The sequence below is a fragment of the Macaca mulatta genome, chromosome 20 (genome assembly GCF_049350105.2).
Source record: "Macaca mulatta isolate MMU2019108-1 chromosome 20, T2T-MMU8v2.0, whole genome shotgun sequence".
In the NCBI taxonomy this organism is placed as follows: domain Eukaryota; kingdom Metazoa; phylum Chordata; class Mammalia; order Primates; family Cercopithecidae; genus Macaca; species Macaca mulatta.
This window is the reverse complement of record NC_133425.1, coordinates 69739252-70025084: the sequence shown is the minus strand read 5'-3', so window position 1 is coordinate 70025084 and position 285833 is coordinate 69739252. Positions and strand designations below refer to the sequence as shown.

The 285833-nt window shown below is 43.7% G+C and overlaps 3 protein-coding genes, 11 long non-coding RNA genes and 2 pseudogenes across 44 annotated transcripts; 10 read left to right on the top strand and 6 right to left on the bottom strand.

Annotated features, from left to right (window-relative positions):
• Positions 1–7594: 7594 nt before the first annotated feature.
• On the top strand, positions 7595–37339 carry MLKL (mixed lineage kinase domain like pseudokinase). 23 transcript variants are annotated; one of them, XM_077984688.1, is made up of 12 exons: positions 7595–7856; positions 8852–8960; positions 14074–14535; positions 16824–16898; positions 17773–17956; positions 23617–23714; positions 26413–26548; positions 30171–30252; positions 33274–33425; positions 33634–33683; positions 33938–34078; positions 36663–37339. In XM_077984688.1, the coding sequence occupies exons 1-12, from the start codon at positions 7800–7802 to the stop codon at positions 36695–36697; spliced, it is 1581 nt and encodes a 526-aa protein (XP_077840814.1). In that variant the 5' UTR covers positions 7595–7799; the 3' UTR covers positions 36698–37339. The 23 variants fall into 23 exon arrangements, 17 of the variants coding, with proteins under 17 accessions (XP_077840814.1, XP_077840813.1, XP_077840812.1 ...); XM_077984687.1 differs by having other exon boundaries at positions 33634–33692; XM_077984686.1 differs by having other exon boundaries at positions 7704–7856; positions 8869–8960.
• Positions 22020–28685, bottom strand: LOC144337738 (uncharacterized). Its single transcript, XR_013411222.1, has 2 exons — positions 28620–28685; positions 22020–23177 (listed from the first exon to the last, which is right to left on the bottom strand). It is a non-coding gene; the product is annotated as an uncharacterized LOC144337738 (long non-coding RNA).
• Positions 37340–40095: 2756 nt separating the features above from the next.
• Positions 40096–41535, bottom strand: LOC100430206 (lamina-associated polypeptide 2, isoforms beta/gamma-like; annotated as a pseudogene).
• Positions 41536–42030: 495 nt separating this feature from the next.
• Positions 42031–90878, top strand: RFWD3 (ring finger and WD repeat domain 3). 5 transcript variants are annotated; one of them, XM_077984681.1, is made up of 14 exons: positions 42031–42112; positions 44355–44443; positions 46201–46720; positions 56953–57155; positions 61013–61083; positions 66417–66611; positions 66699–66790; positions 73194–73308; positions 74552–74783; positions 79267–79417; positions 80916–81092; positions 83637–83851; positions 85762–85973; positions 88229–90878. In XM_077984681.1, the coding sequence occupies exons 3-14, from the start codon at positions 46203–46205 to the stop codon at positions 88370–88372; spliced, it is 2325 nt and encodes a 774-aa protein (XP_077840807.1). In that variant the 5' UTR covers positions 42031–42112; positions 44355–44443; positions 46201–46202; the 3' UTR covers positions 88373–90878. The 5 variants fall into 5 exon arrangements, with proteins under 5 accessions (XP_077840807.1, XP_077840808.1, XP_014982103.1 ...); XM_077984682.1 differs by lacking the exon at positions 44355–44443 and having other exon boundaries at positions 42031–42056; XM_015126617.3 differs by lacking the exon at positions 44355–44443.
• Positions 57241–60627, top strand: LOC144337733 (uncharacterized). The gene is made up of 3 exons (XR_013411217.1): positions 57241–57771; positions 58874–58911; positions 60490–60627. It is a non-coding gene; the product is annotated as an uncharacterized LOC144337733 (long non-coding RNA).
• A 5221-nt stretch (positions 90879–96099) lies between the features above and the next one.
• Positions 96100–96684, top strand: LOC710135 (10 kDa heat shock protein, mitochondrial pseudogene; annotated as a pseudogene).
• A 14874-nt stretch (positions 96685–111558) lies between these two features.
• On the top strand, positions 111559–270406 carry GLG1 (golgi glycoprotein 1). Of its 5 annotated transcripts, XM_015126616.3 has the most exons (27): positions 111559–112049; positions 191471–191503; positions 212768–212854; positions 218536–218751; positions 225238–225441; positions 227041–227112; positions 229041–229224; positions 230973–231187; positions 236262–236383; positions 239048–239149; positions 241825–241978; positions 244413–244550; positions 247577–247663; positions 249054–249116; positions 250184–250297; positions 251278–251366; positions 252601–252718; positions 253803–253895; positions 255843–255980; positions 258179–258302; positions 259023–259165; positions 259418–259519; positions 261839–261946; positions 264227–264347; positions 265452–265558; positions 269021–269184; positions 270231–270406. In XM_015126616.3, the coding sequence occupies exons 1-27, from the start codon at positions 111579–111581 to the stop codon at positions 270304–270306; spliced, it is 3645 nt and encodes a 1214-aa protein (XP_014982102.2). In that variant the 5' UTR covers positions 111559–111578; the 3' UTR covers positions 270307–270406. The 5 variants fall into 5 exon arrangements, 4 of the variants coding, with proteins under 4 accessions (XP_014982102.2, XP_077840798.1, XP_077840800.1 ...); XR_013411201.1 differs by lacking the exon at positions 270231–270406 and having other exon boundaries at positions 259023–259192; positions 259389–259519; positions 269021–269410; XM_077984672.1 differs by lacking the exon at positions 191471–191503.
• Positions 121534–138751, top strand: LOC144337742 (uncharacterized). The gene is made up of 2 exons (XR_013411226.1): positions 121534–121688; positions 138007–138751. It is a non-coding gene; the product is annotated as an uncharacterized LOC144337742 (long non-coding RNA).
• LOC144337737 (uncharacterized) lies at positions 121913–128245 on the bottom strand. Its single transcript, XR_013411221.1, has 2 exons — positions 127166–128245; positions 121913–122452 (listed from the first exon to the last, which is right to left on the bottom strand). It is a non-coding gene; the product is annotated as an uncharacterized LOC144337737 (long non-coding RNA).
• On the bottom strand, positions 135833–142455 carry LOC144337740 (uncharacterized). Its single transcript, XR_013411224.1, has 3 exons — positions 142332–142455; positions 137133–137222; positions 135833–136217 (listed from the first exon to the last, which is right to left on the bottom strand). It is a non-coding gene; the product is annotated as an uncharacterized LOC144337740 (long non-coding RNA).
• Positions 151942–191305, top strand: LOC144337743 (uncharacterized). The gene is made up of 2 exons (XR_013411227.1): positions 151942–152074; positions 191000–191305. It is a non-coding gene; the product is annotated as an uncharacterized LOC144337743 (long non-coding RNA).
• On the bottom strand, positions 159204–162933 carry LOC144337736 (uncharacterized). The gene is made up of 2 exons (XR_013411220.1): positions 161772–162933; positions 159204–160879 (listed from the first exon to the last, which is right to left on the bottom strand). It is a non-coding gene; the product is annotated as an uncharacterized LOC144337736 (long non-coding RNA).
• Positions 252043–261578, bottom strand: LOC144337732 (uncharacterized). Its single transcript, XR_013411216.1, has 3 exons — positions 261452–261578; positions 253284–253381; positions 252043–252461 (listed from the first exon to the last, which is right to left on the bottom strand). It is a non-coding gene; the product is annotated as an uncharacterized LOC144337732 (long non-coding RNA).
• Positions 270407–270862: 456 nt separating the features above from the next.
• LOC144337730 (uncharacterized) lies at positions 270863–273158 on the top strand. Its single transcript, XR_013411212.1, has 2 exons — positions 270863–272011; positions 272099–273158. It is a non-coding gene; the product is annotated as an uncharacterized LOC144337730 (long non-coding RNA).
• A 98-nt stretch (positions 273159–273256) lies between these two features.
• Positions 273257–281406, top strand: LOC144337729 (uncharacterized). The gene is made up of 2 exons (XR_013411211.1): positions 273257–277227; positions 281198–281406. It is a non-coding gene; the product is annotated as an uncharacterized LOC144337729 (long non-coding RNA).
• Positions 281407–282221: 815 nt separating this feature from the next.
• Positions 282222–284294, top strand: LOC144337731 (uncharacterized). The gene is made up of 3 exons (XR_013411215.1): positions 282222–282417; positions 282729–283376; positions 284250–284294. It is a non-coding gene; the product is annotated as an uncharacterized LOC144337731 (long non-coding RNA).
• The last annotated feature ends 1539 nt before the right edge of the window (positions 284295–285833 follow it).

Sequence of the window (285833 nt, the reverse complement as noted above, 5' to 3'; positions counted from 1 at the left end):
AGGTATCTGTGATTTCAAAATTCTAGTCTTTTCCACTTTACCCATTCTGTTGACTTACATTCTTGACTCATCTGCCATTTTTGAGAGGAAGTTGGAACTATGTATATGAATAGTCTAACTTTCTAAAAAGCCATAATGGTTGCAAAATTTCAGCTGGAGTTTTCTTTGCAGTTAGGTGTTTTGCCCAAAGACCACACCAGGTTCCAATGAATAAATGTTATCTGTAAAGAATGCTACAAGATGAATGTGAAGTTAGGAAAATTCCAGGATTCTCATCTCATAAGTGTCTGTCCCATCCCAGATACCTATAGTGGGGAGGAAGAAATTTAAAAGAAGAAAAAATATTTTGTTCTGGCAAAAGCAGTGGGGTTATATCTTCTTTTAGGTTCCCTAAAAATGGGATTACAGGCACGATGGCTTGTGCCAGCACTTTGTGACGCCAAGGCGGGCAGATCACCTGAGGTCGGGAGTTCGAGACCAGCCTGACCAACATGGAGAAACCCCGTCTCTACTAAAGATACAAAATTAGCCAGGTGTGGTGGCTCATGCCTGTAATCCCAGCTACTTGGGAGGCTGAGGCAGGAGAATCTCTTGAACCCGGGAGGTGGAGGTTGCGGTGAGCTGAGATCGCGCCACTGCACTCCAGCCTGGGCAACAAGAGCGAAACTCCATCTCAAAAAATAAACAACAACAACAACAAAATCAAAACCGAAAACAAGCACATGGATGCAGGCAGTCTATTTGGGAGGTGATTGCAGAAATAAAGAGCGAGAACCAGGGAGGTCTAGAAAGGGAGAAGTTGGAAGAGCAGTGTAAAGTTGAGTATGTGGGGTTCTCCTACAGATTCTGTAAGGGCATCTTGAGAAGCAGAGAGAAAACATGTCAGAATTGTCCAACAGGACAGGAGGCTGGAGCATTTATCATGGGTGAGGACTGTGTTCAGGGACATTGATTCACCCTCACTTAGGGACTTCTCTGCCGTGCAAGCCAAGCAGATGCTGGCTTTGGCAAAAGTCCTTGGAGAAAAGCAGGAAGAAAAAGTATGCATTTGCAGTGGGATTCTATCAGCACGAGTTGAATATGAGCTTGCTAGGCAGGAACTAGCCACTGGAACTCTGGCTGAAATCAGAGCTGAGACAGAGTTCACACAGAACCTTCCACCGCAATTGAGGCTAAGACCAGAGGTAGACAGAGGGGACAGGATGAGGAGGAACAGATGTGTTCGCTACAGACTCCAAAGGGTTATATCCTCAATGTAAGAGTGAACCAGGAGGAAACCCACCTCCCCAGGACACTGCAAGTGAAATCTCCTGCATGGAGTGGGTAAAGGCTGAGGATGCAGAGCCACAAGGAGAGTCCTCACTGAGGTCTGAAGCCTGAATTCGTGCAAACTGTGTGATCCGAAACACCTCAAGCCAAAATTGTAATGTAAAATAGCCCGGTTGGTGGAGCCACAAGGCTCTCAGAGGAAGCAATTGAAATTGTTTTATGGAAAAATGTATCTTCAATTCAGGCCTCAAAAAATTCTCACAGGTAAAATTCCAAGGACTGGCCAGGCACGGTGGCTCACACCTGTAATCCCAGCACTTTGGGAGGCCTAGGTGGGTGGGTCACAAGGTCAGGCCAACCTGGCCAATATGGTGAAACCCCATAATATGGTGAAACTATATATTGCAGAAATATAATATGGTGAAACTCTACTAAAAATATAAAAAGTAGCCAGGCATGGTGGTGCATGCCTGTAGTCCCAGCTACTCGGGAGGCTGAGGTGGGAGAATTGCTTGAACCTCGAAGGCGGAGGCTACAGTGAGCTGAGATTGCGCCAATGTGCTCTAACCTGGGTGACAGAGTAAGGTCTTGAAAAAATAAATCAAATAGGCCGGGCACGGTGGCTCATGCCTGTAATCCCAGCACTTTGGGAAGCCGAGGCCGGCGGATCATGAGGTCAGGAGATCGAGACCATCCTGGCTAACACGGTGAAACCCCGTCTCTACTAAAAAAATACAAAAAATTAGCCGGGCGAGGTGGCGGGCACCTGTAGTCCCAGCTACTCGGGAGGCTGAGGCAGGAGAATGGCGTGAACCCGGGAAGCAGAGCTTGCAGTGAGCCGAGATTGAGCCACTGCACTCCAGTCTGGGCGACAGAGCGAGACTCCATCTCAAAAATAAATAAATAAATAAATAAATAAATAAAATAACTTAGGTAAATGTAATAGGATAAATGTCTATAAATGAACTTTTCATGTAATTTGAAATTTTTAAGTTACGTTACATTAAATAAAATAATAGATATTCATTAAATGTCTGGGTCAATTTGTTTCATTAAAAACTAATATTTTTAATGAAATACAAGAACACACTTGTATTTATATTCAGTAATTTGGTTCATTTAAAAATATTATTTTTAAAATAATATTCAATTTAGTTGAATATTACTCAATTTAATTGAATATTAAATATTAATTAATATTAAATAATAAGTAAAATATTATTTTAATGAACCAAATTACTGAATATAAATACAAGTGTGTTCTTTGATGCTTACATTTTGTAAAATATTATATTTATTGGGTCTATTAATACGTGCAAAAATTTTATTATGGAAAAACATATTTTTAAAAATTATGAAATAGGAGCCAGGAGGACTACTTGAAACCAGTTCAAGACCAGCCTGGACAACATAGCAAGACCCTTTCTCTATGAAAAAGATTTAGAAATTAGCCAGGTGTAGTGGTACACCACCTGTAGTCTTAGCTACTTCAGAGGCTGAGGCAAGAGGGTCACTTGAGCCCAGGAGTTTGAGGGTGCAGTGAGCTACGATCACACCACTGCACTCCAGCCTGGGCAACAGAGCAAGACCTTGCCTGGGATAGTAACTCTTTCCTTCAACCTTTTCATCAACTCTTGTAAGTTTTTTTTTCTCCAATTCTGACTCTGCCCTTATGACCTGACACTGAAATGTTTATCTTAAAGGTCTAGAAGAATAATGCTTTCTATTACTATAACTTGATTCTGTACTCTTGGCTACTCTTGATGTGTCTGAATTGTTGCCAGAAAACTTCTCATTCTGTTACTAAGAATCACCTATTCCCCTTCTCAAGGCACAAGTTTTCTTGTTTGTTTACTTTCTTCCTTTTTTTTTTTTTTTTTAGGTGGAGTCTTGCTCTGTTGCCAGGCTGGAGTGCAGTGGTGTGATCTCGGCTCACCGCAACCTCTGCCTCCCGGTTTCAAGCGATTCCTCTGTCTCAGCCTCCCAAGTAGCTGGGACCACCACGCCCGGCTAACTTTTTTGTATTTTAGTAGAGACGGGGTTTTACCATGTTGGCCAGGTTGGTCTCAATCTCCTGACCTCATTATCCTCCCGCCTCGGCCTTCCAAAGTGCTGGGATTACAGGTGTGAGCCACTGCGCCCGGCCCCTTAGATTCTTAAGTTATATTGGTTTGTAGTTTCTTTTCTTGTGTCTTTATCTGGCTTTAGTATCAGAGTAATGCTGGTTTCTTAAAATGAGTTGGGAAGTGTTTCCTCCTCTCCTATTTTTGGAAGAGTTTGAGAATGATTGGTGCTAATTTATTTTTAAATGTTTGGTAAAAATCACCGCGTGTTCTCGCTCATAAGTGGGAGTTGAACAATGAGAACACATCGACACAGGGAAGGGAACATCACACACCAGGGCCTGTTGGATGGGTGGGGGACTAGGGGAGGGATAGCATTAGGAGAAATACCTAAGGTAGGTAACAGGCTGATGGGTGCAGCAAACCACCGTGGCACGTGTATACCTATGTAACAAACCTGCACATTCTGCACATGTACCCCAGGACTTAAAGTATAATAAAAAATATATATAATAAATAAAATACGAGTCTCCAAGAAAGAAAAAAAAAGTTTGGTAGAATTCACCGTGAAACTATTAGGCCTGGACTTTTCTTGTTTGGACGAGTTTTGATTATTAATTCAATTTCTTTCCTTGTAGGTATGTTCAGATTTTCTCTTTCTCATTAAGTGAATTAGGTCAATTTTGTGTGTCTGGGAATTTGTCCATCTCCTCTAGGTTATCTAATTGGTTGGCAAACAATTGTTCATAGTTTTCTCTCATAGTCCTTTTTATTTCTATAAGGTAGATAGTAAGGTCCCCACTTTCATTTCTGATTTACCTTATTTTCATCTTCTCTCTTCTTGTTTTAGTTTAGCTAAAGATTGGTCAATTTTATTAATCTTTTCGAAGAACTAACTCTTAGTTTCATTGATTTTCTCTTTTCTGATCTTGATTATTTCCTCCCTTCTGCTAGTTTTGGGTTTGGTTTGCTCTTCTTTTTCTAGTTCCTTAAAATGTAGAGTTGGGATAATGATTTGAGATCTTCTCTCTCTCTTTTTGTTTTTGAGATGGAGTCTCGCTCTGTCGCCCAGGCTGGAGTGCAGTGGCACGATCTTGGCTCACTGAAACCTCTGCCTCCTGGATTCAAGTGATTCTCCTGCCTCAGCCTCCTGGGTAGCTGAGATTACAGGCACCCGCCACCACGCCAGGCTGATTTTTTTTTTTTTTTTTTTTTTTTTTTTTGTATTTTAGTAGAGATGGGGTTTCACCATGTTGGCCAGGCTGGTCTTGAACTCCTAACCTTGAGATCTGCCCGCCTCAGCCTCCCAAAGTGCTGGGATTACAGACATGAGCCACTGTGCCAGGCCTCTCTCTTTTTTTCCTTTTGTAGCCATGTATAGCTATAAATTATCCTTCGAGGACTGCTTTTGCTGCATCCTGTAAGTTTTGGTATGTTGTATCTTTTATTTTATTTGTCTCTAAGTGTTTTCTAATTTTCCTTGTGATTTCTTCTTTGACCCACTAGTTGTTTAAGTGTATGTTTTTAAATTTCTACATATTTGTGAATATTCCAGTTCTCTTTCCTGTTATTTATTTCTAGTTTTATTCTATTGTAGTCAAAGAAGATACTTTGTATGATTTTGATCTCTTTAAATTTATTGAGCAAAATATATCTTCATTTCCCTTGAGAAAATTTCCTCTTTGACTCATGAGTTATTTAGAAGCGTATTGTTTGATATGTGATTTGCAAATATTTTCTCCCAATCTGTAATTTGTCTTTTCATCCTCTTAAAAGGGTCCTTGCAGAGCAAGTTTCAAATTTTGATCAAGTCTGATTATTTATTTATTTATTTATTTATTTATTTTGAGACGGCGTCTCTGTCGCCCAGGCTGGAGTGCAGTGGCCGGATCTCAGCTCCCTGCAAGTTCCGCCTGCTGGGTTCATGCCATTCTCCTGCCTCAGCCTCCCGAGTAGCTGGGACTACAGGCGCCTGCCACCACGCCCGGCTAATTTTTTGTATTTTTTTAGTAGAGACGGGGTTTCACCGTGTTAGCCAGGATGGTCTCAATCTCCTGACCTCGTGATCTGCCCACCTCGGCCTCCCAAAGTGCTGGGATTACAGGCGTGAGCCACTGCGCCCGGCCATCATTTTTTAATTTTAAGAATAATGGCTTTGGGGCTGGGCACAGTGGTTCACGCCTGTAATCCCAGCACTTTGGGAGGCCAAGGCAGATGGATCACTTGAGGTCAGGAGTTCGAGACCAGTCTGGCCAACATGCTGAAACCCTGTCTCTACTAAAAAACAAAAAAAAAATTAGCTGAGCGTGGTGGCACATGCCTGTAGCCCCAGCTTGTTGGGAGGCTGAGACAGGAGAATTGCTTGAGCCCTGGAGGTGGGGGTTTCAGTAAGCTCAGGTCACACCACTGTACTCCAGCCTGACAACAGAGGGAGACTCCGTCTCAAAAAAAAGAAGAAGAAGAAAGAAGAAGAAGAAGGAGAAGGAGAATGAGAAGGAGAAGGAGAAGGAGAAGAAGAAGAAGAAGAAAAAAATAACAGCTTTGGTGTCATGCGTAAGAATTATTCTCCTAGCCTTAGGTCCTGAAGATTTTCTTCTACATGTCCTACTTCATGTTTTGTTTGTTTGTTTGTTTGTTTTTAATTTTTGTGAGTTTTTTTTTTAAATGGCAACTCTAAGATAAAGCCAAATTATTTTCAATATTGTACAATTTTTAGTATGAATAGCCATTCTAATTAAATAGACTCATTTGGCCAGGCATGGTGGCTCATGCTTATAATCCCAACACTTTGGGAGGCCAAGCATAAGGATTGCTTGAGTTCAGAAGTTCAAGATCAGCCTGGGCAACACAGGGAGACCCCTGTCTCTACTAAAAGTAAAAAAATTTTTAAAGGCTCATTTAAACTTTTTTCAAACACTGACACTTTCTCAACAGGAAATGTCTTTTAATTCTGCACAGTTCTCTCTGCTTTCTTCTAAAAGGTTCCTTGTTTTACATTTTACATTTAAATCTATGATCCATTCAGGCGATTTTTGCATAGAATATGAGATTTAGGTGAAGTTCATTTTTTTGTTCAGTTACTCCACCACCATTTGAACACCACATATCTGGCAAAAGACTAATATCTAGAATATTTAAACTCTCAAAACTCAAGTTTTTAAAAAACAATTCAACTAAAACTGGGCAAAAGACATGGACAGACATTTCACCAATGAGGCTAAACAGATGGCAAACAAGCACATGAAGACATGTACATCATCACCAGGCACTAAAGAAATGCCAATTAAAACCATGATGAGGCCAGGTACGGTGGCTCACGCCTGTAATCCTAGCATTTTGGGAGGCCAAGGTGGGTGGATTACCTGAGGTCAGGAGTTCAAGACCAGTCTGGCCAATATGGTGAAACCCTGTCTTACTAAAAATACAAAAAATAGACAGGTGTGCTGGTGCACTTCTGTAGTCCCAGCTACTTGGGAGGCTGAGGCTGGAGAATTACTTGAACCCAGGAGGTGGAGGTTGCAGTGAGCTGAGATGGTGCCACTGCACTCCAGCCTGGGCAACAGAGTGAGACTCCATCACAAAACAAAACAAAAAACCATGATGATATATCACTATTCAGCTGTTAGAATAGCTAAAAATCCAGACAGGGACAAAACAAAATGCTGCTGCAGATGCAGAGAAACTGAATGTCTTGTACACTGATGGTGGTACAGTTAAAAAAAAAAGAAAAGAAAAGAAAAAAATTCCAAAAGGTTATACATTGTATGATTTTGTTTATAGCAGATCAGTATACCCATCCTGCAGCTGCTCTGAATGTTGACAGCCAAAGACTCACACAGCTTCCCCCTCATCTGGAAGGATTGCCCTTGGCAGAAAGGAGGCTGCCTCTTGTTCCAGAGCTTCATGTTCCAGACCTCCCCATGGAACCTCCACTGACTACATCCTTGTTTCACTTTTTCTTCCCCTGCGCTATCCTACCCACTGCTCTCCTGAGAGCCTTCCTTCAATAAATCACATGCCCCTGTGTTACCTGTTGAAGGTATCCAGGTTCTTGGAGTCTTGAACAAAGAATTGGGCAATAGGCACAAACAAAGAAAGGAAAAAATGAAGCAACAAAAGCAGAGATTTATTGAAAACAAAGGTACACTCCACAGGGTGGGAGCCAGCCTGAGCATAGGGGCTCAAGAGCTCCATTACAGAATTTTCTGGGGTTTAAATACCCTCTAGAGGTTTCCATTGGTTACTTGGTGTACACCCTATGTAAATGAAGAGATGAAGTTAAGTTGCTAAGTCACTTACTCAGTGAACACCATATGTAAATGAAGAAAATATTTCCTGTCATAGCTGCAGTGTTTCCATTTTATTTAGTTCTAGGAAGTCAGCGTGAATCAGCTTTATGTTCCCTGCCTGCAGACCCTATTCTCCTGCCTCACCTGAATCTCTTCACCTAAGACAGGAAGAAAACGGATGGTTCAGGAGAGGAAGAACAACAGCAGGGCGAACAATCACCAAAGCCGGGTTCAGGTGATTCTCCCCTCTCAGGCTCCCGAGTAGCTGGGACTACAGGCATGCACCACCATGTCCGGCTAATTTTTGTATTTTTAGTAGAGACAGGGTTTCCCCATGTTGGCCAGGATAGTCTCCAACTCCTGACCTCAGGTCATCCGGCCACCTCAGCCTCCCAAAGGGTTGGGATTACAAGCATGAGCCCCTGCGCCCAGCCCCCAGTTCTGTTCTTTCAGAGGCAAATAGTCTGTTGAGTAAATGCGTGACACTACTTAGACTTTCTAGCTGAAGATGTAGTTAATCTTAAGAAAACCTGACTCACACTATAACAGGATGTTCTGCAGTGACCTTAAAGGAGGAAGTGATTTTTTTTTCCCACTTTTGTGTCTCTTCCCTAGTACCCTCCCCACCCCGCCAATATTATCCAGCACAGAGAAGTAAACACCAGAAGCGCCTCTCCAACTTGCAGGTTTTCTCTCAACTTCCAGTCCTTCCCACACCGTGTCCTGGTTATAGTAGTTGCTGGGACCTTATTCGATTCTGAATCCCCAGCCCCGAAAGAAGGCCTGGCACTGACGTGTACAGCGTAGTTCCAGAGTGACTTTAAGGAAGGCAGGGAGAGTGTGGAAAGGACAGGAGGAGCATAGCAGGAGGAAGGGAGGGCTCGTGGTTCTGAGCTTCCTAGAAAGCGGCTCTAGGGAGCCGGGGCACCGTGAGCCTGGCGGTTGGCAGCTGAGCCAGGTCGGAGGGGGAAGTGTCGCAGCATTCCCTGCAGGCGTCCCAGACCTGAGGCGGTGGCCTCCGGAGGGCACAGGACAGAAACAGCCGTCCAAGTAGCTAAGTGGAGGGACCCTACTCAAGTGCAGCTGCAGTGGCCGGGGTTTCCCTCAGGTAGGATCGGGGCTCCTTGTCGCCGCCAGCCACGTGTGGTGTCCGGTACGGCCAGCGGAGTGCAGGGCGCGGACACCAGGGAAGGGGGTGCAGGGAAATTCCCGCGGGCCTCGTATTTGCAGACTTCTCGCCTGGGCAGGAGGCGGTCGTGGGAAAGAAGGCGGAAGAGCGAGCTTTTTGGAACTCTGCACGGGACAGATTGGACGCACATCCCTCGGGGGAGGCACGAAGGTGAGCATGGGGTCTCCCCAGGAGGCGGCGGGGCCGAGGGGCTGCAGCCAGATTCCTGGGCAGTGACGGGAAGAACCGGGCGTGAGGTGGCCCGGTCCGAATTCCTGGAACTCAGGACCGAGTTGGTTTCATTTCCTCGGCTCTGATGGTGGAGCTGCCTGCTCGGATCTCGCACTACCTTCTGCCAAAGCGAGAGGCCCAGTAGCGGTGGGGGTCGTGGAGGACAGGGACACGAGAACAAGTAACCTGATGTCTTCTCAGAAAAACGAAGCCTTCAGGTTTGCAGGCTGAAGGCGAGAGAGAGAGACAGAGAGAGAGGGGGAAGAGGTAAATGTCTGATAATCTTTATTTATTTTAATTTTTTGGAGGGAAGAGGTGAATTTGAATTATTGCCATTTAAAGATTTTTCACTTTTAAAATTAGTAACGTGTTTTCTCATCGTAACATATGAACATAATCCCCTTTTTCTTTTTATGTATTTATTATTAGAGATGGGGTCTTCCTCTGTTGCCCAGGCTTGAGTGCAGTGGTACAATCATAGCTCACTGCAGCCTCCGAAACTCCTGGGCTCAAGTGATCCTCCCGCCAGATCCTCCCAAGTAGCTAGGACTACAAGGTGCACACCACCAGACCCAATAAATTTTTTTTGTATTTTTTCGTAGAGCCAGGGTCTCACTTTTTCACCCAGGCTGGTCTCAAACTCCTGGGCTCAGGTGATCCTCCTACCTCGCCCTCCTAAAGTGCTGGGATTACAGGTGTGAGCCACTGCAGCTGGCCTGAACATATTCTTAGTTGTTTGTTTTACATATTATAAATAGCACTGCAGTGAACATCTTAGTAGCCATCTATCTACACACACAAGCTTTCTGCATCATAAGTTCCTAGAAATTCAAATTGCCCAGTCTATGTGTGTATATATTTATATTCCCTTTCTTCCCTTAGAGCACATATACTTAATAAGCCCTTAAACAATTGAAGTTATTGTAGGGCGCTTTTTTCTCGATGTTTTGCAGTTTTTAATATATTTTAATGTCATACAGGCAAGTCCTCTTTTCTTTATTTTTTAAAATCCTAGTTATCCCTACTAATTTCCTGTTTCAAATGAACTTTTCATTTTGTTTCAATGCCAAAATATGTCATTAGATGTCTTATTGGAACTGCATTAAATTGGATTTAAATTTGGGAAGGATTGCTGGGTTGGTCTATTTTAGTCTTCCCAGCCAGAAACATGACACTTCTTCTCTTTCCTCCTTTCTTCAAGCTTTGTTTTACGCAATTTTCTTTATTTTTTTTCTTTTGAGATGGATGATCTTGGCTCAGTGTAACCTCCACCTCCCGGGTTCAAGCAATTCTCCTCCCTCGGCCTCCCTAGTAGCTGGGATTACAGGCACCTGCTACCATGCTCAGCTAATTTTAGTATCTTTAGTAGAGATGGAATTTCACCATGTTGGCTGGGCTGATCTCAAACTCCTGACTTCAGGTGATCCACCTGCTTCAGCCTCCCAAAGTGCTGAGATTACAGGCGTGAGCCACTGCGCCCGCTACAATTTTCTTCATACCATGCCACCACTGTATAATTAATTATTTTAAATTGTTTGTCACTTCTATGGGTGCAATATTTTCCCCACTTTCCTTTCTGATTAGTTAGTGCTGAGATATGGCTTTCTGATGAGGCTGGTAGTAAGATAACTGGAGCTTGGAGCTAGGAAGCTAAAATTTGCAAGATTCCTTGAACAACGTTGTCACATGTGCTTCTGTTTCTGGTGCAACAGAGAAAGTGTAAAACCTTTGCCCTCACAATTCCCAAGACATAGCCTTGAAGATACGTGCTTAGCATGTGGGAATATCTGGGTAGTCTGAGATCCGCTAGTCTTTTTAGGAGTGCCCTAATAACTCTTACCTCCCTTGCCCAATCACTGTAACTCTCAGGCAGCAAAAATGCAAATATATCAATTGCTCATTTATTTAGTTTCACTTCTGCCAGTGCCTCACTCATGTTTTAAAGACATATTTGGGCTCCAGGCCAAGCTGTTATTTAATCCATAAACTGGTGGTAATACTTAACCTACCTTTTTCACTGAGCTGTTAAAAAAAAAAAAAAAAAGGCCAGGTGCGGTGGCTCACACCTGTAATCCCAGCACTTTGGGAGGCTGAGGCGGGTGGATCACGAGGTCAGGAGTTCAAGATCAGCCTGGCCAACATGGTGAAACCCCGCCTCTACTAAAAACTACAAAAATTAGCCAAGCGAAGTGGCAGGCACTTGTAGTTCCGGCTACTCGGGAGGCTGAGGCAGAAGAATCACTTGAACCCGGGGGGTGGAGGTTGCAGTGAGCCGCGATTGTGTCACTGCACTTCAGCCTGGGTGACAGGGCGAGACTCTATCTCAAAAAAAAAAAAACAAAACTAACTTTGTTTTTTGTTGTCGTTGTTATTGGTGGTAGTGGTGGTATTTTTGAGACACAGTCTTACTTTGTTGCCCAGGTTGGATGGAGTCAGTGGCACACTCATGGCTCACTGCAGCCTTGACCTCCCAGCCTCAATCAATTCTCCCTCCTCAGGTTCTGGAGTAGCTGGGACTACAGGCAAGCACCACCACACCCAGCACATTTTTGTATTTTTTTTTTAGAGACAGGGTTTCACCATGTTGCCCAGGCTGGTCTCGAACTCAGGCTCATGAGATCCCCTGGCCTCAGCCTCACAAAGCGCTGGGATTACAGGTTTGAGCCATCACACCCTACCCTAACTTTATTTTAAATACTTTGGAAACTGGTTTCATGGCCTTGTGATTATTTGAATGCAACCTCCCTGAACCACAGCGTCTTGACTTTTCACCTGTTTGTTTTTTCTAGACAGGGTCTCTCTTTGTGTCCCAGGCTGGAGTGCAGTGGTGTCATCATAGCTCACTGCAGCCTTGACCTCCTAGGCTCAAGCAATTCTCCCACCTCAGCCTCTTGAGGAGCTGGGACTACAGGTCCCAGCTAATTTTTGTATTTTTAGTAGAGATGGGTCTCGCTGTGTTGCCCAGAATGGTCTGGAACTCCTGGCCTCAAGCAATCCTCCCACCTCTACCTCCCAAAATATTGGGATAACAGGCAAGAACTACCATGCCCAGCCAGTATCTTCATCTGTTAAATGAAAATAACCATGGAGAGCTGGGGGTTCCAGAGCACTTAGGATGTAGTGGGTGAATTGAGAGATCTAGCATCATCATTATTATCATCATTCACTGCTGAACACAGTTGGCTTTAGTTGCAAATAAAGCAAACATGATTCAAACTGCCTTAAACAATCAGGGAGGTCATTGGTCCATGAAACCTGTAGTTAGGGGGTGGGGTACACTTCAGTGTCAGTTCAAACCAGTGGCTCAATGTTGTCATCAAGGACTCAGATTCTTTCTCCCTTTCCATTCTACCATGCTCAGGTTAGCCTCATTCCAAGCTTTAGGATCAGGGCTCTGTGCTTCCTCACTCATGTTCAGAGAAGAGAGAGAGGTTGAGAGTAGGAAGCTGGCACTGCAGCCTCAACCTCCTAGGCTCAAGAAATCCTCCTATCTCAACTTCTCAGGCAGCTGAGACTACAGGTGTGTGCCATCACACCAGGTTAATTTATTATATATATTATATATATGGAATATTATGTATGTATTACAATATATATGTAATATATATATATTTTTTTGAGATAGTACAACCTCTGCCCCCTGGGTTCAAGCAATTCTTCTGACTCAGTCTTCCGAGTAGCTGGAATTACAGGCGTGCACCACCACACCCAGCTAATTTTTGTATTTTTAGTAGAGACGGGGTTTCACCATGTTTGCCAGGCTGGTTTCCAACTCCTGACCTCAAGTGATCTGGCCCTCCTCAGCCTTCCAAAGTGCTGGGATTACAGGCATGAGCCACTGCGCCCAGCCAATTTTATATTTTATTTTATTTTATTTTTTATTTTTCTAGAGAAAGGGTCTCACTTTGCTGTCCAGACTGATCTGGAACTCCTGGCCTCAAGCAATCCTCCTGCCTCTTCCTCTCAAAGTGCTGGGATTATCGGTGGGAGCCACCTCGCTCAGCTGCATTTTTCTTAAGGCACTGTAGGGCCGGGCGCGGTGGCTCAAGCCTGTAATCCCAGCACTTTGGGAGGCCGAGGCGGGTGGATCACGAGGTCAGGAGATCGAGACCATCCTGGCTAACATGATGAAACCTCGTCTCTACTAAAAATACAAAAAACTAGCTGGGCGTTGTGGCGGGCCCCTGTAGTCCCAGCTACTCGGAGGCTGAGGCGGGAGAATGGCGTGAACCCGGGAGGCGGAGCTTGCAGTGAGCCGAGATCGCGCCACTGCACTCCAGCCTGGGTGACACAGTGAGACTCCGTCTCAAAAAAAAAAAAAAAAAAAAGCACTGTAGGAAGAAACGGAACAAATTTTTGTAGGAAAAATGAAAGATAGACAGTCCACATATTTTAAGAAAAAGAGAAAGAAACATACTTATCTGTGGCAGTAAAGACTAGCCCAGCTCACTTCACTCATTTGAATTACCTGCCTGGCCCCTGAAACCTCTACGCTTTAGCAGGATATATTTGTAACAGGCGAAACTGATGTAAACATATCGACCTGAAAATTTACATGCAATACAATTTATTCATTGATCACTTAACAGTCCATGACAGACGTTCCAGGTCTGTGGGTAGCTCTTCTCCAAGTGATGATCCAGGGACTCAGGACCCTTCTTGGGGCTCCACCACCCCTAGGGCTGCTTCTTCAGGCGCAGCCAGCCAGCAAAGGGAGAGTGTGTGGAGGCAGCAAAGTTGCCCCAGTCCGAAGTAGAGCGGATCACATGCACTTACACCCCATTGGTGAGAACTAGTCACATGGCCACATCACGCTGCAAGGAAGGCTGGGAGATGTAGTTCCGGCTGGACCAGCTCTTCCCAGCTAAAACTCTACTATTGTGGGAGGGCAGAACAGGTTTTGGTGGGCAGCAAACCATCTCCATCTTGCATGAAAATGCTAGGGAGACCTCCTCAGGCATTTAAATCACAGACCCCTTTGATTCTTTCTTAGCCAAGTAGTGAATATGCAGGAGATTTGGGGATTTCACCAAATTACATTCATTTCTTCCAGGCATGGAAAATTTGAAGCATATTATCACCCTTGGCCAGGTCATCCACAAACAGTGTGAAGAGATGAAATACTGCAAGAAACAGTGCCGGCGCCTGGGCCACCGCGTCCTCGGCCTGGTCGAGTCTCTGGAGATGCTCCAGGACCAAGGAAAGAGGAGCGTGCCCTCTGAGAAGTTAACCACAGTCATGAACCGCTTCAAGGCTGCCCTGGAGAAGGCTAATGAGGAGATAGAAAAGTTCAGCAATAGATCCAATATCTGCAGGTTTCTAACAGCAAGCCAGGACAAAATACTCTTCGAGGATGTGAACAAGAACCTGAATGATGTCTGGAAGGAGCTCTCGCTGTTACTACAGATTGAGCAACGCATGCCTGTTTCACGCATAAGCCAAGGAGCGTCCTGGGCACAGGAAGATCAGCAGGATGCAGACGAAGACAGGCGAGCCTTCCAGATGCTAAGAAGGGGCAAGTTCGGTTTTTGGTGGGGAGTGGGAGTGCAGTTGAACACATTTTAGCCTCACTTTAATTCACCAAAGGAGCAGCAAGGATGAAGTTTGAGCAGCTGTAACATACTTGTAGCTCAAAACTCCTAACATCCTTTGGCCCAGATATACGGTGAGGGCTGGTGAAATTTGGGCAAGTCAGTGTAGAGGAGGAGTTTTTTGTTTTGTTTCATTTTTTGAGACAGGGTCTCTTTTGCATGGGCTGGAGGACAGTGGCACAATCATAGCTCACTGTAGCCTCAGGCTCAAGTGATCCTCCCACGTCAGCCTCTGGAGTGGCTGGGACTATAGGTGTGCATGCCACCATGCCCAGCTAATTTTTATTTTATTTTTTGCGGATAGAGAGTCTCACTATGTTGCCCAGGCTGGTGTAGAACTCCTGGCCTCAAGTGATCCTCTTGCCTCAGCCTCCCAAAGTGCTGGGATTACAGTCACCTAGGAGGTCGAGGCTGCAGTGAGCCATGATTATTCCACTGCTCTGCAGTCTGGGTGACAGAGCGAGATTCTGTCTCCAAAACCAAAGGGTGGAGGGGGGCCAGCATGAGAAGTAAATCTCCCTCCTTGACCTCGAGGGCCCCGTTTCCCGTTCTGAGGACATGAGACCTTCAGTACTGAAACTGGGGAAGTCTAATGGAAACCATATAGACACACTGATAATCTAATCCATTGTTGGTAGAAGGATATTTGTGCAACCGTTATCAAAATGTGAGATACAATTACACAATCTACCAGTTTCTTGAATACCCTTCTGGAGATTTAAGTATTTATATTTTATTGTTGTCACACAGTCAGCATCATACCAAACACATTGTTCTGTTTCTTCTTTTCTCATTAAATAATTTTAAATATCTCCCATGTAAATATCCACGGAATTATATAGCTTGTTTTCCTACTTGGCATCTATCCTACTGTTTTGTTTTGTTGTATGATCATACCAGCAGCATACAAATTCGAAAACAACCCAATACATACACCCATCATTTTTTCCCATTTTTTTTTTTGTGATAAAATATACATAACATAAAATTTACCATTTCAACCATTTTTAGATGCCAATTCAGTGGCATCAAGTATATTCACATGGTTCTGAAACCATCACCACCATCTATCACCAGAACTTTTTTTTCTTTTCTTTCTTTCTTTCTTTTCTTTTCTTTTCTTCTTTCTTTTTTTTTTTTTTTTTTTTTTTTTGAGACAGAGTCTTGCTCTATCACCCAGGCTGGAGAGCAGTGGCACAATCTTGGCTCACTGCAACCTCTGCCTCCTGGGTTCAAGCAATTCTTGTGCCTCAGCCACCCGAGTAGTTGGGATTACAGGCATGTGCCATGACACCCAGCTTACTTTTATATTTTTAGTAGAGATGGGGTTTTACCATCTCTACTGACCAGTTTGACCAGGCTGGTCTCAAACTCCTGACCTCAAGTGATCTGCCTGACTCGGCCTCCCAAAGTGCTAGGATTACAGGCATGAGCCACCACGCCTGGCCTATTTCAAGATATCTTTATGAGAAATTCCCAGAAGTGGAATTATTAGGTAAAATCACTAGGTCAAAGACTATAGGCATTTTAAATTTTGATAGAAGTTGCACAGATATTACTCCTACCAACGATGCATGAGGTTATCTGCTTCTCTATATTTTCCCATAAGAGACTTTCCCACTTTTGGTAGTAAGGGTTTCATGTCCCCAGAACTCCTCAGTCCTGGGCAGACAGGGATGGCTGACCATTGTAAATAGTGTGTTGTAAATTTTCAAACATGTTTCTGAGTATATAAATCAGGATAGATTTGATTATGCTGTAGTTTAAAAACAACAACAACAACAACAACTCAGTGTTCTAAAAAAACAAGTTTATTTCTCATTCAGGCAAAGTCCAGGGGACTCTCCAAGGTGAATGTCCTCCTTCTAGGATACTTTCAATAGCATAGCACTCCTCTGTTGACACAAACTTTCTTCACTTCCAAAGCAGCCAGGTTGGAACCTTATGCAGAGTCAGTTAAATGCTCCCTCTGGGAAGTGACAGACATCTCTTTCCTTCATTTCTTAGCCAAAGTGAGTTACCCAGCTATGCTTTAATGTATTTCCTATGTGCTTAGAAGTAGAAATCTGAATATTGGTGATCAGTAGTAATCCCATCATAATGAATATGATAGGTAAAAAATGATATCTCAACAGTTTTAATTAGCATTTTAGTTTTGATTGGCATGTGATTTTAATTTGTTTTGAGCATTCACTGCCCTTTTTTCCTGCAGATAATGAAGAAATAGAAGCTTCACTGAGACGATTAGAAATCAACATGAAAGAAATCAAGGAAACTTTGAGGCAGCGTAAGTTTTCATGTGCCCTGCTGTTTCTGATGGCCCCCAAACTAGAAGTCATCCGTTTACTGGGACCCCAGCCTCCCCTACCCCTGCGTTTGTCCATTTTCTGTGCTGGATGACTGGAAGCAGCCCACAGGTTTGGGGATCCATTCCTGGCTAGCCCAGGCTTCTGTCCATGGAATAACATCCAGAGGGGGCTTCTTGACCAGTAAGATATCTTCTAACAGCTGTCAAAGTGCTTAAAAATCTCTATGAATAGCATCAAAGCTTCAATTCGGTTGCTGAATTTCCAAGAAAAAATTCGAATCAAACTTAAAATGCCCACTCATTCATTCATTCAACAAAACTGTGAGTATCTGTTTTATGCCAGAGGCCATGCAAAGAGGGGACTAAGATGCAGAGAAGGACACTGCCTTCCAGGAGCGCATGGGGTAGAGGAGAAAAGAGGAAAGACAGACAGTGAACACACAACAGCAAGGTTACTGAGCTTGAACTATGTCCCTAACTACTAGATCTAAAATGACTAGACCAGATGCCAGATGCTCAAATGCCAAGCTCTAGGTAACAAGAATAGAGATCCTTCCAGGATGAGATAGACAAGTCTGGATGAGGGTTAAGGCTGGAGGGACAGGTGGGATTTGAAGAGGGAAAGGAAGTGGATGACACATTCTGTTAACTATCCAACTGTGTCTCTACTGGTCACTCAGAGGCATTGGAGCCGCTCCCTTGGGCTGAGTCGATCAGAAGCCCCAGCCACGACCAGCTCTGTTTCATGTTGTAGAGCTTCCCACTCACACATCACAAGGATGCCACCTCCCTTAGGACCCCTTCCTCTGCTCATTGACTCTTTTGTCTTCTTTCCTCTTGGGGATGAGGTCAGATTTACTACCAAAATGCATGCAGATCCCGCAAGAGCAAATCAAAGAGATCAAGAAGGAGCAGCTTTCGGGATCCCCGTGGATTCTGCTAAGGGAAAATAAAGTCAGCACACTTTATAAAGGAGAATACCACAGAGCTCCAGTGACCATAAAAGTATTCAACAACCCCCAGGCTGGCAGCATTGCGTAAGTTGTTTTGTGTGGTTCTCTCGTGTGTACCAATACTTAGTCTCTGTAACTCTCCAGGGAGAGAGGGGTATTGTCTCCATTTTTAGATGAGGAAGCCTGGGCCTCAAAGGGTTAAATGACTGCTCTCCACTATTAAGGAGCAGAGTCTTGACTTAAATACATCTTTCCACCTCAGTTCTAGGTCTTCTCTCCTTTATTCACATATATATTTAAAAAAAAAAAAAACTTTCTCTTCCAACTGTTTCCCAGTTGCTCATCCCCTCCCCAGACAATAATTCTAGTGTGTTTTGTTTGTATCTGTTCTTGTAAAATGTATGCATACATTTTTCCTGTTCACAACTGGTAGAGTTACCTGTCTGTTGCCTCCTTTCCTCATTTTTCCCACTCAACATCATGAAACATGTTCCATACTTGGACTCCTTAATTTCTGTCTGCCATCCATGGTGAAGATCCCCATTTTGCCAATTTTTTATTTTTATTTATTTATTTTTTTTGAGACAAGGTCTCACTCTGTTGTCCAGGCTGGAGTGCAGTGGTGAGATCATAGCTCATTGCAGCCTTAACCTCCTGGGCTCCAGTAATCCTCACACCTCAGCCTCCCAAGTAGCTGGGACAGCAGGTATGCACCACCACGTTTGACTAATTATTAAATTTTTTATAGAGACAGGGTCCCCCTGTGCTGCCCAGGCTGGTCTGGAACTCCTGGACTCAAGCGCCTCCTGCCTCCGCCTTCCAAAGTGCTGGAATAACAGGTGTCAGCCATATATTTTGTCTATTTTTTTTTTTTTCCAGTGATGGAATCCAGTCAACTTCCAACTTCTCCCCAACAAAAAGATGCCATACTAAGTATCCCTTTAAGGACCTGTATGAGAATTCTTTGGGATATAGCACCAGAAGAGAAAATGAAGGGCCATAGGCTATGTGTATATTAAGTGACAAAGTATTACCAGGCAACTCTTCAGAACAGAGTGTCTAGGCCGGGCGCGGTGGCTCAAGCCTGTAATCCCAGCACTTTGGGAGGCCGAGGCGGGTGGATCACGAGGTCAGGAGATCGAGACTATCCTGGCTAACATGGTGAAACCCCGTCTCTACTAAAAATACAAAAAACTAGCCGGGCGTGGTGGCGGGCGCCTGTAGTCTCAGCTACTTGGGAGGCTGAGGCGGGAGAATGGCGTGAACCCGGGAGGCGGAGCTTGCAGTGAGCCGAGATCACGCCACTGCACTCCAGCCTGGGAGACACAGCGAGACTCCGTCTCAAAAAAAAAAAACAAAAAAAAACAAAACAGAACAGAGTGTCTATGCCTACACTCCCACAAGCAACCTCATCAACCCTTACTGTTATCCAGCTTTCTAATTACTTTCATCCTTCTAGTTATAAAGTAGTTATAACTACTTCTTCTTGTAGTTGTTTGAACTTGCATTTCTGTTTTTACTAATGAATTCAAGCCCTTATTTACATGTTTTAGCTATTTGGGTTTTCTCTTCCATAGATTGCCTGTTCATATCCTCTGCCCTTTTTTCCATCACGGTTGCTGCTTTTGTCTTGTCTGTTTGTAGATCTTTGTATATTGTGGAAATCAAGCACTTGTCAGCTTTAGATATTGCAGATTTTTAGTTGTGCTCTGGAGGTACCCTTCCCCACCTCTAGATCTTAAAGACATTCTATATTTTCTTCTCTTAACTTTACAGTTTTATTTTTTTATATTTAGGTTTTAATCCATGTTAATCCACCTACTAGAATCCACCTTTGTATGTGACATTATGTAGGGTCAACTTTTATTTTTAGCCACATAGTCAGTTTTCTCTATACCATCTAGTAAGTGGTCTGTCTTTTGCTTGTTGATTTGTGGTACCATATTTATTGTATATTAAGTTTTTATATAGATATGGATCTGACTCTCATCTCTCTAATCTTTCCCACTGATCAATTTGTCTGTTTCTGTACCAATGACACACTGTTACTGTGTTTTTCATATGACTTTGCAGTAAGTTTTGGTATCTGATAAAGAACTTCCTCCTGATTCTTCTTTTTGAGGTTGACTTAGCTAAATAAATATCAAAGAAAGTTTTATCACACTCCTCAAAATGTGATCAAGATTTTGATTGAGACCATATTTTTAACAGTTTTATTGAGATATATTTTACATACCATAAGATTTACCTATTTAAAATGTACAATTTAATGACTTTAAGTATATTTACAGGCCGGGTGCAGTAGCTCACACCTGTAATCCCAGCACTTTGGGAGGCCAAGGCGGGCAGATCACCTGAGGTCAGGAGTTCAAGACCAGCCTGGCCAACATGGTGAAACCCCGTCTCTACAAAAAATACAAAAATTAGGTGGGCATGGTGGTGTGACCCTATAATCCCAGCTACTTGGGAGGCTGAGGCAGGAGAATCACTTGAACCTTGGAGGCCAAGATTGCAGTGAGCTGAGATCGTGCCACTGCACTCCAGCCTGGGTGACAGAGCAAGACTCCAACGAAAAAAAAAGAAGAAAAAGAAGAAAGGAAGGAAGGAAGGGAGGGAGGGAGAGAGGGAAGGAGGGAAACCCTATATCACTAGCAGTCATTCCTCATTCACCCCCATCACCACCATCCTGAGCCCCAGGCAACACTCCTACCTTCTGTCTCTATAGATTTGCCTTTTCCAAATCTTTAATGTAAATGGAATAATACAATACGTGATCTGTTGAGTCTGGCTTCTTTCACTTAGCATGATATTTTCAAGGTTCATCTATATTGTAGCAAGTATCATTTCTTCATTTCTTTTTTATGGCTGAATGATAGTCCATTGTATGGACATCTTATTTATCCATTGATCAGTTGATGAACCCTGTATTTTTCCCACTTTTTGATTATTATGAATAATGTTTCTGTGTACATTCATGTACAGGTTTGGGGTTTTTTTTTATTTTGTTCTGTTTGACATAGAGTCTTGCTCTTTCACTCATGCTGGAGTGTAGTGGTGTGACATCAGCTCAACCGCAACCTCCACCTCCTGGGTTCAAGCAATTCTCATGCCTCAGCCTCCCAAGTAGCTGGAACTACAGGCGTGCGCCAACATGCCCAGCTAATTTTTGTATTTTCAGTGGTGACGGGTTTTGCCATGTTGGCCAGGCTGGTCTGAAACTCCTAACCTCAAGTGATCCACCCACCTTAGCCTCCCCAAATGCTGGGGTTAGAGGCTTGAGCCACTGCACCTGGCCCTCCTGTGTTTTCTTCTAAGAGTTTATAGTTTTGGCTCTTATATTTAGGTTTCCAATGTTGAGTTAATTTTGGTGTATTGTATAAGGTAGTCATTCAACTTCATTTTTCTGCATGTTGATATCCAGATGTCCCAGAACCATTTGTTTAAAAGACTGTGCTGGCCTGGCACTGCAGCTCACATTTGTAATCCTAGCACTTTGGGAGGCCGAGGCAGGTGGATCACTTGAGGTCAGGAGTTCGAGACCAGCCTACCCAACATGGTGAAACCCCATCTCTACTAAAAATACAAAAATTAGCTGGGCGTTGGCTGGGCACAGTGGCTCATGCCTGTAATGCTAGCACTTTGGGAGGCTAAGACGGGCAGATCACCAGGTCAGGAGATCAAGACCATCCTGGCTAACATAGTGAAACCTCATCTCTACTAAAAATACAAAAAATTAGCCAGGCGTGGTAGCAGGTGCCTGTAGTCCCAGCTACTTGGGAGGCTGAGGCAGTAGAATCGTTTGAACCCAGGAGGCAGGTGTTGCAGTGAGCAGAAATTGTACCACTGCACTCTAGCCTGGGTGACAGAGTGTGTTCCAAAAAAAAAAAAAAAAAAAAAACTGTGAAAAATCAACTGGCTTTATCTGTATGACTTTACTTCTGGACTCCCAATTCTATTCCACTGATCTATTTGTCTAGTCTTAAGATAGCACTATACTGTCTTCATTACTGTAGCCTTGTGATATGTTTGAAATTGAGAAGTATGAGTCTTCCAGTTTTGTTCTTTTTTTGCAAGACTGTCTTGGCTATCCTGAATTCCTTTCATTTCCATACAAATTTTAGGAATATCTTGTCAATTTCTGTTTTCGTTTTTGCTTTCTTTTTTTTTTTTTTTTTTTTTGCCAACTACAAATTGGGTAAGGATTGCATTGAACCTGTAGGTCAATTTGGAAAATGTTATCATCTTAATGATACAAAGTCTTCCTATTCAAGAACATGGGACGTCTTTCCATTTCTTTAGATCTTTTAAAATTTCTTGCCAGGTGCAGTGACTCATGCCTATAATCCCAGCACTTTGGGAGGCTGAGGCAGGAGGATCACCTGAGGTCAGGAGTTCGAGACTAGTCTGGCCAACATGGTGAAATCCCGTCTCTAGTAAAAATACAAAAATTAGCTGGGCCTGGTGGCAGGTGCCTGTAATCCCAGCTATTCGGAAGGTTGAGGCAGGAGAATCGCTTGAACCCGGGAGGCAGAGGTTGCAGTGAGCCGAGATCCCGCCATTGCACTCCAGCCTGGGCAACAAGAGTGAGACTCCGTCTCAAAAAACAAACAAAAACAAACAAACAAACAAACAAACCAAAACAAAATTCTTTCAACAATTTAGGTACAAAATTTTAGGTACAAAATTTTCAGGGTAAGACTTGCACTTCTTTTATAAATTTATTGCTAAGTATTTTATTCTCTTTATGCTATTGGAAATGACAATTTTTAATTTAATCTTTTGATTGTTAATTGCTAGCAGATAGAAATACAATTGATTTTTGTAGGCTCTGAACCTGCTCTGTTTCTCCGACAGACCTGGGACAAGCCTCCTTTACCCTTTGAGTCTAAGACTCAGAATGAATTAACAGATTGGATTGAGTTGGTGGTTCCAGTGATCCTCTTTAATAATTTACCTGCCCATATTTTTTAAGGCCCACGTTTTGGAAGGAATTTTGGTTATAAGATTTCACTTAATAAATATCCTTATTTTTATTAATCAAAGACACACATCACAGGCTGGGCATGGTGACTCACACCTGTAATCCCAGCACTTTGGGAGGCAGAGGTGGGCAGATCACTTGAGGCCAGGAGTTTCACACCAGCCTGGCCAACACGGTGAAACCACGTCTCTACAAAAAAAAAAAAATACAAAAATTAGCCAAGCATGGTGGCACGCACCTGCAGTTCCAACTACTCAGGTGGCTGAGGCATGAGAATAGCTTCAACCTGGGAGGTGGAGGCTGCAGTGAGCCAAGATCGCACCACTGCACTCCAGCCTGGGCGACAGAGCAAGACCCTGTCTCCAGTTTAAAAAAAAAAAAGACAGACACCACGATCTGTCAGAGTATATGCTAAACAACAGGTTACGGCCTAAAAACAATAACGAATACTTGACTTTTTAGTTTGCTTAGGAAAGCCCTGTAGGTCATAAAAATACAATTCTATCAGACTATTTTAACTACTGAAAAGATATTAGCAAGCCCCATTAATATCTCACAGACCCCGAGGAACTAATTGTGCTGCCACAGGCACCCGAGGGGTTCTACATGTTGTCATCAGTAGCTGAGCTCATCCTGGCACCCGTTCTTACCCCCAGGAGATGCTGATACCCCCACCCCCACATACACAGAGGGTCACCACATTGAATGTTCTCTAAGGAACTTTCCAGTTCTGAAATCCCGATTTCTCCCTTTATCCTCATAGAATAGTGAGGCAGACTTTCAACGATGAGATCAAAATCATGAAGAAATTTGAATCTCCCAACATCCTGCGTATATTCGGGATTTGCATTGATGAAACAGGTAAGGAATGCTTCTGGGATTGGTCAAGCTTTGGATGGCCTGGAATATACTTCCTGTGTTTCAACGTGTTGCACTTTTTTTAAAGAACACCACAAAGGGTGGAATCTACAAAGTGTGATTATTATCAATGTTAATTTTTTTTTTCATCCCAAGATGCATGTTCTCATCTTCTTTTAGGAGAGCAGCGCTGAAGGCTGAGGGTTGGTTTGCACTAACATGGCCACATCTTCTCCTTTCAGCCCACTGGGAAATAAGGGGGTACATGTTTAGATGCCAGCCTGGAAGAGGGGTGCATCTTGTTGCTCTAAAACATTATAAAGCTGCCAGGTGCAGTGGCTCACACCTATTATCCCGGCACTTTGGTAAGCCGAGATGGGCAGGTCATATGAAGTCAGGAGTTCACCAACATGGTGAAACCCCATATCTACTAAAACTACAAAAATTAGCTGGGTCTGGTGGCAGCCACCAGTAGTCCCAGCTACTCAGGAGGCTGAGGTGGGAGAATTGCTTGAACCTGGGAAGCGGAGATTGCAGTGAGCTGAGGGTGCACCATTGCACTCCAGCCTGGGCAACAGAGCAAGACTCCATCTCAAAAATAAAAACAAGGCCAAGACGGGTGGATCACGAGGTCAGGAGATCGAGACCATCCTGGCTAACATGGTGAAATCCTGTCTCTACTAAAATATACAAAAAACTAGCCGGGCGAGGTGGCGGGCGCCTGTAGTCCCAGCTACTCGGGAGGCTGAGGCAGGAGAATGGCGTGAACCTGGGAGGCGGAGCTTGCAGTGAGCTGAGATCCGGCCACTGCACTCCAGCCTGGGCGACAGAGGGAGACTCCGTCTCAAAAAATAAAATAAAATAAAAAATAAAAAATAAAAAAAATAAAAACAAAAACAAAAATAAATTATAAAGCTGTCTGACCCAAACAAGGAAAACACCCTTGGTCATCATTACTGTAGAGCAAATCTAAAAGCAAAATTAACTTACCTGGCCGGTTGCAGTGGCTCATACCTGTAATCCCAGCACTTTGGGAGGCCGAGGCAGGTGGATCACAAGGTCAGGAGCTCAAGACCATCTCTCTCATGGAATGACCCCTCCTGCTGGTCATGTTTTGCTGCTCTTGACTAGAGAGCGGACAGAGCAACTCCTGTCTTATCCCCTTTGGAAGTTGCTCCACAGCCTCAGGCCAACTTGATTTCAGAGTGTGGAATCCCAGTCTAAAGGCAAACGTAGGTCAGGCGCGGTGGCTCACATCTGTAATCCCAGCACTTTGGGAGGCTGAGGCAGGTGGATCATCTGAGGTCAGGAGTTCGAGAGCAGCCTGGCCAACATGCGGAAACCCTGTCTCTACTAAAAATACAAAAATTAGCTGGGTGTGGTGGTGGGTGCCTGTAATCCCAGCTACTCGGGAGGCTGAGGCAGGAGAATTGCATGAACCTGGGAGGTGGAGGTTGCAGTGAGCCGGTATCACGCCACTGCACTCCAGACTGGGTGACAGAGCGAGACTCTGTCTTAAAAAAATTAAAAAATAAAACATAAAGGCAAACGTTCAGCAACGTTTATTCTCCTTGGGGACCGCTGAGGTGCCTGGCCCAGTCATATGTCAGTTTTGCAACTCAGGCCCATGAACGGGGATGTCGACTTCTTGTCTGAGTCCTCACCTGCCCCTGCCATGTGCACCCCACTCATTCCTCCCACACAGATGTACGAAGCTCCTTGTAAGCACCGTGTGAACAAGACAAACACATTTCCTGCCTTCTTGGGCTTCCAGCTGAGTGAGGAAGACATTCCCCAAATAACTGCTCAAGAAAATTTAGAATTAAACTAAGAAAAGGAGATGGAAGTAAAAAAAGAAAAAGAGAAATAATTTTTTTTTTTTTTTTTTTTTGAGACAGAGTTTCGCTCTGTCTCTCAGGCTGGAGCGCAGTGGTACGATCTGCTCACTGCAACCTCCACCTCCTAGGTTCAAGCAATTCTCCTGCCTCAGCCTCCCTAGTAGCTGCAACTACAGGCATGTGCCACCACACCTGGCTAATTTTTACATTTTTCGTAGAGACGAGGTTTCATCACGTTGGCCAGTCTGGTCTCAAACTCCTGGCCTTAAGTGATCCACCCGCCTCAGCCTCCCAAAGAGCCGGGATTACAGGCGTGAGTCACCATGCCTGGCAGAACATTTTTTTTTTTTTTTGAGGCAGAGTCTTGCTCTGTTGCCCAGGCTGGAGTGCAGTGGTACGATCTCTGTTCACTGCAACCTCTGCCTCGCAGCTTCAAGCGATTCTCCTGCCTCAGCCTCCCGAGTAGCTGGGACTACAGCACGTGCCACCACACCCAGCTAATTTTTTGTATTTTTAGTAGAGACGGGGTTTCACCATGTTGGCCAGACTGATCTCAAACTCCTGACCTCGGTCTCCCAAAGTGCTGGGATTACAGGCGTGAGCCACCACACCCAGCCAATTTTTTTTTTTTTTAAGGTAGAATTACGACAAGCCAAGTATTATGGAGAAGAGGATGGGAATTCTGGGCATATTTGGTCTGTTCAAGGAGGTGGGGAGCAAAACTGTGGGCTGAGAATTGGGGGAGAAATGGGACTCACAGCAGAGCCAGTCTATATCTGTACTGAGGCTGGGAGAGGCAGGCTAAGGACAGGGGAAGCTTCGAGTAGGGCAGATTCTCATAGTGCCTGGCTTCTTTCCACCAGTGACTCCACCTCAATTCTCCATCGTCATGGAGTACTGTGAACTTGGGACCCTGAGGGAGCTGTTGGATAGGGAAGAAGACCTCACACTCAGCAAGCGCATCGTCCTAGTCCTGGGGGCAGCCCGAGGCCTGTACTGGTACGACGGGGTGAAAAGGCACCACTAAGGGTTGGACGGGTCTGTCCACACTTCTGATACTCTCAGAGATGGTGAGGGAGCAGGCCGGAAGCCCCAGTTTCCCTCCCATACACTGTTTTACTATTTACTTTGATTACAGATAGGAGGGAGGAAGGAGGCTTAACCCAGGGAACACCAGCTCCCAGAACTGATGGTTGAATTTGATGTACACACTGCACTTATAGAGTTGGATAAGCCCTAATTTTGGAGTGGACAGATTTAGCATAAAAGTAAACATATCCAGTTACATTTGAATGTTAGGAAAGTAATGAATCATTTTTTAGTATAAGTGCATCCTGAATATTGCATGGTATATACTTATACTAAATATCAAAGATATCAAATTTTATTTTATTTTATTTTATGTTTTGAGTCAGGGTCTCACTCTCTTGCCCAGACTGGAGTGCAGCGATGTGATCATAGCTCACTCAGCCTCCCGAGCTCGGGGATTCTCCCACCTTAGCCTCCTGAGTAGCTGGGACTATAGGCGCACACCACTACACTCAGCCAATTTTTTTAAAAAATATTTTTTGTAGAGACAAGGTTTTGCCATGTTGCCTAGGCTGGTCTTGAACTACTGGGCTCAAGCAATCCTCTTGCCTCAGCTTTCCAAAGTGCTGGGATTACAGGCATGAGTCACTGCACCCAGTCCCAAATTTTGGATACACATTTCTTTTTCTTTCTTTTTTTTTTTTTTTTTTTTGAGACGGAGTCTCGCTTTGTTGCCCAGGCTGGAGTGCAGTGGCGCAATCTTGGCTTACTGCAAGCTCCGCCTCCCGGGTTCATTCTGTTCTCCTGCCTCAGCCTCCTCAGCAGCTGGGACTATAGGCTACAAAATAGCCACCGCGCCTGGCAAATTTTTTTGTATTTTTAGTAGAGATGGGTTTTCACCGTGTTAGCCAGGATGGTCTCGATCTCATGACCTTGTGATCTGCCTGCCTCGGCCTCCCAAAGTGCTGGAGCCGCACACCTGGTCACATTTCTTTTTAGTACAAGTATGTCATATACAATTTGTGGGCATATATATATATTAGTACATGAATATGTATGTTAATTGTTTATCAGAAACTCAAATTTAATGGAGTGTCTTGTGTTTTATTTGGCAACTCTACCTATTCTCACCTGCGGAATCTATGGATTCTTAATCCCAAGGGTCCCCAAAGGTTAGTCCCTCGCAAACCACCTGCAGGGTTTTAACTATACTACTACCAGTGTTATTTACTTAACATTTTTCATTACATTGACTCACTTTTTAAAAATCTGAATAAAGGCCAGGCGCGGTGGCTCATGCCTGTAATCCCAGCACTTTGAGAGGCCGAGGCGGGTGGATCACTTGAGGTCAGGAGTTCGAGACCAGCCTGGCCAACATGGTGAAACCCCCGTTTCTACTAAAAATACAGAAAATAGCCCAGCATGGTGCCACAGGCCTGTAATCCCAGCTACTCAGGAGGCTTGAAGCACAAGAATCACTTGAACCCAGGAGGAGGAGGTTTCAGTGAACTAATATACCACTGCACTCCAGCCTGGGCGACAAAGCAAGACTCCATCTCAAAAAAAAAAAAAAAAAAATTGAAATAAAGTTTTTTAATAGGACACTTTCTATTACTGCCATAAATTGAAAACCATATCACTTGCCAAAAATAGGTAACCACAAATGAAACCAAAACAATGTAATTAAATTCTGGCTGGATGAGGCTGCCTGCCAGAAGTTCTGTGGTCCAACCCACATTCTCTTTGTACAGTGGAGATACTGGCAGAGTCAGACAAGTGTTAAGGATACCCAACACCAAGGCCGGGCGCAGTAGCTCACGCCTGTAATCCTAGCACTTTGGCAGGCTGAGGCGGGTAGATCACAAGGTCAGGAGATCAAGACCATCCTGCCCAACATGGTGAAACCTTGTCTCTCCTAAAAATAAAAAAATTAGCTGGGCATGGTAGCAGGTGCCTGTAGTCCCAACTACTCAGGAGACTGAGGCAGGAGAATCACTTGAACCTGGGAGACAGAGGTTGCAGTGAGCCGAGATCACGCCACTGCACTCCAGTCCAGCAACAGAGTAAGAATCTGTCTCAAAAAAAAAAAAAAACAAAAAACACCAAACCCCAACTTTCTCCTTGATGTAATCAAAAGACTGGAGCAAATTGAAAGGAGAGTAATTTTCCCTTTATATAATCTTGCATACCACCTTATCCCATACTTTTGGAAACACTGTCTTAGCTATTAATTTGAAATTATCAAGTTTGTTTCTTTTCAACTCCTTAAACTAGTGAGTTTAAGGAGAAATATTTTTGGATGTTGTAGGGGACACTCTTAATATCCCCTCCAAATGACCTCTGATCCTTTTTACTAGCTCTATATACCCATCCCCCTCTCGGCACGCTTTGCTACTAAAAGTTAACAGCTGTAATCTTCAGAGGATTGCCTGTGGGCACTGGAGCCCTTTCACCCTTATAGACAGCTGAAAGTGCTGACGAGTTTTATATCCATCTGTCCCTGGCCTCCCCAACACAGTCCATAACCACTGACTGGTGTGAATGCAAAAGTCCAGTTCCTTTGCCTCCTGTGGGACATGCTCTGAGTTGTAATTGTGCCCACAGGTCCCCATGAGACCACCTGAGCCTGGGATTTCACCTGAAATCAACCTCTTGCTTGATTTATTCTCTTTCCCCATCCTGCTTCCTCTACTCCCTCACCATTTCTCCTGGGAGCACCTTCTTTTTGTTTGTTTGGGGGACTTTGGGAGTTTCTTTTTGGGATAGAGTCTCACTTTGTCACCCAGGTTGGAGTGCAGTGGCATGATCTTGGCTCACTGCAACCTCCAGCTCCTGGGTGCAAGCAATTCTCCTGCCTCAGCCTCCCAAGTAGCTGGGATTACAGGCGCATGCCACCATGCCCAGCTAATGTTTTGTAGTTTTATTAATAGTAGAGACGGGGTTTCACCATGTTGGCCAGGCTGGTCTGAAACTCCTGACCTCAAGTGATCCATCCACCTTGGTCTCCCAAAGTGTGAGATTACAGGCATGAGCCACCGTGCCTGGCAAAGGGAGCACCTTCTTGATACAATCCCTCGTACGCAAACCATGGCTCATGATCTGCTTCTGGGAGAATCTGAGCTCAGGCAGACACCATGACCACAACCCAACCTGGGACACAGGGGCTTTGTGAAACCAAAACCCTTGTCTGGAAGTCAGCGGGACCCCAGCTCCACATTCTGTTTTGACCTGAAGGATCCCAGCAAGGTCCAGCCACCCAGCCATGCCTCTGAGCACTCGGATCTGTCCAGCACTTCCCAGGCAAAGCAACACAGAGGCACCTTTGTCCTTCTCTACCTAAAGGCACCCCTGATGCCAGACTGCATGCACTTCACAAGGGCTGTCATGCCCCCTTGTACTATGAATCTCATCTCTGCTCTATACTCGCGGCTTGCGATTCTCAAACCTTGCCTCTGCATCCCAGTTTTTCGCGTCTCTCCGTGGACAGGCACCCATGGTACTGTCCAGCCTCATTAGCCCAGTCATCATTGTCAGTCCCCCCAAGAAAGTTTGGGCAAAGGTCACTAATGCTCCCTGCCTTTGGCTGTGTCAGGCTACACCATTCAGAAGAACCTGAACTCCACGGAAAAATCAGAAGCTCAAACTTCCTGGTAACTCAAGGCTATCAAGTGAAGGTGAGTGTGCCCTCCATAGGATGCTTTGGGTCAAACCTGCATGACTGGTGCTAGGAGAGGGGCACGAATGTCTCAGAAAGGCTTGATTTTTGCCTTAGTTTATTTATGAATTTATTTATTTAGAGACAAGTCTCTTTCTGTCACCCAGGCTAGAGTGCAGTGAGCGAGATTGCCCCACTGCAACCTCTGCTTCCCAGGTCCAAGCGATTCTCCTGCCTCAGCCTCCCAGGTAGCCGGGATTACAGTCAAGCACCACCACTCCCGACTAATTTTTGCATTTTTAGTAGAGATAGGGTTTCACCGTGTTGGCCAGGTTGGTTTTGAACTCCTGGCCTGAAGTGATCCGCCCACCTCAGCCTCCCAAAGTGCTGAGATTACAGGCATGAGCCACCATGCCCGGGCTTGCCTTATTTTTAGAACTGAGTTCAATTTTAGTTTCAGAACTAAGTTCAACTTTCTGTGTGCCCACCACACAACAGAATCCATCTATGCCTCCTGTTCTGATGACTGCCTTCCCTCACTGCCCATTTAGCAGGGATGGGCTAAAAGTCATTTCCCCTTAGATGCCTGGACACCACTTCTGTGTCCCTACAACACACAACGGGGGATCTTCTTAGGTCTAAGGACTCAGACTCACAGGACAGGTCTAGGCCACACTTGTCATTCAGTTACTTAGAAGGATGTCCTGCAGAAAACACAGTGTCAGCAGTGCCAAACCTTTCCCTCCAGGGTGAGTCCTCGCAGTCATCCAGGAGATACTTGCTTTGTCAGAGCCACAGGTGCTGGAGAAAGCAGCTCCCATTAGGTGCGTGTGGGTCATCCAGGCTTAGAAGCCCATGACTTGCAGGAGTCAGCATCTCTGATAACAACTCTGCAGGCAGGCCTTGCAGTGTTTCTGCAAGGGACATGTCAGTTGCTGTTTTAAGAGCTGCCACATCTGGGCATGGTGGCTCACGCCTGTAATCCCAACACTTTGGTAGGCTAAGGCAGGTGGATGGCCTGAGGTCAGGAGTTCAAGACCAGCCTGGCCAACGTAGTGAAACCCCATCTCTACTAAAAATACAAAAAATTAGCGGCCGTGGTGGCAGATGCCTGTAATCCCAGCTCCTAAGGAGGCTGAGGCAGGAGAATTGCTTGAACCCGGGAAGCGGAGGTTTGCAGTGAGCCTAGATTGCGCCGTTGCACTCCAGTCCGGGCAACACGAACAAAACTCCGTCTCCAAAAAAAAAAAAAGAAGAAAAGAGCTGCTACATGGCCGGGCATGGTAGCTTATGCCTGTAATCCCCACACTTTGGAAGGGAAGGCAGAAGGATCACTTGAGCCCAGGGGTTCAAGACCAGCCTGGGCTACACAGTGAAACCTCCCCCTCTTCAAAAAATTTAAAAATCAGCCAGTCATGGTTGTGCACACCTGTAATTCCAGCTACTCAGGAGAGTGAGGCAGGAGGAGGATGGCTGGAGCCCAGGAGATCAAGGCTGCAGTGAGCTATGTTTACGCCACTGCACCCTAGACTGGGCAACAGAATGAGACCCTGTCTCAAAAAGCAAAAAAGAAAAAATTGCTACAAAGCATTCCTATCAGCTGTTTACTGTGTAGTCCACTTACCCCCTTGGTCCTGCCCAGAAGCTATCTAACAATCAGCAGTCATTTTTATTTTTATCATCAGCAACATTACTAAGGGCCATAGGTGACGGTCTACCTTTGTCATCCATGGCTGGTTTTCTTTCTTCCAGTCTTTTTTTTTTTTTTTTTTTTTTTGAGACAGAGTTTCGCTCTTTTTGCCCAGGCTGGAGTGAATGGCGCGATCTCGGCTCACCGCAACCTTCGCCTCCCGGGTTCTAGCGATTCTCCTGCCTCAGCCCCCCGAGTAGCTGGGATTACAGGCATGTGCCACCACCCCAGCTAATTTTGTATTTTTAGTAGAGACAGGGTTTCTCCATGTTGGTCAGGCTGGTCTTGAACTCCCGACCTCAGGTGATCCACCTGCCTCGCCCTCCCAAAGTGCTGGAATTACAAGCGTGAGCCACCGCGCCCGGCTCTTCCAGTCTTATGAGTGTCAGAGACAGCCCTCAATTAACAGCAGACAGGCCTTTTTTGCCTTTCAAATGTCTTTCCCCCTCTGCAATGGTCACATAAGTACTCCCAAAACACTGTGTCCACCACTCTCACGCTCTTCATCCAGCCTGACTGTAAGATGCGCTATTCCGCCTTTCACCCCTGGTATCCCATATGGCGCTAGATGTCAGAGAATGTCGGTGCTCAGGAAATGTGTGAGCAAGTGAGTGAATGAATGAATGAATGAATGAAAGGTGGATGAGCCATCTAAGTGCCTTATCCCTTTTCTCACATTGCCTACATGGTACCTGGCTGAGTTTGGGGCTGGCAGCCTTCTGCACACCAATGGTGTCAATGGCAGGTGTGCATAGGACAAGAACATACGCTCTCACTGATTGTGCTATGGTTTCTTTAAGAACACTACGTGACCACGCAGGGCTGGGGGGATGACTCACACTCGTCACACCAAAGCCGAAGGATCAGGCTGACCCCCCATAGGGCCAGATAGTACAGAGGGAATGCCCCCATGCCATTTTTCCATCTGCTTCTCTGGGAAAAGGTGAGCCAGGCAGTGGCTCTACGACCCCTCTCCACTCTCACTGAGTGGAGTTCAGTCCTCAACTGAGAAAACTCTATATTTTAACATAGTCATACTAGCAACAACTACAACTTAGCAGGTCTTACCGGTGCTTTATAACCATTATCTCAAGTAATCCCCCCTGTCATCACCCCATTTTATAGAGAAGAAATCTCTTTGTGTTTCTCTTGGTCACTGCACTATGTTAAGTTGAACCCATAATGTTAACCAATAGAGTAGCCACACAGACAGAAGTCACTACAGGAAATAAATCCCTAAGGTAAAAGACAATTCCCTGGCAACTGTGTGTAGCAATAATGCCTGCCCTTTTCTCCTCTACCCAAGATCTTGCTTGTTTCTTTATGTCTCTAAGTTGCCTCTCTGTCTAGCTTGCAGGATTTGAGTTGAGGAAAACACAGACTTCCATCAGTTTGAAAACTAAGAGAGAAAAGACAGACAGAGTCAAATCTACAGCATATATCTCACCTCAGAAACTGGAAAATATATATCATCGATATGACGTAAAGTCTGAAATATACAGGTACATTCATGTTCTGGTACAGATTCTAACTCAGATGTGCATGATAGGAAAACCCAAATCAAACTCCTCCAAGGACCACCTAAACTCAACTCTGTTGAATGAAATTGGGTAGTAATCAAAAAATTCACTGAGTTTTCTGGCAGTGGCTAGAGGGACAGTGGAAAGGGGAGACTAGTTATGGTTGTTCAGTTTCTTGGTTTTCTTTTAGCTTTGGAATCGTCCTCTGGGAAATTGTCACTGGAAGGATCCCGTTTGAAGGTGAAGAAGGTGAAGGCTGGCTCAGCCAGTGCTGGGGTTGGGTCCCCTGCCAATAGACCAGAAACTCCCCATCAGTGCTGCCCCTGGCAATTTGTTGTTTAATGTTGGAACTGCCTGGGCTGGTCAGTGGAATCGTTGGAAGCTCTTGTTGTTTCCATACTCAGAGTCCTTAGTTCTGATGCCAGCCATCAGCATCCATAGAGATGTACGAGTACCGGAGTAGTTTTTTAAGGCTCTCATGCTATCATTTCCAGGCTGTAATTCTGAGAAGATCTACGAGCTGGTGGCTGTGAAGCGGCAGCAGGAGCCGCTGGGTGAAGACTGCCCTTCAGAGCTGCGGGAGATCATTGATGAGTGCCGGGCCCATGATCCCTCTGTGCGGCCCTCTGTGGATGGTAGGGTTCTTTCTGGTGTAAAGAGCGTGAGCCCCATGCTTATTTCACATTTGTGAAAGATTTCCTTTTCACCAGCTCCAAGGCAGTAGTTTACCATGAGGGGTGATTTTATCCAGGGAACATTTAGCAATGTCTGAAAGCATTTTTGTTTGTTATAAGGCCAGAGTGTTAGGATGGGGTGTGCTACTGTCATCTAATGAATAAAGGCCAAGGATGATGGGTGAGCGCAGTTGATCGCAGGGATTATGCCTGTAATCCCAGCTACTCAGGAGGGATTTGAGCGCAGGGATTATGCCTGTAATCCCAGCACTTTGGGAGGTTGAGGTGGGCGGATCATCTGAGGTCAGGAGTTTGAGACCAGCCTGGCCAACATGGTGAAACCTCATCTCTACTAAAATTAGCCGGCCATGGTGGTACATGCCTGTAATCCCAGCTACTCAGGAGGCTGAGGCACAAGAATCTCTTGAACCTGGGAGGTGGAGGTTGCAGTGAGCCGAGATCGTGCCACTGTACCACTGCACTCCAGTCTGGGCTACAGAGCAAGACTCCGTCTCAAAAAAAAATGTTGGCTGGGCATGGTGGCTCATGCCTGTAATCCCAACACTTTAGGAGGCCAAGGTGGGTGGATCACCTGAGGTCAGGAGTTTGAGACCACCCTGGCCAGCATGATGAAACCTTGTCTCTACTAAAAATACAAAAATTAGCCAGGTGTGTTGGCGCATGCCTGTAGTCCTAGCGACTCAGGAGACTGAGGCGGGAGAATCACTTGAACCCGGGAGGCAGAGGTTTCAGTGAGCTGAGATCGCGCCATGGCACTCCAGCCTGGGCAACAGGGCGAGACTCCGTCTCAAAAAAAGAATGCTATTCAATATCCTACAATGCATAGGACAGCCCACCACAGCAAAGAACTATCTGGCCCAAATGTCAGTAGTGTAAGGGCTTCCAAAGGGCACTGTTTTATCCAAAGTGGTTTGGAAGGGCAGATTACTTTCCTCCTGCCTATTTCCTTCCTTTCTTTTTGTCTGTATCTGTCTATTTATCTTTTTTTCTTTTTCTTTTTTTTTTTTAGACAGGAGGTCTCATTACGTTGCCCAGGCCAGAGTATGGTGGCTATTCACAGGCAGGATCATGGCACTCTACAGCCTCGAACTCCTGGGCTCAAGTGATCCTCCTTCCTCAGTCTCTAGAGTAGCTGGGACAACAGGCACCACCACAGCAGGCATCATCTTGTTGTCTTTTTGTCTTTCTATCTCTCTTCTTTTTCTTCTCTCTTGCTTTATTTTTGCCTATCTTTCTCCTCTTTTCATTCCTCCTTGTCTGCCTTCCTTCCTTTTTTCAGCATCCTTGGGATTATTTCCTTGACGCAGACTTTTATCTCACCACATCATCAGCTGCTTCTCCATAGCTTCCTTACACTGTCTCCCTCCCTGGAAGCATCTCTCTCTCCTATCCTAGACCTAAATCTCGCAGACTTTCCACAAAGCCCAGACAAAAAAGAGAAGGGGCCGGGCGCTGTCTCATGCCTGTAATCTCAGTGCTTTGGGAGACCAAGGCGGGCAGATCACTTGAAGTCAGGAGTTCAACACCAGCCTGGCCAACATAGTGAAACCCCATCTCTACTAAAAATACAAAAATTAACTGGGCGTAATAGCACACACCTGTAATCCCAGTTACTCAGGAAACTGAGGTAGGAGAATTGCTTGAACCCCAGAGGCAGAGGTTGCAGTGAGCTGAGATCGCGCCACTGCACTCCAGCCTGGGCAACAGAGGAAGACTTGGAGGAAGGAAGGAAGGAAGGGAGGAAGGGAGGAAGGGAGGAAGGGAGGAAGGGAGGAAGGGAGGGAGGGAGGGAGGGAGGGAGGAAGGGAGGAAGGGAGGGAGGGAGGGAGGGAGGAAGAGAGGGAGGAAGGAAGGAAGGAACGAGCCATGAGTCCAGACTTTTGAGGCAGCTTCCAAGAATGTTCTCTCTACTTACAGAAGTCTCTAGCATGAGGACTATTCTTCAAGGCCTTCTCACAGATGGTCTGTCAGGAAAACCTCTCACACTACCCAAGAGGGTCTCATCTGTCATCTCTCCTCTCCCTTCATCCACATCCCTACCTTTCAGAATGAAAAATCAAAGTCACATCATAGTTTCTGTCTGAAACTTTCTCTTCATCACCACAGAGCAGAAGTGCAGACTTAATGATGCTTCCTGAAAAATTGGTCTTTAGGGTGGATGAGAAGCCAACAGTGATTTATACAATGCCGTCCTCCACTTCACTCTCTCCTCTGTCTTCTTTCTTCTTCTACCAAGCTCCCTTACAACCTAGAGTCCTCCTAGTATTAAGGAATCTAACACTAGCGACTAATTCACACTAAGATGTGAGTTTATCCCTTCCTATGAGGTGTTTGTGTTTTAAAAGTTGATCAAGTAAGATAACTTTATATCACAAAGGCATGAGTGCTGATGGTGGTTTAGGCGCCAGCCAGACCAGGGGGAATGCAGTTTCTAAGCAACTGTGCAATGTAGAAATGTCTTTGTGTTTCTAACTTGGCTCTCAGCTCCCTGGTCTGGTCTAATTTTCTGTTCATTCATCCACAGAAATCTTAAAGAAACTCTCCACCTTTACTAAGTAGTGTATCGAAATCTAAACCAAGGATTCCCTGGACAAGAAGCTGGCAGAGGCACAAATTGGACATCTCTCTCTCTCATATCCTTTGTTATTGAGTTATTTATGGGTGCAAGGAGTGGCAGCATTTATCTGTTACAAATAGAAAATAATTCCAGTCATGCAGGACACATCCCACTTCAAATGATATTTCCAAAAACATATCTCTGACAGTAACTTTGATAGATGGTTTGTCAAATGTATCTTTCTGGGTGTCCACACCTCTTGGCAATGTAATTTGCAGCTCCTCCCATCCACAAATGAAGTCTCTTTCCCCACCATTTCAATCTGGGCTGGCATTGGGACTTGATTTGATCAATAGAATGTGGAAGAAGTGACTGTGTGCCAGTTCCAAGCCTAGGTTTCAAGAGGCCTTTTAAATGTCTGTTGCAACCTTACCCAGCCATGAACATGTTGAGTGAGCATGCTGGGAATGAGAGACCACATGAAGCAGAAACATGCTTTCCTAGCTGAAGTCATACTAAACCAACCAACATGGCAGCTAACACATGAATGAGGACAATCAAGACCAGAAGAACCACTCAAGCAGAGCCCAGTCCAAATTGCCCATTCACACAATCAGGAGCTAAATAAATTACTGTTGTCTTAACACTAAGTTTTGGGGTGGTTTGTTACACAACAGAAGTAACTGGGCAAACAGTGTTCAATTCTTCCTCTTGCCCAAGGAATCAAGTACAAACTTCCTATTCAGATATCCATAGCCTTATGGATATATCCCATACCATACTTTCCAACTCGACTTTCCAATCAGATCCCAGAGTTCTCCTACCAGAGACTGCAAAGTCTAATACTTTTAGGGCCTAGGAAGGAACCTAAATGAATGCTTTGTGCCTGGAGGGGGCTTTAGTGAACAGATGAGCAAGAACAGCATCTGCTCAACTCCAATCTAAACTTTGTCACATAGAATGGGATTCCAACATTTCCAGAGCTTTCCATTTTGTCAAAAGAGCTAGAAAGTTGGATTTTTCTGTGATGTCCTTATTTTTAAAGGTTAGTATCTCATTAAACATTATTTTAGGCTGGGCACGATGGCTCACGCCTGAAATCCCAGCACTTTGGGAGGCCAAAGCAGGAGGATCACCTGAGGTCAGGAGTTCAAGACCAGCCTTGCCAACATGGTGAAGCCCTGTTTCTACTAAAAATACAAAAATTAGCTGGGTGTGGTGGCCACATGCCTGTAATCCCAGTTACTCAGGAGGCTAAGGCATGAGAATCATTTAAACCTGTGAGGTGGAGGTTGCAGTGAGGCATGATTGCACCACTGCACTCCAGCCTGAGTGACAGAGTGAGATCCCGTCTCAAAAAAAAAAAAAAAAAAAAAAAATTATTTTAATGCTGATAGGACAAACAAAATATGTGCATATAGGAGCTGTCAGATTTTAATCCCTGCCAGACTGAAACCTATGTTTGTGGTACTTTCATTCTAGATTTTTTTTTTTTTTTTGAGACAGAGTTTCACTCTTGTTGCCCAGACTGGAATGCAATGGTGCGATCTTGGCTCACTGCAACCTCTTCTTCCCAGGTTTAAGTGATTCTCCTGCCTCAGCCTCCCAAGTGTCTGGGATTACAGGTGTGCATCACCACACCCGGCTAATTTTTGTATTTTTAGTAGAGACGGGGTTTCACCATGTTGGTCAGGCTGGTCTCAAGCTCCTGACCTCAAGTTATCTGCCTGCCTCAGCCTCCCAAAGTGCTAGGATTACAGACATGAGCCACCATGCCTGGTCTCATTCTAGATTTCTTATACTTTTGTTCATGGTGTGTGCTTTGCCTAGGATACACTAACCCCTGCCTCTAAAGTTACATTTTTTTCAGAACTCATTCTAAATCATTCAACAGCAAATGTGCTAGCCATTGTTTCAGTCACTGAGAAGACAGCAATAAAAATACATTTGGATCTTGTATTCTAGTAATCATCTCTGATGAATAAAATCATGGCTGATTTTTATTATTATTATTATGAGACAGGGTTTCACTGTGTTGACTAGGCTAGTCTTGAACTTCTGGGCTCAAGTGATCCTCCCATCTTGGCCTCCCAAAGTGCTGGGATTACAGGCATGACCCACCACACTTGGCCTTATTTTTTTTTTTATCTTTTACTTATCCTTGATTTTTTTTTAAACCTAGAACATGTCTTTTTTCTGTAAATAAAAAATGCAGAAGAATATAAACAATATGATTCTTTTGTAGAACTTATTGGTAGGTATTACTATTTTCTTTCCTTTCTTTTTTCTCTTTTTTTTTTTTTTTTGAGGCAGAGTCTGCTGTGTTGCCCAGGCTGGTCTGGAACTCCTGACCTCAAGGGATCCTCCCATTTAGTCCTCCCAAAGTGCTGGGATTACAGGCGTGAGCCACCATGCCCAGCCATGTTTTCATCTTTAAAATCATTTGTTCTATTTACTGTAGAAGTTACAGTGAAAATTCTCCTTGGTAGATGAATTATTCATACTCTGGCAGATCCACAATTATTATAGGTGAATTTACTGTAAAACTGAGAAAACTGAATTTTCAGGGCCTTTTATTTGCACAGGATGCCTTCCAAGGCCCTGTACCTGATTTTTCCCAACACTTATGTATGAAAATTTCCAGATACACAGAAAAGTTAGTACAATTGTACTCTGAATAACCATATACCTACCACCTAAACTCTACAATAATTTATTATATTTGTTTTATCACATACCTGTTTATCTACTTGTGCCTCTTTCTATCCATTAATCCATCCTAATTTTGTATGCACTTCATTCCTAAACACTTCAGCATTTATGCCATTAGCTGAAGTTTACCTCTGTATGGGCTTTTTTTTGGCGGGGGGGTGTGGAAAGGTAAGTTTTTGCTGTGAAAAATTTGTGTGAAAGGCACAAATCTTAAAGATAGCATTTAGATGAGTTTTGCCAAATGCATACATATGAGTAATCCAAGCCCTATCAAGATAATGAACATTATGGCTGGGTGGGGTGGCTCATGCCTGTAATCCCAGCACTTAGTGGGGCTGAGGCAGGTGGATCACCTAAGGTCAGGAGTTCAACCAGCCTGGCCAACATAGTGAAACCCCATCTCTACTAAAAATACAAAAATTACCTGGCCATGGTGGCACATGCCTGTAGTCCCAGCTACTCAGCAGGCTGAGGCAGGAGAATCACTTGATCCTGGGAGGCGGAGGTTGCAGTGAGCTGAGATCATGCCATTGCACTCCAGCCTGGGTGACAAGAGTGACACCCTATCTAAAAAAAAAAGTTCCAGAGCTAAAAGATTATTCATATGGCACAAAGTGATCTCCTACTAGTCCAAAGTTCAAAAACATTTTAATGAAGTCCATTTATATATATTTTGTTTGCTTTCCAATGGAATACTATGTTTATTGAGGCAAAATCACATTATTTTTAGTTCTTGGAGTCAACAAGCATACACAAATGTTCTTCAACACAGTTATTAAAAATACAAGATCAAGTTGAATGTGCCAAAGAGATACCACTCAGTTGGGTTTTCTAGAGCCATCAGGAAGAAAATTAGAGAAGGGATTTATGTGGTTGGTTTCCATAGCTTGATAGACCAAACACAAAAAAAACTGCCACAACAACAAACAGCAGAATTTTTATCCATACAGGAATAGAGTGTCCCTTTTTTCGTATTTTCTCACTTGACATCTGTCGAGGGAACATACTTACAAACATATTTAGATGAAAATGACTCCTCCATCCTCAAATCACTGAGTTCTAAAGGCCGGCCTGGAGCTCCTTTGATTGGTCTGCGGCAACTAGCACTAATTCTTGTTGGTGTAGCTGCTTCACAGGGGAACGTTTCCTTAGGAATATCCCTTTCTACCCTTCTTTCCTGTGTTTTTTCTCCCACTTCAGCTCTTGTCAATGGTGTATTTGGTGTTCTTCTGGGTATGTCTGAGAATTCAGTGACTGACAGAATAGGAGATGCATGCTTGAAATTTCCATTCACCCTATTGACAATTAAGGATTCATTGTTTGAAGCCATTATAGTTTCAGCTATGGGAGTACTCGCTGAAATTACTGCACCATCTATACGAAAATATTCTGAAGTGTGCACTCTTTTCCTTGGAGTTCTTCTTGACTCTCTTGTAGATTCCCTAGTTTATAATGCCTGCAGAGGTCTGCCTTTTGGAGATCCACTTGTTCATTCAGTCCCAGTTATTCCAGCTTGAGAATAGCTCTTTTGTGCTCAACTCTTCTTTGTTTGAGGGTTACTGGAGTCTTTGCTCTGCCCTTCAGCGGTTCTCTCTTCTCAAGCTTGAGCTCTATTTTAGGGTCTTCTTCATTGTCACTATATCTGTCAGAATCATTACTTCCATTCTGCCTTGTATTTTCTGCTGAAGAAGAAATTGTTGGCAGAGGAGAAGATCTTGATTCTGTTCTTTGCTCCCTCGCTTTCAAAAGGTTTTTCTCACATAGCTTCCTGGTTGTTCCCACAATAGGACCAGGATTCACTCCGTATTTCACAAGCTGATCCAAAAGATCTTCATTAATGAGTTCTGTTACATCTAGATTGTCTTTATCATTTGTCTGGGTTTATCAGTTTTCTTTGTGGCTTTCCTGTCGGCGGCGGGCCCGGAGTCGAGACGCCTGTGGGCTCGCGCTCTCGTAGCTGGAGAATTCCTGGGGCCCGTTGCTGTTGGCGCTGGCGGCGAGCGGCGGCCCTGCCAAGTGACTTGAGACTGTTTAGTAGCTCAGATCCATTACAGCTGTTTGAGATTGAAGAGACTGTGTAGGCAAAGTCTTTTAAGTGAGCTCTTCAACCCCATGAGAGGATACACATGAACTGGACTGTCCTACCCTTTTTACAGGCTCCGAAATTCAAAATATTGAAATATTTAGAAATTATTCGATTAACTACTATCCTTTGGATACAGATAACTCCTTCACTAAAGCGTTAGGGACAAGCAGCAGGAGTCACAGTTTTAATATTTTCATCTCCATTCCAAAATGGATTGATAAATCATACAACTTTCTCCCGCCCGAAAGTTCAAATAAAACGCGCTGGAAAAAAAAAAAAAAAACCTTTTACTTTTCCGGGGCGGGCACAAGGTGACGGACGTAGATTGCTGCCAATTGTAGGAGGCTTCCTCGAGAGCGGTCCCGCCTCGTCAGTTTATGAACAACTAGCCAATGAGAGCGCCGCTGCTTCAGCTAGCGGGGACCCATTGAAGAAGAAGACTGAGTATTGGCCACAGCCTAGGGCTTCTGTCCAATAGGAGCTTACCTGCTGGCGGCTCTGGCGGGAGCTTGAGCGGCTCCGGAAGTGGCCGTTGGCGTAGGTGCATTCGGAGTTCTGCTGAGGTAACTAGAGAGTCTTCGGCGGGCTCGCGAGCCAGCCCGCGGCCTACTGGTTTCAGGTGAGGAGGGGTCTTGCTTCTCCCCAGGCCTTGGGCCTCTAACTCCGGGATAAACTTCCCCACGCCTGATTCCTGGATTGGGGTCCAGGAGACACCCCACGAGGTGGGCTGCACGCGGGCTTGGAACCTGGCAGCCTGACAGGATTCGGGCCCTCGGGGCGGCGCCAATGGTCTGGGCTGAGGAGCCCGAACCCTAGCACTTATCTGGGTTGCTGGGCGTTGGGGGCTGGGCAGGCGGGAGCTCGGGGCGATGACGGAAGGAGCCGAGTTCGCTGCTGCGGGGCCTGCCCTGGCCAGGGTGGGAGGTCGCCCGGCCCTTCCCCCGAGAGCCTAGCCTCGGGCTCCTCAGCGGCGATGCCTGCGCCCGCTCTGAGCTCCGTTACTTCATCACTTTAAAGTTGACGGAAGAACTTCATTTTTAATTTCATCATGGAAAGTGTGGCGTAAAGACTTGTATTATCCCTATTTTACAGGCGAACAAGTTGAGCCGAGGTTTCCCCATGTAGTAAAAGAACAGGGATTTAATATTTCTTTCTCTCTCCCTCCCCCTCCCCCTCCCTCCCCCTCCCCTCCCCCTCCCCCTCCCCTCCCCCTCCCCTTCCCCTCCCCCTCCCCTCCCCTTCCCTTCCCCTTCCCTTCCCCTTCCCCTCCCCTTCCCCTTCCCTTCCCCTTCCCCTCCCCTTCCCTTCCCCTTCTCCGTCTCCCCCTCTCCCCCTCTCTCCCTCCCTCCCTCCCTCCCTCATGGTAAAGAGACGAAAGCGCAGTGGCTCTAGTCTGTAATCCCAGCACTTTGGCCGAGGCAGGCAGATCACCTGAGTCAGGAGTTCGAGACCAGCCTGACCAACATGGAGAAACCCCGTCTCTACTAATAATACAAAATGAGCCAGGCGTGGTGGCACACGCCTGTAATCCCAGCTACTCGGGAAGCTGAGGCAGGTGAATCGCTTGAACCCGGAGGCAGAGTTTGCGGTGAGCCGAGATCACGGCATTGCACTCCAGCCTGGGCAACAAAAGTGAAACTCCGTCTAAAAAAAAAAAAAACCTAAGAAGCGAAATGAAGTCTCCCTGTTGCACCCAGGCTGGAAGAGCTCACTGCAGTCTTGAACTCCCGGGCCCCAGGGATCCTCCCGCCTCTGCTTCCCACAATAGCTGGGACCACAGCTGCTCACCACCACGCCCGGCTCATTGTTTTCTTTTTTTCTTTTTCTTTTCTTTTTTTTTTTTTTTTGAGACGGAGTCTCATTCTGTCGCCCATGCTGGAGTGCAATGGCCCGGTCTCAGCTCACTGTAACCTCTGCCTCCCGGGTTCAAGCCATTCTCCTGCCTCAACCTCCCAAGTAGCTGGGGTTACAGGAATGCGCCACCACATCTGGGTGATTTTTGCATTTTTAGTGGAGACGAGGTTTCACCATATTGGCCAGGCCGGTCTGGGACTCCGACCTCAAGTGGTCCGCCCTCGGCCTCCCAAAGTGCTGGGATTACAGGTGTGAGCCACGGCACCTGACCTGTTCTATTTTTCTTTTTCGGTAGAAATGGGAATTTCACTGTGTTGCCCAAGCTGGTCTCGAACACCGGAGCGTAAGCAATCCATCCGCCTGGGCATCCCAATATCCAGGGATCACAGGCGTGACCCTCCGCGCTGGCCAGAGCAAAGATTTGAACCGAGGTTGGCCCGACTTCCCCAGCCCACCTCCTTTCAACCTTTAATTGAGGGGCTTTCATCCTGCATGTTGTGGGCATTGATTGAAACCTGAATAATAAAGATGACAAGTCTGAGGTTAACGTTTTAAACCCCGACACTCACAGCACACATAAAAAGCAGCATTTGTGTGACATGCTCAAGGTTTGGGGTGCACAGCCCATGGTCTCGCTCTAGGCACCTCCGACTGGCCTACAGTGGTTAAGAAGCTTCGGCTCCAGAACTGCACCGTTCCATAGAACTTCGTGCGACAAGGAAAACGTTCTGTATTTCTGCTGTCCAGAATGGGAGCCACCCGCCCTATGTGGGTTTCTAGCACTTGAAATGTGTCCTGCATGACAAAGGAACTTCTTTCTTTCTTTCTTTCTTTCTTTCTTTTGAAACAGAGTTTTACTCTGTCTCCCGGGCTGGAGTGCAGTGGTGTAATCTCGGCTCACTGTAACCTCCACCCTCCAGGTTCAAGGGATTCTCCTGCCTCAGCATCCCGAGTAGCTGGGACCACAGGTGCACACCATCACGCCCGACTAATTGTATTTTTTGTAGAGACGCGATTTTGCCGTGTTGCCCAGGCTGGTCTCCAACTCCTGGTCTCAAGCTACCTGCCTCAGCCTCCGGAAGTGCTGGGATTATAGGTATGAGCCCCAGCTCCTGGCCGAACTTGATTTTTATTTAATTTAAATAACCATATGGGAGTAGACAGTGCGGCGGCCATTTAGATTCTGCTCTTTTTAGTCTGTTTCTACCCTTTGTCTTCCTGAAGGCTGAGTTGCTTAATGTCTCTTAAGTACATCTACGCAAGTAACTGGGGTCTTATGTTGTGACACACACAATTCTTGGGAGACTGTCGTTGTACCCTAGAAACATATTAAAAGCTTTTAGTTAGCCAGCTGCAGTGGCTCACTCCTGTAATCCCAGTACTTTGGGAGGCTGAGGCAGGAGGGTTGCTTGAGCTGAGGAGTTCAAGACCAGGCTGGGCAACGTGGGAAACCCCATCTATACAAAAAATGTTTAAAACTTAAAGTATCTCACATCGTTTAGTTTGCAGACTTTCTTTCCCATTTATTTTCACTACTGCGCCACTCTCCATCCTGTGGAGGCCGCGCCAGGCCTGCTCTGGTGATTTTAAGAAACTTGACTGTTGGCCGGGCGCAGTGGCTTACACCTATAATCCCAGCACTTTGGGACGCCGAGGCAGGCAGATCATTAGGTAAGGGGATCGAGACCATCCTGCTTATACGGTGAAACCCTGTCTCTAACACAGAAGAAACTCCTTACCAAGGCCCATGGGCCCTTTAATGATGGTGTCCTGTTCATCAGTCAAACCCATGCTCATCAGGGACCTATGCACTGATTTCCTTCTGAAACTTCCTTGGCTCTTTGCAGAGACAGTTTCTTTTAATCCTTCATGCCTCAGCCCAGTTTTCACTCTTTAAAAGACTACTTCCCTCAGAGTTGTGTCTTAGTTGGTCCTCCTTGTCTCCTCAACCCCGAACATCATAATCTATAATTTCTCATGTATTCGTTTATTGACATGTTACTTGCTAGAATGTTAACTCTGATACATGGTGTCTTACCTGTTTTTGCCTCTAGGGTGTCTGTCTGCATAACAGGTGCTTAATAAATACTAATTGAACCCACATTTCCTCATAAGTCAGATGAAAAAAGCACGTGCCTTACTTCACAAAGAAATTGAGGGGATAAGTTATACTGATATACTTTAAAAACTAGGTGGTAGAGAGGCACAGTGGCTCAGTCCTGTTGTCCTGGTGCATGAGGAGGTGAGGCCAGGCGTTCAAGACCAGTTTGGGCAACATAGAAAGCCTTCATCTATATAACAAAAAAAAAAATTTTTTTTTTAATTTAAAAGCTAGGTGGTAGTTTTCAAAATGATGTAATGGAATTAAAGATAGGAAACATGAAAAGAACGTAGGTGCTTAATATTTGTTGAATAGGCGAACATGATGGAATTAGAGATGGAAAACAAAAATAATGAAAGGGATAGGAAAAAGTTTGCTTAGCCTTTTTGGAAAAATCAGGTAAATTTCCATTTTGAGTTAGTAACTTAGTTAATTTTGCAAGTGTAAAAAATGTCCTTTCTCTGTTTATTCTTTATAGATCTTTCTATTTTGGAAGATACTACTGTGATCACAGGACATTTTCTAAGGGCAAACTGGAAAACTGGTTATAAATGCTTGTTATAGAGAAGAAAGTCCATTACCAAACACTTCTGACTTAAAATTTAAATAGTTAAAATCTTCTCTTGAAGCTTCTCAGTCTTGCTAAGAATGATATTAAGCATAAAAACAGAAAGATTTAATATGATTCTGTCACCTACATAGCATGTTTTATCTATTTTATTAATACTTTTTGCAAATAATTGTTTCCCTAGTGATGGCTCATGAAGCAATGGAATATGATCTTCAGGTACAGTTAAATCATGCTGAAGAACAGCCAGCTTCTGCTGATGTGGCCAGCAGCCAAGGGGGACCAGCCCTCCTCCAGCCTGTTCCTGCTGATGTGGTCAGCAGCCAGGGGGGACCACTGATCTTCCAGCCAGCTCCTGCTGAAGTGATTGGCAGCCAAGTGACACCACCCCTACTCCAGCCTACTCCACAACTGTCTATTGACCTGACAGAAGTGGAGGTCTTGGGAGAAGACAATGTGGAGAACATCAATCCAAGAACTTCAGAACAACATAGACAGGCATCTGATGCTAATCACACCATGCGAGCATCTTCATTGCATTCAATGACCAACTTCATCAGTGGACTGCAGAGACTTCATGGCATGCTGGAATTCCTGAGACCTTCATCTTCAAACCACAGTGTAGGGCCAATGAGAACAAGAAGGAGGGTATCTGCTTCACGGAGGGCAAGAGCCGGAGGGTCTCAGAGGACAGACAGTGCCAGGTAAATCAATATATGGATAAGTCTGTGATCATTGCTGTACTAGGAATTATGAAACTGAGGCTCTGCCATTCAAGGACTGACAGTGTGACTTTTGGCAAGTCAGATAACTTCTGACCCCCAGTTCCTCATAAGTCAGATGGAAATAAAATTGCTTGCCTTACTTCACAAAGTAATGAGGGGATAAGTTAAATGATTGTGCCTTGAAAACTAGGTGGTAGTTTGTTGGCAATCTACATTTGTAGAGATTGGCTGTTCTTCAGATTGTGTCTTGTACACCGAAAATTCTTTCTTCACTTGCAGATCTCCTCTACTCACCCAAATTCATTATTCGCTGGCATTCCACCGAGAGGCACAATTAATTAATTTTCTTTCATAGTCTTGGTTTGAACTTGCCTCTTGAAGGGCTTAGCCGTCAAGTCTTAGTAGGGTTGTTATGAAGAATAACAATTGCCTGTACCCTGTCTGTTGTTGTTTTTTGTTTGTTTGTTTGTTTGTTTTGAGACGGAGTCTCACTCTGTCGCCCAGGCTGGAGTACAGTGGCGTGATCTTGGTTCACTGCAACCTCCATCTCCCAGAGTCAAGGGATTCTCCTGCCTCAGCCTCCCGAGTAGCTGGCATTACAGGCACATGGCACCACCCTCAACTAATTAAACCTGTCTGTTTTTTTAACTTCTTACTTTACTTAAAGTATTTTATTTCACATTTGGTCTTCTAAGTGTTTTCAATATGTTTAGAAATATAATTCAACTTCTAATTTGTATGTGAAGGAAACTTGTACCCTGAGAGAGGACTTTGTTCAGGGTCTCATAGCTATAGCATAGAGGAGTTAGCATGGGTATTGGAACCTGGATCTGCCCTGTTTTCTACACAGGCAGATGGAGGAAGCTTCGATCAAATCCCTTTGTTTTCTCTTTCTTCTTCTTTTAATTATTATTATTTTTGAGACAGGGTCTCACTGTGCTGCCCAGGCTGGAGTATAGTGGTGCAATCACAGCTCACTGCAGCCTCGACCTCCCCAGGCTCAGGCGATCTTCCTACCTCAGCCTCTTGATTAGCTGGGACTACAGGCATAGGCAACCATGCCGATGTTTTCTAACATTGTGAAAATACTGAGATGGTACTAAAAAGTGGTAGCTAGGTCATCCATTACTCATGTTTTACAAATGAGGAAGCCGATGGGATAATTTGTGATTTGGTTGTGATAAGGCTGGATTGGAATTGTGCCTTCTGAATCTGGATTCAGCATTCTTTTTCATGGATGCTGCTGATTTTAATGTTGGGCTTGCCATGACTGTGGCTCCAGTGTCTGTAGTGCCCATCAAGGATGACAGATGCCTAGTTCTGTGTTGACAAGAGTTGCAAATGCATATTACTGTGGTTTTTTGTTTTGTTTTGTTTTTAAGACAAGAGTCTTGCTCTGTCACTCAGACTGGAGTGCAATGGCTCTACCTCAGCTCACGACGACCTCTGGCTCCTGGGTTCAAGCGATTCTTGTGCCTCAGCCTCCTGAGTAGCTGGGATTATAGGCATGTGCCTGCAGGCCTGGCTATAGTCTGTTTATTTATTTATTCATTTATTTATTTATTTTGAGGCGGAGTCTCACTCTGTTGCCCAGGCTGGAGTGCAATGGCGCGATCTCCGCTCACTGCAAGCTCCGCCTCCCGGGTTCACGCCATTCTCCTGCCTCAGCCTCCCGAATAGCTGGGACTACAGGCGCCCATCACCGCACCCGGCTAATTTTTTTGTATTTTTAGTAGAGACGGGGTTTCACCATGTTGGCCAGGATGGTCTCCATCTCCTGACCTCGTGATCCGCCCGCCTTGGCCTCCCAAAGTGCAGGGATTACAGGCGTTAGCCACTGCGCCCGGCCTATAGTCTGTTATTTTAAGATGTGATTACTCATGTTATAAAGGCAGGGTAAGATTTCATACATTGGTGTTATAGGTGAAGGCACCTTATGGTGTAATTTGGGGACCGTGCCAAAGTAAATATGAGCCAACTTTCCATGGCTGAGAGTTGTGAGTGGTGTCTTCAGGAACTGACTGACTGTCAGGAGGCCTCTTGCAGTAGTCCTCAGTCTTGTTTATCCATGCACTCATTCTTGTTGGGGGAGGCACAGTGGATTCTGCTTGGTCAGGCACACTGACTTGTATTAACCAACATAAAGGTGGCACTTATAAACCAGATGCCAACTTACTTACAAAGAAAAATAGAATCACTAGAGAGCCACACAGAAGCCAAACTCTAGTGAGAAAATTGTTCGATGTGGCTGGGCATGGTGGCTCACGCCTGTAATTCCAGAACTTTGGGAGGCCAAGGCAGGCAGATCCCTTTAGGCCAAGAGTTCAAGGCCAACATGGCGAAACCCCATCTCTACTAAAAATACAAAAAATTAGCCGGATGTGGTGGCATACACCTGTGATCCCAGCTACTTGGGCGGTTGAGGCATGAGAATTGCTTGAACCTAGGAGGCGGAGGTTGCAGTGAGCCAAAATCTTGTAATCTAGCCTGGGTGACAAGAATGACTCTGTCTTAAAAAAAATTTTTTTTCTTATAGAATCTGCTCAGGGAAAGAGTTATACAGAATTTAGATGTTGAAAGATGTCAGTCAAGCTATTTGGCAGCCATAATCTGTCTCCACAAAGGGAATAACCTAAAAAGTCAGAAAGTGTGCAGTTCAATGGAAATAACATCAGTTCTGGAGCCAGATAAATGTGATTAAAACTTTTTTCCCTAAAGTATGAGCTTTCCCAGGACTAATCTTCTGAAGTTCTTGAGATGAATTTCTCAGTGCGGTGTTTGACATTTACTCATCTGACAGACTGTCCCTGGGCCAGGTGTTGAAAGCCTGGGCCAAGGTGAACAGCTTTTGACTCACAGTCAGCCAAGAAGCCAAAGCTACAGAAAGCTAAGTAGTGAGCTTATTCTTCCCAACAGGCTTAGCTGAGGTCACAAACTCCCTTCTTATTTGTTTGAGGCGGCTTCATTCTGGCTGCAGGGGTCATCACTCATTCATCAAATATTGATAACACTCCTCTGTGTGAGAGACTAAACTTTGCCCTAGATATATTGGTGAATATATTGTATTCACCAATATATCACTTAGATATATTGGTGATATATTGTATTCACCAATATATCACTTAGATATATTGGTGATATATTGTATTCACCAATATATCACTTAGATATATTGGTGATATATTGTATTCACCAATATATCACTTAGATATATTGGTGATATATTGTAATCTGTGGTGAACACAGATTACAATATTGTTTTCATGGAGCATATGGAGTTTAGGACTACAGAGAGTAAGGAAGGAGCAAAATATATTTAATTCAAAGACGGTAAGTGCAGGAAAGGAGGAGGATTTCTTGGGTTTTAAATCTGTGCTCCCAAGGAGAAACCCTAGCACTGCTTCCTGTTGGTTTTCATAGTTCTCCTTTCCTGTGTTCTTGCCTGACTTTGGAAATTCTTTACTACATAAAAGCAGTATTAAAGAGTGATTTTTTTTTTAAGTGTCTTACCACTTTTTTACTGGGTTCTATGTAGAATTCTTTTGTTATACATGTCAACAGCCTAACTCTAGTTTGTATTTGATTAAATCCTCTTATAAAATGCTTTCCTTATGTGTTTAGTCTTATGGTAGCTATAGCTGCTGTTCACTCAGAATCTCAAGAAATGGAGTTGGTAAAGTTGCTTAGCACCATTTAAAAAGAAAACCTGGCTAGGCACAGTGGCTCACACCTGTAATCGCAGCACTTCGGGAGGCTGAGGTGGGCGAATCACCTGAGGTCATGAGTTCGAGACCAGCCTGGCCAACATGGTGAAACCCTGTCTCTACTAAAAATACAAAAATTAGCCGGGTGTGGTGGCGGGTGCCTGTAATCCCAGCTACTCAGGAGACCAAGGGAGGAGGTGGAGGTTGCATTGAGCCGAGATTGCGCCACGACACTCCAGCCTGGGTCACAGAGCGAGACTCCATCTCAAAAAAAAAAGAAGAAGAAAACCTGGGTGATGTCAGCGAAAATGGCAGAGTAAGGACCACAGAAAATTATCTCCATAAAAGTAGTGAAACAACTGGCAGAATTTGTCAGGATCAACTTTTTCATAATTTGGGAAACTGACTGAATGCTTACAGCAATCCAGGGAGGGCTGTTTAAAGAAAAACAGTCAAATCTCAATGAGCTCTATGGCATTCCTTATTCTTGTCCCCTTCTCCAGCTCCTTGGTAGTTGTGAAAATCATCTGCCTGTAATCATAGTAAAAATCAACAGCCTGGCAGGCACCAGAGGGATTGGAGCACCTTCAAAGCCTCATTCCCAGAGAATTATCTTTATGTGACCTGGTTGGTGGTTCTCTGGAAAACCCCATTTGCAAGACTACTCTTGACTCAGAGCAATGCAGAGTGTGAAAAGCCTAAATCATTTTCCCTGGGGCCTGCCTAAGGTAATGGATATTCAGTGGGATAAAGAATAAACTAACCTATAAGAGGGAAAGGAAAATCTAGGAATGAGATCAATTCAGTCGCATCTTCTAAGTCTAGTTCTCTTGCTGTTTCTATCTACAGTTACTTCCTTAACTAAAATATTGAGCCCCTCAAAGTCACCCGTAAGACTTGACATCAACTTCTTCTAAATTTCTGTTAATGTTGATATTTTGGTCTCTTCCCATGAATCATGAATGTTCTTAGGGACATCAAGGATGGTGGATCCCCCAGGCGCAGTAGCTCATGCCTGTAATCCCAGCACTTTGGGAGGCTGAAGTGGGCAGATTGCTTGAGCTCAGGAGCTCAAGACCCACCTGGCCAACATGTTGAAACCTTGTCTCTACAAAAAATACAAAAATGGCCGGGCGCGGTGGCTCAAGCCTGTAATCCCAGCACTTTGGGAGGCCGAGGCGGGTGGATCACGAGGTCAGGAGATCGAGACTATCCTGGCTAACATGGTGAAACCCCGTCTCTACTAAAAATACAAAAAACTAGCTGGGCGTGGTGGCGGGCGCCTGTAGTCCCAGGTACTTCGGAGGCTGAGGCAGGAGAATGGCGTGAACCCGGGAGGCGGAGCTTGCAGTGAGCCCAGATCACGCCACTGCACTCCAGCCTGGGAGACACAGCGAGACTCCATCTCAAAAAAAAAAAAAAAAAAAAAAAAAAAAAACAAAAATTAGCTGGGCTTGGTGGTGTATGCCTGTAGTCCTAGCTACTTAGGAGGTTGAGGTGAAAGGTTCCAGTGAGTCAATATCGTGCCACTGCACTCCAGCCTGAGTGACAGAGCCAGACCCTGTCTCCAAAAAAAAAAATGGTGGATCCTTTCAAGGTTTTCGATTTACTTTGTCCAGATCCATTAGAGGAATCACTGGCAGCTATCATCTTAAGAAATTAAAATAAAAAATAAAAAAAGCTTTTTCCCACAGCTAAGAGTCACAACAAAATATTTCTTTTTTTTTTCTTTCTTTTTTTTTTTTTTTTTTTTGTGAGACAGGGTCTCACTCTGTTGCCCAGGCTGGAGTACAGTGGTGTAATCATGGCTCACTGCAGCCTCAACCTCCCCAGGCTCAGGTAATCCTCTGCCTCAGCCTACAGAGTAGCTGATACTAAAGGCACAAACCACCACACCCAGCTAATTTTTTCTGTTTTTTTGTAGAGATGTTGTTTCATTAAAGTACTGAGATTACAGGTGTGAGCCACTGTGCCTGGCCTTATTTCTTAAATAAAAAGTCTTGAAAGTTGGGCTGCAGAATATGTTATGTTAACAGACATGAAAATAACATTAATCACCTTCAGAGCTCTTGGTTTACTGGGTGCATTGTCACTGAGCAGTAATATGTTTAAGGAATCCTTTTTTCTGAATAGTAGGTTTCAACAGTGGGCTTAAAATACTCAGTGAATACTCAGTAAGATATCATCTAAACAGATAAGCTGTTATCCAGGCTTTGTAGTTCCTTTTAGAGAGCACAGACATAGGCCAAGTGTGGCGGCTCACGCCTGTAATGCCAGCACTTCGGGAGGCCGAGGTGGGCGGATCACAAGGTCAGGAGATGGAGACCATCCTGGCTAACATGGTGAAACCTCGTCTCTACTAAAAATACAAAAAATTAGCCAGGTGTGGTGGCAGGCGCCTGTAGTCCCAGCTACTCAGGAGGCTGAGGCAGGAGAATGGTGTGAACCCGGGAGGCAGAGCTTGCAGTGATCCAAGATCACACCACTGCACTCCAGCCTGGGCGACAGAGAGGATCCGTCTCAAAAAAAAAAAAAGCTTCAGCTGAAGTCACCAGCAGCATTATCCCCTAACAAGAGAGTCGGCCGGGCGCGGTGGCTCAAGCCTGTAATCCCAGCACTTTGGAAGGCCGAGACGGGCGGATCACGAGGTCAGGAGATCGAGACCATCCTGGCTAACACGGTGAAACCCCGTCTCTACTAAAATACAAAAAAAATTAGCCGGGCGAGGTGGCGGGCACCTGTACTCCCAGCTACTCGGGAGGCTGAGCCAGGAGAATGGCGTGAACCCGGGAGGTGGGGCTTGCAGTGAGCTGAGATCCGGCCACTGCACTCCAGCCTGGGCGACAGAGCCAGACTCCGTCTCAAAAAAAAAAAAAACAAGAGAGTCAGCCTGTCCTTTGAACCTTGAGGCCAGGCGTTGACTTCTCTCTAGCTGCAGAAGTCCTACATGGTATCTTCTTCCCATAGAAGGCTGTTTCTTCTACACTGAGAATCTGTTTAGTGTACACACTTTTCATCAATTATCTTAGCTAGATCTTCTGGATAACTTGGTACAGTTTCTATGTCAGCACTTGCTGCTGCTTCTTGCACTTTTATTTTATGAAGACAGTATCTTTCCTTAAACCTCATGAACCAGCCTCTGCTTTCTTCCAGCTTTTCACCTGCAGCTTCCTCACTTCTCTCAGCTTTCATAGAATTAAAGAGAGTTGGGGCCTTGCTCTGGATTAGGGATTGGCTTAAGGGAATGTTGTGGCTGGTTTGATCTTCTATCCAGACCTCTAAAACTGTCTCCATATCAGCAATAAGGCTGTCTTATCAGCCTTGCTTGTAGCACTTAATTTTCTTCAGGAACTTTTCCTTTGCATTCACCACTTGGCTATTGGTGCAAAAGGCCTGGCTTCTGGCCTATCCCAGCTTTTGACATGCCTTCCTCACTAAGCTTAATCACTTTAGCTTAGTGATTTAAAGTAAGAGATGTGTGACTCTTCCCTTAATTGAACACTGAGGCCATTGTAGGGTTACTAATTGGCCTAATTTCAGTATTGTTTTGTCTCAGGGAATAGGGAAGCCCAAGGAGAGGGAGGGAGGGGAATGGCTGGTCGTTGGAGCAGTCAACATACACAACATTTACTGATTAAGTTCACCATCTTACATGGGTGTGATTCTTGCACACCAAACATGTGGAAATTAAATAACACACTCCTAAATAATCAAAAGAACAAACACAACCCAACAGAGGCAGGCAGAATAAAATAATAAAGATTAGCATATAAATAAATAAAATAGAGAATAGAAAAATGAGAGAAAATGAACTAATCAAAAAGTTGGTTCTTCTAAAAGATCAACAAAATTGACAGACTTTTAGCTAGACCAACCAAGAAATAGAGAAGACTCAAAGTACTAAAATCAAGAAGGACATGACTACCAAATAGGAGGGGAAATGACTGCTTGTGGGTACAGGGTCCCTTTTAGGTGTAACAAAAATGTTTTGGCACAAGATAATGGTTATGATTATGATTACATAACCTTGTGGTTATGCTTAAAAAAAAAAAACCGCACTGAATTGTACACTTTTAAATGGTAGATTTTGGAGTATATTAATTATATCTCAGTTTCCAAGAAAGAAAGCAACTTGATTGCTATTTCTCCTTTCGATTTATTGACATTTCTTTTTTTAAAAGGGCGAAAAATCTTCTGTCTATTGAGTTGGACACTAAGTAGTGTTTATTTTGTTCTAGTTAGCATTCAGTCATCTTTTTTTTTTTTTTTTTTTTAAGTAGAAAGCCCTAATTCATCAATAAATTGCACCCAAACTATTAGAAATCAAAATTTTTCTGTGTAAGCAGGCCCCAACAATTTTTCTGGGTAATAATCAATATTTTATTTAATGTCAATTATTAGAAGTTACAGTAGGTCGCCTGTCAGTAATACTTAGTAATTATTAGTGAGGTGGTATATTTTAAAGTTTAGAATGCCCTTTTGTTTTAAAATTTTTTTTTTTTTTTTTTTTTTTTTTTTGAGACAGAGTCTTGCTCTGTCACCCAGGCTGGAGTGCAGTGGCCAGATCTCAGCTCACTGCAAGCTCCGCCTCCCGGGTTTACGCCATTCTCCTGCCTCAGCCTCCCGAGTAGCTGGGACTACAGGCGCCCGCCACCTCGCCCGGCTATTTTTTTTGTATTTTTTAGTAGAGACGGGGTTTCACCGTGTTAGCCGGGATCGTCTCTCGATCTCCTGACCTCGTGATCTGCCCGTCTCGGCCTCCCAAAGTGCTGGGATTACAGGCTTGAGCCACTGCGCCCAGCCCTTAAAATTTTTTTTTAATAGATATGGTGTCTCACTTTGTTGGCTAGTCTGGTCTCAAACTTCTGGCCTCAAGCAATCCTCCTGCTTTGGCCTTCCAGGAGTGCGGGGTTACAGTCGTGAGCCACCACGGTCAGCTGTTTTTTTAATTTTTATTTTTTCTTCTTCTTTTTTTTTGAAGATGGAGTCTCACTCTTGTACCCAGGCAGGAGTGCAGTAGCACAATCATAACTCACACACTGTGGCCTCAAACTCTCAGGCTCAAGTGATCCTCCTGCCTCAGCCTCCCAAGTTTTTTAGATGTCATTTTTCTGGGGTTTTTTTTTGTTTTGTTTTAAGACAAGTCTTGCTCTGACAACCAGGCTGGAGTATGGGCGCTGTCGTGGCTCACTGCAGCCTCAATCTCCCAGGCTCAAGCCATCCTCCCACCTTGGCCTCCCAAGTAGCTGGAACTGTAGGAGCATACCACTATGCCTGGCTATAGTATAAAAAGTTTCATTAATTTGTCTGGGTGTGGTGGCTTACGCCTGTAATCCCAGCACTTTGGAAGGCCGAGGTGGGTGGATCATTTGAGGTCAGGAGTTCGAGACCAGCTTGGCCAACATGGTAAGACCCCATCTCTACTAAATATAAAGTTTCATTAATTCTGTGACATAAGTGGCCTCAAACTCCTCAGCTCAAGCTGGAGTATGCTTTGTTATTCCAGGAATCAGGGAAACTGAGGTACAGTAGTGGTTATTTTAAACTCAGCCAGCCAAGATAGATTTGGAGTATTAGATTTGGCCCCAGATCTTCTCATCATTCTAAGTTATTTTTTTTATTTATTATTTTTTTATTTATTATTTTTTTTTTTTTTTTGAGACGGAGTCTCGCTCTGCCACCCAGGCTGGAGTGCAGTGGCCGGATCTCAGCTCACTGCAAGCTCCGCCTCCCGGGTTCACGCCATTCTCCTGCCTCAGCCTCCCGAGTAGCTGGGACTACAGGCGCCTGCCACCTTGCCCGGCTAGTTTTTTGTAGTTTTTAGTAGAGACGGGGTTTCACAGTGTCAGCCAGGATGGTCTCGATCTCCTGACCTCGTGATCCGCCCGTCTCGGCCTCCCAAAGTGCTGGGATTACAGGCTTGAGCCACCGCGCCCGGCCAGTTATTTATTTATTTATTTTTTTAAATACCATATTACCATTTATGTTTTTTATCTTAAAACTAACATTATTTAAATTTTAAAAGAAAAATACTGTCCTAAAATGAGAGGTGAAGAAATTATAGAAGCCAGACTCTGTACTGTACTCCAAAATACCTTGCTCTAGGTGGCTGCAATAGCAAAATCCCATGAGGCCATATTTGGGCAACAAAGCCCTTTTTCTTCTTGCTCACCTCCCTTTTCAGCTACCTAATACCAGCATACAGATTGCTGAGTTTCTCCTTTAAAGATACTGACAGTATGGCCAAGATAGCCAGTAAAATAGAATTGGCTTTTAACAGAAGGATCAAGCTCCTGTGTGGGCTAATGTAGCAGTGGTTGAGTGGTGAAAGATAATATCCAAGAGGCTAGTCTCCCCTTATCTGCTATTCCTGCTTCAGCTTTCAAAGGCAGCAGTTAATGGCTTGGAGATGGGTTGAAGTGATAGGATTTACTTCAAATCACTATAGATTGTTTTTGTGATGATAGTTCATTGTACTGTAATTCTGTTGTCTTTCTGTGTACACAGGTTGAGAGCACCATTGGATGCTTACTTTCAGGTGAGCAGGACCCAGCCTGACTTGCCAGCTGCCACTTATGATTCAGAGACTAGGAATCCTGTGTCTGAAGACTTGCAGGTGTCTAGTAGTACTGATTCTGACAGTGACAGCTCTGCAGAGTATGGAGGGGTTGTTGACCAGGCAGAGGAATCTGGAGCTGTCATTTTAGAAGGTCAGTATTTTACCAGGTTTGGACTCACAAGGCTAACATCCCCAAAGCTTAAACTTCAGAAGGCTAGAAACTAGATTTGTGCTTTGACACTTTCCCTTTTCTCCCCTAAGTGTTGTGGATTCCTGTTTTGTAGAGCCTTCACTGGCCATAATTATATAGAGAGGATTTGATGTGACTTACAGCTTAATGTAATTTGTGACCCAGTGAGTCAGTCACTTTTTAATAGCATTTTATATTCTCTTTCACTTTTTTAGACATCTGAGAAAGTAAATTCTTTTTTTTTTTTTTTTTTTTAATTTTTTGAGGCAAGGTCTGGCTCTGTCCCCCCAATGACAACTAGAGTGCAGCAACAACAATCTCACCTTACTGCAACCTCTACTTCTTGGGATCAAGCCATCCTCCCACCTCAGCCTCCCCACTAACTAGGACTACAGGCACACACCACCACACCTGGCTAATTTTTTAAATTTTTTTGTAGAGACAGGGTTTTTCCATGTTCCCCCAGCTGGTCGTAAACTCCTGAGCTCAAGAGATCCACCTGCCTCAGCCTCCCAAAGTGCTGGGATTACAGACATGAGCCACTGCACCCGGCCTAGATTCTTTATTTAAAAGTTTTGTAAGCCGGGCACGGTGGCTCAAGCCTGTAATCCCAGCACTTTGGGAGGCTGAGACGGGCGGATCACAAGGTCAGGAGATCGAGACCATCCTGGCTAACACGGTGAAACCCCGTCTCTACTAAAAAATACAAAAAACTAGCCGGGCGAGGTGGCGGGCGCCTATGGTCCCAGCTACTCCGGAGGCTGAGGCAGGAGAATGGCGTAAACCCGGGAGGCGGAGCTTGCAGTGAGCTGAGATCCGGCCACTGCACTCCAGCCTGGGCGACAGAGCCAGACTCAGTCTCAAAAAAAAAAAAAAAAAAAAAAAAAGTTTTGTAAATTCAGCACCCTGTCTAGGCTAACACTTTGGAGTCCTAGTATAATGTTATGTGTTATGCAAGTGGAACTTTATTTAACAGTCGTAGGCAGAGACCCCTAAAGTAGATGTCCTGCTTATGTTAAAAAAGTTCTGATCCCCAGAGGGTGCTCATTCAGTATATTTTCCTACTGAAAGAATATTCTTGGATTATGAATTGAAATATAATAAATCAATGAAAATCTTTAAGTTCATATTTATATAATTTTCCAAAACCTCATTTATCACTATGGTAAGTTAGAACCCCAACTAATTACTCCAAAAACTAGTAAATAAAGGGTCAGGAATATATTAATATTTTGCCTTCCTGTATAAACTGTATTTCGGACAACCAGATAGTTGATGAAGGGGGTTTTTTTGTTGTTTTTTATTCACAGCTCACTGTAGCCTTGACCTCCCAGGCTAAAGTGATCCTCAGCCACCTGAGTAGCTAGGACTACATGTGTGTGCCACCACACCTGGCTAATTTTTTTTTTTTTTTTTTTTGAGACGGAGTCTCGCTCTGCCGCCCAGGCTGGAGTGCAGTGGCCGGATCTCAGCTCACTGCAAGCTCCGCCTCCCGGGTTCACGCCATTCTTCTGCCTCAGCCTCCTGAGTAGTTGGGACTATAGGCGCCCGCCACCGCGCCCGGCTAGTTTTTTGTATTTTTTAGTAGAGACGGGGTTTCACCGTGTTAGCCAGGATGGTCTCGATCTCCTGACCTCGTGATCCGCCCGTCTCGGCCTCCCAAAGTGCTGGGATTACAGGCTTGAGCCACCGCGCCTGGCCTGGCTAATTTTTTTTTGTAGCTATGAGGTCTCCCTATGTTGTCCAGGCTTGAAGGTTTTGTTTTGTTTTTGTTTTTGTTTTTGTTTTTTTTTTGAGACGGAGTCTCGCTCTGTCTCGCAGGCTGGAGTGCAGTGGTGCGATCTCCGCTCACTGCAAACTCTGTTGCCTCCCGGGTTCACGCCGTTCTCCTGCCTCAGCCTCCTGAGAAACTGGGACTACAGGCGCCCGCCACCATGCCCGGCTAATTTTTTTGTATTTTTAGTAGAGATGGGGTTTCACCGTGTTCGCCAGGATGGTCTTGATCTCCTGACCTCGTGATCCGCCCACCTTGGACTTCCAAAGTGCTGGGATTACAGGTGTGAGCCACCGCGCCCGGCTGAAGGTTTTTTTAATAGAAAAATTTCAGCTAATTGCAGCAGGAACGATAGAAAAGTCATCATTTTGTGACTCCTGATGAAATTATATGTCTAGGCAAAGATCATCAGTGGATCCTAAAACCATTAGGTTGCAGGGTTGATGGGATTCTTTTTAATACAAGGACCAGGATGATACCACCTGAACCCGTTGGTCAACCTTAGCATCTCAAAAAAATAGGATAGCAAGACCATATGTGCCTCTTAATGTGCTGCAATCAGAAATACTCATGCCACTTAGGAATACTGTACACACACACACACACACACACACACACACACCAGTCCCCCACCCCCCATGCCAAAAAAAAAAAAAAAACCCTGAACACACACACACACACACACACACACACCAGTCCCCCACCCCCCATGCCAAAAAAAAAAAAACCCTGAATCTGCTCAAGACTCTTTTCTAACAACCAGTTTGCATAGTTTGTAGAAAAAGGGGTGGAGGAACAAGATAATACCTCAGAGATGTAATCATTTAAATTAAAAATGTAGAACAGTCTACAAATGGAACATCTTTCTAGACCTGAATGTATATGGAAATTTAACATATTGTGAAGAGAATATCTCAAATCCGTGTGGACAATTTTTAATGTTTTATATAACAGCAAACCAACATAGTTTATGATTCCACTTACGTAAAATGTCCAGAAAAGGCAGATCTACAGAGACAATATTAGTGGTTGCCTGGGGCTGCAGGCGCAAATGTGAAGTGACTCTAAATGGGCATAAAGGATCTTTGTGGGCTGATAGAAATATTTTAAATTGGGTTATGGTGATGGTTGCACAATGCTCAATTTATTGTATATAAAAGTTAAACAATTTCATGAAGAAGCAATCAGCCAAATCCAGGTTGTGCAGGACTTTTCATAAGACAAATGACCTGACGAATGACAGAGGGGAAAAAATGGATGAGGGGGAATTGTAATAAAATGAAAAAGACATAAGAGACATCACAAGCTCATCATGGAGACCTTTTTTGGGTTCTGATTGCAATAAATCTGTAGAGAGCAGCTTTAAAACTATCGGGAAATTTTTTGGGAGGCTGGGGCGGGCGGATCACAAGGTCAGGAGATCGAGACCATCCTGGCTAACATGGTGAAACCCCGTCTCTACTAAAAATACAAAAAATTAGCTGGGCCTGGCAGCGTGCATCTGTAGTCCCAGCTACTCAGGAGGCTGAGGCAGGAGAAAACTGTTAGGAAATTTTGAATATGAACTGGATGCCTGGGTATTCAGTGGTATTGGAGGATTATTGTTAATATTGTTAGGTATAATAATTACACAGTGTTCATGTCAAAAAAGAAAAAAAATTCTTGTCAGTGTTGCAGAAGTTTTTGCAAGTATAATGACATTTTAAGGTTTGTTAAGGATTCCAACCAAAAGAAAATAATGGAATGGGGGCTTAGGTGGAACAAGATTGGCAAAATATTGATTATTTTTTAAATTGAGTGATGGGTACTTGTGGCTTAACTGTACTTTTCTGTCTACTTTTATGTATGTTTGAGAATATTCAAACTAAATTTTTAAAAGTAAATTCACTGATGGACCTGGGGAAATTGTTATCCCTTTTGCAGGAACACTGTCAATTAGAAATGGGAAACTAGTGAGTCAGGCTCTCTCCTGCTAGCTTCTAATACCTGACATATCTTACTTTGTATTTTACCTATCCTATCATTTCTGGAAATGACTTGGCAGAGCAACTAGCAGGTGTCTCAGCAGAGCAAGAAGTTACATGTATCGATGGAGGCAAGACCCTCCCCAAACAGGTAATATGAACATCATTTTATTTTTATTTTATTTTATTTTTTTAGAGACTAGGTCTCACTCTCACCTAGTCTAGAGTGCAGTGATGCAATCATAACTCCCTGTAGCTTCAAACTCCTGGACTCAAGGGATCCTCCCACTTCAGCCTCCTGAATAGCTGGAACTACAGGTAATGCCACCACACTCGGCTAAATTTTTTGTTTTTTGTAGACAGAGTCTCACTATATTATCTAGCTGGTTTCGAACTCCTGGGCGCAAGGGATCGTCCTGCCTCAGCCTCCCAAACCATTGAGATTGTAGGCATGAGCCACCATGCCCAACCTGAATATCCTTTTTTTTTTTTTTTTTTTTTTGAGACGGACTCTCGCTCTGTTGCCCAGGGTGGAGTGCAGTGGTGCGATCTTGGCTCACCACAATCTCCACCTCCCGGGTTGAAGCAATTCTCCTACCTCAGCTTCCCGAGCAGCTGGGACTACAGGCACGCGCCACCACGCCCAGCTAATTTTTGTATTTTAAGTGGAAATGGGGTTTCACCATAGTGGCCAGACTGGTCTTGAACTCCTGACCTCATGATCCACCCACCTCAGCCTCCCAAAGTGCTGGGATTACAGGTGTGAGCCACCATGCCTGGCCTCTGAATATCCTTTTAAATAAAAGGTTTGGGGTTTTGGCCGGGCACAGTGGCTTACACTTGTAATCCCAGCACTTTGGGAGGCCGAGGCAGGCGGATCACCTGAAGTCGGGAGTTTGAGACCAGCCTGGCCAACATGGTGAAACTTGGTCTCTACCAAAAAGGTCGGGGGGGCTGCAGGTTAACATGGAAGCTTGCAGGCTTTGTAGGCAAGAGGTCCAGGTGTGGATCCTATCCCAGTTACTCATTTTTTGTGTAACTGCTGTCTCTTAGATTTAAAAATGGGTAGGGAGGAGTATTGAGAATAATCTGTCCTGTCTAGCCAACAAGGTTAAGTACCAGTTGAAACAACAGACATAAATGTGCTTTATAAATTATTAAGCCCATTCGCCAGGTGTGGCATGCACCTGTAGTCCTAGCTACTTAGGGAGGCTGAGGCAGGATTGCTTGATCCTGGAAGGTCAAGGCTTCAGTGAGCCATGATGACAACACTGCACTCCAGGGCAACAGAGTAGGACCCTGTCTCAATAAAAAAATTAAAATTAAAAAAAACTATCAGGCAGAATATGTTTAGTAAGTGATAATTTTTTATTTTTAAAAATAATGGGCTGGGCGCGGTGGCTCATGCCTATAATCCCAGCACTGTGGGAGGCCGAGGCGGGCAAATCACCTGAGGTCGGGAGTTCAAGACCAGCCTGGCCAACATGGCGAAACCCCATCTCTACTAAAAATATAAAACTTAGCTGGGTGTGATGGCACGCACCTATAATTGCAGCTACTCAAGGAGGCTGAGATAGGAGAATCGCTTGAACCTGGGAAGCAGAGGTTGCAGTGAGCCCAGATCGCGCCACTGAGCTCCACCTTGGGAGACCGAGCAATACTTTGGCTCAAAAAATAATAATAATAATAATAATCTTGGCTGGGCGCAGTGGCTCACACCTGTAATCCCAGCACTGTGGGAAGCCAAAGTGGGTACATCACCTGAGGACAGGAGTTTGAGACCAGCCTGGCCAACATGGTGAAACCCCATCTCTACTAAATACAAAAAGTAGCCGGATATGGTGGCGTGTGCCTGTAGTCCCAGCTAGTCGGGAAGGTGAGACAGGAGAATCGCTTGAATCCGGGAGGCAGAGGTTGCGTTGAGCGGAGTTCATGCCACTGCATTCCAGCCTGGGTAACAGAGCGAGACTCCATCTCAAAAAAAAAATAAAATAACACCTATACATCATTGTCCTCAATATGATTTATTTACATCTGCTCTGAATTTTGCCAATCTCAAAACATCATTTATCTACATTTTGCATATTTTTATATGCTCTTTGCGTTTTTATTTGAGTCTGGCTCATTTTTCCCAGCTTCTTACATCTTGGAGAGCTTTCTGTTATCAGTACATAAAATTGAATCTTTTTTTTTTTTTTTTTTTTTGAGACGGAGTCTCGCTCTGTTGCCCAGGCTGGACTGCAGCGACGTGATCTCGGCTCACTGCAAGCTCTGCCTCCTGGGTTCATGCCATTCTCCTGCCTCAGCCTCCTGTAGCTGGGACTACAGGTGCCTGCTACCACGCCCGGCTAATTTTTTGTTTTTTATTTTTTTAAGTAGAGATGGGGTTTCACAGTGTTAGCCAGGATGGTCTTGATTTCCTGACTTCGTGATCTGCCCGCCTCGGCCTCCCAAAGTGCTGGGATTACAGGCATGAGCCACCATGCCTAGCCTAATCTTGTTCTTATTAATAGATACATGGCATTCCGTCATACAAATACATTTTGAATTAATTTTTTCTTTTTTTTTTTTGAAACGGAGTCTCGCTCTGTTGCCAGGCTGGAGTACAGTGGTGCAATCTCGGCTCACTGCAACCTCCGCCTCCCAAGTTCAGGTGATTCCCCTGCCTCAGCCTCCTGAGCAGCTGGCACTACAGGCACACACCGTCACACCCGGCTAATTTTTTTGTATTTTAGTAGAAACGGGGTTTCACCATGTCGGCCTGGATGGTCTCAATCTCCTGACCTCGTGATCTGCCTGCCTGGGCCTCCCAAAGTTCTGGGATTACAGGCATGAGCCACTGCGCCCAATGAATTAATTCTTTTCTTATCATATAAAGCATGGTTTGGTGTATGGTGGCACACGCCTGTGTTGTCTCAACTACTTTGGAGGGTAATAATACTTTTTTTCTTGATAGAAATCATGCTCCACTGAACTTTTTTGAGACAGGGTCTCATTCTGTCCCTTATGCCGGAGTGCAGTGGCACAATCATAACTCACTGCAGCCTCAGTATCCGTGGCTCAGGTGATGCTTCTACCTCAGCCTCCTGACTACTTGGGACTACAGTCATGTGCCACCACACATGGCTACTTTTTTAAATTTTTAACAGAGACAAGGTTTTGCTATGTTGTCCAGTCTGGTTTCAAACTCCTGAGCTGAAGCAATCCTCCTGCTTTGGCCTCCCAATGAGCTGGGACTATAGGCGTGAATTACCACACCTGGCCTGCTTGGAACAATCTTATATAATTATCTTAGAAAATAATTGAGCCGGGCGTGGTGGCTCAAGCCTGTAATCCCAGCACTTTGGGAGGCCGAGACGGGCGGATCACGGGGTCAGGAGATCGAGACCATCCTGGCTAATACGGTGAAACCCCATCTCTACTAAAAAATACAAAAAAAAAAAAAAACTACCCGGGCGAGGTGGCGCACGCCTGTAGTCCCAACTACTCGGGAGGCTGAGGCAGGAGAATGGTATAAACCTGGGAGGCGGAGCTTGCAGTGAGCTGAGATCCGGCCACTGCACTCCAGCCTGGGCGACAGAGCAAGACTCCGTCTCACAAAAAAGAAAAAAAACGAAAATAATTGTGACTGACCATGTGTGGTTGCTCATGCCTGTAATCCCTGCACTTTGAGGGATGGATCATGATTGAGGTGGGTGGATCATGAGGTAGGAGATCGAGACTATCCTGGCTAACACTGTGAAACCCCGTCTCTACTAAAAATACAAAAAATCAGGTGTAGTGGCGGGCACCTGTAGTCCCAGCTACTCGGGAGGCTGAGGCAGGAGAATGGCGTGAACCCCGGAGGTGGAGCTTGCATTGAGCTGAGTTTGCGCCACTGCACTCCAGCCTGGGCGACAGAGTGAGACTGTGTCTCAAAAAAAAAAAAAGAAAATATTTGTGACTATGATCATGGGCTGCATAATAGTTCAGTCAACAACAGACCACATGTATGATGGTTGTCCCATTAGGTTATAATACCAGGTTGGGTGCAGTGGCTCACACTTGTAATCCCAGCCTTTGGGAGACCAAGGTGGTCGGATCACTTGAGGTCAGGAGTTCAAGACCAGCCTGGCCAATGTGGTGAAACCCTGTCCCTACTAAAAATACAAAAATTAACCAGGCGTGGTGGTTCGTGCCTATAATCCCAGCTATTTGGGAGGCTGAGGCAAGAGAATCACTTGAACCCAGGAGGCAGAGGTTACAGTGAGCCACGATCTTGCACCACTGCACTCCAGCCTGGGCGACAAAACGAGACTCTGTCTTTAAAAAAAAAAAATACCATATTTTTATTGTGCCTTTTCTATGTTTAGATACACAGATACCACTGTGCTACAGTTGCCTGCAGTATTTGGTACAGTAACATGCTGTACAGGTTTGTTGCCTAAGTATATAATAGTTGACACAGTCTAGGTTTGTTTAAGTACTTCTGGGATCATTCAATGACGAAATCGCCTAAAGATGCATTTCTCAGAATGTATTCCTGTTGTCAAGCAATGCATGACTGTATATCCATGAGATACCTCTAGCAGAGAGATTGCTATGCCAAAGGAAAGATATATGTGTTTTAATTTCCATGGATAATGCCAAATACTGCTCCAGAAATCTGTGCCGCTTTATATGTAAGGAAGCAGTATATAAGCATGTCCATTTCTCGTTTACCCTCAGCAGTTATTGGTGTCATCAGACGTTAATTTATACCAGTCTAATAGATGAAAAATGGTCTCTTTAATTTGCATTTCTTTAATTATAAGCAAACACTTATTGACCATTGTGTTTTCTTGTAAGCATTTGTATCCTTTCTTTGTTTTCTTTTTTTTCCTCTGATACACATAAGCTAAATATTTTATAGCTGCTATTCTTTATATGATAGCTGCTTTTCTTCCTTTGAGTGAAGGAAAAAGTATCCAAGAATTTTATAAGATTAAAGAGTAGCATAGTTTTCATAGCTTATATTTTGCCACATTGCATCCTAGAAAGAATGACAAGTGATTCATAGGTGTTACAAGTTTTCTGTAGCCCTTTTAATTGTTTGTATCTCTTTTTTCTACTTTTGTTAACTTGTTAGTTGCACATCTTCTTCAAGATTGATTTTACAGGCCGGGCGCGGTGGCTCAAGCCTGTAATCCCAGCACTTTGGGAGGCCGAGACGGGCGGATCACGAGGTCAGGAGATCGAGACCATCCTGGCTAACACGGTGAAACCCCGTCTCCACTAAAAAATACAAAAAAACTAGCCGGGCGAAGTGGCGGGCGCCTGTAGTCCCAGCTACTCGGGAGGCTGAGGCAGGAGAATGGCGTGGACCCGGGAGGCGGAGCTTGCAGTGAGCTGAGATCGGGCCACTGCACTCCAGCCTGGGAGACAGAGCAAGACTCCGTCTCAAAAAAAAGAAGAAGATTGATTTTACATTTTCTCTAATTTGAATATATTCTGGTTTCCATCTAGCCATCTCCCCAGAAGTCCGAGCCTCTGCTACCTTCTGCCTCTGTGGATGAGGAAGAAGGGGACACTTGTACAATATGTCTGGAACAGTGGACCAGTGCTGGAGACCACCGGCTCTCAGCATTACGCTGTGGTCATCTCTTTGGGTATAGTTGCATTTCCACGTGGCTCAAAGGACAAGTACGAAAATGTCCCCAGGTAAGGTCCATAGGTAAGGACACATTAACATGTTAAGTCAGGCAGATTCCTAGAACCACTCTAATTATGTCATATTGGGTTCTTTAGTGCAACAAGAAAGCCAGGCACAGTGACATTGTCGTCCTTTATGCCCGAACCCTGAGAGCTTTGGACACTAGTGAACAGGAGCGCATGAAAAGGTAGGTGGTGAGAGTATGCCTGACTGGAATGTTCCGTTTTGGTTCATTGTAGGCACATTTGAAAAACGAGGTATGAGTCACTCGTAGTGAGGTTTTACTTGACCTGTGACTTGGGATCTCTGGGGATCATTGACAGTATGTTTTAACGCTGTTATTTATAATTCATGTCTGATCATCTTCTTAAGGAAGTCTGCATCGTTGGCCTTACATAGAGCATTAAACACAAGGATCTGGCACATTACTTAACTGTTGCCATTTTTGCTTCTCATATCCCTGAGCCCCCCATAGCAGTTCTCCATACAGAAGACTCATAAGTGAAGCTTTGCACATGCTGTGCAATGTAAAAAATTACCAGGATTTTGGAAACACATAAACAGTTGCTAGTAACACCAGTCAGTATATGCTTCAAAAATATTGAAGAACATACACACCATTGAGAAAGGTGCAGGGACATGGGTTCTCTCACACTTTACTGGTTAGGCAAAGTCATTTTGAGACATCCTTGGAAATGTGTCTCTAAAGCCTTTGATCTCGTAATAATTGTTCAGGCATTTGTTCTAAAGAAGCATTGAAGAGTGTGTACAAAGATTTACTTAATGAAACTTCATTTAGCATTGTTAAAAATCTAAGGCAAGGGGATTGCTTAGTTGAGTGAATGGTGGTGTGTGCATGAACAGAATACTATACAATGTTGAAATGTGCGTATGTTGTCCTGTGGAAACATGTTATTAGTGTCATTGCATTTTTGTGAACTAGAAAAAGAAAATACAGCTGGTGCAGTGGCTCACTCTTGTAATCCCAGCACTTTGGGAGGCCAAGGCGAAAGGATTGCTTAAGGCGGGGAGTTCAAGACCAACCTGGCCAACATAGTGAGATCCTGTCTCTATTTAAAAATTTTTTTTAAAGAAAGAAAAAAAATACTATAGGTAGTCACTGTACAGATTATTTTAATTTTCTTCCTTGTTTTTACTCATTTGATCCAACCAGTACTCACTTGTAGCATTTTTAAATAATGGAAGGTGTGTACAGAGTGAAATTTTGTTGAAAAGGCAAAATCTATAGATGTGGCTGTTAAGGGTGATTGTATTTAAAAACAATTCACTGATTACAATAAGCTGTTAGTATACTCTCCAGCCTCATTAGAAAAAGTAAGGAATTTCAAAATGCCAATACAGACTAATAAAACGAACAGCCTTGTACCCAGTTTTATCAAATCTTAATATTTTACCATATTGCTTTGAGCCTTTTTGAAAAGAAATAGGCTGGGTGTAGTGGCTCATGCCTGTAATCCCAGCACTTTGGAAGGCCGAGGCAGGAGGATTGCTTGAGACCAGGAGTTTGGGACCAGCATGGGCAACATTGTGAGACCTTGTCTCTAGTAAAAATGAAAAAAATTAGCCGTATGTAGTGGTACACACCTGTAGTCTCAGCTACTTAGGAGAGAGGATTTCTTGAGCCCAGGAGGTTGTGGCTGAGCTGTGGTTATGCCATTGCACTGTAGCCTGGGTGACAGAGCAAGACCCTGTATCATAAAAGTAAAAATAAAGATAAATCTGTTGACTAGGTCAGACCTAAGAAGGAAAAAAAGGAAAGAAAATTTTAAAGAAGTAGTAAATTATAGATTCAGTAGAAGGGCCAGGCACGGTGGCTCATGCTTGTAATCCTAGCACTCTGGGAGGCTGAGGTGGGCAGATTGCCTGAGCTCAGGAGTTTGAGACCAGCCTGAGCAACATGGCAAAACCCTGTCTTTACTAAAAATACAAAAAGTTATCTGGATGTGGTGGTGCATGCCTGTAATCCCAGCAAATCAGGAGGCTGAGGCACGAGAAACGCTTGAACCTGGGAGGCGGAGGTTACTGTGAGCCGAGATTGTGCCACTGCACTCCAGCCTGGGCGACAGAGCAAGACTCGCTCAAAAAGAAAAAGAAAAAGGTACACTAGAATTCCATAGAGAACTACTTTCATGAATTAGGTGTTCATCATTCCCAAGAGTGATTCTGTGTTTGATTAGCTATATTTGTATTTGTAAATTATACATAGTATGATATAGAAAGTTTTGTTTGGGTTTTTGGTTTGTTTGTTTGTTTTGAGATGGAGTTTTGCTCTTGTTGCCCAGGCTAGAGTGCAATGGTGTGATCTTGGCTCACTGCAACTTCTCGCCTCCCAGGTTCAAGCGATTCTCCTGCCTCAGTCTCCCAAGTAGCTGGGATTATAGGCGCCCACCACCATGCCCAGCTAATTTTTTTTGTATTTTTAGTAGAGATGGGGTGTCACCATGTTGGTCAGGCTGGTCTGGAACTCCTGACCTTGTGATCAACCCACCTCGGACTCCCAAAGTGCTGAGATTATAGGCGTGAGGCACCACACCCGTCCAGAAAGTTTTTATACTTTATGCAAATGTTAGTTTATAATTTTTTTCTTCTGTAGCTTGCTTTTTTGCTTAATATTATGCTTTGGGAGTGTGTCCTAGTTGATCCATGGGGCTCTCTTTTTTTTTCTTTTCATTTCAATTTCTTGATAATATTCTAGTTCCCTAGTCAAAATTAATCTGTTTAGGCCAGGCGTAGTGGCTCACACCTGTAATCCCAGCACTTTGGGGGGCTGAGGTGGGCAGATCATCTGAGTTCAGGAGTTCGAGACCAGCCTGGCCAACATGGAGAAACCCCATTTCTACTAAAAATAGAAAAAATTAGCTGGGCATGGTGGCATGCACCTGTAGTCCTAGCTACTCGGGAGACTGAGGCAGGAGGATAGCTTGAACCCAGGAGACCGAGGTTTCAGTGAACCGAGATCGCACCATTGCGCTCCTGCTTGGGCAACAATAGCGAAACTCTTGTCTCAAAAAAAAAAATTATCTGATTGTATTTTACATTGGTAGACATTTAGGTTGTCTCCACTTGTTAACATTAGCCATGCTGCAGAGAGACAGGTCTAGCAATGGAATTGCTTTATTATAAGGCACATTTAATTTCTGCTTTACCTAAATATTGTCAAATTATTCTTCTAACTTAAACTTTTCTTGTTTAAAAAAACATGAGAGATTTCTCATTTTTTCATACCTTTGTGAATTTTATTTATTTATTTACTTTGAGACAGAGTCTCGCTCTGTCGCACAGGCTGGAGTGCAGTGGCGCAATCTCAGCTCATTGCAACCTCCGCCTCCTGGGTTTAAGTGATTCTCCTGCCTCAGCCTTATGAGTCGCCGCGACTATAGGGCATGCCACCACGCCTGGCTAATTTTTTGTATTTTTAATAGAGATGGGGTTTCACCATCTTGGCCAGGCTGGTCTTGAACTCTTGACCTCATAATCCACCCACCTCTGCCTCCCAAAGTGCTGGGATTACAGGCGTGAGCTACCACGCCCGGCCAAAAAGAATTTTTTTTTTAAGACAGGGTCTTGCTCTGTCACAAAGGCCAGAGTGCAGTGGCGCCATCAAACTCCTAGGCTCAAGCAGTTCCCCAGCCTTAGCATCCCATGTAGCTGGAAGTACAGGCACATGCCACCACACCTGACTCATAATTTACTAAGTAGTATATTTTTCTGTAGAAATTTTCATTGCTACTTCTATCCTTAATTAAGTTTCCAGCTGGGTGCATTGGCTCACGCCTGTAATCCCAGTACTTTGGGAGGCCGAGGCGGGCAGATCACGAGGTCAAAAGTTCGAGACCAGCCTGACCAACATGGTGAAACCCTGTCTCTACTAAGAATACAAGAATTAGCTGGGCGTGGTGGCACACACCTGTAATCCCAGCTACTCGGGAGGCGGAGGCAGGAGAATCACTTGAAACCGGGAGGAGGCGGAGGTTGCAGTGAGCCGAGATCACGCCACTGCACTCCAGCCTGGGCAACAGAGAGAGATTTCATTTCAAAAAAAAAAAAAAATTAAGTTTCCATGTATGAATGGGCTACAGTAGTCCCCTGTTAGCCACAAGGAATACATTCCAGGAGCCCCCAGTGAATGCCTGAAACCAGTGTATGTTTTTTCCTATACATACAAACCTAAAGGTTAATTTATAAATTAGGAACAGTAAGAGATTAACAACAATAAATAATAATAAAATAAAGCAATTATACCAATATACTAATAAGTTATGTGAATGTGTTCTTAATCTCTCTCTCAACATATCTCAAGTTTTGTGGCTTGTGGTTGATCACAGATACCGAAAACCGTGGAAAATGAAACTAGATAAGGGGACACTACTGTACTCTTTTGTTCCACGGTCTTTTTGTTAATTCTTTCTCCAATGTTCCAAGTTATAATTTATTGTAGCTTTAATATATGTCACCCCACTTTGTTCTGCAAAAGTGCTTTGTTCTGCAAAAGGTTTTTTTGCTATTTTTGTCATTGTTCTTCATATTAATTTTTAAAAATTAATTTGTTAAGTTCCATGAAAAAACTTTGGGATGTTGATTGAAATTGCATTAAAAAATTATTGTGGAGTAACTTGAGAAGTACCATATTTGTGATAGTGAGTCTTTTCAGTCATGAACTTTATGTAATATCCTTCCATTTATTTACTGTTTTCTTGTGTCTTTCACAAGTATTTTGCTTCATAAAGGTCCTACCTAGCCTTTTACTTTACATAATGACCTTTGGGTCAATGACAGATTATATACACGATGGTGGCCCCCTAAGATTATAATGGAACTGAAAATTCTGTTACGTAAGTGATGTCGTAATCATTGAAATGTCTTAGCGCGCCGGGCGTGGTGGCTCACACCTGTAATCCCAGCACTTTGGGAGGCCGAGGCAGGTGGATCACTTGAGGCCAGGAGTTTGAGAACAGCCTGGGCAACATGGTGAAACCTTGTCTCTACTAAAAATGTAAAAATTAGCTGGGCATGGTGGCAGGCGCTTGTCATCTCAGTTGCTCGGGAGGCTGAGGCAAGGGAATCTCTTGAACCCGGGGTCGAATGTAGCAGTGAGCCTGGATCACGCCACTGCACTCCAGCCTGGGCAACGGAGCGAGACTCAGGCAAAAAAAAAAAAAAAAAAAATCTTACCTCAATGCATTACCTTTTCTGGGTTTAGATACATAAGTACCATTATATTACAGTTGCCTACAGTATTCAGATTCAGTATGGTAACATACTATACACGTTTGTAGCCTGGGAGCAGCAGTATATAGCTTAGGTGTGTAGTAGGCTATACTGTATAGGTTTTTGTAAGTACATTCTGTAATGTTCACATGACGAAATCGCCTAACAACACATTTCTCAGAACATGCCCGCATCATTAAGCTGCACGTGACTCTATTTCTAGATTGCTGTTAAAATTGTTGTGAATAAAATTTTCTAACTTACATTTACTAATCAGTTATCTGATATGGGGACTGCTGTTGATCTAATCTTTTTGGTCTTGAGTCCAGCAGCCTTGCTAAACTGTAATCATTTGTGGGTTCTCTTAAATTTGCCGTAAAAATTAATAAGGGCAGCTTTATCTCTTCTAATTTTCATGTCTTTTTCTTGCATATCTTACTGGAATGGAATTCTGTCTTTGCATTTCATATTTTGAGACTTTTTAGGTACATACAAATGTGTATGACTGTTATTCTTTGTTATTCTTGGTGATTGTGTCCTTTTATGATGCATTGTTCCTCGTTATGCCTTTTTTTTTTTTTTTTTTTTTTGTGACGGAGTCTTGCTCTGTCGCCCAGGCTGGACTGCAGTGGCCGGATCTCAGCTCACTGCAAGCTCCGCCTCCCGGGTTCAAGCCATTCTCCTGCCTCAGCCTCCCGAGTAGCTGGGACTACAGGTGCCCGCCACCTCGCCTGGCTAGTTTTTGTATTTTTTAGTAGAGACGGGGTTTCACCGTGTCAGCCAGGATGGTCTCGATCTCCTGACCTTGTGATCCGCCCATCTCGGCCTCCCAAAGTGCTGGGATTACAGGCTTGAGCCACCGCGCCTGGCCTCGTTATGCCTATTTATGCTTTTTCATTAATTCTAATTGGTCTTTCTTTCGTTAGCATTCGCTTGATGTCTACTTTTGCTCTTTTTTTAACTTCACATTCTTTTTTGGGTTATATTATTTGAGTATCATGAACAACCAACAGCTTACTGTTTTCTTTTTAATCCAGTAACCTTGGCCTTTTAACATGTCAGTTTAATCTTTTATAATTTGCCTTAGCTAAACACTAGATTAGCTCTGTTCTCTCGTTTTGCCTGTGGCATTTTTAGTCGTAGTCAAATTTTCTAGTAGTAGTCAGATTCCTGACCATCAGTCCCTGCTTACCCCAAAATCTGTCTCTGGAGAGATTTTTCTCTTTTTATGTTTTATTCACTATCATAACATATTTACAGCAAAGAATATGCATCATAGCATGAACTTTATTCTGCCATCTTGATGGGAAGTCTTCTGTAGCCTTCCTAATCCCCAGTTGTTGCTGGCTTCCCCCCCCTAGTTCCCTACTGAAGGAACAGATGCTAAGGAAGCAGGCCGAGTTAGAATCAGCACAGTGCCGACTCCAACTGCAGGTCCTCACTGATGAGTGCACTAGGCTTCAAAGTCGTGTTCAGGTATGTTTATCCTTTCTAACCCAAATAACTTTTGGAATAGGAATGGAAGAGGAATCTAAATGCTACTTATGTTCATCTCAGAAATAAATAGGATTTGCCAAGTTATTTAGGAAATAAACATGACCAACTGCTTATTTTATTTCTGATTAGGGCATCTGTTCAAAACTTACTACACACTTTATAATGAAATCTACTATAGTCTGAATTTTATTTTTATTTTTTTATTTTTTTGAGATAGAGTCTTACTCTGTCATCTAGGCTGGAGTGCAGTGATGTGATCTTGGCTCACTGCAACCTCTGCCTCCTGGGTTCAAGCGGTTCTCCTGCCTCAGTCTCAGCATTTCAAGGAGCTGGGATTACAGGTGCCCACCACCATGCCCACTTAATTTTTGTACTTTTAGTAGTGACAGGGTTTCACTATGTTGGCCGGGCTAGTCTCGAACTCCTGACCTCAGGTGATCCACCCGCCTTGGCTTCCCAAAGTGCTGGGATTACAGGCGTAAGCACTGCACCTGGCCTTACAGTCTGAATTTTAGAAAAAATTAAATAGCTAACCAAGAATTCCAAACTTGTTTAAGTAAATCTACCAATAAAATGAGGGCTTTACCAGGAGTTTGAAGGTTACAGTGAGCTGTGATCGCACTACTGCACTCCAGCCTGGATGCCATGGATGACGGAGTGAGACCCTGTCTGCTTTTTTTTTTTTTTTTAAATGGCTTTAAACAAAACCATCATTAAGGACTTTCAACCCTCATATTATGATTCTGTGCTCTCCTTTTTTCACTTGTTGACATACTGTAAAAAATCAGCAGTTCTGGCCAGGTGTGGTGGCTTACGCCTATAATCCCAGCACTTTGGGAGGCCAAGGCGGATGGATCACCTGAGGTCAGGAGTTCAAGACCAGTCTGGCCAACATGGTGAAACCCCATCTCTACTAAAAATATTTAAAAATTGGCTGGGTATGGTAGTGGGCACCTGTAATCCCAGCTACTCAGGAGGCTGAGGCAGAAGGGCCTGAACCCAGGAGATGGAGGTTGCAATGAGCCAACATGGTCCCACTGCACTCCTGGGTGACAGAGTAAGACTCCATCTCAAAAAAAAAAAAAACTCGGCAGTTCTCTAGAATTTATGTTAACATTTTCATGTAATGGATAAGAAATCTTCTATATAAGATCAAGGAATTGTGTTTGAGGGGAATATCAAATTAAAAAGCTTTGTATTTATAAAATCTTTTTCATTTTAGGACTTGCAAAAGCTTATGTCACATCAAAATCAGAATTTACAGCAACCCAGGGGCTCCCAAGCATGGGTCCTGAGCTGCTCACCCTCCAGCCAGGACCAGCACAAGCACAAGTACCACTTCCAAAAGACCTTCACAGTATCTCAGGCAGGAAACTGCCGGATCATGGCATACTGTGATGCTCTGAGCTGCCTGGTGATATCACAGCCTTCTCCTCAGGCCTCTTTTCTTCCAGGTAAAGAGTCTAGAACCTCAGCTTTCATGTTCTTTATTAGACTCCATGTGTTTATTTCCTTGCTCTTTTGGAAAATTCAAGACTCAAGGCTCACCAAATCACCTTTCCCTCTCAGTTCCTTGTTAATGCAAGTACCCCAGGGTGCAGCAAAGATGTCTTTACTGTCTATTAACTTCATTCTGTAAATTTATTAACCAAGAGGGTAGAAATACTGATAACCATGACAAAGCAGATGGTGAGGTCCTTGGAAGTGTAGGTTACTGATAGAGTCCAAGAAGTCCTGTTCAACTTACAGATTCTTTTTAGACTGGAAATGTTTGACAGAACACTACCCTAGGGGTAGTTCAAGGTGAAACAAAATTTAACACTTATTTTCAGTAGTGTTCAAGTTAACAATTTCCAAATAAGAGAGTTTAAGGAGTACACTGACTATTAATGCTAGATTAATTTTCTCTCAACATATTTTGTGCTTTTTGGCCGGGCGCGGTGGCTCAAGCCTGTAATCCCAGCACTTTGGGAGGCCGAGACGGGTGGATCATGAGGTCAGGAGATCGAGACCATCCTGGCTAACACGGTGAAACCCCGTCTCTACTAGAAAATACAAAAAAAACTAGCCGGGTGAGGTGGCGGGCGCCTGTAGTCCCAGCTACTTGGGAGGCTGAGGCAGGAGAATGGCGTGGACCCGGGAGGCGGAGCTTGCAGTGAGCTGAGATCGGGCCACTGCACTCCAGCCTGGGAGACAGAGCAAGACTCCGTCTCAAAAAAAAAAAAAAAAAACAAACATATTTTGTGCTTTTTAAGCTTTATTTTAGGTTTTCTAAATGTTGAAATCCAAGTCTTTTCAAATGCTCAATTAAATCATTTCTAAATCTTGCAGATGTTTCTTTCTGCTGTCTTTAGCATAAGATTTCTGCCAACTGGAAGACTCCTTTGCTTTAACATGGTTTTATAATGGTCCTTTATCCCATCTAAGTTTTTAATAAAAAGATTTGTCATCAAATAGAACCAACAAATTGGAAAAATAACTATTTTCTAATGTTCCCCAAATTGGGAATGTGTTCTGTTCTTTTTTTCTTTTTTTTTTTTTTTTCTTTTTTTTTTTGAGACGGAGTCTCGCTCTGTCGCCCGGGTTGGAGTGCAGTGGCCGGACCTCAGCTCACTGCAAGCTCCGCCTCCCGGGTTCCCGCCATTCTCCTGCCTCAGCCTCCTGAGTAGCTGGGACCACAGGCGCCCGCCACCTCGCCCGGCTAGTTTTTTTTTTTTTTTGTATTTTTAGTAGAGACGGGGTTTCACCGTATTAGCCAGGATGGTCTCGATCTCCTGACCTCGTGATCCGCCCGTCTCGGCCTCCCAAAGTGCTGGGATTACAGGCTTGAGCCACCGCACCCGGCCCTGTTCTTTTTTTCTTAACGTGTCCATTCCAGTCCGCTTGATAGTGTGCTGGTGCTGATTTGTCCTTGTTCCCCTTAATGATTAACTTGGTGTGTATTTCTGTTACCTTGTTGATTTTTTTTTTTCTTTTTTTTTCCTTTTCTTTTCTTTTTGAGATGGAGTCTCGCTCTGTTGCGCAGGCTGGAGTTCAGTGGTGTGATCTCAGCTCACTGGAACCTCTGCCTCCTGGGTTCAAGAGATTCTCCTGCCTCAGCCTCCTGAGTAGCTGAGACTACAGGTGCATGCCACCATGCCTAGTTAATTTTTGTATTTGAGGGTTTTAACATTTTGGTCAGGCTGGTCTCAAACTCCTGACCTCAGGTGATCCACCCATCTTGGGCTCTCAGAGTACTGGGATTATAGGCATGAGCCACCATGCCCAGCGACCTTGTTGATTTAAAGCCTATACCTGCACCTGCACACACCCCCACCCCTTGCTTTTTTTTTTCCCCCTCTCTGGCTGTCCTAATTCTGCTGGAAGAAAGTGCAATAAGCCACGTACTTGGTTCCCTGGAGAAGCTGAAGCTGTCTTGAATCTAGGATTTGATGCATTTTTAAAGAATTTAACTCAACTGGGCACAGTGGCTCATGCCTATAATCCCAGCACATTGGGAGGCCAAGGCGAGAGGATCGTTTGGGCCCAGGAGTATGAGACCAGTCTGGGCAACATAGTGAGACTCCATCGCTATTAAAAAAAAAAAATTTTTTTTAACTAGGTTGGTGTGGCACACCTCTCTGGTCCCAGCAACTTGGGAGGCTGAGTTGGGAGGATCACTTGAGCCTAGGAGATCAAGGCTGCTGTGAGCCGTGATGGTGCCACTGTACCTTAGCATTGGTGATAGAGTGAGACCCTGTTTATATATATAACTTAGTTAAAAATAAATGTTATAGCCTAGTAAGAGAACAGAGTAACAAATAGTTTTCAAAGGTTATTGGTTTTTGTTGGTTATTTTTACCCCTTTCGGGAATGTGGGTACTTGAATTGTCATCGGTCTCATTTCAGACAGATGTGACATATCTTGACTGACATATTATTTATTTTCATTCTTTATTGTTCACTGTTCCTTCTGCATCTAGAGTGTGGTTCTAGTGAAATATTCTCTCTCAACAGCTTTATTGAAGTATAATTGACAGTAAACTGTACATATTTAAAGTATACAATTTGATTACTTTTCACATATGTAATACACCCCTGAAACCATCACTACAATCAAGATAACTTTACTTTTTTTTTTTTTTTTTTTTGAGACGGAGTCTCGCTCTGTCACCCAGGCTGGAGTGCAGTGGCCAGATCTCAGGTCACTGCAAGCTCCGCCTCCCGGGTTCCCGCCATTCTCCTGCCTCAGCCTCCCGAGTAGCTGGGACCACAGGCGCCGCCACCTCGCCCGGCTAATTTTTTGTGTTTTTAGTAGAGACGGGGTTTCGCCGTGTTAGCCAGGATGGTCTCAATCTCCTGACCTAGTGATCCGCCCGTCTCGGCCTCCCAAAGTGCTGGGATTACAGGCTTGAGCCACCGCGCCCGGCCAACTTTACTTTTTTTTTGACACAAGATCAAGTTATATCTCCCAGGCTGGAATGCAGGGAGGGGTGTGATCTCAGCTCATTACAACCTCCACCTCCTGGGCTCAAGTCATCCTTCCACCTCAGCCTCTCGAGTAACTGGGAGTACAGGCTCGCCCCACTATGCCCAGCTAATTCTCATATTTTTTGTAGCGACAGGATTTCACCATATTTCCCAGGCTGGTCTCGAACTCATGAGCTCAAGCGAGCCATCCACCTCAGCCTCCCAAAGTGCTGGGATTCCAGGCATAAGCTACCACGCTTGGCCGTGAACATATGTATTACCCCAAAAGTTTCCCTATGGCCTTTTATAATCTCACCTGCCCCTCCCTCCTCTCCCATCCCCGGCAGTCACTGCTTTTTGTCACTACAGATGAGTTTGCATTTTCTAGAATTTTACATAATTGGAATCATACAGTGTTAACCATTTTTTGGTCTGACTTCTTTCTCACTGCATGATTTTTTATTGTAGTATATGTTAGTAGTTAATTCCTTTTTAATGGATAGTATTCCATCATACCTGTATACAGTAGGTTTGTTTATCCATTTACCTGGACGTTTGAAATGGGTTATACTTTTTCTTTTTCTTTTTTTTTTTTTTTCCTTCTTTTCATTGTCATGAGGCAAGCGTGGGTTGTACTCTCTTTTCTCTTCTCTCTTCTCTCTCCCCTCTCCCCTCTCCTCTCTCCTCTCTTCTCTCTTCTCTCTTCCTCTTCCTCTTCCTCTTCCCTTCTCTGACAAGTTTTGCTCTGGTTACCCAGGCTGGAGTGTAGGGTGCAATCTCGACTCACTGCAACCTCCGCCTCCCAGGTTCAAGCGACTCTCCTGCCTCAACCTCCCGAGTAGCTGAGATTACAGGAACTTGCTACCACGCCTGGCTAATTTTTTGTATTTTTAGTAGAGACAGGGTTTCACTGTGTTGACCAGGCTTGTCTTGAATTCCTGACCTCAGGTAATCCACCTGCCTTGGCCTCCCAAAGGTTTGGGATTACAGAGGTGAGACACCACGCCCGGCCTGGGTTGTACTTTTTTAAATAAATCATAGGCCGGGCGCAGTGGCTCATGCCTGTAATCCCAGCACTTCGGGAGGCTAAGTCGAGCAGATCACTTGAGGCCAAGAGTTCGAAACCAGCCTGGCCAATACAGTGAAACCCCATGTCTACCAAAAAATACAAAGTTAGCCGGGCGTGGTGGCGCGTGCCTGTAATCCCAGCTGCTCGAGAGGCTGAGGCAGGAGAATTGCTTGAACCCAGGAGGCAGAGGTTGTAGTGAGCCAAGATTATGCACTGCTTTTTAGGCTGGGCGACAGAGTGAGACCCTGTCTCAAAAATAAATGAATAAATTATAACACTGGAGAATTGTCGTTTGACCAGCTGGTTCCCAGGGACTTATATGCGAAGAAAGGTGGACAAAGAAGCTACTTGAAAAAGTAGTTTGCATTGCCCTAGGTTCACTTTCAGTGATCTGTTTCATACTATTTTGCCTTTGGCAGGCTTTGGTGTTAAGATGTTGAGTACTGCCAACATGAGAAGCAGTCAGTACATTCCGATGCATGGCAAACAGATCCGTGGACTGGCTTTTAGCAGTTACTCCAGAGGCTTGCTACTCTCTGCTTCTCTAGACAACACTATTAAACTAACCAGGTGAGTGATTTGGGGAGGAAGATGGAGACTGGGCTGTTTGGTGTTGAGTAGCATGGAATTAGTATCAGTGTTATGATGACCTTAGCTCTTTTTTTTTGGTCTGAGACTGTGTCTTCTGAGATCTATTTAAAATACATTGCTTTTAGAAGTGGGCACAGCAGGTTACAAAACTGTGTTTCTTATTTCTTTAAAATTATGTATATTACAAAAAATGTCTTAAGCATATTTTAAGGAGATGAGAATAAAACTCTAAAGTTGGTGGAGGCCAGCCGTGGTGGCTCACACCTGTAATCTTAGCACTTTGGGAGGCGAGGCAGGCGGATCATCTGAGGGTCAGGGGTTTGAGACCAGCCTGGCCAACATGGTGAAACCCGTCTTTACTAAAAATACAAAGATTAGCTGGGCATGGTGTCAGAAACCTGTAATCCTAGCTACCAGGGAGGCTGAGGCAGGAGAATCACTTGAACCTGAGAAGTGGAGGTTGCAGTGAGCCAAGATCAAGCTACTGCACTCCAGCCTGGGTGACAGAGCAAGGCTGTGTCTCAAAAAAAAATAGTAAATGAATAAATACATAAATAAATAAATAAAATTTAAAAATAAAGTTTGTGGAATGACAGGATGGAGGGAGCTTTGGTACCTGACATCAGAGTCACCATACTAGGTCGATACTGTTTACTCCTAGTCCTGGCCTGTTTCTCTTAGTCCTGGTCTGTTACCTGGACAATTGTGTATAACAGAGATGTTCACCAGGCACTCACTGCCCTTGGGTACCATGATGACTTCTTTTATACCCTTACTTAGTTACAGTGTTTTATCTGTCACATGCTCTGTGAGTACTGTGAACCAGATGTGAGTGTGCTCCATGCCTTTATAAGTATTGTTTTAAAAATAAGGTAGAAAAATGTTACATACCAAAGTGTTGGTTGGATTATTATTTATTTATTTATTTATTTACGTATTTATTTTTGAGAGAGAGAGAGAGTCTTGCTCTGTCACCCAGGCTGGAGTGCAGCGGCGCAATCTCGGCTCACTACAACCTCCTCCTCCCGGGTTCAAGTGGTTCTCCTGCCTCAGCCTCCCGAGTAGCTGGGATTACAGATGCACGCCACCACACCCGGCTAACTTTTGTATTTTTAGTAGAGATGGGGTTTCGCCATGTTGGCCAGGCTGGTCTCAAATTCCTGACCTCAAGTGATCTGTCTGCCTCAGACTTCCAAAGTATGGGATTACAGGCATGAGCCACCATGCCCAGCCCCTTTAATTTATTATTTTACTTCTTTACAACTCAAGAGGAAAACCTGTGACCCCCAAAACAAATGTTATGGAATTTAAAGGAGTTACCTGGGCAGATCCTAGAAAAAATAGGAAATCCAGATAGTTTGGTTATATGAGTGTGTTCTCGGTAAGGGTTAATGATCATTTAAATGATAATCTTTACATCTTTGTCATGTATTTGATTTTCTTAATGCAGTTGTAAAAGTCTTTTGTAACTCCACAGCCTGGAGACAAATACCGTGGTCCAGACTTACAATGCTGGACGTCCTGTCTGGAGCTGTTGCTGGTGTCTTGATGAGACTAACTACATCTATGCTGGACTGGCCAATGGTTCAATTCTGGTATATGACGTGCGGAACACGAGCAGTCATGTGCAGGAGTTAGTAGCTCAGAAAGCCAGGTAGGGAGCCACTCACTCTTTTCCTGGTGGTAGCAACTGTCTCTTGGCTTATTATTGTGTTAATCGTCTCTTCAGAGGGTGTTACACAGTTGGTCAGAAATCCTTACAGTTTTTGAAGATCCACTTGATCTCACTTGAGAATTAATAACATTCTTGTTAACAAGAGTTTGTATTCATGATGTTTCATATGACAGAGAGTTTTGGTACAAGTATAGCCAGGTTCATAGTCAGTAATCATCTAACATGGCAAAACAGAGTCAGATCTATGTTCAGAACCTAGCTCCACTACTTAGAAGTTGTGTGACCTTAGTTGTGTTTCTTGGCCCATTGTGAGCTTAATCTGTAAAATCTGGTCCATATAGACTTGCTTTAATAGCCACATGTCACCGGGCGCGGTGGCTCACGCCTGTAATCCCAGCACTTTGGGAAGACAAGACGGACAGATCACGAGGTCAGGAATTCTAGACCAGCCTGACCAACATGGTGAAACCCTGTCTGTACTAAAAATTCAAAAAAAAATTAGGCATGCGTGGTGGCGCATGCCTGTAACCGCAGCTACTCAGGAGACTGAGGCAGAAGAATCTCTTCAATCTAGGAGGTGGAGGTTGCAGTGAGCCGAGATCGCACCATTGCACTCCAACCTGGATGACAGAGTGAGATGCCGTCTCAAAAAAAAAAATAGCCACGTGTCTAGCACATAGGAAGAGATCAGTTAAGGATAGCATAATCAAAAGTGATTTAAAACTTCCCTAATCCAAAGCTAAACCAACTTGTTTGAAGATACTGTATTATTATTATTTATCATTTAATCCAGTTGTGAGATAGAGAAGTTTATAAAGTCAGCCCAAGTTCTGAGGATGGATGGCCACCAGCACCACTCTGTTTTAGAATGTGTTGAGCTGCCCTGTATGTATGAAGTTCTCAGAAGGGGAGTAGGGTCTGTGTCCTGACCAAAATGAAAAGTATCTTAACAGATAATTTATGTTTCCAATTGGATATATTAAGAGCAAGGAGAGCCAAACATAAAGATATCACTAAAGTAATAATTATTTACTGAAACCTAGGCCCAAATAGAGTAGACAGTAAAATACGGCAAGGTTTTTTTGTTTGTTTGTTTTTGGTGGTGGTGGTGGTGGTGGTGGTGGTGGTTTTTTATTTTTTTAAGACGGTGTCTCACTCTCACCCAGGCTAGAGTGCAGTGGCACAGTCTTGGCTCACTGCATCCTCCACCTCCCGAGTAGCTGGGACTACCAACATGCGCCACCACACCTGACTAACTTTTATATTTTTAGTAGAGATGGGGTTTCACCATGTTGGCCAGGCTAGTCTCAAACCTTAAGTGATTCTCCCACCTCGACTTCCCAAAGTGCTGGGATTACAGGTGTGATCCACCATGCCCAGCCAAACACGGCAAGTTTTAAAATAGCAAGAAAAAAATACTTGTATGTATTGTTCATTTTTATTTGTGTTTACTTTGATTACCTTTATTGTGACAGGGAAAATGAAATAAAACAGGCAAGTAGACTTTGGCAACTTTGGCATGAACGAGTTCACAGCAGAAATGAGTTCATAGGAACACAGTCTGAAGGAGGATATTTCTGAGAGAATTCTTGGCGCATAGTCCTGGTCATATGCTTGCAGAAGGAAATATAGAAAATCTAAAACAGTCCTGTTTCTGAATTAAAATGTAGCTGCTTTTAGCTGTATTTTAATTGTGGGGTCTGTCATCTACAACTTGGGATCTTTATTTTGTTATGTATATAAGCTTTGTTTCTTTCCTGACTTTTCTCATGTGGCTAAACCCATTTCCAGAAGCTTCACATCAGTCAAGCTTCCTAGTAATTGTGATCTTGTATCCCTTAAATTTCCTAGTTTCTTTTTTTTTTTTTTTTTTCTTTTGAGATGGAGTCTTGCTCTGTCTCCTGGGCTGGAGTGCAGTGGCCAGATCTCAGCTCACTGCAAGCTCCGCCTCCCAGGTATACGCCATTCTCCTGCCTCAGCCTCCCGTGTAGCTGGGACTACAGGCGCCCGCCACCTCGCCCAGCTAGTTTTTTGTATTTTTTAGTAGAGACGGGGTTTCACCGTGTTAGCCAGGATGGTCTTGATCTCCTGACCTCGTGATCCGCCCGTCTTGGCCTCCCAAAGTGCTGGGCCTAGTTCTTTTTTTCCTTTTCTTTTTTTTTCCTTTTTGTGGAGAACGGGGTCTCGCTATATTACCCAGGCAGGTCTCAAACTCCTAGGCTTAAGCTATCCTACCGCCTCTGCCTCCCTGAGAGCTGGGGTTACAGGCGTAAGCCACCGCGCCCAGCTTTCCTTTTCTTCTAGAGCATCTAGTATCTCCCCTGAAACTAGTTTCAGAATATTATATGATGTCCTTTTGTTTCTACAGAGAGGGTTGCTAATTTTTATCAGATGTCAGAGGATAGTGACTAAAGGTGTTTAACCTCTGTAGAGGTGGGAATGTGCTTCAGGGTTACTGGTAGTGGGGTCTGGAGCCGTCCGAGTTTTGGAATGTGAGATACAGTTTCCTTACTTTCCTTTCAGATGCCCACTGGTCTCCTTGTCATACATGTCCAGAGCTGCCTCAGCTGCATTTCCATATGGTGGGGTGCTGGCTGGAACCTTGGAGGATGCTTCATTCTGGGAACAGAAAACGGACTTTTCTCATTGGCCTCATGTACTGCCCTTGGAGCCAGGGGGCTGCATAGACTTCCAGACAGAGAACAGCTCCCGGCACTGTCTTGTGACCTACAGGCCTGGTGAGTAGTACTGGGGTCTTCTATGGTTTATTTGGGAGCACAGTGGTAGAGAAGAGGGAAGGAGAGTTCGATCCTACCCTTTGGGTGGCTGTGGTACTGCTCACAGACTAACAAGATACGTTGTAGCTCTTGCTTCTACAGGGAGGATGGTGGCTTCAAGCTCCCCAACAGAGCCTGCCTCCCAGCTCCTTACATGTGAGGACTGGAGCATATTCTGCCAGGTACTCCTGGAAGTGAATTAGCCACTTAGGAGCCCCTACAACTTAGAACAGTAGTGGAATGAGGGGGCCAGCTTTAGGTCGTTGAGCCATCTTGAGATCACTTTCATATCTTCTGCCTGCCTCTCACTTCCCCTGAGAGAAAGGTCCAGATTAGGGCAGCCATGTAGTACCCCGGCTGGCATATTGTCTATTCCTCCTTATTTGGGCCGACAAAGGTAAATAAGGGGAAATGGACAACAATGGTTGTGTGGGCCCAGCCAGCTGAACATCTTTGCCTCTGGAATCAGAGGTAGAACCCGTAACAGCAGACTGTGCTTCATTCACAGGTTCTTTCTAAGCTAAGTGTCATGAATCTAAATTCCTGGTAAACTGTACTGATGGTCAGTGTTGTAGGTTTTTTCTTTCTAATGTGGTCTTGAGGTCTCTGTCAGGAGAGTGGCTATAAACTGTAGCCCTGTCCTGCCAAACTCTAGGGAGTTCGTTGTGGGTGTTCATAGTGTACCTTTCACAGGATACTCCTTTGTCCTGGCAGATGGCCTAACACCTGCCTGACTCATGACCAGGTGTCCCTCTCACAGGAAACTTGTTTATACTGGCAGGTACCCTTGTGGTGCTTGTCTGACCTGTGTCCAGTTCATTTCCCTTGAGATAGTGACTCTCTACAAGAGCCCTGATTAGGAAAGACGTTAGGTTCAGGTGTGTTGGTCAGGTGAGACATAAAGGAGGCAATGCACAAAACACAGGAAATAACGGAATCAGCTTACTTGACAGATCCCACAGAGAAGAGGGCAGCGTGCTTCAGGGGCCAGTGGGAAGAAGGGGGAGCCATCCAGGACAGGCCTGCTCCCTTAGGGGTAGGGTAGGGGTGGAGGGGAGGGACAAGTGGGCTATATTTCCAACCTCTGCTCAGGGAAGGGATGTTTTAACTAGACCAAAGTTGACAGGGTACATCTAGGTTTCAGATAATTTATGCCAGTCCTGAAAACAGATGCTGAGGTCACAACTGTATTAAGCAAATTATAACAGTCAGGCAGATGTATAGTCAGAGTTAGTCGTTAAATGCTCACACTTCTGCTAGTTGTGGGTGGGTCTACTCATGTTTTTAAGTTTTGTTTGAGCTGAGAAACATCTCAGTAGCACTTCAGACCCTTTGGCTCTTCGTCATCCCACAGCTCTGCTGTCTCCAAGGGTGTGATTTGCTGTGACTGGTATACAAAGCCTGGGGGTCCTCTTTTGTTCTCTGGCTTTTGTTTGCCTCCCAGCAGAATTTCAGATACATGTTTCCCTTTCTGTAATAGCCTCCTTTCACTTTATAAAAATGTGCAGTCCCAGGGGCTAATGAGGTTCTCACGGGGGGAAGGGAAAAACCTTTTACTGAGACTTCTTAAGAGAGAAATCCCCCAGCAGAGGTCTGGCAGGAGACTGATTTTACTAAAACAGGTAACTCACTCTCAGAATTCTTTTTCTCTTAAGCAAAAAGCTATTGTAGATAACTTGATTCCTAGCCTACGGTTCTGAATTTCACTGATGCTATGATACTGTTCTTTCATTTGTTTTGTAGCTGTTCTTGATGGTTAAGCATTTATGGCTTTTCCGTCCAACTAGGTTGTAAGCGTGTGAGGTTTGGGTACTTGGTTAATTTTTTGTGTAGCATCCCCATGGTGCAGCACTGATTTCTCTGTCCCATAGATAAAAATCACACCACCATACGAAGTGTGCTGATGGAAATGTCCTACCGACTGGATGACACTGGAAATCCAGTCTGCTCCTGCCAGCCTGTACATACATTTTTTGGAGGACCCACTTGCAAACTGTTGACCAAAAATGCCATTTTCCAAAGCCCAGAGAATGACGGCAACATCCTGGTGTGTACTGGGGATGAAGCAGCAAATTCTGCCCTGGTGAGCCTGTTATTTTTTACTTTCATATAAAAAGTAGTTTTGCTTAAAATATTGGTAAGGGAAAACGTGAACATTTTTTTACAGAAGCTCATAAAGCAAAAAAGTGTAAGTTCTGCTCTGTAATCCCACATATCCGCATATGTGTGTATGTGAGGTTGCTTGGTTTACATATGCTTTCCATACTGCTTTGTAGATCTTGACTCACTGTTGCAACCTCTACCTCCTGAGTTCAAGTGATTCTCCTGCCTCAGCCTCCTGAGTAGCTGGGATTACAGGCACCCACCACCACACCCAACTGATTTTTGTATTTTTAGTAGAGACAGGGTTTCACCGTGTTGACCAGGCTGGTCTCGAACTCCTGATCTCAAGTGATACACCAGCCTCGGCCTCCCGAAGTGCTGGGATTATAGATGTGAACCATCGTACCCAGCTGAGATGTTCTTGAACCTGAGTCTAATTAAGTCGTAGAGTAGCACTGTCCAATACAGTCACACTAGTCACATGAGCACTTAAAGTGTGCTTAGTGCCAAGGAAGAACTTAATGTTTTACTTTATTTTTAATCAAGTTAAATATAAACTTATGTGACTAGAGACCACTATATTGTATAGTGCCACTCTAGAAGCTAGCGCTAAGTTTCATTGACTGGAGTTGCAGGGAATAGAGGAGAACAAGTTTAATGATAGCACAGAAAGTATACACACAAGTCCAGGTTGTGGGCGTTCTGTAAGACAGCTGATCCGGCTTCCACAAGAAGTCAATGGCAGAAGAAAAAAGGTGGGATCACAGGCATGAGCCATGACGCCCGGCCCATCCTTTTGTTTTTTTTTTTTTTTAAACAGATGCATACTTTTTTTTTTTTTTTTCTTGAGACAGTCTCGCTCTGTTACCCAGGCTGGAATGCGGTGGCGCAGTCTCGGCTCACTGCCCCCTCTGCCTCCCAGGTTCAAGCAATTATTGTGCCTCAGCTTCCCAAGTAGCTGGGTGCACACCACCATACCCGGCTAATTTTTGTATTTTTAGTAGAGACGGGGTTTTGCCATGTTTCCCAGGCTGGTCTCAAACTCCTGGGCTCAAGCAGTCTTCTCACCTCAGCCTCACAAACTGCTAGGATTACAAGCATGAGCCCCCGTGCCTGGTCATACTTTTTTTTTTTTTTTTTTTTGAGATAGGGTCTCGCTCTGTTGCCCAGGCTGGAGTGCAGAGGCGCAATCTTGGCTTACTGCAACCTCCACCTCCTGGGTTCAAGTGATTCTTGTGCTTCAGCCTCCCAAGTAGCTGGAACTATGGGTGTGTGCCACCATGCCTGGCTGACTCTACTTTTTAATACTTTAAAATATTTTTCTTTTTTAGGAGACAGTATCTTGCTTAGTCTAGACTGGAGGGCAGTAGTGTGATCATGGCTCACTGTAGCCTCAAACTCCTCAGCTTAAGCAATCCTCTTTTACCCTTTCTTGAGTAGCTGAGACTGCAGGCATGCACCATCACACCTGGCTAATTTTTTAATTTCTTGTAGAGATGAGAATCTTGTTATATTTCCCCAGCTGGTCTCTATCTCCTATCCTTAAGCTGTCGTCCCATCTCAGACTCCCAAAGTGTTGGAATTACAGGTGTGAGACACCATGCCTGGCCAACGCGGTGGCTCACTCCTGTAATCCCAGCACTTTGGGAGGCCAGGGTGGATGGATCACGTGAGGTCAGGAGTTCAAGACCAGCCTGGCCAACATGGTGAAACCCCATCTGTACTAAAATAGAAGAAAATTAGCGGGGTGTGGTGGCAGGCACTGTAGTCCCAGCTACTTGAGAGGCTGAGGCAGGAGAATCGCTTGAACCCAGGAGGCAGATGTTGCAGTGAGCCAAGGTTGCGCCACAGCACTCCAGCCTGGGCGACAAGAGCGAGACTCTGTCTCAAGAAAAAAAAAGGTGAGTTCCATGAGGGCAAAGACAGGGACTTTATTTTTAATTTACCTTTCTGTCCCTAGAAGAGCCCGACACATAGATTGAATGAATGGAAGCTGGGCTTTATTTTCAGATCCACTTACAGGTAGACTAATTGCTGATTACAGTAGGTGAGGCTGTATCTGAACCATGTCAGGTGTGCTGGCTTTGAGCAACTTTGTGAAGGTTAGGGATGGCCTGCTTTGGTCTCCAGGTAGTGTTCTCTCTGCAGCCTTTTAGACTTGTTTGATGATGAAGAAAGGAAGTCCCTTCGTGTACTGACTGGGTCCTGAACCTTCCCTCTGCTTGCGTTCTTTAGCTGTGGGATGCTGCCAGTGGCTCGTTGCTCCAGGACCTACAGACCAATCAGCCTGTCTTGGACATCTGCCCATTTGAGGTGAACCATAACAGCTACTTGGCTACCTTAACAGAGAAGATGGTCCACATCTATAAGTGGGAGTGACCGTGGTCTTGAAACCTTGAAGGCCTGCTGCTGGTTAAATGTTGTTTGCTAGCACCTAGCAGTCCCAAGCAAGATCCCTGTTTATTGTCTGCGGCCTAGAACATTGGGGATCATGGTTTGTTTGCATTAATATGATTCTAGGACTTTGGGTCACTGAGACACTACAGATTGTGTATCTGTTATGTCCACTAAAAGAGTAATTGATGGGTACTTTATCTACATTATCCATTTTGGGTTTAAAGCCTTCATTTACCATTATTGTATGTTGGAAATTCTTATTTTCTTTATTTTCTATGTGACTTTCTGGACCTTAGAGAGTGTCCTCTCATCATCTAGGATGTAAGTAGGCATCAAGCATTTTCTGGGGGATATGACATCCCATCTGAGTTGTCCTGTTACTTAGGTATCCTTGAAGGGACTAACCATTGTCTTGATACTGATTTGATGCAACATAGATGTAAAAGAGTATTACTCAGTTGAACACAAGAGGGCACTGTAAAATCTTGTGTCCGGTTTATTTCTGATGTTGAAGGCTGACAATCTTTTAGTAACTTGTCTCATTGCCACAAAAGTGTGTGATAGAGCACACCTGGGTGTGCCTTGCGGCAACAACACTTGTGTTCCAGGTGTGAAGTGATGGGACATTGGCAGGCCCAGTGATGGAAGCAGCTAGTAAACTATTCTCTTTGCTGATACCTAGTGCATTAAGTTTATTGCTTTGTGAAAGGTAAGGAAAGAGGCCAGTTGTTTGAGTGGTGGGGAAAATTTTGTTTTTTCTAGCCAGCTTAGGAACTCAGGATTGGTTTTATCCAAGCTAGTGCTTTGAAGAACACTATCTCTTGCCAGGAAAAGATGAGTGTTAGGTCAAAGGTTTTACTTGAGTCTCCCCTAGATATCGGGAGAAAAGACATAAGAGAATTTACAAAAGCTATTCAGACTGCTATTAAAAACATGAGAAGAACTTGTCTCCCATTTTGAGAGAGTTCCTATCTAAATAAAGCCAATCCCTCAGACTGAGGGGCTGTTCTTAAGTGTTCTTTATACATTCCAGGTAAAGCCTTCCCCATGTGAAGCTGATGTTTGATTCCACTTTCCTCTGATTTGCCTCCCTAACCTTTTCTAAGGCTCAGTTTGTATTTCTTTGACTTGCCTCAGACTACTTGACCAAACCACTGTCCACAACAGAATATGCTTCAAGATGTGGGCAGGTCAGTGTCCTGTTCATGGGAGAAAATGGCTAACAATCTGATTTTCTCAAATGATTGCTGAAGAGTTGTTGCCGTTTTTATTATAAACACTTCTGACCTGTCAATTCAAGAGCTGTTTCTAGGATCTTTCTCTCCAGCAAGGGGTTGTTGCAGTAGATTTCCCCAGAGTTCCAAGTTTTAGTTTTGCCTTTTAATGACCCTTTAATATTTTAGGACATAATTTTTTTCTTTTTAAAATTTTTTGTAGAAATAGATGTTTCACTATGTTGTCCAGGCTGGTCTTGAACTCCTGGCCGCAAGCAATTCTTCCGTCTCGGCCTCCTAAAGTGCCAAGATTATAGGCGTGAGCCACTGTACCCGGCCCCTATTTGAAGACATATTTTGTAAAAGCTAGCTTCTAGAACCTGAGAAAAGCTCTTTTCTCCAAGGAGATATTCCTTTTGATATGTTAATGATTAATGATTAAGAGTGGCTGCCCAGGCCGCGAGTTTCAGCGGCAGAATAGGATTGGAATTAAAAAGCAGAACTCATCTGGTTTCAGCAGATTGCCACCAAGAGGATGCAGGTGGTCAGGCCCCGACTGGCTTTGTCTTTGGCCCTGGGCAGGGTTAGGATTTCACTTGCTTTGAAGTACCTGATGCTGATTGATTCCCCTAAAAGTAGGAAGCAAGAGACTTAACTATGAGGGACATTAGGTGAATCCTAAGTCTCACCAGTCCTTGCATTAGTACATTAAATTTGGATATTTTGGAAGCAAATTCATAGGACCGTGACTGATTTCTCCAAAGAAAAAAACCTTGTCCAGCCTCACCAACATGGTGAAACCCCATCTCTACTAAAAATACAAAATTAACTGGACGCAGTGGTGAGCACGCCTGTAGTCCCAGCTACTCAGAAGGCTGAGGCAGGAGAATTGCTTAAACCTGGGAGGCAGAGGTTGCAGTGAGTCAAGATCATGCCACTGCACTCCAGCCTGAGTGACAGAGCAAGACTGCATCTCAAAAAAAAAAACCTTGACGCCATTCCCAATCCCCATCGTAGGACATCACATTTATAAATCCAGGCTTTAGTCTTCTGAGCTCCACCAGGCTCTGCCCCACCATATTCCTTTGTCACTACCTCTAAGGTTTTTTCTCCACTTGAGGATTTGGAGTTAAACGAACTCAAAATATCTTGTCATTGTATATATTCTTGCCCCTGCTTTGAAAAGAAGGCAATGGGAACGCTGTTTATACCCTGTTTTAATGTTTCTGTTTTATGTTTTAATGTTAATATGAAAATAAAGAATTTGCTATGTATAGTGGCTCCTAGTGCCTTTTGTCTCTGACTTCTAGAGGCAGGAACATGTCTGCCTCTTGGGAGAGGGATATAATCCCAACCCGGTAAATTTCTCTCTTTTTTTTTTTTTTTGAGACAGAGTCTCGCTCTGTAGCCCTAGCTGGAGTGCAGTGGTCCCATCTCGTCTCACTGCAAACTCCGACTCCTGGGTTCAAGAGATTCTCTTGCCTTAGCCTCCTGAGTAGTTGGGATTATAGGCGTGCGCCATCATGCTCGGCTAATTTTTGTATTTTTATTAGAGACAGGTTTCAGCATTTTGGTCAGGCTGGTCTCGAATTCCTGACCTCGTGATCCGCCTGCCTCAGTCTCCCAAAGTGCTGGGATCACAGGCATGAGCCACCGTGCCTGGCCTTCTTTTTCTTTTTTTTAACTGAGTCTCTCTCTCTTGTCCCAGGCTGGAGCGCAGTGGTTCAGTCTCAGCTCACTGCAGCCTCTGCCTCATTCCTCCTGAGTACCTGGGATTACAGGTGCCTGCAACAATACCTGGCTTACTTCTCTATTTTTAGGAGAGATGGGGTTTTACCATGTTGGCCAGGCTGGTCTCTAACTCCTGACCTCAAGTGATTTGCCCATCTTAACAGCCTCCCAAAGTACTGGGATTACAGGCAAGAGCCACCTCACCCAGCCATAGATTTTCTCTTTTTCACACTAATAAAGTGGTTGAGGCTTTTGCTTGCAGTTCTGTTTTGCTATTGCCAATGGAAAGTGATATGTTTGCCTCTTAACCCTGTGTCCTGGCCGTGTGGCTCACTCCTGTAATCCCAGTACTTTGGGAGGCAAAGGTGGGCAGATCACCTGAGGTCAGGAGTTCAAGGTCAGCCTGGCTAACATGGTGAAACCTCGTCTCTACTAAATGATACAAAAATTGGCTGGTTGTAGTTGTGGGCGCCTGTAATCCCAGCTACTCGGGGCTGAGGCAGGAGAATTGCTTGAACCCGGGAGGCAGAGGTTGCAGTTAGTCGAGATCACACCACTGTACTGTAGCCTGGGTGAAAAAGCGAGACTCCGTCTCAAAAAAAAAAAAAAAAAAAAAAATGCCCTGGTCATGTGTCTATTTAGTCTGTTTACTCTCAGATCTAGGGATCTACATTTCCCAGACTCTTGCCTGCTGGCTTCCTGCTTGTTTATTTGAATCCAGGAGACTGTAAAGTGGGAGGAAGGGAGAAGAGAGGACTTTTGTTTCCTTTATTTCTTCTAGTCATTGGCAGCACTTCAGACCATGGCAGCAGCAGTGGGCAAGCATGGGTTTCAGGGTTCCTGCTCAGCACAGTTCTGGCCACCTGCCTCAGTTTCTTTGTTCTGTTTGAGTTCAAGAATCTTCGTTGCCATAAATCATGGTGCTCTGCAATTAGGCTGGAAAGGCTGAAAATGTTTTCCAGTTTCTAGCTGAATAACAAATGGAGTATACTGGATTCCAGGAGAACTGAATCCATAGGTATAAGCTTACTAACTTCATGGAGCCTGATGCTCTAAGGGACAATGACAGAGGTCCTAGGATAGAAGTAAACCCCAAATTACAAAACCGAACACCATTGTTTTTGTTTTTCACAATACCCTCCTTTTTGTTTTCCATGTCAGTGATTGAGTATAAGTGAAATTCTGAAAAAAATTTTTTATAAGAAACGGGGTCTGACTGTCACTCAGTCTAGAGTGCAGTGGCACTGTCCTATCTCTGCATCCTCAAACTCACGGGCTGGGGTAATCCTGTCTCCTCAACCTCCTGAGTAGCTGGGACTGTAGTTGTGGACCACTCTGCCCAGCCAATTTTTTGTTGTTGTTGTTGTTTTTTGGTAGAGACAGGGGTCTTGCTTTGTTGCCCAACTGGTCTCAAACTTCTAGTTCAAGCAATCCTCCCGCCTCTGCCTCCCAAAACATTGGGATTGCAGATATGAGCCACCATGCCTGGCCAAAATTCTAAAAATAGACATTTGTCCTTGTTCTTAGTCAACATATGTTTGTTGGTAAAAATCTCTGCTGTTTTATCTCTTTATAGTTTAATATATTAAGTAATGACTTAGTAAATATGTATTACTAATAAGTAATTCTTAATGTTGTAGAATACGTATTATTATTCTATCTTACAGGGGAAGAAACAGGTTAAAAATCCTAATAAAGGCTGGGTGCGGTGGCTCATGCCTGTAATCCCAGCACTTTGGGAAGCCGAGGAGGGTGGATCACTTGAGGTCAGGAGTTCGAGACCAGCCTGGCCAACATGGCGTAGCCTCATCTCTACTAAAAATACAAAAATTAGCTGGGCATGGTGGCCAGTAATCCCAGCTTCTTTTTTTTTTTCTTTAGATGGAGTCTCGCTCTTTTGCCCAGGTGCCTGTAGTCCCAGCTAATCGGGAGGCTGAGGTGGGAGAATGGCATGAACCCGGGGCGGGGCAGAGCTTGCAGTGAGCTGAGATCGCGCCACTGCACTCCAGCCTGGGTGACACAGCGAGACCTCATCTCAAAAAAGAGAGTGGCAGGGCTACTGATGCAGGCCCATTTCTGGAAGACTCAGTGACAGGTAACTTTTGCATGAGGAGTGTCCTATGGCCTTGGCCAACTTTCTTTTTTGTTTTTTTGAGATGGAGTTTCACTCTTGTCTCCCAGGCTGGAGTGCAATGGCGCGATCTTGGCTCACTGTAACCTCCGCCTCCCGGGTTCAAGTGATTCTCCTGCCTCAGCCTCCCGAGTAGCTGGGAATACAGGTATGCATGCACCACCACACCCGGATAATTTTTTTTGTGTTTTTAGCAGAGACCGGGTTTCTCCATGTTGGTCAGGCTGGTCTTGAACTCCCCACCTCAGGTGATCTGCCCACCTTGGCCTCCCAAAGTGCCGGGATTACAGGCGTGAGCCACTGCGCCCAGCCTTGGCCGACTTTCTTAGAAATGAATTTCAGTTTAAGATGAGTCTTAGATGTTTCCACCGAATCCTCCTGTCCTTCCTTCCCTCCCTTTGTACTTCACACAGTGTTGGACCTGCATCATGGTCACATGGCTCTCTCAGCCACCTCATTTTTCCTACAACTGTTGCCCCTAATAAATTTATTGCATAGCTAATCCCTTTTTGTTGTCTGCTTCCTGGCAGACCTGGACTCACACAAGTAGTGCCAGGAGTGTTCCAAGAAAACAGGTGGTAAGACGGGCTGATTGGGGCCCCAGAATAATAAAGACCTGGTGGCAATGTTTAACTGCCAGAAGCCAGGAGACCACAATTACCACCATTACCAGCAAGATCAAACGAGATGACCAAGGGCCAGATGTGGTGGCTCATGCCTATAATTCCAGCACTTTGGGAGGCCCAAGGCAGGAGGATCACTTGAGGTCAGGAGTTCGAGACTAGCTTAGCCAATATGGTGAAACCCTGTCTGTATTAAAAATACAAAAATTTGCCAGGTGGGGTGGCTCATGCCTGTAATCCCAGCACCTTGGGAGGCCAAAGCAGGAGGATCACGAGGTCATGAGATCGAGACCATCCTGGCTAACACGGTGAAACCCCATCTCTACTAAAAATACAAAAAATTAGCCGGGTGTGGTGGCACACACCTGTAGTCCCAGCTACTCGGTAGGCTGAGGCAGGAGAATTGCTTGAACCCAGGAGGCAGAGGTTGCAGTGAGCCGAGATGGTGCCACTGCGCTCCAGCGTGGGTGACAGAGCGAGACTCCATCTCAAAAAAAATTAATAATAAAATGGCAACCAAGGGGTCTTGATGAGCGGGGAGTATAGAGATGGTTAATAAAGGATAACATCACCCAAGACCAGCAAGGGAACTAACTATTCAACATCTATAGCCAATAAGGTCCACAAGAATGGAGGAAAAACCAGGTGCAGTGGCTCACGCCTGTAATCCCAGCACTTTGGGAGGCCGAGGCGGGCAGATCACAAGGTCAGGAGATCGAGACCATCCTAGCTAACATGGTGAAACCCCATCTCTACTAAAAATACAAAAAAATTAGCTGGGCGTGGTGGCGGGCACCTGTAGTCGCAGCCACTCAGGAGGCTGAGGTAGGAGAATGGCGTGAACCCGGGAGGCGGAGCTTGCAGTGAGTGGAGATCGTGCCACTGCACTCCAGCCTGGACAACTGAATGAGACTCCATCTCAAAAAAGAAAAAAAAAAGAATGGAGGAACAGGAGGCTAAGGGTGGTCACCAATAAGTCCTGCTCCTTTGCCCAGTTTCTAGATCTGAGCTTTTTTTTTTTTTTTTTTTTGAGACAGTCTCAGTCATCCAGGCTAGAGTGCAGAGGTGCAATCTTGGCTCACTGCAACCTCTACTTCCAAAGTTCAAGCGATTCTCCTGCCTCAGCCTCCTAAGTAGCTAGGACTACAGGTGTGCACCACCACACCTGGCTAATTTTCATATTTTTAGAGAGACAGGGTTTCACCATGTTGGCCAGGATGGTCTCCATCTCTTGACCTCATGATCCACCCACCTCAGCCTCCCAAAGTGCTGGGATTACAGGTGTGAGCCACCACACCCTGCCCAATCTGAGCCAATTTTCAGATCTAGAATCCATTGATGAAAGTATTGGTCAGGAGCCTAACACCAAAGACCCTACCACACCATGGCACGAGGGTCCTCAGGCCTTCCCCAAAGGAACTCATGGCTACTTACCTGGGTGACTGTACAGTGGCAAAAGGGAAATAACCAAACATTTTGAAGACTATTGGACACAGACTTAAAAGTGAAATTGATCATCAGAGGCCTAAAACATCATTATAGTCCCCCTGGCCTATAAGGGCCAGTTAATAAATGGACTCTTGGCTAAAGTGGTAAAATATGGCTCTCAGCTCACTGGATGTATGGACCCACCCAGAGATTTACGTAGTCCCCAAATATATAACTGGAAGTGACCTGGAATAACCCTACATTGTATTTCTGGCCTGTGGGGCAGGAGCTGTCATGGGCAGGAAAGGGCAGATGTAAACCTGTGAAATTGCTCCCTACCCCTGACTAAAATATGTTAAAAACAATGTTCTGAGGCCGGGCACAGTGGCTGTAATCCCAGCACCTTAGGAGGCCAAAGTGGGCAGATCACCTGAAGTCAGGAGTTTGAGACCAGCCTGCCTAACATGGTGAAACCCCGTCTCTACTAAAAATATAAAAATTAGCTGGGCATGGTGGCAGGTCCCTGTAATCCCAGCTACTCAGGAGGCTGAGGCAGGAGAATCGCTTGAACCTGGGAAGCAGAGGTTGCAGTGAGCCAAGATCGCGCCATTGCACTCCAGCCTGGGGGACAAGAGCAAGACTTCGTCTCAAAAATAAATAAATAAATAAATAAAAACAATTTTCCAAGAGTACAAGTCTGAGGTGGAGGGAGTCATGGCAAGACAGGCGTTTAGAAAGTTTCTTCCACTCTTTGAGCAAGTACTGTTGAAAGGAGCGCTGCTGAAACTGTAACCAAAGGAGGCATTATGCTGCCAGAAAAATCTCAAGGAAAAGTATTGCAAGCAATAGTAGTCGCTGTTGGATCGGGTTCTAAAGGAAAGGGTGGAGAGATTCAGCCGGTTACCATGAAAGTTGGAGATAAAGTTCTTCTTCCAGACTATGGAGGCACCAAAGTAGTTATAGATGACAAGGATTATTTCCTATTTAGAGATGGTGACATTCTTGAAAAGTACGTAGACTGAAATAAGACACTATTGAAATGGCATCAGCGTTCAAGGTTTACGGCCCGGCGCGGTGGCTCAAGCCTGTAATCCCAGCACTTTGGGAGGCCGAGACAGGCGGATCACAAGGTCAGGAGATCAAGACCATCCTGGTTAACACGGTGAAACCCCGTCTCTACTAAAAAATACAAAAACTAGCCGGGCGAGGTGGCGGGCGCCTGTAGTCTCAGCTACTCGGGAGGCTGAGGCAGGAGAATGGCGTAAACCCGGGAGGCGGAGCTTGCAGAGTGAGCTGAGATCTGGCCACTGCACTCCAGCCTGGGCGACAGAGCTAGACTCCGTCTCAAAAAAAAAAAAAAAGAAAAAAAGAAATGGTATCAGCATGAAGCTGCCTGCTCCACTGAAGTTCTGAAATCTTTTTTTTTTTTTTTTTTTGAGACGGAGTCTGGCTCTGTCGCCCAGGCTGGAGTGCAGTGGTGCAATCTCGGCTCATTGCAAGCTCCGCCTCCCGGGTTCACGGCACTCTCCTGCCTCAGCCTCCCAAGTAGCTGGAACTACAGGCGCCCGCCGCTACGCCCGGCTTATTTTTTGTATTTTTATTAGCGACGGGGCTGAAATCTTTCATCATGTAAATAATTTTCGTATCTCTCTTTTATAATAAACTGATGATAACTAATGACAAAAAATATGTTCCATTGGGAGGATGGGGATTTGTGAAGATTAGAGTCACCATTAAAGACCTAAAGAATGCAAGGGTGGTTCTGAAAGATGGTGGAGAGTGAAAACTTTTCCCAATTGGTGGAAATGCTGGCTATGCTCTTAGTCATTCCACTTTGTGTGTAAGATGAGAATATATACATATTCCTGGACAAAGTCCAATGGCCTGGCCTGGAGTAGAGGCACATGGATGAACATATGGGAGTGGGTACAATATATAAATATTTTTGTATCTCTTAATAATGCCCATCAGAAAGCCTCCACCACAAAAAGGCACTGAACAACCAAGTAAGCAAAATGACCCCGCCAATTGACATGAGCTAGCCTCTAGCTCCTCCAGACCTGACATGCTGGAATGGACAGTGAAAAGAGCAGCCATAGCTCAGTAGCATCATGGACTCCTACTCACCAAGGTACATCCAGCTACTGCTGCCTCTGAATGTCCAACTTGTCAGCAACAGAGAGCAACACTGAGTCTTTTTTTTTTTTTTTTTTGAGACAGAGTCTTGCTCTGTCGCCAGACTGGAGTGCCGTGGCATGATCTCGGCTCACTGCAACCTCTGCCTCCCAGGTTCAAACGATTCTCCTGCCTCAGTCTCCTGAGTAGCTGGGATTACAGGTGTGCATCAACGTACCTGGCTAATATTTGTATTTTTAGTAGAGACGGGGTTTCACCATGTTGGTCAGGATGGTCTTGGTCTCTTGACTTTGTGATCTGCCCACCTCAGCCTCCCAAAGTGCTGGGATTACAGACTTGAGCCACCGCACCCGGCCTGCAACACTGAGTCTTTGAAAGGCACGTTTCTAAAGAAGACCAAGCAGCCACTTGGTGGCAAGTCAGCTACATTTGGCTTCTTCCATGTGCAAAGGCCATTTTATCCTCACAGATAGACTGCCTATTCTGGGTATGGGTTTGCCTTTCTCACTCTCAGAACGTCAGCCAGTGGTATGCCTGATTGAGTTCAGATTGACACACAGCATTGCATCTGGTTCAGGGGACCCTATCAACAGTGAACAGACCCATGACCATGAGGCTGCTGGTCATATCCTATACCACACCATCCATAAGCAGCCAACTAATAAAATCCTGTTAATGACCTTTTAAAGGGACAGCTGAAGCACTAGCTGAGAACATTCTGAAAGATAGGATGCAGATCTTCAGGATGCAGCGCTAAGTTAGAGGCTGTGCTAATTCCTGATAGGAAAATTACATGGGTCCAGGTGCCAGGCATGACCCCACTTACTGTCACTTCTGATGACCCAGGTGATTTTGTGCTTCCCATCCCAGCAATTCTGAGCCCTGCATGGTCGAAGGTCCTGGGTTCCTACAGGAAGCACACTTTGTTAGGTGAAGCAGCAAGGGTCCTAATGAATTACAAGTTACGGCTGCCGCCAGGGCACTTTGGACTCCTCGAGCACGCCCAGAGACCAGTATGTGAGAAAAGGACTCCCCATATTGGCAGTAGTAATTAACCCTCATCAACAGGAGGCAGTAGGGTTGCTTTTATATAATGGGGACGGGGGAAACACCCAAGTGATCCATGCGGGTGCCTGCTGGCGCCTCCTGGCCCTTCTGTAACTGAAGAGACATGCATAGCAACACCACACCACACTGTATGATGACAAAGACCACCGGCAGCACCACCCCAGGAATGAAGGTTTGTGTCACATCACCAGGTAAGCCACCAAGACTTCTGAAGTAATAGCTGAGTGTAAAATAAATTCTGAATGGAGCAAGGAGAGGATGAATAGCAATTGAGGTCTGAGATCAATTGCAATGATGAATGTTAGTTTATCCCACTAACCTCCCTATTTTGAAGTTTTTCTCACAGAAAGAGAAGCCCATGGGAACTATGGCTTAGCTGCTCACCAAACTTGAACAGAGAAGTAAATCTGTGAAACAGAAAGGGTGGAATAGAGTGGTCATGAAATATGCTTCTCAAATCTCCAACCATGAGGAATGTAATTGACCAATGGTCCCAGCTGTTGTGCTTTGAAACCCATCATTGTGTTCACTCTGAGGCCATACTCCCTAAAGGTTACTCCTAGCCAATCTCTGAACTTGGCAGAGATGCTACGGCAGAGATGTTCCCATTTCTGGGAGGATTTACTTCTTTTTTCTCTTAAGGCAGAGTCTCGCTCTGTCGCCCAGCCTGGAGTGCAGTGTCATGATCTCAACTCACGGCAACCTCCACCTCCCAAGTTCAAGCAATTCTCCTGCCTCAGCCTCCAGAGTAGCTGGGATTACGGGCATGTGCCACCACGCCTGGCTGATTTTTGTATTTTTAGCAGAAATGGGGTTTCTCCATGTTGGCCAGCTGGTCTTGAACTGACCTCAAGTAATCCACCCGCCTCGGCCTCCCAAAGTGCTGGGTTTAGAGACGTGAGCCACTGAGCCGGCCTGGCTTTACTCCAATTAAGTGTTTTGCATGGCTAATCTTATCTGGAGAGTGCTTGTTGGAGAACCCAGAACAACACACCAGCAGGCAGTGGTGGAGCAGATGGTGGAACCGGCCAGTCCAGACTGGTTCTCCTAACCACAGTGCCATCCCCAAAGCAGGTGATACATAGGACTGCTCCAAAAATAATTGCTGATTAAGTGAATGAAAATAAAAATGACAATGTTGACAAGGAGTTAATTTTCCCAGGGGAAAAAAGAAATGTTGAGACTTGGGGGAAGGGCATTAACAGGTAACAAAAAAATTTCAGGGTAAAAATGTTGAAACTTTATGGGTCAATGTTACTTCTGTTTGATTTTGAGGTCTGGATATGGCAAAGGTCAGGAAGTTGCCTGAGGAAAAGAAGTCCCCCATACTGTCAGGCATGCACTAGACCAACAGTAGCCAAAGAGCAGCAGGGACCAGTGCTGGGTTAGTTGTTAGGGGTGGCCCAGGCCCGTAATCCCAGCAATTTGGGAGGTTGAGGCAGGAGGATTGCTGGAGCCTGGGAGTTTGAGACCAGCCTGAGCAACAGCACAACCTCATCTCTACTAAAAAAAAATTTTATTTAGCCAGGTATGGTGGCACGCAGCTATAGTCCTTGCTACTTGGGAGACTGAGATAGGCAAAATCTCTTGACCCCAGGAAGTCAAGACTGCAGTGAGCTGTGAAGCTGTGATTGTGCCACTGCACTCCAGCCTGGGCAACAGAGCAAGATCCTGTCTCGAAAAAAAAAGAGAAGGCCGGGCACAGTGGCTCACGCCTGTAATCCCAGCACTTTGGGAGGCTGAGGTGGGTGAATCACAAGGTCAGGAGATCGAGACCATTCTGGCTAACATGGTGAAACCCCGTCTTTACTAAAAATACAAAAAATTAGCTGGGCATGGTGGCAGGCACCTGTAGTCCCAGCTACTGGGGAGACTGAGGCAGGAGAATGGCGTGAACCTGGGAGGCAGAGCTTGCAGTGAGCCGAGATTGTACCACTGCGCTGCAGCTTGGTGACAGAGCGAGACTCCATCTCAGAAAAAAAGAAAAAGAAAAAATAAACTTTTGAAAATTGTTCCTGCTGGCCAGGCGCGGTGGCTCACGCCTGTAATCCCAGCACTTTGGGAGGCTGAGGCGGGCGGATCATGAGGTCAAGAGATAGAGACCATCCTGACCAACATGGTGAAACCCCGTTTCTACTAAAAATACAAAAATTAGCCGGGCGTGGTGGTGCATGCCTGTAGTCCCAGCTACTGGGGAGGTTGATTCAGGAGAATCGCTTGAACCTGGGAGGCAGAGGTTGCAGTGGGCTGAGATTATGCCACTGCACTCCAACCTGGTGACAGAGCAAGATTCCATCGCAAAAAAAAAAAAAAAAAAGAAAAAGAAAGAAAAAGAAAATTGCTCCTGGTGATGCAGCTGCCCAGTCAAGTTTCAGAAAAGATTCCTCTACTTTGAAAGCTGCCACAATTTTCAAATGAGAAAGATGGTAAGAAATGGGAGAAAGTGCTCTGCCCAACCTCCTCTTTTCACTTTGTTTATGCAGTAAGTGAGGAAAGGCAAGAGAGGGCTTCAGGAAAATATGACCCTTTCAGCAACTCTCCAATAGCAGGAGGCAGCTTGACCGATCCAGCATGACTTCAGATGCTCCCTGTGTGCCCAAATCATGCTTAGCGCTGTATGGGTAATTGTGAGGTATGGCCAGGCACGGTGGCTCACGCCTGTAATCCCAGCACTTTGGGAGGCTGAGGCGGGTGGATCACGAGGTCAGGAGATCGAGACCATCCTGGCTAATACGGTGAAACCCCGTCTCTACTAAAAATGCAAAAATTTAGCTGGGTGTGGTGGCGGGTGCCTGTAGTCCCAGCTACTTGGGAGGCTGAGGCAGGAGAATGGTGTGAACCCGGGAGGCGGAGCTTGCAGTGAGCCGAGATCGTGCCACTGCGCTCTAGCCTGGGCGACTGAGAGACTCCGTCTCAAAAAAAAAAAAAAAAAAGGGTAATTGTGAGGTAGTTGAAGACCCCACCTCTGCCAGCTCTTGCTTGGGGATTATATTATGCCCTTGCTAAAAGCCCTCCAAAAGCTGCTCATTCCGTTTAGTTTTAAGTAGATTTAAGCCTAATGCAATTGTTTTCTATTCATCCCATCTGTTCTTTGTTACTTTGTTCCTATCCTTTTTGCCTTCTTTTGGATTAATCAAATGCTTTTCATTTCAGTGTTTTTTCTCTTTTTTTTTTTTTGTTTTGAGACAGAGTCTCACTCTGTCGCTCAGGCTGGAGTGCAGTGGCAGGATCTCATCTCACTGCAACCTCTGCCTCCTGGGTTCAAGCATTCTCATGCCTCAGCCTCCCTAATAGCTGGGATTACAGGTGCACACCACCATGCCCGGGTAATTTTTGTATTTTTATTATGTATTATTTTATTTACTTATTTTTTTGAGACATAGTTTCACTCTGTCTCCCAGGCTGGAGTGCAGTGGCACAGTCTCGGCTCACTGCAACCTCTGCCTCCCGGGTTCAAGAGATTCTCCTGGCTGGCTGGCATGGTGGCTCACGCCTGTAATCCCAGCACTTTGGGAGGCTGAGGCGGGCAGATCACGAGGTCAGGAGATCGAGACCATCCTGGCTAACATGGTGAAACCCTGTCTCTACCAAAAAATACAAAGAAAAAAATTAGCCGGGTGTGGTGGCGGGTGCCTGTAGTCCCAGCTACTTGGGATGCTGAGTCAGGAGAATGGCGTGGACCCAGGAGGCAGAGCTTGCAGTGAGCCGAGATAGCGCCACTGCACTCCAACCTGGGCAAAAGAGCGAGACTCTGTCTCAAAAAAAAAAAAAAAAAAATTCTCCCGCCTCAGCCTCCTGAGTAACTGTAACTACATGCATTTGCCACCACACCCAGCTACTTTTTTGTATTTTTAGTAGAGACAGGGTTTCACCGTGTTGGCCAGGTCTCAAACTCCTGACCTCAGGTGATCCCCGCCACCTCGGCCTCCCAAATTGCTGGGATTATAGGCGTGAGCCACTGCACCCGGACAGACTGTTTTTTCTCTTCTATTATCTTTACACTTACACATTCATGTGTTGTTTTAGTGTTCACCCTAAGCTCTTGGGGCTAGCAATTCTAATCTGCATCCTTGATTACATGCTATGTGCTATGGGAGTCACATATTTTAGTTTTACATATGTTCTAAATCTCTCATTATGGTTGTCTAAAACAATTAGTATTATTAATTGTCCCCATATTGACCTTTCCAGTGCTCCTATTTCTTCCTGCAGTCCTAGGCTACAAATGGGATCACTTGCCGTCAGCCTAGGGTAATGCAGATCATCTGGCAATGAATTCACTCAGCTTTTGTATGCCTGAAAATGTCTTTATTTTACCTCCTTTAAAAAAATAGAAACAGGCCGGGCGCGGTGGCTCAAGCCTGTAATCCCAGCACTTTGGGAGGCCGAGACGGGCGGATCACGAGGCCAGGAGATCGAGAGACGATCCCGGCTAACACGGTGAAACCCCGTCTCTACTAAAAAATACAAAAAAACTAGCCGGGCGAGGTGGCGGGCACCTGTAGTCCCAGCTACTCGGGAGGCTGAGGCAGGAGAACGGCGTAAACCCGGGAGGCGGAGCTTGCAGTGAGCTGAGATCCGGCCACTGCACTCCAGCCTGGGTGACAGAGCAAGACTCCGTCTCAAAAAAAAAAAAAATAGAAACAATTGTATTTTTAAAATTTTTGTATCAACATAAAAGTCACCATTTTAACTTTTTTCTTTTTTCTTTTTTTTGAGACAAAGGCTCGTTTTTTGGAGACAGGAGCTCTGTCACTCAGGCTGGAGTGCAGTGGCACAATCATATCTCACTGCAGCCTCAGATCCTGGACTGAAGCCATTTTCCCACCTCAGCCTCCCGAGTAGCTGGGACCACAGGAATGTGCCATCACGTTCAGCTAATTTTTTATTTTTGGTAGAGACAGGGTCTCACTATATTGCCCAGGCTGGTCTGGAACTCCTGGTGTCAAGCATTTGTCCTGCCTTAGAACCCCAAAGTACTGGGATTACAAGCGTGTGCCACCGCACATGGTCTCTTGGAACTTCTTGAATCTGTAGGTTTATATCTTTCATCAGTATGGGGGAAAACTCATGGCATTGCCTCTTCAAATATTGAGCCTGCCCTATTCTCTTTCTCTCCTTTTGAGACTCTACAGTTTGACTGTGCCCTTCATATCTCTTACACTATTTTTTAAATTCTTGTGTGTGTGTGTGTGTGTGTGTGTGTGTGTGTGTGTGTGTGTGTTTAAGATATTTTCTATTAACCTGTGGCCAGTTCACTAATTCTATCTTCTGCCACGTCCAGTCTGCTGTTATAATCATATAACAAATTTTTATTTTTTATTTTTTATTTTTTTTGAGACGGAGTCTTGCTCTGTCACCCAGGCTGGAGTGTAGTGGCACGATCTTGGCTCACTGCAACAAGCTCCACCTCCCAGGTTTACGCCATTCTCCTGCCTTAGCCTCCCAAGTAGTTGGGACTATAGGCGCCTGCCACCATGCCTGGCTAATTTTTGGTATTTTTAGTAGAGATGGGTTTTCACCGTGTTAGCCAGGATGGTCTTGATCTCCTGACCTCGTGATCTGCCCGCCTCAGCCTCCCAAAGTGCTGGGATTACAGGTGTGAGCAACCACACCTGGCAAAATTTTTTTTTTTTTTTTTGAGACGAAGTCTCACTCTATTGCCAGGCTGGAGTGTAGTGGTGCAATCTCAGCTTACTGCAACCTCCACCTTCCAGGCTCAAGTGATTCTTGTGCCTCAGCCTCCCAAGTAGCCGTGACCAAGGTGCCCGCCAGCTAATTTTTGTATTTTTAGTACATATGGGGTTTTGCCATGTTGGCCAGGCTGGTCTCGAACTCCTGGGCTCAAGTGATCTGCCAGCCTCAGCCTCCCAAAGCTCTGGGATTATAGGCATGAGCCAGCGTGCCCTGCCCTCATATAATAAATTTTAATTCAGTTCTAGAATGTCAATTTGATTTTTTTTAATTACTGTTTTTGTTTTGTTGTTTTTGACAGTCTCGCTCTGTTGCCCAAGCTGGAGTGCAGTGGCGTGATCTCAGCTCACTGCAAGCTCCACCTCCTGGGTTCACGCCATTCTCCTGCCTCAGCCTCCCGAGTAGCTGGGACTACAGGTGCCCACCACCACGCTGGCTAATTTTTTTGTATTTTTAGTAGAGATGGGGTTTCCCCATGTTAGCCAGGATGGTCTCGATCTCCTGACCTTGTGATCTGCCTGCCTTGGCCTCCCAAAGTGCTGGAATTACAGGCATGAGCCACAGCGCCTGGCCTATTTATGTTTTTTGAGACAGAGTTTTGCTCTTGTTGCCCAGGCTGGAGTGCAATGGCGTGATCTCAGCTCACTGCCAGCTCTGCCTCCCAGGTACACGTGATTATCCTGCCTCAGCCTCCCAAGTAGCTGGGATTACAGGCACCTGCCACCACGCCCAGCTAATTTTTTATTTTTTTTATTTTTTTATTTTTTGTTTTTTGTTTTTTGAGACGGAGTCTCGCTCTGTCGCCCAGGCTGGAGTGCAGTGGCGCTATCTCGGCTCACTGCAAGCTCCGCCTCCTGGGTTTACGCCATTCTCCTGCCTCAGCCTCCCAAGTAGCTGGGATTACAGGCACCTGCCACCACGCCCAGCTAATTTTTTATTTTTTTTATTTTTTTATTTTTTGTTTTTTGTTTTTTGTTTTTTGAGACGGAGTCTCGCTCTGTCGCCCAGGCTGGAGTGCAGTGGCGCGATCTCGGCTCACTGCAAGCTCCGCCTCCTGGGTTTACGCCATTCTCCTGCCTCAGCCTCCTGAGTAGCTGGGACTACAGGCGCCCACCACCGCGCCCGGCTAATTTTTTGTATTTTTAGTAGAGACGGGGTTTCACCGTGGTCTCGATCTCCTGACCTTGTGATCCGCCCGCCTCGGCCTCCCAAAGTGCTGGGATTACAGGCGTGAGCCACCGCGCCCGGCCATTTTTTATATTTTTAGTGAGATGGGGTTTCACTATGTTGGCCAGACTGGTCTCAAACTCCTGACCTCAGGCGATCCACCCGCCTTGGCTTTCCAAAGTGCTAGAATTACAGATATTAGCCACTGTGCCCGGCTCATTTGATTTTTTTGTTTGTTTGTTTTGTTTTTAAACAGAGTTTTGGTCTTGTTGCCCAGACTGGAGTACAATGGCGTGATCTCGGCTCACTGCAACCTCCACTTCCCAGGTTCAAGCAATTCTGCTGTCTCAGCCTCCCAAGTAGCTGGGATTACAGGCACATACTACCATGCCTGGCTAATTTTTGTATATATCTTTTTATCTTTTTATCTGCATGGTCTAGCAATGAATCAAAAATTACAGAGGCTCTGGATGATGTAATCATTCTTCCAAAAAAGATTGAGGTTTTCTTCTTATGGACAGAGTAGTAGTGGATCACCTTGATCTCACTGAGGCACGTTTTAGGCTTTACTGGGTTTGGTTTATCATAGTTTTGCACTTTATTCTAGGGCAAGGTCCTTATTCCTAGGCTGTTGTTCTTTCTCGTGGGATGTGGCCTTTACTCCTAGGGTGTAGCCCTTTTGAGGCCTCAGTTAAAAGCCCAGAGTGTTTGCCAAGGCTTTTGTACCTTGGCAGGGTTTAAACTTTAACATCGATTTCCCCAGCACTTGTGTGGCTGCTGAAGCTTCTGTTCAGCTATTACTCTCTCAGCTATTGTTTGCTTCTGTCTTTGTTAGAGTCTCATTCTGTGCATGCGCAGTTAGGAGTCAGCCAGTGACTTGAGAAACATTTCACAGATTTTTGGCTTTCTGGCTCTATCTCTGGTTTCTTAAGGGTCTGCAGTGTTTTGATCCTTGTCTCAGTCACTTTGGAGGCTGTGTTTTTTTAGCCCAATAAAGACTGTTACTTTCGGCCGGGTGCGGTGGCTCACACCTGTAATCCCAGCACTTTGGGAGGCCAAGGAGGGCGAATCACGAGGTCAAGAGATCGAGACCATCCTGGCCAACATTTTAGTCTACTAAAAATACAAAAATTAGCTGGGCGTGGTGGCAGGTGCCTGTAGTCCCAAGTACTTGGGAGGCTGAGGCAGGAGAATCATTTGAACCCAGGAGACGGAGGTTGCAGTGAGCTGAGCTCCTGCCACTGTACTCCTGCCTGGCGACAGAGCAAGACTCCATCTCCAAAAAAAAAAAAAAAAGATTGTTACTTTCTAGAGGAGCTCAATTCCTCTCAGCCAAAATATGGACAGTATGCTAAAAAAAAAAAAAAAATTCTGAGGTCGGGTGTGGTGGCTTATGCCTATAATTCTCGCACTTTGGGAGGCCGAGGCAGGTGAATCACCTAAGCTCAGGAGTTTGAGACCAGTCTGACCAATACCGTGAAACCCCGTCTCCAGTAAAAATACAAAAATTAGCCAGGCATTGTGGGGGGCGCCTGTAATGCCAGCTACTCGGGAGGGTGAGACAGGAGAACTGCTTGAACCCAGGAGGTGGAGGTTGCAGTGAGGAAATATCGCGCCACTGCCCTCCAGCCTGGGTGACGGAGCAAGACTCCATCTCAAAAACATAAAAATAAAAATCTGGGCTGGAGCTTCCCTGTGTACACCACTTTTCTCAAGGATTGTAGCTTCTCATTTCCTGACTGCATTGGTTTCTTTCTTATTCCTTCCAAAGATATTTTATATGTTTTAACTAGTTTTCATGGTTTTATTTCAGTGGAAATACAAGGTCTTAGTCATGTTTGAAATCAGAAGCATCCACTATTACATGTATGTATAGGGTTTACAGGGCCTTATATTGGCCAGGCATGATGGCTTACATCTGTAATCCTATCACTTTGAGAGGCCAAGGCAGAAGGATCACTTGAGCCCAGGAGTTCAAGATCAGCCTGGGCAACAGAGTGAGACTCTGCCTCTATTAAGTAATAATAATAATTATTATCATTAAAGGGAAAAGAAAAGGCTTTATATGATCTGATATGATCTGACTTCTGGCCAGTTCTTTGACTCACCCACCCACTGCTTCTTCCACTCCTCTTTTTTTTTTTTTTTTTTTTTTTTGAGACAGAGTCTCGGTCTTGTCACCCAGGCTGGAGTGCAATGGTGCCATCTCAGCTCACTGCAATCTCCGCCTCCCAGGTTCAAGCTATTCCCCTGCCTCAGCCTCCTGTTCTCTTTTTCTCATTTCACTTCAGCACACAGGTCTTCTTTGTTTTGTTTTGTTTTGTTTTGTTTTTTGAGATCGAGTCTCACTCTGTCAGCCAGGCTGGAGTGCAGTGCCGCAATCTCAGCTCATGGCAACCTCTGCCTCCCGGGTTCAAGTGATTCTCCTGCCTCAGCCTCCTGAGTAGCTGAGACTACAGGCACCTGCCATCACACCCAGCTAATTTTTGTATTTTTAGTAGAGATGGAGTTTCACCTTGTTGAACAGGCTGGTCTTGAACTCTTGACCTCAAGTGATCTACCCACCTTGGCCTCCCAAAGTGCTGGGATTACAGGCATGAGCCACAGCACCGACCTCCTTTCTTTTTTTTTTTTTTTTTAATTTTTCTGAGACAGGGTCTCACTCTGTCACCCAGGCTGGAGTGCAGTGGCATGATCTCAGCTCACTGCAACCTCCACCTGCCACTTTTAAGTGATCCTCCTGCTTAAGCCTCCTGAGTAACTGGAACTATAGGTTGCACCATCATGCCCAGCTAATTTTTGTATTTTTAGTAGAGGCGGGGTTTCTCCATGTTGGTCAGGTGCCTCTCGAACTTCTGACCTGAGGTGATGCATCCACCTCAGCCTCCCAAAGTGCTGGGATTACAGGCATCAGCCACCACACCTAACAGGCCTTCATTTTGAATGCTTATTCCCACCTCCTTAGAATGTTGAACTAGTTATTAACTTCTGATTTTGAAACACTTTAGAGCCCTCTTTTCATAGTTGCACTTTGGGAGGCCGAGGCAGGCGATCACCTGAAGTCAGGAGTTCGAGACTAGCCTGGCCAACATGGTAAAATCCATCTCTACTAAAAATACAAAAACTAGCCAGGCATGGTGGCAGGCACCTGTAATCCTAGTTACTTGGGGAGGCTCAGGCAGAAGAATCACTTGAACCCAGGAGGCAGAGGTTGCAGAGCTGAGATCATGTCATTGTACAGCAACCTGGGCAACAAGAGCAAAACACTCCGTCTCAAAACAAAACAAAACAAAACAAAAACAAATTCTCAACAGGCCAGGTGCAGGGTTCACACCTGTAACCCCAGAACTTTGGGAGGCTGAGGTGGGAGGATCACTTGAGCTCGGGAGGCTGAGGATGCAGTGAGCATGATCATGCCATTATACTCTAGTCTGGGTGACAGAACAAGAATCTGTGTCAAAAACAAAATACTAAAATTACAAAAAATAATTAGCTGGTCATGGTGCCACACACCGGTAGTCCCAGCTACTGAGGAGGCTGAAGCGGGAAGACTGCTTGAGTCCAGGAGATTGAGGCTGCAGTGAGCCACAATTATCATGCCACTGTACTCTAGCCTGGGTGACAGAGGGAGACCGTGTCTCAAAATAAACAAGGAAAATGCTCATGGCTGGGCCTGGTGGGAGGCTGAGGCAAGAGAATCGCTTGCACCCAGGAGGCAGAGGTTGCGGTGGGCCGAGATCACACCACTGCACTTCAGCCTGGCGACACAGCAAGACTCCTCAAAAAAAAAAGAAAAAAGAAAAAAGGATTCCCCGTTTCTGATAGAGATAGTATATTTTATATTGAAAAGCCAATTAGGCCAGGAGACCTGAATTAGGGCAACTGTCTTTCCACGGGTTTGGGGGCTCGTGGCTTCTGTCTATGCTTGCCTGACACAGCCCGAGCTGGCCAGGTTCCCAGATTTATCTCAGTTTCTTGCTTCTTGGTCACTGAGATTTCAAGATAGGCATGTGTACTCCTCCCTATCTCTGGAGGCAATCCGTGGCTGTGGTTTCCTCAGTTTAGGCTGAAAGATAAGTAACTGCTGGCTTGTCTAGGATTGTCAATTTCTAGTTAAACTGGCTTAAAATAATCTCCCACTTGTCTAAACACATGCAGACCCAGCATTGAAAATTAATGGAAGCCAGGTGCGGTGCCTCACGCCTGTAATCCTAGCACTCTGGGAGGCCGAGGTAGGCAGATCACCTGAGGTTTGGAATTTGAGACCAGCCTGGCCAACGTAGCAAAACCCCGTCGCTACTAAAACTACAAAAATTAGCCGGGTGTGGTGGCACATGCCTGTAATCCCAGCTACTCAGGAGACTGAGGCAGGAGAACTGCTTGAACCCAGGAGGTGGAGGTTGCAGTGAGCAGAGACCGCGCCACTGCACTCCAATCTGGGTGACAGAGTGAGACTCTGTCTCAAAAAGAAAAAAAAAAAAAAATTAACATAACCTAGTGACATCTCAAGGACTTCTGGTGATGTCTCCAGCCTGACTGAAACTTATCTATGCCATGTGTTTGCTAATAAACATGGGGCTGCCTTAGTCAATGCTCAAGGTTAGCAGCAGCCTCACGATCATTTTAAGGCAGTAACAAAGGTGACCGTTGGTGGAGATGCCAACAAGCTCTCATTCCCCATGATAGAGGCCTGGGGTCAGCCACAGTGGGTAATTTGTACTCACAGAATATCTTCAGTCTCAGGGGCTCCTTTTAGGTTCCCTGAGCTCCTGACTTCTCAGGTTCTAGTTATGTCTAATCTGGTCTTGACTGATCATTTGTGGGTCAGGACAGCAGAAGCTGCATTTTTGGACACAATGACCAGGGAAGATTACACATCCCAAACTGCCCTGATTCCCCAACATGTGTATGGACAAAGTGGGATAAAAGTGCACCAGGGTGGTGGGAAGCCCCAGGGATTCTGGTGGCTAGCCTGGCTGTCTACAGGATGGCAGAGTTCTTCTTGGGCCGCTCATTTAATCCCTCCGCACAGAACTGTTAACATCTCTATGCCATTCTTCAGCTAAATGAGAACCTAACGCAGGCCTGATGCATGGCTCAGATTACACAGCGGATGTGAAGAGGCTTTGGGAACATATCCTTTCTCCTAAGGACAGGGAGGGGATGCTAGCGTGGGGTGCCTGCGATATTGCATGCAGGTCAATGAGAACAGTTACCGACACAGACTTAACCCGAGTCCTCAAAGTGTGTTTTATTATTATTTGTTCATCCTTTAAACATGAATCTAAATGTTGGCTTAAAATCAGGATTTACGCACAAAGGGCTTCACAGTTTAACAATACTGGCTATGACTTTTGGAGTTCCATGTTGTGGGCCAGGCACTTCCCTTATTATTATTTTGAATCTTGTCAATGGTACTTTACATTTGAGCTCTTGCCCACTCTATCAGAGCAAGGATTATAACCTTAATTTTTTTCTTACCCCAAGACCTATGCTCTTAACCCTATTCAATGCTGTCTCTCTCTTTGGCTAGGAAAGACTTCTGAGGCAGGTGGAAGGAAGGAGGGAGCGATGCAAGGAGAAGCTTTCCGATTCCGTAACACACCTGGTTGTGCAAAGTTCACCTCTACATATAAAGTTTTTGTTTTCCAAGTCATTGAACCGGCGACATATTCTACCGGCCATTTTGGTTGTGGCAACCCCAATTCCCTTGATTTTTTTTCTGTGACAAGAAAGGGAATTAGACTAGGCCGCCTTGCCCGGGCTTTTTAAGAAACCCCACCAACCACCCAGGTAAGAAGCGCCGCTCTCCCAGCCGCGGGTCCAGGGCGTGTACGGTTTTCAGTGTAGCCTCTTCCTTCGCCCCACTCTGGACTTGCGGGTCGGCGCCGGCAGGGGCGGGCCTCGGCAGGGCCACGCTGCCACGCCCGGCGTCTCCGCCCCCTTATTTAAATACGCGGCGCCGGCGAGTGCGTCGAGCTCGCCGCGGACCCAAGATGGCGGCGTGTGGACGTGTACGGAGGATGTTCCGCTTGTCGGCGGCGCTGCAGCTGCTGCTGCTAGCCGCGGCCGGGGCCGAGAAACTCCCCGGCCAGGGCGTCCATAGCCAGGGCCAGGGCCCCGGCGCCAACTTTGTGTCCTTCGTAGGGCAGGCCGGAGGCGGCGGCCCGGCAGGTCAGCAGCTGCCCCAGCTGCCTCAGTCATCGCAGCTCCAGCAGCAGCAGCAGCAGCAGCAGCAGCAGCAGCAGCAACAGCAGCAGCAACAGCAACAGCAACAGCAGCCTCAGCCGCCACAGTTGCCTTTCCCGGCGGGTGGGCCTCCGGCTCGGCGAGGAGGAGCGGGGGCTGGTGGGGGCTGGAAGCTGGCGGAGGAAGAGTCCTGCAGGGAGGACGTGACCCGCGTGTGCCCCAAGCACACCTGGAGCAACAACCTGGCGGTGCTCGAGTGCCTGCAGGATGTGAGGGAGGTGAGGAGGTGGGACGAAGCCGGGAGGGCCAGGCCTGGTGCGGGCCCGAGGGTGTTGCCAGCCTTGGAAGACGCTGACGCCGGTCGGCTGCTTTTCTCGCTTCCTCTGTGCTGCACTCGCTCCTTCCCTCTTTGCTCCTCATTCCCAGGCGCATTCAGGGAAAAGGATCCCACCCCCACTTCTATTCCCTCGCCCTTATTTCCCTCCCTGTTGCCGGGGTCTGGGACGAAGACCTGGACTCCTGGCCGCAATCCGCGGAGGCCCAGAGCGTGTCTGTTCGCTCCTGTCTTTTGTGTGATCCTCTATACCGAGTGTCTCCTCGCCGAACACCAGTTTAGGATTTTGCGATCAGTTTTGACTAGGACAATTTGTGGCAAGCCATTTAAACATAAAAAAATGCCTGGCGTACTTAGGCTGTAAAGAACGATCTGTTTATTAGCAGTAGGGGTTTGATCTGCTGTTTATTACAGTAGATGTAATTCGCAAATCCATCTTCTTGCTGAAATAATGTATGCTTTGTTTTCTTCACTTCCTTTGGTCAGTTTGTATTGAACCCCATGTTTAGGCTGTTAACTCCGAGTGACTTGGCGACCCAAAGCTTGAAAAGTTGGGGAAGCATTTGAAGCTGTGTTTGTGGCTGGGTTATGGGGTCTTGCTTTTCTGAGGTCTCAATGTGATTTTAACAGTATCTGTTAATGAAATCTAGATTTGCCATTGCTTGGTGTGATTCAGTTAAGTGACATTGATAATTTATAATCTAGGTTTAATGCTGCAGACTGTAAGTGCATATTTGACAATTCTCAAAGTTTGGGAGCAAATCTGACAGTAGAAACTTTTTCCAGAGGTGTAAGTATTAGAATTAGCCCTAAAGGTTGACACATAGAATAAAGCTGCTACTTGATACTGTTTTTAGCTGTTTTTTTTTTTTTTTAAATTGTAGTATCAGATTTGTTTACGGCGTTCAAGTTATAGGAAGACCACTGACTTGTAGAAATTTGCTACTCTTGGTTCATCTCATGCTCTAGTATTCTATACAAAAGCAATTCAGATAGAGGAAAAGACATACATAAGCAGGAGACAGAAAGAAAGGAAGTTTCCAGAACCACTGGAAATGCGAGGCCTTACCTGACTTCTCATCTTCAGCTTGAAGGCTAGAAGGATAGTCCTCTGATAGATACAGCTAAGATTCCTAAGTCGGGGTGTCAAACTTTTTGGAATTTTCTTTTTGCTCTTTGAGGACACATAATAGATGTCGTTTCATCAAACTACGATCCTAATACTGGTGACCAAACACATTATTAGTGGTTTGTGGTAGAAACAGCACTTTATTTATTTATTTATTTATTTATTTTGAGACGGAGTCTGGCTTTGTCGCCCGGGCTGGAGTGCAGTGGAGCGTTCTCGGCTCACTGCAAGCTTCGCCTCCCGGGTTCACGCCGTTCTCCTGCCTCAGCCTCCCGAGTAGCTGGGACTACAGGTGCCCGCCACCACGCCCAGCTAATTTTTTGTATTTTTAGTAGAGACGGGGTTTCACCGAGTTAGCCAGGATGGTCTTGATCTCCTGACCTTGTGATCCGCCTGCCTTGGCCTCCCAAAGTGCTGGGATTACAGGCGTGAGCCACTGTGCCCGGCCAGAAACAGCACATTATTAGGGAAAGTGGCAAAAAGTGCCTACGCAAGGAGTGTATATATCCTTATTCATGTGTATTCCGGACATTTGGAAACCTCCACTTAAAGGAGGCACTTTTATGCTCCAGAGGAGGAAAGGTGTCATGTAAATTGGAAATGGGAGTTTTGGGGGTTTAGGGGGAGGGGGAGGAGCCAAATTCCCAATTTAATGTTTTTTCCTCCAGTTTTTACATACAGAAATACTGAAAGAAGAGTACTGTGAACACCTGTGTATATTCTTCAGGAGGTGGAGTTATTTTTAAACTTCTTTTCTTTTTCCTTTTCTTTTTTTTTTTGATACGGAGTCTCACTCTGTTGCCAGGCTGGAGTGCAGTGGCGTGATCTCGGCTCACTGCCACCTTCACCTCCCGGCTTTAAGCAGTTGTCCTGCCTCAGCCTCCTGAGTACCTGGGACTACAGTTGCGTGCCACCACGCCCAACTAATTTTTGTATTTTTAGTAGAGACAGGGTTTCACCATTTTGGCCAGGATGGTCTTGATCTCGTGACCTTGTTATCTGCCCATCTCGGCCTCCCAAAGTGCTGAGATTACAGGTTTGAGCCGCTGTGCCCACCTTATTTTCTTTTCTTTTTTTTTTTTTCTTTTTTTTTGAGACGCCCGGGCTGGAGTGCAGTGGCACGATCTCGGCTCACTGCAAGGTCCACTTCCCGGGTTCATGCCATTCTCCTGCCTCAGCCTCCCGTGTAGCTGGGACTACAGGCACCCACCACCACGCCTGGCTAATTTTTTGTATTTTTAGTAGAGACGGGGTTTCACCGTGTTAGCCAGGATGGTCTCGATCTCCTGACCTCGTGATCCGCCCTCCTCGGCCTCCCAAAGTTCTAGGATTACAGGCGTGAGCCACCGTGCCTGGCCTATTTTCTTTTTCTTTAAAGACAGTGAAAGGAAATTTCATTCTGCCTAGTCTGGGAGTTAATTAAATCTGATCTATGTGTTTGAAAGAGCATAACTTAAAGAAATAAACCAGCTAGGCACATTTGAAGAAACATGTATGGAATATGTTTTGTATTTGTTGTTCAGTAAGTAGAACTGTTTGATAGTGAAATAGATACACGTACTTTTCTATCCCTTTGGATATAAATGCAGGGAACATTGTCCTATCTGTATCCATTATTGGAATTATGAAAAGGCAGAGCATATGAGTAGAGTTGTTCCTTGGTATCACTGGAGGATGGTTCCAGGCCTCCTTCAGATACTGAAATCTGAGGACGCCCAAGTAACTTATACCGTATAAAAGGGTGTCATATTTCCATATGATCTGTGCACACCCTTCCAAATTCTTGTCATCTGTAAAATACTTACGATGCCTAGTACAGTGCCTACATATCACTTCATTCATGTGGATTCACTGTAGTACTTGGAATGTGTCAAACAACTTTTGCTTTTTGGAAACTTATGGAACTTTCCTTTCTGAAAAATATGTTTTACGTTGGAGACAAGTTCTCACTCTGTCATCCAGACAGGAGTGCAATGGTGCAGTGATAGCTCACTGCAGCCTCAACCTTCTGGGTTCAAGAGCTCATTGCAGCCTCAGCCTTCCGGGTTCAGGTGATCTTCCCACCTGGGCTTCCCAAAGTGCTGGGATTAGAAGTGTCAGCCATTGTGCCTTGGCCTTGGGATTCTTTTTTTTTTTTTTTTAACGCTCTCGGATGAGTCATGCTTTTAAAAAGGCCAAGTATATCATGGGTCCACTATTCAATAATAGATGTAATAGCCAGTAATGGTGTGTTAGTAGTTCTAGTTGTGTGTGTATAATTAGTAGTAGTTCAAGTTATTTAAATAAAAACAAAGAACTAGAAAGTATAAGGCAGGCCGGGCACGGTGGCTCACGCCTGTAATCCCAGCATTCTGGGAGGCTGAGGCAGGTGGATCACGAGGTCAGGAGATCGAGACCATCCTGGCTAACACAGTGAAACCCCGTCTCTACTAAAAAATATGAAAAATTAGCCGGGTGTACTAAAGAATACAAAAAATTAGCCGGGCTTAGTGGCGGGCGCCTGTAGTCCCAGCTACTTGGGAGGCTGAGGCAGGAGAATGACGTCAACCCTGGAGGTGGAGTTTGCAGTGAGCCAAGATCGAACCACTGCACTCCAGCCTGGGTGACAGAGCTAGACTCCGTCTCAAAAAAAAAAGAAAGTATAAGGCAAAGAAGAAAAAATATTCCCTGAGCTGTTCTAGTAGGTGGAGTAATAATACCAAAGAAAGAGAAGATACTATTGCCTAGTATGTGATAAAGAAGGCATGCTTGATGTTGCTGGTCATTTTAAAATACTTTATGTATTCTTGGTTGAAATGGCCAGTAGCACTTTTTTTGTTTTTTGTTTTTTCCCAGTAGTGTCTTGTATTTTGAAGTTTCAGATGGAGACCTTGGTTCCTTAGAAGTTTATGGTGTTCAGCCAGGTGCGGTGGCTCATGCCTGAAATCCTGACACTTTGGGAGGCTGAAGCAGGAGGATAGCTTGAGCTCAGGAGTTCAGTACCAGCCTGGGCAACATAGTGATTTACCGTCTCTAAAAAAAGAAGTTTGTGATGTTCCTAGAATAGATTTTTTTTTCTTTTTTTTTTTTTTTTTTTTTTGAGACGGAGTCTCGCTCTGTCACCCAGGCTGGAGTGCGGTGGCCGGATCTCAGCTCACTGCAAGCTCCGCCTCCCGGGTTCACGCCATTCTCCTGCCTCAGCCTCCCGAGTAGCTGGGACTACAGGCGCCCGCCACCTCGCCCGGCTAGTTTTTTGTATTTTTTAGTAGAGACGGGGTTTCACCGTGTTAGCCAGGATGGTCTCGATCTCCTGACCTCGTGATCCGCCCGTCTCGGCCTCCCAAAGTGCTGGGATTACAGGCGTGAGCCACCGCGCCCGGCCTTTTTTCTTTTTTTTTAAGACGGAATCTCATTCTGTTGCCAGGCTGGAGTGCAGTGGTGCGATCTCAGCTCACTGCAACATCTGACTCCCTGGTTCAAGTGATTTTCCTGCCTCATCCTCCCGAGTAGCTGGGATTACAGGCGCGTGCCACCTTGCCCAGCTAATTTTTGTATTTTTAGTAGAGACAGGGTTTCACCATGTTCACCAGGATAGTCTTGATTTTCTGACCTCACGATTTGCCCACCTTGGTCTCCCAAAGTGGTCAGGTGTGAGCCACTCAGCTGTTTTTTTTTTTTTTTTTTGGTTTTATTTTTTGAGATGGAATCTTGCTCTGTCACTCAGGCTGGAATGCAGTGGCACAATTTTGGCCTACTGCAACCTCTGCCTCCTGGGTTCAAGTGATTTTCCTGTGTCAGCCTCCTCATCACCTTGGCCAGGCTGGTCTTGAACTCCTGACGTTAGGTGATCTGCCTGCCTCGGCCTCCCAAACTGCTGGATTACAGGCATAAACCACTGTGCCTGTAGATTTTCTTACACAGAAGTAGAAAGATAGGGTAATGAGTCCCTGGGTATACATCACCCAGCTTCAACTGTCCCCACCCTTTTTGATTTTTGTTTTTGTTTTTTTTTTTTTGAGAGATGTAGTCTCACTCTGTCACCCAGGCTGGAGTGCAGTGGCACGATCTCGGCTCACTGTAACCTCAGCCTCCTGATTTCAAGTGATCCTCCTGCCTCAGCCTCCCAAGTTGCTGGGACTACAGGCGTCTGCCACCACACCTGGCTAATTTTTGTGTTTTTTAGTAGAGATAGGGTTTCACTATATTGGCCAGACTGGTCTCGAACTTCTGACCTCATAATCTGCCCTCCTCGAGCTCCCAGAGTTCTGGGATTACAGGCGTGAGCCACCCTTTTATTTTTAGGGCACAGGGTTGGGAGGCTGGCATATTTTAAAGCAAATCCCAGATGCTGTCATTTCAAATACTTCAATGCATATCTGCGATAAATACTTTTTAAAAGCTAGAAGCTGGCCAGGCGCCGTGGCTCAAGCCTGTAATCCCAGCACTTTGGGAGGCCGAGGCGGGCGGATCACAAGGTCGGGAGATCGAGACCATCCTGGCTAACCCGGTGAAACTCCGTCTCTACTAAAAAAATACAAAAAACTAGCCGAGCAAGGTGGCAGGCGCCTGTAGTCCCAGCTACTCGGGAGGCTGAGGCAGGAGAATGGCGTGAACCCAGGAGGCGGAGCTTGCAGTGAGCTGAGATCCAGCCACTGCACTCCAGCCTGGGCGACAGAGCGAGACTCCATCTCAAAAAAATAAATAAATAAAAATAAAAGCTAGAAGCTTTTGTTTTGTTTTTGTATTTAAGTGTATAATGAAATCTTTCTGTTGCAAGTAATTCTGACACTAAAAAGGAAAACCATAAAAAATGTTTTTCTTGCCACCTTTTCTTCATATATCAGTCTCAGATTATAAATTTGTAACCATACTCTAAGGTTTGCACAGAGTGAATGCTTTGTAAATGTTTAAATAAACTAATTTAGGTATTGAACAGAAATTAACATTTCAGTGTTGCAAGCCATAAACCCCCTTTTAGACTCATAGGTAAACATTTTTGTTACGCTGCTCTTAACCTTTCACTTAACTGTATACTTGAGATAGTGTACTACACCATCTCTATTGTCTCGCTGTTGATAGTCATGTGAGGTGATTAGTGCTAGTGTTATTATTTTAGCAGAGAAATAGGCTCAAAGAGCTATAGTAACTTGTCTGATGTCGTATCCTAAGTGGTAGAGCTGGTATTCAGCAAGTCCTTTTTATATTAAAAGACCATACTCTTTCTAATCTACCATGGGTGGTTGTGGCTAAGGAAAAGAGTATGTGACTATTGAGAATGCCACAGGTTTATAAATGTATGCTAAATGGGACACAAGAACAATTGAGTTGTAACAGTGCATTGAAGTATTTGTAGATTTCTCAGGCAGATGTATCGGCATTATCACCCAACGCTAATTTAATTAGTCTAAGTGCATCATAAACTGAATTTCTGCTTTATGAAAAGAGTTTGAAATCCCAGTTCACCTTAAGCAGGATTTGTACTAGAACACTGGAAGCGTGTTTTTTTTTTTTTTTTTTTTTTCTATTTATAAGAGAGACGAGATCTTGCTGGGTTGCCCAGGTTGGTCTCAAACTCCTGAGCTCAAACGACCCACCCTCCTCTGCCTCCCGGATGCTGAGGTTACAGATGGAGCCGCCACACCCAACCCCTACAGTACAGTTTCTAAGATCTCTGCTGTCTAACCTGTATGAGTCGTTTCCTGTATATATTCTCTGTATGTATATATTGTAAAGTTTCTAGGATTATATATATGCCAGCTTCTGATTCCATATTCATTCATGGAGGGAATCAGTGACAATGAATAATTCAAACAGCAGTTAATCCAAACTTTGTTTGGCTTTAGGATATATTATGATTGTTTTGTTTGAGCCAATATGGAATTTCCTCCTATGCTGTCTCTCAGTGGTTGGAAGCAATCTAACCACATAATCAAGTCATTATTGATCTGTTATACACCTATCATTGTGGAAGGACAATTGTGCTTTAAGACACCACCATTGCTTACAGTTGGTTGTGATCAAGAAACAATTATATAATAGAGTGTTAATCACTTGATGTCATACAGATAGTAAATTATTTTAGGGCAGTGAAATAAGCACAAAATTAGGATTTAGATTTGGGTGGAATCCAGCTCTGCTATTCTTAGCTTGAAATTTCAATCACTTTTTTTTTTTTTTTGAGATGGAATCTCTCTCAGTCGCCCAGATTGGAATGCAGTGGTGCATTCTTGGCTCACTGAAACCTCTGCCTCCTGGGTTCAAGTGATTCTACTGCCTCAGCCTCCCAAGTAGCTGGAACTGCACACGTGCGCTACCACACCCGGCTAATTTTTGTATTTTTAGTAAAGACGGGAATTTCGCCATGTTGGCCAGGCTGGCCTTGAACCTCTGACCTCAGGTGATCTGCGTGTCTTGGCCTCCCAAAGTACTAGGATTACAGGTGTAAGCCACTGCACCCGGTCTCTTTTCTTTTTTTTTGAGACAGAGTCTTGCTCTGTCGCCCAGGCTGGAATGCAGTGGCCGGATCTCAGCTCACTGCAAGCTCCGCCTCCCGGGTTTACGCCATTCTCCTGCCTCAGCCTCCCGAGTAGCTGGGACTATAGGCGCCCGCCACTGTGCCCGGCTAGTTTTTTGTATTTTTTAGTAGAGACAGGGTTTCACTGTATTAGCCAGGATGGTCTCGATATCCTGACCTCGTGATCCGCCCGTCTCAGCCTCCCAAAGTGCTGGGATTACAGGCTTGAGCCACCGCGCCAGCCTGGTCTCTTTTCTTAAGCAAGGACTGTCAACTTTAGCTTTGTCCTTGTTCTTTTTTTTTTTTTTTTTTTTTGGAGAGTCTTGCTGTATCTCCCAGACTGGCTGGAGTGCAGTGGCATGATCCATGGCTCACTGCAACCTCGAACTCCTGGGCTCAAGCTATCTTCCCACTTCAGCCTCCCGAGTAGCTGGGACTATGGTACACACCACCACTTAGCCTTGTTCTAAGCGGAAATATACATGAACTCATGAATTTGATGTGCTAGGTACATTCTAATATGTATGAAACTAAATATATGACTATAACGTATACAGTACCAACACATACCACCTGAAATCATCTTGCTTATTACCAGTAGCACACGCTTCGGAAAACACTAACACTGGATTATCTCTCTGTTTTTTTTTTTTGTTTTTTTTTGTTTTTGGTTAAGATGGAGTCTTGCTCTGTCACCCAGGCTGGAGTGTAATGGCGTGATCTCGGCTCACTGCAACCTTTGCCTCCTATATTCAAGCGATTCTCCTGCCTCCGCCTGTCTAGTAGCTGGGAGTACAGGTGCCAGCCACCAGGCCTGGCTAATTTTTGTGTTTTTAGTAGAGATTGGGTTTCACCATGTTGGCCAGGCTGGTCTTGAACTCCTGACCTCAGGTAATCCCACCCGCTTCAGCCTCCCAAAGTGCTGGGATTACAGGCGTGAGCCACCGCTCCTGGCCTTGGATTATCTCTTAAGATTCTTCCAGCTCTGGTGCTTTGTGATTTTGTGATCTGTGGGAATATAAAACGTGCAGGAGAGTCGTAGCACAGGTAGAAAGGGGAGATGCTTTGAGGAATTATTAAAGGGGCTGTACTGACTGAAATAGAGAACTTGAAAATGTTTTCAGTCCAGATCATGAAGGGTCGTATATTCACCTCTGATTGGTTCTCCAAATAAAGTCTGGAAACAGGATGTTTTTATCCCTACCTGAGATAAAAATATTCCAGCAGATAACTGAGAATTACCTGTAAAGTAGTATTGTCATTTATGGCAAATACTTTTTAAGAAATCACTTGATGAGAATGCTTTACAGTATATAGTTGCTTAATAATTCATTGTTCTGTAGAAGGAAATAAAATACCTGAACAGTCCAAAAGATGAAATGCTGCATTTCTCTTTTGTACATTTCTCCTAATGTGTTCAAAACAAATTTACTCAGGAACAATAACAAAAATCTCCTCTTTATATAAGATATGTATGTATATATATGTTTTTGTTGTTGTTTTGAGGTGGAGTTTCGCTCTTGCTCAGGGTGGAGTGAAGTGGAATGGCCTCGGCTCACTGCGACCTCTGCCTCTTGGGTTCAAGCCTTTCTCCTGCCTCAGCCTCCTGAGTAACTGGGATTATAGGCGCTCGCCATCACACCCGGCTAATTTTTGTATTTTTAGTAGAGACGAGGTTTCATGTTGGGCAGGCTGGTCTCGAACTCCTGACCTCAGGTGATCCACCCACCTCAGTCTCCCAAAGTGTTGGGATTACAGGCGTGAGTCACCGCAGCCGGCCTTACTTATATATATATATATATATATATATATTTTTTTTTTTTTTTTTTTTTTTTTGAGACGGAGTCTCGCTCCGTTGCCCAGGCTGGAGTGCAGTGGCCGGATCTCAGCTCACTGCAAGCTCTGCCTCCTGGGTTTACGCCATTCTCCTGCCTCAGCCTCCCGAGTAGCTGGGACTACAGGTGCCCGCCACCTCGCCCGGCTAGTTTTTTGTATTTTTTTAGTAGAGACGGGGTTTCACTGTGTTAGCCAGGATGGTCTCGATCTCCTGACCTTGTGATCCGCCTGTCTCGGCCTCCCAAAGTGCTGGGATTACAGGCTTGAGCCACCACGCCCGGCAACTTATATATTTTTAAAAGAGCAATTAAAATGGCTTATAGGCTATCATGTAAATTAACTTTTCTTCTTTCTTTTCTTTTTTTTTTTGAAACGGAGTCTCACTCTGTCACCAAGCTGGAGTGCGGTGGCAGGATCTTGGCTGACTGAAACCTCCGCCTCCTGGGTTCAAGTGATTATCCTTCCTCAGCCTCCCGAGTAACTGGGACTACAGGCACCTGGCACCACGTCCAGCTATTTTTTTTGTATTTTTAGTAGAGACGGGTTTTCACCATGTTGTCCAGGATGGTCTCAATCTCTTGACCTCGTGATCTGCCTGCCTTGGCCTCCCAAAGTGCTGGGATTACAGGCGTGAGCCACCGTGCCTGGCCAATTTTTCTAATTTCAGCAAACATTTATTGAAACCTGTGTGCAAGACACTGCTCAGTGTTCAAGGATACTGCTACTAATAATAATAGGTAGCATTTACTGAGGGTTTTCTGCGTGCCCTGTCCTGACGGACTGGATGCTTTCTAGGCATTATCTCATTTAATTTTATGAGAGATGTTTTATTATTATTATTATTATTGATTTTGTTTGTTTGATTTTGTTTTTGAGACAGAGTCTTGCTCTGACGGCCAGGCTGGAGTGCAGTGGTGTGATCTCAGCTCACTGTAGTCTCTGCCTCCCGGGTTCAAGCGATTCTCCTACCTCAGCCTCCTGAGTAGCTAGGACTGCAGGTGCACACCATCATGTCCAGCTAATTTTTGTTTTTTTAGTAGAGATGGGTTTTCACCATGTTGGCCAGGCTGGTCTTGAACTCCTGACCTCAGATGATGTTCTTGCACCACCATCTATCACCAGAGCTTTTTTTTTTTTTTTTTTTTTTTTTTTTTGAGACGGAGTCTCACTCTGTCATCCAGGCTGGAGGGTAGTGGCATGATCTCAGCTCACTGCAACCTCCGCCTCCCGGGTTCAAGCGATTCTCCTGCCTCAGCCTCCCAAGTAGCTGGGTCTACAGGCGCACCCCACCATGCTCAGGTAATTTTTGTGTTTTTAGTATAGACGGGGTTTCACCATGTTGGTCATGCTGGTGTTGATCTCTTGACCTGGTGATCCGCCCGCCTCGGCCTCCCAAAGTGCTGGGATTACAGACGTGAGCCACTGTGCCTGGTGGTTTTTTTTTTTTTTTTTTTGAGATGAGGTCTCACTCTGTTGCCCAGGCTGCAGTGCAGAGGCATGATCATGACTCACTGCAGCCTCTGCCTCCCGAGCACAAGTGATCATCCCACCTCAGCCTCCTGAGTATCTGCCCCCTAGTAATAACCATACTTGGTTAATTTTAAAAGTTTTTTTTGTAGAGATGAGGTCTCACTCTCTTGTTCAGGCTGGTCTCCAACTCCTGAGTTCAAGCAGTCCTCCTACCTTGGCCTCCCATAATGCTGGAATTATAGGCATGTGCCATGGCACCCAACCTATTACATCCTATTATTTTTAGTGAGAAAACTGGTTCTAAATAGCTTGCGTCAGGGCTTGTGAGTAGTGGAGTCAAGATTTGAAAGCAAGTCAGTCCAGCTGTGTGGTAGTTCATTTTTCTCCCATCCCTAAGGCATAAGTAACCTAGGACTGCACTGTCTACTGTGGCAGTCAGCAGCCACGTGCAGCTAGTGAACAGTTGAAACGTGGCCTGTTTGAATTGAAATGTGCTGTAAGTATAAAATACACATTTGATTTTGAAGATTTAGTACCAAAAGGATGTAAAATATCACCATAATTTTTTTTTTTTTTTTTTTTTGAGGCAGAGTCTTACTCTTGTGGCCCAGGCTGTAGTGCAGTGGCACAATCTTGGCTGCCTGCAACCTCTGCCTCCCAAGTTCAAGCAATTCTCCTGCCTCAGCTTGCCAAGTAGCTGAGTTTACAGGCACACGCCACCACTTCCGGCTAATTTTTGTATTTTTAGTAGAGAAGGGGTTTCACCATGTTGGCCAGGCTTGTCTCGAACTGCTGACGTCAGGTAATCCACCCGCCTTAGCCTCCCAAAGTGCTGGGATTACAAGCATGAGCAACCACGCCTGGCCCACAATAACTTTTTTTTTTTTTTTTTTTTTTTGAGACAGAGTCTCATTCTGTTGCCCAGGGTGGAGTGCACTGGCATGATCTCAAAATATATACATTTTGAAGGGGTAAATCCTCTGGGCGAAAGAATTAAGTTCTGCCAAATTTGGAATACTGCCTGTCAAAGGAAAACTCCACTCTCACGTATAAGGGGCAACCTCTGCCTCCCAGGTTCAAGCAGTTCTTCTGCCTCAGCCTCCCAAGTAGCTGGGAGTACAGGCATGTGGCACCATGGCCAGCAAATTTTACATTTTTAATAGAGATGGGGTTTTGCCATGTTGGCCAGGCTGGTCTCGAACTCCTGACGTCAGGTCATCCACCCGCCTTGGCCTCCCAAAGTGCTGGGATTATAAGCGTGAGCCACCGTGCCCGGCCTGATAATTTTTGTATTGTTTATGTCTTTAAAAAATAATTTTGATATATTGGGTTAAATAATAAATTATAAAATCAATTTTACTTTTTAAAAATAAATGACTACCAGGAAACATAAAATTATGTATGTGTCTCACATACTTCTTATGAATAGCGCTGGTCTAGAAGAAAAAGATGTCTTTACTGAAAACCTACAAGTTTTAAAGTAATAAGTGTCATAAGAGAAGAATAAATTAAATGCTGTAGGTGTATAGTAGAGGAAATGGTTGGGAGAATCAGAAAAAGAGCCCTTCAGTACTTTTTTTTTTTTTTTTTTTTTGAGACGAAGTCTTGCTCTGTTGCCCAGGCTGGAGTGCAGTGGCGCAATCTCGGCTCACTGCAACCTCTGCCTCCCAGGTTCATGCCATTCTCCTGCCTTAGCCTCCCGAGTAGCTGGGACTACAGGTGCCCGCCACCACGACTGGCTAATTTTTTGTATTTTTAGTAGAGACGGGGTTTCTTTTTTTTTTTTTTTTTTTGAGACGGAGTCTTGCTCTGTCGCCCAGGCTGGAGTGCCGTGGCCGGATCTCGGCTCACTGCAAGCTCCGCCTCCCAGGTTCACGCCATTCTCCCGCCTCAGCCTCCCGAGTAGCTGGGACTACAGGCGCCCGCCACTTCGCCCGGCTAGTTTTTTTGTATTTTTTAGTGGAGACGGGGTTTCACCGTGTTAGCCAGGATGGTCTCGATCTCCTGACCTCGTGATCCACCCGTCTCGGCCTCCCAAAGTGCTGGGATTACAGGCTTGAGCCACCGCGCCCGGCCGAGACGGGGTTTCAACATGTTAGCCAGGATGGTCTCGATCTCCTCACCTTGTGATGCGCCCGCCTCGGCCTCCCAAAGTGCTAGGATTACAGGCGTGAGCCACTGCACCTAGTGCCCTTCAGTACTTCTTAACTCTTCTTGAATTGTTGGTTCATGTTAATAAAATTCTTTTTTTTTTGAGACAGAGTCTTGCTTTGTTGCCCAGGTTGGAGTACAGTGGTGTGATCTCGGCTCACTGCAAGCTGCGCCTCCCAGGTTCATGCCGTTCTCCTGCCGCAGCCTCCCGAGTAGCTGGGACTACAGGCACCCACCACCACGCCAAGCTAATTTTTTTTGTATTTTTAGTAGAGACATGTTAGCCAGGATGGCTAGTGAAACCGTGTTAGCCAGGATGGTCTTGATCTCCTGACCTCATGATCTGCCTACCTCTGCCTCCCAAAGTGTTGAGATTACAGGCCTGAGCCACCACACCGGCCTTAAATTCTTAATTGAACTGCTTTAAAATGCCTCCTAGGCCAGAAGCAGTGGCTTATACCTGTAATACCAGCAATTTGGAAGCCTGAGGTGGGTGGATCCCCTGAGGTCCAGAGTTCGAAACCAGCCTGGCCAACATGGTGAACCTCCGTCTCTATTAAAAATACAAAAATTACCCCGGGCATGGTGGTGCATGCCTGTAGTCCCAGCTACTATGGAGGCGGAGGCTGGAGGATCACTTGATCCTGGGAGGCGGAGGTTGCAGTGAGCTGAGATCACGTCACTGCACTCCAGCCTGGGCAACAGAGTGAGAGTCTGTCTCAAAAACAGAACAAAATGAAACAAAACAAAAGCCTCCTAATCTTGTTAATGAGTAGATTTCATCTTCTGCATGCCTAATTTGTGAGTTGTAAGGGGTGCTTTAGCTCCTTCAACTTGAGAACAATACTCTGATAAAACCAGAGGTCAGTTAGTGACTCATCTTAATTTGGTTGCGTTAGATTTGAATCTTAAGAAAGAACCCTAAGTGATGGCCCTCAGAACTGTGCCAGTACTACCCTTTGTATCTGCATTAAAATAGAGTGTGAAGGAACAAGGAGTGTGGACTGGAATCTAAAAACAATGACTTAAGAGAACCAGACATCTGTAGTCATTCAGCTTTAATAATTTTACTGAAATCAGAAAATTTTGTTTGACTGAATGTGTGATATTTACAGGACCTGTACATTTTCCTATTAAAGGCTCTAATAACACCTAGGATTCTTGAAAGGGTGAATCATAGTAAAAATGGGTGCTGACTTGTATCCTGGATCTATACACTTGTAAAATAAAACAAATTTTTAAAATGTTTTTGTGTTTCTTTAAAAAATAAATGTGATAGGCTGGGCGTGGTGGCTCACACCTGTAATCCTAGCACTCTGGGAGATGGGTGGACAGATCACCTGAGGTCAGGGGTTTGAGACCAGCCTAGCTAACACGTCGAAATCCCGTCTCTACTAATAGTACAAAAATTAGTCAGATGTGGTGGCGCATGCCTGTAATCTCAGCTACTCGGGAGGCTGAGGCAGGAGAATTGCTTGAACCTGGGAGGCGGAGGTGGCAGTGAGCCAAGGTCACGCCATTGCACTGGGCAACAGTGAGACTCTGTCTCAAAAAAAACAACAATAAAAATTAAAATGTTATATATATTTAAAATCATAAGCATGATAAGCAATGAAGTGAAATGGTGAGTAAAATTAACCATGAGAATATGAATATAAATTCTAAATCAGTTGAAATACAAGTTTTGAAAAAATGACAGCAAAAGAAATTGTGTTAAAAATGCTCTGGTACCAGCCGGGTGTGGTGGCTTACACCTGTAAGTCCAGCCCTTTGGGAGGCCGAGGCGGGCAGATCACCTGAGGTCAGGAGTTCGACACCATCCTGGCCAACTTGGTGAAACCCCATCTCTACTAAAAATACAAAAATTAGCCAGGCATGGTGACACATGCCTGTAATCCCAGGTACTCAGGAGGCTGAGGCAGGAGAATTGCTTGAACCGGGGAGGTGGAGGTTGCAGTGAGCAGAGATTGTGTCATTGCACTCCAGCCTGGGTGACAAGAGTGAAACTCTGTCTCCAAAAAAAAAAAAAAAAAAAAAAAAAAAATGCTCTGGTACTTCACTTGTAATTTAAGTTTAAACGAGAAAGACCGCCCTGCAAGTCATTTAGCAGAACTCTGAAAATAATTACACTGGCCATATCAGCTCTGTAATGTGATAAACAGCATGAAGTAGACAGTAACTTCAACGATGAAGAAAGGGATGTAATGGAGAATTTTAATCATGAACAAATATCATACCATCTGTTAATTAGTGCCATTGTCTTAGTGCATTTCGTGTTGCTCTAACAGAATACCCAAGACTGGGTAATTTGTAAAGAAATATTTATTTGGCTCATAGTTCTGGAGATTGGGAAGTCCAAGATTGAGAGGCCCTATCTGGTGAGGGCTGGCTTGCTGCATCATCCCATGGCAGAATGTGGAAGGACAAGAGAATGCAAGAGAAAGGGTGGGCTTGCACAAGGAATGTGCATAACTCATCCTTTTATCAGAACCCCACTTCCCGGGCAACGGAAATAAGGGCGTTAATCCATTCATGAGGCCACAGTGCTCTCATGACCTGGTCACCTCTTAAAGGTCCCGTCTCTCAGCACTTGTATTGGGGATTAAGTTTCCAACAGATGAACTTTGGGGGACACATTCAAACGATAGCAACCATTTACTGAGGACACACCTATTATATATGATGTAAAATCAGAAGAGATAAGGTCCTACAGTCATGTGAAGCTTGTGATGAGAGGAAAAGCATTGTGGTAAATGGAAAAATAGAATGGGCTTTGGAACTGCAGTCCTGGATTCAAATCCTAGCTTACTTACCAGTTATTATGACCTTGGACAAGTTAATCTCTCAAACCTTCAGTTTTCTTATTTGTAAATGGTCTTCCGTTTCCCCTTTGTTGTTGTAGGTGAGATCATTCAAGATAATGCTTTTTGTTCACTGCCTTAAGAGAAATGTGAAATAAACTGGAATGCTTCACACCCTTTATATAATCCTTCCAAAGCGTCTCCAATAAAGCTTTGGAATAAGGTCAAGAACATTTATATAAACAGTCCGGGTGCGGTGGCTCACGCCTGTAATCCCAGCACTTGGGGAGGCCAAGGCGGGTGGATCACCTGAGGTCAGGAATTCAGGACCAGCCTGGGCAACATGGGGAAACCCCATCTCTACTAAAAATACAAAAATCAGCAAGGTGTGGTGGCGTGCACCTGTAATCCCAGCTACTCAGGAGACTGAGGCAGGAGAATCGCTTGAACCCAGGAGGCGGAGTTTGCAGTGAGTCGAGATCGCTCTTTTGCACTCCAGCCTGGGTGACAGAGCAAGACTCCATCTCAATCAGTCAGTCAATCAGTAAATAAATTACAGAAGGCCATGCACGGTGGCCCACACCCCAGCACTTTAGGAGACCAAGGTGGCAGATCGCATAAGCCAGAAGTTTGAGACCGGTTTGCCAATATGGTGAGACCCCATCTCTACATACATACATAAATACATGCATGGTATTTAAATGTGTACACTTTGAAGGAAGGGGTAAATCCTCTGGGTAAAGGAATTAAGTTTTGCCAAATTTGGAATACTGCCTATCAAAGGAAGACTCTGCTGTCATGTATAAGGGGAAAAAGGATAGTTCAGAAGACTACTTTTTTCCCTGTATAAAACCAGATAAATTCAAAAATTACTGAAATTTTTCTGAAAGATGGTGACTTTTCAGAGGGAAAGTAATATGTAAGGTCTTTTGCTCTCATATTGTCAAGGTTGGAACATTTCTCTGGCCTGTGAAGCGGTCTGTAATACTAAGATATAAATACTAGACTTAGCCATACATTAAGGACAGCGCAAATAATTTTTGCTGTGTAAGTCTTTGGTTGTTTTTTTTTTTTCTTTTTTTTGGAGATGGGGTCTTGCTCTGTTGTACAGGCTGGAGTGCAGTGGCATAATCTTGGCTCACTACAACCTCTGCCTCCCAGGTTCAGGTGATTCTTCTGCCTCAGCCTCCCGAGTTGCTGGGACTACAGGCACATGCCACCACGCCCAGCTGTTTTTTGTATTTTTACTAGAGATGGGTTTTCACCATGTTGGCCAGGCTGGTCTCAAACTTCTGACCTTGTGATCCGCCCACCTTGGCCTCCCAAAGTGTTGAGATTACAGGCATGAGCCACCACGTCTGGCCCTGTAAGTCTTCTTTCAGAAGTAACTAGGCAGCAGAGTTTTGAAATAGTTGAAAATCCACTATTTCATTTTCATATTTTTATATTTTAATTTTTTTTTTTTTAACAAGAAAGGCTGTACTTTGACATAATTTCACTTTAAAACTCTGAGTTTGGTAGGTTTATTAGAACCTGACTATTATGTGTATTGATAGCAGCTTTTAGTGTGTCCAGTGGTGGTGATGCTTTTCTTTTTCTTTTTTTTTCTTGAGACAGAGTTTTACTCTTGTTGCCCAGGCTGGAGTGCAATGGCGTGGTCTCGGCTCACTGCAACCTCTGCCTCCCAGGTTCAAGCGATTCTCCTGTCTCAGCCTACCGAGTAGCTGGGTTACAGGCACGTGCCACCATGCCCGGCTAATTTTGTATTTTTAGTAGAGACGGGGTTTCTCCATGTTGGTCAGGCTGGTCTCGAACTCCTGATGTCAGGTGATCCGCCTACCTCAGCCTCCCAAAGTGCTGGGATTACAGACGTGAGCCATGGCGCCTGGCCTGAAACTTCTTATAATTGTAAAAAAAAAAAAGAAAAACATCAGCCAGGCACGATGGCTCACGCCTGTAATCACAGCACTTTGGGAGGCCAAGGCAGGCGGATCACAAGGTCAGGAGATCAAGACCATCCTGGCTAACACAGTGAAATCCTGTCTCTACTAAAAAATACAAAAAAATTAGCCGGGCATGGTGGCGTGCGCCAGCTACTCAGGAGGCTGAGGCAGGAGAATGGCATGAACCCGGGAGGTGGAGCTTGCAGAGATCGCGCCGCTACCCTCCAGTTTGAGTGAGAGAACTAGGCTCCGTCTCAAAAAAATAAACAAAAACAAAAGTCTCAAGGATTTGTACTATTGGTATCCTTTTATTATTTGTTTGTTTATTTTATTTATTTATTTATTTATTTTTGAGACAGAATCTCACTCTGTCACCCAGGCTGGAGTGCAGTGGCTGGATCTCAGCTCATTGCTACCTCTGCTTCCCATCATGTTCAAACAATTCTACCTCAGCCTCCTGAGCAGCTGGGACCACAGGCGTGTACCGCCACGCTCGGCCAAGAATTTTTACTATTGATATACTTTCATTTTCAACTTGAAAGTGTATGTGAAATAGGAGAAATTAGGGCAGAAGTCAGAAGAAATTGGTGTGCTTCCCTTCCTCTTGTGGAAATTCTCATTCTTTAGCCCAGATACTCAACCTGTTTGCCTCTCCTTCGCACTGGCTCCATACACATCTTGCTGCCCCACACCCACAGATAAATAGTGTAGCGGTGTGGGCTTCTGGAGAGTACAGAGTTACAGCTTCAGAGTTTACAGGGCTTATATGTAAGTGTTATTTTTGGGAAAATATTTTATATTCAGTGATTTGGGAATTTTCTGTACCAAAATATTTCCCAGTGCCCTTCCCTCAGCACAGCCCATTGCTTCTCCTCCCCCGCCAGCTAGGTCCACTTTAGGCATTGTTTTCTTCCTTCATTTTTGTTAGATTGAACCATAAGAAATTACCAATATTTCATCATATTTGACTTATAAAAACATTTTCATATGGTTTAACGTAATTGTTCCTTTTTTTTTTTTTTGAGACAGAGTTTCACTCTGGCACCCAGGCTGCAGTGCAATGGTGCGATCTCAGCTCACTGCAACCTCCGCCTCCTGGGTTCAAGTGGTTCTCCTACCTCAGCCTCTTGAGTAGCTGGGATTACAGGTGCAAGCCACCATGCCTATCTAAGTTTTTTTTTTTTTTGTACTTTTAGTAGAGACGGGGTTTCACCATGTTGGCCAGGCTGCTCTTGAACTCCTGACCTCAAGTTATCCACCCACCTCGGCCTCCCAAAGTGCTGGGATTACAAGCATGAACCACCATGCTTGGCCACTCACGAAATACATTTGATTAAAAAAGAATGGGTATTGGTCTAACAACCTTCTCCCTAAGAGTAAATATTTAATTACTCTTAGTCAAGTTGCTATTTAGCAGTTTATAGAACCCTTTTAATTTTATTTGTAGCTCTTGATAACCGTGTGTGATAGATATGACAGATACTAGCCTTATTTTACAGATAAAAAACCATGAATCAGATAGATTTTTATTTGCACAAGTCACATAGTGTTAAGAACAGACTGAGCATGGTGGCTCATGTCTGTAATCCTGGCACTCTGGTAGGCTGAGCCTAGGAGTTTGAGATCAGCCTGGGCAACATGGCCTAACCCCATCTCTACAAAAAATACAAAAATTACCCAACATGGTGGTGAGAACCTGTAGTCCCAGCTACTCATGAGGTTTTTTGTCCCTCTTTCTCTCTTGAGCTCTAATCTTATGTAGGTTAAATTGATTACTGTTGTCCCACAAGGGGGCTCTGTTTTTAATCCCCCCACCCAACCCCAACTGCCCCGGTTTTTTTCTCTCCGTGTTTCATTTTGGATAATTACTATTGCTGTATCTTCAGGTTCACTGATGTTTTCTTCTGTAGTTTTCAACCAGCTATTAATACCATCCAGTGAATTTGGTATTTTAGATATATTTCACATATAGAAGTTTGATTTGGGTCTTTTACATATATAGTCGATTATCCATTCTGTTCATGTTTTCCTTTACACCCTTTAGTGTACTTGTAATAGCTGTTTTTTCTTTTTTGTTTTTCTTTTTTGGAGACAGAGTCTCGCTCTGTCGCCAGGCTGGAGTGCAGTGGCGCGATCTCGGCTCACTGCAACCTCCGCCTCCCAGGTTCAAGTGTTTCTCCTGCCTCAGCCTCCCGAGTTGCTGGGACTACAGGCATGCACCACCATACCCAGCTAATTTTTGTATTTTCAGTAGAGACGGGGTTTCACCATGTTAGCCAGGATGGTCTCTATCTCTTGACCTCATGATCGCCCACCTCAGCCTCCCAAAGTGCTGGGATTACAGGCGTGAGCCACCGTGCCCAGCCATAATAGCTGTTTAAGGTCCTCATGTGCTAATTCCATCATCTCTGTCATTTCTTAATCTTTTTCTGATGATTAGGTTTTGTTATTAGTCATATTCCTGCTTTCCAAGTGTGGTAACTTTTTATTGGATTCAAGGGGATCCCTCTGCAGATTTCCTGTGACCATTCTCAGTACAGCACTCTTTCTCTCTTCTCACTCTTTCTTGGTTCCAGTATTCAAATCTTGCAAATTCTAGCTGCTTTAGATACCCTAAAGTTTCTCTCCTCCATTCAGCAAGACCATCCAATTCTGTTTGGGTTTCCTCTCCCTGTGTTGCAGCCCAGAAGCCACTTCCATACAGTAAGCTAGGTAATCATCGGCTCACCTGGTTTGTTACCTTCTCTCAGGGATCATAGTTAATGCTGCCTGTTGTCCAGTGACTGAAAGTTACTTCATATATCGTGTCTTGTTTACAATGGGAGTAAGGGAGATAGTTTCCATAGTAGCTAATCCTCATGAGTGGAAGTAGAAATCATTACTTCTTGGATTTTAACTTCTGACATATTAAATGTGGGAAGTAATGGGGAGAATTTGTTAGAAAGGGAGATTAATAAGGCCAGGCGCAGTCACTCACGCCTGTAATCTCAGCACTTTGGGAGGCTGAGGCGGGCGGATCACCTGAGGTCAGGAGTTCGAGACCAGCCTGACCAACGTGGTGAAACCCTGTCTCTACTGATAATACAAAAATTAGTGGGCGTGGTGGTGGGCGGCTGTAATGCCAGCTACTTGGTAGACTGAGGCAGGAGAATTGCTTGAACGCAGGATGTAGAGGTTGCAGTGAGCCAAGATCACACCACTGCACTCCAGCCTGGGCAACAATAGCGAGACTACAATTCAAAAAAAAAAGTTAGAATTACAAATGTGTGTGTATTTTGATCCAAAGTTCTGACTTTATTGAAACAAAAAAATTAGCCAGGCGTGGTGGCAGGCTCCTGTAGTCCCAGCTGCTCTGGAGGCTGAGGTGAGAGGATTGTCTGAGCTGAGGAGATTGAGGCTGCCGTGAGTTATGATTGCGCCACTGCACTCCAGCTTGGGTGACAGAGCGATACTCTGTCTCAAAAAAAAATTATTTTTCCATTGCCCAGTGGAAAAATATTTTAGCATGATATAATTTCATTGTGTGTCAAGAAGGTCAACTTGTCTTGTAACTGAGTTGAGGTAATAATAAGCCCTTTACCAGTGTGCAAGATAAAAGTTTTCCTTTCAGTTCATGTACTAATTAGGACAAAACTAACTTCCATAAAAAAACCAAAAATATCAGTGGTTGAACACAAGAGAAGTTGTGGGGGACTGGGATCCAGTCATCTGGTGATCCAGAGACCCAGGTTCCTCTTATCTTGTGGGTCCATTCATTTCCTAGGGCCTTGCCTTTTTTTTTTTTTTTTTCCTTATCAGCTCTCTCTGACTCATTGGGATGAAATTCACTTACCATAAGATTCACCCTGTTTACCACCTGTTCTTTTTTTTTTTTTCCCGAAACAGTGTCTTGCTCTGTTGCCCAGGCTAGAGTGCAGTGGTGCAATCTCAGCTCACTACAACCTTTGCCTCCGGGTTCAAGCAGTTCTCCTGCCTCAGCCCCTCAAGTAGCTGGGATTGCAGGCACCCGCCACTACACCTGGCTAATTTTTCTATTTTCAGTAGTGACAGGGTTTCATCATATTGGCCAGGCTTGTCTCGAACTCCTGACCTCAAGTAGTCTGCCTGCCTTGGCCTCCCAAAGTGTTGAGATTACAGGCGTGAGCCAGCTCATCCGGCCAAATCTTAGATAACTAAACTACTTTGTCATTTGTCATAATTTTACTTAGAGGTTTTTTTTTTGAAACGTAGTCTCAGGCTCTGTCTCCCAGGCTGGAGTAAAGTGGCATGATCTTGGCTCACTGCAAACTCTGCCTCCTGGGTTCACGCCATTCTCCTGCCTCAGCCTCCCAAGTAGCTGGGACTACAGGCGCACACTACCACGCCCGGCTAATATTTTTTGTAGTTTTAGTAGAGACGGGGTTTCACCCTGTTAACCAGGATGGTCTCGATCTCATGACCTCATGATCCTCCCATCTCGGCCTCACAAAGTGCTGGGATTACAGGCGTGAACCACCGCGCCCAGCCTGTTTTTTGTTTTTTTGAGACAGAGTCTCACTCTGTTGTCCAGGCTGCAGTACACTGGTGTAATCTCGGATCACTGCAGCCTCCACCTCCTGGGTTCGAGTGATTCTTCTGCCTCACTCTCCCGAGTAGCTGGGGCTACAGGTGTGCGCCACTGTGCCGAGCTAATTTTTTGTATTGTTAGTAGAGATGGTGTTTCACCATGTTGACCAGACTGGTCTCGAACTCCCGAGCTCGGGTGATCTGCCTGCCTTGGCCTTCCTAAGTGCTGGGATTACAGACATGAGCCACTGTGCCTGGTCAATTTACTTAGAGTTTTTGAATCTGTGATTAGAATTTAAAGATAGGATTTAAAAATTTTTTTTATTTTAGTAGATTTTTGGGGAACACGTGGTGTTTGGTTACATGAATAAGTTCTTTAGTGGTGATTTCTAAGATTTTGGTGCACCCATTACTCAAGCATTGTACACTGTACCCAATATGTAGGTTTTTTGTTTGTTTGTTTGTTTTCACAAATCTTGCTCTGTTGCCAGGCTGGAGCGCAGTGGCACAATCTCAGCTCACTGCACCCTCCCCCTCCCAGGTTCAAGAGATTCTCCTGCCTCAGCCTCCCAAGTAGCTGGGACTACAGGTGCCCGCCACCACGCCCAGCTAATTTTTGTATTTTTAGTAGAGATGGTGTTTCACCACGTTGGCCAGGATGGTCTTGAAGTTTTGACCTCGTGACTGCCCGCCTTGGCCTCCCAAAGTGCTGGGATTACAGGCGTGAGCCACCGTGCCCAGCCCCCAGTGTGTAGTTTTTTTATCCCTCAATCCCCTCCCACCCTCTCCCCCAAGTCCCCAGAGTTCATTGTATCATTCTGATGCCTTTGCCTCTTCATAGCTTACTTAGCTCTCTAGAATTTAAGGATAGGTTTCTAAAGTGAAACTGACTGAAACTAATTGGTAAGAGTGTTATAAATAATATTAATCATGCTTTGTAAGAAACATACCCTAAGAGATGGTTTATAAATGTATTGCTAACAAAACTCGGTTAATTAATGTTAGGCATTATGATGCAATTAATAGTAACATTTCCAAGTTCATATTATTGTCTGCAAGGAGAATAAAGGAGAGTCAGAGCAAACAGTGTTTTTCAAAGCCATGCGTGGTCAGTGGGAAGGGTCCTGAGCAGCTGGCATTATTGTTCTTGTCAAATCTGGCCCTCTATTGAAATGTCTGTATTAACTTAGTTTTGTTTTCAGGGGAATTAGGAGGTCTAGAAAGACTTTTGGGTAGGAGAATGTCATGATGAAATAGTTAAGGAAATTACTTGGGACACTATGAATTGAAGTGAGGAAAATTGAAGGCACTGAGAAAGCTGCTGTTAAAATAAGATCTCAAAGTAAAGACTTGGGCCAAAGGAAACTAGTAGCAAAGGAGATAAAAGTGGCATTGATGAGGACTCATTACCTAGGAAAAATTTACAGTGCTTTTGTTCGTTCGTTTGACAAATTTTGGATAAATATTATTTACTGTATGCCAGCAACTTAATTGTAGGTGCTGGGAATGTGATGATGATGACACCCTCAGCTCCCCCTTCTAAAAGACGTGGTCCCTGCTCCTGCGGAGCTCACTGTCGAGTGGAGGACGTAGCCATGGTGAGAGCTTTCAAAGAGAGATGCTTGGACATTGGCTCATCGGAGTCTGGAAATGTGTTTCTGAGAAGATGATTGAGCTGAAGGAATGATAGAATTTAACCAAGTGAAGAGAATTCAGATTTTAGGCTGGGTGCTGTGGCTTACTCCTGTAATCCCAGCACTTTGGGAGTCTGAGGCGGGTGGATCACCTGAGGTCAGGAGTTTGAGACCAGCCTGGCCAACATGGTGAAACCCCGCCTCTACTAAAAATGTGATAATTAGCCGGGCTTGGTGGCATGCGCCTGTAATCCCAGCTACTAGGGAGTTGAGGAATGAGAATTGCTTGAACCCAGGAGGCGGAGGTTGCAGTGAGCCAAGATCACGCTATTGTACTCCAGTTTGGGCGACAGGAGGGAAACTCTGCCCCCCCCCCCAAAAAAAAAGTCAAAGTTTAACTGTTACACTACCTCCAAAAATATATAATTTGTGGTGAATTTGAAATGACAGCTAGGCATTTCAGGCAATTTCCAGTAAGAGGATATAAACTTGGAACTAACTCTTGAACTGAGTCTAAATTTTAGTTGGGGCTATGAACATGGCCAAGCCTTCTTAAAGAATGTGTAAATAGAAGAGTATGATTCCAAGGACTGAGCCCTGGGGACAGCTTGCAATGAAGGGTTGGAAGCTTGTGGAGGGAATTATAGGGAACAGGAGGAGTGGTTGGGAGTTAAAAGAAGATTTACAAGAGTTTAGTTGTGGAAGCCAAGGAAAGGGAAATTTTAGTTGTGAAAGTCAAGAAAAGAGAATTTTTTTTTTTCTTTTTTGAGACGGAGTCTAGCTGTGTCGCCCAGGCTGGAGTGCAGTGGCCGGATCTCAGCTCACTGCAAGCTCCGCCTCCCGGATTTACGCCATTCTCCTGCCTCAGCCTCCCGAGTAGCTGGGACTACAGGCGCCCGCCACCTCACCCGGCTAGTTTTTTGTATTTTTTAGTAGAGACGGGTTTTCACCGTGTTAGCCAGGATGGTCTCAATCTCCTGACCTCATGATCCGCCCATCTTGGCCTCCCAAAGTGCTGGGATTACAGGTTTGAGCCACCGCGCCCAGCCAGAAAAGAGAAATTTAAAAGGTAGTAAACCCTTGGGTAACTAGAGTAGCATAGCTAAAGTTAATGACTGGGAAAAGACCATGGTTTCTGGTAAAAGAGATAGAGTACATTCTATAGAACCCAGATTTTGACTATTTGAAAAGTTTGATAGTGAAGAGAAGGTGAGACTATCTTAAAAGGGAGGACATTCCTGTTAACAAAGATCTTTCAAGATTAAGGAAATCCCAGCACCTCGGGATGTTGAGGCGGGCAGACTGCCTGAGCTCAGGAGTTCAAGACCAGTCTGGCCAACATGGTGAAACCCCATCTCTACTAAAAATACAAAATTAGATGGGCGTGGTGGCGCATGCCTAAAATCCCAGCTAATTGGGAGGCTGAGGCAGGAGAATCGCTTGAACCTGGGAGGTGGAAGTTGTAGTGAGCTGAGATCGCCCCATTGCACTCTACCCTGGGCAATAAGAGCGAAAGTCTGTCTCAAAAAACAAACAAAACATTAAGGAAATCTATTTTTTATTAAAATATTTTTCTCCCCAATCTTACTATCTAGGAAAATCTATTTTAAAGGCAAAGAAAAAGGGAACCAGTAGAGAAGGTGAGAGATTGGAAATGCTGGAGAGGTAGAGGGTGCATAAAAAATGGTACACAAGAGAGGAAGCAGGAGAGGGTTCAAGCCAATGTGGTGTCACAGAACGTGATTTGTAATTTTTTTTTTTTTTTTTTGAGACGGAGTCTCACTGTTGCCTGGGCTGGAGTGCAGTGAAGCGATCTCGACTCACTGTGACCTTTGCCTCCCAGGTTCAAGCGATTGTCCTGCCTCAGCCTCCCCTCAGCCTCAGTAGCTGGGATTACAGGTGCCCACCACCACGCCTGGCTAATTTTTTGTATTTTTAGTAGAGACGGGGGTTTCACCATGTTGACCAGGCTGGTCTCAAACTCCTGACCTCAGGGGATCTGCCCGCCTCAACATCCCGAGGTGCTGGGATTTCCTTAATCTTGAAAGATCTTTGTTAATAGGAATATCCTCCCTTTTAGATAGTTTCGGCCTCCCAAAGTGCTGGGATTTCAGGCGTGAAGCACCTCCTGGCCTTTTTTTTTTTTTTAATCTTAAATAGAATCTCTATAATCATTAAATAACAACACCCCATTCCAGAGTCCCTGGCAACCACCATTCTATTTTTTATCTCTGTGAATTTGACTATTCTAGGTATTTCATATAAGTGGAATCGTGATATTTGTCCTTTTGTGTCTGGCTTATTTCACTTAGTGTAATGTCTTTAAGGTTCATCCATGTTGTGGCATGGGTATCAGAATTTCCTTCCTTTTTAAAGGCAAATAACATTCCATCATACGTATACACTACATTTTGTTTATCTGTTCATCTGTTGATGGACACTTGAATGAATTCTGCCTTTGACTTTTGTGAATAATGCTGCTGTGAATGTGGGTATACAAATATCTCTTTGAGACCCTGTCTTCAGTTTTTTTTTGGTATATACCCAGTAGTGGAATTACTAGGTCATACGGCGATTCTATTTTTAAGTTTTTGAGGATAGGGCATACTGTTTTTCACAGCAGCTGCATCATATTATATTCCCACCAACAGTTCAGAGAGTTCTAACTTCTTCACATCCTCATCAACACTTATTTTCTGTTTGTTTGTTTTTGAGACATAGTCTCACTCTGTCGCCCAGACTGGAGTGCAACAGTGCACTAATTTTTTGTATTTTTAGTTGAGATGAAGTTTCACCATGTTGGTCAGGGTGGTCTCAAATTCCTGACCTCAGGTGATCCTTGCCCACTTATTAATCAGGCTGTTCGTTTTTTGTTGTTGAGTTGTAAGAGTTTATTATGGCCGGGCGCGGTGGCTCAAGCCTGTAATCCCAGCACTTTGGGAGGCCGAGGCGGGCGGATCACAAGGTCAGGAGATCGAGACCACGGTGAAACCCCGTCTCTACTAAAAATACAAAAAATTAGCCGGGCGCGGTGGCAGGCGCCTGTAGTCCTAGCTACTCAGGAGGCTGAGGCAGGAGAATGGCGTGAACCGAGGAGGCGGAGCTTGCAGTGAGCTGAGATCGCGCCACTGCACTCCAGCCTGGGCAACAGCGTGAGACTCCGTCTCAAAAAAAAAAAAAAAAAAAGAGTTTATTATATATTCTGGATATTAACCTCTTATCAGATAGATGACCTGCAAATATTTTCTTCCTTTTCATGGATTGCCTTTTCACTCTATCGATTTTTGTCGTCTTCAACTTTGATGTAGTTCACTTTATTATTTTCTTGTCTGTGCTTTTAGTGTTGTATCCAGTAAATTATTGCAAATCCAGTGTCATGAAGCTTTTCTCCTATGCTTGCTTCACAGTGTTTTGTAGTTTTAGATCTTACATTTAGGCCTTTGATCCATTTTGAGTTAATTAAAAAACTTTTTTGTTTTTGAAATAGGGTCTGTCTCTGTTTCCTAGGCTCGAGTATAATGGCATGAATATGGCTCACTGCAGCCTTGACCTCCTGGGCCCAAGCACTCTTTCTGTCTTGGTCTCCTGAGTAGCAGGGACGACAGGCAGATGCCACCAGGCTTGATTAAGATTTTGTTTGTTTTTTAGTTTTTTTTTTTTTTGTAGGGATGGGGGTTGTGCCATGTTGCTCGGGCTACTCTCAAACTCCTGGGCTCAAGCGATCCTCCCACCTCAGCCTCCCAAAGTGCTGGGATTACAGGTGTGAACCACTGCACCAGGCCTAAAATTTGGTTTTTCAATTTAGCATCTTTTATACCTGATAAATAGCTTTTAGGATTTAGGCCTGTGTTTTGAAAAATGGTACAATATGAGATTCAGGAAAAGTTATGCTAAGGTTTTTTGTTTGTTTTTTTGAGACAGGGTCTCACTGTGTCACCCAGGCTGGAGTGCAGTGGCACGATTTTGGCTCACTGCAATCTTGGCCTCCCGGGTTCAAGCAATCCTTCTGCCTCAGCCCCGCAAGTAGCTGGGACTACAGGCGCATAACACCACGCCCAGTTAATTTTCGTATTTTAATAGAGACGGAGTTTCACCATGTTGACCGGGATGATCTCTATCTCTTGACCTCGTGATCCACCCGCCTCCGCCTCCAAAAGTGCTGGGATTACAGGCATGAGCCACTGCGTGCGGCCATGCTAAGGTCTTCATATTAAGATCTCTTGAGGGTTTTTGTTGTGTTTTGTTTTTTGTTTTTGAGACGGAGTCTCGCTGTCACCTAGGCTGGAGTGCAGTGACCCAACCTCAGCTTACTGCCAGCTCCGCTTCCTGAGTTCAAACCATTCTCCTGCCTCAGGAGATGCAGGGCACTATCAGGTTGATAATGAAAGACTACAGTCAGTCTTAGTTCTCTGCAATTTCAACTCTTTTAGCTCTTTATTCTTATTTACCTAATTTTAAAATAGAATATGTAAGCTGTTCTCTTGATTTTTTAAAAATATTAGACATTATCTATTGACTTCTTACAAGCAACATTTAGTCTTCATAAAATACACTTGACAGAATTTACTCTGAAATTGAACTTCATAAAGTAAGACATCCTACAAAGCTAGAGGATAAAATGGACTGTGCAGTGCCCCAAAGAGTATTTGGATAAGGCATTAGCTGCAGGAGATGGCATTAGTTGGCTAAATTCTACAGAAAGCTTTTATCTACTTTAATGAGATCAATTTTCGTCCATTTCCTTCTTGTCTCAGTCTTATTCATCAGTCATGAGTCATCACATACTCATAATAAACAGTTTTTCAAAAAGAGATCAAATGTATTGCAACTTAGGTCTAATTAAACAAAAACAAAGCAAAAATACCTCAAACAACCAAAATTGTGTCTTACTCATTCTTTTAGTTTTAACAGAGAACAAGGAGCAAATCCAAATGATTGCTGTTAGAATGGGTTTCATTTTTGAGAGACAAGGTCTTGCTCTACTGTCCAGGCTGGTCTTGAACTCCTGGCCTCAAGTAATCTTCCTACCTTGGCCTCCCAGAGTTCTGGGATTACAGGCATGAGCCACTGCACACTTTTAATCCCAGCACTTCGGGAGGCCAAGGCGGAAGGATCACTTGAGCTCAGGAGTTTGAGACCAGCCTGAGCAACATACTGAAACCTCATCTCTACAAAAAATAAAAATAAAATTAGCCTGGCGTGATGGCTGGTAGTGCCTGTGGTCCCAGTTACTCAGGAGGCTGAAACAGGATTGCTTGAGTCCAAGAGGTCAAGCTTGCAGTGACAGAATGAGATGATGTCTCCAAAAAATAAAAATAAAAAGAATGTTTTTGTGTAAAGTCAGAATACTTCCTCCCTCCTGTTTTACAGTTTTTCATTATTATATTTGGGATTCTTTTTTTTTTTTTTTGAGATGGAGTTTCACTCTTGTTTCCCAGGGTGGAGTGCAATGGTGCCATCGCTGTTCACTGCACCTCCTGCCTTCTGGGTTCAAGCGATTCTCCTGCCTCAGCCTCCTGAGTAGCTGGGATTATAGGTGCCTGCCACTATGCCTGGCTAATTATTGTGTTTTTAGTAGAGATGAGGTTTCACCATGTTGGCCGGCCTGATCTTGAACTCCTGACCTCGGGTGATCCACCCGCCTTGGCCTCCCAAAGTGCTGGGATTGCAGGCGTGAGCCACTGGGCCCAGCCGGGATTCTTGTTACAGATTAAAGTTTCTCCTTTTTCTTTGCGACTGCGTCTCACTGTCTCGCCCTGTTTGGAGTGCAATGGTGCTGTCTCTGCTCACTGCAACTTCCACCTCTGGGTTCAAGCCATTCTCCTACCTCAGCCTCCCAAGTAACTGGGATTACAGGTGCACACCAGCATGCCTGGCTAATTTTTTTTTTGTATTAGTAGAGACAGGGTTTCACCATGTAGGTCAGGCTGGTCTGGAACTCCTGACCTCAGGTGATCATCCACCTCGGCCTCCCAGAGTGCTGATATTACAGGCAGGAGCAACCACACCCGGTCCTCAATGTCTGTTTTTTAAAATAAGTGGGCTTACACCCGTAATCACAAGTGGCTCACACCTGTAATTGCAGCACTTTGGGAGGCCAAGGCGGGAGGATTGCTTGAGCCCAGGAGTTTGAGACCAGCCTAGCAACATGGGAAGACTCCTGTCTCTACCAAAAAATTAACAATTAGCCAGGTATGGTGGCATACACCTGTGGTCCTAGTTGCTTGGGAGGCTGAGGCAAGAGGATTGTTTGAGTCCAAGAAGTTGAGGCTGCAGTGAGCTGTGTTCATGCCACTGGGAGACTGAGAGTGAGATTCATGCTGTCTCTTTAAAAAAAAAAAAAAAAAATTAGGCGTGGTTAGAATTTATATGCAGGGTACACGGTTTCCTCCAAAAGGTAAAAATAAAAGTATTTCTTCAGCTACTCAATGCAGTACCTCATTCATGAGTAAAGAAAGTATACTCAAAGATTATATTTAAAATGAAACAATAAAATTGTTTTCTTCAAGCTTCATTATTTTTTTGTTTAGCAACTTTTGTACCTTATATTTAGAATACATTTGTTCTCTAATTTCTCCAGCAACCTTATTTTATGGAGCACTCATTTATACCGCGTTTATATCTCAGACCAGAGGTGGGCAAACTATAGTCCAGGGGACAGATCCAGCCCCACAACCTGTTTTTATATGGCTGTGGAGTTAAGAATGGTTTTTATGATTTGAAAAGGTTATTAAGGTGATGCTGTAGAGACCACAAGATATTGTATGTGTCCTGCAAAGCCTAAAATAATTATGATATGCCTCTTTACTGAAAATGTTTGCTGACACCTGTCTTAGACTATAATATATAATGTACATGCAACTCATTTAAAATGGTCTATGATCCATCCAAATTGTGGTGTCATTTTATGTTAGAAAAATGTTTGGCTGTATTCTCTTTACATGTCCTGCATTTTTATAGAAATTCACTGAATTTGTCAGTCTTTATAGTTGGTGTGGAGTTTTATTAACCAGGGTCAAATGTGTATATATGACACCACAGACTTAAAATTTGGACTTTTTTTTTTTTTTTTTTGAGAAAGAGTCTTACTCTGTCGCCCAGACTAGAGTACAGTGGCGCCATCACAGCTCACTGAAGCCTCCGCCTCCCGGGTTCAAGCAGTTCTGCCTCAGTCTCCCTAGTAGCTGGGATTACAGGCAACCTCTACCACACTCGGCTAATTTTTTTATTTTTAGTAGAGACAGGGTTTCGCCATGTTGGCCAGACTGGTCTCAAACTCTTGCCCTCAGGTGATCACTTTGGCCTCCCAAAGTTCTGGGATTACTGGCTTGAGCCACCGCACCTGGCTAGTTTGGAATTTTGAGAGAGAGAAAGAGAGACCATGAGAGCGCACTGTTTGTGCTTGTATGCTTACTATTGGTTGTGTATGGTTTCGTGATACTGCTTTTTTGTTGGCGATGAATTTGAATATATTGTCATTTCTCTCTTTTTTTTTTTTTGAGACGGAGTCTCGCTCTGTCGCCCAGGCTGGAGTGCAGTGGCCGGATCTCAGCTCACTGCAAGCTCTGCCTCCTGGGTTTACGCCATTCTCCTGCCTCAGCCTCCCGAGTAGCTGGGACTACAGGCGCCCGCCACCACGCCCAGCTAGTTTTTTGTATTTTTTTAGTAGAGACGGGGTTTCACCGTGTTAGCCAGGATGGTCTGGATCTCCTGACCTCGTGATCCGCCCGTCTCGGCCTCCCAAAGTGCTGGGATTACAGGCTTGAGCCACCGCGTCCGGCCATATTGTCATTTCTCTATGAAATCAATATTTTCTCATTGATATCTATACCTACAGTGTAAAAATAGAGAGTGAGCTACTCCGGAATCTGAGGCAGGAGAATCACTTGAACCCAGGAGGCAGAAGTTGCAGTGAGCTGAGATTGTGCCACTGCACTCCAGCCTGGGCAACAGAGGTAGACTCCATCTCAAAAAAAACAAAAATAAAAACCAAAAAAAAAAAAAAAAAAAGAGAGAGAGTGAGAGATCTTTGAGGCTGTATTTTGATGTTACAGTTGGTTGTATGTTTGGTTTGGTTGAGTTGTAATATTGGTAGTTATCTTCCAGCAAAAGTCCCATGGTTACCTGCTCGTAATGTTTTGTTATTTATGATGTTTTCTTGATTTTATGCTTTAATTTTTCATCTGAACATCTTTGAAATCAGAATGCATCTAAAATTTTATGACATCTTATGATTGGTAGACTATTTCTCCCCTAGTGGTACATAAAGTAATGGTGAATCTTGAAATCAGTGTATGATTCAGACAGTTTACTCATTTGTATTACCTGTTAGGTGCAGTGTTTTCTTGTTCTTTTTTTGAGGTGGAGTCTCGCTCTGTGGCCTAGGTTGGAGTGCAGTGGTGTGATCTCAGCTTACTTTAACCTCCACCTCCCAGGTTCAAGTAATTCCCTACCTCAACCTCCTGAGTAGCTGGGATTACAGGCACCCACCATCATGTCCAGCTAATTTTTGTATTTTTAACAGAGGTGAGATTTCACCATCTTGGCCAGGCTGGTCTTGAACTCCTGACCTCGTGATCCACCCGCCTTGGCCTCCCAAAGTGCTAGGATTACAGGCGTGATCCACTGTGCCCAGCTTCTTGTTCTTCATATGGATTCCTCCTCTCTCTCTCTCTCTCTCTTTTTTTTTTTTTTTTTGAGACAGTCTTGCTCTGTCACCTAGGCTGGAGTGCAGTGGTGTGATCTAGGCTCACTGCAACCTCCACCTCCCAGGTTCAAGAGATTGTTGTCTCTCAGACTTTCAAGCAACTGGGACTACAGGTGTGTACCACCATGCTTAGCTAATTTTTTGTGTTTTTAGTAGAAATGGCATTTCACCATGTTGGCCAGGTTGGTCTCAATCTCCTGGCCTCAAATGATCCTCCCTTCTCAGCCTCCTAAAGTGCTGGGATTACAGGCATAAGCCACTGCACTGACCTAGATTCCACCTCTTCTTTTTTATTTTGATTTTGAGGCCAAAATTTATTAGTTTGGAAATTTTTCATTCAAAGGCTTGCTTTGGGGGTTAAATTCTGATATTTGCATTTTGAGTTAGATGATAAGCACCATCCTGTATAGCTAATCAACAGAGCAGTTTAGGAAAATGAACAGTTAACATAGTCGGTCTTGAGTAGTGCAATATCCCGATGTGTTACTGTTAACAGATGGCCCGCAGCCTGGTCTTTTATATTAGATAGTATTTTGCTGAATATACTGTAGAAGAACATTAACCAGAAAACCTGTTTAGCGTTAGCTTTAGCTGAGATTTTCTTGGATGCTTGCAACTGTGAACACCCTCTGAATTTAAATAGTCATATCCTGTTGATGGCAAATAATTAGAAATTACGTAGTAATTTTTTTCCCCTTGATCTCCACCAAAGGCTGAGAAGCTTAATGTTCTTTAGAACTTTAGTATCTCTCAGGCTGAGCTGCTTTGTATTACAGAGATAATAAGTGTGTGTGTGTGTGTGTGCGCGTGCACGTGCGTGTGCGCATGTTGCTTATTTCCATGGAGAATAATGAGTCAGTAACTTAAAAAGAGGCAAAACAGTCTGGGCAACATGGAGAAGTCTTGTCTCTACAAAAAATTAGTGGGATGTGGTGGTGTGTGCCTGTAATCCCAGCTACTTGGGAGGCTGAACTAGGAGAATCACTTTAGCCTGGGAGACGGAGGTTTCAGTGAGCTGAGATTGCATTACTGCACTCCAGTCTGGGTGACACAGTGAGACCCCGTTTAAAAAAAAAAAAAGAGAGAGAGGCTAGATAGGTTGGGCAAGGTGGCTCACACCTGTAATCACAGCTCTTTGGGAGGCTAGGGTGGGAAGATCACTTGAACCCAGGAGGGCTAATTAGCCAGGCGCGGCAGTGCATGACTGTAGTCCCAGCTACTCGGGAAGCTGAGCCCAGGAGGTCGAGCCTAGGCAACAGGGTGAGACCCTGTCTGTATTTAAAAAAAAAAAAAAAGACAAGATAAATAAAAGGGAAGGAAGATGAGGATTAATGCCAACTTTAGATATATAGGTGTAAGTTTTATAATTGAAGTCAGTGGTTCCTAACCCTAGTTATATCTAGGGTGATTTTTAGTATAGTAATACCCAGATGTTTCAGGCAAATTAAATCAAAATGTCTGAGAGTGAATACTGGCATCAAATTTTCAGAATCCTTTAAGATACGATTATTATTGTACTTAAAAAGCAATTTAAAAAAAATAGATTTACCCAGATAGTTAGCACTTTCTTTGCTCCCTATACCTTCTTACATCTCATCTGCTTGCAGTACATTCTTCAGAACTTCTTTTAGTAAAGATCTTCTGAGGGCCAACTGACAGGGTTTTTTTTTGGTCTGGAAATATCTTCATTCTACCCTATTCTTAAAAGATATTTTTGCTGGGCTTAAGTGTCAGTTGTCTATTTCTGGGTCTGAGAATATGTGAAAAACCAAAGAGTTTTTCCTACTATCTACTCTCAATACAGTCACTCAATACTTCTGGCACCAGATGTATGGATTTTTTACCCCCACCAACAACCAATTCTGCAGATAATTCTGCAGTCTATACCAGCTGAGTGTCCTCAAATTCATCCCAATCCTTGACACTGTATACCTGGAAATCGCATCAGATCCCACAGGTTGAGAGCTCAGTCCCATAAGACAGCCCCTCACTTCAGATGCCAGTTTCAAATACAGGTTTGACCTGTGCTTCTTACCAACCTGCCATAAATTGAGCTTCCCACAAGCATCACCCCCTCCCACCCCTCACCATCCCTGGGTTCAGTGAATTTGCTAGAGCAGGTCACAGAACTCAAGGAAACACTTCTGTTTACAAGTACTCATTTATTTTAAGGAATATTATGAAGGACACAGATGAACAGCCAGATGGAAGAGATACATAGGGAGAAGGGACAAGGAGCTTCTATGCCCTCTCCGGGCAGCCCACTCTCCAGGAACCTGTGTCCGGTTATCTGGAAGCCTTCAGAACCCAGTCCTTTGGCTTGTGGTTTTTTGTTTGTTTGTTTGTTTGTTTGTTTTTTTGGGAGACAGAGTCTTACTCTGTCTTCCAGACTGGAGTGCAGTGGCACGATCGTGGCTTACACTGCAACCTCCGCCTCCCAGGTTCAAGTGACTCTCCTGCCTCAGCCTTGCGAGTAGCTGGGATTGCAGGTACGTGCTACCATGCCAAGCTAAATTTTATATCTTTGGTAGAGACAGGGTTTCACCATGTTGGCCAGGCTTGTCTTGAACTCCTGACCTCAGGTAATCCACCCATCTTGGCCTCCCCGAGTGCTGGGATTACAGGCGTGAGCCTCCGTCCCCAGCCCCTTTGGGGTATTTATGGAGTCTTCATTACTTAGACATGATTGATTACATCGCTGGCCTTTGGTGATCAACTTAACCTTCAGCCCCTTTCCCCTCCCTGGAGGTTGGGGGTGGGCCTGAAAGTACCAACCCTCCAATCATGCCTTGGTTTTTCCAGTGACCAGCCCCATCCTAAATTAGCTTTTTAAGCGTCCCCACCCCCACCCCCCACCATTCATTAGCATACAAAAGACACTAGTCTCTCTCCTGAGACTCCAAGGCTTTTAGTTAGATCTCTGTGCAGGAAACAGGCACAGAGAGAAAATATCTGTTCCACAGTGTCACATGCTGGGAACACACCACCCCCAACTTCTTTTTCATTTTATTTTTATTTACTTTCATTTTGTTTTCTAATCTTTTCAGTATTTTTATTTTTATGTTTTGAGACAGGGTCTCTGTCACTCAGGCTGCAGTGCGGTGGTGCAGTCACACCTCGGCCTTCTGAGCTTAGGCTATCTTCCCACATCAGCCTCCCAAATAGCTGGGACCACAGGCGTGCACCACTGCACCTGGCTAATTTTTTTTTTTTTTTTTTTGAGACAGAGTCTCGCTCTGTTGCCCAGGCTGGAGTGCAGTGGCGCAATCTCAGCTCACTGCAGCCTCTACGTCCTGGGTACAAGCAATTCTCTTGCCTCAGTCTCCTGAGAGTAGCTGGCGCCTAGCTAATTTTATTATTATTTGTAAAGACAGGGTCTCTGAATGTTGCCCAGTCTGATCTCTAACTCCTGGGCTCAAGTGATCTTCCCACCTCAGCTGCCCAAAACACTGGGATTACTTGCGTGAGCCTCTGTACTCAGTCCCAAACTTAATGACTCAAGAACAGCAACCACATATTCGCCCCTGAATCTGTGGGTCAGATTTTTGGGCAGTACTCAATGGCATCTCTTGTCTCTCTGGTCTGCATGGTTATAGTTGGGCTCATTCATGTATATGTAGTCACTTGGCAGGTCAGCTGTAGGTTGGACAGACCCAGATGGCCTCACTTACATGTCTGGTAGTTTTTTGGGTGAAAAAAGCAACTGGGCTCCGTGTCTCATCATCTAGCTCGCTATCTCACTCCTTCACGTGGCTGGGTTCAAAAATCAATACAGAAAGGACAAGCTCCAGTGTACAAGCACTTTTCAGTCCTCTGTTGTCACATTTGCTAATGTTACACTGACCAAAGCAAGTCAGGTAGCCATGTCCATATTCAAAAGGAGGTTCCAAGTGAGATGTGGTTTAAAAAAAAACCAAAAAACAAAAAATCCCTCCCCCACAAAGAGTGAAGGAATTATAATCCATCTGTTTTTTGGGGGGCCAGCGGGTGGTAGGCAGACAAGGTCTTATGCTTTCGCCCAAGCTGGAATGCAGTGGCATGATTGTAGCTTGTTGTAGCCTCAAACTCCTGGGCTCAAGCCATCCTCCCACTTCAGCCTCCCAAGTAGCTGTGTCTATAGGCGTGTGCCACCACACCTGGCTGATTTTTTATAGAGATAGGGTCCCACTATGTTGACCAAGCTGGTCTCGAACTCCTGATCTCAAGTAATGCTCCTGCCTGGCCTCCCAAAGTGTTGGGATTACAGATGAGAGCCACTGTGCCTGGCCTCACTCCATCTCTTGATGGCATGAGCAACAATGTCACATTCAAAGGACTGTGCTTTCAGAAAGGGGGACAGGTGGGATTTGTGGCCTTGAAAAAAATCTATCACAGTATAGAATTTTAGGTTGGAATTTTTTTTCTTTCAGTGCATTTTTTTTTTTTATTCCACTGTCTTTTGGCTTTCATTTTTGCTATTGAGCAATTTATTCCTATAGCTTCTTTTAAGATTTTCTGAGGCTGGGAAATGCTTCACAATTATTATGTGAATTAAAAGGTAAGTATAAAGAGACAAATACCTGGTGGTTTGCTGGTACCAGTAGAGAGACAAATAGCTGGTGGTTTTATGATGTTTTTGCACCAAAGTTTATTAGACAGCTGGACAAATGCTGAAGTCAGGTGTGTATACAAAGGCACCTAGAAGGAAATAGGTGATGTAGAAGTGAAAATATTCATTGGATTTATTATTCTGATTGATTTTTATTAATATAAAAATGAAAATATTTGGTAATTATGGAGCAAAAGCCATTTCTCTTTAAAAATTATGAGCCATCAAAAATTTCAAAACTATTGCATTTTTTTTTCTTTTTTTTGAGATGGGGTTTGCTGTGTTGTCCAAACTGATCTCAAACTCCTGCGCTCAAGCAATCCACTGGCCTGACCTCCCAAAGTGCTGGAATTAAAGGTGTGAGCCACTGCTCCTGGCTTTGAGTTGGAGCTTCACTCTGTCGCCCAGTCTAGAGTGCAGTGGTGTGATCTCAGCTCACTGGAATCTCTGCATCCCAGGTTCAAGCAGTTCTCCTGATTTAGCCTCCCAAGTAGCTGGAATTACAGGTGCACCCCACCATGCCTGGCTAATTTTTTGTATTTTTAGTGGTGATGGGGTTTCACCATGTTGGCCAGGCTGGTCTTGAGCTCCTGACCTCAGGTGATCCGCCCACCTCGGCCTCCCAGAGTGCTTGGATTACAGGTGTGAGCCACTGCGCCCGGCACTATTGCATTTTGATGATACAAGTGCAAATAGAAGAACCAGAAATAATGATAAACTAGACTCTGTTAGAGATTTGTTTGAAATCTGGAATCAGTGTTTATGAGGTAGATGTGTTCCAGGTTTGTGAATGACAGTTGATAAGCAGCTGACATTGTTCAGTTCAGGTATATATACCTTCAAACCCAAGGAAACATAGAATAAATACTTCGGTTTACTGTGTTTAAATGTCTATTAAAATGTCTTTGCCTTTCTGCTGATTCTCATTTATGATGTCTTATTTCAGAAAGGATTTTTATTTGCTTATGCTAGGGAATTCTGACCACTCCATTCTAAGACCATCTTACATCATTCTCACAGTTCGAGATTTTCTGAAACACCCACACAGTATAAATCTCTGCTCAGATCTGTGGAAAGGCTAGTTTACTTCTGGTTCACCCTTGTCTTAAGGGGGTAGACTTTTGAGATGCCAGCTTAAAGTGAGGACTATCTCATTAGATTTCCTACCTTGGGCAGGCGTTGGGCTTAGTTTCTGCCCACATGGCCCTTTAAAAAGGTGGGTTCATTTTGATGGGTTTAGTGAGTGCCTTCAAGGCAAAAGTGAGCTTTTGAGCTCTCCTGTGTTCCTGGATATGTACCCCCTTTTCCTTAAGTTCTGGCTTGGCAGTAATTTACAGTATTTTTAGCTCTTTGTTGCTTTTAAGAAAATTTTTATCTTCCAACACTTTTAGTTGTTTATAGTTAAAGGGTTCTTCTAAGTAACCATTTCCAGAAGCAAATAACTACACCGATTTTTAAGCTTTTCTGTTACTTTGCATGTGCACCTGATTTAGGATTCTATTGGTTTCAGTTTGCAAATAGAAAATATATGTACAGGCCAGGCGCGGTGGCTCACGCCTATAATCCCAGCACTTTGAGAGGCCGAAGTCGGTGGATCACCTGAGGTCAGGAGTTCTAGACCAGCCTGGCCAACATGGTGAAACCCCATCTCTACTAAAAACATAAAAATTAGCCAAGCGTGAGGGCGCGCCCCTGTAATCCCAGCTACTCAGGAGGCTGAGGCAGGAGAATCGCTTGAACCCGGGAGGTGGAGGTTGCAGTGAGCTGAGATCGTGCCATTGCACTCCAGCCTGGGCAACAGAGCGAGAATCTGTATCAAAAAAACAAAGAAGTAAAATTATTCTGATACTTCTTTCTGCTTTATCAGAGTGAGATTTAAGTAAAAAGTTCATGTTCCTCACTATATCAGTTAGGAGTTATGATTCTTTTGTAGTAATAGGAAGTTCTTTCCAAACTAGCTTCAGCTAAAAAGAGAATTTGCCTCATATAACTGTAAAAACAAAGTTTAGCACAGGCTTCAGGCTTAGATAGGTATTAATACTTAGCGTCTTAGCAGGACCGATTTCTCTTACCATCTGCTTCTGGGCTGGCTTCCTTCACAGTATCCACATTGTGGCAAGGTGGCCAAAGTAGCTTTTATTCCTGTTCCTCCATCTGTCCCAGCATTATTGTAAATGTTGTCTTGTTTGTCATTGTCTGAGTCCCTGAACCAGTTAGGAATGTTACGTGCAAGTCTTAGATTATTTGGACTTACTTGCTTTAGCCCTGTCAGGAATGAGGCCTGACCTGGAGCACTCAGACTGAGATTGACAGAGTTGGGTGCATCCCCAAAAGAAAGCCAGGAGGCTAGAGAAGCACACAATGAAAGTGCACTATATATAGTAAGGTTTCAGCACAGGAACAGTGATTTTTGTCTTTGGGAATTTTACTTCTGATGTGACCCAAATGAAGAACAGTCCTGTGTCCTAGGAAACCCCAATGTTTTGTATTTGCTTCTATCATTAGAATAAAGAGATACCTGTCAATTTCTTATTTCAACTTTTTTTTTTTTTTTTTTTTTTTTGAGATGGAGTCTTGCTCTGTCGCCTAGGCTGGAGTGCAGTGGTGCGATCTCCACTCACTGCAAGCTCCGCTTCCCGGGTTCACGCCATTCTCCTGCCTCAGCCTCCCATGTAGCTGGGACTACAGGCGCCTGCCACCTCGCCCGGCTAATTTTTTTTGGTTTTTTTAGTAGAGACGGGGTTTCACCATGTTAGCCAGGATGGTCTGGATCTCCTGACCTCGTGATCCTCCCGTCTCTGCCTCCCAAAGCGCTGGGATCACAGGCTTGAGCCACCGCGCCCGGCCTCTTATTTCAACTTCTAAAGAGCTGGCATTACAAATTTCAGTGAAACTACTGTGAGCCAGGCCAGAGCTGAGAGACATGTTACAACATTGGTAATTGAACTTACTCTGTTCCTCCCACCAGCAAAACAAAGGAAACAGCTAACTCCTCTCTCTCTGTCTGTGTGTCTCTCTCTCCCCGTCTCTCTCTCCCCCTCCACACACACACCCCACACCACATACACACGCAATTACATGTAATCATGTAATTTTATTCAAGATTTTCTCCTATAGAAAATTCAAAAATACCAGATTTTAGGAGACCATTAAGCGGCTTGAAAGGTTTCCTTAGATTCTTTTTCTGGGCAAAGATAATTTTCTTTTTCTTAGCTTCCTATAGTTTTGCAACATCTTAAATATTTCTCTCCTCTGATACCTATATTCTTTGCGTGACTATATATACTTTTCATTTACATCTTAGCAATATGTGTTAGGTTTAAAGTAATTAATGTTTAATATTTCTGTTGTTTATTTGAAGTTTCCTGCAGGTATTATTTTCCTGGTATGGAAAATAAATTGTGGTAGAAAAAAATTTGTTGTATCTTCTACCTCACATCAAATATTTATTATGCACTTTCTCCATTCTGAGTTCTAGGGTTGGGAATGGTCTTGTCTCTGTAATGCTACTAAAATTATACTTTTGAAAGTAGAATAATAATAATCTAATAGTATGACTATAGGATATGAAAGGCAGATTACAACAGAATAGGCATGGAGGGGGAAAAAAGGAGACCTGCTAAGAGGTTAGCTTGTTTAGAGAATGACGATGGTGGTCTGGATTAAAATCATGACAGAAGGAAAAGATTGACTAAATCTAAACAGCACTGAAGAAAGATGACAGTGGAGATCTCTTTAAAGGATTAAAATATGGGACATACAGGAGAAAAAGATAAACCAAAAGTTTCACTGGGTATGTGGGGGTTACTCCCTGTGGGAACAATGAAGCCGTGATAGAAAGAGAACTGGCTTGGGGACAAAAATAAATTCTGTTAAATAAATAAATAAATAGAGAGAAGAGGCAAATGTCCTGTAGAGAAGAATCACAAATAATTTATGTAGATACTTCCCCTGTCCAGGAGGTGGGCCTCTGCATTTCTTTCTTGATGATGGGCTGAGCTTGGTGAATTGCTTCCAAAGAGTAGTCTATGGAAAGGTGGAGAGGGAATCATTTTACAGTGGAGAAAGCTTGGCCAAGTGATCTAAGTTGACGTTATCAGTGAGGTCATGCTTGTAGCATGTATGCCTTTGATATAGTGTGTTGGGAATGGCACTTGGCCTCTGTGGTCTTCCTCCAAAAAGCCTATGTAATTCATGAGGAAAACGTCACACAAACCCAAATTGAGGGACATTCTACAAAATACCTGATGAGGTTTCCTCAAAACAGTCAAGATCATCAGAACAAGGAGCCTAAGGAGGCACGGTAACTAAATCCTGGATGGGATCCTGAAACAAAGAAGGGACATTAGAAAATACTGCTTTAAGCAAAACCGAACCTAAATCAAACTAAAAAGTTTGGTTTGTATCAGGCAGTATTCTCCAGAGAAATGGAGCCAATAAGGTGTGTTAAAAGAAAAACTTCAGACAAATTAAATTTAACGGAATTTAATTGTGCAAAGAATAATTTGTGAAATCAGGCAGCCTCTCGAACCAGCAAAGATTGAGAACTACTCTGGCGCTGGTGTTTGGTAGGAGAGGATTTATGGACAGAAAAAGGAAAGTGACATACAGTAAAGGAAGTAAGGTACAGAAACTGCTGGATTGGTTACAGCTGGGCCTTTGCCTTATCTGAACACAGTATAAGCAGTTGGCCATCTGTGAGTGAAGTATGGCTACTGTGATTGGCGGAGACTGAGCTACTTATTACAGGAGTAGGTTGCAGTTTCCTCTTCTAGTCAGGTTACGGTTCCCTATGTACTGAGAAAACTTCAGGCCCGAACTTAAAATATGTAAGAAGGCAGCTTTAGACTAAACTTAACAATTCCTCTCTTTGGTCAACCTCTCAGTTCTGTTTTGTTTTTGTTGTTGTTGTTGTTTTTGAGATGGAGTCTGGCTCTGTTGCCTAGACTGGAGTACAGTCATACAGTCTCGGCTCACTGCAACTTCTCCCCTCCGAGTTCGAGTGATTCTCCTGCCTCAGCCTCCCAAGTACCTAGGATTATAGGCATGTGCCACCACACCTGGCTTATTTTTATATTTTTAGTAGAGACAGGGTTTCACCATGTTAGTCAGGCTGGTCTTGAACTCCTGACATCCAGTGATTTGCTCATCTCAGCCTCCCAGAGTGTTGGGATTGCAGTGGCGTGAGCCACTGCACCTGACCTCAGTTTTGTATTGTTTGTCAATTTTGAGAGGTTGACAAAACTTTAGTCATGGATGTGACTATGTCACTATCATAAATGTACTTATTTGGTCTCAAATCCCACAGAGGTAACAAAACTGTGGGTTTTGCAAGGTGGGGGGAATAAGGACTTCAGGTTAGTTTTCTGTAGGGATTAGAGCAGAGGCAACCTCCTTATGCTGCAATCTCTTGTTTTTAGGAAAGGAATAAAAAACGGGCTGTTTGGGATCTTTCTGCTTCCTTAAAGTTTCAATTTGATTATGTTGTATTTAGCATGAGTGATTTCATTTAGGTTTGATCTGGTCTAACCTGTTGATGCCTAGTGAATAAGCTTAGTCCAAAACAGTGGGCTCTCACAATTTTATTTAACAATTTCTCCTTTTTGGTCAGGTTCTCACTTAGGTGTGAGTGTTACCAAAGCTTAGCGCTTTAGTGCTACTCAGTTACCATCCTTTTGGGTTTCCAGTCCCAGCACTTTATTCATAGGTTTTGGTGTCCTCATGATCATGCATGTCTTTGAATATTTATCATTCCTGTTGAAGAGAGAGCATTTGAACTTATATAGATGGCTGCATGCAAACATTTATAACTTTTGAGAGAATATAGTGCACCAGGGAGACTATTACGACTATTAGGAGGAAAATACTAAGAGTTTGGAGTATGCTCCTTAGCCAGAGTTCACACGAACCAAACCAACTAAAATCAAATACATCAAAGAATGAGCAAGATAAACAATCTACTCATTTCAACCAAGCCACCAGTTCATTAATCCCCTACAACTGAATCTCTGTATTATCCAGTATATTCATCCACATGCAACAAGTGTCAGCAAGGCCTGGTATGGTGGCTCACGCCTGTTAATCCCAGCGTTTCGGAAGGCTGAAGCAGGAGGATCCCCGAGGCCGGGAGTTCAAGGCAGCCTAAGCAACATAGCAAGACCATTGTCTCTACAGAAAATACAAAAATTAGTCGGGCCTCGTGGCATGTGCTGGTAGTCCCACTACTCAGGAGGCTGAGGTGGGAGGAGCACTTGAGCCTAGGAGATTGAGGCCAAATGAGCTGTGATTGAGGCACTGCACTTCAGCCTGGGTGACAGAGCAAAACCCTGTCTCAAAGAAAAAAAATAAAAGTATCAGCAACTTCACAGATACTTCCCTGATTAGCCAGTAGGCAACCTTGAGCAATTCTATTATCCAGTAGACCTTTAGCAAGAGAATTTAAAGAAGTCTGTTTCGTAACCATAGCCTTTGCAGTAGAATCTGCTATAGAGCATATCATGAGGAACAAATTTCTTTTTCTTTTCTTTTTTTTTTTTTGAAACAGAGTCTCACTGTGTTGCCCAGGCTGGAGTGCAATAGTGGCGTGATCTTTATTCACTGCAACCTCTGCCTCCTGGGTTCAAGCAATTCTTGTGCCTCAGCCTCCCGAATAGCTGGGACTACAGGTGCACGCCACCATGCCCAGCTGATTTTTGTATTTTTACTAGAGACGGGGTTTCCCCATTTTGACCAGGCTGGTCTTGAACTCCTGACCTCAAGTGATCCGCCCACCTTGGCCTCCCAAAGTGCTGTAATTACAGGCATAAGCCACTGCGCCCAGCCCACAAGGGACAAATTTCTAGTCACTGCATTGTTTACTCCATACTCCGGAAAAAGCGACCTAACAATGGTGACCCTTCATAATGTTGAAGGCTTCCAAGTGCTAGTGTTCTTTTTCACCTCTGATGTAGGTTAAAAGGAGTGGACCAGTGTTCTGTTTCTGACAGAGCCATTAAAATTCCTAGCCCACATTGGACTGTCATCTTTCATCTATTAATCCATAATGTCTATGGATAAGGTTGGCTGTAAAAGTATTCACAAATAAAAGTGTGCCCCATGGGTGCACCATAAGACCCCTTTTCTGTTGTTCACAGAGGCATAAACAAGGAAAACATTGAGAAGTAAGAGTCACATGATGGCGGAGAAGTTTTGATCCGTGCTCTTGGGAAAGCTGTCCATGTCTGGGGTGCCGTCTGCTTCTGGAGAAAACCTTTCCTAACTGGTTAGCTTTACCTTAAGATTTCCAACAGGTGTACAATTCCAAGTCTGGAGGGCCCCTCCTGCATTGTGATATCAATTGACCCAGTGTTCGAGGCCCCAAAGTTTTGCTTCATTGTGGGTAACAAGGGCAGTGTTTTCCTGATGTCATTTCAAGAAGAACCAACCTCCAGGTTCTAGATTGTGAAGGATTTGATTGTCCTCAGTGGGCAGATCATGAAAAGCTTCCTTTACTGCCAGTGTGGTAGCTCATGCCTGTAATCCCTGCACTTTGGGAGGCTGAGGTGGGCAGATCACTGGAGGTCAGGTCTCTGGAACCCAGGAGTTCAAGACCAGCCTGACCAACATGGTGAAACCTTGTCTCTACTGAAAATACAAAAATTAGCTGGGCGTGGTGGCCCGTGCCTGTAATCCCAGCTACTTGGGAGGCTGAGGCACAAGAATTGCTTGAACCTGGGAGGGGGAGGTTGCAGAGAGCCGAGATCACACCACTGCTCTCCAGCCTGGGCAACAGAGCAAGACTCTATAAAAAAGAAAAAGAAAAGCTTCCTTTAGCTGGTGAAAATACACTTTGGTATAATACATTAAAGCCTTGTAGCATTTATTCATATCAGAATTTGGGAGAGGAAGATACATAAAGTTCTATTATTAGCAGCATAGGCCTTCCAGTGACTATTTCATAATGAGTCAACTTATATTTTCTACTGGAAGTAGATCTGATTGTCATTAATCTGCAATACCTTTGACCAAGGCAACCAGTCAGTTCAGTTAGCTTCGCCTAAAGCTGTTATGTCTGTAATACCTTACTTAACTGTTTTACAACTTGTCCAGTGAAACAAGTGCCATTATCACTGGAGATTTCTCCAGGAATGCCCCATGAGGGAAACACATTTTCTGACAACCTTTTAGCTACTATTACGGCATCAGCCTTCTTGCATGAGAAATCTTTTACCAGAAAACATGTGTTGAAAATGACAGTTGAATGAAATTCCTCTATAAATGTTCAAATGGCCCATCAGGTACCTGAAGTTTTAATTATCTTCCCAGGTTATAGGTTTGATAAGCCAAACATTGGTCATAAACCATTTTTAGCAATTTAGAGCAGTCACCACACCAATGTATATGTTTTCTGTTTGGATCATTTTCTGTCTTCCATGATGAGTCATGGAGTGCAGAGCTTTTAATAATGGAAGCTTTACGGATTCAGGAAGGACCGGGTGGCTGTGCAGGCTTTGTGAGTTCATGCTTAATGTTGCATTTGTAGTCTGTTAAATACCAATTTTTTTTCTCCAATTCAGGTGCATAGCACTGTTCATTAAATGGGTTATCATAGGTAATTTGACTTGGAACATAGAGTTCATTCAAGTTGCATATCTTAACAGTTTTAGTACTGGCTGATTTAGCATGAAAATCTGGCAGAGTATTTTCTTAGTATCAGTTAATTTTTGTCCTGCTTGGGTTAGCAGTTTTATAAACCAGTCTCTTTATTAAAGTTCTGGGAATTCTTACCCAGTCCAAATTAGATGAGCCTGAAGTATCAGAAACCTGTGTTCAGTAGTGCTTATTAGGGTCCTTTCCATTCCTTTCCATGAACGTTCTTGAAGACATAATGCTCTAGATTTTACTTGCTTGTAAAGAGCTTAAAGAAAATGCATCTGTATTAAGCAGTTAACTGTGGAAACAACTTAAAATGATCATGGTTAAAGACATAATTGACAAGAAAATTTGATTATGGCCATGAAGGGTGTGAGGGTGCAGGCCTAGGTATAAATAATGGGGGCAGGGACCTCAGCCTTCTCAGGCTGCTCACAGGCACGCTGCCCTGCCTGCCCAGCTCTGGCACCAGCAGGAGGAAAGTGCTGGCTGCTGCACGATCCTGGCTGGCTACCTGTTGGCCCAGATCCTGCCCCATCCCTCCAGCTGGGCACCCCCAGGTGCTGCCATGAGACCAAGCAGGACTGTGCGGGACTGCATGGTGCCAGACTGTATCTCTTCTAAAAATGCATTCAACTTGATATAACCTTTAAATAACTTCTAAACTATTTTTTTCACAGCAAACACATATTTTTATGCCTTTATAGCTTTCCTTACAAAAACAGATCTTACTTTCTTTACATATTCTATATACAGAATTGCTTCTCTCCTTCCTTCCTTCTCTCCCTCCCTTTCTCCCTTCTTTTTTTCTTTTGAGTTGGGGTTGCTGTGTTACCCAGGCTGGTCTCAAACTCCTGGCTTCCAGAGATCCTCCTACCTCAGCTTCCAAGTAGCTGGGGTTACAGGCCTAAGCCACCATGCCCAGCTCAAGTTTAATTTTTCTTACAATTAGTTGCTTAAGCTTTGTCTTTTATAAAGAGTTTTTAGGGCTAGGCACAGTGTCTCATGCCTGTAATCCCAGCACTTTGGGAGGCCAAGGTGGGCAGATCATTTGAGGTCAGCATTTCGAGACCAGCCTTACCAACATGGTGAAACCCTGTCGCCACTAAAATACAAAAATTAGCTAGGCATGGTGACAGGCGCCTGTAATCTCAGCTGCTCAGGAGGCTGAGGCAGGAGAGTCGCTTGAACCCAGAAGGCGAAGGTTGCAGTGATCTGAGATTGCACCACTGCACTCCAGACTGGGCTGCAGAGTGAGACTCCCTAACAACAACAACAACAAAAAACATTTTTAGAAAGAGGTGATAAGAATATTGAAATCTTTTTAGAAGCTCCTGTATATGAGTAGGCATCCGTACATAAGCCTGATTTGGGAGTCCTCGTTTTCAAATTCACTATTTAAAGTACAGTGTGGTTAATTTGGACTGTTCCACTCTAATTTTAAATTACCTTTAGTAAGATTTCACCATTTCTGTAAGCATTTGTTGCTTTTGGGGCCTAATACTTCCTACATTTATAGGTAGGCAGAGCTGAAAGGTAGAGTACTCGTTTCTTCAAGAATTAAGGATCTAGTGTTTACATTGAATTTTGGCTTTGGCTCTCAGGTTTCCTTGATCAACTTAACCAATGACTATTTTTTACCTAAACAAGCAAGAAAACGAAGCAAAGGGGATAGAACAAAAAAATGCCTGCGAGTTTTTGAGCACCATAGTTCATACTCCCTGGAGCATTGCCATTCATGGCCAGTTTCTGTCTTCCCAGTCAAACATCTGAGGCCTCTATCTGGATCCAAGCCAGTTAATTACCAGAGCCAATGCTATCTTCAACCCAGTCCAGTTTCTGTCACAACTTCTGAACTCAGTTCGGATAAAAACATTTGCTCAAACTTGGATAACCCAAAATCCAAATCCATGGAGCTTCAGAATCCAAGAGAAAACGTACCTGCTGTTCCCAGTTGCTGCAAGAGAGTACTGGGAACAGTGGGCCTTGTGGGTGCCTTGCTTAGTCACTTGGTGCTCCTGGCGATCTCTGGAAGCTCTGCTTCAAATCTCACTTCTGACACCATCTGTTAAAATAAAAACTTTAGACAAATTAAACTTAACAGAGTTTAATTGAGCAAAGAACAATGTACTAATCAGGCAGCCCACAAGCCAGAACGGGTTCAGAGCAACTCATGCTGCCACTTGGTCAGAAGGATTTATGGACAGAAAAAAGGAAAGTGACATATAGAAAATGAAAATGAGGGTCGGAAACAGCTGGATTGGTTCCAGCTTGGTGGCGTTTGCCTTATCTGAACATAGTTTAAGCAGTTGGCCTGAGTGATTGAAGTATGGCTGCTGTGATTGGCTTAGACTTGTCTGCTTGTTACAAGAGTAGGTTGCAGTGTACACGTCTAGTTAGGTTATAGTTCCCTATGTACTGAGAAACTGTTATGCCCAACTTAAAATATGTTAGGAGGCGGCTTTAGGCTAAACTTGATTTTTTTTTTTTTTTTTAAATAGAGACAAGGTTTCACCATATTGCCCAGGCTGATTTGGAACTCCTGAACTCAAGTGGTCCTCCCCGCTTGGCCGCCCAAAATGCTAGGATTACAGGCATGAGCTACCAGGCCCAGCCTAGGCTAAACTTAATTTGACAGATGTATAATATCTCTGTGGAGATATAGAAAGCAATTTATTATAAGGAATTGGCTTGTGCTGTTATGGGGCTGACAGGCCCCAGTATCTTCAGTCAGCAAGCTGGAGACTCAGGAGAGCTGATGACATGGTTCTAGTCCAAATGCTGGCAGGCTCAAGACCCAGTGTTTCAGTTCAGGTTTAAAGGTAGGAAAAAACTAAGGTCCCAGGCTGGACGTAGTGGCTCATGCCTGTAATCCCAGCACTTTGGGAGGCTGAGGCAGGGAGATCACCTGAGGTTAGGAGTTCAAGACCAGCCTGGCCAACATGGTGAAACCCATCTCTACAAAAATTAGCTAGGCTTGATGGCAGGTGTCTATAATCCTAGCTACTCAGGGGGAGGCTGTGGTGGCAGAATCTCTTGAACTTGGGAGGTGGAGGTTGCAGTGAGCTGAGATTGTGCCATTGCACTCCAGCCTGGGCGACAGAGACTCCGTCTCAAAAAAAAACAACAACAAAAAAAGACAAAAACTGAGGTCCCAATTCAAAGCAGTTAGAAGGAAATCCCCCCTTTCTTGGAGTCTGGAGTCCTGGGGGAGCTTCAGCCTTTTTGTTCTATTCAGACCTTCAACTGATGGAATGGGACCCACCCACGTTGGGAAGGACAGTCTGCTTTGCTAGTCTGCCTGTCCAAATGCTAATCTCATCCAAAAACAGCACTGTAGACACACCCAGAACAATGTTTGGCCAAATGCATGTGGCCCAGTCAAGTTAACACAAAAAATTAACCATAATCCTCATCAAATACCTATAGTACAATCTGAATAAAATGTGACCCATTGTTGGTTCTTTTTTTTTTTTTTGAGACGGAGTCTCGCTCTGTCGCCCAGGCTGGAGTGCAGTGGCTGGATCTCAGCTCACGGCAAGCTCCGCCTCCCGGTTTCACGCCATTCTCCTGCCTCAGCCTCCTGAGTAGCTGGGACTACAGGCGCCCACCACCTTACCCGGCTAGATTTTTGTATTTTTTTTAGTAGAGATGGGGTTTCACCGTGTTAGCCAGGTTGGTCTCGATCTCCTGACCTTGTGATCCGCCCATCTCGGCCTCCCAAAGTGCTGGGATTACAGGCTTGAGCCACTGCGCCCGGCCTTGTTGGTTCTTTAGTTGTGACAGATTGCACTTTATAAAGTAAGCTATTAACTATAGGGGAAAATGAGAAGGCATATAGGAACTCTGTGTGCTGTCTTCTCAACTTTTCCATAAATCTAAAATTCTCTAGCGGTTTATTTTTTAAAATAATAAATTCAGAATACAATTCTGTTTTAGGCATGTTACATTTTAGGTGACAGTGGACATTCAAAGTGAATACACTAAGAAACGGAAAATACATATGTCAGAAGGCTGAAGATGAAAAATGAAGTCTTCATCAATAGAGACATGATATGAAGATGTCTCTGTGGGAATGAGTAATGAAGAAAAAGCAGGCAAAGAATTAAGTTCTGAGAATTTCTAGAATTAAAAGGGAAGAAGAGATCCAAGACTATCTGGATATTTCACGATCTAAAATGAAGATGAGAGTGGTTTGAGGAGGAGAGAGCCTGGCCGAAAAAGGACAGGGGATTAAGGAAGAGTTATATTTTTATTTACTGTATTTGTATTATCCCTCCCCCCCATCACCCCTCCTCCCCTGCCCCCACCCCCACCTTTTCTAGAGATAGGATCTCGCTCTGTCACTCAGGCTGGAGTGCAGGGGCAAGATCATAACTTGCTGCAGCCTCAAACTCCTGGGCTCAACCGATCCTCCTGCACTCAGGCTCCTGAGTAGCTTGGACTACAACTGCCCACCACCATGCCCAGCTAAGTTGTATTTTTAAACAGCAGAAAGCCTAAAGATGGGGTAAAAAGAATTCCTTTTGATAGTAAAAGTCATATGAAGCAGGAAATAAGGAAATGTACTCAGATACCTCGTTTAAAAACTAAAAGGCCAGGCCCAGTGGCTCACGCCTGTAATCCCTGCACTTTAGGAGGCTGTGGCAGGAAGACCACTTAAAGCCAGGAGTTCATGACCATCCTGGGCAACATAGCAGAGCCCTTCTTTACAAAAAATTTTAAAAATGAGCCACACATAGTGGGATACACCTGTAGTCACAGCTGCTCAGGAGGCTGAGGTGGGAGGACTGCTTGAGCCCAGTTCTGGGATGCAGTGAGCTGTCTGTGCAACTGCATTCCAGCCTTGATGACGGAGTGAGACCCCCTCTCTAAGCAAAAATAAAAAGTAAAAAGAAGATGTACAGTCTGTGACAAAATAGGTAATAGGATTAGGTTAAACTTTTATTTTATTGTAAGCCATATTTAAATGTTTGAAGACAGATTGAAACATTTATCTGCCCTTCTCTTTTCTTCTGACTATTGTAATCCACCATGGAACTCGTAGGGTCAAAATAGTTAATATAGGAAACCTTCCGCAACCTTTGGGGGTAAGAAACAAGTTACAAAAATATTTTAAAGCTAAAAATGAAATTGGAGATTCTTCACATTTTCTAAAAATGTCTTAAGGTTCTCAAGTCCTGAAATTTACAAATGTGTATCCATGGAAACATGGGTGAAAGCCATGCAGGTTAAAGTCAGACTCAAATGTTGTATAGCAGGTGCTCAGCGAGTTAACAAATATTATAAAATCCTAAATTATACTTAACCTTTTTGGTATAATCTTCAATAATATAGTTCAAACATTTGGGCACACACTTTCATTTTATTATCCATTATTCGTAATTGAGCACATGGAAGGCTTAACACCTGAAAGCAATCTGTTACATTGAGATGCTTCTTTTTGTTGATACTAACACTTGCATTTTCCCCTAAATCCAATAAAATAATAATTTCACAGAGATGCATCAACATGGTGATACTGCCAAAAGTGAAATGTTGGTGAGCCAGTACTACGTTCACTCAGTAGCTCAATAGTTTGTCAGCTGGTGAACACAAAATACAAAATCCACGTTGAAAAGGCTCTTAGGTACGTAAGTATATAATATATGAAAATCAGACTGTGAAAGTTGAAGACCATCTGTGAATAAAAACGCAAATATTTAAAATTCTTAACTACCTACAGTTTCAGGGTTTTACTGCTTTCCTTATTGTGTGTCTAACATTTAAAATTTTTCTATTTTGTTCAGCATATGTTCTTCACAAATGACTAGTATGTCTTCTATAAAAAAAGACTCATTATCCCCTGAGCACAATCTTCAAGACAGGACACTTTCTGTGGCCAGGCATGGTAGCTCACGCCTGTAATCCCAGCACTTTGGGACCTGAGGCAGATGGATCACTTGAGCCCAGGAGTTCAAGACAAGCCTAGAAAGCACGGTGAAACCCCGACCCTACCAAAAAAAAAAGACACACAGGACACTTGCTGCTTCCAGATAGCTGCATCAGACTTCTTTCAGATGCTTCTGGGATATGGTCTTCTGACCATGTTCTTTTTTTTTTGAGATGGAGTGTCGCCCAGGCTGGAGTGCAGTGGCGCGATCTCAGCTCACTACAAGCTCCGCCTCCCGGGTTCACGCCATTCTCCTGCCTCAGCCTCCTGAGTACCTGGGACTACAGACGCCCGCCACCACACCCGGCTAACTTTTTTGTATTTTTAGTAGCGACGGGGTTTCACCGTGTTAGCCCGGATGGTCTCCATCTCCTGACCTCGTGATCCCCCCGCCTCGGCCCCCCAAAGTGCTGGGATTACAGGCGTGAGCCACTGCCGTCGGCCTGACCATGTTCTTTAGCCTCCTTTGCTTCCTGTTACCTGCTCAGTCTCAAAGCTCCTGACTCAGGCTTTTGGTTTGTTTTCCTGAAATCTTCTGCATCTGGACTAGTATCTGAATTAACCATGCCCAGAGTTTTGGCGTACTAGTATCTGCAAATTATACTCACTTCCACCTACTCACACTCTTGGGCTAAGTGGTCACCCATAAATAAGCCTATACTCTGGTCCCTCCCCAGACCTAAAGAGAGCTTCTTGCCTATATTGCTATCTAAAGACCTCTATGATTAAAATTTTCCTTTAATTGAGTCTCACAGCTTTACCTCAGCACACTTACTATTATATAGTAATGGATAAGCAGGAAATAAAGATCTTCAAAAATCAAATCATATGTAGTTACAGAAAAATTTGTAATATTCGAAGTAAGGATTTACAAAGTTGTTGAATCAAAGGTCCTGGGTTTCTTCTGGTTTGCTCAGTTCTATATACAATGATTGTTAACAACCACAAACTTTTTGCTAACCCCACACCAATTAGGGGTGCTGTTGAAACTGGTCAGTTACAAAACTATAAAGATTCTTTCTACTGTTTATATTTAATATATGGGGAGTAAATCTTCCTCCTGCCAAATTATAAAGTATTTCACTGTTCCTGAGCAGTGAAAATTAGAACATACTTTATTTATGAGAATGCAGTTAAATAATTGCTATATTATTTAAAAGCTATATTATTAGAGTTGTTTTTATCAGCCTACATATGGAAATAGCCTATAAACAGACTGTTACACAGTTTCAGCTATTCTCTTACTCATTGGCTAAAGACTATTAGGTTGTAATAATAATATTATTTTATATATTTTATTAGTAATAATATTTATTTTATGTATATTTGAGACAGAGCAAGACCCTGTCTCAAAATTATGTATATGTAAAATATTATTATTATTATTATTATTATTCCAACCTGCCACCCAGGTTGGAATGCAGTAGTAGTATTCTAGCTCACTGCAGCCTCTGATGCCTGGTCTTAAGCATTCCTCACACCTATGCCTCCCCAGTAGCTGGGACTACAGGCATGAACCACCACGTCCAGCTATTTTAATTTATTTGTAGAGGCATTGTCTCACCAGGTTGTCCCAGAATGTAATAGATTATTTTGTGTATAATCTGTATACTTCATACAAAAGTTGGTTTAAATAAAAGTGTTTGGGTTAGCCCCAAACAAAACCAAAAACTTTATGGAAAAAGGTCCATTTTTCCTAGTCAGAGAACTTTAAACTTTCTAGTAAATTATTCAAAGTTATGATTTATTATAAAATGGTAAGATAATCAGTAAGTACTTACTGTTGCTTGTTTCCAACACCTAACTATGTATCTTATTGTATAGTAATGGATTTTTCCTGTAGTACTATTTTACTTTGTTATAGTAAGAGTAAGTAGGACATTTTGTGATTTAGGAACTTGTAATTAACTGTTAACTGTAATATAAAGTAGGTGAAGTATCCTCATTAGCTGGCTGGGCACGGTGGCTCATGCCTGTAATCCCAGCACTTTGAGAGGCTGAGGTGGGAGGATTGCTTGAGCCCAGGAGTTGGAGACTAGCTCAGGCAACATAGTGAGACTCTTCTCTACAAAAAAATTAAAAATTGGCCTGGTGTGATGGCATGTGCCTGTAGTCCCAGGGATTCAGGAGGCTGAGGCGGGAGGATTGCTTGAGCCCTGGAGAGTGAGGCTGCAGTGAACCATGATCATGCCACTGCACTTCAGCCTGGGTGACCGAGCGAGATCAAGACCCTGTCTCAAAAGGAAAAAAAAAAAAAAAGATGAGTTATTACCAGCTATAATTATCTTTGTGTGACTTAGTGACTTGATTTTTCCACAGAAATCTTTCAAATCTTAGGCTCATTGTTCCTGAAACCCAGCATGTTTCTTTTCTTTCTTTCCTCTTTCTTTTTTTCTTTAGAGACAGGGATCTCTCTCTGTTGCCCAGGCTGGAGCACAGTGCAGGAGTCACAGCTCACTGTAGCCTTGAACTCGTGACTCAAGTGATCCTCCTGCCCCAGCCTCCCAAGCAGCTAGGACTATAGGCACACACCACCACACCTGGCCAATCTTTTAATATTTTTTTGTAGAGATGAGGTCTCTTTGTGTTGCCCAGGCTGGTCTTGCAGTCTTGCCTCAGCCTCCCAAAGTGCTTGGATTATAGGTGAGAGCCACCACACCCAGCCTGGAATCCCATTTTAAATGTACTGTTGGAGTTGACAATGAGAAGAAAACTTACATTAATTTTTAAGTTTTGTTTTTGTATAGTGAATCCTTTCACAACATGGATAATTGCCCAATTTTGTGTTTTGTCAGTCTGGGACAGACCACTATACAAAGACAAGATTATAATTTGGTGAGTTTGCTTTCTTGATCAGTTTTCAATGAAGGAAAAGTCACAATTTGTAAACTTGTTTTTAACAGCACCGTGGTGATCATTTGATCAGTTTGTGAGAATGGCCCATCTGGTTGGTATCTCCAAGTACAGTTACAACTTTTTTTTTCCCCCCCATTTCACCACAAAGTCTTATAAAATAAACTGAAGGCAGTTATAATTTTTTATTATTTATTTATTTTAGAGGCAGGGTTTGGCTCAGTCGCCCAGGCTGGAGTGCAGTGGTGCGATCATAGCTCATTGCAGCCTCAAACTCCTGGGTTCTGGCGATCCTCAGTCCTCAGTCTCCCAAAGCACTGGAACTATATAGGTGCATGCCACCACGTTTGACTGCAGTTATATCTTTTTATGTTAGTGTGTGATCTTTATTTGGGCATCTGTCAGTAGGTCCACTGTTGAATAGAGAACTAGTTAAAGTGACAAACAATGATGTCATTTGCTTTGCGAGTTGAGGAAATGAATATTAATAAGATATATCCACCAAAATGTAATTTTATTCATGCACTTTACCAAAGTTCCTTTCTATACAGTAGTTCTTTTCTTGACTGTTCATTTTCATCATGATTTAATGAAGTCCCATCTGCTCAATTTAAGTGACCATCTCATATTTAGCCAGAATATATTGAGAAAAGTGCTGGAATCCCTGTAATATTTTTTTTTTTTTTTTTTTTTTTCCGAGATGGAGTCTCATTCTGTTGCCCAGGCTGGAGTGCAGTGGTGCAATCTGCTCACTGCAACCTCTGCTTCCTGGGATCAAGTGATTGTCCTACCTCAGCCTCCCGAGTACCTGGATTACAGGCACCTACCACTGCGCCCAGCTAATTTTTGTATTTTTAGTAGAGATGGGGTTTCACTATGTTGACCAGGCTGGTCTCGAACCCCTCAACACTCAAGTGATCTGCCCACCTCGGCCTCCTAAAGTGCTGGGATTACAGGCGTGAGTCATCGCGCCCCCTCCCATTTATTGAGGAAATCTGTCTTAAATCATCTTGTAACAAAGTAGGGTATAAATAAATAATTCTGAGGAAATGTACACGTTGTTATTTTTTTCCAAGACTGATTTTGTGCGAAAGGTAATTCCCTAGTTATCTCCCATAGATGACTATATTTTGTGTTGTACCTGGTTCTTAAGTACTCAGTCACTGAGATTTACTTTGGCCGTGATTGAGAATGTTGAATGCCTATGCTTTGGTTGAGAATTTTAAATAATTTCATAAATCTAGATTGACAAATTGTATTTTTGTATATATGAGTTGTGCTATTGTCTGATAGCTACTTCTGTTAAATAACTGTTTAGCAAATTATGGAATGTGGATATGCAGTGAAAATTCAGCTTTTAGAAGTCACAAGAAGACCAAAATGATAGCAGAATACAATAACTGAAGTTGCAACTGCTGTGAAGTCTATACTATTTTAAAGAATGTTCCAGAAAATTGCCATTTATTTATCTAATATATACTGTTAAGCTAGAATCTGTCAGAATAGTCGAATTTTGAAGAAAGTAGTAGCCGGGCGTGGTGGTGTGCACCCATGATTCCAGCTCCTTGGGAGGCTAAAGCAGGAGCAACGCTTGACCCCAGGAGTCCAAGACTAGCGTGGGCAACGTAGTGAGACCCTGTCTTTAAAAACATTTTTTTTTTTTTTGAAACGGAGTTTCGCTCTTGTTGCTGAGGTTGGAATGCAGTGACACGATCTCAGCTCACTGCAACCTCCACCTCCCAGGTTTGAGCGATTCTTCTGCCTCAGCCTTCTGAGTAGCTGAGATTACAGGCACCCGCCACCACGCCTAACTAATTTTTTGTATTTTTAGTAGAGACAGGGTTTCGTCATGTTGGCCAGGCTGGTCTCAAACTTCTGACCTCAGGTGATCTATCTGCCTCGGCCTCCCAGAGTGCAGGGATTACAAGCGTGAGCCACTGCACCTGGCCAAAACAAGTTTTTTTAAAAAAAGAGAAGTAAAATAAGGGCCTGTGACACAACTGAACTTCAACATAAATTGTTTCCGAAGACAGTCGGAATCAAACCACAGGTTAAACACTGGCTTAAGCAAAAGGACCTGCATCTTTTTTTTTTTTTTTTTTTTTCTGTCTGTAAGTTGATTCAATGCAATATAATCCTCTCCAGTTTTACTGAGGTCACTAACCACACCCACGACCAAATTCACCTCTAAACTGGAATTCAATTGCTGACCCATCCCCAGCCTTGGCTTTCTCATGGGACCAGGGGGCACAACACTCTGTGTGGTCTTTTGGCTTCCCCTTTTGTGAACCTTGCAGGTCGCTCACCCTCCAGACCTTTAGGCCAAATCCTGCTAGTCTGTGGACGGCTGTGGTGTAGGGTGGCAGGCACAATCTTGCGGGGCAGATGGAGGTAATCAGAGATACTGGATACCCTTGTTGGTAAGGTACAGTAGAAATGTCTCCAGACAAACTGTTCCTTCGCGTAGCCTCAAGACCTGAAAGACTGCATGGCCTTCATGATGTGAAGGTTGGGCATATTCTTGTCTGCCAGCTCTGGGTGCTTAGGCAGGTGGACATCCTTCTTGGCCACCATGACTCCCTCCTTAAAAAGGAGTTCATAGATGGCAATCCCATTCTTCTTAGGTATCAGCATCTTGGTGGCTGCAGGGCCCATGGCAAGGACTGGAGGGACCTGCATCTTAACAGAGATCACATCTTCCAAGTCAAGACACTTGAAGGAAGAGATGCTAATCCATCTTGTAGAAGATAGTATTGTGTCTCCAGAAAATGTTGGATGTGCTTTTGATTACTCAGAAAAAATTTTATATAACCTACTTTTCACATCCCCCAAACTAGGTTATAGCAGTGGGGCTTAAAGGGTATACAAACTTCAAACTTTTTAGATTAAACTTAACTCTTCAGTAGGAAAGGTGAAGGACTGGTAGGAAAGGAAAAACTAGAAAGATGTTTGCTGTTTTCTTCTCTTTATAATTAACTCCCTATTCTAGACTACCTTCTGTTGTGTCTACTTGGACTAATGGGGAAGATGTTTAAGAATCTGCAGGTGCAAAAACTGTCTTAAAAAAAGATACCTTGCCTACTTCCCTTCTCTTTCTTCTCCCCAGTAATTCTCCTTGTGCATTTGAAATGGGCTATATGACATCATCATAGCCTTTGGTAATGACACCTAAAGACAGGTCTCCCTCCCCCCATACACTGACATACACACCTGTACACAAATTAGCCAAATAACACTTTAAAGTTGTATTTTCTTTTATTAAAAAAAAAAAAGATAATAAGGGCTGGGCATGGTGGCTCATCCCAGCACTTTGGGAGGCTGAGGTGGATAGATTACTTGAGCTCAGGAGTTTGAGACCAGCATGGGCAACATGGCAAGACCCCCATCTCTACTAAAATAAATAAATAAATAAATAAATAAATAAATAAATAAAGTAGCCAGACATGGTGGTGTGCCCATGTGGTCCCAAGCTATTTGGGAGGCTGAGATAGGAGGATTGCTTGAGCTGAGGGGGGCGTTGGGGGTAAGGTTGCCGTGAGGTGAAATTACACCACTGCCCTCCACCCTGGGTGACAGAATGAGACCTTGTCTCAAAAAATAAATAAATAAAATAAAATTAGATATAGCACTTGAAGGAATGAAAAGATACAATTCTGTAAAATCCCAAAAGCATTTCTCAGTTTCCTCTGTCATAGGTCTATGATTAATTTATACTTTTAGTTATTAGTATTCCAAAAAATTACAGCAGAATGTAAGACAGAAGCAATTGTTAAACTGCTTTTCAGTAATAATGATCTATATTTTGGCACACTTTGGCTTTCTCATATCAGAAACCCAAGTAATCTTACCCCAGTGGTTCTTAAACTTGAGCATGCCTTAGATCACCTGGAAACCTGGTTAAAATGCGGATTCCTTGGTCCCAGTTGCAGGTTTTGATTCAGTAGGTCTAGAGTGGGGCTCACAAATTTGCATTTCAGACAAGTGATGCTGATACTGATGCATTTTGAAAGCCACAGTAGCTCATATGGATGTTTTTACATATTTGGGTTGGCCAGGCCAAAGCCCTCTTCAGGTGAATGTTATTTGTTTACAATTCACCTTGCTTTAGGCAGTTTGTGTTAATTATTGTTGTGCAAGGTACAGGAGGGCTGGAAAATGGAGTTTTCATTTACTATTTTAGGTTCAACTTAGTCCTTATCTTAAAAACTTACTGCTTTATATGAAGCAGTTCATAAAACCCATTTTGCCAGCTCAGGACTAATGAAAAACTATTTTTATTACCTATAATTAACCTAATTCAGGAAAAAGAAGCAGGCTTAGGGGAAAGGCTAGCGCTGAGACAAGGAAGCTCAAAAATTGCTTTCCAGGCCGGGCGCGGTGGCTCAAGCCTGTAATCCCAGCACTTTGGGAGGCCGAGACGGGCGGATCACGAGGTCAGGAGATCGAGACCATCCTGGCTAACAAGGTGAAACCCCGTCTCTACTAAAAAATACAAAAAAAAAAAAAAACCTAGCCGGGCGAGGTGGCGGGCGCCTGTAGTCCCAGCTACTCGGGAGGCTGAGGCAGGAGAATGGCGTGAACCCGGGAGGCGGAGCTTGCAGTGAGCTGAGATCCGGCCACTGCACTCCAGCCTGGGCGACAGAGCGAGACTCCGTCTCAAAAAAAAAAAAAAAAATTGCTTTCCTGAAATTAGTATTACCAACCCCAGTATAGCATTTGAAATTGTTATTAGAATTCTTGAACCTAGTTGCTCAAATCTAGGGCTGAGTTTGTAAGGGTTAAATAAGTTGTCCATTAGATTCAACATGCATGATATTTCCAGGGTTGCTCTAACTTCAAACATTAGATCACCTTATTTGATGGGCTGGAGGTGTGTCATTGTGCAAAACTTGAAATAGTGGCTAGAGAGGAATAAGAGATTCCATCCCCCTGATACTGCCTCTCAGCTTCTCACGTCTACTGCCCTTGTTTGGCATTATCAAAACGTGGTATTCCAAAAGCTCTTTCTATACATTTCATCTTTATATTTATAGTATCACTAAAAAAAAAGATTTCATTTAAATCTCTAAATATTTTTTTCAGAAGATTGCTGCCAAGCTTGTCCCCCTCTTGACTTTTGAGTCTTTGTCTTATTTCAAACACTGAGAACAGTTACCTAATTGAGTCTTAAGATTATAAAATCCAGTATTAAAAAAAAATTACAATTTAAAAATATTCTCTTTAATTTAAAAAATTATGTTTTAAATTTAGAGTTTATCATGTTTCATGGCCCAAAATAGCACATTGAGTTTCTGGCATCTTCTCTCCTGCCCGTGCCAATGAAAGCCACACCATATGGTATGACTGCTGTTACTCTAGGAAACCCACACACGGCGGAGACATTGCCAGGCATGAAGCTGAGGCGCTGCTCTCATATGCTTATCTTTGTAAGCCGACATATTGACCAGGATATATTAGGATTCCAGTACATCATGGTATCCTATCAATTGAGACTTCAAGCTCTTTCTCCAACAGCTTCAACATTTGGCCATATTATGAAAACACATATTCTAAGTATCATGGACTGTCTTACTCAACTTCAGAAGAAGCTTTTGAATGACTACTGCAAGAAAGGACAGTACCTTTTAAATGCAATCAATAAGTATTTTAGTGCCCCTTAAGTTCTAGCACCCCTCCACCACTGTGCCCTTTCTTTTTATATTATTTTTATTTTAGAGATGAGATCTTGCTCTGTTGCTCAGGCTGGAGTGCAATGCTGTGATCATGGCTCATTGCAGCCTCAACTTTCCCCGGCTCAAGCAGACTTCCTCTCAACCTCCCAAGTAGCTGGGAGTACGGGTGCTCACCAGCATGCCTGGCTAATTTTTTTTTTTTTTTTCTTTTTGACACAGATGGAGTTTTCCTTTGTTGCCCAGGCTGGTCTTGAACACCTGGACTTGAGTGATCCCCCTGCCTTAGCCTCCTACAGTGGTGGGATTACAGGCATGAGCCACCACGCTCAGCCTCTTTTCCTGTTGTTTATTGTCCATTTTATAGAACAGTCAGTTCATTATGGACTTCATCCAAACGTTTCTCAAGGTTATAAAATTACTATTAAGGCTTTTTAGTATAAAATTAGCAAATTCTCCTAAAAATAAAAGGTGCACAGACTTTGTTCACCAGCTTTGTCTAGTCATACTTCAAACAAATATTGAACGTGCTATGCTAGCTGTACTGGTCACTATGTATAAAAAGATGGAGAAGACAAAATTCTACCTGCAAGGAACATGTAAACAGGTACATGTACAGTACAGTACTTTACTAGAGAGATCGAAAGTACACTATGAGGCCGGGCGCGGTGGCTCAAGCCTGTAATCCCAGCGCTTTGGGAGGCCGAGACGGGCGGATCACGAGGTCAGGAGATCGAGACCATCCTGGCTAACACGGTGAAACCCCGTCTCTACTAAAAAATACAGAAAACTAGCCGGCCGCGGTGGCGGGCGCCTGTAGTCCCAACTACTCGGGAGGCTGAGGCAGGAGAATGGCGTGAACCCGGGAGGCGGAGCTTGCAGTGAGCTGAGATCTGGCCACTGCACTCCAGCCTGGGCAGCAGAGCGAGACTCCGTCTCAAAAAAAAAAAAAAAGAAAGTACACTATGGTCATATCTTGAAGTGACTCATAAAATTAAACTTTCCAAAGACTCAAAAGGAAACTATTAAATTTTTACAGAAGTGCTTATTAGTGTTATTGCCTGATCCATCAAGAAATGCTTGGCTGGGCGCGGTGGCTCACGCCTGTAATCCCAGCACTTTGGGAGGCCGAGGCGGGCGGATCACAAGGTCAGGAGATCGAGACCACGGTGAAACCCCGTTTCTACTAAAAATACAGAAAAAATTAGCCGGGCGCGGTGGCGGGCGCCTGTAGTCCCAGCTACTCAGGAGGCTGAGGCAGGAGAATGGCGTGAACCCGGGAGGCGGAGCTTGCAGTGAGCCGAGATTGCGCCACTGCACTCCAGCCTGGGCGACAGAGCGAGACTCTGTCTCAAAAAAAAAAAAATAAAATAAGAAATGCTTAAAGCTCAGAGAGAAATGTATAAGATTGATTCACTGAACCAACATTGGTTCCTTTGCTAATTGGCAAATGACTGAAAAATTAAATGTTGTTTGGTATTATTATTATTTTGGTGATGGAGTCTCGCTCTGTCACCCAGGCTGGTGTGCAGTGAGGTGATCTCAGCTCACTGCAACCTCCGCCTCCTGGGTTCAAGTGATTCTTCTGCCTCAGCCTCCTGAATAGCTGGGATTACAGTTGCCTGCCACCATGCCCAGCTAATTTTTCTATTTTTAGTAGAGACGAGGTTTCACCATATTGGCCAGGCTGGTCTCAAACTCCTAACCTCAAGTGATTCACCTGCCTTGGCCCTGCAAAGTGCTGGGATTACAGGCCTGAGCTAGTGTACCTGGCCCTGTTATTATTATTTCTAAGAATTGATCATCTAATAGTCTTACGGGAATTTTTAGAGAATTGAGATTTAAATTGAGGCTAAAAGGCCTGAAAAATTGTCCACAATGGAAGTTGTTTGGGAGAAGCTGTTTATGTCAATTTGACCCCAGTAAGCTGTTTTTGGAAGCCTAGAGGTCAGATTTCTGTCAACCAAATAACATGGAATGCCAGTGAATGCCTAGAATTGTGTGGTAGACCAAGCTGTGGTTACTGCCTTCAAAGAACTCTCTTAAATATAAGTGTCTGGACTGTTATCTTAAGAAGAAAACTTCTGCCGGAGACTGCAGAGGTTTTGTGATCAACCAAGGATTTTTCATTTGAATTCAGATATTTTCAGGAAGAATTTAAAGATAGCTATAATTTGGAGCCAAATTTATGCCAGCAAAATCGTTTATGCCATTGCCTGCTCTCTGATGTTGTGGTTGTACCAAGTAAGAATTGGAACACAGGTTCAGAATACTTATTTTCTGGCATCCTATGGCAGATATTTTTAGAATGCAGAGCAGCTAAAGTGCTCGCTGTGAGTCAGGTTCTCACCCAGAAATAGATATTGACTATTGACTTTACAAAAAAAAAAAAAATTAGCTGGGCTTGATGGCACATGCCTATTATCCCAGCTACTCGGGAGGCTGAGGCAGGAGAATTGCTTGAACGCGGAGGTGGAAGTTGCAGTGAACCGAGATCCAGCCATTCTACTCCAGCCTGGGCGACAGAGTGAGACTCCATCTCAAAACAAACAAACAACTTTGGAAACAACTTTGGATTTTTTATTTCTGAATTCTTCTGTTCTGAGAATGCTGTTTTAAACCATCATTAGTGGATTAAATGAATACTTTATATCAAAAGGATACAGCTTTTGGTACCAGAGACAGTTGAAATGATGTCTCTATGGAAATGGGAAATTTTCACAGATGTCAACGTTGTGAGTTGGTGATTATGCTATCAGAGTTTGTCAGAGGGGTTTGGAAAGATAGGACTCTTAATTTTTATGGGAGAAAGGTTGAAAAAATGTATTTTTTCTCTCTTCATCATAGCTCAAATTCAAAGCATTTTCATTCAAAGCATTTTCATGCAATTAATGATTGGCTGCTTCCAAAATATAGCACAAATTAACTGGTAGAACAGGAGTTAGAATGAACAAATTCCATAGTCTTACCCTATGAGTTATTTCCTCACTATTCCAAAAGAATGCTAAATGTGAAAAAATATATATATTTTGTCATAAATAGAAACTGAGCCTTAAGTCAGTCCCCAGATGCAAGACACTTTTGTTGTGTCTAATCTATTTTGGAAGCAATTACTTATGTAAGCTAGATCTGCTCAATCTTAAATTCTAAAGCAAAATGTGATTAGTCATCTTTGGAAAAAGGATCTACTCTTCATTTTTTCTGTTTTTGTTTTTCTGAGCTTTAAAGACAGAATGTATAATTTTGTTAAATAAGCTATTGGTGAAGTAAGGAAAAGATTGATGAGGTGATTTACATGTATAGAAATTGTTTTTGTTTAATTGAGGCGCTACCTCTACACCTCCCTTGGAGGCAAGGGAGCACAACAAAACCAGAAAAGTTTAGGAATTTGTTATCGTCCAAAATGGTATAATAAAATACTGTCTTAAACTAGGGAAGTCAACTTCCTATTCTTATGCACCATTTCTTTGTTCTGGAAGCGGGGGCAGTTCTGGCAACGAGTTGAGCAAATTATTTTGCTAGGTCTAGTGTTGTGATCCTTTGCTCAGTGGTAAGTCTTTGGGGGAAGGAAGGCTTCTCTCTCTTTTCAAACTTTATTAAAATGGTGGGTCCAGATTATCACATGTTACCCACTTCTAGTCATGGATCCTTTTTTTTTTTTGTGAGATGGAGTCTCACTCTGTCACCCAGGATGAAGTGCAGTGGCACGATCTCGACTCACTGCAACCTCTGCCTCCAGGGTTCAAACGATGCTTCTGCCTCGGCCTCCCAGGTAGCTGGGATTACAGGTGCCTGTCATGCCTGGCTAACTTTTGTATTTTTAATAGAGACGGAGTTTCACTGTGTTGGCCAAGGTGGTCTCAAACTCCTGACCTCAGGTAATCTACCTGCCTTGGCCTCCCAAAGTCCTGGGATTACAGGTGTGAGCCACCACGCCCAGGCTAGTCAGGGATCCTTCTGGTCATAAATTCTTATCTTTGTTTATGGCCTACACTAAAGTTTCGGAAGTCTTAAGTCAAACCCTTGTATTTTATTTAATTAATTTTTTGAGACAGAGTCTTACTTTATGACCCAGGCTGCAGTGCTGTGGTGCGATCTCTGCTTACTGCAGTCTCTGTCTCCTAGACTCAAGTGATCCTTCCACCTCACCCCGCACCCAAGGGAACTGGGACTACAGGCACATGCCACCACGCCTGACTAACTTTTGTATTTTTTGTGGAGATAGGGTTTCATCATGTTGCTCAGAATGGTCTGGAACTCCTGGGCTCAAGCAATCTGCCCACCTCAGCCTCCCAAAGTGCTGAGATTACAAGTGGGAGCTACAAAACCTTGTGTTTTAGACATTAGATTTCTCAGTACTCTTCTGAAGAATAGTAATTGTGATTATGAAATTTTCAAAGATACTATGGTAAGATCTGAGTGTCTTTGAAAGAATTATAGTAGTGTAGCTGAGGACTTCCTTTTATACTGCTTTGTACTACCTGTTCACAGGTGACTGTCAGGTGATTTCAGTAACAAACTCAGACAAATGCGTGACATTTAAACAGAGTTATTGAAGTCTTTGATCTTGCTTTATTAAACTTGACCAGTTGGTGACATTTACTTTTACAAAATTAATCAACATGATTTTGATATGAGAGAATTATATTGACTGGAAGTGGTAGGCATGAAACATTTGCTAAGTAAAACTTAGAAGAGAGATCTTAGTTGACCAATACCCTCTTGGTTTGTTTGCATGTTAAAAGATGTCTGCATCTGAACAGTTGAACTTAAATACAAAGTTGAACTTAAATGCAAAGGTTCTTTAGAACTTTAAAAGGCATGGGCCAGGCACTGTGGCTCACGCCTGTAATCCCAGCACTTTGGGAGGTCGAGGTGGGTGGATCACAAGGTCAGGAGTTCGAGACCAGCCTGGCCAATATGGTGAAACCTCGTCTCTACTAAAAATACCAAAAAAAATTAGCCGGGCGTGGCAGCACATGCCTGTAATCCCACCTACTCGGGACGCTGAGGCAGGAGAATTGCTTGAATCCGGGAGGCAGAGGTTGCAGTGAGCTGAGTTCGCGCCACTGCACACCAGCCTGGGTGACAGAGCGAGACTCCATCTCAAAAATAAATAAATAAAAATAAAAGACGGGGTGAACAAAACCCAAACTAATCCTCTGATGTTTACTTAAAAACAAAAACCTAAATGAAATTCAAAATAGATATCCGAATCTAGATTTGTGTATAAACGTTAGATGGAGAGATTAGGGTCTGGAACAGACAAATTCCACACGTACTTTTTGTGGCTCAGAAGACTTGGTGGAGTGGGCGAGGCAAGGTGGCTCATGCAGGTAATCCCAGCACTTTGAGAGGCTGAGGTGGGTGGATCCCTTGAGCCTAGGAGTTCGAGACCAGCCTGGGCAACATGGTGAAACTCCGTCTCTCCAAAAATACAAAAAATAACCAGGTGTAGTGGCATGTGCCTGTAGTCCCAACTACTAGGGAGGTTGAGGTGGGAGGGTCACTCGAGGCTGGGAGGTTGAGGCTTCAGTGAACCAAGATTGTACCACTGTGCTCCAGCCTGGGCGACAGAGCGAGACCCTGTCTCAACAAAAACAAGAATATTTGGTGGAGTGATTTAAATACTGTTTTTCCATTAGGATGAGATCTTTCCACCAGAATTTCCTGAATTTATTCCTTTTTTCTAGTTTATCCTAATGTAATTGAACTAACTTAAACTGAAGTTGCCTTCCTGTAGCCAAGAATCTACGTACCTACAAACTTATTCCTGAAGTTGGCTTTAATAAAACACTTCTTTTGTATTTTTTCTTATTTTGAGGTTGATTTATTTTGGGATTGGGGCAATGTAGAATTAACACTCTTCTAGAAGTATACAGTAATTATTACAATCATAGATTATATTTATTACGTACTTACTATGAGCATTGTGCTAGGTGCTTTACATATTTTGCTGCACTTAGGCTTACGAATGTTAAATAATGGCCAGGCACGGTGGCTCATACCTGTAATCCCTGCACTTTGGGAGGCCAAGGTGGGCGGATCATGAGGTCAAGAGATTGAGACCATCCTGGCCAAAATGACGAAACCCTGTCTCTACTATTCAGTACAAAAATTAGCCGAGCATGGTGGCGCGTGCCTGTAATCATGAGGCTGAGGCAGGAGGGTCGCTTAAACCTGGGAGGCGGAGGTTGCAGTGAGCCCTGATCACGCTATTGCACTCCAGCCTGGGCGACAGAGTGAGGCTCCATTTCCAAAAACCAACCAAACAAACAACAAAAAACAAAATTAGCCAGGTGTGGTGGCACATGCCTGAGACAGGAGAATTGCATGAACCCAGGAGGCAGAGGCTGTGGTGGACGGAGGTTGTGGTGAGCCGAGATTGTGCCTTTGCACTCCAGCCTCAGCAACAAGAGTGAAAATCTGCCTCAAACAAAACAAAACAAAACAAACAAATGTAAATAATTTGTCCAAGATATTGCAGCTAGTACCCGGAAGAGCCCAAATTTGTTCCCAGATCTCTCTTTCCACAATTTATGCTGCATAGCCAAACCTATAGATTGTATAGCACTATAGGTTTTGTATAGTACTTAGAAGTACTTAGGAATCTTCTTTGTTTTTCCATTAATGCAGATGAACATTCTTTATTGGGGAGGTAATACATTTTCAACCGTTGACATACTTATGTTTTAAAACAGTAATTCTAAAAGGATCTGCATCTGTTCTGCCCATCTTCTTTCACTTCTCCAAGCCATTTCTATAACAGTATTTTCCCTTCCTTGAAAAGGTAGTCATCTGTTTTTCTGGAATTAGATTTGCAGTCACTTGGGGTCAAGCTGTCTTGCTTGTTATTCCACCCCCCCCCCAATTCTAACTGAAACTCAGGGAATTAGAATTTGTTCAGGTCGGGTAGTGATCCCTGGCTCAGGTGGAGTACCATCAGCAGGATTCTTCCGGTCTTTTGTACTTTGTACTTTGTTTTCAAAATCAGTTAATTTCATAATAGAAAATTAGCACTTTAAAAGGCACAGATGTGATTTGGAGATTATGGGTAATTCTTAGATTGCATCTTTGTTAATATTTACATTAGTTTATCAGTATTTCCTAAACTATAATAGAGTTGGATATAGCTGTAATTATTGATGTATACCTTTTTTCTACCAACTGTAGAATGATGTTATCTAAGCAAGAAGAAATGTAGGGACCTTTTGAGGATTTTATCAGATTTTTATGCACGTTACTAACATTTGCAAAACCAGAAGATTCCAGGTTTTTTTAGAGATGAGTTCTCACTTTGTTGTCCAGGCTGGAGTGCAGTAGCTATTCACAGGCTCTAACATAACACATTACTGCCTCCAACTCGTGGTCTCAAGAGTGCTGTCCACCTCAGCCTCCCAAGTAACTGGGACTTCAGGCATGAGCCACTGAGCCTGGCCTGATTCTGTTTTTAAAATATATTAATTTTTTTTCCCCAGTTTAGCCCTGGTCTCTTTCTTTGAGCTACTCGTCTTTCAGAATTGTGCAGTGAGGTGTGCTGTCTTAATTCAGATGGAAGTGTGCTCCCTGAATCCAAGCTGTACTCTTCAGAAACACCAGTAATTTGCACTGGGTTATACAGAAAGAGTTCTGCACGTTCTGGCAGCTCAGCTCCATTTGCTCTTGCTTAGGCCAGTTCAAGTAAACAATGCACTCACCACGGGTCAGTATGGAAGAATTATGGCATGTGCAGGTACTTGGGTCTGGGGCATGAGAAATTATATTTAATTTCAGGACTTTTTCGCATCCTGTAATCTTACATCTCTCCTTTGTATTTTATTTTCAAAATTATAGAAGTAACATAGTTGGATTGGTGGTATGAGTTGCATTGACAGAATCATTCCCGATTTACTGGGTGTAAACATTAATGGTGTCAGATGTCTGGAAATTTTTTCTTTTAGTCTAGTTTTTTCTTTCTTTCTTTCTCTTTCTTTCTTTCTTTCTTTCTTTCTTTCTTTCTTTCTTTCTTCCTTTCTTCCTTTCTTCCTTTCTTCCTTTCTTCCTTCCTTCCTTCCTTCCTTCCTTTCCTTTCCTTCCTTTCCTTCTTTTCCTTCCGTTCCTTCCTTTCCTTCCGTTCCTTCCTTTCCTTCCTTTCTCTCCTTCCTTCCTTCCTTCCTTCTTTCTTTCTTTTTCTCTCTTTCCTTCTTTTCTTTCTTTTCATCCTTTCTTCCTTTCCTTTCCTTTGCCTTTTCCTTTTTCCTTTTTTTCTTTTTTCTTTTTCCTTTCTCCTTTCTCCTTTCTCCCTTCCCTCTTCCTTTTGAGACAGAGTCTCACTCTGTCGCCCAGGCTGGAGTGCAGTGGTATGATCTCTGCTCACTGCAACTTCTGCCTTTTGGGTTCCAGTGATTCTCCTGCCTTGGCCTCCCGAAGTAGCTGGGATTACAGGTACCTGCCACCATGCCCAGCTAATTTTTTTGTATTTTTAGTAGAGATGGGATTTCACCCTGTTGGCCAGGCTGGTCTTGGAAATCCTGATCTCAGGTGATCCACTCGCCTCGGCCTCCCAAAGTGCTGGGATTACAGGCATGACCCACCGCGCCCGGCCTAATCTAGTTTTCTACTTTGCATTTGGCTATAGTAGCTACTGATTTGACAAATTTGTACCTTTGTTCAGCTGTCCCAAATCATATGACAGGGCAAAGAAAGAAAGAATATAAAGGATGCCATATCAAAGTTGATAATTCTGTTCATTATTCATACAGTGCCCTTCAGAGAATTTTTTCACCCTGCATTCTAAAACTCCCATGTAAAAGTTAGCTATACTGTTCAAACCAGATCATCAGATGGTTCATGTGCTTTTCTTAGAGTAGAACTGTCAGTCTAGGACTCCAAGAGGGCAGATTGCTACCTGCTATGTCTCAGAGGATGTAAATATATCATATTTCCTCCCTGCCACCACCCCTTTGAAATAGTGGAAGGGGGAAGAATAGGAAAATACGAACTGGGGAAGTGCGTCCCCAGTCGTGAAGATGTATTCTAAATATTTTCTGAGGTGTGTATGTATATCCTAAACTGGAATAACCTTTTATTTTTGTTTCTTTTTTTACATGTGATATAAAAATTTAAAAGTGCAAAGAATATGTAGTAAAAATAAGTCTTTTTAAGTATCCTTTCAAAAATAATCGGTACACATACAATAAAACATGTGTGTCAGGTATTTTGAATTCTTATTCTTTGCCTGTATGAAGCATGGCCTCTTGGATAGCAGTAACGTTTTTGTTATTTAAAATGGTTAGATTTTTATACAGAGAATGACAGGCCAGTGGTAGCATATATTTGCAAAGCCTTCTATAATATTTGAAGGCCTTCTACATAACTTTTCTCCTGGTGCTTATAACAGCCCCATGAGGTAGGTAAAGCAGGATTTACCTGTTTTATCTAAACGAAATTTGAAGCTTAAAGAATTAAGTGACTTCATCAAGGTTGTTATGCGATGAATGTGCAGTGGAACTGGAATCAAAACCCAAGTCTTTGGCTGTTACTCCAGAATTCTTGTTTCAATTTTGCCTCTCAAACATGATAGCTTGAGGGGATCCATTATCCTGTATCTTCTTTTATGAGATGTGAAAAATACCGTGAGTAGCTAATTTTAGGTTTTGTTTGTTTGTTTTGTTTTGTTTTTTTGACAGAGCCTTGCTCTGTCACCTAGACTGGAGTGCAGTGGTGTAGTCTTGGCTCACTGCAGCCTCTGCCTCCCGGGTTCAAGCAATTCTTCTGCCTCAGCCTCCTGAGTAGCTGGGACTACAGGCGCGCGCCATCATGCCTGGCTAATTTTTGTGTATTTAGTAGAGACAGGGTTTCACCATATTGGCCAGGCTGGTCTTGAACACCTGGTCTTGTGATCTGCCCACCTCAGCCTCCCAAAGTGCTGGGATTATAGACATGAGCCGCCGCACCCAGCAGAATTTTTATACTGTATTTTGGTAGTAGTGGTGTTGTAGTTATAGCGTCAAAGTTCAGAAATATGACCTTTTTGATGTATTTCCTACAAAGCAGTTTATAAACATTAGTGCCACTTTCATTACATGTGGACACCATAACTGACTGTATTCAGGCAACTGAGCAGTGAAAGCAAGGCCTTTTATCTCTTGATAGCTGTGTGCCTGCTGTGGCTAGCAGCCAAAGGGATAAACCTGTCCAAGGTTCTTCCCTTCTGTGCCAAAGTGGAATCTGAACAAGCATTTGATAGAGTGCCTGACTCTCTTTCCTTCTCCCATCATTTAGGTAAAAATGCTTAACACCAGCACCAAACTGTATTCTAGATTTCTAAGTCATCTCCTATGGAGAAAAAATGAATGGTGGGTGGAAAAAGTTTTCAGATAGTAGACTGTCATGGGGATGATTTTTTAGTCCCAACAGACTAAAAACTCTTGTCATTGCAAAACAATCCTTACGTTTCTTAAATGTTAGGCAGCCCCAGATGGGAATTTGATGAAAACATTGGCTGAGCTCTGTATATGAAAAGGAGTATCTCTTTAAGTGTTTCTCTGAAGGGATGGCCTATCTCCTATTGTTTATAAGCACTGTGTTTCTAATTCCTGGTAGTAAAATAAATGGGAAATGTGAGGAGAGAGTTTACAGTTTTTTCATATATAGCAGAAAAAATTACGTTTTTGTAATTTACATTTTATAAAATTTACAGTTTATACTTACAAAATTTACATTTAATACTTTATAAAATGTATATAATAAATATATTTATTTTTATATTCATGGGTTAATAAAGGTTATAATCCAATGTAAAAGTCATTACATTTGCCATAATGTAATGATTCAGTTTTTGTTCGGTAACTAGATTGCTCTGTGTGTGTGTGTGTGTGTGTGTGTGTGTGTGTGTGTGTGTATGTATATATGTATTTTTTTCACTCACAGGTCAACCATGAACTATATTCTTATTTGTTATTTTTTATTTCCTGCTGTAGGCATAGAAGATGAGAAATTATACTAATTTGAATATTTCCATTTGGTTAGTTTAACTAGTGTTGTTAGAGTTTTCTTAAACAAAAATAAGATGTAATTTGACTTCTCAAAGTAAAGTTTGGGGCAAAACGTCTTCTCTAGGGAGATGGATCTTTCTGTCGGGGAGTCAGGAGTTAGTCTTTTTTTAGGGGTGGAAGGAGGTCAACCATTAGGTCCAAAGTGGTGGTTTGAGTAATTAGCATTTGCTGTGTGTTTTCATATTTTCAGAATAGGAATATAACTTCACTGAAGATGACTTAATTAGTACTTGATAAAGCTGAAAGTCCTGTTAGTATATTTATACCTATGAGTAAGTATGCTCTCTGAATCATTCTGTTAATTCCCAGTGTAAAATTACATATACCCTTTTTTTTTATTAGAATTAAAGAGCATTGAGGAGATTTTTCATTTTAAAGGTACAAGACAAGTTTTAACCTTAACATAGCCCACTCACGGTTCTGTATTTATGTGAGACCTTCTAAGAACCAGGGATAAATGGGCTCTAATTTGTCTGTGAGGGTCTTGCCTGTCTATCTTTAAAACTTAACGTGTTCCTATAGGAGTGAGTAACTATGTAATATTTGACAACTGTTATCCCACTGCCCACTTGGGAAGCACACAAATAGTAAAAGTAAAAGAAATTATCACACTGTGTTTAGCATGACGTCTTAATTTGAACTATGAGAAACCATTATTGGACCAATGTTGGGATTTTCACTAAAGCCTTGTTATCCTAGCATGTGTTAGGAGATGTCAAATGAATAAGCCTAGGAGTGATTGTCGTGGGGTCCCTCACTTTTCCTGCCGTTGGCACAGAATGTGCCTTTCCAACACCACCCACAGCCTAGTAGTGCTCCACCCTGCACAGCCTACCTCTCATCTGCCTCAACGTGCACACAACAGCCTTAACCAAACCATAACCACCTCTGAGACTTAATTCAAATGTACCCTCCTCCATGAAACCTTCTCTGACTGACTTTATTGCCATACTCATCTCATAGGGTTAGCGGTGCTTCTTTCCTTCTTTAAAATATCAGATCCCCTTTCCCCCTAAAAACTTCACATTCAGACTTGTATGATGATTAGATATGCACTTGAGAGCCAGTTTCTGTATCTCATGCCTTTTTAAGAAAAAAAAAAAAATCTCAATCTCCCGTTGGACCTGTACAGTGACTCCTTTTTGAAAAGGTGGTTGAACATTAAAGACTTAAATAAAAGCAGCTACAACTCTTTAGTGAATCAGAGCATTGTTGGAAGGCATAAAGCCTGTGCTGATCACTGTCCTTTTGGAAAAAAAATAAACTATCCCTGGGTACAAATAAGAAAAATAAATTCTGATAGAGCCACAATAAGGCACTAAGAGGAAAGTAGTTCTAAACCTGAGGATTGAGATTCCATTTAGACTTGCTCAGGAAAGTTTCCCAGTGGTAAAAGATTGGGCTTATTTTGTTAGATACCAGCTACATTATCTTCATTGTCTTTGGGACTTTGGACCAGGTTAATAAATGAATTGTTCATATGATGGGAAGTTACTGGGTTCTTAATGAATAAACTCCCAGAAGACTTGACTTACTACTGCAGCAGAGTGTCTCCAATGGAAAGGAGGCATTAGGTCATCGCTTGCTTTCAAATTTTTCTAAGGCCATAGAAGCACTGACACTGTTGGCATCTTTTGTTTGTTTTCTCCTGGGGGATTCATAAACAAATCTATTGTCACTTAATTTAGTAACAGGTGTCTTAGAAAAAAGACCCTATTCCTTTATGTGATCTGATGTAGTTCAACTTCAGTGGAAACTGTAGAATGTTCCATATTTTAGACAATATCCAACTCCCAAGCATTTCTGTTTCAGAAACTGGGACACCTTCCAAGATAGCTTTATGAATCCTTTAATTTCTCCTGCCAGACTCATTAACTCAGCCTGTTCACCTTGGGGAAATCATAGTTCCAGACTTTCTGTAAAAACCCTCCTAAGTGAATGTGGTAGTTGATTTGAGAACATTCAGACTCAAGCTTTCCAGTAGTTTATTCTGAAACCTGTTTGTTGTGACTTTGACTAGCAGAGAATAAGGTGAAAGAGTAGTAACCATCATAATATACATTATATAAATACAAATTATCTACCTTTAAAAAAAGTTGAAATTCAGTAAGTACATTTTTAAATTCCACATCTCAGATTTTATAGACTCCTAAAGCTGGAAAGAACCGCAACCAGTGTTTGACCAGTATTTCTTAATTTTTTTCTTGTCTTGTGGATCCTTTTGAGATTATGATAGCTGTTGTGGATATTCTTCTCAGAAGAATATACATACACACAAATGCTTGCATTCAATTTCAAGATATCTCAGACTCCCAAAGCCTGTTCATGGATTCCCATTCTAGTTCAAAGCCTAGGCCGGGCGCGGTGGCTCAAGCCTGTAATCCCAGCACTTTGGGAGGCCGAGGCGGGCGGATCACAAGGTCAGGAGATCGAGACCACAGTGAAACCCCGTCTCTACTAAAAATACAAAAAATGAGCCGGGCACGGTGGCGGGCGCCTGTAGTCCCAGGTACTCAGGAGGCTGAGGCAGGAGAATGGCGGGAACCCGGGAGGGGGAGCTTGCAGTGAGCCGAGATCGCGCCACTGCACTCCAGCCTGGGCAACAGCGTGAGACTCCGTCTCAAAAAAAAAAAAAAAAAAAAAAAAACAAAGCCTATCGTTAGGGGTTTAGAGAAGTTAAGTGATGTACCTAAAGTCACACAGCTTCTATAGCTAAATACTATAGAAAAGTGGCAGGGTTCTTTTTTGTTTTCTGGTTTTTGTGGGGTTTGTTTTGCTTTTTGACCGTTTCCTGCTGCACTCATCATGTTCTTTATTGAAGTCAAGCAGGTGTCTCCAAGTACTTGGTGCTTTTCCCTTTACTGCCTTTGTTTGCTATATCGTTTATACAGCATTACCCAAGTTCCTTCTCTGTTTTAGTCACTGATGCATTGGGATGGGGTATGTGCATAGTTCTCTTCATTTTCTCATTCTTCCATTTATAATAGTTTATTTATTGATACTAATATATGCAACATCAAGAATCACTTCTCTCATATTTGGTCATTAAATTAGCAGCTGTTTATGATGCTTTTCATAACTTTTTTTCTTACAGTTTTCCATTGTAAGAGGACAGTTTTATTTCCAATGAGTAAACACTTGATGTAAGAGACCTTCCTTTTTGAAGCCCAGATTTCTATCTCCAGCATAAGGAGTAGCTGATAATTGCGACATAGCTCAGCTTCTAATTTGAAGGAGCCAGCACTTTGCCCTGGGTTTGAAGAGTGCAGGTAGAGGCAGGAATCTTAATGATGGGTTGAAGTTTTTTTCCTCTATCTTGGTCATGTTCTTCCTATCATTTGAAAAATTAGTAACCATACCCCCCAGTAGATAGATACTTATAAAATATTAGTTACACCCATGTTACATGCATTATAAAAATACATTAAAACGTAAAGGATAAGCTTTTTTAAAAACAGAAGCTCTGTTATTTTCTTCCTGCCCACCAAAGGATCCTTAACTTTTTCCTTGAGGAATCCACTCCTTTTTGGAGATCACTCTTCTAATTCTTTAGGCCTATATCAAGTCCCTCCTCTTGGTTGTTTGATTTCACTATTTTAACTGTACAACTGGATTGTAAACAACTTGAGATTAGAGACCAGATAGAGTCTTGTCTTTGTATCTTGCAACAATACCTAGCACAGTTTTGAGTTCATCATCATTATTCAAAATATACTTCTTGGCTAATTCTTGGGATCATCTCAGAGCATTATTTTACTATTACCAAAGAGGAAGAAAAAATCCTCAGTTTTATCTTATTTTAGTAATTCTGGGTGTTATTCCTCATGCTATTCATCTTCTAGGATTAGAGACACGTGAGCCTATCTGCACTTACAGTTTTGTGGAAATAGATGTACTTTATCTGAAGAAGTGGTTTAATTGGGAAACAATGAGAATGGTGCAGTATGAGAACCAAACCTGAATCAGTACCCGCATCTGTTTTCATTCCTTGAAATTTCTGTTCATTATTGGTTCTTTATCAAATGACTGAGTGCCAAAGCGTAGTGTTTTCTTTTTATTTATTTATTTTTATTTACTTTCTCGAGTTCATTTATGCTGACATATTGATGCACCCACCATTTCCGGGGTGGTATAAAGTACTCCTTTGTATTTCATATTTTGTAGTCTCTGTTCTGTTCCTCTAAACCACCACTGTGTTACTGGATTCTAAAAACCCTTCTAAATTTCTGAAATTAATTGTTCACAATTACGCTTAACAATTCTTCCTAACGATTTGGTTCCATGAATCTCAAAGACCTAACACCATAACCTTGTTCTTAGGGTATTCCTAGTCTATCATCTTTTCTTTCTGGGTACAGAAACTAAACCTAGGAAAAGGCTGAACGTACTGGTTCATGCTTGTGGTCGTAGCACTTTGGGCGACTGAGGCAGGAAGATCACTTGAAACCAGAAGTTTGAGATCAGCCTAGGCAACATAGCAAGACCTGGTCTATACAATAAAAATTTTAAAATCTAACCAACCATCATGGCACGTGCCTTTAGTCTGAGCTACTAGGGAGGCTGAGGCAGGAGGATCAATTAAGCCCAAGAGGTGAAGGCTGTATTGAGCCATGATGGTGCCATTGCCCTTCAGCCTGGCAACAGAACAAGACTCCATCTCAAAACCAAATGAATGAATGAATACAAAAATAAAACCCATTTATAGTCAGTTGCAAATCAATAGGAAGAGAGATGAAAAGCAAGCACTGGTGCCCGGATTTGCACTTTTGTGTCTCCATGGATTATGTCATTTTTTCAAGAGCACTACATTAGTGCTCTTGCTTTCTAATATAATTCACTAATTTTAGATCATAGCTGTTTCAGGTTCTAATTTAAAGGCTTTGATATTTTTATTTTATTTGTTTGATAGATATATTAGGCATTTTTTCTTCATAACAGACACCCTCAGTATTTCATGGGCTTAACTTGGGGCTTGTTTTTCTTGCCCATGAGTTATTCAAGATGGCTTTGCTTCAGGCTACAGGTTGAGGGTTAAGTTCAGGTCTGCTCCACGGGTCTCTCCTTTTCTTTGTACTACCATGTTCTCATGGGGAATGGCAGGGGTGCAGGAATACAGGCCAAACTACCCAGGCACATTTAAATTCTCTTCTCATATTGTCTCTCCTAAAACTCCATTGGCCCGAGCACATCAGTGACCTATATTATATTATGTTGCATTAACAGTATTACTAAGCACACAGTACTGCACCTCTTAGGAAGGAATGACATCATCCATGGAGACTCAATTAACTGCAAATGTGGACTCCAGTGCTTGCTTTTCATCTCTTTTGCTATGTTGATTTGCTCAACTTCAGTGGAGCCAGGTGTATACTCAGTTTATAGCAGGAGGCGGTACAGACTTACAAAACAGAGGATCTAGATGTAAAATCCTATGCAAGCGAAAAATTGGGAGAAATAATCTAATCTCCCGCTGTAGGGAAGTAAATCATTAAAACAGTAATTAATTTGCTGATATAGTCCTGTGGACTGTAAACATGACAATAATTTTCTTTCTATGGGGAGCTTACATTTTATTTGACTACATTTTTTTTGAAAATTCTCTATTGCTCTAAATTTCTTTCAAGAATGACCCTTTAATCCAAAATTGTTGTTTAGTAGAAATGAGTATAAGTAGAGAAGACTGATATTACTTGCTTTCCATGCCTTGTTTGAGAAAGAACTAGAATTGCTAATTGATTGGGAAAACTTAAATGATAGATTTTAAAAGGATAGTATAGAAAACTGCCTAAGTAAAAGCATTCTGTCAATAAACTATTAGAGATATAAGTTAAACTTCAAATTGAGGTAGTGGGAACAGAGTTAAGCTAGGTTAACTCAGCGTGGAGGCTGATTTCTGAGACTCAGAAAGGCACCTTAAAAAGGCATTGAAGTATCTGCTGTTAGACAAGTAGGGAGAAAGCTGAAAATTACTGAGTTATATAATACAACCTTATGATTACCTAGCAACCTAATTAAAGTCAATGTTAATGTATGTTGTAAGTATAAAGATGAGTTTGTACGTTGCTAATACTTACTGAATTCTGCAGTGGAATTAATAGTTCCATAGGGAAACCATTTTTTTCTTGAAATAATGCTGGGTGTGGCCACTTGATTTGTTGTATTTTCTTTATTGCCTTATCTTTATCCTTGAACAGAAAACATCTGTTTATTTTTAAAGTAGCATGTTTTGCTACCTAAATTGATAATATTTAAGTTATAGACACACAGAATTCACTGTATATAAACAGATTATTTAAACAGGTTAGAATACTATGGAAACTCAAAATAAATTGTGCTTTTTTTTTTTTTTTTTGGAGACGGAATCTTGCTCTGTTGCTCAGGCTGGAGTGCAATGATGCAATCTCAGATCACTGCAATCTCTGTTTCCTGGGTTCAAGCAATTCTTCCACTTCAGCCTCCCGAGTAGGTGGGACTACAGGCATGTGCCACCACGCCTGGCTAATTTTTGTATTTTTACTAGAGATGGGGTTTCACTACGTTGGCCAGGCTAGTCTTGAACTCCTGACCTCAAGTAATCTGCCTGCCTTGGCCTCCCAAAGTGCTGGGTTACAGGTGTGAGCCACTGCGCCCCACCAGGAAGTGGTGCCTTATTATGGTGTGTTTTATTGCAGTTGTGTCTCCTTTGAAGGCACGAACAAGGAAACTAAAGGAGATATGTATTGCAAAACTATGTAATATTATGTGAAACCTAGTCCACCCTTTTTTCTGTCATGGAATTGAAATTTCTTTCTCTCTCTGTTTTTTTTTTTTTTTTGGAGATGGAATTGCTCTGTGGCCCAGGCTGGAGTGCAGTGGTGCAGTGGTGCGATCTTGGCTCACTGCAAGCTCTGCCTCCTGGGTTCACGCCATTCTCCTGCCCCAGCCTCCCAGAGTAGCTGGGATTACAGGTGCCCGCTACCACGCCCGGCTAATTCTTTTGTATTTTTAGTAGAGATGGGGTTTCACTGTGTTAGCCAGGATGATCTTGATCTTCTGACCTTGTGATCCACCTGCCTTGGCCTCCCAAAGTGCTGGGATTATAGGCGTGAGCCACCACACCCCGCCTGAAAGTTCATTTTATCTCTGGTTTGTGTATCTGGCTTTACAAAGCAAATGTATTCATAGGAATATATTTCCAAATGTTTAAAAAAAAACTTTTTGTTATTAATTATAGACTCACAGGAAGTTTCAAAAACAGTACCTAGAGGTCTTATGTACCCATCACGTAGCTTCTCCCAATGGTGACATTAGGCCAATTTAAAAATCATTGATGGGGGCTGGGAATGATAACTCATGCCTTAATCTCAGCTGTTTGGGAAGCTGAGGTGGGTGGATCACTTGAGCCGAGAGTTCGACACCAGCCTAGGCAACCTGGTCTCTATAAATAATACCAAAAATGTCAGCTGGGCTTTTGCGCCTGTAGTCCCAGCTACTCAGGAGGCTGAGGCCAGAGGATCATCTGAGCCCAGGAGGTTGAGGCTGCAGTGAGCCATAATTGCGCCACTGCAAGGCAGCCTGGGTGACAGAGTGAGATCCTGTCTCAAAAAAAAAAAAAAATTGAGGGACTTTCTCTGCACTCTATAATAAACCTGAATTACAACGTGTCCTGTACGGATCCTTATGTCATTGTTGCTTTATTTATTGCTTTAGCACATTCTTCTTCACTCTCCCCATCTTCACACTGTACCATTGATTGGGAAGGGATTAAGTCTCATGTACCTTTCTGGTACATTTCTCCCCAACAGCCTAAAAGATATGCAAGCTCCATTTTACTGCTTATGTTGAAGAAGCATATTTGGTTGAATATTCAGATTTCTTGTTTTGAGTTTATTTTGGTGGTGTTTGAAAACTTGAAAGGTTCTATATATATATAATGTTTTACATCATCTCTTTTTTTTTTTCTTCTAGCCTGAAAATGAAATTTCTTCAGACTGCAATCATGTAAGTATGGATTTTCTGTGATGCACCATATGTGCTTTATAGATACGATGACATATTTCGGGATGCTCTTCCTGTTGTTCTGGAAAGTGCTATGTTTTCTTACAGTCTTAATCTTAAAAGGATGACACACTTTAAGGACCCTGGTAAAATCAACAAATAAGCCTTCATTGTAGAAGCCTGCAGGCTCCCCCAAATAATATTTATGTACTTAAGGTTAAATTTTTCTTCAGTTACAGCTACCATGTGAAAATAATTCTCTGCTTATCAAGTTTACAACTTTAGAATTTCCTATTTTAAAGTTCTCTCATTTACTTATCACACAGTCATCTTCTATTTGCCAAACACTATAGTAGCACATTAAAAGGAGACTGATGTGAAATCAAGTCTGTGCAAAAAGTATTGGGTGCTTTGGTAGAAGTCTATACAGAAGACATTGGAGACACAAAAATGAATTTTTTCCAGGTGAGTTGATGTCAGGAAAGGCTTAATAATGGAGATGAGGCTGGGCGTGGTGGTTCACACCTGTAATCCCACCTTTTTGGGAGGCTGAGGCAGATGGATCACTTGAGGCCAGGAGTTTGAGACCAGCCCAGCCAACATGGAGAAATCCCATCTCCACTAAAAAAAAAAAAAAAAAAATTAGCTGGGCATGGTGGTTCGTGCCTGTAATCCCAGCTACTCTGGAAGCTGAGGCAGGAGAATCGCTTGAACCCGAGAGGCGGAGGTTTTAGTGAGCCAATATTGTGCTACTGCACTCCAGCCTGGGCAACAGAGCAAGACTTTGTCTTAAATAAATAAATAAAGGAGGTGATACTTGGTTTGGGTCTTAGAAGAAGCGGACGTCTGTATGTGGCAAAAGTCACTCTATCACATTATAGAAGGTAGGTTGGACCAGAGACTGTGTAAGCAGAGACAGATTGGCTATTTAGGTTAACTGCTTATTCTTACGAAAACCTAGGTAAGTCAAGTACAAAATAAAACGAGAGGAGTACTAGAAGAATAGAGGGAAGGCTTTTCTAAATATGACACAACCCCAAAAGATGTTTTAAAAATATGTATCTGCATCTATATCTGATTACATTAAAGCTTTCTCCCCAAAAAATGTTTTTGCATTGCAGATGAAAAGGACTATTTGTTAATAGAAAGTGCTATTAATAAACATAACAGACATGAATAGACTGTTCACAGGAAAAGAAAAAGATGTCCAATAAACAATAAAAAGCTTATTCTCCCTCAGAATCAAAAACATAAAAATTCAACAAAAAACGAGTACACTGTTGTTATCCATTTGATTGGCAAATATCAAAAATTTGGTAAATGGGTACGCACCTATAGTCCCAACTACTCAGGAGGCTGAGGCTGGAGGACCCCTTGAACCAGGAGTTGGAGGTCATAGTGACCTATGATTACAACACTACACTGCAGCCTGGGTGACAAAGTGAGACCCCCATGTCTTAACAAGAAAAAAAAAAGGATAAATACACAGTATTGATAAGGATGTATGTATTTAAGCATTCTCTAGCCCATAGATCAACGAACTACGACACATAGGTCAAATCCAGTCTACTACCTGTTTTTATACATAACGTTTTATTGAAACAGCCACACCATTTATTTGCGTTTTGCCAGTGGCTGCTTTTCACACTAGGATGGCAAAGTTGAGTAACTGCAACAGTGACTGTAGGTCCCTCAAAATCGTTACTTTCTGGCCCACTGCAGAAGTTTGCTGAACCCTGTTCAAGCCTATGTATGGGAATAAAAACAAGCTATAAAGCAGTCAACCTAAAATGCATATGTTTTGACCCAGCATTTCTACTTCTATGAATTTATGGATAGTTATACTTAAAATAATGGATAAGGATGTGTCTATAAAAGGATATTTGTTGTGGCATTATTTATAAAGCAAAAGATTAGGGGAAAACCCCAAAATCCATCAATAGACTGAATCTGACAGAAGAGAAACCCAGAAAAAACGTTGATGTGTGCCTTAGAACTCTCAAAGAGCCAGCCGGACGCGCTGGTCCATGCCTATAATCCCAGAACTTTGGAAGGCTCAGGTGGGTGGATCACCTGAGGTCAGGAGTTGGAGACAAGCCTGGCCAACACAGTGAAACCCCTCTACTAAAAATTAAAAAATTAGCCAGGCGTGGTGGCGCACCCCTGTAATCCTGGCTACTTGGGAGACTGAAACAGGAGAATTGCTTGAACTGGGGAGATAGAAGTTGCAGTGAGATCACGCCACTGCACTCCAGCCTGGGTGACAGAGTGAGACTGTCTCAAAAAAAAAAAAAAGAACTCTCAAAGAGCCAAGGAATAGGAAGGATATGATATTGCTGAAAATGGGGGACAAACAGTATCCAAAAAACAGGAGATTTGGTTGAAGGTCTATGTAAGAAGCAGTCAGGACTCTTTAGAGAACAATTATATAACCCAGAAATTCTATAATACAGCATTCATAATGTCCCGCATGCTACCAGAAATGGCTGCATATGAGAAGAAGAAGGAAGATATCGAGAGATAAAGTAGCCAGTAGAGAGAGATCCCGAGAAGAGATAATTCATATATTGGAATTATTAATAGCAGACAAGGATTTCAAATAACTAATAAAATAGAGGAAAATAAAATATTTTCCTATAAATAAAATAGAGGAAAATTAAAATGGATAAAAATATGAAGTATTTCAACAGAGAATTAGTCTTTATTGAGAAAATCAATTGGATATTTTTCAGACTAGATATAATTTCAAACATTAAGAACTTATGCGTAATTATAAAAGACAGCTTTAGTGGAAATAAAAACAGATTCATGACCAGGTGCGGTGGTTCACACCTGTAATCTCAGCACATTGGCAGGCTGAGGCGGGCGGATCACTTGAGGTCAGGCCTTCTAGATAAGCCTGTTCAACACGGTAAAAAAAACCCTGTATTTACTAAAATTACAAAATCAGCCGGGCATGGTGGCAGGTACCTGTAACCCCAGCTACTCAAGAGACTGGAGGCGGGAGAATCGCTTGAACCTGGGAGGCGGAGGTTGCAGTGAACCAATATCACACCACTCCAGCCTGGGCAACAGAGCAAGACTCTATCTAAAAAAAAAAAAAAAAAAAAAGGCAGAATGGGATAGAAGCAATATTTGAAGAAATAATGGCCAAGATGTTTTTCCAAATCTAATGAGAGGCATTAACCCACAAATTCAGCAAACTTAGTGAACCTCAAGAGAAATCCATACTCACTTAACAATTTTTTTTTTTTTTTTTGAGACAGATTATTGCTCTGTCACCAAGGCTGGAGTGCAATGGCGCCATCTCAGCTCACTGAAACTTCCGCCTCTGGGATTCAAGTGATTCTCCTGCCTCAGCCTTCTGAGTAGCTGGGATTACAGGTGCGTGCCACCATGCCCAGCTAAGTTTTGTATTTTTAGTAGAGACAGGGTTTCACCATGTTGGTCAGGCTGGTCTAGAACTCCTGACCTCAGGTGATCCTCTCGCCTGGACTTCCCAAAGTGCTGGGATTGTAGGCGTGAGCCACCACGTCCAGCCTAGACACGTTATTAACAATCTGCCAAAACTGAAAGATAAAAAGAAAATTCAACAAGCAGGCAGAGAAAAAGAGACTTTCTCTTGAGGGAGGGAAAATGACAGCTGACTTCTCAACAAAGCAAGCAGTAGAAACTAGAGACAAATGAAACAAAAAATGTAAAATGTTGAGAGAAAATGCCACCATAGAATTCTATATCCAGCAAAAAATATCCCTTTAAAAAATGAAAATAGGCCAGGCACCATGGCTCATACCTGTAATCCCAGCATTTTGGGAGGTAGAGGCAGGCAGATCACTTGAGGCCAGGAGTTGAAGACCAGCCTGGCCAACATGGTGAAATCCTGTCTCTATTAAAAATACAAAAATGGCCAGGTTTGGTGGCTCACACCTGTAATCCTACCTAGCACTTTGGGAGGCCAAGGTGGGCACATCACTAGGTCAGGAGATCGAGACCATCCTGGCTAACACGGTGAAACCCCGTCTCTACTAAAAATACAAAAAATTAGCCAGGCATGGTGGTGGATGTAGTCCCAGCTGCTCGGGAGGCTGAGGCAGGAGAATTGTGTGAATGCGGGAGGTGGAGCTTGCATTGAGCCGAGACCGCACCACTGCACTCCAGCCTGGGTGACAGAGCGAGACTCCATCTCAAAAAAAAAAAAAATTCTAAACATTAACCACTGCACCTGTAATCCCATCTACTTGGGAGGCTGAGGCACGAGAATCACTTGAACTGGGGAGGCAGAGGTTGCAGTGAGCTGAGATCCTGCCACTGCACTCACCCCTGGCCAACAGAGCGAGACTGTATCTCAAAAAAAAAAAACAAAATAAAATAGGTGTTATCACACAAGCAAAAGCTGTTAATATTCTCCCACGTTTGCACGCTGTGAGAAATCCTAAATTCTTGAAGCTGAAAGGATCACAAATTGAATCACAGAAATAGCACTAGAAGAGAGAAATAATTGATAAATACGACTATTATTCTTTCATTCTTTAAGATAACTGGCCAGACGCAATGGCTCACGCCTGTAATCCCAGCACTCTGGGAGGCAGAGGTGGGTGGATAACGAGGTCAAGAGATCGAGACCATCCTGGCTAATATGGTGAAACCCCGTCTCTACTAAACATAAAAAAAAAATTAGCCGGATGTGGTGGCGGGTGCCTCTAGTCCCAGCTACTTGGGAGGCTGAGGCAGGAGAATGGTGTGAACCCAGGAGGCAGAGCTTGCAGTGAGCTGAGATTGCGTCACTGCACTCCAGCCTGGGCAACAGAGCAAGACTCTGTCTCATAAAAAATAAAAATAAAAATAAAATAGGTGTTACCAATCTAAAGCTGAGAATATTCTTCTCCCACATTTGCATGCTGTGAGAAACCCAAAATTCTCGAAGCTGAAAGGATCACAAATTGAAGCACAGAAATATGAGCACTAGAAGAGAAAAATAATTGATAAATATGACTATTATTCTTTCATTCTTTAAGAGAACTGACTTGGCCAGGCGTGGTGGCTCACACCTGTAATCCCAGCACTTTGGGAGGCCGAGATGGGAGGATCACCTGAGGTCAGGAGTTTGAGACCAGCCTGGCCAACATGGTGAAACCCCATCTCACTAAAAATATAAAAATTAGCCGGATTGGTGGTGCGCACCTGTAATCCCAGCTACTTGGGAGGCTGAGGCATGAGAATCACTTGAACCCGGGACGTGGAAGTTGCAGTAAGCCTAGATAGCGCCATTGCAATCCAGCCTGGGCAAAAAGAGCGAAACTCCGTCTCAAAGAAAAAAAAAAAGAGAGAACTGACTTAAGCCAAAGCAATAACAATATACTTTCAGATTATAACATGTAGAATAAAATATATGACAACAGTAGCACAAAGGGTGGGTAGGAATAAAAATATAATTTTACTTTGGAATATTCTTATATTGTATATGAGGTAGCATAATATCAATTCAGTTTGGACTGTGACCAAGTTAAGGATGTATAATCAGGATACAGATTTGTTCCACATAATGATTGTTCAGTTAATGGTATTTAGCCATCATGACTCTTACAAGTTGTTAGCACTTTACCCAAAACACAGAATATTCCCTGAGACATCATTGTTTTAGGCACATTTGCATGTAGCGACTTACTCAGCACTAGTCAGGCTATCACATGGAAGAAATTTGAATTCTATCTCATAGTTAGGAGTGCTAAAGGAGTGATAGCAGGGAGTGATCAAGTAGCATCTTCTGTTCCTCTTCAGTGTGTGTTGCACATACAGTATTTCTCCATGTCAAAAAGTGGTTTTTGGTGTTGGTTTTGTTTTGCTTTTTGAGACAAGGTCTAGGTCTGTCACGCAGGCTAGAGTGTAGTTGTGTAATCATGGCTTACTCCAGCCTTAACCTTCCGGACTCAAGTGATCCTCCCACCTCAGCCTCCTGAGTAGCTGGGACTACAGATGCACACCACCATGCCCTGCTAATTTTTGTATTTTTTGTAGAGATGGGGTTTCACCATGTTGCCCAGGCTGACATCTAACTCCTGGGCTCAAGCAATCCAACCTTCTCGGCCTCCCAAAGTGTTAGGACTACAGGTGTAAGCTGCTGTACTCAGCCCAAAGTGTAATTTTTTAAATCTCAAAGATTCTTCTACAGGTAATGTCGTGAATCTTTCCACATCAGGAGTTTTTTCTAAGTGCCAAAGTTCTAAGGAAAAGAATTATCATAAAATATGTCTTCGCACTGATAATAAATGCCTGCTCATAGTCAGTCATCTGATTTTACATTACTTTCCAGAGAATGATTCCCTAATACCCTGCCTTTACCAACCATCACCAACTCTCAAGTCTTCTCTCTCTCCTTTGGAGAGTACGATGAACTTCCATTATGTTATGTTTTATGTACAAGTTATATTTTACTTGAAAATTGTTGTTTGTTACTTATATACTATTTTCATTTTTCAGTTGATACTTCTCTCTCTGAAAATTGGGTGTCTGACCAACCTGAATAACGTCTATTTATTTATTTTTGAGATGGAGTCTTGCTCTGTCTCTATTTTGTAGAGATATGGGGGTCTTGCTCTGTGGCCCAGGCTGGTCTCCATCTCCTGGTCTCAAGTGATCTGCCTGCCTTAGCCTCCCAAAGTGCTGGGATTACAGGCATGAGCCACTGCGCCTGACCAGATAACTTGAACTTCATCACAATTAAAAACTTTTGTGCGGCCGGGCGTGGTGGCTCAAGCCTGTAATCCCAGCACTTTGGGAGGCCGAGACGGGCGGATCACGAGTTCAGGAGATCGAGACCATCCTGGCTAACACGGTGAAACCCCGTCTCTACTAAAATACAAAAAAAAAAATTAGCCGGGCGAGGTGGCGGGCGCCTGTAGTCCCAGCTACTCGGGAGGCTGAGGCAGGAGAATGGCGTGAACCCGGGAGGCGGGGCTTGCAGTGAGCTGAGATCCGGCCACTGCACTCCAGCCTGGGCAACAGAGCTAGACTCCGTCTCAAAAAAAAAAAAAAAAAAACTTTTGTGCATCAGATACTATCAAGAAAGTTGAATGGCAACCTATACAATGAGAGAAAATATTTATAAATCATATACCTGATAAAGGGTCTAGTATTGAGATCATACAAAAACTCTTCTTCCAACTCTAGAATAAAAAGCAAATTTTAAAATGGGCAATCGATTTGAATAGGCATTTCTCAGAAGAAAATATGCAGATAGCCAGTTGCACATGAAAAGATGCTTAACATCATTGTCATTAAGGAAATGCAGGCTGGGTGGAGTGGCTCGTACCTTTAATCCCAGTAGTTTGGAAAGTTAATACTGGAGGACAGTTTGAGGCCAGGAGTTCAAGACCAACCTGGGCAACATACAGAGACCCCCGTCTCTACAAAGAAGAATTTTAAAACTGTAACCAGGCATGGTGATATGATCATGCCACAGCCTTGGCAACAGAGTGAGACCGCGTCTCTTTAAAAAACAAACCAAAAAAGGAAATGTGTATCCCAACCACAATGAGATACTACTTCACACTCATTAGGAAGGATACGTGTAATCAAAAAGGTGGACAATTAACAAATGTTAGTGTGGGTCTAGAGAACTTGCTGGTGGAATGTGAAATAGTGCAGCCACTGTGGAAGACAGATTAGCAGTTCTTCAGAAAATTAAACAGAGTTACTATATGACCCATGAGTTCCACTGTTAGATGTATACCCAAGAAAGTTAACACATTTTCACACAAAAATGTGTATATAAGTGTTCATAGCAGCATTATTAGTTAAAGCTCAAAAGTGGAAACAGCCCAAATGCCTATTAACTGGTTAATGGATAACTAAAATATGATATAGCCATACAATGAAATACCACTTTGCAAAAAAAATGAAGTACTAATACATGCTGCAACATGGATGAACCTCAATAACTGGACTCAAAAGATTACAAAAAGGACACAAAGACAGAAAGAAGATGAGTGGTTTCCGGGAAATCAGAGAAGTGGGGAATGGGAAGTGACTGGTAATAGATACAGAGTTTCTTTTGGGGAAATATTCTGGAATTAGTGGTAATGATTATACAACCATAACCTCTGAGTTGTACTCTGGAAGGGTGAATTTTACAATGTAAATTCTATCTCAACAGAGTTGTATAACCAACCCCCGTGGAATCACTATACAGCTTCAAATATTAATTCAGATTGAGGCCGGGCGCGGTGGCTCACGCCTGTAATCCCAGCACTTTGGGAGGCCGAGGCGGGCGGATCACAAGGTCAGGAGATCGAGACCACGGTGAAACCCCGTCTCTACTAAAAATACAAAAAATTAGCCGGGCGCGGTGGCGGGCGCCTGTAGTCCCAGCTACTCAGGAGGCTGAGGCAGGAGAATGGCATAAACCCAGGAGGCGGAGCTTGCAGTGAGCCGAGATTGCGCCACTGCACTCCAGCCTGGGCGACAGAGCGAGACTCCGTCTCAAAAAACAAAAACAAAACAAAACAAAAAAAATATTAATTCAGATTGATACTGTGTTGTTTATATCCTTATGTACCTCCCTTCCTTTTGTATTCATTTGAAGCATAACCCAGACATCACATCATGTCATCTGTTAATATTTCAGTAAATACTCTAAAGGATAAGGACTTTTTTTTAAAAAAACAAGACCATAGTACCATTGTCATATCTTAAAATATCATAATTCTTTAACATCATCAAATATCCAATTAGCATTCAAATTTCCAATTTCAGCACCCACACTAGAAGGGAGGTTATTTAATCTGATAAAACGTGGCTATAAAAAGTCCTACAGCAAGCATCATACTTCATGGTGAAATATTAACAGCTTTCTACACAAGATTGTCAACAAGCCATAGTTACTTATTATCACAGAGGTCCTAGCCAGTGCAGTAAGGCAAGAAAAAAGAAAACAGGTAATAATTTAAAAGGAAAAAATTAAGCTGTCATTTTTATTGTTTGTTTATTGTTTGTTTTGAGATGGAGTCTTGCTCTGTCACCCAGGCTCTATCTCGGTGGCTCTATCTCGGCTCACTGCAACCTCCACCTCCTGGGTTCAAGCAATTCTCCTGCCTCAGCCTCCTGAGTAGCTGGGATTACAGGCGCATACCACACCCGACTAGTTTTTGTATTTTTAGTAGAGATGGGGTTTCACCATGTTTGGCCAGGCTGGTCTCGAACTCCTGACCTCAGGTGATGCGCCCGCCTCAGCCTCCCAAAGTGCTGGGATTACAGGTGTGAGCCACCGTGCCTGGCCTATTATTTTTTAAAATGCACTATCAGCAGAATCATAAACTGTCATTATTTACAGATGACGTGATTATATAAGTAGAAAATCAAAAAGAATTTATAAATGGACTAACAAATAATTAATAGATGAACTTAGTAAAGTCTCATGATAGAAGGTTGGTATATAAAATTTAATTGTACTTTTATATATTATTAACAAGCCAATTTTTAAAATGTATTAAAAATATTATACTAAAGTAATATATAAAGCATCAAATACTTAAGAATAAATCTAACAAAAATATGTAAGACCGCTCTGCAGATAACTGTAAAATATTATTAAGAGAAATTTGAAGGCCTAGGTCAGTAAACGAGCAATTGTGCTCATGAGTTGGGAGACCTGGTGTTATAAAAATGTGAATGCTCATTACATTGACTGTATAGATTCTGTGCAATCCCGTATTTATTGTTATCAAAACGGCCAAGTGATTTTAAAATTTATGTGGAAACACAGAGTACCCGTAACAGCCAAAGCAATCTTGAAGAACCAAACAGAGAGACTTTACTACCTGATGGAAGAGTTAATGTAAAGCAATGGTAATTAAGGCAGTGTGGTAGAAGCAGACTCATACATAAATGGATATTTGAATAAAGAATCTTAACCCTTACCATATGCCATTCGTGGAAAATCCATTCTGAATGCCCTGCAGGTCCAAATGTGAAAAGTAAAACAGTAAAATTTCTAAATAGTAAAATATATTTATGACTTGGAGATTGGCAAAGATTTCTTAAATGGTTGTATGCCTCTTTTAAAGTATCTCATGTACTCCATAAATATATACACCTACTATGTATCCAAAAATTAAAAAAAAAAAAAAAAAAAGATTTCTTAAATGGGAAACAAAAAGCACTAAGTATAAAGCAAAAAAGACTGATAATTGGGTTACTTAAAATTTTGTTTTATTAAAGACAGTGTTGCTGGGCGCAGTGGCTCTGACCTGTAATCCCAACACTTTGGGAGGCCAGAGTGAGAGGACTGCTTGAGCCCAGAGTTTGAGACCAGCCTCAGCAACATGGCAAAACTCTGTCCCTACAAAAAGTATGAAAAATTAGCTGGGCATGGTGATGCAGGCCTGTGGTCCCAGCTACCTTGGAGATTCAGGCAAGAAGATAGCTTGAGCCCAGGAGGTTCAAGCTACAGTGAGCCATGTGCGTGCCACTGCACTCCAGGCTGGGTGACAGAGCGAGGTCCTGTCTCAAATAAATAAATAAACAAGCATACAATATTAACAGTATGAATAGGCAAGCCATAGAGAAGGAAAAAGATTGATAATACATATATCTGACATTGTATCCAGAATATATAAAGAAATCACAGCCGGGCGCAGTGGCTCACGCCGTAATCCCAGCACTTTGGGAGGCCGAGGTGGGCGGATCACAAGGTCAGGAGATCAAGACCATCCTGGTTAACACGGTGAAACCCTGTCTCTATTAAAAATATAAAAATTAGCCAGGTGTGGTAGCAGGCGCCTGTAGTCCCAGCTACTTGGGAGGCTGAGACAGGAGAATGGCGTGAACCCGGGAGGCAGAGCTTGCAGTGAGCCGAGATCGCGAGAGGGTTATTACAAAGGATATTGGTTCCCATGGGGCCTAAGGCTTCTGAGCCAAGGCACCTCCTTTCCATGCCCCTGTGACTAGACAATAGTCACAACTGCCATGGGGAGAAAATGCCTCCAGATGGCTCCATGAACTGCTGCCAGGACTCACAATGAGGAGGAACAGTTGATGCTGCCCTCCTGGCAATTTGTTGTTATTGTCTTTTTTTTAGCCCAGACCTTTCCATAGAACCTCAGACTTTAGCTGCTGATTCCACATTTCTACTTTGTCTAATAGTCATTTCCAGAACGAAACTCTTGATTTTCTGCCCCTAAACCTTCTCTTCCGGTAATCTTCCCCATCTCCGCTAGTGGCTCCTCTAATTCTTCTGGTTGCTCAAATCAGAAACCTTGATTCTTCTCCTCCTAAACTTCACATTCAATCCATTAGTAACCTTCTGGCTGCTCCTTGAATATATCCTGAATTTGGCCATTTTCACTGGTATTGCCCTGATCCAAGTCATCATCACTTCTCTCCGGGACTTCTGTGTTGGCCTCCTAAGCAGTCTCCCTCCTGCTTAGTCTATACTCCATGTTACAGCTGGAATGATCCCTCTAACATGTCAATTCATATTACTGCTCTGTCCAAAAAGCCCTAAAACTTTTTTTCTCACCGATTAAACTCCCAAATCCTTGTGCCCCACAAAGCATGCAAATACCAGCTCTCTGACCTCTTCTACCACTGTTGCCCCTTGCCAACTCTACTTAAGCCACAGTGGCCTCCTTGCTATTCTTCAGATACTCAGAAAATGTTCCTGACTCGGGACTTTTGCATTTGCTATTCTTTCTGCATGGAACATTCACCTTCTGTGGCTATTCATTTTCTTGTCTTGCTCTCTCTTTATTTTTATTTTTATTTATTTTTTTATTTTTTTGAGACGGAGTCTCGCTCTGTCGCCCAGGCTAGAGTGCAGTGGCCGGATCTCAGCTCACTGCAAGCTCCGCCTCCCGGGTTTACGCCATTCTCCTGCCTCAGCCTCCCGAGTAGCTGGGACTACGCGCGTCCGCCACCTCGCCCAGCTAGTTTTTTGTATTTTTTAGCAGAGACGGGGTTTCACCGTGTTAGTCAGGATGGTCTTGATTTCCTGCCCTCGTGATCCGCCCGTCTCGGCCTCCCAAAGTGCTGGGATTACAGGCTTGAGCCATCGCGCCCGGCAGTCTTGCTCTCTTATGGAAAATAGCACCCCGTTCCCCTACTTTCAATTCACCTTGCCCTAGCTTATCACCTGACACATTTACTTGATTATTTGCACCTTATCTTTATCTCCTTCGTAGAATGTAAACTCCTTGAAGGCTTCTGCCCTTTTTGCTCACTGCTGCCTGTCAGTGAAATTTCACAATCCTGGGAATAAACAAAATAACCTTCAAGCTTTCAGAGGGAAGAAAAATCCAGGTCAAAATCAGAGTAGTGGCAATTTGAGTAATATACTTCTCATCAGCTTTTCTAGAAGCTAGACAGTGGACCAGTGCTTGCCGAAAAATGATATCCAGTCAAAGTAATATAAAGATATTTCTGGCATGCAGCTCTTCCAAACATTTACGACTCATGCATGATCGTTGTTGTTGTTGTTTGAGGCGGAGCTTCGCTCTTGTTGCCCAGGCTAGAGTGCAATGGTGCGATCTAGATCCTTGAGGAATCGTCACACTCTTTTCCACAATGGTTGAACTAATTTACACTCCCACCAACAGTGTAAAAGCGTTGCTATTTTTCCACAACCTCTCCAGTATCTGTTGTTTCCTGACTTTTTAATGATTGCCATTCTAACTGGCATGAGATGGTATCTCATTGTGGTTTTGGTTTGCATTTCTCTAATGACCAGTGATGATGAGCATTTTTTCATATGTCTGTTGGCTACATAAATGTCTTCTTTTGACAAGTGTCTGTTCATATCCTTTGCCCATTTTTTGATGGGGTTGTTTGCTTTTTTCTTGTAAATTTAAGTTCTTTGTAGATTCTAGATATTTGCCCTTTGTCAGATGGATAGATTGCAAAAATTTTCTCCCATTCTGTAGGTTGCCTGTTCACTCTGATGATAGTTTCTTTTGCTGTGCAGAAGCTCTTTAGTTTTATTAGATCCCATTTGTTAATTTTGGCTTTTGTTGCCATTGCTTTTGGTGTTTTAGACATGAAGTCTTTGCCCATGCCTGTGTCCTGAATGGTATTGCCCAGGTTTTCTTCTAGGATTTTTATGGTCCTAGGTCTTATGTTTAATTAAGCCTTTGATCCATCTTGAGTTGATTTTTGTATAAGGTGTAAGGAAGGGGTCCAGTTTCCATTTTCTGCATATGGCTAGCCAGTTTTCCCAACACCATTTATTACATAGGGAATCTTTTCCCCATTGCTTGTGTGTGTCAGGTTTGTCAAAGATCAGAAGGTGGTAGATGTGTGGTGTTATTTTTGAGGAGTCCATTCTGTTCCATTGGCCTGTATATCTGTTTTGGTACCAGTACCATGCTGTTTTGGTTACTTTAGCCTCGTAGTATAGTGTGAAGTCAGGTAGCTTGATACCTCCAGCTTTGTGCTTCTTGCCCGGGATTGTCTTGGGTATGCAGGCTCTTTTTTGCTTCCATATGAAGTTTAAAGTTGTTTTTTCCAATTCTGTGAAGAAAGTCAGTGGTAGCTTGATGGGGATGGCATTGAATCTATAAATTACTTTGAGCAGTAAGGCCATTTTCACAATATTGATTCTTCCTATCCATGAGCATGGAGTGTTTTTCCATTTGTTTGCGTCCTCTTTTGTTTTGTTGTGCAGTGGTTTGTAGTTCTCCTTGAAGAGGTCCTTCATATCCCTTGTAAATTATGTTCCTAGGTATTTTATTCTCTTGGTAGCAATTGTCAATGGGAGTTCACTCATGATTTGGCTCTCTGTTATTGCTGTATAGGAATGCTTGTGATTTTTGCACGTTGATTTCGTATCCTGAGACTTTCCTGAAGTTGCTTATCAGTTTAAGGAGATTTTGGGCTGAGACTATGGGGTTTTCTAAATATACAGTCATGTCATCTGCAAACAGGGACAATTTGACTTCCTTTCTTCCTGTTTGAATACCCTTTATTGCTTTCTCTTGCCTGATTGCCCTGGCCTCAACTTCCAATACTATGTTGAATAGGAGTGGTGAGAGAGGGCATCCTTGTCTTGTGCCAGTTTTCAAAGGGAATGCTTCCAGTTTTTGCCCATTCAGTATGATATTGTCTGTGGGTTCGTCATAAATAGCTCTTATTATGTTGAGATACGTTCCATCAATACCTAGTTTACTGAGCGTTTTTAGCATGAAAGGCTGTTGAATTTTGTCAAAGGCCTTTTCTGCATCTGTTGAGATAATCATGTGGTTTTTGTCGTTGGTTCTGTTTAGGTGATGGATTACATTTATTGATTTGCATATGTTGAACCAGCCTTGCGTCCGAGGGATGAAGCCGACTTGATCATGGTGGATAAACTTTTTGATGTGCTGCTGGATTCGGTTTGCCAGTATTTTATTGAGGATTTTTGCATCGATGTTCATCAGGGATATTAGTCTAAAATTCTCTTTTGTTGTTGTGTCTCTGCCAGGCTCTGGTATCAGGATGATGATGGCCTCATAAAATGAGTTAGGGAGGATTCTGTCTTTTTTTATTGATCGGAATAGTTTCAGAAGGACTAGTACCAGCTTCTCTTTGTACCTCTGGTAGAATTTGGCTGTGAATCTGTCTGGTCCTGGACTTTTTTTGGTTGTTATGCTGTTAATTATTGCCTCAATTTCAGAACCTGTTATTGGTCTATTCAGAGATTCAACTTCTTCCTGGTTTAGTCTTGGGAGGGTGTATGTATCCATTTCTTCTAGATTTTCTAGTTTATTTGCATAGAGGTGTTTATAGTATTCTCTGATGGTAGTTTTTATTTCTGTGGGATCGGTGGTGATATCCCCTTTATTATTTTTCACTGCGTCTATTGGATTCTTCTCTATTAGTCTTGCTAGGGGTCTATTTTGTTAATCTTTTCAAAAAAACAGCTCCTGGATTCATTGATTTTTTTTTTTTTTTTTTGAAGGGTTTTTTGTGTCTATCTCCTTCAGTTCTGCTCTGATCTTAGTTATTTCTTGTTTTTTGCTAGCTTTTGAATTAGTTTGCTCTTGCTTCTCTAGTTCTTTTAATTGTGACGTTAGGGTGTTGATTTTAGATCTCACCTGCTTTCTCTTGTGGGCATTTAGCGCTATAAATTTCCCTCTACACACTGCTTTAAATGTGTCCCAGAGGTTCTGGTACATTGTGTCTTTGTTCTTACTGGTTTCAAAGAACATCTTTATTTCTGCTTTCATTTCATTATTTACCCAGTAGTCATTCAGGAGCAGGTTGTTCAGTTTCCATGTAGTTGTGCGGTTTTGAGTGAGATTTTTAATCCTGAGTTCTAATTTGATTGCACTGTGGTCTGAGAGACAGTTTGTTGTGATTTCTGTTCTTTTACATTTGCTGAGGAGTGTTTTACTTCCAATTATGTGGTCAATTTTAGAATAAGTACAGTGTGGCACTGAGAAGAATGTATAGTCTGTTGATTTGGAGTGGAGAGTTCTGTAGATGTCTATTAGGTCTGCTTGGTCCAGAGTCGAGTTCAAGTCCTGGATATCCTTGTTAATTTTCTGTCTCGTTGATCTGCCTAATATTGACACTGGGGTGTTAAAGTCTCCCATTATTATTGTGTGGGAGTCTAAGCCTCTTTGTAGGTCTCTAAGGGCTTTATGAATCTGGGGGTGCTCCTCTGTTGGGTGCATATATATTTAGGATAGTTAGCTCTTCTTGTTGAATTGATCCCTTTACCATTATATAATGGCCTTCTTTGTCTCTTTTGATCTTTGTTGGTTTAAAGTCTGTTTTATCAGAGACCGCGATTGCAACCCCTCCTCTTTTTTTTGCTTTCCATTTGCTTGGTAGATCTTCCTCCATCCCTTTATTTTGAGCCTATGTGTGTCTTTGCATGTGAGATGGGTCTCCTGAATACAGCACACCGATGGGTCTTGACTCTATCCAATATCCAGTTTGCCAGTTTGTGTACTTTAACTGGGGCATTTAACCCGTTTATATTTAAGGCTAATATTGTTATGTGTGAATTTGATCCAGTCATTATGATGTTAGCTGGTTATTTTGCCCTTAATTGATGCAGTTTCTTCATAGCGTCGATGTCTTTACAATTTGGCATGTTTTTGCAGTGGCTGGTGCTGGTTGTTCTTTTCCATGTTTAGTGCTTCCTTCAGGAGTTTTTGTAAGGCAGGCCTGATGGTGACAAAATTTCTCAGCATTTTGCTTGTCTGTAAAGGATTTTATTTCTCCTTCACTTATGAAGCTTAGTTTGGCTGGATATGAAATTCTGGGTTGAAAATTCTTTTCTTTAAGAATGTTGAATGTTGGCCCCCACTCTCTTCTGGCTTGTAGGGTTTCTGCAGAGAGATCCACTGTTAGTCTGACGGGCTTCCCTTTGTGGGTAACCCCACCTTTCTCTCTGACTGCCCTTAACATTTTTGCCTTCATTTCAACCTTGGTGAATCTGACAATTATATGTCTTGGGGTTGCTCTTCTTGAGGAGTATCTTTGTGGTGTTCTCTGTATTTCCTGGATTTGAATATTGCCTGCCTTGTTAGGTTGGGGAAGTTCTCCGGGATAATATCCTGCAGATTGTTTTCCAACTTGGTTCCATTCTCCCTGTCACTTTCACGTACACCAATCAAACGTAGATTTGGTCTTTTCACATAGTCCCGTATTTGTTGGAGGCTTTATTTGTTTCTTTTCTCTCTTTTTTCTCTAATCTTGTCTTCTCGCTTTATTTCATTAATTTGATCTTCAATAACTGATATCCTTTCTTCTGCTTGATCGAGTCGGCTATTGAAGCTTGTGTATGCTTCACCAAGTTCTCATACTGTGGTTTTCGGCTCCATCAGGTCATTTAAGCTCTTCTGTACACTGGTTATTCTAGTTAGCTATCTGTCTAACCTTTTTTCAAGGTTTTTAGCTTCCTTTTGATGGGTTAGAACATGTTCCTTTAGCTCGGAGAAGTTTGTTATTACCAACCTTCTGAAGCCTACTTCTGTCAACTTGTCAAATTCATTCTCCGTCCAGTTTTGTTCCCTTGCAGGTGAGGAGTTGTGTTCCTTTGGAGGAGAAGAGGCATTCTGGTTTTTGGAATTTTCAGCCTTTCTGCTCTGTTTTCAGTCCATCTTTGTGGTTTAATCTACCTTTGGTCTTTGATGTTGGTGACCTACGCATGAGGTTTTGGTGCAGATATCCTTTTTGTTGATGTTGATGTTGATGCTATTCCTTTCTGTTTGCTAGTTTTGCTTCTAACAGACAGGCCCCTTAGCTGTGGGTCTGTTGGGATTTTCTGGAAGTCCACTCCAGACCCTGTTTGCCTGGGTGTCACCAGCAAAAGGCTACAGAACAGCAAATATTGCTGCCTGATTCTTCGTCCCAGAGGGGCACCTGCCTTTATGAGGTGTCTGTCAGCCCCTACTGGGAGGTGTCTGCCAGTAGACTGACTACATTTTGAAAGAGCTTGACTGAAGGAAACATTTCCCTTCACCCCCTAGCCCACACCCTAATCCTGTAATTACTTTATTCTAAATATCTCAAGTATATCCCATCTTTTTTCATTCAAATAAGTTCTTCCCTCTTGGTCTACTAACCTCCTTAAATCCTGCCCTTCTCCTCCGTAATCAGATGTGATCTTTTGAATTGTTTGGTTAAAATTATCCATTAACCTTCCATTTCCTTTAAGATAAGATTCAAAACTTTTAATATGAACTGCGATACTCAATGTGATCTGACCCCTGCGCCCCATCTCATCTTTCATACCTTCAACTCCAGCTATTCTGAACTCTGTTTCCATATGTTATCATTTACTCGTTGTGTCCTTTCTACCTTTGTACACTTAGAAGCCCAATCTCCGAGGCCGGGCGCGGTGGCTCAAGCCTGTAATCCCAGCACTTTGGGAGGCCGAGACGGGTGGATCACGAGGTCAGGAGATCGAGACCATCCTGGCTAACACAGTGAAACCCCGTCTCTACTAAAAAATACAAAAAACTAGCTGGGTGAGGTGGCGGGCGCCTGTAGTCCCAGCTACTCGGGAGGCTGAGGCAGGAGAATGGCGTGAACCCGGGAGGCGGAGCTTGCAGTGAGCTGAGATCCGGCCACTGCACTCCAGCCTGGGCGACAGCGAGACTCCGTCTCAAAAAAAAAAAAAAAAACAAAAACGAAAAAAAAAAAAAAGAAGCCCAATCTCCGTCAGCTCATCTGACCAAATTGCTTCTTATCCCTGAGGATCAAGCCCAGGATAACTGGACTGCTACCAAGACTCCCTGTCCCTCCTCTTACCACTCACTGAAATGTGTTCTTCCTTTGTATTCTGTAAAATCTCTTGCATGCTTATTAATCACATTTATCACACTATATTTTTATTGTTTATTTTCTTTCCAACCTGACTCTTCCTTCTTTTGTCCTACTGTGGTTGAGCTTCTTGAAGTGCTGAGACACTGGCCTTTTTTTTTTTCCTTCCTTCACCTAGCGCATCCCCATTACCTAGAAGAATGTCCAGATTATAGTAGCTACTCATTACATGTTTGGGATGGGTGAACAGATAGATATTCATGGATGAATATCTTAAGATTTGAGGCCACGCGCGGTGGCTCATGCCTGTAATCCCAGCACTTTGGGAGGCTGAGGCCAGCAGATCACAAGGTCAGGAAATCGAGACCATCCTGGCCAACATGGTGAAATCCTGTCTCTACTAAAAGTACAAAACTGTAGCCGGGCGTGGTGGCGCACGCCTGTAATCCCAGCTAGTAGGGAAACTGAGACAGGAGAATCGCTTGAACCCAGGAGGCGGAGGTTGCAGTGAGCCGAGATCACACCACTGTACTCCAGCCTGGGCAAAAATAATGTTTTCTTTTTTGACATGGATTCTCATTCTGTCACCCAGGCGGAGGCTTCAGTGAGTCGAGATCGCACCACTGCTCTCCAGCCTGGGTGACAGAACAAGATTATGTCTGGGAAAAAAAAAAAAAGAAATAAAAGACCAGAAAGTAGATTAATGGTTGCCAGAAAATGAGGGTAGAGAGGATAAGGTATGACAGAATGGGTATGAATTTCTGTTTGAGGTGATAATGTTTTATAATTAGGCAATGATGGTTGTTGTCTGTCCTTGTGAATATAGTAAAAAACCACAAAATTGTACACTTTAGACAGGTAAATTTTATGGTATATGAATTTTATCTCAATTTGAAATGAACAAAAAAAGATGAGATACAGTAAAATGTTTAGCATTTGACAATACTGTCATGGTTATTAGGGAAGAGACTTGTTCATAAGGAAATTTATGCCTGTCAGAACAAGTAAGTTTTCAAACTAAAAGGTAAAGACATTCAAAAAATTTAAACGTCTGTTGGCAGAAAATCTATTTCTAGCTCAATTGTAGGACATCTGACTTTGCATTAGATAAAGTAAGGAAATACTCTGCTTGTAGTTTTAATTTTTCTGGATTTTGTTACTGTTTGTCCTAAGTTTTTGAGATACCAGAAAGCTTTTCTTTCCTTTTTTTTTTTTTTTTTTTTTAAAGGCTCAAGTTATTCTCCTGCCTCAGCCTCCGGAGTAGCTGGGATTACAGGCGTGCACCACCATGCCTGGCTAATTTTTGTATTTTTAATAGAGACTGGGTTTCGCCATGTTAGCTAGGCCAGTCTTGAACACCTGACCTTAGGTGATCCACCCACCTTGGCCTCCCAAAGTGCTGCCATTACAGGCATGAGCCACCACGCCCGGCCTAAAAACTCAGTTATTGATGGTAGCTGAGAGATAGAGCTTTTACTCATGTTTTTGTTTTTGAGGAGGGAGGAGAAGAAATCCTACCCATCGTTTGTATTTTCTTCAGATCTTCCTCAGCACTCATACAGAATTAACTGCATGCTTCCATGTCATTCCTAATGTACTTTTTAATGTGCCTCTGTCCTCCTTCTAAAAAGCAGATCTGATCGTGTCACCCCCTACTTTATCTTCTGCGACTTCCTGTTATTCTTGGGTTGAAGTTCAGCCATGGCTTACAAAGGCTTTCTGATCTGGCCTGGCTTGCGGCTTACTGGGTCAGTCCTCCGCTGGACTTCCAGTTCCCTCCGCCCCTTGCAGGGATGCGGTATTTTCTGCCCAAAAAAAGTCTTCTCCCTACCCTTGAATCTGGCTAACTGCTGCTAGCCTTTCAGGTTTCATCTTAGTATTTTCTATGGTAAATCTTCTCTGACCAAACTCCCCATCAATCCCCAGTTTGGAGTACTCCACCCCGATACTGCTATGGTACCCAGTGATGCTATTAGCCAATTACTTGATCATATGCCCTGCCATTGACTGTTGCTACCACTGGACAGTCTTTGTCCTTCTCCTTATGTTTTATCCACCAGTACCTAACACTGTGTCTGGAACATAGTACGTACTCAGTAAACGTTTGCTTGTTTCCTCTAATAGTCTATCTGTGAAATGCCTTGGCAGGCAGATGTTTAACTGAATCAGTGAATGATGACTGTATTTTTTCATCTTGGAGCGTATAGCAGTCAGAGAGGAATGTATCCACCTCCAAAAATAAATATATACATATGTCTTCATGTTCTACATCATCCAGAGTCTCTTCTCTGTCTCTCCAGCTAAACAATTTAAAGGCTCATTTTTGCTGCTTTTCAGAAATTGGATCACTTATCAAAATCTTTTTATGGAAGATTCTAAGATAAAGTAATATTTAGTCGTTATCTGTGAATAAGAATAGGCTTTAGATATTTTCTAGTGTAAGATGTGTTAGAACAGTTGTATAAAGTGGACCTTACGGGCCGGGCACAGTGACTCACTGCTGTAATGCCAGCACTTAGGGAGGCCAAGGCAGGTGGATCACCTGAGGTCTGGAGTTCAAGATGAGCCTGACCGACATGGAGAAACCCCATCTCTACTAAAAATACAAAATTAGCCAGGCATGGTGGCGCATGCCTGTAATCCCAGCTACTTGGGAGGCTGAGGCAGGAGAATCGCTTGAACCCGAGAGGTGGAGATTGCAGTGAGCCAAGATCATGCCATTGCACTCCAGCCTGGGCAACAAGAGCGAAACTCCATCTCAAAAAAAAAAAAAAAAAGTTGTCCTTTAGTAAAAATGACAAAGATATCTGAATAGTCATCATTTTATTTGGCTTGCATTTTTTTCCTTTTATCTAGGAATGTGATGGCATTTTATCCTACTTTCTTTGTTATCTGATGTGAATATGCTTTGTCTGACTCTGTAATTGGCTTTTGTCATTTAAAGTAACATTGGTAATAAATTTCATACTGTTCTAACTGGAGTTTGTCTTTGTTTTGTTTTATTTTTCCTCTCGTATCTAGTTGTTGTGGAATTACAAGCTGAACCTAACTACAGATCCCAAATTTGAATCTGTGGCCAGAGAGGTTTGCAAATCTACTATAACAGAGGTAAGTTGTGAAAGAATTTTGTAGATATCTAATGGCTGAGAGGAGAAAATTACATCTGTTGACCAGACCAGCCCTTATGAGAAGAATGACTCAGTTACATTACTTTTCTTAGAATTCACATCTGCCTTGGTTGAAAGTTAGGAAGTTGGGGGGTATAATTAGATTCTTTTTGTTAACATCCACCTACGCTTACATTAGGATACTATTGATTGAGGAAGTTGGAAATCAGGTTCTATTGGTCTCCAAACAGCAAGTAAAAGTGCTGAGGTATCAGTGCTACTCTCACACATTGGACAGCTTGCTGTGTCTGAAGCATATTGGCATGGTTACAAGAGGTCTGTCAGCATTCTTGTTTTGGCTATGCAGTTGGATCAGTTGAACCACAGAGATATATACATCAAATAATAGGAGTTAGTGTTAAAAAGGTTAAGATTTTTAAAATTGTTTATCTTGGCCCAGTGTAAACAACAAATAATATTAGTGAAAATTGTGGTACTTTAAATTTCTTTTTTTAATAGGGTTTTTTTTTTTTAATCAGTAATAGAAACTCCAGAAAGCCAGAGTTTCTGTATACTGAAATATGAGAATCACAGAGAAAACAGTTGCTATTTTTCCACCCCAGAATTAGCAGTCATAGATCTCACACCATATTAATTTGTCCTCAAGCTGGCCCTATTGATGAATTAAGTCAGGGCCACATTCTTCCGAGCTCTTAAGGAAGACCCTGTCTCATCCAGATAAGCCATCAGCCTGCGTTCCTTGTGTCATTATGGGGTCTCGTAAAACCTATTTTCTCAAACTTTCTAATACTAGATCAGTTACGTTTTATTCTTTTAAAGCAGTGACCCCTCATATTTACCCTGGGGCTTCTGAGCAGAAAGGCATATCTTTGAAAAATTTATCTTTAGCTCCTAGCTTTAATATTCTACATCTCAAACTCCCGTAGCTAGCTATAGGACTAAACCTCTAACTTTAAAATATCAAGGGCAAAGATGTTTGCTTAATAACAAAACTAAATACTAACAAAGAAATTATTCCCAGGATTGAACTTTAAATGTTTGTATTTTCCCTCTGTATTGTGGTACTATACAATTATAAGTATATATATTTTTTGTTTTTGAGATGGAGTCTTGCTGTGTCGCCTGTGCTGGAGTGCAGTGGTGCCACCTTGGCTCACTGCAACCTTTGTCTCCTGGGCTCAAGCAATTCTCCTGCCTCAGCCTCCCAAATAGCTGGGATTACAGGCACATGCCACCAGGCCTGGCTAATTTTTGTATTTTAGTAGAGACAGGTTTTGCCGTGTTGGCCAGACTGGTCTCGAACTCCTGACCTCAGGTGATTCACCTGCCTCGGTCTCCCAAAGTGCTGGGATTATAGGCATGAGCCACTGTGCCCAGCCATAAGTAGTTTTTTTAAAAGGACACATTGGGAGAGATACGTATACACACGTACGCACACGTTTGTTTTGCCCCATTTTGTGTCCCATTAAATACGTACCAGTTTGATTGGCCCAGGGAAATTTAGTTGAGTATATACATATTCACTAGAGTAATTTCACTATTTGCGTTAGACTGGCTTCCATATAATGTGTGTATCACAATGGTTGTCTGTGACCTTTTGGGGTGTTCTGGTTTTGTAAAAGATTAGCATTAACAAGGACACTTCTCCCTCCCACAGGAAGATGATACTGGAGTCAGGGAAATTAAATATCAGGAAGAACATAGTTGCCAGCAAAACATTTCATTCTATATTTTCCTTCTATCATCTTTCTTAATTTTGGAATCCTACTTCCAGGGAGAAAAACAACATCACAAGAATACCTGCAAACTATTAATACAAACCAAACTTAATCTCCAAGATTGAGCTAAATCCTGCCTCCTTTCCTCCTGGCTGCAGTCAAAAAATAGAGTGACTGCAGCATTTTTCTAATGGTACCTTTTCAATCTGCTCCCCAGCCACTTCAGAGTTTACTCCTATTCTTAAATATGTTGATGATGATTTAGTGCCCCTTTTTTGCTATTCATCTTAGAAGATTAATAAGATAGAAGGAAAAAGTGCTATCCAGCAGAATGAAGAAACATGCAAACTTCTCATTCAAACACCACGCCCTGTTGTAATGGATAGTGAGCTGAAATATGAGTAGGTGCCACATCTCTGTGTTTCAGTAAAATCTCAAGTGATTGAAGCTAAAATTTACATTTAGTTTCTTATTGAGGCCACAGTTCAAAAGTGCTCTTGGTTTTTCTTGTGTTTTTTTTTGTTTGTTTGTTTTTTTTTGAGACGGAGTCTTGCTCTGTCACCCAAGCTGGAGTGCAGTGGCCGGATCTCAGCTCACTGCAAGCTCCGCCTCCCGGGTTCATGCCATTCTCCGGCCTCAGCCTCCCGAGTAGCTGGGACTACAGGCGCCCGCCACCTCGCCCGGCTAGTTTTTTTTGTATTTCTTAATAGAGACGGGGTTTCACCGTGTTAGCCAGGATGGTCTCGATCTCCTGACCTCGTGATCCGCCCGTCTCGGCCTCCCAAAGTGCTGGGATTACAGGCTTGAGCCACCGCGCCCAGCCTTTTCTTGTGTTTTTGTTTTGTTTTGTTTTTTTGAGGAGTCTCGCTCTGTCGCCCAGGCTGGAGTGCAGTGGTGTGATCTCAGCTCACTGCAAGCTCTGCCTCCCGAGTTTACGCCATTCTCCTGCCTCAGCCTCCCTAGTAGCCGGGACTACAGGTGCCCACCACCATGCCTGGCTAATTTTTTTTTTTTTTTTTTTTTTGTTTGTTTGTTTGTTTGTTTTGAGGCGGAGTCTCGCTCTGTCGCCCAGGCTGGAGTGCAGTGGCGCGATCTCGGCTCACTGCAAGCTCCGCCTCCTGGGTTCCTGCCATTCTCCTGCCTCAGCCTCCCGAGTAGCTGGGACTACAGGCGCCGCCACCACGCCCGGCTAATTTTTTTGTATTTTTAGTGGAGACGGGGTTTCATTGTGTTAGCCAGGATGGTCTCGATCTCCTGACCTCATGATCCGCCCGTCTCGGCCTCCCAAAGTGCTGGGATTACAGGCTTGAGCCACCGCGCCCGGCCTTTTTTGTATTTTTTGGTAGAGACAGGGTTTCACCATGTTAGCCAGAATGGTCTCTATCTCCTGACCTCGTGATCCAGCCGCCTCAGCCTCCCAAAGTGCTAGGATTACAGGTGTGAGCCACCATGCCTGGCCTCTTGAGATGTTTTAAAACTTTTGGTTGCCCAATATTAGGGCCTGCAAAAATGTTTCTCTGTTTCATTAAGTGGGTGTCTGCCACTAGTCTTATTTTTTATCCACTATTTTTCTATGGTTGAATTACAAGTGCTGGAATTTTCAAGCATCTATTCCTCCTTTCACTTTTCAAACTTAACTCTGTTTTGTTGGGCAAAAAAAAAAAAAATATTTTCCAGGGAATACAGTCCTGGCCCTCTTTCTTTCTTTCTTTCTTTTTTTTTTTTTTTTTTTTTTTTTTTTTGAGATGGAGTCTCTCATTGTTACCCAGGCTGAAGTGCAGTGGTGCAATCTTGGCTCACTGTAACCTCCACCTCCTGGGTTCAAGCTGTTCTCCTGCCTCAGCCTCCCAAGTAGCTGGGACTACAGATGCATGCCACCATATTCAGCTAATTTTGGGAGTTTTTTTGTTTATTTAGAGAAGGAGTCTTGCTGTGTCACCCAGGCTGGAGTGCAATGGCTCGATCTCAGCTCGCTGCAACCTCCACCTCCTGGGTTCTAGCAATTATCCTGCCTCAACCTCGCAAGTAGCTGGGAATACAGGTGCATGCCGCGACACCTGTCTAATTTTTTGTATTTTATTAGAGATGAGCTTTCACTGTGTTGCCCAGGCTGGTCTTGAACTGAGCTCAGGCAGTCCCGCCTCAGCCTCCCAAAGTGATAGGATTACAGGCATGAGCCACCGCGCCTGGCCAATTTTTGTATTTTTAGTAGAGACAGGGTTTCGCCATGTTGGCCAGGCTGGTGTCAAACTCCTAACTTCAAGTGATCCACCCCCCTCGGCCTTCCAAAGCCCTGGGATTACAGACGTGAACCACCGCGCCTGGCCATGGCCCTCTTTTTCGGCATCAAAAAAACTTACTTGGGGTTAAACTGAAAGAATTTTATTCATCTTGACTGTTGAAAATCTCTGCTGTCTCTGAAACCAGTGTGAGACTATTTACTATATTCTCAAGTTTGCCCCTTTAAAAGTAAACCAACTTTCTTTTTTGAACTGAGTTATTTACGTGATCTGGATTTGATACTGGAGTTAGAGGTGGAGAGAACCTGTTGCCTATAGGATAATTCGTCTGGGGCGTGTCCTTCATCCAGCACCTTTTGGAAGAGGAGATTGTGTTTGTTTTGCCCTATGGGCATGCTTGTGATAAATAGCTTAATGGGGAGAATGGTCTCTGTTGGTTTCAAAGTACAAATAAAACACTGTTTCTTGTTTATATTCAAAATAAACATTCCCATTTAACTCCTTCCTCTTGTCAGAATTGCCACTTCAGTTTGTCTTAATTTCCCCAAATGCAGTAGGCTCTTTTCCAAACACCCTTCTCTGTTTTATAATTTAAGCTTATAATTCTATTAGTAGGTTTTACTTTTGCCTAAGTTTCAGCATTTTAGGGCTAGTTTGCTTTATTAGCATTTTGTGGTTTGGAATATACTTTGCAGGAACCATCACCATGCAAAACTGCACTGAACATTCTTTTAAACATGTTTCTGTCCCAGACCATAGTGGTTAAGTTTGGATTCTACTGATTTCAAAAACACATGTTCAATCCATAGTTAATTTAGAACACATTAATGTCATGTCAAGAGGTAGGCCAGGTGCAGTGGCTCACGCTTGTAACCCCAACACTTTGGGAGGCCAAGGTGGGCGGGTCACCTGAGGCCAGGAGTTTGAGACCAGCCTGGCCAACATGGCAAAACCCCATCTCTACTAAAAATAACAAAAATTAGCCTGGCATGGGGACGAGCTCCTATAATCCCAGCTACTCAGGAGGCTGAGGCAGGAGAATCACTTGAACCCGGGAGCCAGAGGTTGCAGTGAGCCGAGATCATGTCACTCCACTCCAGCCTGGGTGACAGAGTAAGTCTCCATCTTAAAAGATAAATAGTAATAATAATAATAATAATACCATGTCAATAAGTAATATTACACCTTCCCTCCTGTCTCTCCTTGGCCCTTAGGTTTACCTAACAACAATAGTTTTCTGTGTAGCTTGGCTTGGGGTGTGCAGCTGGACTTCACTTCTGCACCTGTTTGTCAGACCTTCCTCCCCAGATTCATCCCCTTGCTGTCCCCTACATTCTTTGCATGGTCACAAGGACTTCCACAGGACCATACCAAAGCTGTAGATGTTAACAGCTCTTTTCACTGCATTTAGAAGTGAGCATTACCTAAGCATTTGGATATGTAGGTATTTTTTTGCAAAACACATTAATCAGGTTTTTCTAAAAGGCACAACAGTCTGAGTAGGGATGACACGCTATTTTTCTTTAAAATGAATATATTCCTAAATGTTCTCCTTGGATATATTTCTAAGCATTTTTCTTTTTTTCTCTCAAGTAAAGAATTAGGAAATCAACAGGAAAATATCAGACATTTTTCTCTTTCATAAATTTTGTTTGATACAAGCATGGAACACTTTGGTAAAAGAGCTACTTTATTTTGAGCAGATTAAAGAATGTGCTGATGAACCGGTTGGAAAAGGTTACATGGTTTCCTGCTTGGTGGATCACCGAGGCAACATCACTGAGTATCAGTGTCACCAGTACATTACCAAGATGACGGCCATCATTTTTAGTGATTACCGTTTAATCTGTGGCTTCATGGATGACTGCAAAAATGACATCAACATTCTGAAATGTGGTAGTATTCGGCTTGGAGAAAAGGTATCTAATACTACATTAGCTTCAACAAAGTGGTCTTAAAAATTCGGTATATGAAAAGCTTTGTATAACTGACGTGGGAAAAATTTAGGACTCGAGTGACCTTAAGTTGAAATTAAAGAAGCTTGTCCAGACAGCCCTAAGAGCTAAGGCTGGTTCACAGTGTATTTCATGTGTTTGTAGCAAAATATTTCAGTACTGTGTGGGAAGCAGAGGAATTAATACCTGCAAAGAGTGGTGTTATCGTCACAATATTTGACCAGCTGCTGGTTACCTATAATGTGCCTCTGGCAAATGAGAGCCCTGAGTTCTCTAATCTTTTTTTTTGAGACAGAGTCTCCCTCTGTTGCCCAGGCTGGAGTACAGTGGTGGGATGTCAGCTCACTGCAGCCTCAGCCTCCTGGACTGCAGCCTCAGCCTCCTGGGTTCAAGTGATTCTCCAGCCTCAGCCTCCCGAGTAGCTGGAACTACAGGCATGCACCACCACCCCCGGCTAATTTTTGTTTTTTTGTTTTTTTGTTTTTTTTTGAGATGGAGTCTCTCTCTGTCACCCAGGCTGGAGTGCAGTGGCGTGATCTCCACTCACTGCAAGCTCCGCCTCCCGGGTTCACGCCATTCTCCTGCCTCAGCCTCCCATGTAGCTGGGACTACAGGCGCCCACCACCGCGCCCGGCTAATTTTTGTATTTTTAGTAGAGACGGGGTTTCACCATGTTAGCCAGGATGGTCTCGATATCCTGACCTCGTGATCTGCCCATGTCGGCCTCCCAAAGTGCTGGGATTACAGGTGTGAGCCACCGCGCCTGGGCAATTTTTGTGTTTTTAGTAGAGATGGGGGTTTCACCATGTCGGCCAGGCTGATCTTGAACTCCTGACCTCAAGTGATCCACCCGCCTCGGCCTCCCAAAATGCTGGAATTACATGCATGAGCCACTGGTCCCGACTGAGTTCAATAATCTTTCTCTGCATATATCCCACTGTTAGTATAAAAAATATTACTGGCCAGGTGCGGGGGCTCACACCTGTAATCCCAACGCTTTGGGAGCCCAAGGCGGGTGGATCACAAGGTCAGGAGATCAAGACCATCCTGGCTAACATGGCAAAACCCCATCTCTACTAAAAATCCAAAAAAAAAAAAAAGTTAGCTGGGCGTGGTGGCAGGCGCCTGTAGTCCCAGCTACTTGGGAGGCTGAGGCGGAAGAATGACATGAACCCCGGGAGGTGGAGCTTGCAGTGAGCCCAGATGGCGCCACTGCTTTCCAGCCTGGGAGACAGAGCGAGACTCCTCAAAAAAAAAATTCCTTAGCGTACTGCTGTCTATCTATAAAATGTTGGAAAATTTTAAGATATGTGAAGGTACTTCTAGTTGGTTGGAAGAAAAGTCCTCTCTAAATGTGATATATTATTAATCTTCATCTCAGAACAACTGATTTTAGTAAAGACAGGAAAGAAAATAACTACCTAGCTAGTTTCTCCTTCCACAGTTATATCTGATCTTATTTTTGGACTTAGTCTGCTGAACAGAAAGTCACAATAGAGATTTGGCCAGGTTTACTCTGAATTTGTTTGCTCAGCAAAAATGAAAAAAACTCCTGAAAAATAATGGATGCCAGTAGGAGAGGGAGCCTGAGACCTCTGGCATCAGCTATTAATTGCTGCTGCTGCTCATTAATCTGCTGTTCAGGAAATATGATGGAAGATAAAAGCCATTTGTCCCTTTGCCCTCTATTTGTTCATGGTTGGCAGGCGTCTATCACTGACAAAGGGGACATGGTGTTAGGATCCTGGAACTGAGTACACAGTTCAAATGAAGGGTTTCTTTCTGCATATTGTCTGGGTGTCACCAAAGCCCTGATGCCCTTTCCTTAATATCAACACAGGGCCTGGTCCCTTATCAGAGTGTACCGCTGAGTTGGTTTTGAAAAACTCTGTGAGCTTGGCATAAATCTTTCAGGCAAATAAAGAAAGGGCAGCTTTAATAAAGAACGCAGTGTTTTCCTTCCCAGCAGACTCTCAAAATGGCACAAAAGCACTTAAGTCACTCTGATGATTCAGGAAGTTCCTCTGACTTTATTTAGGATGTTGAAAATTGTATCCAATTCCAAACCTGACTCCTTTTAAAATCTCCAGTGTTCCAAACATTCTTTTCAGGAATGAGCCATAAGGCTTTTTCACCCTCTTGATGAGTGCTCCATGCAGTAAAGCCAGGCGTTTCAGTCCCTCCGTGGAGTAGTTCTTGCCTGGTAACTACCAAGGTAGCAGCCGACTAGCCTCCTTCTAGCTCTCTGAATTGTCACCTGCATGTATGAGTTACTAAGTCTGTAGTTACTGAAACGATTGCAGAAAATAGTACCGCTGGAGCCAAAAGGCACGACAGGATTGTTTATTCAACTTAGATAAAATAACAAAAATTGTTTCTTTGGACCAAAGATAGAAATGATACTCTTGTCATTTAATCTTTCAGTATGCCTACCAATTGGGTGAAATTTCAGTTTATACCAGATCACTACACCAGCATCAAAGGCTTTCTTGTATTTTGGGGACAGTGAGATGGACTCACACCTGAACTTCTGAAAAAACACCTTCCTTCCTATATCATTCACTGTGTACTACAGCCAAGTTTAAAAAAGAGGGAGGCATGTTCTCAGCTCTTCTCTGCCTTTTCTAAACACCGTAGTTTGCTTTTCTGAAGCCAGTTATTTAGATAGAAAAATTATCCTGAAAATTAATAAAGCAGCTTCTGAACACAGAAAACAACAGGCTTGTCAGTTTCAAATTTGCTGCCACTGAAGCTTGAAACTCTTCTATGAATGGCTTTGACCTGACGTCCTCCAAAAGTCCAAGGAGAGAAGTCATGGTTAATCTCTTTGTACCTTGCCTTTGTATGAACACATAAATGTCATTATTTCAAAACTATGATTTTTTCAAATGTTAATATAAATTTTAGAACAAAGAAGATATATTAATAAAGCCTTTAGAATTTTCTATAATAATACATTTTGTCAAAAGGGCAGATTTCCAAAAGTAAAGGTATAAATGATTTACATCATCTGAAGAAAAAGACTGTGACTTCCAAGAGAGGAACTTAGTTGCGGACATGTGCCACAGTATTAGTACTTTTATGCTTTTCTCTCAGTAGCTGTATCATTTATTATTTATTATTTCATTTATTATTTCCTGCCTTAACCAGTTAATTTGAGTAATTCTGATATCCCTTTTTCCTTTATCTAGTGAGGTAGATTACAGAAGACAGCGGAAGGATTGAAATAGAGAATGGTTTATAGCAGAGATAAAAAACCGAGTTCTCGCGTACTATTTAGAGATTAGTGTTAGCATCTGTTGTAGGCTGGTTTTTTTTTTTTTTTTTTTTTTTGGTGGGGGTCATTGTTGTTAAAGGACACGGAATATGGGGAAGAAAAAATACTGCCTATCAAACTTCTAAAAACAGATCAAGGCATTGGCAGTAGATTTTAAAACTAAATGAACTTATTTTCTCATAATATGCAGGTGTGTAGTTCACCTCACTTTAATTCATGTTTGATAACTAACCATGCAGTCTTCGTTGTCAAATATTTGTATGCATTTCAGTTATAAACTCAAATGGGGTACACTAAAAGCTCAGAGACTCTGAGGAACTCCTGAAATACCCTTATTTGAAAAAAGTATCTGAAAGTTACAATGAATGGAAACATCTAGTAGAGGTATTGTTATGACCTAATACCAGTGTAGTCACATACAGTCACACGTCGTTTATCGATGAGGATGCAACAAGGATACCAGGACACGTTCTGAGAAATGTGTTGTTAGGCGAGTTTATCACTGCGTGAATATCATGGAGGACACTACACACACCTAGATGGTATAGCCTACTACACACCTAGGCTATGTAGTATAGCCTATTGCTCCTAGGCTACAAACCTGTACAGCATGTGGTTATTCTGAAATACTAGAGACATTTATAACACAATTATAGTATTTGTGTATATAAGTACATATAAACATAGGAGAGGTACAGTAAGAAACACAGTATTCCATAGCTGGGTGTGGTGGTACGTGCCTCTAGTCCCAGCTGCTTGGGAGGCTGAGGCAGGAGGATCACTTGAGCCCAGGAGCTTGGGACTGCAGTGAGCTATGATCCCTTCACTGTGCTGCAGCCTGGGTGAAAGAGCAAGACCCTGTCTCTTAAAAAAATAAATAAAAATAAAAACTAAACAATAACAGCAAAAAAAACAAGTTTTAGGAGATTTTTGTAGGTGTTTAGGAGTTTTTTGTGGGTGAGTGGGTAGGAGTAGGCTCCACCCACTCACCCAGATTAACCCCAGCTCTAGATAAATAAATGAAGGACTGTTAGCTAGACACTTTATGTTCTGCAACTCAAATGAGTTAGTTAACTCCTCTGAGCCTCTGTTCATTCATGTCCACAGTAGATATCAGAGCTGTGTCCTTTCTTCATATGTGTGTCAGGAGATAACATGAAAGCTTTCGTGGAAACCCTTGGAAATTAAGGTGCTATAGACAAATCCTATTAAAATAGAAAAAAATACATTCTTTGGTTGATTTGAAATTTTGTCTGAAGTAGGTGTTACCCTACTTGGTTTTAGGAATCTTTTTTTTTTTTTTTTTTTTTGGCCTGAGACAGAGTTCATTCTTGTTGTCTAGGCTGGAGTGCAGTGGTGCTAACTCAGCTCACTGCAACCTCCGCCTCCCAGGTTCAAGCAGTTCTCTCACCTCAGCTTCCTGAGTAGCTGGGGTTATAGGTGGGTGTCACCACACCCAGCTATTTTTTGTATTTTTGGTAGAGACAGGGTTTCACCACACTGGCCAGGCTGGTCTGGAAATCCTGACCTCAGATAATCTGCCCACCTCGGCCTCCCAAAGTGCTGGGATTATAGGCATGAGCCATCACTCCTGGCCATAATCTTTTTATTGTATGTAGATTATTTCATAGATATGTATTTTATTATAACAAGATTTTGAGTGCATGTTTATAAATAAGTGATAGCACTATATATATTTTATTTTATTTTATTATTATTTTTTTGAGACAGAGCCTCGCACTGTCCCCCAGGCTGGAGTGCAATGGTGCAATCTCAGCTCACTGCAACCTCCACCTCCTGGGTTCAAGCAGTTCTCCTGCCTCAACTTCCCAAGTAGCTGGGATTACAGGTGCATACCACCATACCCGGCTAATTTTTTGTATTTTTAGTAGAGGCAGGGTTTCATTATGTTGGCCAGACTGGTCTTGAACTCTCGACCTCGTGATCTGCCCACCTTGGCCTCCTAAAGTGCTGGGATTACAGGCGTGAGCCACCGCGCTGGGCTGATAGCACTATATTTTAAGATGCTTTGGTTTGCGCTATTAGTGGTTATACCTTAAATTGTTGAAGCATATCTTATAAGTATAGATTAGGACTCTTGAATAGAAAATATTTAGGGGAACTGTCTCATATTTTGCATGAATGAATGTTTGTGGTTGCCATGGGGATGATGAAATGTACAATTAAAGATAATTGGATGGTTTTTAAGAAAACTCTCAAAAGCATTTTGTGTAAACAGTGGTAATCTTGTTAAATCCCATTAAGATAAATCCAAAACATTCAGTTGAGTATTTAACAACAGATTCTACATATTGGGATGTTTGTGGACACTACAGAGTCGGAAAAGGAGAAAGAAGGTCTCTAGTTTCTTAGTGGATTTTGTGGTTTGTTGGTTTTTAACTTGACTGAAAGCACTGTTATTTGGGAAATGCCTGGAGATTTTGGCAGTGTAATTTCAGTATTGAACTATGAACAGAACTTTGAGCTGATGTGGGTTTTTTGTTTTTTGTCTTTTTGTTTTTTTGGGTTTTTTTGAGACAGAGTTTCTCTCTTTTCTCTCTTGTCACCCAGGCTGGAGTACAGTGGCACGATCTCGGCTCACTGCAACCTCCGCCTCCCAGGTTCAAGCGATTCTCCTGCGTCCGCCTCCCGACTCGCTGGGATTACAGGCGCCCACCACTGTGCCCGGCTAATTTTTTGTATTTTTAGTAGAGATGGGGTTTCACCATGTTGGCCAGGCTGGTCTCGAACTCCTTACCTCAGGTGATCCACCCGCCTCGGCCTTCTGAAGTGCTGGAATTACAGGCGTGAGCCACCGCACCCAGCCCTGTTGTGTTTCTTATGAATTTTTGACATTTTAAATTTTTAAAAGTTCAGGTTCTTATTTCTAGTGCTAGTTAAACTATCATACTTAAACTTCCTAGGATCTCTGTTTCCATTTGTAGCATGCAAGCATTATATTCTAACTGAAGATTATTGAGAGCATTTTCTTTAACTTCCACAGTGTGGTTGGTTCTTATCTGATTTCTCAGCAGAACGTTAATAAGCCAACTCTATGGTGGGGATTTATTACTCTGTGTGTGTGGGGGTGTGTGTGTGTGTTTAGCCAAATGTTGTTTATTTGAAACCCATGTGGTGAAAGTTTTAAAATATTAATATCCTCGCTATTTTAGGATGCACATTCACAAGGTGAGGTGGTATCATGCTTGGAGAAAGGCCTGGTGAAAGAAGCAGAAGAAAGAGAACCCAAGATTCAAGTTTCTGAACTCTGCAAGAAAGCCATTCTCCGGGTGGCTGAACTGTCATCGGATGACTTTCACTTAGACCGGCATTTATATTTTGCTTGCCGAGACGATCGGGAGCGTTTTTGTGAAAATGTGAGTCAGCTCAGAAACTATTCTTTTCTTCCTTTTATTTTTACACATATATAATTTTGTTTTAATTAATTTAATTTTGTTGTTTTTTGAGAGACTGAGTCTCACTATGTTGCCCAGGCTGATCACGAACTTCTGACCTCAAGCAATCCTCCCAGCTCAGCCTCCCTAATTTTTGAGACAGGGTCTTACTGTGTTGCCCAGGCTGGTGTGCAGTGGTGTGATCATGGCTCACTGCAGCCTCCAACTCTGGGTGCAAGCAATTCTTCTGCCTCAGCCTCCCAAGTAGCTAAGACCATAGGAAAGCAGCATCTTGCCTGGCCAATTTTTTAAAAAAATTTTTGTAGAGATGGGGCCTTGCTATATTGCCCAGACTGGTCTTGAACCCCTGGCCTCAGATTGTCGTCCTACCTCTGTCTCTGAAAGTACTACAATTATAGACACGAGCCACTGTGACTTAAATATTTTTTAATACTCTATTCTAACATAAAATAAGCCATCAAGAAACCTCACATGTAGAAAAGTCACAGAAATGGAAGATGAAATTGGTTCCAGTGTAGCAGAAAGTGGTAACTGGGTGCTCAACCTTGATGATTGAACATTTAGTTAACAGCTGGCTTCTGATAATCTCCGCAGAGTATTTTTTCTGCCTTATCTCACTTCTCAATTTCAGTTCTTGAAAGTCTGTTTTATCTGTAGGAATTTTATTTTACCTAGGGTCTTTACATCTACTCAGTGGCTAAAACTTTGACACATTATGTATTTACATGTTTTTGTCTAAGGTGAAGAAAATAGCAGGTGGCTAATTTTTAAAACCAAATCCTTGATTACCACCTGCTGACTCTATAGAACAGCCTTCTAACACTTTAAATAGGATAGTCCCTCCATCCTTACAACAAAGTACTGAAAGTAACTTGTGTACACTTCCGCTCTGCCTGCTGGTTTGCATTAACAGCTTTAACCATCAGAGCCACTGATGTAAGAGTTTTGTTAACTCTAGCATACATTTGTAAGAAAGAAGACTCAGAGGTCGGGTGCGGTGGCTCACGCCTGTAATCCCAGCCCTTTGGGAGGCCAAGGCAGGCCGATCACTTGAGGTCAAGAGTTCGAGACCAGCCTGGCCAATATGGTGAATCCCCATCTCTACTAAAAATACAAAAGTCAGCTGGGCAGGGTGGCGGGTGCCTCTAATCCCAGTTACTTGGGGTTCTGAGGCAGGAGAATTGCTTGAACCCAGGAGTCAGAGGTTGCACTGAGCTAAGATTGTGCCACTGCACTCCAGGCTGGGCAACAGAGCAAGACTCTATCTCAAAAAAAAAAAAAAAAAGACTCAGACTCTGACACTTCTCTTGGTTCCCTAATTAACAAAATATATTTGAGAACAAATGACAGACTCCAGATATCATGGGAATATTTTTTTCATCTTTACTGCAGTCACTGTTTTTGTTAAAAGCCTATTAAATCTTATAAATGGCAGAACTGTTTGTCCAAAGGTACTTACCATTATAATCATTTAATAGAAAGTTCTATATGCGATTGTGGATAATGTTCAGCATAACTATTTAGCTAAAGTAATAATAATGTGTATGTTCCATCTTATAGACACAAGCTGGTGAGGGCAGAGTGTATAAGTGCCTCTTTAACCATAAATTTGAAGAATCCATGAGTGAAAAGGTAAGTATTACTTTGAAACTAATGAATGTTCTATTTGTTTTTTAAAAACTTTCTCAGCCGGGCGCAGTGGCTCACACCTGTAATCCCAGCACTTTGGGAGGCTGAGGCAGGTGGATCCATGGGGTCAGGAGTTCAAGACCAGCCTGGCCAAGATGGTGAAACCCCGTCTCTACTAAAAATACAAAAATTAGCTGGGGGTGGTGGTGGGCACCTGTAATCCCAGCTACTCCGGAGGCTGAAGCAGGAGAATCGCTTGAACCCGGGAGGAGGAGGTTGCAGTGAACTGAGATCGTGCCACTGCACTCCAGCCTGAGTGACATAGTGAGACTCTGTCTCAAAAAAAAAAAAAAGCTTTCTCAATCTCTCAAACAATATTCTTATAATCTTATACCAAAATGTAAGTGACTGACAAGCTCACTCCTTTCAGAGGCCAGGTACTTGGGTTTAAGCATATTTGGCTGAAACCAAGAAAATGAAACCCTGATTGTGATATCTAGATAGTGAGAAGCCAAGTAGGGTTATCAGTGTGGTTGTTTTTTCAGGTTTGTTTTTTTTTGTTGTTGTTGTTTTTTGTTTTTTTGTTTTTTTGAGGTGGAGTCTTTCTCTGTCACCCCGGCTGGGGTGCAGTAGCGTGATCTCGGCTCACTGCAGCCTCTGCCTCCCGGGTTCAAGCGGGTCTCTTGCCTCAGCCTCCCTAGTTGCTATGACTACAGGCACCTGCCAGCATGCCCGGCTAATTTTGTATTTTTAATAGAGACAGGGTTTCACCATGTTGGCCAAGCTGGTCTTGAACTCCTGACCTCAGGTGATCCACCCCCCTCTGACTGTGGTTTTATATAAAATTCTCAGTATGATTTTATATAAAATTCTCAGATGTTACTTTGTTTGGGGAGTAAAATCAAAGAATTTTATATAAAACCACACTAAGGCCAGCCCTGCCTCCTCAAGAAGTTTAGGTTAACCGAATCAATGTGCTTTCTAGGCAATTAGCTATTTAATTTTTCAGCAGCTATATCATTAAGCATCCTCTTTTAGTTCTTTGTCCCTGGATGAATGCAAGAATCGTTGATGGCTTATGAAATAATTAATTTTGCTATCTTGTCATTTACTTTCCTATGTAGCTGAAGAAATGTTTCTCATTTCCTTTTTCTTTTATCATTTGAACAGTCTTATTCAAATCTTATATCATTGTTCAGATGATATAGAATAATTGAATAATTGTATTTTAAAGCATTGACCAGAATATCCCAAATGTTGTGTTGTTTTTTTGAGACGGAGTCTCGCTCTGTTGCCCAGACTGGAGTGCAGTGGCACAGTCTTGGCTCACTGCAAGCCCCGCCTCCCAGGTTCATGCCATTCTCCTGCCTCAGCCTCCCAGTAGCTGGGACTACAGGCGCCCACCACCACACCCGGCTAATTTTTTGTGTTTTTAGTAGAGACGAGGTTTAACAGTGTTAGCCAGGATGGTCTCGATCTCCTGACCTCGTGATCCGCCTGCCTCAGCCTCCCAAAGTGCTGGGATTACAGGCGTGAACCACCGCGCCCGGCCCCAAATGTTATGTTAGTTGCCACTTTGATGCTGGTGAAATTTATGTTACAGGTATTGTTAAGGTGGAAAAGAATGCTATGTGTCAGATTAATGTATTGGGATCTGTGAGATATTTACTTATTTTGGGCAGCTGCTATTGCAGCAGCAACTAGCAAGTGACTACAGAATTTCTAGGTTCTCCACCCACTCACCCCTGTCTCATGCCACACTAGTTTAGCTCAATTGTGAAAATTTTAACCAAACTTAAAGATAGATATGTTGGTAATAACTGCAGTTGTTGACATGTACTTGGCTGAGTCGCCATGCTCATCTTAGAGCTACACGTCAACAGTAAAGTTACATGAGTGGTCTCACGGCTGTTGCTGTACTCTTTCCTCAGTGTCGAGAAGCACTCACAACCCGCCAAAAGCTGATTGCCCAGGATTATAAAGTCAGTTATTCATTGGCCAAATCCTGTAAAAGTGACTTGAAGAAATACCGGTGCAATGTGGAAAATCTTCCGCGATCGCGCGAAGCCAGACTCTCCTACCTGCTAATGTGCCTGGAGTCAGCTGTACACAGAGGTGGCATTCTTTTTTTCTTTAATCATTTCTGTTCCTTTTTGGATTCATACTCTAAAGCTTTATATATATAAATATTAGTTTCCGCCCATATTTGCTTTTTTGAGTATTTTTCTTGTTGTTTATATTTTATTTTTTTTGAGATGGAGTCTCACTCTGTCACCCAGGTTGGAGCTCAGTGGCGTGATCTCGACTCACCGCAACCTCCGCCTCCCGAATTCAAACGATTCTCCTGCCTCAGCCTCCCAAGTAGCTGGGATTACAGGCGAGCGCCTCTACACCTGGCTAATTTTTGTATTTTTATTAGAGACAGGGTTTCACCATGTTGGTCAGGCGGGTCTTGAACTCCCAAACTTCGGTGATCCACCCACCTCGGCCTCCCAAATTGCTGGGACTACAGGCGTGAGCCACCTGGCAATTTTTTTTTTTTAAATAGAGATGGGGTTTTGCCATGTTGGCCGGCCTGGTCTCAAAACTGCTGCCTTCAAGCGATCCTCACACCTTGGCCTCCTGGAGTGCTGGGATTATAGGCATGAACCACCGTGCCCAGCTGAATAGTTTTCTTCTTTTTTTTTTTTTGAGACGGAGTCTTGCTCTGTCACCAGGCTGTAGTGCAGTGGTGCAATCTCGGCTCACTGCAACCTCCAACTGCCTAGTTCAGCCTCTGGAGTAGCTGGGATTACAGGCATGCACTACCACGCCCAGCTAATTTTTGTATTTTTAGTAGAGATGGGGTTTCACCATGTTGGCCACGATGGTCTCGATCTCCTGACCTCGTGATCCACCTGCCTTGGCCTCCCAAAGTGCTGGGATTACAGTTGTGAGCCACTGCGCCCGGCCTAGTTTTCATTTTTGAAATACACATTGTGCAATATTTTGGGGAGACTCAGGGTAGCACGATTTAGCACAAGGGTCAGACTTGGCTTCAAATTTTGGCTTTATCACTAAACTAACTGTCTGGGTGACCAGTTTTTGATTTAGTTTTTTTTTTTTTTTTTTTTTTTTTTTTTTTTTGAGACGGAGTCTTGCTGTGTCTCCCAGGCTGGAGTGCAGTGGCGTGATCTCGGCTCACTGCAAGCTCCGCCTCCCGGGTTCACGCCATTCTCCCGCCTCAGCCTCCCAAGTAGCTGGGACTACAGGCGCCCGCCACCACGCCCTGCTAGTTTTTTGTATTTTTAGTAGAGACGGGGTTTCACCATGTTAGCCAGGATGGTCTCGATCTCTTGACCTCGTGATCCACCCGCCTCGGCCTCCCAAAGTGCTGGGATTACAGGCTTGAGCCACCGCGCCCGGCCTTTGATTTAGTTTTGTTTTGTTTTAATCTTTTTATTTTAAGTTTTCCCCATTGGCATTTACAGCTCAAAGAAGTTGGGGGAGCCTATAGTGAATATCTGAAATGTAGTCTTTTCTGAAAGCTTTAATTGTGTAGGCCAGTGGAGATTGTTCTTTGGCTTTCATTTTTACCCCAATAGTTATTGATAAGGCTTCCATGGGCAAAGCATTTGCATTATTACTGCAGTAGTGTAAAACCTGTTTCATGCAGAACACTGACAGGAGAAGCCTGAATATCTGGAGTCTAAGCCTCTTTTATGTTGCTAAAGTTTTTGCTAATTCTAAGCTTTTCAGATGTTAGCCTGACTGATAGGTATATTATATGACACATAGAAATATGTACTTTTAATAGGTGGTGATTTCTGATGCTAATGCATAGCATCACCTTTCGTAATGTTATGACTTACATCCTAACTTAGGGCGACAAGTGAGCAGTGAGTGCCAGGGGGAGATGTTGGATTACCGACGCATGTTGATGGAAGACTTTTCTCTGAGCCCTGAGATCATCCTAAGCTGTCGGGGGGAGATTGAACACCATTGTTCCGGATTACATCGAAAAGGGCGGACTCTACACTGTCTGATGAAAGTAGTTCGCGGAGAGAAGGGGAACCTTGGAATGAACTGCCAGCAGGCGGTAAGGAGACATTTGCTATTGCCATTTTGAATGTCACATTTATCAGCTGAGGAGCCTCTTCCTGATGCTGTCCTACCTTGCTTTATATGGATCATTTGTGATATCACATTGAACATTAGGTACTAATGACCAGAGACTGCACGTTGCTTCTTCAGGCGTATCTTAGTAAGAATGTGGCATTTGCTACACAGAGCAGAAGTTTGAGCTCATAATCAATAAAAAGAATCGTCTTCTTAGATAGATAGAATGCATTCTTTGCTAGAGTTCCTAGAGAAAGGGCAGCTTGCTAGACTGGATTTCCTAAACTCAGAATCAAGGCAAACCCGGTTCCAATCAATGAGGACAGGCCCTCTACCAAGAGAGAATTTGCCTGTTATAATAGGTTTGATTGAGTTGAGGCTGAAAAAGAGTTGATATGAATTGAAATTTTTTCTAAGAGTTTCTTTCTGTTACTGATTTGCAGCATGGCATGAATTCCTAGCCTGAGGGATTAAGAGAGCATGTCGTTTTTGAAATCACACTATCTTTTCTTCATATACTAGGGCAACTATGCATGGAAGAGCCATTTTCTTTTCAATTTAATTTAATGTTAAGTTCTAGGATACATGTGCAGGATGTGCAGGTTTGTTACATGGGTAAACATCTGCCATCATGGGAGTCCTTTTTCTGTCCCTAAACCTCACGGCATACTTTGGGAAAATAAAGTTCTTCTTGATTTAGCGTTCATAAACAGTTGAATAACTATAGGTCAGGTAGGAAACACAAAGTTAATATATTAGAGATTTAGTACATCTCTTTCATTCCTGTTGTCCATGTTGATTACTTTTTACTGGATAGGAGTCTTAGAGCAACTTAACATACCACAGGCACCAGTGTGCCCTGTGCAGTGAACTTTCCTTTAGGGAGCACGAGAGATAGTTTCACTTTATATCCTAGAATAGTAGAAACTTGAGGCTCTCCTCCCTCAGTGTAACTTTAGAAAACCACAGTCAGTCTATTATTTTGTAGTTGGCATTTTTATTAAAAACTGGATATCAACTTGAATTGTATTTTCCTGATAATCATGTAAAATCAGATTTTTACAGTCTGAAACAAAACTTTGCAGTCTGAAACACAACAGTTTTATAGAATTTGGACGTGGATTAAAATTATATCTTAGCTTTAGTTACTCACTTTGGCCCAGAGTAGACACCAGTGCACGTGTGCATGCATGTCTGTATGTATGTGCACATGCATGCATGTCTATGCATCCCGTGGTGGAAAAATAGACAAATTTCTAACTTTTTAAAAATACCAACCTGGGCAGGAGGGAAGGCTTCTGGAATCTGCTGTTTGATTTTGCCACAGTGTTGTTGCTAAGGTGCAGTTGTTGCTGGTGACTGCCTTGGGAAACCTCTGTGCCAGTGTAGGTCCTGGGACCCAGACCAAAAATGAATCAGGAGACAGCCTATATTTGCATTTCATCCTTAGAGCAGCATGGAAAGGTTGTTGGGAGAGGGTTAGGAATGAACTTACCTACCTTTTTTTTTTTTTTTTTTTTTAGACAGAGTCTCACTCTTGTTGCCCAGGCTGGAGTGCAGTGGCACAATCTCTGCTCACTGCAACATCTGCCTCCGAGGTTCAAGTGATTCTCCTGCCTCAGCCTCCTGAGTAGCTGGGATTACAAGCGCCCACCACCACGCCCAGCTAATTTTTGTATTTTTAGTAGAGATGAGGTTTCACCATGTTGGCTAGGCTGGTCTCGAACTCTGGACCTCAGGTGATCTGCCCGCCTCAGCCTCCCAAAGTGCTGGGATTACAGGTGTAAGCCACCATGCCTGGCCTAAACCTGTCTTTTTACTGAGGCTACACTTGTAGTAAAGGATACAGAAAAAAGAAAATAGACTGGTTTGACTTTATTTCAAGGCACCTAATTCACACCCAGGGCTTTTTAAAATTTAGCTTGTTGAAAGAACTAGTGACTCAACTTGAAAGATACCTATGTACCACCCACATCACCCTTTGGGCCCAGAAGAAAAGTACTTTCCAAATCTAGAGGGTTGCTTCAAGTAATGAAACATATGGTTTTGCCCATATTAAATTTAGCCAAGTGGGGCTGGGCGTGGTGGCTCACTCCTGTAATCCCATCACTGTGGGAGGCCGAGGCAGGCAGATCGCTTGAGGTCAGGAGTTCATGACCAGCCTGTCCAACATGGTGAAACCCCGTCTCTACGAAAAATACGAAATTAGCTGGGCGTGGTGGCAGGTACCTGTAGTCCCAGCTACTCGGGAGGCTGAAGCAGGAGAATCGCTTGAACCTGAGAGGCAGAGGTTGCAGTAAGCCAAGATCACACCACTGCACTCCAGCCTAGGCAACAGAGCAAGACTCCATCTCAAAAAATAAAAAAATTAAAACATTAAAATAAAATAAAAAATAAATTTAGCCAAGTGGGAAAGAAGCACTTTATTTTCATTTTTATGGACCCAGGGTTTTTAGATTTTGCCCACAAAAATTGAAGGCCTAAATGATTCAAAGGGAGAAAAATGTCCTTAGTCTTCTACTACAGTATCCATCCCCAGTCAAATTGACGAATATTTTAGAATAATTCATTTTGGGGGAGTTTCTTTTATTTTTTGTTGTTGTTTTGTTTTTTAAGTGATGGGGTCTCACCATGTTGCCCATGCTGGTCTCAAATGACTGGGCTAAAGCAGTCTGCCTGCTTTGGCCTCCCAGACTACTGGGATTACAGGCATGAGCCACTGTGCCTGGCCCCTTTTTTCTTTCTTTTTCAAATTTTTCTTCCTAATACAGCAGACTTCAATACCTGTCTGTGGTTGACCATTAGTTTTCCCTGTTCTCTGCTTGGTGATTGATTTAGTGATTTCTCAACAAGTAGTAAGCTGTAAAGCATAAGGATAGTTATCATCTTGTTGAGTACCTACTCTCCCAAATGTACCATAATCATGAACTGTGAAATTCTCTTCATTCATGGCTGAACAAGTGTGGGCCCAGGCTCTCCTAGGCCAAAGATAACTGCCAGTCTTATTCTCTAGTCATCTCTCTGAAGCATTTTCCCAGGTTTTCCTAAGCATGCCAGGGGCTGGAATAGTTGTATAATCATGTAGCAATTCCCATTTTCAGTGTTTATTTCCCACGCTACTATCACTAAATTCCAGAGTGGCAATGATCCCTGGAGCTGTTAGCCCACTAGGCTCTGGAGGGCATCCATTTTCGCCTGTAAATAGTTGCAGTCTAGTGCATGTATTGTTTCTTAAAGTTTGTCTGTCAGTTGTGGATATTTAACTGATACAGTTCTTTCAGAGACTTGCAGACTCTCATGTTGCTTCCAACTTTTCTCAGAAAAAGATGTAGATACTTTGGTCTTTGTCAACAAATGTCATAAGTAATGTTGGTAATCATTCGATAGTAATTTTCCTACCAGCTAACCACGGCATGTTGTAGCTTTCCCAAATTGCCACCAAGAATTTTTGGTATAAATAACTTCTATCCTAGAATATTGGAAATCTTTCATGTTTGTCTCATCTGGATTACCAGCTTCTTTCAGGATAATAGAAGTTTGTGTTTTTTTCCTTTATTTCCTTTTGATTATGGTTCTCTGATAAATTTGTGATCTAACCTATGATCCCACAGTTGTTCCAGTGAAGGCCCTGTGGGATCATAGGTTACATGTATGAGTGTCAGAGGACAAATCAGTGACACAGCAGGGTTCCAGTTTTTTAACTTGACAAAAGGGAATGCAAACCAGTAAGGATTATAGTTTTCAAATTTGCTTTCTATTATTAAAGATTTCTGCCCCAAGTCTGGGTGTGGTGGCTCACACCTGTAATCCCAGCACTTTGGGAGTTCGAGGCGGGCGGATCACTTGAGTTCAAGACCAGCCTGGCCAACGTGGCGAAACCTCGTCCCTGCTAAAAATACAAAAGTTAGCCGGGAGTGGTGGCACATGCCTGTAGTCCCAGCTACTTAGGAGGCTGAGGCGGGACAATCACTTGAACCCGGGAAGTGGAGGTTGCAGTGAGTGGAGATCATGCCACTGCACTCCAGCCTGGGTGACAGAGCGAGACTCTGTCTCAGGGGGAAAAAATAAAAATTTCTACCCCAAAATACCATCTGCTACTTATCTGTAGTAATAATGATCTTTCATGGCTGTAACATGCTTTGCAGTTTACCTAGTATTCTCCCATATATTATTATTTCTTACAGTTTTCTGCAGTGAAAGAAACTAAAACTAAATCAGTTTGTCCATGTTCTCAAAGCTAATCTGTCACAGCCAGAACTATTAATAGAACTCAGTTCTTTTGATTTTAATTGAGAGCTTTTTCATCAACACCTCAAGTGCCTTTAAGGCAGGAAAAAAATGTGAAGTACCTATTCTCCTGTCTTTCCTTTATTCCGTGACAAGACGGAAAAGTAAACGATAAAGAATATAGTCACATTTCCAGCTGCATAATGACAAGTATTTTTCTATGTACTTAAAATGAGCAAGCTCTGGTTTACCTCTTGGTTATAGAAGAATAGTTGAGGAAAATGGGACATTATAAATACCATAATCTTGTTTTTTGTAGTTGATATTTCTGCAAGTTAAATGAAATTGCACATCTGCTTTTAATAAAGCACAGCACACTTGACTTAATACCATTGTCTTCGCAGCAAAATTCAAATTCTGGATTCTTATGACCCAGTTAGGTCTCTGACTGAAAATGTTCTTTATTTACTCTTTTCCACTCAATTCTGGCTTCGCTGGGAGCACCAGGTTTAGTAATTTGATTAACAAATAGGCAGATAAAAGCAAAGAGGCAGCCTTCGTGTTCATGTTGTAAAGACCTCTAGGGATTATTAAGAACATAGATAAGCAGTCCCTACAATGACTCAAACAGAAAAATTTTCTGTCAAGGTGGAGAAACCAGTTGGAAAAGTATTTGGCAAGGGCTCTTGAGCTTGGCTAGTGACAACTGTAGACAACTTTATTGGAGTACATTGTGGCAAATAGGACTGAGCAACTGATTGTATGAAGACACTGCTCTTCCCTAGCACCTAAGTGACTTTCTTCCTTCTTAATTTGTTTTAATTCAGCTTCAAACACTGATTCAGGAGACTGACCCTGGTGCAGATTACCGCATTGATCGAGCTTTGAATGAAGCTTGTGAATCTGTAATCCAGACAGCCTGCAAACACATAAGATCCGGAGACCCAATGTAGGTTATCTTCTTCGTGGTATTTATCCATATTGTATTTTATTTGGCAGCACAGGGAACATTCCTTCAAATGACTTTTGGGTGGTTTGACATCTTAACTGAAATTTTGTTGAACAGGTTGAACATATACCAACTTTTATTAAAACTAGTATTGGAATTAAAACCTGGGATCTGCCTGATCCATGTAGAGACATCTAGACCCAGTATTGTGATGGTGTTTATCGACAGTGACTGAGCATATATGGACCTATATATTAGGTTACTGAATATTTTATATCACGATCAAATAAAAATGAAAGAGAGAAACATTCAGGATAGGTGGTACATACTTTGGCACTCTGTACTTTTCATCCTAGTTGTATATTGACTCATTGTATACATTGACTACTTGGTAATCGTTAGAAAATACTTGAAACAGAAAATAGAAATAGAAAACAAAATGTGGTAGTTGGAGGCAGTAGTAATGGACAAAATGAATACTAGAGTTGCAGCCAAGACCTAGAAAAGCTAAATAAATGCTATATTAAAGTATTAATTCTCATTCTGTATTAAAGTATTAATTCTCATTTTGTTTTTTATGATGTAAAAACAGCTCTTAAACCATGGCTGGATGCAGTAGCTCATGCCTATAATTGTAGTGCTTTGGGAGGCCAAAGTGAGAGGATCACTTGAAGCCACGAGTTTGAAACCAGCCTGGGCAATATAGCTAGGCCCCATAAAAGTTTTTAAAATCAGCTGGTATGGTGGTGCATGCCTGTAGTCCCATCTGCTTGGGAGGTTAAGGTGGGAGGATTGCTTGAGCCCAGGAGTTCAAGGTTACAGTGAGTTATGATCATACCACTGCACTCCAGCCCAGATGACAGAGCAAAACCCTGTCTCAAAAAACCAAAGCAGGCCAGGCACAGTGGCTCACGCCTGTAATCCCAGCACCTTGGGAGGCTGAGGCTGGTGGATCACCTGAGGTCTGGAGTTCGAGACAAGCCTCTAACCAACATGGAGAAACCCTGTCTCTACTAAAAATACAATTTTTTTTTTTTTTTTTTTTTTGAGACAGAATCTTGCTCTATAGACCAGGCTGGAGTGCAGTGGTGCAATCTCACTCACTGCTACCTCCGCCTCCCAGACCCCGGTTCAAGCAGTTCTCCTGGCTCAGCCTCCCGAGTAGTTGGGATTGCAGGCACACGACACCATGCCCAGCTAATTTTTGTGCTTTTAGTAGAGATGGGGTTTTACCATGTTGGTTAGGCCGGTCTTGAACTCCTGACCTCGTGACCCACCCGCCTTGGCCTCCCAAAGTGCTGGGATTACAGGCATGAAGGAAAACCACGACGCCCGGCCAAAAATACAAAATTAGTGGGACGTTGGTGGCGCATACCTGTAATCCCAGTTACTCAGGAGGCTGAGGCAGGTGGAGCCAAGATTGTGCCATTGCACTCCAGCCTGGGCGACAAGAGCAAAACTCCATCTCAGAAAAAAAAAAAAAACCAGTTGCAAGTAAGAACAGCTTTCCCATTCTGCAAAAATCTTTATAGCCTGCAGTTGGCCATACCCAACAACAAAGTGAGTATAGTCCATGTTTATCTCATTCTGCTATGCAAGAACTCCTGCTGTCCATGCTGTGCTAGAGAATTAGAAAATCATGTTCTTCCTCAAAGCTTTCTATGTGGTTAAACACACTTAAAACTAATTACGAATATTTACCAATGTAAAAATAACCACATCAACCAAAGAGGGGCAGAGGAGAGGGAAGAAGGAAGAACTGCTACAGATGAAAATACATTTAAGATACTTATCAGTTAACCTGTTCTGGATCCTGATTTGGACACACTTGTAAAAAAAATAATAGTTGAAAATATTTGGGCCAGGCACCGTGGGTCACGCCTGTAATCCGAGCACTTTGGGAGGCCAAGGCAGGCGGATCACGAGGTCAGGAGATCGAGACCATCCTGGCTAACGGTGAAACCCCATCTCTACTAAAAATACAAAAAAATTAGCCGGGCGTGGTGGCAGGCGCCTGTAGTCCCAGCTACTTGGGAGGCTGAGGCGGGAGAATGGCGTGAACCCTGGAGGCGGAGCTTGCAGTGAGCTGAGATTGCACCACTGCACTCCAGCCTGGGTGACAGAGCGAGACTCTATCTCAAGAAAAAAAAAAATTGAAAACTAACAGAGTATTACATGATAGTAAAGCTTTTCAATTAATTTCTTGGTGGTGTGATAATGGTATTAAGTCCTTATATTTTAAAGAAACATGCTGAAATATTTACAAATGAAATGATGGGGTATCTGGGATTTTGCTTGAAAATATCAGCAAAGAGGCCTAGAGTTAAAACAGACTTGGCCATAGATTGATAAAGTTATGAGAAGGTGGCTGTTACATGATTCTCTACTTCTTTGTGTGTTGGAAAGTTTTCATAACCAGTTAAAAATACAGCAGCTGCACACTGCTCTTGTACATGCAGAGTCTTAAGTGCTGAGTGGCTCTAAAGTTGATCGAAGCCATAACCACTGTCAGGTTCAGTTAACTTGAGTGATTCTCAGAAAAATAAATATGATTGCCCTAAGAAAATAACTAAAAGGCTTCTTCTACAGACCAGGGAAATATTATATTGACATAGAGTTCTGAACACTTGTCTCTTGTTACAATTTTACCCATTTTATGGCTAGGATCTTGTCCTGCCTGATGGAACATTTATACACAGAGAAGATGGTGGAAGATTGTGAACACCGTCTCTTAGAGCTGCAGTATTTCATCTCCCGGGATTGGAAGTGAGTATTTTGAAGCCAAAGTAAATGTATTGCCTCAGCCTGTTCTCCTCTGTAGTCATAATTACCTGTATTTATTAAAATAATCAATAGGAAACTCTTTTTTGTTCAGTTCTGGTACAGCTAACACACTCCAATCCCCTGAAAAACTATACTTTATCACTTTCAGAACATTGTCTAAAAGCAGCGTCGGCCCACTACCAGCCTGTGCCACACATCCTTGTTCACCACTACTTTGGAAGTCAGGGTCAAAATGTTTCTGATACTACAAAGATGTGTCTAGTAAGAACTATGGTACCTGTGGGGGTGGCAAAAGTGCCTTCAGATATGTCTCTAAGAAGATAATAGTGCAGTTGTATTTTTATTGATTTGCAGTGGATATGGGAATTTGCTTTTCTTTATTTATTCAGAGTTATTGAATTAAGTCTGTCTTAAGAGGTTTTTGTCAGTAAGTGACAACTTGATTCTCTAATTTCCCTCTCATTCTGTTAAAAAAAAGCAGCAGGGGTGGGAGGATGAACTGGGAGAAGGATCTGTATTACAGCCAGAATCACTGAGTTCATTGGCTGCCATTCCCCTCCTCTTTCTGTATCTTGCTTTCTCTCCCCACCTCCAAAGCAGCCAGTACTGGATCCGACTGCTTCTCTAGCCTTTCAAGTTCAGTGGCTTCTCCACTCGGTTGTTAAGCCACCATGGTGTGGTAGTTAACTATTTTTGGTGATTAATATATACTTTGGCCAAGCACAGTGGCTCACACCTATAATCCCAGCAGTTTGGGAGGCCTACGCAGGAGGATTGCTTGAGGCCAGGAGTTTAAGGCCAGCCTGGTCAACATAACAAGACCTGGTCTCTACAAAAACTAAAAAAAATTAGCCAGGTATGGCAGTGTGCACCTGTAGTCCTGGCTACTCGGGAGGCTGAAGCAGGAGATTTACTTGAGCCCAGGAGCTGTAGGTTACAGTGAGCTGTGATCATGCCACTGCATGCTAACAGTGAGACCCTATCTCAAAAAATGTGTGTGTGGTTTGCCCACATACTTTACTAGAAAGAGATTCCTTGAAGATTCAATGTATTCTTACTTCTGTTCCTTCAAATTAGCTCTGGAAAGGACTACAGAAAGCTTGGCTGTAATTTCCGTTTGCTTACTCAGGCCATCTAAACCTAAATAGTCTGCTGAGTGTATTGCCTTAATCAAAATCACATTTTCTCCTCTTTAATTCCTTCCCCCATAATAAAAAAAAAAGTGCTGCATAGTTACTCATTAAATATTAGGTTTTTTGTTTGTTTGTTTTGTTTTGTTTTGTTTTGTTTTGAGATGGAGTCTCACTCTGTCACCAGACTGGAGTGCAGTGGGGATCTTGACTCACTGCAACCTCCCACTCCCTGGTTCAAGCAATTCTGCTGCCTCAGCCTCCTGATTAGCTGGGATTACAGGTGTGTGCCACCACGCCCAGCTAATTTTTGTATTTTTAGTAGAGATGGGGTTTCACCTTGTTGGCCAGGATGGTCTTGATCTCCTGACCTCGTGATCCGCCTGTCTTGGCCTCCCAAAGTGCTGGGATTACAGGCGTGAGCCACCATGCCCAGCCCTAAATATTAGTTCTTAATAGTCGCTCATTAAATATTAGCTTTTTTCTCCCATTAACTAGTCCTCTACCAAAGTTGACAATATAATATGGACAGAAGTAAGCATGCCCTGGTCTGATTTGGGGAAGCAGGCTCATTGTCTAATCTACTGTCTCCAGATTTAGAGTTAAATGTCAAGGCTCATAAATTGATAAGCACACTCAAGTAACCAAAAAGATTACTTCCTGTGCAAGGGGGCACCTTGCACAGGAAGAAGAGAGAAAACTGAATAGGAGACTATCTATCTTGCCATTTCCTGATCTTACTGAATCTAATATATTACATAGGATTGAACTTCATTCCTACTTAGAAAAAGGTGTTTAGTAAAAAGTATTAAGTAAAAAGTTGTGAATTGCCTGGTATTGGCTACAACTCTAGTTTTCTGTTTTCAACCAGGGCATGTGAGTGCTAAGTCTGTTGTTAAAACTGTTAGGTATCTAACAAAGCCAAGATATATTTGAGGGATAATCTAAATGTTCTGTAGAAGGTTAACAAACTTGTATAGAAGGTTATCCTCCTGCCTAAGCCTCCTACGGTGCTGACTACTGTGTGTTCATTAAGAACAGAATTCATGGCCGGGTGCAGTGGCTTATGCCTGTAATCCCAGCACTTTGAGAGGCCAAGGCAGGCTGATTGCTTGAACTCAAGAGTTTGAGACCTGCCAGGGCAACATGGCAAGACTGTCTCTACCAAAAATGTCAAAAAAGAGCCTGGTGTGTGTGCCTGTTGCCCCAGCTCTTGGGAGGCTGAGGTGGGAGGATTGCTTTCAAGCCCCGGGGGCAGAGGTTCCAGTGAGCCAAGATAGCGCCACTGCACTCCAGCCTGAGTGACAGATTGAGAGATCCTGTGTCCAAAAAAAAAAAAAAAAATTCAGGAATATACTTTTACATATCTTCTGTCTCCACGCCCCTGGAAGTGATTATCAATGAGTATACAAGCAAGCACCTCGTAAAAACCCAGTATACAAGCAAGCACCTCGTAAAAACCCTTAGCCTGCGTTAGAAGGAAATGTCTATTAATTAGTGGTTGTCTTTTAACTCTTAACCTTATAGGCTGGACCCTGTCCTATACCGCAAGTGCCAGGGAGATGCTTCTCGTCTTTGCCACACCCACGGTTGGAATGAGACCAGTGAATTTATGCCTCAGGGAGCTGTGTTCTCTTGTTTATACAGACACGCCTACCGCACTGAGGAACAGGGAAGGAGGGTATGCAGTGAATATCGACTTCATTTCTTCTTATTGTCATTTGGTTTTTAAATTGTTTGCTATATATTCTTCAGATTTTAGTCATCTTAGGAAAACGTGTGAGGAGAGGATTGCTGCATTTCTAGAAACTTCTTCATTCCATGAGTACACTTAGAGTTGCCCTACCATTTTCTATCATCTGATTTTATATTTTAAACCAAGTGGGTGGGGGAAGATTTCCAGATTTTTTTTTTTAATTCCCAAAATCTGAATCACAAATGGACAATTACTGCTGTCCTAACTTTATTTAGGTTTAAGGATCCATTAGAAGCTTTTAGCCAGGCTACAAATGGCTTTTAGGCTTCTCCTCTTGGCAGCTGAACACATTCGCATTGTCTGCCCATGGACTGGTTGGAGCAGAAACCTCCATACCTCAGTCTCTTGGTATTTGTCTGCCCCAACTGCTGCCTTTTGTTGGGATGTTTGTGTGTGCTTGGCTCTCGGCAGCATCGGCTGCTTCCCGGGGTGCACTGACATGCACTTGTTCTCGACGATGGCTTTCTCTACCTTCTGAGATGCTCCATAATTAGTCCTGCCTTTGTTCCAGAGAGTTGAGATGGTATCACTTCTCATCCATCCTTAGAAATACCCTTCTGAGCTTAATGCAAAAGCCTGGCATCCAGAATGAGGGGACTCAAGGAAATGGCATAGTTGCTGTACTCTAACCCAGTGTTTATACTGCTGTGTAAGAAAACGTGGGAATTTGTTGTTATTTTTTTTTCCATATAATGAGCCTCTCATTAATCATGGGGGCTCCCAAATCCTGGCATCTTTCTAGTCACTATAGTGACTAGGGGGTAGGAGGTTTCTTCTCTTTTAAATAAGAAAGAGTTGGAGTCTGGGGTGCTAGTTTTCTTTTCTTTTTTCTTTTTAATTGAAGTGAAATTCACATAACATAAAATTAATCTTTTTTTTTTTTCTTTTTTTTTTGAGACAAAGTCTCACTCTGTCAGCCAGGCTGGAGTGCAATGGCGCGATCTTGGCTCACTGTAACCTCTTCCTCCCGGCTTTGAGCGAGTCTCCTGCCTCAGCCTCCCGAGTAGCTGGGATTACAGGTGCCTGCCATCACGTCTGGCTAATTATTTTTTTTGTTTTGTTTTGTTTTGTATTTTTAATAGAGATGGGGTTTCACCTTGTTGGCCAGGTTGGTCTTGAACTCCTGACCTCAGGTGATCCACCCACCTGGGCCTCCCAAAGGGCTTGGATTACAGGCGTGAGCCACCGCACTCGGCCAAATTAACCTTCTTTTTTTTTTTTTTTTTTTGAAATGGAGTTTTGCTCTTGTTGGACCAGGCTGGAGTGCAGTGGCGCGATCTTGGCTCACCACAATCTCCACCTCCTGGGTTCAACATTTATGGTGTTTTGTGGTCATCATGTCTATCTAGTTTCAAAACACTCCGTGACTCCAAAAGGAAACCCTGTGTTCATTAAACAGTTACTTTCCATCCCTCCTGCCCCAGGTATGCTGACTTTTTATTCTTTTTTGCAAGAGGGACTAACCGTACCTGTCACTAACAGCTTGGTCATGGCCCTTGGAAAAATACTAGTTTTCACCTGCTTTACCCTCTGCTAATTCTGCATAGCTCATCTGGAAGAGTCTAGTCCTGTCTCATCATAACTGTTATATCTACATTTTCCTGCTTTTTCTGATTTAGGTCATTTTGAACTCATTTCTCCTGAATCAGGTATATATGCTGTCTTGAATTGGATCTGACCTTCTACTTGGTGTTCATAGACTGACAAATTAGTTTTGCTAAACAAAACCGCAAACACAAAACTTTCCAACTAACCTAGTCTGAATGAAGCCAGTTCACTTGTATCAGGATACTCTCATACAGGAATGTTGTTTTATATATTATATTAGAAACTGCTGAATATGTGTAATTGCATTCCTAAAGATAGGGGCTTTTTGAAGCCTCCTGCACATTTTATTTATTTTTTTAATTTATTTTTTTAAGACAGAGTTTCACTCTTGTTGCCCAGGCTGGAGTGCAATGGTACAGTCTCGGCTCACCACAACCTCCACCTCCTGGGTTCAAGCGATTCTTCTGCCTCAACCTCTCGAGTAGCTGGGATTACAGGCATGTGCCACTATGCCTGGCTGATTTCATATTTTTAGTAGAGACGGAGTTTCTCTATGTTAGTCAGGCTGGTCTCAAACTCCCGACCTCAGGTGATCCACCCGCCTCAGCCTCCCAAAGTGCTGGGATTACAGGTGTGAGCCACCACACCTGGCCACAACATTTAATTTTTATTCTGGAAGATATTTGAGGTATAAAATTTGGAAGATAAAATTCAGGGTTATTTGTTAGTTTTCTCATAACTGGTTTATCTCATATCTTTGTGTTTTTGTTTTGTTGCCTTTCAAGTATTTAGCTCATTTTTTCTCTTGCAGCTCTCACGGGAGTGCCGAGCTGAAGTTCAAAGGATCCTACACCAGCGTGCCATGGACGTCAAGCTGGATCCTGCCCTCCAGGATAAGTGCCTGATTGATCTGGGAAAATGGTGCAGTGAGAAAACAGAGACTGGACAGGTAGGTGACATCGCTTTCTGTTTATCTTACAGTAATTATGATGTTAATGTTTAACGTTTTATGCAGAGTACAAACACCATAAAATCCATCTCTCTTACAGACATAATTTGTTGTATTATTCAATATTTTCTCTGGAAGACATTCTCAGGAAAATTTTCTCTCTGGTCTTTGTATCAACTATCAGGAATAGTTGGCAGCGAGTTTGTCTTTGCATTATGGTTATTGTATTTTGTAATTGATTATTTTTCCTCTTCGTATTGCTTCTTAAAACTTCTAGAGCCAAAGGTATGGCCTGCCTCTTCCAGGTACATAAGATTTCATGGTAGGCATTTTTGTAGTAAGCTTACTGTTGGCTCCATTTCACATCCTCTTAACGTATTTTTTTGTTGTTGTTTCTCATCTTTATTCATTTTACTCACTTTTAATTCATTTTCTCCATTAAGTCCTTTTGAGATAAGCAGGGTGTAAATCTGTGCATATGTGAGTACTGGTCTGCATGAATAGTGGGCATGCCCTAGAACAGTCCCACAAAACATTTAGAAATGGAATTTTTTCTCACCTGGTTGACAAATTGAAGCTCAGAGAAGTTAAGTGTATATATTTCCTTACCTAAAATTCAGTTCATTATATAGCCTCTCCATCTAGGAAGCAGAGGGAAGGAGCAGCTCCCAAGAATTCCCTGCATGCTGTGACTGGCTCCTTAGGACTGTGTCCCAGTTTAAGGGAAAGAAGGAAAGATGCTTGACTGCAGGTTATATGGGAAGCTAGCTGTCTTCCATCTGAATGCAGGATACTCAGCAGTACGAATAGCTGCGTGTTTAAAGCCATGTAAATATTCAAGGAGTGAACTCAGGTTTCCGGGTTCCATTTGTACCGCTACAAAACCCCCTCTGGAAGTACAGTATGAAAAAGTCACACATGCAGGAATTGGACATTTTAAAGGAGAAACGTGGTTGCATACTCAGGTCTGTTGAGCATAGGACTATCATGTTCGGCAGTCTGTTTCCTGAGCCTGCTACAATTCTGTTGGGTATATTGTTAGAAAATGCTTATAGTTGTCCAATGAACCAAGGGATATGGTGATTTGGAATCCCAGCAAATAGTTTCCTTTAGAACCCCCAGTAAAGTAAACTTTAGAAAGCTGCACTACATTGCAGCCCATCATGGAGAAGCTAAACTTAAGAATTCTTTTTTTTGGCCAGACGCGGTGGCTCAAGCCTGTAATCCCAGCACTTTGGGAGGCCGAGACGGGCAGATCACAAGGTCAGGAGATCGAGACCATCCTGGCTAGCACGGTGAAACCCCGTCTCTACTAAAAAACACACACAAAAAAAAACTAGCCGGGCGAGGTGGCAGGCGCCTGTAGTCCCAGCTACTCGGGAGGCTGAGGCAGGTGAATGGCGTGAACCCGGGAGGCGGAGCTTGCAGTGAGCTGAGATCCGGCCACTGCACTCCAGCCTGGGTGACAGAGCGAGACTCCGTCTCAAAAAAAAAAAAAAAAAGAATTCCTTTTTTTTTGAGAAGAGTTCTCGGCTCACTGCAACCTCTGCCTCCCAGGTTCAAGCAATTCTCGGGCCCCAGACTCCTGAGTAGCTGGGATTACAGGCACCTGCCACCACACCCACCTGATTTTTTGTATTTTAATAGAGAGAGGGTTTCACCATGTTGCCCAGGCTGGTCTCGAACTCCTGAGCTCAGGCAATCCACCCGTCTCGGCCTCCCAAAGTGCTAGGATTACAGGTGTGAGCCACTGCGACCAGCTAGGATTCTATTAATAGGATCTTTCTTTTAGGCATTTATTTTACTCCCAAAAGTTTGGTGTATTTTCCTTTAGCTTTTCTTTTTCTTCTTCTTCCATTCTGGCTGTTGTGTAATTCCTTCAACTCTTCTTTTCCCCTTACATTCTAATTCTGAAACAAAGAGATTCTTGCATAACAGTAAGTTAAACTTGATCCTTTAAACAGCGCACTTTTCTGAGAAATAACTGTTGATACGCTTTGTGAAAGTGAACTGATATTATACTTGAAACGTCTAAACCTGTAAACCTCTAGAAGGCATAGTAATAGACTAATGCTACGGACAGCTCCAGTTTGGTTTCCAAAGCCCAGACAAGATAGCTTTTAGCTACCCAAACCCTAGTGTGTTCACTTGTTTTTCTTCAGAGGACCCTTTTGACGTATACTGGAGTTAGAATCCCAGATCTGACTTGCAGGAGCTATCAGTTCTATTCCGTGTTCCAGACCCCTGGTCCCCAATTACTTTGCCAATAAAGAGTCTTAAAATAATCTGTGCTCTTCACTGTGAATTTGTCTGATGATCATTCTTAAAGTGCATATTTAAAATGCGAGGTGACAAATTATCAAAGCACAGATTAAAAATGGAATCAAGGCCTGATAAAGTTTTTAGACTTTGGGGACAATTGAAGATTGATTCTCCTTGCACTTGTAGATTTGGCCTTCTGAGGGATTTGCATGGCCTTTTTTTTTTTTTTTTTTTTTTTTTTGAGACGGAGTTTCAGTCTTGCTGCCCAGGCTGGAGTGCAGTGGCACGATCTTGGCTTACTGCAGCCTCCACCTCTTGGGTTCAAGCGATTCTCCTGCCTTAGTCTCCTGAGTAGCTGGGATTACAGGCGCTTGCCACCACACCCGGCTAATTTTTATATTTTTAGTAGGGAAGGGGTTTCGCCGTGTTGGCCAGGCTTGTCTCGAACTCCTGACCCCAAGTGATCCACCCACTTCAGCCTCCCAAAGTGCTGGGATCACAGGCGTGAGCCACTGTCCCCAGCCTTTGCATGGCTCTTGTACCCAGTTGGCCCTCATAACCAACCTGCTACATCAAGTAATTACCTTTTCAACAATCTTAGTCTGGGGAATTAAGCAAAACTTTTGTGTCCTGTTCAGTGAGGTAGTTTTTAAAAGAAGAGAAAGGAGGACCACTGAAAAGGGAAGTGTCATGACACTGATATCCCCTTCCCTTGTTCGTGTATGTGACTGATAAATGCCAGTGGCTTGCCTTTATATTTGCAGGAGCTGGAGTGCCTCCAGGACCATCTGGATGACTTGGTGGTGGAGTGTAGAGATATAGTTGGCAACCTCACTGAGTTAGAATCAGAGGTAAGTGGTATGCAGCTTACTCATTAGAGGAGAGTGGCTGCCAGCATCCTGGCCTTTTTCAGTTGGTTTTTCTGTTTCTAGAGTCCTGAGAGTGCAGATTCTCTGTCAGTCAAAAGAAACCTGATCAGATTCTCCATATTAGCTTTATAAAGAAGTATATCGTGTTGTTTTGTGAGCCCGTTCCCTCATTTCTCTAGAACAACACTCTATATAGCCCTTTGGTTTTCTTCATAAATTAGATTTATCATAGTCATTACACTTGCCTCTGTTTCCCCCTTAAGATAGCAGCTGTGTGGTGGTGGCTCACGCCTGTAATCCCAGCACTTTGGGAGGCCGAGACGGGCGGATCACAAGGTCAAGAGATTGAGATCATCCTGGCCAACATGGTGAAACCCCGTCTCTACTAAAAATATAAAATTTAGCTGGGCATGGTGGCACACACCTGTAGTGCCAGGTACTTGGGAGGCTGAGGCAGGAGAATCACTTGAACCCGGGAGGGGGAGCTTGCAGTGAGCTGAGATTGCGTCATTGCACTCCCGCCTGGGCCACAGAGCCAGACTCTGTCTCTACAAAAAAAAAAAAGGGATTAGAAACCCTCATAAAGCACTGGGATGTTATTTAGAAATACAGAGGAGGGCAGCTAAAAATGTTAAAAGTTGTTTTGTGGGGCCAGAAATCAGAGAAGTGGGGAACTATCATTTTGTCTTAAACCTTTTAGTACTGTATTTGAATTGTCAAAATTGGCATTACGTAAAATTGCATTTCTCAACCAGTTCTTTTTTGCTTTCTAGTTTTCAGAAGTTCATTGCCTTCTCTCATTTTGTCATCTCCTCTCACATTCTTATTGTCATCATGGACTTGTAAGAGCAGTCTGAGTGTATAGCTCTTTAAAGGAAGGTGTTTTTTCAGGAGCTAGTGTTGCACGCGTTTCTCTGTTTAAAGGCATTATTAGTATGTGTTCCCCAGAAACAGTGGTTTGGCATCTGCTTTGAGGGCAGTGCTGTGGCTTATGAGCTTATAAACTGAAGATGGATATCAGTTACCCCTGTTTTCGTTTTGAACTGCTTAGCATTTTGGGAAAATCTCCAAAGGCTTTGCATACTCTAATGTTCTTGCCACATGGGTTTTTACCTTACTTTTCTTAATTCTGCCTTCTCATTTGTTCAGGCCAAAAGGGAATATGCCTCTAAAAATTTGCCTTTCAAAGTATAACAGAGGAGCAGTTCTATATTTATTCTGGGGCTATCTACTTCAAATACTAGAATCGTTTCCAAAAGTATATATTAGATTATTTGCCCATCAGATATTACTGATTCAGAAAGAGAAACTGCTCTTCCTCCACCTCAGCTGTTTCTAAAGCAGAAGCATTAATATATTTAATCTTCTACAGGATATTCAAATAGAAGCCTTGCTGATGAGAGCCTGTGAGCCCATAATTCAGAACTTTTGCCATGTAAGTGATGTCTGGAGGGGCAAGGGTTAAAAACAGAAACAAATTCACAGGGACTCTGCCCTGAGTATCTCGGACTCATCTCTGTCTTCAGCATGTATTACTCTTGAGTGTTAGCCAGCTTTGACAAGTTGAAATTAAAAATGTAAACAGGCTGGGTATGGTGGCCAATACCTGTAATTCCAGCACTTTGAAGCCAAGGAGGGCAGATCACTTGAGCCCAGGATTTCAAGACCGGCCTGGGCAACTTGGCAAAACTCTGTCTCTACAAAAAATAGAAAAAATTAGCTGGGCGTGGTGGTACACACCTGTACTTCCAGTTACCCAGGGAGCAGAGGTGGGAGGATCACTTGAGCTCAGGAGGTCGAGGCTACAGTGAGCCGTGATTGTGCCCCAGTCTGGGCAACAGAGTGAGACCCTGTCTGAAAGAAAAAAGAAAAAGTAAACAAGATCAAGAGAGAGGTGCCACCATCCTGGAACCTGTGTTTGATTAACTTTTGTGGGTAAAAGCAGGTTTGCGGCTAGCAGCAGTTACTGAGTTGCCCTTTTTAAGAAGAGATGGAACAGGGAAGCCCCCATTAGTGTGGCAGGGTTAATTCCAGTACATCAGCCTAGGAATTGTTAGCATCAGCCCAGGAATTGTTAGCTGTAATAGTGGCTCCTCCTTCCAACTGTCTCCTAGTACCTCAATATTGAGTGAATTCTGATTATTTCATACTCATTTACTGAACTACTTAAATTGTGGGAGTGAAACATACCCAGGAACCTTTAGGATCTGACAGTTGGGAGGCTATGTTAGATATTATCCCAAAAGCCAGCTGCTTTTGGGAAAGTGAAAAAAAAAGAGCATATATTCTTGTCTCATTCGGAACACAGTGCTGTGTCAGTTTTATGCCACTGAATGTATACCATTGTGATTCCTCACACTTATTTTGATTACGATTTATGGTGTGTCTTTTTTTTGTGAGGGCTTCTAGAATCAACCCTGCTTGCGTTTATTTCAGACTGGGCTACAAGTTTTGTTCATTAATTGTTACCAATGAAGTATAAATGCATGCTGTCTTCCCCAGGATGTGGCAGATAACCAGATAGACTCTGGGGACCTAATGGAGTGTCTGATACAGAACAAACACCAGAAGGACATGAATGAGAAGTGTGCCATCGGAGTCACCCACTTCCAGCTGGTCAGTGACACCTGGCTGCCGATTTCCCATCATAGCTGCCTGGATGGTGACTGAATCCTTTCCTTTTTTGGAACATCAGAGCACCTCTGATGTTCTGTTAAAAATTTTTTTCCAGCCAGGCACGGTGGCTTATGCCTGTAATCCCAGCACTTTGGGAGGCTGAGGTGGGTGGATCACTTGAGGCCAGGAGTTCGAGACCAGTCTGTGCAACATGGTGAAACTCCATCTCTACTGAAAATACAAAATTAGCCAGGCATGGTGGCACGCACCTGTAATCCCAGCTGTTTGAAAGGCTGAGGCTGGAGAATTGCTTGAACCTGGGAGGCAGAGGTTTTAGTGAGCTGAGATCACTGCAGTCCAACCTGGCCAACAGAGCAAGCTTCCATCTCAACAGCAACAGCAAAAAAATCATTTTTTCCAGCCAGGCGTGGTTGGTTCACGCCTGTAATTTCAGCACTTTGGGAGGCTGAGGCAGGCTGATCACCTGAGGTCAGGAACTCAAGACCAGCCTGGCCAACATGGTGAAACCCCGTCTCTACAAAAAATACAAAATTAGCCAGGCATGATGGTGAGTGCCTGTAATCCCAGCTACTCAGGAGGCTGAGGCAGGAGAATCGCTTGAACCCAGGAAGCAGAGGTTGCAGTGAGCTGAGATCACATGACTGCACTCCAGCCTGGATGACAAGAGAGAGGCTCGGTTTCAAAAAAAAAAAATTTTTTTTTTTCTTCAAATATATGTCCTTATTTTATTTAGGATAGATGGAAGGAAGGAAGGAGGGAGGGAGGGAGAGAGGGAAGAAGGGAGGGAGGGAGGGAGGCCTGTTGTCGGGGGAGTACTGGAGAGATGAGCAGGTTGTGATGTCTCAGGTGTGGGGCAAGCCATGCAGGGTCTTGTGAGAGCTGTATGAAAAAGTGCCCCCTACCACTACTGACCACAAGTTGCCACCAAATTTCTGACTTTCTTTCTCTTCACCTTTCAGGTGCAGATGAAGGATTTTCGGTTTTCTTACAAGTTTAAAATGGCCTGCAAGGAGGACGTGTTGAAGCTTTGCCCAAACATAAAAAAGAAGTATGTAGCTTGTAGTTGTTTCATTCCACCTTCCCGAAGTCCCTCTTAGATCCAGGATGAGTATGCGAGATGTCAGGCAGCCCTGCTGCTGCCTGGTGGGGTTAGCCCTGGAGGCCTCCTGCATCTCTCCTTTGATAGCATGACAAACACTCGGACTGTCTGAGCATCTGGCGATGGTAGTTCTCACCTGGAGGTCCCATTGGCTAAAGGAGCATTTTTAATTTTTAATTTTTCCGGTTAAGCCACCTAACTGATGAAGTAGGGCTGGATTGTGTACTTAGAGAAGCAGGGTGCAGTGTAAGTGAAAGAGGTGAACTGACTTCTTCCCTGCATCGTCCCGTTATGTCATCTTGTCTAAGATGGAGCAGTTTTTGTATTGGGTTAGATATTTTAGTGAAGAAACAGAATCTTTATTCATTTAAGAATTAAGTCTTGGGCCGGGTGCCGTGGCTCAAGCCTGTAATCCCAGCACTTTGGGAGGCCGAGACAGGCGGATCACGAGGTCAGGAGATCGAGACCATCCTGGCTAACACGGTGAAACCCCGTCTCTACTAAAAAAATACAAAAAAACTAGCCGGGCGAGGTGGCGGGCGCCTGTAGTCCCAGCTACTCAAGAGGCTGAGGCAGGAGAATGGCGTGAACCCAGGAGGTGGAGCTTGCAGTGAGCCGAGATCCCGCCACTGCACTCCAGCCTGGGCGACAGAGCAAGACTCTGTCTCAAAAAAAAAAAAAAAAGAAAGAAAGAATTAAGTGTTAATGAGGAAACTGATAAGCTTTTTCAGCGTGGTTGCCCAAATTCTTCCATGTTGCTCTTTGAAAGGGACATTTCTAGAACACTTGCCCTCATATAAACCAAATTCCCAGTTTTCTTAGGTTTCTCTACCTTTCAGGAGTGAGTTTCACAGTAGATCAAAGGTACAGTCCTAGAGTTAAGGGCAGCATTCCTCTGTGGTCACATGTTTTTAACACACATGTTGAACTGTCCTTGCACACATGTGCCCTGTCTGGCTTCCCCTTCCGTCAGGAATGTAGTCAGTCTTCACGCTGCTGCCTGCCTTTCATGACACCCACAGTCAAATTGCAGCTTTTAGCACCCTCGGAAAAAAAAAAAACAGTGAGCCTTACAGGAAAGACATTCCCCAGAAGGGCATCTTGAATTTTTAATGGTATGACCACCACCCCCTGCAGCCTGGCTCTCAGGCCATGAGCCTCAAGCTTCTCCTTTCACCTGCAGGGTGGACGTGGTGATCTGCCTGAGCACGACCGTGCGCAACGACACTCTGCAGGAAGCCAAGGAGCACAGGGTGTCCCTGAAGTGCCGCAGGCAGCTCCGTGTGGAGGAGCTGGAGATGGTAATGCCTCCCAGCCTCTGCTCCCAGAAACCACAGTGGGTCAGGGCTTGGAAAGCTGGGGAGAGGCTAGGGCAAAGGGGAGGCATTTTATCCACTACTGTGATGGTTAAGACTTGAATTCCTGTGCAAAAGTTTTACCACATGACCATTAGCTTCCCGTGCCATTCTTTTGATTTTGAATGATAAAACCTTTCTTCCCACATATAACTGGAAGTCCAGCTGTAAGACAGGCTCTAACTAAGCATGCGATCCAATAACTGGATCAGTAACATCCTCAGGGGCTGGGCGCGGTGGCTCATGCAGGTAATCCAAGCACTTTGGGAGGCCAAGGCAGGTGGATCACTTGAGGTCAGCAGTTCAGAATCAGCCTGGCCAACGTGATGAAACCCTGCCTGTACTAAAAGAGACAGGTCAGCGAGGTGGCTCATTCCTGTAATCCCAGCACTTTGGGAGGCTAATGTCATCGAATCACTTGAGGTCAGAAGTTCAAGACCAGCCTGGCCAACATGGCGAAACCCCATCTCTACTAAAAATACAAAACTCAGCCAGCTATGGTGGCACATACCTGTAATCCCAGCTACTTGGAAGACTGAGGCAGGAGAATCTCTTAAACCCGGAAGATGGAAGTTGCAGTGAGCCGAGATGGTGCCACTGCACTCCAGCCTGGGTGACAGAGCGAGATTCTATCTCAGAAAAAACCAGAGAGACTTATTTCAAGCTGAAAGATTTGGTTCCCTAACTTTGAGCCTAGCTCTTTCATTAAAGTAATAATAAAAGTAGAACTCTACATTTATTGATGGTTTTGACTTTCCAAAGTGATTTTCACATCTCAGCAGTCCTGTGAAGGACTAGATCAGGTGTTTCAGGGTAGACTTGGCGTTCCATTTTGCAAAGAAGGTCCAAGGCCATGTAGCTAGTTGGTGACAGAATTGAAAGTAAAGCCTGATTCTCTTGCTGCAAGGCCACTTTGCTGTGTAGAAGCCAGAGTCACTAGACAAGATGCAATCAACAAATAAGTCTATAGAACATTTGACATCTCCAGCCTAAATCAGACTCACCTTTCCATGCTGGCTCCCTCATGTAGACGGAGGACATCCGCCTGGAGCCAGACCTATATGAAGCCTGCAAGAGTGACATCAAAAACTACTGTTCCACTGTGCAATATGGCAATGCTCAGGTAACTTTTTGCTTTTCTTTTTTAATTGTGAAAGTAATGTGAAGGTAACATTTAATCTTTTCTCAAAAGCTGGTGCCCATAAGAAGGTAACATTTTAGTCATTATTTTTTGCTGGTGAGACAGGACCCATCTCATCCCTTCTAACCTAATCATCCCTTCTTAAGCTACATCAGGCTGCGTTTCCCTGAGTTCTTCACCTGCACTCCTCACTAATTCATTTTCTTCCCTCTTTCAGGTTACCTCATTCTTCCCTACCTTGTCTGCCTGGTAAACTCCTAATGATCCTTCAGATGCCTCCTCCTCTGTAGCATTCTCAGTGCTCTGCACCTCCAAAATTAACTGTTTCTTCACTGTGTTCCCATTGCACAGAAGTTCTTAACTAGACGTCACATCAGAATCACCTAGGATACTTTTTTTTTTAAATACACAGAAACAGGACCCTATCCAGAATTGCCAGGAGTGAAGTACAAACAAGTGATTTTTAAAAAAAAGTTCTCCTTATTACTCAGCTACCTCTTCTAGTTAAGGGCATTGCCATAGGGCTTCATCCTTTGAGATAATTACTTCATCGTCCTCTTGTATCATACTATTGCTGGTGCAAAGTCTGATGTCAGTCTGAGTCTCATTGCTTTGTGGTTAATCTATTTCTGATAGGTTTTAGAGTCTTCTCTTTATCTGTAATGGTCTGTAATTTCAGTGTGATGTAATTAGGTATGCTTTTTGTTTTGTGTGTGTTTCCGGTTGGCTCTTTCAGTCTCACAATCTGTGTCTTCCTTCAGTTCTGGGACATTTTCAATCATTGCTCTTTCACATATTGCTTTCCCTTTCCTTCCTTCTGGAACTCCTGTTAGACAACTGGAGCATCTGAGTCCATCTTCCATGTCTCTAACTTTTTCTTTGGTACTTTTCATTTCTTTGTAGTACATTTTAGGTAATTCCTCAGTTCTCTTTCCCAGCATATAATTTATTCTTCAGCTCTGTCCATTCTACTCTAGAGAGGCCACCAGTCAAGTTTTGTTTTTCATTTCCTAGCTTTCTCATTGCTTCTTTTCATAACTACCTGTTCTTGATTCTTATTTACTGTTGTCTTCTGTGTTGTTCTGAGGATTTTTCATGTATTTTAAAATTCTGTTTCGATTGCTCTATTACCCCTTGCCCTCAGTTTTTGACTCCTTAGTTCATTTTATTTATCATCTTTCTTATGATATTAGTGTTCCTCAACTAGTTAGTGATTATTGGCCATGCCTTGAGGATTTCCCAGAAGTCTTATGGCTTCCTACTATAGCCCCAGCTGCTGCACCTTCCCATCTGCTTTCCTTCTTTTCATGATATGTAAAGGTTTAGGGAAGGGAAGATTTCAGGATATACTTAATTCACTGTCTTAAAATTCATCTCATGACACTTTATGCTTTTGTATTTTGAGTGATAGCTCATCTTTTTTTAATCATAGTTACTTGTTTACATAAGTTTGCCATGTGCAACTGTGATTTTATCAGGCTGAGAATTGGGTCTGATTCATATCTAGCATCCGGTAGTCTTTTTCAGGTGGTAAATAGTGGATTGAATTGAACCTCCTGGTTTGTGCCCACTGTCTAGTTGGAGCTGTTGGCTCCGGGAAAATGCAGAGAGCCTATTGTGTGCTCCAGAGGGAATCTGGACAAGGAGCAGCTCTGGAAGGCAGAAGAAACCAGAAATGCTGGCTGTGTTTCTTTTCCATTAGACTCCAGCACAGCCTGCCAGTCATCCTGAGTTTTTATCTAGTTGGATTTGCTGTCAGCTGTAAGCTTGTAAATCCTTATCTTTGGTGAGGAAATCCTGATTCCTATTGCCTGGGAATGAGAAATGGATAGAGAAATGGGAGGCACACTGGAACTGAATACTTAATTAGAACACATGGATGAGCAGTCCCTGACATCTCTTAACTTGACTGTAACTGTTTTGCCATAGATTATTGAATGTCTGAAAGAAAACAAGAAGCAGCTAAGCACCCGCTGCCACCAGAAAGTATTTAAGCTGCAGGAGACAGAGATGATGGACCCAGAGCTAGACTACACCCTCATGAGGGTCTGCAAGCAGATGATAAAGGTGAGGGGCTGATACCAAAAGCCGGGCACGGGTAAACAGCAAAACAACAAAGCCCAAGCAATGGCAGCAACTTCCTCAGGCTCAGCTTTCTCAAAGCGTGGTCCCTAGACGAGCAGCAGCAGCACCCCCTGGGAGCCTGTGGGTTCCTGGGCCCCCCTTCAGATCTGCTGAATCAGAAACTCTCGGATTAGAGCACGAAGCCGTCTTAACAGCCTCCCCAGGGGATTCTGATGCAGGGTCAAGTTTGGAAACCACAGAGCTGGGATAACTGACCTCACTTTGACCTGAAGCACAAGTAAATGGATGTGCAATAAATAAATGATTGGTTTTGAGGACAGTTAATGGTAGCTATACTGAGAAAGTCACCATCTAGTGTCCTGATCATCCATCTGCCACTTTCAGAATATTTTTCTGTTCTACGGGTTGTTTTGCTTCATTCTGTCCTCCAGCAGATGTTCCCTGCAGCAGGGCTGACCTAAGTACTCAGATGTCCATTCCTTGATCTCGCCACACGTACACTAAACTCAAGGTTGGCCGGGCACGGTGGTTCACACCTGTAATCCCAGCACTTTCAGAGGCCGAGGCAGGAGGATCACCTGAGGTCAGGAGTTCGAGACCAGCCTGGCCAACATGGTGAAACGCCATCTCTGCTAAAAATACAAAAATTAGCCGGGTGTGGTGGCTCATGCCTGTAGTCCCAGCTACTCAGGAGGCTGAGGCAGGAGAATCACTCGAACCCAGGAGGCGGAGGCTATAGTGAGCCAGATCACACCTGCACTCCAGCCTGAGCGACAGAGCAAGACTCTGTCTCAAAAAAGAAAAAAAATATTTTTTTAAAAAGCTTAAACTAAAGGTTCTAGCTCCTTTATTTCAGCTTTCCTTTAAAATAAAATGCTGCTTTTTACACTATCAAATAAATTCCAGAGAGAATTTTGAAAGTTACAGTGTCAGTCTTTTTAATTGGCCTGATGAAATTGAGTCATATGTAGTAATGGAAATGTCAGGCTCTAATCTGAAAGAGCTTTGGAAAATTTTCTAAAAGTCAGTGAGCAATCCATGTCTCCATAACAAGATGTCAGCAGATTATAATCACACACACTTAGAGAACTAGAAACAGAACTAGGAAGAGAGGCTCGATGCTCAAGTGTCTCAACCTGAGTGTATCAGACACTGCGACACTTGAAGACATGTGGATTAGCAGAACAGAGATGGAGTTTATTACTAGTACAAAACTGATCCCTGACTTAAAGGACAACAGTAAGTGTACACTACAGGACCCTAGCCCTTTACTGCTTGGTAGGATTACAACCCTTTAGTTAAGATGAACCAAATGGGTCCTTACCCCACATCCTTGTTCACATTGGTTAGTGGAGAATTCCTAGGTTTTCCCACTGGAGTTGGGTAGATAGGGCTTGAGGGCTGCACAGCCACCTGCTACAGTGTTATATTCATGCTTAAACAATAAGTAAGTTCCTGAGATGCCATCTAACTTTACATCACCCACTAGATAGGGAACCAATCCTGTGTAAGAACCAGTGAGGCAATAGAAAGAAATGTGAGAAGTAGTAGAGAATAAGGAAGAAAGGGGAAGTTGGGGTGGGGTGCATATTCAGGCCTAGCTGCTCCTCTTGTACCACATGATGCCTTCAGGCTGCTGCTTTTGTCAGCTTTCGGATAGATGTTAAGGGTGATCACAGGCTGGTCCAAGTGCAGTGCTATTTACAACTAATTGATCACAGCTACTTACAGATTTATTTGTTCTACACTCCCATTGCTTCAGTTGACTTAGCCTTAAAAAAAAAAAAAGTGGCCAGGTGCGGTGGCTCACTCCTGTAATCCCAGCACTTTGGGAGGCTGAGGCGGGTGGATCACCTGATATCAGGAGTTCAAGACCAGCCTGGCCAACATGGTGAAACCTCGTCTCTACTAAAAAAAAAAAATACAAAAATGACCTGAGTGTGGTGACGCATGCCTATCATCCCCGCTGCTCGGGAGGCTGACTCGGGAGGCTGAGGCAGGAGAATCGCTTGAACTTGGGAGGCAGAGGTTGTAGTAAGCTGAGATTGTGCCACTGCACTCCAGCCTGGGTGACACCGCAAGACTCTTTGTCTCCAGAAAAAAAAAAAAAAAAAAGTGGTCACAGATGGAGTTAATCGCCACATTTGGATAGCTGTTTGTATAAAACTGTTTCTTTGCAGAGGTTCTGTCCAGAAGCAGATTCTAAAACCATGTTACAGTGCCTGAAGCAAAATAAAAACAGTGAACTGATGGATCCCAAGTGCAAACAGATGATAACGAAGCGCCAGATCACCCAGAACACAGGTAAGACCTCGGCTTGGCCCTCCGGGCCCCGTGGAGCATCTGGAATTCAGTGGCCACAGAGTGATCCAGTCAAACTCCCAGGGCTTTGTTGCCTGGGGATTTTAAGGGAGGAGTCTGTAAGCAGGAGGACTTCCGCCTTTGAGGAGCATCCAGAAAAAAGGAGGGAGAGTCAGGGGAGAGAGGAGGCCACAAGAACCAGAAAACTGCCCTTGAAGAACGTTTAGAAGGAATCAGGGCCGGCATTCCTTGGAAAGAAAAATCTAGAAATTCAATAAAACTTCATGAGTGTGCCAGGAGAATGTACGGGTAATCTGGTTTGGAACAGAGACATTTCAGCTCTGGGTTGGAAGACCTCGTAACTTAATGGTCACAGTGAGTTGGATATTGTATTTCTTTCTCAGTGTTCTCAAAAATATCTGTTATGGGGAAGGTTGCTGATGTCCCCTTGATTTTTCTGAGGACTCCTTAGAGTATTGGAGTCCCCACAAAATCCCGCAGAGTAGAAAGATTCCTGAGGACCTCCAGAAGTACTCGTTAACTAAGTCATATTGCTGATTAGAAACCGGGTAGTGAGAGCTCAGTAAATGTTTATTGAATAGACAAATCCATGGTTGTAGTCATGATCCTTGATATAATATGCTCCCTTTAGGAAGGTGGATATCTTAAAATGTGTGAATCAGGTGGAATGTTTTGTCACATGCTCGCTGCTTTCTGCTGTAGATTACCGCTTAAACCCCATGCTAAGAAAAGCCTGTAAAGCTGACATTCCTAAATTCTGTCACGGTATCCTGACTAAGGCCAAGGATGATTCAGAATTAGAAGGACAAGTCATCTCTTGCCTCAAGCTGAGATATGCTGACCAGGTAAACGGGCCTGGGCTCTCCACAAAGGTGTATTTATGGAGCCTCTGGGAATTTTCTCTTTTGAAATCCCTAGCTTGCTCCCCTTTTCCCAAGACCGTTTTCATATCTTCCTGAACCTGGGGGGCTAAGGGGCCAGATCAAAAGCAGGCGTTTTGTTTTTTCTTTTTCTTTTTGTTTTTTTGTTTTTTTTTCATGTCCTGCAAAAGCTTCGTTTTCTGATCAGCCCATGTATCCTCCCTTTGTCACATGCAGCGCCTGTCTTCAGACTGTGAAGACCAGATCCGAATCATTATCCAGGAGTCGGCCCTGGACTACCGCCTGGATCCTCAGCTCCAGCTGCACTGCTCAGACGAGGTGGGATTTGCGTGCAAAACTGGTTACGCGCAGAGCTGCTCAGAGAAGTTTCCATTGGAGAAAAGTTGTTTACTTTCTCTCCCTTCAGTTGTGAATGATCTGGTGAATTGAAGGTCATCTTCTAGGCTCTCCATGTTCTGCGTTCCTGTTCTCTATAACACTGAATTCAACTTGGCGTTAGTCCTGACACTCTAAAGCATTGTTCCATATTTCTCTATTGAACAAGGGGGTTCTTTCATTATAGCTCTCTGTGTAAATTTGTTCTTCTCTTCTCCTTATTCTGTATGGTAAACCCAAGACTTGCCAGAAAGATAAAAGTACTTCCAGCTGGGCACGGTGGCTCACGCCTGTAATCCCAGCACTTTGGGAGGCCAAGGAGGGTGGATCACCTGAGGTCAGGAGTTCATGACCAGCCTGGCTAACATGGCAAAACCCTGTCTCTACTGAAAATACAAAAACTTAGCCAGGTGTGATGGCACGCACCTGTAATCCCAGCTACTCAGGAGGCTGAGGCAGGAGAATCACTTGAACCCGGGAGACGGAGGTTGCGGTGAGTTGAGATCGTGCCACTGCACCCCAACCTGGGCGACAGAGCAAGACTCTTGTCTCAAAAAAAAAAAAAAAAAAAAAAGGCCAGGCGCGGTGGCACACACCTGTAATCCCAACACTTCAGGAGGCTGAGGCAGGTGGATCATGAGGTCAGGAGATTGAAACCATCCTGGCTAACATGGTGAAACCCTGTCTCTACTAAAAAAAAAAAAAAAAAAAAAAATTAGCCGGGTGTGGTGGCACATGCCTGTAGTCCCAGCTATCCGGGAGGCTGAGGCAGGAGAAAGGCATGAACCCAGGAGGAGGAGCTTGCAGTGAGCCAAGATCGCACCCCTGCACTCCAGCCTGGGTGACAGAGTGAGATTCCGTCTCCAAAAAAAGAAAAAAAGTAGTTCTATAATGGCTTTAAGAAAGTGCCCATCTTTGGAAATTATTGGACTTCTTAGCTAGAAAAGGCCTTGTAGAGAGCCCTGTTCAACATATTTCAGGAGCTCATAGCAAAAGCCATTACAAAAAAGCTCACTCATAAAACTGTCCAAGGAAAGTTAATGTTTTTGTCTTTGCTGTGGGCTGTGTTTCTCAACTCCTGTGTATATGTGCATGTATGTGCAGGTGTGCACGTGTGCACACTTTCAAGTTGTGAGTCTGGTTTGACCCCGAACCTATGTGAATGTCAAGCATTTGCTTTTTGTATTTTATTTGGTTATATATAACCTTGCTCCTGTGGAATCAAGTAGCAGCCTTCTTTTTGACAAGTCCTGAGATCTGACTCAAGTCTCAGTATTGACAGTGTAAAGATACTACATTTATTGATTTTCTGCTCTGTGTACCAGTCCTTGTGAAGAATGAAGCCTGACATCCAATACAGGAGGAGGGGTATGAAACCCACCAGGAAGCTGTTTGAGATGAGCCCTGGCACAGGTGTGGGAGGATCATCAAACTGACATGTTTAGAGACCAAGGGTTCTGGTGATAGCAGTGCTACTGCCCCGGCTTGTAAAACAGCAGTAGGCCAGTGAAGAGGGGGCACAGATCCTGCGGTGTCCAGAGCTGATTGGAATCAGTAGACTCACCTGCTTTTGAAACTGTCAGTAAGGGCCGGGTGCGGTGGCTCACGCCTGTAATCCCAGCACTTTGGGAGGCCAAGGCAGGAGGATCACCTGAGGTCAGGAGTTTGAGACCAGCCTGGCCAACATGGCGAAACCCCATCTCTACTAAAAATATAAAAATCAGGCCAGGTGCGATGGCTCATGCCCTGTAATCCCAGCCTTTTGGGAAGCCAAGGCGGGCGATCACCTGAAGTCAAGAGTTTGAGACTAGCCTGACCAACATGGAGAAACTCTGTCTCCACTAAAAGTACAAAATTGGGCGTGGTAGCACATACCTGTAATTCCAGCCACTCGGGAAGCTGAGGCAGGAGATTTGCTTGAACACGAGAGGCGGAGGTTGTGGTGAGCCGAGATTGTGCCATTGTACTTCAGCCTGGGCAACAAGAGCAAGACTCCGTCTCAAAAAAAAAAAAAGAAAAGAAAAATCAGCCAAGAATGGTGGCAGGCGCCTGTAGTCCCAGCTAGTCAGGAGGCTGAGGCAGGAGAATCACTTGAACCTGGGAGGCAGAGGTTGCAGTGAGCCGAGATTGCACCACTGCACTCCAGCCTGGGCGGCAGAGCTTGACTCTGTCTCAAAAAACAAAAAACGAAAAAAAAGAAGAAACTGTTGGTTCATTTCTGTGCTCAGTGGGGTGGCTTTGTTTTTTTGGTCTCCTGAACAGATCTCCAGTCTATGTGCTGAAGAAGCAGCAGCCCAAGAGCAAACAGGTCAGGTGGAAGAGTGCCTCAAAGTCAACCTGCTCAAGATCAAAACAGAATTGTGTAAAAAGGTAAACACCGTCACCTGTTTTCCTCACTTCATTTTCTTTTATTTTTCCTCTTCCTTTTAATGCTGTAGTCTGCCTACCTTGGTAATAAAACCAAAAATCTAAACCTTCTGCCCAGCACTCTTTTCTTGCTGTTCCTTCTTACCAAACTTTCATTTGGTCTTGACTGCTCGTCTTCTACAATGTGAATATTCTTTTCACATGTACTGATTACATGAATATGTCTCATCCCCATGACTAGATCGTTGTTTAAAGACACTGTGAGTGTACTACCAAACCTAAATGCCAGTAGCAATATATCAATCAGTAAATGTTCCACATTTATAGAAATCAGTGAAACTAAAACTAGTTCATTTCAGAAATGTTATATAAAAGCATTTATTAGCCAGGCATGGTGGCTCATGCCTATGATCCCAGCACTTTGGGAGGCCAAGGCAGCTGGATCATGAGGTCAAGAGATCGAGAACATCCTGACCAACATGGTGAAATCCCATCTTTACTAAAAATACAAAAATTAGCTGGGCATGGTGGCGCACACCTGTAGTCCTAGCTACTCGGGAGGTTGAGGCAGGAGAATCACTTGAACCCAGGAGGCAGAGGTTACAGTGAGCTGAGATCACACCACTTCACTCCAGCCTGGTGACAGAGTGAGACTCCAGCTCAAAAAAAAATTTTTTTTGTCAAAATATGATCACTAAGCATACATTATCTTGCAAAATTGAAAATGAAATAATATACTTGATCTTTTTTAAAAAAGTAACTTTTTTCTTTTTTTTGAGATGGAGTCTCGCTCTGTTGCCCAGGCTGGAGTGTAGTGGTGCCATCTCGGCTCACTGCAAGCTCCACCTCCCAGGTTCATACCATTCTCCTGCCTCAGCCTCCCAAGTAGTTGGGACTACAGGCGCCCACCACCCCGTCTAATTTTTTTGTATTTTTAGTAGAGACGGGGTTTCACTGTGTTAACCAGGATGGTCTCGATCTCCTAACCTCGTGATCCACCTGCCTTGGCCTACCAAAGTGCTGGGATTACAGGCGTGAGCCACCACGTCTGGCCAAAATTAACCTTTTAAAAAAGAGTTTCATTGCTGTCATTATGGAATCATTGAGAATATTATGTGCGAATTTTTCATCTGTTAAAAATGTTCCTGATTCTACATTTCTGAGGAATGGTGGGAGTGGTCGAAAGCTAGATCGGTATATTTTCCTTTGCCTCCTTTATCATCACATGATCCCATGTAACTTTGGGGCGGATTTTAGAATATTGTTTGGCCTTTGGTTTTTGGTTTTGATTTCTCTCACTATTGTTTTATAGGAACTAGAGTCTTGTCTGGAGCATACTAACTTTTATTTATGGAAACATTTCTGGCCTATCTTTACCTCCCAACGTTCCATTATGTATAAATGGAGAATCTGCAGAGTTGATTTCAGTTCCATTGTGTTGATATTCCTCTCATTCAGGACATCTATAAACACAAATAAGAATTGCTCTTGTAGTAGATGTTATGCCCTGTCCATTCTGGTTTTTTTTTTTTTTTTTCTGAGGACAACGGTAGAGTAGAACATTTTAAATAAATATACCTTTATCTAATTGGAATTTTTTTGTTTTTGTTTTTGTTTGAGATAGGGTCTCACTCTGTCTCCCAGGATGGAGTGCAGTGGTACAGTCATAGCTCACTGAACCTCAAACTGGGATCAAGTGATCCTGCCACCTCAACCTCCCAGGTGGCTAGGACTGCAGGGCATACGATTATGCCCAGCTAATTTTTTTTTTAATTTTCTATAGAGATGGGTGTCTTGCTTTGTTACCCACACAGGTCTCAAACTCCTACCTTGGCCTCCTAGAGTGCTGGGATTATAGGCATGAGCCACCACCCCAGTCCTGATTGAGAATTTTAATACAGCATATAACTCTGATTTTAAGATTTCACATTTTTATATTTCTTAAAGTAACACAGTAATTGTATCACACCAATAAAAATATTAACATTTAGGTACTTTAAAATGATATGACATGACATATGGGAATGCCAAAAACCCAAATCTGATCTTATAGTCACTTACAGTCCCCTGCTTTTTTTAAACACACAGTTTTGTATCTCTGAAAGGTAGTTATTCATCTGCATTCTGTATATCATCACCACCTTGCAACCTGTCCCAGAGTGGTGTCTGTTGTTAGCCCTCAACTTTCCCCCCTTGCTTATTTGTATATGAAGTATTTACAGACAACAGATCTGATGCATTTCCCCTTCAAAAGCTCTGTCCGCAATGACCCTCCCTTTCCAGGAAGTTTTAAACATGCTGAAGGAAAGCAAAGCAGACATCTTTGTTGACCCGGTACTTCATACTGCTTGCGCCCTGGACATTAAACACCACTGTGCAGCCATCACCCCTGGCCGCGGGCGTCGTAAGTCTGTGTTCACTCTGATCCTGTCTGAACTCTCTTGGGAAGAGCAAAGATTCCCTATTAGACATCAGTTGCAGCTACTGTGGTCTGTAGTTGTAGCCCAGTCATAGACAACATTCCCTGGGGACCTGGGTGATGCCAAAACTAGGCCTTTATGCCATCATAAATTTAGGAATAAGCCTGCAAGTTTGAACTGACCTCGTCATGAGCAGAGCTAAAGATGTGATGAACAGGGAGAGTTGAGGTATTTGTTAGGGAAGCAGAAGTTAAAGTCATCATCATGGTCTTTTTCCCGGTGCCCAAACTAAAAGACAGCTTCATACACTTCCCCGGTGGCCACAGTGAACTCAGTAGACAGGTTCTATGTGAGGAGGGAGCCAAGGCAGGTGTGAAAGTTCTTTCTGAGCCACATATGCCCAATGAAATGAATAGAAGTTTTTTGTTTTTATTTATTTTTTTGAGACAGAGTCTCACTCTGTCGCCCAGGCTGGAGTGTGGTGGCATGATCTCAGCTCACTGCAACCTCCGCCTCCTGGGTTCAAGTTATTTTCCCACCTTAACCTCCTGAGTAGCTGAGACTACAGGCACCCACCACTATGCCTGGCTCATTTTTGTATTTTTTTAGTAGAGACAGGGTTTTGCCATATTAGCCAGACAGGCTGGTCTCAAACTCCTGACTTCAAATGATCCACCCACCTTGGCCTCCCAAAGTGCTGGGATTACAGGCATAAGCCACTATGCCCAGCCTGTTTTCGTTTTCATTTTTTGAAACAAGGTGTTACTATATTGCAGTCTCAAACTCCTGGGCTCAAGGGATCCTCCTGCCTCAGCTTCCCAAGTATCTGGGATTACAGGTGTTTGCCACCACACCTGGCTCTAAAAATAAGGAGGTTTTAAGAGAGGCTTTGGACGCCAACCCTGGAGATTACTTACCGTTTCTCTCCATTGTTGGATCCTGGGTCAAATTTCCTAGTATGTATTTAACTTTGTTGAGCCTACAGATCTCAATTCTCTGGTGGTTGTGTACCCTTTTCCCCATCTTTACAGAAACGTCTCTATTCTGTACAGTTTCAGGTTCTTCTTATTATTCGTTTCCTCCCACAGAAATGTCCTGTCTCATGGAAGCGCTGGAGGATAAGCGGGTGAGGTTACAACCCGAGTGCAAAAAGCGCCTCAATGACCGGATTGAAATGTGGAGTTATGCAGCAAAGGTAATGACCAAGAGAATCTCCTTTTTTACAAAAATAAAAAAATATGGAGCACTTCATCAATTTGCATGTCATCCTTGAGCAAAGGCCATGCTGCTCTCCTCGCTGTGGTTGTCCAGTCTCAGATATTGCACTGGTCTTGTCCTTATTGTGAGGCTAGCAATAAGTGTGTTTGAAAACTTGGTCAGTGTACTTTTAAAATTCCTTGGCTGTCCATAAGCCTGGAGCCATCTCCCTGTACATCAGACTGTCTGCATGGCTTTGCCAAGGTCACTCCTTTCTCAGTTTGCCCACTGTTCACTTCTGAAAAGTGAGTCACCCAGAGAGAAAAGAGATGTCACGCCCATGGCAAAAGAAGGAAATCCAGCCTCGCCTATCTTGAAGCTTATTTTTATCATTTTACAGTCTTCAGGAGAAAAATACATATGTGAGGCCAGTACTCATCTGGTCTGGAACATGGAGAAGAAGGGGATGAAGAGGGACTGTAGGACACTCATGAATGTGTATGATACCCAGGGAGACTTGGGCTGGGGAAATTTTTCCTACAGAGGTTCAGCCTCAGTGAGAAGAATAACAGTTCTTCTCGTGTACACATTGCTTTTTAGTTTATATAACATTTTGGTGGACATATTGCCTCATATGAACCTTGAAACCCTGTGAGGTGAGTAGAATGACTATTTCCTCACTTTACGTTGAAGGAAACTGACTTCAGAGGTCATGACTTGCCCAGAGTCCCTCTGGTTTTTAGATCCATGCTTTTGTATCAACTCATATTGGGATAGACGTTTGTAGTGGCCTAAGATCAAGAGAGTAATCCCAGGACCACCCCTCCTTCCTGACCAATTTTATCACCCGTGTACTTCCAAGTCAAGGATAACAAGGCGAGAGGAACAATCAGAGAAAGTCTTCATCGCTCGACAGCAGGAAGGTACAAGGGAGGGCCCCTGTCTGTCACAGTAGTCAACACTCTCCTCACCCTTCTCCCAAGGGAAGAAAGTTGCCTTTGAAGCTGGTGGCTCAGGGAAGCGGCAGCAGGAGATGCTGCATTACTTCATTCTCCCTCATTGTATCCACTCCTTTGAGCTGTGTATTACTGCTTCAGAGTGACTCAGAGTAATTCACGGCTTGTTTTGTGTTGGCAACTATTGGAGCTCAAATCTCATTCATCTCACGCCTCCCTACTCTGTTCTGTGTACATGATATGAGCATAGAAATAGCCCAGACGCCTCTGAGCCACACTATCTCAGCAGCCGGGCTAGGATGCAAAAGAATGGGCGCATGTGCACCTGGGGACCCTTTCAGTCCGATTCTGCCATAGCAGGCTACCACTGAGGTCCGTTAGGGAAAGCATTGGAAAACTGAGGATGAAAACTAGCTGACATTAAATTATAAATGTCCACAAGTGGAGGACAGTTAAATATATTCTGTCAATATAAGTCTTGTTTGCAGTGCAGTGGTGCGAACATGGCTCACTGCAGCCTCGAACTCCTGGGCTAAAGTGATCGTCTTTGAATAGCTGGGACCACAGGTGCATGCCACCACACCCAGCTAATTTTGTAATTTTTTTGTGGAGACAAGGTCTTGGCTATGTTCTCTAGGCTGGTCTCGGCCTGCACATTGTTTATGATGTGGGAAATGCTTATGATATAATGGTGAATGAAAAAAGTCAAAATACAGGCTGGGTCAGTGGCTCACACCTATAATCCCAGCACCTTGGGAGACTGAGGCAGGAGGATCACTTGAGCCCAGGAGTTCGAGACCAGCTTGGGCAACATAGGGAGTCCCCATCTCTACAAAAAAAAACAAACTTTTTTTTTTTTTTTTTGAGACGGTTTCTCGCCCTGTTGCCCAGGCTGGAGTCCAGTAGTGCAGTCTCGGCTCACTGCAACCTCTACCTCCCAGGTTCAAGTGACTCTCCTGCCTCAGCCTCCCCAGTAGCTGGAATTGCAGGCGAGCGCCACCATGCCCAGCTAATTTTTGTGTTTTTAGTAGAGACAGGATTTCACCATGTTGGCCAGGCTGGTCTCAAACTCCTGACTTCGTGGTCCACCATCTCGGCCTCCCAAAGTGCTGGGATTACAGGTATAAGCCACCACACCTGGCCAAGAAAAATTTTTTAATTAGCCAGGCATGGTAGTGCACTTGTAGTCTCAGCTACTCAGGAGGCTGAGGTAGGAGAATCCCTTGAGCCCAAGAGTTTGAGTCTGTAGTGAGCTGTGATCACACCGCTGTGCGCCCACCTGGGCAATAGAGCGAGACCCCAACTCAGTGAAAAAAAAAAAAGCCAAAATATAGAATTTACAAATAATACAGAATTTACAAGACCAGGCACGGTGGCTCACGCCAGCACTTTGGGAGGCCAAGGCGGGCGGATCACAAGATCAGGAGTTCGAGACCAGCCTGCCCAACATAGTGAAACCCCCCCCCCCGTCTCTACTAAAAATACCAAAAAAATTAGCTGTGCATGGTGGTGTGCGCCTGTAGTCCCCGCTACTGGTGTGGGTGAAGGAGGAGAATCGCTTAAACCCGGGAGGGAGAGGTTGTGGTGAACTGACATTGTGCCACTGCACAATGCCTGGGTAACAGAATGAGACTCCATCTCAAAAAAAAAAAAAATAGAATTTACAAAATACAGAATGTACAAAACAGTCTCAACTTTTCTCTTTATTTTTTAAAGAAAGGGAGCAAATGCAGTTAAAGAGCATAAATCAAAAGATAGAAGAACTCGTGGCCTTGTAGAAGTCATTTAACAGGCCGGGCGCGGTGGCTCACGCCTGTAATCCCAGCACTTTGGGAGGCTGAGGCCAGGCGGATCACGAGGTCAGGAGTTCGAGACCATCCTCGCTAACACGGTGAAACCCCGTCACTACTGAAACTACAAAAAAAGTTAGCCAGGCGTGGTGGTGGGCACCTGTAGTCTCAGCTACTCCGGAGGCTGAGGCGGGAGAATGGCATGAACCCGGGAGGCGGAGCTTGCAGTGAGCCGAGATGGCGCCACTGCACTCTGGCCTGGGCAACAGAGCAAGACTCCGTCTCCAAAAAAAAAAAAAAAAAAAAAGAAGTCATTTAACCATGCTCACCCCCGGGCACTGACTCTCCATCCAGAGTATGGGAGTGGTGAAATCTGCCTGCTAGGCTTGGTGTGAGGACTAAATGAGCGAGGGCAGGGGGAGCCCGACACATCTTCAGTGTTGTGACGTTAGTGGTGATCACTGTGATGGAATCGTGGGTGACTGCACCATTTTGTCTCTTTCTGTAGTTCTAATTTTGTGCAGTAGACGTGTGTATAGTTTTATGATCAGGAAAAAGAGTTACAGCTCTATGTTGATTTTTCTTGTCTCCTGCCCTCCCTCTCCAAAAGAAAAGACATAAATTAAACTAGGAACTGAGAGGGATAAGTTAGACCTAGCACTGTCACCAGCCCAGTGCTCTCTCAGAGAATCACGTTGCCCTGTGTCATTCTAGGTGGCCCCAGCAGATGGCTTCTCTGATCTTGCCATGCAAGTAATGACATCTCCGTCTAAGAACTACATTCTCTCTGTGATCAGTGGGAGCATCTGTATATTGTTCCTGATTGGTCTGATGTGTGGACGGATCACCAAGCGAGTGACACGAGAGCTCAAGGACAGGTAGAGCCACCTTGACCACCAAAGGAACTACCTATCCAGTGCCCAGTTTGTACAGCCCTCTTGTATAGCATCCCCACTCACCTCACTCTTCTCAGAGGTGACACCAACCCCGTGTTAGAGCATCAGCAGGTGTCCACTGCGTTGTCCCGTCCAGCCTCCACTCATGTCCATGGTGTCCTCCTCCTCCTCACCGTTCGTGCAGCAGCAGCAGCTGGCCGCTGGGGTTACTGCCTTTGTTGGCAAACTTGGGTTAACCTGCCTGTAGACAGTCTCTCTCATACCAACAGAACTTCCGGTACTTCCAGAACCAACTCACCTGACCTGCAACTCAAAGGCTTTTTTTAAGAAAACCACCAAAAAAAAAAAAAAAATTTTTAAAGAAAAAAATGTATATAGTAATGCATCTCCTCCAGGCTTGATCTGGGCAATGGGGTTATTTCTTTCCTATGACTGTGTAAAACAAAGACAGGACTTGGAGGGGAAGCACACCAGCCAGTGTGCCATGACTGAGGTGTCTCGTTCATCTCTCAGAAGCACCTTGGGGCCTCGCCAGGGCCATGGTCTTCACCGAGGAGTGGGTGGGCAGCCGTTCCCCAGGCTGTGTGGGGTCCTGCTTTCTTCTGCTGAGACAGTGACGCTTTGCAGTTTCTACCCTAATCAGCCACTGCTGGTCACAGCCCCACGGCCATGGGTATTTCTGTGGTCTCCTCACTTCGTTGAAGCAAAGCATGAGCCTCCCTAGACCAAGGGCAGCTGGGGAGGGGAAGGGACCGAAAGTTTGTGAAGTTGAACAATCCATCCATCTGCACTGAGAGGCTGGATCCCAAGTCCTGGGGCAGCAGGATCCCAGGAACCTTCCTCCTCCAGGGCAGCACAGGACTCAGCCGTGTCTGGACCGGCCCTGCTGAGGCTTCAGTCACTCCGGAAGCTCTGCGCTTCATCGGGAGGCGGGACTGTGGTGGGAGGGGTCCTTAAAGATGGGTGTGGGGAGCAGCAGGGCAGGAAGTGGGAGCCAGCGGTTTGACTCACTCTGCTTTATTTTTCAGGCTACAATACAGGTCAGAGACAATGGCTTATAAAGGTTTAGTGTGGTCTCAGGATGTGACAGGCAGTCCAGCCTGACCTTTCTGCACACTCCAGACAAACTTCCCAGACAGGCTCCTTTGTGCCTCCACGTGGAGAGGGTGTGGAAAGTTATCACATTAAAAGATGGAGGATTTGCTCTGTTTTTTTTCTTTTTGTCCGTTTGCTGCGTGTACCCACTCTGGTAGGCATTGGCTAAATGTTGTATTTTGGTGACTCATCAACCTTTGCAGAATATGGGCTTTATAAAAGCAATATTCTTGGCCATCCTGCCTCATTCCTCCAGTGTGGAGATGCCAAGTCTGGGGTATGAAAGGGAGGGGTCTGGACATCATAGTTCAGCCTGGCTGTCCTTTGGTTTAGTTTGGGGCATGAGATCACAGTGGCTGCACAAGAGAGCTGTGTGTACAGTAGGAGATATATTTATATAATATATATTTTATTAACCTGTTAGATGTCCACAAAGTATTATAAATCACGTGCCTAAAACTATCCATGTAGACCAAGGCCCGCCCTCGGTGCCCCCGACTCCTGCCTCTGCTCTGCACGGTCCACGCACGCTGCAGGACCAGAGCGACACTCGTCTTCCCTTGAAGGGTGTTCAGTACAAGGCGTGTCAGTTTGTGGATCAGTTGATCCAAGTTACTCCTTGTCTAATCTGACTGACATATATTTGAATACTGTGGTTTTCTTTCTTTTTTTCTATTTTGCTGCCCTTCCTGGAGGCAGTGGGTTCCAGAAGCCAACTGATTGTCCCCCTGCCAAGTCACCAAGGGAAGCTGCTAAGCTGCTTAGTCCCTTCGGTCCTGCTCGTAGGGTCTTCCTGATTGTCCACAGCTGTCTGGGATGCTTCAGTCTCCTAAAACTGGAAACTCAGGGTGCGAGCAGCACACACTGTCTCCCGCCACTGCCAGCCAGACTGAGTGGCCCGAGAGTCTCTGCAGGTCCCCTGGGGGCTGGGGACCGCTGAGGCTTAATATCAAGAACCAGGAATGTCATGTACATGCAGGTGCCTACGGACGTGTCTGGTGTGGTTTGCAGGTAGGATGGATGTTCACTATTTGACCGGGTGGGGTATCCTTCCTCTCTGCAGTCTCCTTCCCAGTATGCGGAAACACCCTTAAAGTTCTAATTGTCTTGATATTTCTGTTCTTTCTGAATTGAGAGAAAATCCCATTCGTCGTCTGCAGATTTGGAAGTTTGATGAGGAATTTTGTTCTTGAAACATCTGTCATCTTTTTTTTTTTTTTTTTTTTTTTTTTTTGAGGTGGAGTATTGTTCTGTTGCCCAGGCTGCAGTGCAGTGGCGCGATCTCAGGTTACTGCAGTCTCCACCTCCTGGGTTCAAGCAATTCTCTGCCTCCGCCTCCTGAGTAGCTGGTTTTCCAGGCAACTGCCATCATGCCTGGCTAATTTTTGTATTTTTAGTAGAGACAGGTTTCACCATCTTGGCCAGGCTGGTCTTGAACTCCTGACCTCATGATCCACCCGCCTCAGCCTCCCAAAGTGCTGGGATTACAGGTGTGAGCCACCATGCCCAGCCGAAACATTTGTCATCATTATAAATGGTCAGAATAGAAAAGATAGCTCTGCCAGTATCTTCAATTGCTTATTACAAGAATTTCTTTCATCATCCTAGTTGGAGCATTTTCCAGTGACTGGCTCTTGAGAGCCCCAGGCAGGGCCCTGAGCAAGTGTTTCTAAGTTCCACGGCCAGTGAAGTCTGCACTGGCCGTACTCATTAAGTCCCTCATTTGACAAAACAAAACAGGGCCTGGGACACCCCGGTCCCTGGCCTCATAGGTCAATCAACTGGCTGAGAAATGGTCAAGAAGAGTAACAGTGACCCTTCTGTGGATGCGAGCGGATGATGGACTCTGGCCTGTGTCTATTCTCCTGATGTGCAGCCCACCAACAGTAATAGAAGTAGAGAGTAGGGGGTTTTGCCAAGGCTAAGGCTTCAGGTACTTGCTAACAGTTACAGCAACTGTGTCACTGTCATCTGGACTTACCAGTTCATGCCAGGGTCTCTGTGACTCTTATGCATAGTGTGTCCCACAGCCCTCTGGAGGCACCTGGAGCCCGGGCTGCCAGGCTGGAGGCTCTGGGGTACTGAAGGTGAGCTGTCTGGGCAAACTATTAAGAACAAGACAAACTGTTCCCAGTGGAGCTTCTCCCACAGACGGGAGCTCTGTGAGGCCTTCACCTGGGTACCTGCTGGACTTCTGCTGCTGTTGCTGCTGTCCCTAGACGAGCCTGTTAGCAAGAAGTGCCAGCAGGGGAGCCATGCACTCCATAGGCTTGGGATCACCCCCGGGAAAGCGATCTTCCCCGGGCTACCAGCCCCAGTTCTGAGCCAGTGCATCCTTGGAAGCTAGGTGAATTCTAGGGTGGCTGGTGAGCTAGTATTGAGTGAGCAGGTATTGACTTGAACACACTGCAGGCCTTTGGCTGTCTCGTGCTGTCCTTACTCTTCTTGGGAACAGTGAGTCACTCAGCTGGCTGGGGTGGGGATGCATCCTGGTGAAGAGACAGCTTTCCCTGAATATGCTACAGAAAGTTCCTGTCAAATTTTATTTGTTTCTGTTACCTGAGATCAACTAACAGAAGAATCCAGTGGTGAGGGTGTCTACATTCATGTTTTATGTTTTATCAAGGCAGATTGGAAAGGGAATTATGTGGCTGACTTCCCTTGGCCTTCCCAAGAGAAGATTCTCTTCTTATGTCAGTGTGGCTTCTGGAAGTGTCTCCTATCCTCCCAACCTCCAGGCCTGTGGTGCGACTTCTGCCCTGAAGTTCCTACTACAGTGAGTCATCTGGGGAGAGGAGGTTGCTTCACTGAAAAGAGGCCTTCCCTTCCCATTTCCTCCCCTGCCACAGAACATACTCCAAGTCAGAACTTAATCTAAGGAGAAGGAAGCTGGACCAGGAACCTTGGAAGTCAACCAGCCCGGCCTGGCACAATCAGCCTAAATTTTGGCCATAATGGCTTTTTTTTTTTTTTTTGAGACAGAGTCTCGCTCTGTCGCCAGGCTAGAGTGCTGTGGCGCGATCTCAGCTCACTGAATCCTCGTACTCCCTGGTTCAAGCCATTCTCCTGCCTCAGCCTCCTCAGTAGCTGGGATTACAGGCGTGCACCACCACGCCCAGCTAATTTTTGTATTTTTAGTTGAGACAGAGTTTTACCATGTTGGCCAGGATGGTCTCTATCTCCTGACCTCGTGATCCGCCCACCTCGGCCTCCCAAAGTGCTGGGATTACAGGCGTGAGCCACTGTGCCCAGGCTTTTTTTTTTTTTTTTTTTTTTTTTTTTTTTGAGACAGAGTTTCACTCTTGTTGCCCAGGCTGAAGTGCAGTGGCGCAATCTTGGCTCACTGCAACTTCTGCCTCCTAGGTTCAAGTGATTCTCCTGCCTCAGCCTCCCAAGTAGCTGGGATTGCAGGCACGGACCCCCATGCCCGGCTAATTTTTTTTCATTTTTAGTAGAGACGGGGTTTCACCATGTTGGCCACGCTGGTTTCGAACTCCTGACCACATGTGGTCACCCACCTTGGCCTCAATTATGTGCATTTTGGTATATTTACTTGTATTTCAACATCTTGCAAGTTTGAAAAACCTGAAAAATCAGAATCCTTCCTTTTAATTCTCACCATTTGGGCAGCACCTAAGTGGTTTTGTAAAATGCAGCATCTGGTGCTGTGGGACTCTCTCGGGCCTTGAGGGACACTTCCTTCCTCCACGCTCGCCTCCTCTCCGCTAGGCTTCGTTTCCCAGAGGGCCTGGGGCCAGGTCTGAGGTTCTTGCCTACCTTCCCTCCCATTGGTCTTTGGTTGCTCATCTCTTTATCTGCACCCTTATTGGCCCTTTCTCCGCAGACTTCAGATAACAGACAAGTCATTAGCAAACCAGACTGAATCTTCAGGGTGAAGAGCTCCCCAAAGCCATCTGGTGAGATCCCCAGGGACTATTTGTCACCTGGATCACAAAGATGGGACTGTCTGCTCAGGCTGATGGTGACAGGATCCTGACCGGTGGTCCTCTCCCATTCCTTCTGCTCTACCATGACACATGTATAGGACACTGTGCTGTGTGCAGTGGAGAAATCTCCCTGGGCCAGGAGAAAGTTCAGACAGTGCCTCTAGACTGTGTTTTGCCTTCCCCAGTGTAGAGTTGACATCTGGACCCCAGAGCCCAGCAGGGCTTTCTGTCAGACATGCTAGGGTGGTGGAAACAGGCCCTCCAGGTCCCCCTGCAGTGTGCTGGCTGGAGGCCCCCGGAAAGCCAGCAGCAGAAGAGCTTCCTGGGCGGCTTCCCCCAGGACAGTGTTCCCAAGCCAGTCCAGCCAGAAAACAGACTGTACAGCAAATGCTGTGTAAGATCTTAGGCCTTTCACTTTTTTTGTTTTGTTTTGTTTTTGAAAGAAAGAAAGAAAAAAAGTACAATTAACAAGCCTCTTTTGTAAATGGGTTTCCTTTCTGTGTATAAAATCCTGGTGGTCCCTTGTTTTTACATGTTCATGCTGTGTAATTTTGAGATGTTACTGAGATATGTTCTGAACATAATGTGCATTTTTTTCTGTACAGATGAAATGGGAGAATTTAATAAAGAGTTTGCAGGTTTTTACTTGTTAAATCTTCTCTGTGGTGACTGGGAGGAACCTCAACCACCTCTCTGCTAGTGGGAGCAGTGGCCTTGAACTTGCCAACCGATGCTCACAAACCTTGCTGATCAGGTCTTTAGTTATTGACCAGTTAGGTCCAGCAGAGTAGGACTCAAGGAATTATAGAGGACTGGGGACTTTGATGCCCTTGGTTTCTGTATGCTAGTGGCAGAGCTGGAAGTCACATCTGGGGTTTTCTGACTCTTGAGCCAATGTGTCCAGAATTATTCATTCTACTGAGGTGTTTAAGCCCACATCATGAGGCTCTGTCCTGGGGAGAGCAGAACCTGGCAGCTCTGTGTACAGATCTGACACGTGGGTGGCTGGTCCTGAGAGGCGCCTGGTCTTCAGTAGCCACCCTTTCCCATTACCCCCTTGTCAGTCCTCTCCCTCACATTCCAGCAGCCCAGTCCCTGGGTGAGTAGCCTTTACCAGACCTCCTCCCTGAGCCTTCTGCTGCTTCCGCTCTTGGCAAAGTGAATTTGCGTCTGCGTGTTAAAAATGAATGGCTTCAGGAATTTGCATGGTAGCAGGGGTTTCTTAAAGTAGTAATATCCGTACTATGATTTGAGGAATGAGATGTGCTGTGAGAGGAGGCAGTTACTTGGGACCCAGGGTTTGTTCTCAGAACTCATGCCCATCATAGGCAGCTGTCACCTAGGAGACTGTGAGCCTGGACATAGAGGAGAGGCTGGGAGAAGGTGAAGAGTAGAGGAGGAAGGAGGAGGGACTTGGGGTCCTTGTGAGTCGTCTCTGCAGATCTTGCTCTGTCTAGGGAGCCCAAGGCAGCCATCAGTCTCTGCATGTGGGGAGCCTGTCCGTGAGTGTCGTGAGAGGCTGCCTGCTTTGATCTAAGCTTAGGAAGGTGGGGTCCATGGTTCAGGCTCCTTGTCACCAGTGCACCCTACAAGGGAAATTTTGGTTCACCTACCCCAGCACCACTCTGCCCCATAAGTGGACTCCACAGCCCCAAAGGCCCTAAGGCCCTGGCGGTGATGGAGACAGCTGCCCAGCTGAAGCCTTAGTAGTCTGAATGTATTGCCCCCACCCACCCTCACATTTTATGTGTGAAAATATTTCTGGTAAAAAAGTCCTTGGCCAATGTAATCCTCAGAGGCATCTGGCATTTGTCCTCAAAAGGGGCTAGGAATTAAAGAGTTTTAGCCAAAATGAGGAGAACCTTAGACATCCAACTCTCACTTGATGAAAAAGTGAAGTGCAGAGAGGGGGGGCCCTTCTCAGCTGGTCAGCAGTGCCCAGGAACGCCTACCCCACCCGGCACTGTCCCTCTTACTGGCCAGATTAGCCTGGGGACCTGAATGACCAAACTAAAACCCCAGCTTCCATCAGGTTGCAGGAGAAGATAGGAACGTCCCCAACCCAGGATGCTGCCGACTCCTCAGACAGGCCTTCCCTGGGAGCTCTTGGCGTCGGCCCTAAATCCCCACCTCACTTACCCACAACAGCCCACAGCACAACAGTGTCTTGTCAAACACCCTGTACTTGGGGAGACACCTGGCCGATGTGGAAGAGAAAAGCTGGGAGGAGAGGGGCAACAGAGGCAGCAGACTAGGAGGAACCTGGCTCAAACGAGGAGGTAGAGGCTGGAGCACAGGCAGCTCTTCTGAGGACTAGGCAGTTGCTAGGGCTTGGCTGTCATACTCCAGGTCCCTGGCAGGAGTATGCTTTCTCCTGCCCGGGTCTTGGAACCGGGGACTGCTCCTTGATCCATTTGGCTGGGAGACCCCTTAGGGTGGGCCAAATAGCAGCGATTTCTCCAGAGAGCAATCAGATCAGGCCACAGAACTGAGCGGTATCCAACAGCCCTAGGTAGCAGTAGGTGACAGCAGTGAAGGTCTATTCAGGTTTCACTGCAGGGCACACAGGCCCAGGTGAAAGGTTGGGCTGACCTCTGACATTGTGTTTCCATGGGCTTTTCCTGTCTGCCACTGCCACCTCCCAAAGAGCAAGTTCTCACTTATTCTCCGGGAGGTTCTAGTATCCCCATTTCGTAGATGGAAAAGTTAGGCTTAAATTCTGTAAGGACAGCAGTGGTTTTCTTTTCTGTTCACTCTGTAGCCTCAGAACTGGGTGTAATAGGTAGGCGGGTGGATCTGAGGCCCAGAGAAGGTAAAGGACTCACCCGAGGGGCCCCAGAGAGTTGAAGACAGAACCACAGACTGGGTCTAATACTTTCCCAGATTTTTTTGTTTGTTTGTTTTTTGAGACAGAGTCTCACTTTGTTGCCCAGGCTGGAATATGGTGGTGCAATCTCAGCTCATTGCAACCTCCACCTCCCAGGCTCAAGTGATTCTCCTGCCTCAGCCTCCTGAGCTGGGATTACAGGCATATGCCACCATGCCCGGCTAATTTTTGTATTTTTGGTAGAGATGGGGTTTCTCCATGTTGGCCAGTTTGGTCTTGAACTCCTGACCTCAAGTGAACCACCTGCCTTGGCCTCCCAAAGTGCTAGAATTACTGGTTTCTTTTTCTTTTTTTTTTTTTTTCTTTTTTTTTTTTTTTTTTTTTTGAGACAGGGTTTTACTCTGTCGCCCAGGCTGGAGTGCAATAACGTGATCTCAGCTCACTGCAACCTCCGCCTTCTGGATTCTAGCGATTCTTGTGCCTCAGCCTCTCGAGTAGCTGGGATTACAGGCACCCGCCACCATTCCTGGGTAATTTTTATATTTTTAGTAGAGATGGGGTTTTGCCATGTTGGCCAGGCTGGTCTTGAACTCCTGACTTCAGGCGATCCTCCTTCCTCAGCCTCCCAAAGTGCTGAGATTACAGGCGTGAGCCACCTCGCCCTGCCTGTGAATTTCTTAAGATGGAGATTTACAAAAGAAAATGGAAGCCAGAGGCGAGGTTTTTGTTTAAGTGAGTTGCAGACGCAACAGTAACTCAAGGGTCAGGATTGTAGACAGGAGTGCTGACAGCCTGCAGCCACTTGAATTTGCCAACTCTGGCCAGAGGCTGAGGATCCAGGTTTTTTATGTTTTTATAGTCGCACCAGCTGCAGTGACAAAATTTGGAGGCTTGAATGGCCTCAAATAGATGGCTAGGTCTCAAGCCATCTGGTGAAAGCTGAATGTACAAGACGCGAACTCAAAACACTAAGCCTAGACCTCTCTAAAGCAGAGCAGAATTTTGCAGAGTCACAGTGCTGAGTAGATAGTTTTCAAGATATCTCAAAAGGAGGGAACCTGGGGAATACTACGGGATTTCAGTTGAAAGACTTGGAGAGCTAGGCCCTCAGAACAGAGGCAAGTGAAGTAGACAGAACCCTATCAACACTACATCCCATAGACCTCAAACTAATGAACACAGAAGGAATTACAGAATTAGAAAATCACCATTTGATAACCACCATAGTAAAATTGTCTCAAGCAAGTTGCATCAGTGGATAATAAAACTAGTGAGGCTGGGCGTGGTGGTTTATGCCTGTAATCCCAGCACTTTGGGAGGCCAAGGCAGGCGAATCACTTGAGGTCAGGAGTTCAACCAGCCTAGCCAACATGGTAAAACCCCATCTCTGCTAAAAATACAAAAATTAGCCAGGTGTCGTGGTGCACGCCTATAATCCCAGCTACTCAGGAGACTGAGGCAAGAGAGTCGCTTGAACGCAGGAGGCGGAAGTTGCAGTGAGCCGAGATCATGCCACTGCACTCCAGCCTAGGTGACAGAGTGAGACCCCGTTTCAATAAAAAAAATAAAAATAAAGATATCAGTTGATGTAACTATACTATATCAGACAAAGTAGACTTTAAGACCAGAAAACATTATTAGAGATAAAGATGTACACTTAATGATATAAAGAAGTCAATCCATCAGAAAGACATAGACCAAACCATGTCAACAATTGTATTGTAAATGGTCTAAACGCCTTTATATGGTTTGGCTCTGTATCTCCACCCAAATCTCATGTCTAATTGTATTCCCCATTGTTGGAGGAGAGGTCAGCGGGGAGGTGATTGGATCATGAGGGCAGACTTCCCCTTGCTGTCCTCGTGATGGTGAGTTCTCACAAAATGTGGTTGTTTAAAAGCATCTAACTCTTCTCCCTTCTCTGTCTCCTGCTCTGCCATGGAAGATTTGCCTGCTTCCCCTTCACCTTCCCCCATGATTGTAAGTTTCCTGAGGCTTCCCCAGCCATGCTTCCTGTATAGCCTGCAGAACTGTGAGTCAATTAAACCTCTTTTCTTCATAAATTACCCAGTCTCAGGTAGTTCCTATAGCAATGCAAGGACAGACTAATACCTCAAATAAAAGATTGGATTTTTTAAAATAAAACACCAGCCTGGGCAACATAGCAAGACCCCCTTCCCCATCTCTACCAAAAAAAAAAAAAAAAAAAAAACTTTTAAAATTGGGCGTGGTAGTTTGCGCCTGTAGTCCCAGCTACTCAGGAAGCTGAAGCAGAGGATCACTGGAGCCCTGGAGGTTGAGGCTACAGTGTTCCTTGGTCGCACTGCCCTCCAGCCTCGGTGACAGTGAAAGCTTGTCTTAGTCAATCAATAATTAAGAAAAAAACCCCACAACCTGGGCAATATGGAGAAACCTCATCTCTACGAAAAATACAAAAATTAGCCAGGTGTGGTGGTGCATACCTATAGTCCAAGCTACTTGGGAGACAGAGGTGGGAGGATCACCTGAGCCTGGGGTGATTTGTGATCATGCTACTGCACTCCAGCCTGGGTGACAGAGTGAGACCCTGTCTAAAACAACAACAACAACCAAAACCACTTGAGAAAAGCTTTTAAAAAAAAATTTCTTTTTTTGGCTGGCCATGGCTGCTCATTCCTGTAATCCTTGCAACTTCGGGAGGCCAATGCAGTCAGATTGCTTGAGCCCAGGAGTTCAACATCAGCCTGGGCAACATGGTGAAACTCTGTGTGTACCAAAAGAGATACAAAAATTAGCCAGGTTTGGTAGCATACCCCTGTAGTCCCAGCTGCTCAGGAGGCTGAGGCGAGAGGATTGCTTGAGCCCAGGAGGTGGAGGTTGTGGTGAGCGGAGATCTGACGCTGCACTCCAGCCTGGGCAACAAAATGAGACCTGTCTCAAAAAACAAACCAAAGCATAAGGATAGGAAACAAAGAAATAAAACTTATTATTTCCAGACAACTTGATGGAATATACAGTAAATTTTTTAATGTATAAACCATTAGAATTAATAAGTTAGTTTAGCAAGGTCACTGAGTATCAGGTGAACACAGAAAAATAAACTGTATTTATACCTAACAGCTACAAATAGAAAACGAAATTGCCAAAACTGTGTAATTTATGATAGCATAAAAAAGCATCAAATTCTAAGTCTAACAAAATGTAACTAAATGGAGGGATATACTGTGTATACGCATAAAGTTGTCGGTTCTTCCCAAACTGATGTGTGGTGTCAAAGTCATCTCAACCAAATCCCAGCATGGTTTTTGTGGGTGGAAAAATGGCAAGCTGTTTCTAAAATGTTATATGGAAATGTAAAGGACCTAGAACATCCAAGGTGATCTTAAAAAACAACAGACCTCCGACATATACTACCAGGAACCAAGACCAAAAAGTTACTGTAATGTGAAGACAGTGGAGTACTGGTACAAGGATGGACAGATGGAGTAGTGGAACAGAATCCAGAATCCAGACAACAACAAAAACAAAAACAAAAACGCTGCCTTCTGGCTCTTACGAATGTCACTGTCGAGAAGATGGAGCCAGGTGCAGAGTATTAGATTCATGTCAAAAAATCAGGGAACCGAAGGTTATCCCATACAAAGTCCTACAGGTCTCACCGTGTCCAGCAGCGTTCCTTCGATTTCACTCCACCTTGGAGAAGAAGGAAAACTGTGAAACAGTTTGTAGGCAGATCCCAACTTCGGTTTGAACTTCAGAGAGCTTCCATCAGTAACAGGTATGAAGGCTCTGCACAAAAATCCTGGGCACCTGCCAAACAAAAGATGATCCTGGATGCCAACAGAACAGGGTCATTGCCTGCCACCATGGGGTCAGAAACCTGTAACTTTTTTAAAAAACAGCTTTATCGAAATATAACACATTTCATTCAATTCAGCCATTTAAAGTGTACCCCCTGGCCGGGTGCAGTGGCTCACGCCTGTAATCCCAGCACTTTGGGAGGCCGAGGCAGGCTGATCACTTGAGGTTAGGAGTTTGAGACCACACTGGCCAATATAGTGAAACCCTGTCTCTAATAAAAATACAAAAATTAGCTGGGTGTGGTGGTGCACACCTGTAATCGCAGCTCCTTAGGAGGCTGAGGCAGGAGAATCACTTGACCCAGGAGGTGAAAGTTGCAGTGAGCCAAGATTGCACCACTGCACTCCAACCTGGACAACAGAGTGAGACTCCAGCTGAAAAAAATTAATTAAAGTGTACCCCCCATTCACCCCAACTCCTTTTGTACCCATGAACCTTTCTGTCTTTATGGATTTGTCTATTCTGGACACTTTGAATAAATGGAACCACACAATATGTCACCTTTTGTGGCTGGATTCTTTCACATGTTTTCAAGGTTCGTTCAGGTTGTAGCATGTATCAGAAATTTATTCCTTTTCATTGTAGAGTAATAGTCCATTCTGTGGATGTACTATTTTTTTTATCCATTCATTAGTTGATAGATGTTTGCATTGTTTCAGGCCAGACGCGGTGGCTCACACCTGTAGTCCCAGCACTTTGGGAGGCTGAGGTGGGTGGATCACCGGAGGTCAGGAGTTCGAGACCAGCCTGGCCAACATGGTGAAACTTGTCTCTACTAAAAATACAAAAATTAGCCGGGGGTGGTGGCAGGCGCCTGTAGTCCCAGCTACTCAGGAGGCTGAAGCAGGAGAATTGTTTGAACCCAAGAGGCAGAGGTTGCAGTGAGCTGAGATCGCGCCACTGAACTCCAGCCTGGGCATCACAGCAAGACCCTGTCTCAAAAAAAAAAAGATGTTTCCATTGTTTCCACCTTGGCTCTTAGGAGTAATGCTCCTGTGAACATTCTTGTACACGTTCTTGGCACCTAATTTTTAAAACAGCAGCCCAGTCCCCTAACAGGGGCCACTGATGTAATTGCTGTTCTTGTAAAGGAAAGTAGGGAGTCCTGGACAGCACTGAAGCAAAGTGCTTCCTTAGGAGGCCAACATGGTGCAGCACTCACTGGACACAGGTGTAGGGGTCACTCCTCCAAGTGGCAGAGAACACTGAGAGGGTTCCGCCAATAGCTAACAGTGGAGAGTTTTCTGTTGCTTTCAGTCTGCCGCAGAGAAGAAGGAAAACTGTAAAATAATTTGTAGGTGGATCCCAGCCTTTTTTTTTTCTTTTTCTTTTTTTTTTTTTTGAGACAGAGTCACCCAGGATGGAGTGCAGTGATACAATCTCAGCTCACTGCAACCTCCGCCTCCCAGGTTCAAGCAATTCTCCTGCCTCAGCCTCCCAGGTAGCTGGAATTACAGTCATGTGCCACCACACCCGGCTAATTTTTGTGTTTTTAGTGGAGACGGAGTTTGACCATGTTGGCCAGGCTGGTCTCAAACTCCTAACCTCAAGAGAGCCACCATGCCCAGCCAAGTTGATCCCAACTTTGGTTGAACTTCAAAGAGCCTCTGTCAGTAACTTTCCAGAAGTTGCCGGTTACAGGTTGCCAAGATGTCTGTCTGTCTGGCTGTCTCTAATCAGCTGCTTCCTGGGGAGGATTCTGTTGTCACTGCTTTCATTTGGTTACAGTTTGTTTCACTCAGTTATAATTGCAACTCGCAGGGGAAAAAAAGAGGCTGAGGTGGGAGGATGACTTGAGGCCAGGAGTTTGAGACCAGCCTGGCCAACATAGTGAGACACCATCTCTTAAAAAAATTTGTCTGGATGTCGTGGTGCACGCCTGTAGTCCCAGCTACTTAGGAGGCTGAGATGGGAAGAGCACTTGAGCCAGCAGGTCAAGACGCCGTGACCGTGATTGCACCACTGCACTCAGCTTGGGTGACTGAGTGAGAGTGTCTCAAAAAAACAAACAAGCATACATAAGTCTCCTAACTGAAGCACAAGTCACTAAGCATAAATTGACCAATGGGCAGACTGTCGTGAGAGTCAGTAGTATGAAAGGTCAACTTCAGAATCTGCTATGCCTTAATGACGAGTGGGGTCAAAGAGGGGAAAGCATTCGAGTCTTCCTGAGAAGGTTAAGTCTAGTCACTTGGCAATGCCTGGTAAGAAACGCAGGAAACAATTAAAAACACTCCCACAACCCTGAGGTCGGAGCTTCTCCATGTGGAGTATCAGATCGTCTGGTGAGCACAGGCAACTTCAAAAATAAAGGCAAAGCAAAGTTTGCTTAGTTACATATCAGTGTAACTGTCAGTGTCCAAAAGTGTTCACAAGAGCAGCAGTAAAAGGATTTAATTACATGTTGATAGGAAAAGAATATTCTGAGAAGTGACCACTGTCAAATGTGAAACAGGAAACCCACAGCCTATAGGGCTGTTAGAACTGATCGATCAGCAGATAAAGCCAGAGTGGTTTTACATCAACATCGTGATCACAGGCTATCATCAGAGAGCCTAAAACCAAACCCCAAAGGGAAGGAGAGGAAGAAAAGCAAGAATTTTCCTTTTTTTTTTTTTTGAGAGGAAGTCTAGCTCTGTCGCCCAGGTTGGAGTGCAGTGGCACAATTTTGGCTCACTGCAACCTCCGCTTCCCGGGTTCAAGCGATTCTTCTGTCTCAGCCTCCTGAGTAGTTGGTACTACAGGCGTGCGCCACCATGCCCGGCTAATTTTTTTGTATTTTTTTTTAGTAGAGATGGGGTTTCACTATGTTGACCAGGCTGGTCTTGAACTCCTGACCTCGTGATCCACCCCCAACCTCCCCATCCTCCCAGAGTTCTGGGATTACAGGCATGAGCCACTGCACGCAGCCAAGAATTTTCATTTTTTAGGCAGACTTTAAGAGAAGTATTGCTTTATGGAAAAAAGCACACATGCATCACTATATTCCCAAAAAATCATGTAAAAAGAGAAATGGTTCACTTGTGCTTTTCATTATAAGTAAATTTTAGCAAAAAACAAAGCTATCAACAAGACTGATCTCTAGGCTGGGTGTAGTGGCTCATACCTGTAATCCCAGCACTTTGGGAGGCCAAGGCTGGAGGATCACTTGCAGCCAGGATTTTGAGACCAGCCTGGCCAACATCGTGAAACCCCATCTCTACTAAAAATACAAAAATTAGCTGGACTTGGTGGCGCGTACCTGTAATCCCAGCTACTTGGGAGGTTGAGGCAGGAGAATCACTCGAACCCAGGAGGCAGAGGTTGAGGTGAGCCGAGACCACGCAACTGCACTCCAGCCTGTCAACAGAGTCAGACTCCATCTCAAAAAAAAAAAAAAGCAATAGTGAAACTCACCATGTTTCTGGAAATAAGCGAAGTTGCATCAGTAATCTGGGCTGAGTGAGCCAGGAGAGAGCTAAAGAGTGGGGAACTCCCAATTCCATGTGTAAACTCACGCAAGCCTCTGGAAAATATGCGTATGTGGGACAAACTAGAAGCAGTTTAGAAACAAGTCAGAAACAGTAACTACTATTTTATTTTATTTTATTTTATTTTTTATTTATTTATTTTTTTTTTTAATTGAGAAAGAGTCTCGTTCCGTCGCCCAGGCTGGAGTGCAGTGGCACGATCTCGGCTCACTACAAGCTCCGCCTCCCAGGTTCACGCCGTTCTCCTGGCTCAGCCTCCCAAGTAGCTGGGACTACAGGCGCCTGCCACCACGCCCGGCTAGGCTACTTTTTTTGTGTTTTTAGTAGAGACGGGGTTTCACCATTTTAGCCAGGATGGTCTAGATCTCCTGACCTCGTGATCCTCCCGCTTCGGCCTCCCAAAGTGCTGCGATTACAGGCATGAGTAGCCGCGCCTGGCCCCTTTTTTTTTTTTTTTTTGAGACAGAGTCTTGCTCTGTCACCCAGGCTGGAGTGCAGTGTTGCAATCTCCGCCTCCCCAATTCAAGCAATTCTCCTGCCTCAGCCTCCTGAGTAGCCGGGGCTACAGGCACGCGCCACCACGCCTGGCTAATTTTTGTATTTTTAGTAGAGATGGGGTTTCACCATATTGGCCAGGATAGTCTGAACTCCTGACCTCATGATCTGCCCGCCTCTGCCTCCCAAAGTGCTGGGATTACAGGTGTGAGCTGTTGCGCCAGGCCAACAGTAACTACTATTTAAAGAACCGAATTGTGGCCAGGCATGGCAGCTCATGCCTGTAATCTCAGCACTTTGGGAGGCCGAGGCAGGCGGATCACTTGAGGTCATGAATTCGAGACTAGACTGGCCAATATGGTGAACTCCTGTCTCAACGAAAAATACAAAAATTAGCCGGGCATGGTGGTGGGCACCTGTAGTCCCAGCTACTCTGTAGGCTGAGGCAGGAGAATCGCTTGAACCCAGGAGGCAGAAGTTACAGTGAGCTGAGATTGCGCCACTGCACTCCAGGCTGGGCAACAGAGCCAGACTCTGTCCTCAAAAAATAAAAATAAAAAAAGGAAAAAAAGAACTGAATTGTAATCAGTCACTGCAGATGCAAGTGTGATCACATTCTGCAACTTTTTTTTTTTTTTTTTTTTTTTTTTTTTGAGACGGAGTCTTGCTCTGAAGCCCGGCCTGGAGTGCAGTGGCCGGATCTCAGCTCACTGCAAGCTCCGCCTCCCGGGTTCACGCCATTCTCCTGCCTCAGCCTCCCGAGTAGGTGGGACTACAGGCGCCCGCCACCTCGCCCAGCTAGGTTTTTGTATTTTTAGTAGAGACGGGGTTTCACGGTGTTAGCCAGGATGGTCTCGATCTCCTGACCTCGTGATCCGCCCGTCTCGGCCTCCCAAAGTGCTGGGATTACAGGCTTGAGCCACCGCGCCCGGCCACATTCTGCAACTTGAATGTAAC

Bases quoted from the DNA above. Each gene is read 5' to 3' on its own strand.
- MLKL (XM_077984685.1), top strand. From the start codon at position 7,729: ATGTTCCCTGCCTGCAGACCCTATTCTCCTGCCTCACCTGAATCTCTT. The intron at 14,536-16,823 runs GCAAGTTCGGTT...TTTTTCCTGCAG, and splicing joins CTTCCAGATGCTAAGAAGGG to ATAATGAAGAAATAGAAGCT. The intron at 30,253-33,273 runs GTGAGTGTGCCC...CTCTCTGTCTAG, and splicing joins CTCAAGGCTATCAAGTGAAG to CTTGCAGGATTTGAGTTGAG.
- RFWD3 (XM_077984682.1), top strand. From the start codon at position 46,203: ATGGCTCATGAAGCAATGGAATATGATCTTCAGGTACAGTTAAATCAT. The intron at 66,791-73,193 runs GTAGGTGGTGAG...TCCCCCCCCTAG, and splicing joins GAACAGGAGCGCATGAAAAG to TTCCCTACTGAAGGAACAGA. The intron at 81,093-83,636 runs GTAGGGAGCCAC...CTTTCCTTTCAG, and splicing joins TTAGTAGCTCAGAAAGCCAG to ATGCCCACTGGTCTCCTTGT.
- GLG1 (XM_015126616.3), top strand. From the start codon at position 111,579: ATGGCGGCGTGTGGACGTGTACGGAGGATGTTCCGCTTGTCGGCGGCG. The intron at 231,188-236,261 runs GTAAGGAGACAT...GTTTTAATTCAG, and splicing joins GAATGAACTGCCAGCAGGCG to CTTCAAACACTGATTCAGGA. The intron at 265,559-269,020 runs GTAATGACCAAG...GTGTCATTCTAG, and splicing joins TGTGGAGTTATGCAGCAAAG to GTGGCCCCAGCAGATGGCTT.